This window comes from Trachypithecus francoisi, unplaced genomic scaffold (assembly GCF_009764315.1).
Source record: "Trachypithecus francoisi isolate TF-2019V2 unplaced genomic scaffold, Tfra_2.0 Lachesis_group14, whole genome shotgun sequence".
NCBI classification, from domain to species: Eukaryota; Metazoa; Chordata; class Mammalia; order Primates; family Cercopithecidae; genus Trachypithecus; species Trachypithecus francoisi.
The window spans coordinates 57143157-57427039 of record NW_022681459.1 but is presented as its reverse complement, the minus strand read 5'-3'; the positions used below and the strand labels follow the sequence as shown (position 1 = coordinate 57427039).

The window sequence follows — 283883 nt, the reverse complement described above, 5'->3', positions numbered from 1 at the left end:
GCGTGTGCAGAGAAAAAGCCGCAGCAGCCGGCGGTCACACGCGTGGGCTGGAGCATCGGCAGAGCCGGGTCACACAGGTCAACCCTTCGTTTCCAAAGGGCATCCCCACCCGCCTTCTCACATGATCCTGTAGGGAAATGTGTTTTTAATCCCCATTTTACAGATAAGAAAAGTCGAGGCTCTGGGAGGTGACATGACCCCCATAGATCTCAGCACCAGACCCACTCCCAGGACTGTGTCCCTCTACGTGAAACCAGCCCACTCTCTCCAGGAGCTCCCAGACTTAGCCCAGAAGCGAGTTTCTCCTCCTCCCCCTTGGCCACTTGGAGAAGCACCAGCTTAGCCAAGCCATGGCTGGGACAAGGACTAGAACGTCTGGCTACCTCCTCTCTCTGGGGCAACTGCAGCAGCCCCTGGCCAGCCTCCCAGCAGCCCCTGGCCAGCCTCCCTGCATCTTCTCAACCCTGACCCAAGGCCATGGGGAGGTCTTCTCCAAACAGAAGCACTGCTGGCAACAGAATTGAGCTGAACAGGGAAGACATGGCCCCATCTCTGCACTCACACACTGGGGGAGCTTGGCCAAATTGTGTCCCCAGTTTCCTATGCTAGTTAACAAACTACCACAAACTTCACAGCTTCACACAACCCTCGTGAGCTGGCAACTGTGCAGGTTGTAAGTCCAGCCTCAGCATGACTGTGTCTCTACCCAGAGTCTCAACAAGGCTAAAATGGGCCAGGCTCAGTGACTCATGCTTGGAATCCCAGCACTTTGGGAGGCTGAGGTGGAAGGATCACTTGAGCCCAGGAGTTCAAGACCTGCCTTGAACTTGCAATATAGCAAGACCCCACCTCTGCACAAAAATAAAAATTATCCAGGCATGATGGTGCATGCCTGTGGTCCCAGCTACTCTGGAAGCTGAGGTGGGAGGATGGCTTAAGCCCAGGAGGTGGAGGCTGCAGTGAGCTCTGATTGCACCGCTATACTCCAACCTGGGCAACAGAGCCGTACCCTGTCTCTAAAAAATAAATAAATAATAAAAATAAATAAAATACGCCAGGTGCGGTGGCTCATGCCTGTAGTCCCAGCACTTTGGGAAGCCGAGGCGGGTGGATCACGAAGTCAGGAGATCGAGACCCTCCTGGCTAACAGAGTGAAACCCCATCTCTAATAAAAATACAAAAAATTAGCTGTGGTGGTGGGTATCAGTAGTCCCAGTTACTCAAGAGGCTGAGGCAGGAGAATCGCTTGAACCCGGGAGGCAGAGGTTGCAGTGAGCCGAGATCTCACCATTGCATTCCACATTGGGCAACAGAGTGAGATTCCATCTCAAAAAAATAATAATAATTAAAATAAAAGAGTGATGATGATGATGTGATGATGATAACAATAAACAAAGTCTAAAATCAAGGTGTCTTCCTGCTGTGTTCTCATCTGGAGCTCAGAAGCCTGTTCTAGCCTCAGCTGCATGTGGCGGAATCCAGGTCCTCCAGGTGTGGAACTGAGTCCCTGTGTTCTTGCTGGTCAGAGCCTCCCTTGGTTGCTAAAGGTGCCAGCACTCTTTGTCATGTGGCCCCTCCATCTTCAAAGCCAGCCTTGGAGAAGCTCTGACATGTCAAATCCTCCTGTACTTTGAATCTCTCCCACCATGAGAGCCCAGTCCCTTCACAGTCTCACCTGATCAGGCCAGGCCCACCAAGGCCATCACCACTTTTTGAGACAGGATCTCAGTTTGTCACGCAGGCTGAGTGCACTGGTGCAGTCATGGCTCATGGCAGCCTTGGCTTTCTGGGCTCAAGCAATCCTCCTGCCTCAACCTCCCAAGTAACTGGGACTACAGGTGTGCAGCATGACACCTGGCTAACTTTTTAATTTTTTTGTAGAGATGGGGCCTTGCCATTTGCCCAGGCCGGTCCCAAACTCATGAGCTCAAGCAATCCTCCCGCCTCGGCCTCCCAAAATGTTGGGACTCCAGGCATGCACCACCACGCCCTGTCTAATCATCCTCTCTCTTAAGGACAACTGATTGGGGTCTTAACTACATCTGCAAAACCCTTTCACAGCAGCACCTAGATTTGTATCTGATTGAGTAACTGGGAGGAGGATGTGTCCATCAGGGGCAGAAATGTGGAGGACATGTCAGCATTCCACCCAGCACATCCCCCTCTGAGGGGATGCTGGACCCTCAAGATCTGTCTTCCTTCTGCCCTCCCTTCCCAACCTGCTTTGCAAATACAAAAAAGCCAGATGCAAGTATCCCAGTCAGTGAATGACACCCGCACACACACACACTTTGTATCTCTATAGAACTCCCCTCATTTCTTTTGAGGGCTGGGAGAAAATAAGTCCCAACACTTAGAACCCTCCAGAGCTCTCAGCAGCCATGAAGCTCCAGACCAGCTAGAAATGGTCTCTCCCACTTCAGCATATGCTCAGGGCCTTGGGGCAATTGTTACATAGCCCAAGCAGAACCTTCTTTAAGGACTAATTTTTTATTATTATTATTTTTGAGACTGAGTCTTGCTCTGTTGCCCAGGCTGGAGCACAGTGGTGCTAACATGGCTACTGCAGCCTCGACCTCCCAGATTCAAACGATCCTCCCACCTCAGCCTCCTGAGTAGCTGGGACTACAGGAGCCACCACCACGCATGGCTAATTATTTTTTGTAGAGACGGGGTTTCACCATGTTGCCCAGGCTGGTCTCAAACTCCTGGGATCAAGTGATTGTCCCACCTTGGCCTCCCAAAGTGATGGGATTACAAGCGTGAGCCACCATGCCTGGCCAGTATTTCTAAATTATGATATATGGGCGGGCACGGTGGCTCACACCTGTAATCCCAGCACTTTGGGAGGCCGAGGCGGGCAGATCACTTGAGGTCAGGAGCTTGAGACCAGCCTGGCCAACATGGTGACACCCTGTCTCTACTAAAAATACAAAAATTAGCCGGGCGTGCTGGCGTATGCCTGTAGTCCCAGCTACTCAGGAGGCTGAGGCAGGAGAATAGCGTGAACCCGGGAGGCGGAGGTTGCAGTGAGCCGAGATCTTGCCATTGCATTCCACATTGGGCAACAGAGTGAGACTCTATCTTTAAAATAAATAAATAAAAAGAGTTTGCTCAGGCTGCCATAACAAAGTGCCGCAGGCTGGGACTTAAGCAACAGAGATTTATTTCCTTACACGGAGATCAAGGTGTCAGCAGTGCTGGTTTCCCCTGTGGCCTCTCTCCTTGGCTTGTAGATGCCACCTTCTCCCTATGTCCTCACATGGTCGTCTCACACTAATATGTCCGTGTCCGAATCCAGTAGGACTGGTGTCCCTATCACCTTCTCTTCTAATAGGGACACTGGTCCTGTTGGATAAGGGCCTGCCCCAGTGACCCCATTTAACTTTAATCGCCTCTTTAAAGACCTTGTCTCCAAATGCAGTCACGCTCTGAGGGCCTGAAGATGATGACTTCAGCATAGAGTTGGTGGGGCGTGGGGACACGGTTCAGCCCGTGGCACACAACTCCTCATTGTTCCAGAAATCTCTAACGTACATACGACTGTTCAATTCTTATTACCATTGGCTCTCCAACAGTTGCAATCGAGGGAGCTCCCGAGCAGGCCACAGACGCAGAACGGTTCCGTTACAAACAGGCCAGCATAGAAGGCCAAGGATCCTCCTTTTACAAGGAGGGAAAAAATGGTTTTTTGTCATTCACACATAAGGATAACTCACAGACTCAGTTTCACAACTTTAACCATGAGTCACAAGTTAGCACAGGACACAAAAACCCACTGGGCGGCTGCAGCAGCTCCAGAAACGCGGAGCTCCGCGAGCCCTGGAGACCTCAAGGGGCTGCTGTCTGCTCTGGCCGCGCAAGATGCATTTCGGGAGTGATTTTCACTCATTGGAATTGCAAAAGATCAACAGAGAGGACCCTGCCCGCGATGGAAAAGACACACAATATACACACGCGGTGAGGATGAGACGCAGGGGCCCTCCCAAGCCCGCGGTCAGGAGCCCACCAAACCAGAATCTTGGAACCCATGATCAAGCGGTGGGTGCTGCCATTGCTGAAGACAGCAGGACCCTCAAGGCAAACAGACCCACACGGGCAAAAAACGAAAAGAGAGGCCCAGATTCCCTGTGTCTGCCACCCAGCGGGAAACCCGGGGGACCACCGAAGCCGCTTCCCCCAGAAATACAGCAGCCAGGCTCCAATCAGAGGCACGTGTCAGAAACCACACACATACACACACACACAGAGTACATGCCACATATCACACACATGCACCACACACATCATACACACACCACACACATCACATACCACACACGTCACACACATACACCACACACACCATACACCACACACACCATACACCACACACATCACATGGCACACAGCATACACACCATACACACATACACCACACACACACCACAGGCCACACAGCACATATCACACACATACACCACACACACCATACACCACATGTTACACACACATGCACCACACACACATACCACACACATACCATGTAGCACACATATACCATACACACATCTCATGCCACACACGACACACACACACACACACCATGTACCACATACATCATACACCACACACACCACACATCACACACATGCCAGGCACATCACACACACCATATACCACAGATAACACACACACCCCACACACACACACACCACACATCACATACACACCACACATCATACACACACCACACATCACACACACACATTAAACACACACACCACACACACCACATACCACAGATAACACACACACACCACATATCACATACACATCACACATCACACACACCACACATCACACACACACACCATATACCACACAGATACCACACACACATACACACATACACAGCCCTTCTCTTGCTGCATGAGGCCACCCTGGGAAGGAAGGGCATGAGGGCACAGAGAGCCCACAAGATGCACTTCTGAGGCCACACACACAGCCCCACGGGCTGGAGCCTCAGTCCCACAGGCATGTAGAGTGTGTGTGTGTGTGTGTGTGTGTGTGTGTGTGTGGTTTCTGACATGTTTGCCTCTGACTGGAGCCCAGCTGCTGTATTTCTGGGGGAAGTGGCTTCAGTGGCCCCACAGGCTCCCTGCTGGGTGGCCGACACAGGGAATCTGATCCTTGCCACAGGATCACATCCAGCAGTGGACGATACCCAGAGAAACCGTTTACGTCCAGAGAAGGTTTAAGACGGCTTGACCAATAAAACTCACAGCAGGCGTTTAAAGGAAAAAAACAAGCCCCGAGATCGCCAGGTGTCCTGGGTTCACTGCTTGAGATGGAAGAGGTGCGGCGAGGATCGTATTTGCAAAGGTTGCCAAAGGTCTGCAGACGCCCAACACCAAAAGGCAGGGCCGTCAGGGGAAGCAGCGGCCTCTGCGAAGGCTCCAGGTGTCCTCTACTTGGGAGACTGGAACCAGACGGGCAGCCTTTTATGCTGTCACTGTGGTTTGGGGATGAGATGTTCCATCTCTGCTGCAAGCTGCCACTTTTTCCTCCTTCCTGAGGGTGGGGTGTGATGACCACACTTACTCAGCTGGAAGGAGGGCAACTTGTCAGTTTTGATTTCGTGAAGACCAAGGAAGAAAAGCTGTGAGATGCTGTTTCTGGGCAAAGGGATATCGCTGTTCATTCAGCAAATACCCACTCGTCTCCCAGATGCCGGGCACAGCGGGAGCACCCAGAGAGAGAGCGCCTGGAGGGGAGGCTCTGGACGGGGTGGATTTCCCACCAGTGGATCGTAGGCAGTCTGGAATTCAAGATGTCACCTCCTGGACTGCCTGAGTTGGCTAAATCTCACCCAATTTAGCCACTGTCTATTTGGGAAACTGAGGCCCAGAGGAAGAAAGCAATGTACCCTTTGTCATCAAGCGAGGTAGCGGCAGGAGCAGGGTGGTGCTCGGGCTTGCTGTTGTCCAGCCCAATGAGCTGGCCACGGTGGCGCTGGGCGTTTCAGAGCAGGGCACCATCCCCCAGGGGCTGTGGGCAGCACCTCCCCCGCCCGGGAATGGAAACAGCTAAATTCTCACTTAGCAGCAGGATGCTTCTGTGCCTCATTATGATGGTGCAAATTAATATTTATCATGCAATTATTCATCTTTGTAATTGCTAGTATTTCAAAGGGAGTGCAGAGGCTTTCATTAGAATACTTGGAATGTCATTTAGACGAAATGTCAAAATGAACGGCGTCCCTCTCCCCACCGCAGCCCCCGTGTTCAGCTGCCCCTAGAAGGCTCCCAGCACCGGGGTCCACACAGCCATGCAGCTGCCACTTCCAGGTGCTGGCTTGGGGTTTGGGTCCATTTGTTAGAAATCTTAACTTCTGGAAACTGGGGGCATCTGAAGCCAGAAACTCGAGACTCAAAGGGCCTGGGGCCATGGGACTCCATGAAGATGAGCAGCAGAGCCTCTGAGGGCAGAGACAGGACAGTGTCATCAGGAGCCCCCACGTCCTGCTGCCCCTCTGCAGCCACCTGGCCGACCTGCCTGCCCCGCTCCCTCACCCCTGCCGGCCACAGGCAGCTTGTGGCTTTCCTCCCTTTCCCCCCTCCTACCTGAGGGCAGATCCCCTTACGCCCCGCCTCCACGCCCACCAGGTGCGCCCGCCAGGGCGCTACCCTCCTACCGCCATCCAGCAAACATTTTAAGGTGTCTCTTGCCCTTTGAGGTCCATAGAACACTTTCAAATATTGGATGTTTCGTGGCAGCCTGAGAGGATCAGAAGGTGGTCTCCAGTGGTGAAAAAGCAAGATTTGGAAAATGGAGACCCCCTCGCCCAGGGGTAGCAGGGCCTAGGCCACTTGTAGCATCGACATCAGCAAACTGCCAGGGAGGAAGAGTGGAGGTCGCAGAATAGTCAGGTGCAGGCAGGGGCCCAGGGAGGAGGCGAGGCCTGAGCAGGGATGGAGCAGAGGGGTGGCTGGCGGTGGGGAAGGAGGACGGGGATGGAGGAGGAGGAGGGTCAGACATGATGCCCGGCCCCAGGGAGATGGGAGGCTCAGCCTGGGGTGCACTGAGGGAGCTGGGGACTCCTTGGGGGATGCCAAGGCTGGGGATGGATAGGGGTTGCAGGAGGGCACAGGCAGAGGCTCAGATGAGAGTCGGGCTCATGGAGATACTGGGAGCCGTCAGAATTTGAGTTGACCCAGAGAGAGGCATGGACAGAGCGGAGGTATCCGGGACAGGCCCCAAACACACATGGCCGAGAGGAGGCCCAGGAGGGGCGTTCAGAGGGAAGGGGCCTCAGAAATGCAGCAGAAAGGAAGCTTCTAGACAGCAAAGAGGCACAGGGTCAGGTGCGGCAGGGAAGGGAGGTGTGGGTATAAATGCGGTCCCCTAAACAGGTTGAGATCCTCACCCCCAGCACCTGTGAGTATGACTTTAAAACCTTACCCAATTGAATCCGGGAGGTGGGAGAGTGTTCTGGAAACAGCAACATCCCCCACAAACGAAGTTCCAATGACTTCTTTGGGGCCCCCAAGCTCTGAAGGCTCCGGATGTCCGAGACTGGGTCCCAGCCACAGCAGCCTCTCCCGATCCTAAGGCACTGTTAGGGGACCCCTGGTGATGCCCCATTTCCCTTCCCCACCTGACTTATGCTCCCAGGACCAGCAACAACAGCTCGAGTGAGGCAGATTCCTAGAGCTCTGTGGTTTAACCCTCACAGTGGCCGGGTGGGCTGGTGTGACGATTTATGCATCTCCCAGGGAGGAAACCCACACATACCAAGGGAAGTATGACTACTCCCAGCTCAGAGAGGCAGGGCTGAGCCCTCACCCGCTGCCTGTCAGGTCAGGCCAGCCTCCCACTCCATGACACAGAACAGACCTGACGGGACCCCTCCGTGGGGCAGGCCTAGGCTGCGATGCCAGCCCCCTCCCACTGTGTGACCTTGGGGAAGCCTCTTCCCCTGTCTGAGCCTCTGCATTCTCATCTGTAGAATGGGGATGCTCTGTCTTGCCTTCCAGAGCGTTGCTGATATCAGAATCCAGGAGTGGAACTTGGGCAGCAGAGTAGTGCCAGTGCCCTCCAGGCCAGCCCGTTCTGTCCAGGCTCCAATTCGGCAGTGGTCTCCTCCTGCCCCGATCCTCGCGTCCATCCCCCAGTTCCCCGGGTACTGTCAGTCACCATGCTAAGGATGCCCTGGGGCCGGATCCCCTTACACCCCGCCTCCAAGCCCACCAGGTGTGCCTGCCAGTGCTCCACCTTCCTGGGGCTCCTCAGACATCTGGCACCTTGAACCCAGCAGGACCCCTGGAGACAAAACCCTCGTTTACCTTTCACTTAAGCAGGGCCAGAGAGCGGCAGCCTTCTTTCCCTTGCTTTTCAACTGCTCCCAAACCAGCCCTGAAGCAGCCTGCCATGAGGCCCAGACAGCCTGTCCCATCCCAGCCCAGGCAGGATTAATATGCATGTATGGTAATCAGCGAAGCCCAGGAATTTGCATAACAATCAGAGGGAGTGTCCCCTCTCCTGGACTGCTTCCAAGGATAGCTCCCACCCTGGTTCCCCACAAGACAGCAGGGGAGGGTATGATGGGGCCCCTGGACCCCCCAAGTGCTAGACCAGTGGCCTGGCTCTCAGTCCTGGAGGCTTCTGCCTCGAGAGGGCAGGATGGGCAGGGTACGGGGTCCTTGGGCAGGGTAAGATGCCGGTGAGGTACTCACCTGCCTGTCTCCTCTCCAGAACCGTTTCCCCACTGGGGCCGCATTCTTGAGGCCATGCTGGGGAAGCAGGAGAAAAACAAGGAGTGGCCTCTCCTGGGCCTGCGTCCTGGGGAGGTGTGGAGTGGGGGGCTCCGGGCAGGGACTCTGCTCGCCTCATTGAGGGAGCCTGTCCTGAGCCTGAAAAATTGAGAAGGTGCCAGGACTCCCTTATAAGGTCGTTTGCCCTTAAGTCGATGGAGGAGAGAGTGTTCTGGAAGCAGCACCATCCCCCGTAAATGAAGCTTCTTATGACTTGGCTGCTTGGCCAAACCTCACGGAGCCCCTTCCTTGGGGCCCTGGAGACACAGAGATGCCTGGGCAGAGTCCCATCCCTTCTTGAGGGCTGGGCAGAGGGCAGCCAGGCCCTGCAGATCACCCCCATGCACAGGCCAGTCCAAGGTTTCCAGCATCTCGGTAGCTCTACAGGCAGTGCCCTCCCCCGAGGGAGTCTTAGGCCATCCCTCTGGGTAGATCCCCACTTGCAGGAGGCTGGGCTCTGCTCTCCAAATGCTTGTCAATAATAATGAAACCCTTGCACATCTTCCCAGCACCTAGGAGCTGTCCAGAGTACCACCACATCCTGCCCCCTATCACCCCATGACGACCCCTCAGTGGGCATAGGAACAGTGGAGCTCAAAGAGGAAGGGTCTGGTGCCAGCCCTGCCCCACCCCAGATCAGAGGTGGGAAAACCCAGGACTCAAGAGAACTGGTCCAGGCCCTGTCCACCATGCCCATCACCCAGCCATCTACGGGCACAGTGTGAGCTGGCCCAGGCCCTGCCCACCACGCCCATCACCCAGCCACCCACTGGCACAGTGTGAGCTGGCCCAGGCCCTGCCCACCACACCCACCACGCAGCCACCCACTGGCACAGTGTGAGCTGGTCTAGGCCCTGCCCACCACGCCAATCACCCAGCCATCCACGGGCACAGTGTGAGCTGGCCCAGGCCCTGCCCACCACACCCATCACCCAGCCACCCACTGGCACAGTGTGAGCTGGCCCAGGCCCTGCCCACCACGCCCATCACCCAGCCACCCACGGGCACAGTGTGAGCTGGCCCAGGCCCTGCCCACCACGCCCATCACCCAGCCACCCACGGGCACAGTGTGAGCTGGCCCAGGCCCTGCCCACCACGCCCATCATCCAACCACCCACTGGCAGAGTGCCCAACCACTCTTCTCCCCCGCCCCCTGCCTACTCAGTGATCAGATGAATCTTCTAGGTCCTCCTCTCCCCTGACCTCATATGACAAGCTCTGGCTTACTGGGGAAGCCCAGTGGCTCACTGGGCACCAAAGCGCTCCCTGCAGGTGGGGACCAAGGAGCCCACCCAGCTGGTGCTGAGGCAGGAGGGACACGTCTGCCCCTTCCCTCTGAATCATGCAGGCATTTGATCCTTAATAACAATATGAGGAGGAGCTGTATCAAGTCTCGGGGTTTTTATGGGCCAAAAGTGATCCCACATTGGCAATTTCATATAGTTCAATGTGATCATAATTATTAAGGTGTTAGGAGCCCTCTTAACAGAGCAGGCATGGTTCCAAGTTCTTTATACGTGTTTACTTCACCAGCCTTTCCAACAGCCGTATCAGACAGCCCATGATGAGGACATAGAGCTCAGAGAAGTGAAGTAACTAACTCAAGATCACACCTCTCCCACACACCTAACAGAATGGCTAAAATGAAAAATAATGACACCAGATACTCACAAGGATGTGAAGAATCCGGATCATGATATGCTGCTTCTACGGATGTCTTGGGACAGACACGCTGGATAAACAGTTTGGCGATTTCTTTAAAAATCTAAACATAGGCCAAGCACAATGGCTCACACCTGTAATCCCAGCACTTTGGGAGGCCGAGGCGGGTGGATCACCTGAGGTCAGGAGTTCGAGACCAGCCTGGCCAACATGATAAAATCCTGTCTCTACTAAAATTACAAAAATATTAGCCAGGCATGGTGGTGTGTGCCTGTAATCCCAGCTACTCAGGAGGCTGAGGCAGGAGAATCATTTGAACCCCAGAGGCGGAGGTTGCAGTGAGCTGAGATCATGCCACTGCCCTCCAGCTGGGCAACAAGAGGGAAACTCCATCTCAGAAAAAAAAAAAATCTAAACGTATAATTACCATGTGACTTAGCAATTGCATTCCTGGACACTTGTCTTAAAGAAATAAAATGGCCACACAAAAACCTGTACACAAATGTTCATAGCAGCTTGACTTGTCATAGCCAAAACTGGAACAAGCCCTGATGTCCTTCATCCACCAATGGTTAAAGAAACAGGAACATCCAGGCCAGGCACAGTGGCTCACGGCTGTAATCCCAGCACTTTGGGAGGCCAAGGTGGGCAGATCACCTGAGGTTGGGAGTTTGAGACCAGCCTGGCCAACATGGAGAAACCCTTTCTCTACTAAAAACACAAAATTAGCCAGGCATGGTGGCTCATGCCTGTAATCCCAGCTACTTGGGAGGCTGAGACAGGAGAATCACTTGAACCCTAGAGGCAGAGGTTGCAGTAAGCCAAGATCACGCCATTGCAATCCAACCTGGGCAACAAGAGGGAAACTCCGTGTCACAAAAAGAAAGAAAGAAAGAAAGAAACAGGAACATCCAGGCTGTGGGACCCCACTCTGCAGTAAAAAGGAACTGTTTTTTTTTTGTTTTTTTTTTTTTGTTTTGTTTTTTTTTTAAGACGGACTCTCGCTCTGTTGCCCAGGCTGGAGTGCAGTGGCGCAATCTCGGCTCACTGCAAGCTCCGCCTCCCGGGTTCCCGCCATTCTCCCGCCTCAGCCTCCCGAGTAGCTGGGACTACAGGCGCCCGCCACCGCGCCCGGCTAGTTTTTTGTATTTTTTAGTAGAGACGGGGTTTCACCGTGTTAGCCAGGAGGGTCTCGATCTCCTGACCTTGTGATCCGCCCGCCTCGGCCTCCCAAAGTGCTGGGATTACAGGCTTGAGCCACCGCGCCCGGCCTTAAAAAGGAACTGTTGATCCTCTCAGTGAACTGGAGGAATCCAGGGAATTAGGCTGAGCGAAAAAAAAAAAGCAATCCCAGAAAGTACGATGCAGCATGGTTCCGTGTATACATTTTTGTAATGACAAAACTTTAGAATTAGAGGACAGATTCATGGTGCCAGGGATTAGGGATGTGAAGGGGGGTGGGAGTGGCCATAAAAAGGTAACTCCAACTCCCAGGGTTCTCGCAGTGATGGAGCTCTTCCACACCATGACAGGAGTGGTGGAGACAGGAACCTGCACGAATGATAAAGCTGTACAGAATTCACACACACACACACACAAGTACAAGCAAACTGTAGAAATCCAAATAGGATTGGTGGATTGCCCCAGTGTCCGTTTCCTGGTTGTACTGTTGTAATATGGTTTTGCAAAATATTGCCTTTGAGGGAAACTGGGCAAAATGTATAAAGGACACCTTCCTTTTTTTTTTTTTTTTTTTTTTTTTTTTTTGAGACAGAGTCTTGCTCTGTTGCCCAGGCTGGAGTGCAGTGGTGCCATCTCAGCTCACTGCAACCTCTGCCTCCTGGGTGTTATAAGCAAAATGCTTATTCCCTTAGAAATGCTTGTTCCTCTGTGCCAAAAAGAAGAACTAGAGCTCAGACAATTTTCTCAGCAAGGCAATTTTACTTTCTGCAGAAAGGGAGCTCCTCACAGATGGAACAATGGCGAGAGCACACCTCCACAAAGGAGGCAAACAATTTGTATCCCTTATGTGGCTTGTCCCTGCTACTGTGTCCTGTCTCCATTGGCTGGAGCTGGACCTTACAATCTAAGCTAAACTCGACTGGTTAATAACTTAAAACTTTCCTAAATAGGTAAAGGTAAGGAAGAACAAAGGAAAAGAGGAAGTTGCTTATGATAAGACTCAGAGAGGCCAGGCGCAGTGGCTTACGCCTCTAATCACAGCACTTTGGGAGGCCAAGGCGGGCGGATCGTGAGGTCAGGAGATCAAGACCATCTTGGCTAACACAGTGAAACCCCGTCTCTACTAAAAATACAAAAAAATTAGCCGGGTGTGGTGGCAGGTGCCTGTGGTCCCAGCTACTCAGGAGGCTGAGGCAGGAGAATGGTGTGAACCCAGGAGGCAGAGCTTGCAGTGAGCTGAGATTGTGCCACTGCACTCCAGCCTGGGCGACAGAGAGAGACTCTGTCTCAAAAAAAAAAAGAAAAGAAAAAGAAAAGACTCAGAGAAGTAATAACATTTCCAAATAAGGAAGGGGCATAAGCTGTGAGCTGGGACATGCCTGAGCATGTCTAGAACAAATATCTTGGTTAAAGTATAAGGACATAGAATGTATTCATTCCCTTATATCTAAAAGCTACATAGGATAGGGCTGACACAAGAGTTATTAGCACAAAGCAAGGAGGCTTGAAGGAAGTTAGTCTTTAAAAGAAACTATTATTCCTAACACTTATGATTTATTCTTTGACAAGAAGGGAAACTTTGAAGAGGAACCTTTTTACTTTCCACACTGGGTTCAAGTGATTCTCCTGCCTAAGCGTCCTGAGTAGCTGGGATTACAGGCATGCACCACCATGACTGGCTAATTTTTGTATTTTTAGTAGAGACAGGGTTTCACCATGTTGGCCAGTCTGGTCTTAAACTCCTGACCTCAAGTGATCCACCTGCCTCAGCCTCCCAAATTGCTAAGATTACAGGTGTGAACCACTGCACCCAGCCCCCTTGCTATTACTTTTTTGGGGGCTTTTTTTTTTTTTTGAGACAAAGTATCACTCTGCCACCAGGCTGGAGTGCAGTGGCACAATCTCGGCTCACTACAACCTCCACCTCCCAGGTTCAAGTGATTCTCCTGCCTCAGCCTCCTGAGTAGCTGGGACTACAGCTGTGCACCACCACACCCAGCTAATTTTTGTATCTTTAGTAGAGACAGGATTTCACCATGTTGGCCAGGATAATCTCCATCTCTTGACCTTGTGATCCACCCACTTTAGCGTCCCAAAGTGCTGGGATTAACCTTGCCCTGCCTGTTACTTCTTACAACTCTGTGAGTGAATCTACAATTATCTCTATGTTTTCAAGTAACATTTTCTGTAAAGATGACCAATTAAAAAAAAACGAACAAAAGGCTGTCACAGCCCAGAGGAACCTAATGAGACATAACAACTAAATGTCATGTGAGATCCTGAGTGGGACCTTGGACCGGAAAAAGGATGTTAGGTTAAAAACTAAGAAAACTGAATAAAATATGGGCTTTAGTCAATGAGAACCTTAATCATATTAGTTCAATACTTGTTTCAAATGAACCACACTGATGCAAGATGCTAAAAATAGGGGAACTAGGGGCAGGGTATATGGGAACTCTCTGTAGTATCATCTTTTTTTTTTTTTTTTTTTTTTTTTTTTTTTTTTTTTTAAACGGAGTCTCGCAGTCACCCAGGCTGGAGTGCAGTGGCCGGATCTCAGCTCACTGCAAGCTCCGCCTCCCGGGTTTACGCCATTCTCCTGCCTCAGCCTCCCGAGTAGCTGGGACTACAGGCGCCCGCCAACTCGCCCGGCTAGTTTTTTGTATTTTTTAGTAGAGACGGGGTTTCGCCGTGTTAGCCAGGATGGTCTCGATCTCCTGACCTCGTGATCCACCCGTCTCGGCCTCCCAAAGTGCTGGGATTACAGGCTTGAGCCACCGCGCCCGGCCGTATCATCTTAATTTCACTGTAAGTCTACAAATGTTCTAAAAAAATTCTATTTAAAAATTTTTGCATATGCCAGATAACTACTTTATAAAAAGGTTTGGAAGCCCTAAAGCTACATTGAGTCCAACCCTTTGGCCCAGCAATTCCACTCCTAAATATATACTCAAAAGTAATGAGATCATATGTCAACCAAAGGCATATAAAATAAAATTCGGTCAGTCATGGTGGCTCATGCCTGTAATCCCAGCACTTTGGGAGGCTGAGGCCAGTGAATCACCTCAGGTCAGGAGTTCGAGACCAGCCTGGCCAACATGATGAAACCCTGTCTCTACTAAAAATACAAAAATTAGCCAGGCATGATGGAGCATGCCTGTAGTCTCAGCTACTCAGGAGGCTAAGGCAGGAGATTCGCTTGAACCCAGGAGGTGGAGCTTGCAGTGAGCCAAGATTGTGCCACTGCACTCCAGTCTGAGTGACAGAGCGAAACTACCTCAAAAAAAAAAGAAAATTCATAACAGCTTCTTTCAAAGTAGACAAAAACTGAAAACAAACCCAATATCCATCAATAGAAGAAGGGATGGTAAATTATGGTATATTCATATAATAGAGTAATACAAATAAAAAGGAAAGAAACAACTGTTCCTTTTTTCTTTTTTTTTTTTTTGACATGGAGTCTCGCTCTGTTGCCCAGGCTGGAGTACAGTGGCGCAATCTCAGCTCACTGCAAGCTCCACCTTCCAGGTTCACGCCATTCTCCTGCCTCAGCCTCCAAAGTAGCTGGGACTACAGGCGCCCACCACCACACCCGGCTAATTTTTTTGTATTTGTAGTACAGACGAGGTTTCACCATGTTAGCCAGGATGGTCTCAATCTCCTGACCTCATGATCCACCTGCCTGGGCCTGCCAGAGTGCTGGGATTACAGGCATGAGCCACCGCACCCAGCCATGCTCCTTTTTTTAAATGGGCAGATCTTGTGAGAATAACGACGAACAGAAGAATTCAGACAGAAATGGCTCTGGCTGGGATGATTCTGGGGACGTGAAGCTCAAGAACAGACACAACTACCCACAGTGTCAGAAGCGTGGCACCACCAGCATAGGAAATGAGCTGAGGGAGAGGAAACATGAGGATACCTTCATCAGGCAGCAGCCACAAGGGTGTATAGATGTGTATGTATGTTATTGTACTTTTTTTATAGCAAAAATAAATTTTGAAAAAAGATCACACATGTTATGAACTGAATGTGTCCCCACAAATTCATACGTTGAAGCCTTGAGACCAGGCGCAGCAGCTCATGCCTACAAACCAAGCACTTTGGGAGGCCAAAGCAGGAGGAGCTCTTGAACCCAGGGTTTCAAGACCAGCCTGGGCAACAAGGCCAAACCTTTTCTGTACAAAAAATTTTTTAAAACCCTAGCCAGTGTAGTGGTGCATGCCTGTGGTGCCAGCTACTCGGGAGGCTGAGGTAGGAGGATTGCTTGAGCCCAGGAGGTTGAGGCTGCAGTGAGCCATGATTACACCACTATACTCCAGCCTGGGCAACAAGGTGAGACCCTGTCTGGAAAAAAGAAGAAGAAGAAGAAGAAGAAGAAGAAGAAGAAGAAGCAGCAGCAGCAGCAGCTAACCTCCAATATGATAGTGCAGTATATGGAGGTGGAGTGTTTGGGATGTGATTAGGTTTAGATAAGGGTGGGGCTCCTGTGATGGGATTAGTGGCCTTATAAGAAGAGGAAGAGACATTATAACTGCCCTCTTCCTCCTCCTCCCCTTCATGCTCCTTTCTCTCCCACTCCCTTGTGAGGACCCAGTGGCCATCTGCAAACCCAAGGAGAGAGCCCTCACCAGGACCTGAATCCACCAGCCCCTCGGAGTTGGGCTTCCAGCATGCAGAATTATGAGAGATGAACATCCTTTGTTTAAGCCCCTAGACTGCGTTATTTCATTCTGGAAGCCTGGGTAGGCTGTCTACACAGCAGGAAAATGTTGAAGCCAAGTAGGAGCCCAGAGGTCTGGTTTGCGGAGCTTTAACCATGACGACCCCATGCTCATTTTCCCAAAGAAGACTCCGGAAACCTGAACCCACCCCCCACCACTCAACTCCCCACCGTCCCAGCAAAGGGCTCCAGCTGCTCTGGATGATGTGGAATCCAGGGCACCACTGACGTTTTGTGCAAGGTCACTCCCTGTGGCCTTGGCACAGGGGCCTGACCTGTGCATCACAGGCTCCAACCATGCCTCTGGCCTCTATGCAGTAGCGCCAGCAGCCCACCTCCCCACAATTGTGACAACCAGAAATGTTTCCACACATTGTCAAGTGTCCCCTGGGTGCAAAATCACTGGGCTGAGAACCGTGGCTGCATGGGAAGTTGGCACACAGCGGGAGAGTCGGCACCAAAGAGGAATAACAATTAAAGCTTCGATAATAAATGCAACAATAACAGTGACTGTAGAAACAACAATAATTTTGATAATCACAACCATAACAAAAGTGATCGCAGCCGCAGGGATAGCACCATGCACAACCTCACAATGCAACAGTAGGGATACTAAACAGCATGACATGGCTAATGGTCATTTAACACATTTAATGACATCACTACAACGTAGGAGTTTGCTGAGTGTGGGTGCACTGGGGTCCTGTCTCTCCAGCCCCCTATGAGGACCCAGTGGCCATCTGCAAACCCAAGGAGAGAGCCCTTGCCAGGAACTGAATCCACCAGCCCCTCGAAGTTGGGTTTCCAGCATGCAAAAGAGGGCAGTTATGGTGTCTGAGCCAAGTTCAGAACCCCCTGTCTCTCCAGCCCCCTGTCCCTGGGGAGGGGACTTCACCTTCTCTGAGAACAGGATCTTCCTCTATAGGTAGCCAGGCAGGTCAGCCGAGGTCACCCATGAAGATGCTCGGGCAGGGGCCTGGCTACCAGGGAGTACAGTAAATGGTCCCTGCACCTCCGGGGGGGAATCTGTGCCCAGGGAAGGAAGAGGCTTTTACCCAGTCCTGCAGGTTAGGCCCTGAGCATCAGGAGGGACCTGGGGATTCTCCCTGGTGCTTGGTTTGTCTCCAGAAGGAGCCTAGGACCCTGGAGATTCAGGTTCCAGTGACTCTGCCCACACCTGGCTATAGGGTTCGGGCCAGTCCCTCTGCCTCCAGTCTGGGACAGAGAATGGAAAAATGAGGTCTGACCTTTAGACCGACCTCTAACCTGCTGTCCTCCGAGCCTTCTCCCTTCTGGTCAAGTCTTCTTTTTTAGGGACACGTCCCCCCAGCCCCGCCTATGCCCAGAATGGCCAGTGACAGGCCAGTGTAGCTACAAATCCATGGGGAGACAAGCTGGAGGTTCTCCATGTCCCTAGTAAATAAGCCTCCCTTCTCAACAGGAGGACTCCAGTGCCTGTTGGAGTGGCTGAGGAAACAGAGCCAGGCCACCAGGACACTTCAGAGATCAAAGGCGACCTGTTCATAATTAAGCAACAAAGTCGCCCTCTCCACATCTTAGCACTGCATGGGGTGCCCACGCTGGCCCCACAGCTGAGGGTCCCGGTCCCCACCCCTTCAGTCCCCAGGTGTAGACGCAGGTGTGCCAGAGCCCAGGGCACGGGGCCACCCGGGAAACTTTGCTACCTGCCTTTCTGCCGGGCAAACAAATGGGAGGAGGAAAGTGTGGGCAGGAAGGGCTTCTGACCTCTGGTTCTGGAACCTTCCACCCAACACACCTGCACACCTGCTCACACCCGTGAGCCAGGAAACAAAAGCCGGGGCAGGAATGATCAAGGTCAGGCAGGGAGGGAGGAGGCCAGGATGTGCCCCGACCCAGGCCAGCCGGGGAGGGAGGGAGGCAGGATGACTCCCTGTCCAGGTCAGCTTGGGAGGGAGGCGGCCAGGATAAGCCTCCACCCAGGTCAGTCTGGGAAGGAGGGAGCCAGGATGAGTCCCCACCCAGGCCAGCCCAGGGCCCCTCTCCACACCACCACTTCCTGTTTCCAGAGGCCCTGAGACTGCCGCATCCACACTCCCTGCCCCACACACGCACCACACACCAGACACACCAACACACCACACACATACACACAGGTACACACACATGCACACACACACACCACTCCACACCGGACACACACACCAGACAGCCACACCATACACGTACACACAGGGGCACACATACAGACACACACACCAGACACACATTCACCATACACTCAGACACACCACACATGTACACACACACGCACCACACAGGCACACCACACATGTACACACAGGCGCACACACACACCACCAGACACATTCACCACATACACCACATACACACCACACCACCAGACACACACACACACAACACACATTCACCACACACACGGACACACCACACATGTACACACCAGACACAGACACACCACCCACGTATACACAGGCACACACAGACACACACACCACCCACACACATACCACACACACACCACACTGGACATACACACAACACACACATTCACCACACACACAGACACACCACATATGTACACAAAGGCACACACAGCACACAGACACCACACACGAATGCACAGCACATATGCACAGCCACACATGCCTCATATACACACACCAACCACACATGTGCACACACACTGCACACAGCCACCACACACACCACACACACCACACATCTCATGCACACACCACACTCATCCATACACACCGCACACACACCACACACCTAGGCAGAAACACTGGCACACACATTCACATCCAGATGTATTCAGGCCACACACACACTCCCCAGCACTGGGTACAGCAGTGAGGAGGCAGCACGCAGCTGTGCCCAGCAGACAACAGAAAATTAAGGTGACATGACCATACTCTGTGAAAGGAAAAAGGCGCCCTGACCCTTCAGCCAGGCTGGGCCAACCCGGGCCAAGGCTGCTGTGCACCCCTCCTTCCCCCAGCACCCCGGGGAAGTCCACACGTGCCCACCTGCCCTGGCAGAGCAGCCTCAGGCATGGGGTCTGTGCTCCCCGAGGCCCACAGCGCCCGTGGCTGGCCTGGGGCTGCTGGTCCGGCGGCTTCTCCAGGCTCAGAGGGAGAAGGGAGGGGCAGGGGCAGGGGCGTGCATCCCATGCTATGCCCGCACCCCTGAGGGGCAGCCGCAGTTTTTGAATTCCCTGGGGCTACAGAGGGGTCTGGACTGGAGAGTGCAGACAGACAGATGGACAGACAGACCGACAAATGGACAGATGGACAGATAGAGGGGCTTCTGGGTGGGAGTCGGGGGAGATGCAGGGGGCCTCTCTGGGTGGATTTCTCAGGGGTGGGGCTCTGATCAGCCGATGCCCCTTCTGGGCAGCCCACCAAAAGTGTGGTGAGGTGTTGGGTGTGGTGGAATTCCAAGCGGGGGAGCCCGTCGAGTGTGTGTGAGAGTGTACGTATGTGGTATGTGTGTGTGTCTGTGTGCGGTGTGTGTACTGTGTAATATGTGTGTGTGTGTGTGTAGATGTATGTGTGTCCATGTGTGTCTGTGAGTGAAGGAGCATGGTGTGTGGTGTGTGTCTGCGTGCGGTGTGTGTACTGTGTGGTGTGTGTGTGTGGAGTGTGTGTGGCTCATGGTGTGTGTGAGGTGTGTGTACTGTGGAGTGTGTATGAAGTGTGTGTGGTGTGTGGTGTGTGTCTATGTGAAGTGCGTGTACTGTGGAGTGTGTGTGAAGTGTGTGTGGTGCGTGGTGCCCGTGTGAGGTGTGTGTACTGTGGAGTGTGTGTGTGTGTGAAGTGTGTGTGGTGCGTGGTGTCTGTGTGAGGTGTGTGTACTGTGGAGTGTGTGTGTGAGGTGTGTGTGGTGTGTGTCCGTGTGAGCTGTGTGTACCATGGAGCGTGCATGTGGAGTGTGCATGTGGAGTGTGCATGGTGCGTGTCTGAGGGTACAGGATGAGTCTGTGGGTATGGGGTGCGTGCCCACGGGGTTGGGAGAAGTCCAGGGGTGGGCGTGGGGTCAGCACTGTGACGGGGCCCAGGCCTCTCTCATTGATGCCCACAAAACCCCACGTGGCAGGAACCAGGCTCGGCCTCACTGGCGGGGTCGGCAGAGCCTGTCGCCGCTGGCGGCGTCCCTCATAAATGAGGAGGTTGCGTGACCCCCAGACCAGCAGACAAGCTGGGGGTCCCGCCACGTGCTGCAGCCGGGCAGGGTCGAGTCGTGTTCTGGGCAATGCTGGTGTCACTTAAAATGAAATACACAGGGGCGGACAGGCAGCTCCCGGGCTCTGGGTCCTTGGCCTGGACCTCGACCTCCCCAAAGTGACCCCGGATGGCCCTGCGAGTCCCCGTTTCTGACAATCACACGGCTCTGGCTGCACACGTCCTGTTTGCGTGGTTGCTAGGAGGTTGCCATGGCGACTAATCGGGGATGAGGGAAGCCTGGCGCTTAACACATCCTCCTCCGACGGTCAAAATCGGTCCTCTCTGGCAGCTGCTCCTGGGATCACAGCCGCCCACGCAGGGGCTGGGGATGGCTGGGCCCCCACAGACCCTTCCAGAAGCCGACACACGGGGGGATGCTGAATGAACAGGAGCAGAATGGGTTAAGGATGGAGCGCAAACAAAAATGGGATTGGGGCGAGGTGACCCAGAAGTGTCTGGGCCCCCAGACGGCTTGGGATCCGTATCTGTGGGTCTGGTGGGCCCCTCACGTATGCCGGATCCCTCAGCAGCCCCTTAGCCTTGGACAGGGCCACCGGATCTCCCTCAGCCACAGATGAGGAACTCAAGCTGTCAGAGGTGAGGGGCCCTGACCCCACCAGGAGCTCCCCCGAGTTACCATCAGGGTGCTGGGGATGGAGACACACACCTCCCACGGAAGTGGCAAAGAGACGCAGGCTCAGAGAGGCCTAGGGCCTTGTCCTGGGTCACCCAGCACACCAGGGATGCTACAGTGTGCAGGCACGATGCCAGCAGAGGTGCTGGAACACCCAGTCCAGAGGGGCTGGGGAGAGGCACAGGCCAGAGACGCGATGATGGGTGTGGGGCAATGAGCAATTGTGTAATTAAATGCCCAGGAGACCGGGCGCGGTGGCTCACGCCTGTAATCCCAGCACTTTAGGAGGCCCAGGCAGGCGGATCACCTGAGGTCAGGAGTTCAAGACTAGCCTGACCAACATGGAGAAACCCCGTCTCTACTAAAAATATATAATTAGCTGGGTGGCGCATGCCAGTAATCCCAGCTACTCGGGAGACTGAGGCAGGAGAATAGCTTGAACGCGGGAGGCAGAGGCTGCAGTGAGCTAAGATAGCACCATTGCACTCCAGCCTGGGCAACAAGAGCAAAACTCTGTCTCAAAAAATAATAATAATAAATAAACGCCCAGGAGATGGAGTCGGGTGAGGAGCCACGGCAGGGGAGCCGAGTGTGGAGGAGACCGTGGTGGCATGAAAATTGGGAGACAGAACTGACCCATCCTGTTCTGCTCCCCAGTCTCTGGGGAGGAGGCTGTGACCCTGCTGCTTCCCTGTGCTCCCAGCCCCTGTTTCTCTTTGTCTCAAAGCAGCCCTTGTGGAGGCAGGCAAGAGAGGCTCACTCCTGCCACACACAGGGAAACGGAGGCCCAGGGCAATCATGGCCCCAGATCCCAGCTTTGCTGCCCCCAGCCCTGAGATTTTCCATTTCCACACTCGTGACTGCTCACGTACCTGAACAAGCCCGGGGCCTCAATCACACACCCCATGCTATGCCAGGCAGCAAGGGGCACCCTGGCCAATGCAGTGCCTGGCATGGGGCAGACGCTCCAGAGACACTTGTGAATGGGAGGGAAAAGCAGAGACTGCCACCACATGTGGCAAATGGGGAAACTGAGCCCCAAAAAGGGCAGGGGCACAGGAGAGTCCATGGAAGGGCCAGGAGCAGATCACAGGGCTGGGCCGTGGTAGCCCCCACCCCACAGCCCACCCTGATACTGAAGCAAGGGTGGGAGGGGGAAGGGAAAGAAAAGCCATAGGGGTGGGCGACTGAGTGGGCAGGGGCAGCCCCACACCACTGCCTCCGCCACCCCCTGTCTGCAGGGTGGGGGGTGCTGAGGTTTCTGCGGCCTCTGAGGAGGCAGCTGTTGCTATGGTGACCACCGTTACCTGGCAACTGAGCCGCATCGTCCTGGGCACCTGCTGTCTCTTCTCTGGAGCTTCTGGCTAGCTCTGGGGACAGACTTGTGTCCAAAAGCCCCCTTGTCTCAGAAAACCCACCTGTGGGGACAAGCCAGGTAGGCGTGGGCACAAGGGGACCTGCAGAGCCCCTCCCGGGTCTGTGGGAGTGACAAGTGGAGCCACATCACTCAAGGCTTTCACTTTTTCAAAGCTGGGAATAACTGTATTGATTTATAGGATAATAAAAATAACACTGTAAAAAATTTTCAAACCATACAGGGAAGTATACAAACAAAAGTAAGACTCAGTGGCATCTCATCTCGGTGGTATCTCCCATCATCTCTCTGTGTGGTGTATCGAGGCATAAAGGCAGACGTGACTCAACAAGAGGGTCATGCTCTCCACAGCCCTGCTCCCCCTTGGCACTGCACAGAGCACGTTTCTGGGCCAGCGACTTCACTCCTTCGTGGCGTCACTGCCTGGTGTCTGGCAGTGACTCACTGAGTGTCCCCTGAACTCCTGCTCAATGCCCAGGTGGGCACCAGGCTCTTGAGATCTGAGACTCCATGCCTAGCCTCAGGAAAGTGGGGGCTTGAAGGCATCTGGGCCGGGAGACCTTTGACTGGCACATCCAAGACCCCAACTTCAAGACCAGAGTGCTCCACTTCATGAGAAAGGGGCAGGTTCCACGGCGGGTGGGGGGTGGGGCAGGGGTTCCTAGGAAAGAGAGAGCCTGCTCAGCCAGGGAATCAGGGCAGACTTCCGGGAGGAGACCCTTTTTTGGCTGAGATTAGAAAAACGAGAAAGAGGCCGGGCGCGGTGGCTCACGCCTGTAATCCCAGCACTTTGGGAGGCCAAGGCAGGCAGATCACCTGAGGTCGGGAGTGCGAGACCAGCCGGGCCAACATGGTGAAACCCCATCTCTACTAAAAATACAAAAATTAGCCAGGCATGGTGGCAGGGGCCTGTAATCCCAGCTACTGAACCCGGAGGCAGTGTTTGCAGTGAGCCAAGATTGCACCATTGCACTCCAGCCTGTGAGTGAGGGCAACAGACTGAGACTCCATATCAACAGAGGGAAGGGAAGGGAAGGGGAGGGGAGGGGAGGGGAGAGGAGGGGAAGGGAAGGAAGGAAGGAAGGAAGGAAGGAAGGAAGGAAGGAAGGAAGGAAGGAAGGAAGGAAGGAGAGAGAGAAAGGAAGGAAGGAAGGAAGGAAGGAAGGAAGGAAGGAAGGAAGGAAGGAAGGAAGGAAGAGGCCGGGCGCGGTGGCTCAAGCCTGTAATCCCAGCACTTTGGGAGGCCGAGGCGGGCGGATCACAAGGTCAGGAGATCGAGACCATCCTGGCTAACACGGTGAAACCCCATCTCTACTAAAAATACAAAAAACTAGCGGGCGAGGTGGCGGGCGCCTGTAGTCCCAGCTACTCGGGAGCTGAGGCAGGAGAATGGCGTGAACCCGGAGGCAGAGCTTGCAGTGAGCTGAGATCGGCCACTGCACTCCAGCCTGGGCGACAGAGTGAGACTCTGTCAAAAAAAAAAAAAAAAGAAAGAGAGAGAGAGAGAGAGAAAGAAAGAGAGAGAAGAGAGAAAGGAAAGAAAAGAAAGAAAGGAAAAGAAAGAAAGGAAGGAAGGAAGGAAGGAAGGAAGGAAGGAAGGAAGGAAGGAAGGAAGATTAGGAAATGGAAATAAATAAAGTTGGGGGAAAAAAGAAGAAAACACAAAGAAGAAAAAATGGGGTGGACAGAGGCATAGAGGTGGGACTGTGCTGTCATCAATTGAGTCTTACCCAGTGGGGGCATCAGGGTGCCCCGACCCACCCTTCGCAGAGAAGGCTGGAAGGAAGGGGTCGGGAGGCTGGGGAGCAGGAAAGTGGGAACAGCATGTGCAAAGCCCAGAGGCAAGAAGGAGGTCTTTTCAAGAAACTTCAGACTGTTCCAAATGTCGGGGTGCTGGGTGTAAGGGGGCAGCCGATGGCAGCCACGCCACCAGGGCCCAGGCTGAAGAGCATCGCGGGGCTGAGTGAGGGCAACTGTGGAGCCCGAGCGCCACCCCTTGGCCGTCTTCACGGTGTGAAGACAGAGAGTGAGTGGTGGGGGAGAAGCTCCTGGGCCAAGGGGCCCTCACCTGCCCTCTCTGTGTGCTGCGGGGGAGGGATGGGTGCTCTCCCACCACCTACTGGGCCATCTTGGCGGGGGCTCTCAGGCTATGGGATGGAGCATAGGGCGCTAGACCCCTGGGTCCCTGGGTAAGCCCCCAGTCTGAGATCACAACAGAGTGGTCTGGGCTGGAGAGAAGGAGCCTGCAGGAGGCCCAAGCCCAGCTGGTGGTCTGTGAGGGCTTCCAGGAGGAGGTGAGGTTTGGGCGGAGCCTTGGTGACAACCAGGGTGTAGCAAGGGGAGGGTGATATTCAGGATATTCAGTCCCTTTAGGGTTCCCCGGGCAGACCTTCTGCTGCCAACTCAGCACCAAGCCTGGTGGGAGGAGGCCACCAGGGACCACTCAGCAGACCCTCCAGAGTGGGGATGGGGAGCCCCTCCAGATGCTGATAGTGGATGACAAACACAGAGGGAGAAGTGGGTGACTCAGGGCAGAGGCCCCCCACCCACGGGCTGGATGGGCCCCTAGGACAGAGGGGTGCAGGGCTGGGAGGTGGGTTGCAGGGGCTCAGCCGGTTCTGCCCTGCCTGCCTGGGGACTGCCCGCTGTCTTAGTCCCTGGAACCTGTGAGCATGACCTTATTTGGAGACAGGATCTAATTGCATCCTGGATTTTTTCTGGTGGGCCCTAAGTCCCATGACAATGTCCTTGTAAGAGACAGAAGAGGAGAAGGCACAGAGGGAGGCCACATGAGGATGGAGGAAGAATGGGAGGGATACAGCCACAAGCTAAGGCACTGGGGTCCCCAGGAGCTGGGAGAGGCAGGAAAGGTCCCCCTGAGCCTTCAGAGGAGCCTGGCTCTGCCCACACCTTGATTTCGGACCTCTGGCCTCCAGAACTGCAATTGAATAAATGTCTGTTGTTTTAAGTCCCCCAGGCTGTGGTTATCTGTGAGGCCACAGAACTGACATGGGGACCTCAGGTGGCAGCAGCTCCCCTGTACACGGCCCCATGGGTCCAGCACTGCCCGCGCTCTGTCCCTCCCAGAGGCAGCCTGGGTGATGAGGGCCAGCACGGTGCTATGGCTGAGGCTGTGTCAGCGTGCGACAAGGAGGGCCCAAGGCTTCTCTTGAACAAACACTCACTGCCTGGCCCCACAGGCACCGTCAGAAGGCAGGCGCCCAGCAGCAGCACCAGGGCACCCCAAGCCACCGCCCAAGGATCTGGTCTGGGCACACACAGAGGGGCCGGCTGGACTTGCAGGCCTCTCAGGGCCATTTCCCACGCTGGCAAACCACAAGGAAGGCCCAGGGAGGGCAGGGGCACTGTGGGATTTAGGGGGCTCAGAGGGCACACCCTCTTCCAAGAGCCAGAAAGATCTCCAGACCCTGTGGGAACCGTACCCTCAACCCCTCCTGGGCTGCAGCAGGAGCCTGGGGCTGGGGGCTGGGAGCACCTGGGTAGGGAGACAGCCTCGCCTGCCAGCCACAGGGTCTCCAAATGGCTCAGACGGGAAGCCAGCCCCAGGGTTGCTTGGAAGGGGGCAGTTCTAGGTGGTCCAGGTTCCCAGTGTCATGGAAACAACAGTGGTTGTTTAAGCAACAGTGTCGTTTTCATCATCATCGTTACCTGCTGGACGTTAAGCGCCGGGAGCCTCACTCACCCAACCAGCGGGTCCTTTCCACACCCCATTGGGAGGCAAACGGGCAGAGACACACCACTTGCAGGTAGGGACTGGTCTGGGACTCTGAGGGCCAACCCCAGGTTCCCATGGCAGTGACGGTGGCTGATGGGCAGAAGGCCCGGAAGATGAAAAGGATTGGGGTTCCCAGGGAGATCCTTTCCCCTCCCTGAGCCTCAGTTTCCTCCTCTGTAAAATGGGGATGAGGCCGGTCTGTCCCATGGCAGGCAGGGCTGCTGGGAGCTGACCAGGCAGAGAGTGAGACTTTGTGGGCAGCATCTCCCCAGGCGTTTGGGAAGGGGAGCGCAGGGAACCGGCAGGGCCATGCCCAGAGGACCCCGCGCAGGGTTGAGTGCTCTGCCATCCTGTCTTGAGATTCTTAGTCATTGGTGAAGGAGAGCCCCATTTCAGGTTCACCTTGGCTGGGCCGGCTCATAATTTGGCTGGTCCTGGGTGCGGGCAACACCATTAGGGTCCCTGGTGCTGTGGCCGCAGCCCTCCCCTCCAGGCTGCCCCCATGCTCCCCCTGCCAGGGCAGGCTGGCCGCTTCCCGGCCGGGCCTCCCTCCCGGGAAACCTCCCTGACCACCAGCCCCCATCTCCCAGGTCTCCCTCCCACAGCCTGGGCAGGGGTCAGGCACAGCAGGAAGGGCTTGCTGATGGGCTACATGGGGATCCTTAGGGGACATGGAGGGGCGCAGGTGTGGCTTCCCCAGCCTAGCCCCAGGAGGGCCCACAGCTGGAATTTTCACCATCCAGAACCATCCTGGACAGCGCCCACGGAAGGGCCAGGTGTGAGGTCAGACGGTGGCTCTCCAGTCCCCGCCTGCAGGCGACCTGATGGGATCTGTGGGGCATTCCTGCCACCTAGTGGTTGATGAAGAGAAGGCAGCACACCCACCTGAAAAGCGTAATGTTAAATTAGGGTTACGTTTAGGGTTAGGGTTAGGGTTACAGTAACAGTTAGAGTGAGATGGGGACATCCAGTCGGGACGAGCATGGGGCACCAATGCAGAGGGTACAAGTTTCCTGGATGCTTCAGACAACCCAATTTCCTTCCCTTCCCCACCACTGTTCTCCAATTAACTACTTATCAGCTCACCCTGTGCACAAGGTAACCAAGGGAAAGTGAAGACGGTCGTGCAGCCAGTGAGTGGCAGGGATCCCAGGAACCCCACAACCACCAGGTGGATATTTAAAAGCCAAAGCTCATCCCTGAGGCCCCCACACTAAAAGTCAAGCTCGAGTCAGCTCTTCTCTCGGCAGGTGAAACCTGTGAAAGCTGCGGCTCTGTTGCAGGCTGAAGGGAGGAAGAGGCACCATCGTCTCCCTCCTGCCCTTCCTTCCTAGTGGGTGGTCCTATTCTTCTGTCCCGGGTTTGCAAACACAGCTTCCAACCCCCTTTCCCTCGGGGAGCCCCTCCCATTTAGAGAGACAGGAGCCTTCCTGGGCAGAAACCCCAGCTCTGCCTCCGAGATGCCCCCAGGTGACCTTCAGAAGTGAAAATGAACCTCCAGCCCCACCTCTTCAATGTGCAGCTGGCCAGTGAGTTAGCGAGAGAAGGAAGCCAGGCAGGGGGCAGAGGCACCGTGCTTAAGAGGCAGCCTCGGGCCAGGCTCAGTGGCTCACACCTGCGATCCCCAGCACTTTGAGAGGCCGAGGGGGGTGGATCACCTGAGGTCAGGAATTTGAGACTAGCCTGACCAACATAGAGAAACCCTGTCTCTACTAAAAATACAAAATGTTTTTAGTAGAACCGGGCGTCGTGGCTCATGCCTATAATCCCAGCTACCGAGGAGGCTGAGGCAGGAGAATGTCTTGAACACGGGAGGCGGAGGTTGAGATGAGCTGAGCTCCCATCATTGCACTCCAGCCTGGGCAACAAGAGTGAAATTCCATCTCAAAAAAAAAAAAGAGGGAGCATCAGGCGTTCAGACCTAGATTCACAGTCCAGCTCTGCCGCCTTCCCAGCTCTCCCTGCTCTGTCACCTCCCTGGGCCTTGTCCCTTCACCGTAAGACTGGGGAAGTGGTGCCTCTGCCCTGGAACAACCATGTGGATTCAACAGGAAATATTCATAGAGCTCCTGGCCAGGCTTAGTGTCCAAGGTGAGTCCCACAGGCCCCGCAGAGCCCATGCATGTGCCTGGAGGCACTGTGCCTTGTGCTGGGAAGGAGGGAGAGGAGGGTCATTCCACCGCCTCATCACTGCCCCAGAGGCACCAAGTTCATGCTCCCACCTCAGGCAGGGAGGAGACAGGGCACAGGGGAGGAAAGTAGGGGGCCGAGTGGGGCCTGGACAGAGGCAGAAGAAGATCAATGGAGAACAGCCAGACGCCAGCTTGCCGGCAAGAATGGAGGCCAGTGCCTGGTGCAGCCACACCTGAGCTTCTTTCCGGCTATTCATCCTGGAGATCTGCAAACCGCACCCCCGCCCCACAAAAGCCCCAGGAGCCTCTTCTGAACCCCCCTCTGTCTGCCACCTCCTTGTTTCCCAGAGCCCCCTCTGCAGGTCAGACCATCTTGGTTTCTGGCCTGAACTTAAAACCGTCAATCAGAGCTGTTGAACCTCCGTTTGGACATCCTCTGCTCATCCGGGGTCCCCCATATAGGATCTAAACTCCCAGGGTCTGGGGCAGGGGCCACCTGCCTGCCTGCTTCTTGGACTTCCTCTCCCCATCACCCACCCATCAAGGTCCTCTGCTCCTGGTGCCCTGAGCCATGCTCGGGACCTCAGCTGGGCCTTTGCACGGGCTGTGCCCTCTGCAGCAGCCTCTCCCATGCACTTGCCCACCCGTTACCTTCCTCTGGCCATGGCCCACTCATCCTTCAGCTATATCAGAGCCTCTCTGACCCACAACCTTTCCTCCCCCTGATACTCCAGGCAAGGCCCTCCCAGGGCAGGCCCACTGGTTTCCTGGGGATAGTTTGCCAAATGGTGGTGCCCTGGTAGGCTCCTGCCTACCTGCCTTCTCTCCACCTCCACCAGTGGCAGCCCCCACCCACCCCATGACCCTTGCTTTGGGGTCCTGAGTCCCGATGAGGGTTTTAGGGTCCACCTGGGAAGCCTAACCCCGAATCCACACCCTTGTCACTCCATGCACATCTGCTGGATGACCCACAGTCACGGAGACGACTGCATTCCATAGCCCAACCCTGGAAGGGGAAGGAAGGCACCTACACAAGTAATGCTGTTGGAAGCCAAACTGATGGCAAGCAAACAGGATATCCTTCGGTAGGGGAATGGGTGAATAAACTCAGGCACAGCCAGACAATAAGATGTGATTCAGCGATTAAAATAAATGGGCTGTGAACACCGTCTGGAAAGTGAGAAGCGCCTCTGCCTGGCTGCCGCCCTGTCTGGGATGTGAGGAACGCCTCTGCCCGGCTGCCCACCATCTGGGAAGTGAGGAGCGCCTCTGCCCAGCTGTCCACTGTCTGGGAAGTGAGGAGCACTTCTGCCCAGTTGCCCACTGTCTGGGAAGTGAGGAGCGCCTCTGCCCAGTGCCCCCACCATCTGGGCTGCTGTGAAGACTTCCAAGTGTGAAGTGACAGCCTTGTGCATGATCTTTCTGCCTTCCCCAAGTGTCCATTTTTGACATTAAATTTTACTTAGATAAAAAAGAAAGGAAGGAAGGAAGGAAGGAAGGAAGGAAGGGAGGGAGGGAGGGAGGGAGGGAGGAGGGAGGGAGGAAGGGAGGGAGGGAGGGAGAGAAAGGGGCTATGAAGCCATGAAAAGCCGTGGAAGTGGCCGGGTACAGTGGCTCACACCTATAATCCCAGCCCTTTGGAAGCCTGAAGCAGGTGGCTCACCTGAGGCCAGGAGTTCGAGACCAGCCTGACCAACATCATAAAACCCTGTCTCTACTAAAAATACAACAAAATAACCAGGCATGGTGGTGGGCACCTGTAATCCCAGCTACTCGGGAGGCTGAGGCAGGAGGATCACTTGAACCAGGGAGGCAGGGGTTGCAGTAAGCTGAGATCACACCATTGCACTCCAACCTGGGCAACAAGAGTGAAACTCCATCTAAAAAAAAAGTCATGGAAGAACTTGAAATGCATCTCACCAGTGGAAGAAGCCAGTCTGAAAAGGCTACAAATAGTGTGATCCCAACTACACGACCCTGTGGGGCAGGCAAAACTATGGAGACAGTGAAAGGAGTGGTGGTTGCCAGGAGTGAGAAGGAGACAGGGATGAGCAGGTGGGGCACGTGGATCCCTGCCCTGGATGATGCTACCACGGGGGTCCCTGTCCTTAAGTCCAGTGCAAAGAGGGGTCCCCTCATGGAAACTGTGGACTCTGGGTGGCCCTGATGTGGCCATGTGGGTCCATCAGGTACCACAGATGCACCCTCTGGTGCGGACATTGACAGAGGGAGGCTGTGCAGTCACGGGAAATCTCTGCACCTTCCACTCAATTCAGCTCTGAACCTAGAACAACTCTAAAAATAAAGTCTATTAATTCTTTTAAGGCAGACTGAGAGGTGCCATTAAGGAGATGCAAGAAGTAGGGGACCAGGAATGTGCAGGGGCCCCATCCCATTCAGAGACTCAGCAGTCACCCAGCCAAGCCAAGCTGAGTGTCTGCGTCTGCAGGGGGCACCCCTGACAGAGCCCCGGGAGTGTCTTGGAAAGGGGAGGTCAGGACAGGCCTTTGTAAGTTAGGGTCCTGGGTCTAAGTGGTTTGTGGAGACAGACTGGGACTGGGTGAACCTGGTGACACAGCACTGGGGATGCAGTGAGGTGTGGGTTTCAAGCACGTCCTTGTGAGAGAGCGGTCATTTCACGAGCAAGCAGCTCACCCAGTGAGGTGAGCTATTGTTCAGATAAATGGGTTCCAGGAAGTTCCTGAAACAAAGTCCTTTGCGACTGTGTCTTCCTGAGCAAGGATTTTCTGGAATGGTCTGGTCATAGTATCACATGCAGTCGTAGCTCTTGGTCGGATGAGCTGTGGGCTGGCAGTTTGTTCTTAGGCCCTAGAGGATGGACCCAGGGACTGGCAAGGGCAAAACCTGAGGCTCCAAAGAGCTCAGAGGAGAGCAGGGAGTCAATCACATGAGGCCTCTGTTTTCCCATCTATAAAATAGACCTTGGCCTGCATGCATTCATAGAGCCCTTCCAGCTCTCCTGGATGAGTCTGTTTGAATCCAGGCCCTGGGGAGGAGGGATGGGTGGGGGCTGGGAAGTCGCCCACTGGAGATGACAGTAGAGCAGTGACAGAGGCAGAGTGGGATCCAGATGTCCCAATGCCCAGTCCAGCCTGCTCCCTGACCCCTCTCCCTGACAAAGAAGGGTGGGGTGCCAGGAATGGGACTGGGCCTTCCAGAGACGCAACCACCTCATCCCTCCCTACAGCCCACCAGTCCAAGACCCTGGTTTCTCTGCCTCTCTTGGCTCCTTGTCCTGTGGCCAGCCCATGCCTGTCACCTTGCCTCATGGCCAGCCCCTAGCTGTCACCACCTCTTCTTGCATCCCCCTTGGCTTAACCCACTCCCTCAAATCCATTCTCTGTGCTGGGAAGATCCATCTTAGCAAAACCCAAGTCTGACCCTGTCACTCACCTGCTCAAAAACCCACATGGCTCCCCATTGCCCTGTAGACAAAGACTCTCCTCACCATATCGGAATCCTAGCTGCCTGTGTTGTATATATTGATCCCAAAATTCACACGGAAATGCAGCGGGCCCAGAAAAACCAAACAATCTTGGAAAAAAAAAATAGGAGGACTCATACTTCCTAACTTCAAAACTTACTGCAAAGCTACAGCTATCAAGATGGTGTGGTACTGGCATAATTAAAGACATATAAGTCCATAGAATAGAGTAAGAGTCCAGAAATAAACCCATACATACATATGGCCAATTGATATTCAATGAAGGTGCCAAGACAATCAAAGAAGAATCATCTTTCAACAAATGGACCTGTTGACAAATGGGTATCCACATGCAAAAGAGTGAAGCTGGACCCCTACCTCACTCCATATACAAAAACTAACTCAAAATGGATCAAAGACAGCCATGGAAGAGATGCCACTACAAAAAGCAGAAGAGGACAGATGCCAATCTTCATGACTTTGAATTAGGCAAGAATTTCTTAGTTATGACACCAAAAGCACAAGAAACCAAAGAAAAAACATAGAAAATGGATTTCATCAAGATGAAAAACTTGTGCTTCGAAGGACATTAACAAGAAAGTGATAAAACAACTCAAAGACTAGAAAGAACTATTTGTAAATCACATATCTAATACAGATATAGTATTTAGACTAAAGAACTACTACAACTCAATAATTTAAAAAAACAAATATCCACGTTAAAAAGTGACCAAAGAAGGCTAGGCACAGTGGTTCACATCTGTAATTTCAGCACTTTGGGAGGCTGAGGTGGGGGTATCACTTGAGGTCAGGAGTTCGAGAGCAGCCTGGCCAACATGGCAAAACCCTGTCCCTACTAAAAATACAAAAATTAGTGGGACATGGTGGCAGGTGCCTGTAATCCCAGCTACTTAGGAGGCTGAGGCAGGAGAACAACTTGAACCTGGGAGGTGGAGGTTGCAGTGAGCTGAGATCACACCACTGCACTTCAGCCTGGGTAATAGAGTGAGACTCTGTTTCAAAAAAAAAAAAGTGACCAAAGGATTTGAAGATACACTTCTTTAGACAAGATATACTCATGGCAACAGGCACATAAAAGGGGGCCCAATATCACTAGTCATCAGAAAAAATGCAAATCAAACAGACAATGTCACAGCACTTCACAGTCGCAATGATGGCTGTACCAAAAAAAAACAAATGACAATAACAGATTGTGGCAAGGATGTAGTGAAATTAGAGCCCTCATACATTGCTGATGGGAAGGTAAAATGGTGCAGGAGGTTTGAAGAACAGCCTGGCAGTTCCTTAGAAAATTAAACATAGAGTTACAGCAATCTCACCCCAGATATCTACTCAAGAAAACAGAAACACATGTCCACACAAAAATGTACACTTGAATGTTTACAGCAGCACTATTCACAACAGCAAAATGTGGAAACAATCCAAATTTCCATCAACAGAAAATGGATAAACAGAATGTGGTATGCACATCCAACCATAAAAAGGACTGAAGTCCTGACAAGTGACACTTCATGGGTCAACCTTCAAAACATGGTGCTCAGTGAAAGAAGCCTGATATGAAAGGCCACAGATTCTAGGTTTCCATGTATATGAAATATCCAGAATAGGGAAATCTACAGAGACAGAAAGATTGGTGATCGCCAGGTGCTGGGCGTATGGGGGAAGGGTGAGTATCTGTTAATGGGAACAGGGTTTCTTTCAGGGAGATGTTAATATTCTGGAATTAGATTGGTGGTTGCACAATCTTGTGAATATACTAAAAACTACACTGTATGCTTTAACAGGGTGAATTTTGTAGTATGTGTCTTGATCTCAGGTTTTATCAAAGGCCCTCCAGACTCCTTAGCTGCCCAGCAGGTCCCACAGCCTCTCCTGCCTCATCTCTTGCTCAAACCTCCTAACCACATCCTCTACCACTCTGGGAAGCCTGTGAGGTCACACCCCACCTTCACCGAGCAACCCCATTACAGCATTCATCACCCAGCATTGGGGTGGTAAACTGTCCTCCACCCCTCCATGAGCTCCCCTAGGTCAGAGACCAGGCTGGCTACCCCTGTGTCCACAGCACCCAGCAGGGGCCCCATAGATCCACAGAGTGGACATCAGACAAGGAGCAGAGGTGGATGAATGGATAGATAGATGTTTGCACGGGTGATGGATGAATGAATGGATGGATGGGTGGATAGTTGGAAGGGGGGATGGATGCTGGCTGGATGAATGAATGGGAAATGGGTGGGTAGATCAGTGGATGGATGGCTGAATGATTGAACACATAAATAGATGGATGGATAGATGAATGGATGGTTGCATAGGTGGAAGGATGATAGGTGGATGGATGGATGGATAGGCAGTTAGATGTGGGGGATGAGTGATGGTGAATGAATGGATGGATGATTGAACAGATGGACAGATGGACAGATGGGTGGATGGATGGATGAGTGGATGCATGATGAATGGATAGATGCATGAATAGTTGCAAGGGTGGGAGGATGATGGATGGATGGATGACTGGTTGGATGGATGGGGGGATAGGTATAGGTGGATAGATAGATGATGGGTAGATACCTGGATAAATGAAGGGATGGATGGATGGATGGATGGATGGATGATTGAATGGATGGATGGATGGATGGATGAGTGGATGGATGATGAATGGATAGATGCATGAATAGTCAGATGGGTGGAAGGATGTTGGATGGATGGATGGTTGGATGGATATAGGTGGATGGATAGATGATGGGTGGATACCTGGATGAATGAAGGGGATGGAGGGATGAATGGGTGGACGAATGAACGGATGGATGGATGACTGAACGGACGGATGGATGGATGGATGGATGGTTTGATGGGGGGATGGATAAGTGGATGGATGGAGGATGGATGGATGCATGGATGGATGACTGAACAGATGGACTATGGATGGATGAATCAGTGGGTGGGTGGGTGAGTAATGAAGGGATATATGGATGTATGGGTGGATATGTGGATGGGTTTTCAGGAGCCTAGAATGTCTGACCATTGCCCCTGTTTTGGGACAAGGGAATAGCCACCTCTCCTTTCATTCCTCTATCCTCTTTCTCCCTGCTGACTCTAATGGCTCCAGATTGACCAAGGGCAGTAGGAGGGGATGGTCAGGCCAAGTGAGTTGGGTGAAGGAGGGTAAGAGCCAGTGCTGCACTTTGCCCTGGATTTCACAGCCCAGCCAAGCCTTCCTTGCTAGGAACTTTGGCAGTGAGAACAAGACCCATGGGAACGCCTCAGAGCAGACAGGCCACCTGCCCTAAGCCAAGTGGTGACAAGGGCCCTGGCCCAGGGATGGGAAGGGAGAGAGGTCCCAGGCTTGGCTTCTGTGCTGAGTCCAGGGAAGGTGATGACTCAGCAGGGGAGAAGACAGACACTCCCTAAAGTGGGCCTAAGCTGGCTAGAGCTTCATGAATACACAGCATCCCCCAGCAGCCCGCACACATGCACACACCATCCAGTCAGGGGGCGCACTGGCTGGGACCACAGCTACCCAACACTGTCTCAGAATAGAACTCACCACCACCTTCTGAAGTCGATGAGGCAGAGTTCTTTGTGGCCATTTCACAGAAAGGCAAACTGAGGTCCCACAAACTGGATGGCTTGGTCTGAGCCTGGTTCCCCTGACCAGTACTCCCACTCACTGATCCACAAAAGCCAAGAGTCACTTCCAAGGGAACCCACAGCTGTCACTGTCCCCCTGGGGGTACAACCTCATAGGTCACACCGGTGGTGGCAAAGCTCATTTTCCATTTCCTGCCCACACTCTTTCTGCACAGGCTTCCTGAGTACCTACCCCATGCCCAGCACAGTGCCCCTCACCGGAGGTATACAAGAAACAAAATCTGGTCCATGGGCTTGCAACACTGGGGTCCCAGGGAGCTGACCTGTCACTGAGTCCTTGCTGACTCAAAGATCAAGGTCATCTCCTTCCCATTGCAAGGAAGCCGGAAGGGACACATGATTGATGCCCTTGCCTCAGGGCAGGACCAGGGAGAACTTCCCAGAGGAGGTGCTTTTGAACCTGAAACCCAAAGAAGAAAAGGGAGGCATCCAGGTAGGGGCAGAGGGGTGTAGCAGGGAGAAGGGGAGGAGAGGGGCTGAGGAGGCAGCGTGAGCTGGAAGCCCAGAGCATGTAGGGAAGGAAAGCAAATTCCAGGCAACTCTGTGGCCAGCATGGCAACTGAGGCCAGGCCAAGCCCGGGGGCCTTAGTATCTAAAGACAAGATGAGAATCCCAAAACACTCACGCTTTAGGAGGCAACATTGAAGCAATCAGGCTACTTTTTTATTTTTTATTTTTTGAGATTTGGTGTAACCAGGCTGGGCGCAGTGGCTCATGCCTTTAACCCAGCACTTTGGGAGGATGAGGCGGGCAGATCACCTGAGGCCAGGAGTTCAAGACCAGCCTGGCCAACATGGCGAAACCCTGTCTCTACTAAAAATACAAAAAAAAAAAAAAAGAAAGAAAAGAAAAGAAAGAAAAAAACCTAGCCAGGCGTGGTAGCAGACGTCTGTAATCCCAGCTACTCTGGAAGCTGAGGCAGGAGAATCACTTGAACCTGGGAGGCGAAGGTTGCACGTGAGCCAAGATTGCACCACTGCACTCCAGCCTGAGCAACAGAGGACTCCATCTCAAAAAAAAAAAGAGAAAAGAAAAAGAGAGGTTGGGCACGGTGGCTCATGGCTGTAATCCCAGCACCTTGGGAGGCCGAGGCAGGCGGATCACCTGGGGTCAGGAGTTTGAGACCAGCCTGACCGATATGGAGAAACTCTGTCTCTACTAAAAATACAAAATTAGATGGGCGTAGTGCTGCACACATGTAATCCCAGCTACTCGGGAGGCTGAGGCAGGAGAATCGCTTGAACCCAGGAGGCGGAGGTTGTGGTGAGCCAAGATCACGCCATTGCACTCTAGCCTGGGCAACATGAGTGAAACTCTGTCTCAAAAAAAGGAAAGGAGAGGAGAGGAGAGGAGAGAGAGGAGAGGAGAGGAGGAGAGGAGAGGAAAGGAAAGGAAGGAAAGGAAAGAAAGGAAAGGAAAGGAAAGGAAAGGAAAGGAAAGGAGAGGAGAAAGAGCAAGCTATGGCAATATATGAATTATTTGCAACCTGCTTCCCCCGAAACCCCCACCCAGACCTCTAAGTCAGCTGCTGCCCTTCCTCACCCAGCAAAATCTGCAAATTGGGATACAGAGGCAGAGAGCAGCCAGAGAGGCTGTGGGGGTGACATCCAGGACAGAGCTGAGTGGAGTGGAGGGGCTCAGGAGGGGCGCAGATGGAATGGGGCAAGGACAGCTAGGTTTCAGGAGCTAGGAGTAAGAGAGTGAGACTCCTAGGGCACCTGAGATAGAAGCAGAGCACGAGCGATGTGGAGATCATTTGTATACGTTTAGCTGCAGGTTATGGACATCCATCCACATTATGGTGCTATCGAGGAGTCTGCAGTAGAGTCTGCAGTAGATGGATGGATGGATGGATGGATGGATGGATGAATGGATGGATGGATGGATATAGGTGGATGCATGAATATAGGTGAATGGATAGATGAATGGATGATGGGTGGATACCTGGATGGATGGATGGATGGATGGATGGATGGATGGATTATTGAACAGATGGATGGATGGATGGATGGATGGATGGATGGATAGTTTGATGGGATGGATATAGGTGGATGGATGGATGGATGATGGTGGATGGATAGATGATTGGATGGATGGATGGATGGATGGATGGATGGATGGATGGATAGATGGATGGATGGATGGGCAAGTGGGTGGGTGAATAATGAAGGGATATATGAATGTATGGGTGGATATGTGGATGGGTTTTCAGGAGCCTAGAATGTACAACTATTGCCCCTGTTTTGGGTCAAGAGAATGGCCACCACTCCTTTCATTCCTGTGTCCTCTTTCTCCCTGCTGACTCTAATGGCTCCAGATTGACCAAGGGCAGTAGGAGGGGATGGTCAGGCTTCTCAGCCAGGCTGGGTATGATGTCAAACCAGTAGTTCTTTTCATCTGTCATGAGGTGCTCTTGGTCCACGGGGTAAATACACTTACATATTCTTCCACTATAAAAATAACACCACTTATTACTGGATATTTGAAAAATGCTAATTTGGAAAACTAGAAAGAACAGATAATTTTCCATATTGTCAACATCCAAAGATTATTATCAGTAACAATTCAGTGCATTTCTTTCTGATCTTTTCCTAATCTCTGCATTTTATATCATCTTAATAGCTTGTAGAATGTTTTGAATATTGGTTGTTTTTTAAAATTTAATATGATTGCATGAACATTTCCCCATGTCTTTAAAAACTTATTGTAGGCTGGGCGCGTGACTCAGGCCTGGAATCCCAGCACCTTGGGAGGCCGAGGCAGGAGGATTGCTTAAGCCCAGAAGTTCAAGGCCAGCCTGGGCAACATAGGGAGACCCCGTCTGTACAAAATATATTTTTTAAATTACCTGGGTCTGGTGGCACCCATCTGTGGTTCCAGCTGCTTTGGAGGCTGAGGTGGGAGGATCCCTTGAGCCAGGGAGGTCAAGGCTGCAGTGAGCCGTGATGGTGCCACTGCACTCCAGCCCGGGTGACAAAGGGATGCCCAATCTCAAAAAAAAAAAAAAACATAAACCTAATTCTAGTGGGTGCATCATATTCCAGAGAGAGGATGTATGAGAATTTCATGACTCACTTTGTTGGCCATTTTCACAGTGGGTATTTCCTGGTGCTCTAAACAGTGCCCTGACAAACAGTGTGGAGAGTTTCCTCAATTTTGAGAGACTCCCTGAGTGTGAGTTTCCAGAAGTGGAATCACTGAGTCAGCTCAGTTCCTGAATGTACAGCCAAGCTGGCCTCCAGAAGGTCTGCAGAGGCTTCCATTCCCATCAGGGGGATGAAAGCCCCTGCCGCGCAGTGCCCAGTACGAGGGACACACACACACTTACTCACCTACGACGTGGCAGACTTGAGGGGCCTCTCCATGGCCAAGATGCATTTCTATGGCTGTGTTTCATGGCCAGTGTTCCTGCCACCCCTGGGAACCATCCTGTGGGCTCGGCTGGGACCATGAGCCGGGGAGTAGACACTGCTTGGATTGAGAAGCCGGCGGCCCCCAGCCTTGGCTCGTGCCTTCCTCATTGGCAGATAGAGAGATGGGGAGGCCATGAGACATGAGCATGAACAGCGGGCGTGGCTGGTGACCTGCCACTGCACTCTCGCCCCTCACAGCCCGCCGTCCGCTGGCAGGGCCGCTCAGGAGCACACACTGTTCCTGGTGCAAAGCCACTGCTGCCTGTTCCGGGAACAGCAGAAGATCAAACGCCCCGGGTTCCTGGACTTCATTAAAAACATATTTCTTTCTCTTTGCCCGCAAAAGTTTCCATGTAACCAGGGAAATCTTTTTTTAAATTACACGCTTCCTCCAACAGCCACTCAGTCTCGGGCCTGAGAATGGACAAGGCCCAGGATCTCTCAAAGTCTCAGAATCTCTTCCTCCACTAGAGCCCAGGACCTCATCAGGGGATGTGCAGCTCAGTTTCCAGATGGGCAGAGACGCCACATGGAAGGAGGGCAAGGGCCAGAACCCAGCTGGTCAGAGGGCACCCAGACAGCCTCAGAGGCCCCCAGCCACCACGAGCCCTGCCAGGCAGCTGGGACAGCCCAGGGAAGGTGCCGGGCATTCATTAATCCGCTCATCTGCTCATTGGCTGACACTCTGCCAGGTCCACTGTGCTTCGACAGAGCTGGGATGGGGAACAGAGAAATAAATCAGCAAAAACCCTTTGGTCAAGTCACTGCCAGGCTCTGGAGGGGGAGATGGCACCTGAAACATGTAATTACATTCCCGTCGTTGTTGAAAACACATTTTCTGAGCGCTTACTCTGTGTCACTAACTATGCTGGGAGGTTCACATCATAAGCATTCTGTGAGCTGGGACTGAATGTGTCCCAGGCCATGGCTGGCTGAGCAGACAGAAGCCCACTGAGGGCCACAGAGTCCACCCAGGGCCCCCAGGCCACCAGCAGGAGCCAAAGCCTACCCAGGGCCCCAGGCCACCAGCAGGAGCCAAAGCCTACCCAGGGCCCCAGGCCACCAGCAGGAGCCAAAGCCTACCCAGGGCCCCAGGCCACCAGCAGGAGCCAAACCAATACTAGGCTGCTCAGCCTGCCTGGCTCCACGATACTGCAGTGGGGGCGAGCAGGAGGCCAGGGAGCTCCCTCAGGGTCACAAAGCCCCCCCACCCCAAGCACTGGGACAGGGTCAGCCAGGAAACAGGGCACAGCGTCTGTCCCAGGGCCAGGGAGGAGGGAGGAGGGAAGGAGGGGGTTGGGCAGAGCCAGTTCCGTGGACAGCCTGTGCAGGAAACAGCTGAGGGAAGCTGGGGCGAGATGGGGCAGTATGGCCTCCACAGCCCACCCTCCCGTGGGAGCCAGGGCAGGGGCGGTCCTGCCATTGCTGAGGTTGGAACCACAGTGGCTGAGGCCACAATCCAGCTCTGGGTCTGCCGGCTCCCACCCGCCATCACTGCCAGAGCCCAGGGACCTCTCCTGTAGAGCAGGACTGTAGGTTTCTGCCCCTAGTGTCATGGAGATTCCAGGTCCCAGAGGACAAGACAAGGCCAGGAGATGTTGTTTCTCCCAAGACTCTGGGCAATTCTCAAACCGGGAGCTGAGTTAGCCCCATTCACCTGCTCACCAAGGGGACCATGGCCAACACCTGGGCAGTTGACAGTGACCAGCAAAAGAATGAATTAAGGAATAAGAGAATGCTGGAGTGAATGAGAGGAAGCAGAGCCCTGACCAGACTCTGGGAGCCCCAGGTCTGGCCGGTTCACAGCCTCACTGGAGACCTGCTGCAGGCCAGGGCCATGGCAAGGCAGCGGCTGGGGGTACGGAGGGCAGGGAGGCTGCAAGCTGCTCCCAGGGGTGGCTGTGCTCCTGTGGCTGGTCTCAGAGGCTGAGAGGGAGATTTCCAGACAGAAGAGATGGTGGAGGATACAAAAAGGCAATTCCTTCCCCATGGAAATACTGAGGCCAGCTTTTAAAGAAAAGGGGGTTAGAACTGATGGGGTTTCTTTCCTAACTGACTTATGTGTGTTCCAGATTATTTTTCCAATCTTGGTTCAATTCTGAACTGAACCCCCAAGTCCCTGGCCTCCAGGAACCCAGCTCCTAGGCCAACAGACCAGCGGAGGCAGCAGAGAGCAGGACAAGCAGGGCAGACAAGAAAGATCTTCCTTCAACCTCAATCCCACAATGAACGCTCAGGCAAGTGCTGGGAGTAGTGAGCCCACCATCGCTAGAAGCAATCAAGCTGCTCCCAGATGCCCAACAGCCAAGAAGCCCAGGAAAGAGTCTATAAGTAAAGGGGGGTGTTATTATAACAAGGTTTACCCCAAGGCCACTCATCAGGAAGCCCCTTAGGAATGGTGCTGTGTCCAAGGTTCAGAGCCACCCAAGTCCTCCAGACAGACCAGAGAGGGGGGTGCCCCAGAGAGCAGCAAGAAAGGGCTCGGCACCTGCTATATGCTGGGCACTGTGCCAGCCAGGAGTTGTCTCTCATATTATCTCAAATCATCTCAATATGCTGCAAAGTTATGTATTTCTGTCCCTTTTTTTTGTTTGTTTGTTTGTTTTGAGACGAAATCTTGCTCTGTCACCCAGGCTGGAGTGCAGTGGCGTGATCTCGGCTCACTAAAACCTCCGCCTCCTGAGTAGCTGTGATGACAGGTGCCTGCTACCATGCCTGGCTAATTTTTTGTAATTTTTTGTATTTTTAGTAGAGCCGTGGTTTCACCATATTGGCCAGGCTGGTCTCAAACTCCTGGCCTCAAGTGTTCCGCCCGCCTTGATCTCCCAAAGTGCTGAGATTACAGGCGTGAGCCACGGTGCCTGGCCTCTATCCCCATCTAACAGATGAGGAAACTGAGGGTCAAGGAGATAAAAGGCTTGCTTGAAATCACACAGCTCCCTGGGAGCAGAGCCAGGATACAGAGCCAGAGTTGGCTGGCCCACAGCCTAGGGCCAGCTCTCCCCTTCAGCTGTCATTCAACCCGTAAGTATTCATGAGTGCTTGCCATGTGCTACATCTTGGTCTGGGGTTTGGGTCATAATCCCTAATGACTATCTTAAGCACCATAATCCCAAATGCTGAAATCCCGAAAGATCAAAATCTCTGAAGTCTAAATCCCTAAAGTCTAAAATTCCTAACATCTAATTGACTCCCCCAGTCATGACAGATTTGGAATTAGAGGTGATTAAGGCTTCTAAAAGTGAATGGCAAGGTGTTACCAATAAAATTTGGTTTTTTTGATTCAGCCTAATGCATTTGGTGGAAAATTCAGATAACTGAACGGGCCACTTGATACAGCAACCACAAAAACTTCAGCTTAAAAATGTGTCATTTGGCCAAGCGCAGTGTCTCACGCCTGTAATCCCAGCACTTGGGGAGGCCGAGGCAGGAAGATCACCTGAGGTCAGGTGTTCAAGACCAGTCTGGCCAACATGGTGAAGCCCCATCTCTACTAAAAATCCGAAAATTAGCCAGACACGGTGGTGGGTGCCTGTAATCCCAGCTACTCAAGAGGCTGAGTCAGGAGAATCGCTTGAACCTGGGAGGCGGAGGTTGCAATGAGCTGAGATCACACCACTGCACTCCAGCCTAGGTGACAGAGCAAGACTCTGTCTCAAAGAAAACAAATTGTCATTTGCCTGCCTTGGCATTCCTTCCAGCTGACAATATTCCAGGAGCTTTTATGTATTTTTTTTTTCATTTCTAGTTTTTCTTTTTTTTTTTTTTTTATTTTTCTTTTCTTGTGCCTCCAAGAGCTTTTAAAGACGTAGAGCCACATTTGCCTGAAGAAACCACTGAAGTTTCTGACTGGTTTGAATATAATTATGCACACTGTAGGATAAGAAGACACGTACGGCTGGCCGGGCATGGTGGCTCACGCCTGTAATCCCAGCATTTTGAGAGGCCGAGGTGGGTAGATCACTTGAGGTCAGAAGTTCGAGACCAGCCTGGCCAACAAGGTGAAACCTCGTCTCTACTAAAAATACAAAGATTAGCTGGGTTGGTGGCAGGTGCCTGTCATCCCAGCTACTCAGGCGGCTGAGGCAGGAGAATCGCTTGAACCTGGGAAGCGGAGGTTGCAGTGAGCTGAGATTGCATCACTGCACTCCAGCCTGGGCAGTATTGTGACCACCAAATCTGTGGTCTGTATGTGAGTGCACGTGGAATGATAGAATGCCCATGTCAGTGTATGTCAAATCACAGAAAAATTTCATAAAGAGCAGAGCCATGTAGAAAATGAACATGAACATATTCTCACAGAAGAGGCATACCCTTTAAAAAAAAAAAAAAAAAAAAAAAAAAAAAAAAAAAAGCCAGGCGCAGTGGCTCAAGCCTGTAATCCCAGCACTTTGGGAGGCCGAGACGGGCAGATCACGAGGTCAGGAGATCGAGACCATCCTGGCTAACACGGTGAAACCCCGTCTCTACTAAAAAATACGAAAAACTAGCTGGGCGAGGTGGCGGGCACCTGTAGTCCCAGCTACTCGGGAGGCTGAGGCAGGAGAATGGCGTGAACCCGGGAGGCAGAGCTTGCAGTGAGCTGAGATTGCGCCACAGCACTCCAGCCTGGGCAACAGAGCAAGACTCCGTCTCAAAACAAAAAAAAAAAGCAGCTGCATATAGTGGCTCACACCTGTAATTCTAGCATTTTGGGAGGCCGAGGCAGGTAGATCATGAGGTCAGGAGTTCGAAACCAGCCTGGCCAATATGGTGAAACCCCATCTCTACTAAAAATACAAGAATTAGCTAGGTGTGGTGGCGGTAGCCTGTAGTCCCAGCTGCTTGGGAGACTGAGGCAGGAGAATCGCTCAAACTCAGGAGACAGAGGTTGCAGTGAGCCGAAATCGTGCCGCTGCACTTCAGCCTGGGTGACAGAGTGAGACTCCATCTCAAAAGAAAAGAAAAAAGAAAAAAAAGCGGCTACTCATCGAGATGCAAGACTTCACACTATCGTTAATAATGATGAAAGCTGGCCAGCTTTTACGGACTGTCTCTGAGCAATACCCCATAATCTAGCCGAGTAATACATGTTTTCATGTTGAGTCATCTTTTTAGTGTGTTAGCTTTCTTTTTTCTTTGCTTTTTCTTTGTTTAGGTTTTCTTTTCATTCACTCTTCTAAATTATCAGCATTGTTTTTTACAATTTGTTATGCTATGGATTTAATCTTTCCATCCTTTCCAATCCTAGAAGTATAAATTGCATAGAGACTTTTAGAGAGTTCTAATGCATTTTATGCATCTTTTGCAAATGTGACTCCACCAAAGTGCATTATCCCAGCGTTGACTTTGTGTGTGAGCACTCTGTGTGTGTGTGATGTAAAAATGTTGAAACTTCCTCAGTGAAGTGATATCCTTTTTGTACATCTGCACTTGGAAAAGGGAAAGTTTCTCCAGATCTCAGCTCTTTGGATGAGTGCGTAGGCACTGGTGACCTGTCACAGATTTTGAACGGTCTTATCAAAAGACTTAGGTTGTTCATCCAGGTATTCCAGATGACTGCGATTATAAAGCTGGGTGCACACAATTACCCACCATAGTATACTGTGTTGATACATTTTCCTTTTCTTTTCTTTTTTTGAGACAGAGTCTCACTCTGTCACCCAGGCTGGAGTGCGGTGGCATGATCTTAGCTCACTGCAGCCTCTGCCTCCCAGGTTCAAGCGATTCTCCTGCCTCAGCCTCCCAAGTAACTGGGATTACAAGCACGTGCCACCATGGCAGTCTACTTTTTTTGTATTTTTAGTACAGATGGAGTTTCACTATGTTGGCCAGGTTGGTCTCGAACTCCTGACCTCAAGTGATCCACTCACCTCAGCCTCCCAGAGTGCTGGGATTACAGGTGTGAGCTGCCACTCCCGGCCTAATAGCCTGCTATTGACTGAAAGCCTTACTGATAACATAAATGGTCAATTAACACATATTTTGTATGTTGTGTGAATTACACACTGTATTCTTACAATAAAGTAAGCTAGAGAGAAGTAAATGCTTTAAGAAAACCATAAATAAGAGAAAATGGATTTACAATTCAATAAGTGGAAATGGATCATCATAAAGGTCTCCATCCTTGTCGTCTTCCTGTTCAGTAGGCTGAGGAGGAGGAAGAAGAGGAGGAGGATTGGTCTTGCTCTCTCAGGTTTGGCAAAGGTGGAAGACAATGCACATATAAGTGGATCCAAGCAGTTCAAGTCCATGTGGTTCGAGGGCCAACTGTAAGGTCACATTCATAGCTTCCAGGTGGCCAGGAATTTTTGGAGGACGAAAGTCAACACAGTATAAGTAAACAGCCTGCAACTCCGGAGCTACATTTTCTCTGCCGAGTAAATGGCAGGCACGCTTACCACCTGCGATAAAAGATTCAGGTCCTCTGAGCTCAAGATTCAGGTTCTCTGAACTTAAGACTCCTCCCCTAAAACACAATCCACTGAGTACAAAGCTGCCATTGGGCCCTATTTGTGTTATTCTTGGAACTGGCCCATAAAAATGTAGATACTGTGGCTCCCATTGCTGCCGTGGGTCATGAACTGTTTCTTGTTTCTGACCCAGGAGTCTCATATCTTCTGCCAGAATTTATGGAACGGAGGCAGGCTCTTTTCTTACCTTGCAAATAGGGTACAATCTCACGTCCTTCACAGTTCTTGGTGAGTAGGACCTGTGGCTGAGGAAATGGCTTCACAACCTACAGAGGAGGGGAGTGTGAGAATCGTGGGGGTGAAACTCTAGGAGGAAAGAGAAGAGAGGCAGTGAGGAGGAGTGGCAAGAGCTGTCCGGGAGGCTCTGAGGAGTCGGGAAGGGGTCGGGGAGGGAGACGCTAAGGGGGCGTTGTCCCTGCTGGCCATGTGGTGGGTGTGCAGAGCCCCTCCTGGCCTGGCCCACAGGTCCTCAGCCGAGCTCACCCTGCTCACTGACACTTTGTGCAGGGGACTGGGGGTGACCCTGAGAGGGGCTGGTATCTGCCACCAGGTTGTCATGGGCATGTGGGCGGGCAAGATGAGGGTGAGTGCCACAGCCAGGGAAGAGCTGGCATCCTACTGACATCCCATAGCTCACCTGATGGTTCTGTTAAAACTGAGGTGGGCCCAGAGCCCTGCCTGCTCCCTCCCCCAATGCCAGGGGCCCCTTGGGGACCCCCAGAGCTCCAGAGGCATGATTAGGAGATGTCTGGACCCGACAGCCTCGGTCTGACCTTGATGTTGAGGTTTTGGCAGTTAACCCCCTTGGGGGCAGAAAGGGTGGCTGCTCTCAGCCTGCCCCCCCATTTCCTTACAGGCTCCATAGAGTCATTGAATTTGACCCCAGCCAGGCTAATGGATGCAAAATGCTTGGACCAATAGTCAACCTGGAAGATGAAAACTGCTGTCAGGAGTGGGGATGGCTTCATGCAGAGCAAGGGCTTCGCAGTAGGAAGCTGCAGGTTCTAATGCTGCCTCTGTGAACCTCAGTTACCACGCTTTCAAAATGGGTCCATGGAGGGGCAGGGCTCAGCAGTAAAACCGGGAGAGCCCTGCGACGCAGGCCCCCTGGCTGTGAGCTTCTCAGGGGCGGGGTGACTGTGCCTGAATCTGGAGGGTTCACAGATGTTACAGATATTCTCTGGAACTCTGGGTTGCCGGGCTCTCTAAGCCTCATGTCTTTAAAATATTTTTTTCTTTAAATTAAAACAATGTTCTTTTTTCTTTTTTATTTTGTTTGTTTGTTTTTTGAGTTGGGGTCTCGCTCTGTCGCTCAGGCTGGAGTGCAGTAGCACGATCTTGGCTTACTGTAGCCTCAACCTCCCAGGCTCGAGCAATCTTCCCACCTCAACCTCCCCAGTATCTGGGACTACAGGTGCACACTGCCACGCCCGGCTCATTCTTGTATTATTTGTAGAGACAGGATTTCACCAGGTCGCCCAGGCTGGAGTGCAGTGTGATCTCAGCTCACTACAACCTCCACCTCCCAGGTTCAAGCAATTCTCCTGCCTCAGCCTCCTGAGTAGCTGGGATTACAGGTGCACGCCACCATGCCTGGCTAATTTTTGTATTTTTAGTAGAAACGAGGTTTCACCCTATTGGCCAGGCTGGTCTTGAACTCCTGACCTCAAGTGATCCACCCACCTCGGCCTCCCAGAGTGCTGGGATTACAGGGGTGAGTCACTGTGCCCCGCCTGAGCCTCACTTTTCTCAGCTGTGAAATGGTGCAACAACCCCTCCCGCATGATGTATACAAACTAAACTGTGACTTCTGCACACAGTGCCAGAGTTTGTACGAGGTTGCTGCCTGCCCCAGCCTTGGCTCCAGCCCAGCAGCCCCTTTCCAGGCCGCCTTCTCCCCCTCTTCACTGGAGCCCGGGCGTCATCTCCCCTCAGGGGCTATGGTTGTGGTGACCAATGGGCCTGGGACCTGACTTAACTGTGTGTGAACCCCCAGCACCCACCACTGGGCCTGGGTCAGTGAGTGAATGCATGCAATTTAGGAAGGAGAGGAATGGAGTTTTTGATTAGAGTTTGTTGAATAAAGTAAAATGTAAAGACAAAAGCAGCCAGGGGAAATGTGGGAAATGCTTCTGTCGAAGCCAGGTAATGACAGAGCCTGGGATGCGGGTCTCGGTGGGCATATCCCAGCTACTTGGGAGGCTGAGGCACGAGAATCACTTGAGCCCAGGAGGTGGAGCTTGCAGTGAGCAGAGATCGCACCATTGCACTCCAGCCTGGAAGACAGAGCGAGGTTCCATCTCAAAACCAGCAAACAAACAAATAGCAGGATATTAGTAGTTAAGTTTGGGGAGCGTCCAAAGTTACAGGTAGATTTTTGACCGCACCAGGAAGTCAGCACCCCTAACCCCCAAGTTGTTCAAGATTCAACTGTCTTTGGAAATAGAGTCTTTGCAGATGTCACCAAGTCAAGATGAGGTCATCCTGGAGTAGAGTGGGCGCTCAATCTATTCTGAGTGCCGTCCTTGTGAGGGGGTGAAATTTGGACTCATTCACGCCATGGGAAGATGGCTGCGTGAGACAGAGGCAGAGGCTGGAGTGATGCGGCCACAAAGCAAGATAAGCCCAGGATCGACAACCATCAGCAGCACCTGGAAGGGGCCAAGAAGGATCCCCCCCGTGGGGCCGTCAGAGGGAGTGAGGCCCTGTCGTCGCTTTGATTTGAACTTTTGGCTCCAGAGCTGTGAGCGGATTCACCTTTGTAGTTTTCAGCTGCCCAATTTGGGTAATTAGTTTCAGCGGCCCTAGGAAACGCATCACTCTGCAAAATCCCCGAAAAGACCATCTGGGGCAAAGAGCAGTTGGTGCTTCCTCCAAACACACACAGGAAGACATGAGACGGGAAGAAATCATTGTCCCCCATGGCTCCACGGTGATGGTGAGTAACAGGACCCAAGACCCAGTGGCTACGCCGGGATCCGGGACCCTCCCATCTCTTGTGCCTTTATTTCAGGTCTCCCCTGTGCCATAATTGGCCACAATGTCATTGTGGCATCCACCACCCCTTGTAGGGGAAATGTTTATACCAGTTGATTAAAATATTTATAAATGCTCCCATGTCATTGCTACATATTTGACTTCCACCCAAGATTGAAAAAAGGGTTCCACGGATTTCAAAACTTAAGAAGCTGGACTGTCAGGCTGGGCATGTACAGGCTGGGTCAGCCAGGCCCACGCCTGTAATCCCAGCACTTTGAGAAGCTGAGGCGGGGATCACGAGGTCAGGAGTTCAAGACTGGCCTGGCCAGCATGGTGAAACCCCATCTCTACTAAAAATACAAAAAATTAGCCAAGCATGGTGACACCTGCCTGTAATCCCAGCTACTCAGGAGGCTGAGGCAGGAGAACTGTTTGAACCCAGCAGACGGAGGTTGCAGTGAGCCAAGATCTCACCATTGCACTCCAGCCTGGGTGATAGGGTGAGACTCAGTCTCGAAAAAAAAAAAAAGAAGAAGAAGCTAGACTGTCTAGGCCCGACCCTCTCAGCTGACAGTGCAGAGAAGGGCAGGGCTTTCTCAAGGCCAAGTGAGTTAGAAGCGGTTAGTCAGGGTTAGCTCCAGCCTGAGAGTGGCCTCCCGAGCTAGTCACCAGTTTCTACCAAAGTGAGGTCAGACCAGCAGATGGGGGAGGACAAGGGGGAGATGGCGGCAGAGCAGGGCTCAGCAGTACCGGCAGGGCAGGGAAATGGGGAGCAAACTGATTTTAAGCAAGCAGCATCCTTCAGCCACCTCCCCCAGGTCTTCTGTCTGACCATAGTTGGAACTCCCAGCCCTGGAGTCTACATCATTTCCTCTGATAGATTCCCATCATAGTCAACTTTTATTTTTTTTTTGAGACAGTCTCACTCTGTCGCCCAGGCTGGGGTGCAGTGGTGCGGTAACGTTAGGGTAGATAACATTAGTCTATTTTACACGTTATCTTTTTTTTTCCAGACGGAGTCTCGCTCTGTCACCCAGGATATAGTGCAGTGGCATGATCTCAACCCCTGCCTCCCAGGTTCAAGCGATTTTCCCACCTCAGCCTCCCGAGTAGCTGCAATTACAGGCACCCACCACCACGCCTGGCTAATTTGGGTATTTTTAGTAGAGACAAGGTTTCACCGTGTTAACCAGGCTGGTCTCAAACTCCTGACCTCAAGTGATCTGCCTGCCTTGGCCTCCCAAAATGCTGGGATTACAGGTATGAGCCACTAAACCTGACCAATTTTTTTTTTTTTTTTTTTTTTTTAGATACAGGGTTTTGGCTCTGTCACCCGGGCTGGAGTGTAGTGGTGTTATCACAGCTCACTCCAGCCTCAAACTCCTGGGCTTCAAGCAGTCATCCCACCTCAGCCTCCCGAATAGGTGGAGCGACAGGCATGCATCACCACTCCCAGCTTTTTTATTATTATATTATTTGTAGAGATGGGGTTTCACCATGTTGCCCAGGCTGGTCTTAAATTCCTGGCCTCAAGCCATCCTCCTGCCTTGGCTTCCCAAAGTGCTGGGATTACAGGCAGGAACCACGGCGCCCGGTCCCTCATCATAGTCTTAAGTGCTGTTGTCTTTAAAAACCTGTTGAAAAGGGGCTACCTCGGGCAGAGACCCCTGTGCCTAGCTCCCTGAACTGGCACATGTGAAGCAGTGTGGATTTGTGATGCTGGGGAGCCAGGGCTCACCTGTTCATTCCACCTTTGCCCACCAAGTGCCCACCAGGTGCCAGCGCCTGCCCCAAGGCTCTGTGGCCAGAGTCTGATTTCATCCCTATGACAAATGTTCAGGGTAGATAACGTTAGTCTGTTTTACAAGTTATCTTTTTTCTTTTTTTTTTTTCCAGATGGAGTCTCGCTCTGTCACCCAGGCTACAGTGCAGTGGCATGATCTCAGCTCACTGCAACCTCCGCCTCCTGGGCTCACATGATTCTGCCACCTCAGCATCCCGAGTAGCTGGGATTACAGACACGCACCACCACACCGGGCTAATTTTTCTATTTTTAGTAGAGACGGGGTTTCACCACATTGGCCAGGCTGGTCTCGAACCCCTGACCTCAACTGATCCGCCCGCCTTGACCTCCCAAAGTGCTGGGATTACAGGTGTGAGCCACCACGCCCAGCTTAGTCTATTTTACAAGTAAGGAGCCTGAGGCTCGGAGAGACAGGTCTGCAGCTAGATGTAGGTAAGTGGGGAAGGAAGGAATGAAGGAAGGAGGGAGGGAAGGAGGAGACAGTCAGGGTTCCAATGCCAGGGATGGGAAACAAGGGCCGCATCCTCACCAGGCTCAGTCCCAGTTGTGAGAGGGTCAAGGAAGGTGAGGACCTCAGAGGGCAGGGCGGTGGCTGCAGCAGGTCACACACACAGAGCAGAAGTACTGTGTCTGCTTTTCCAGAAGGACAGCTGCAGCCGTAGATTCCCCAATTACTCAGAGGGGCCAATCCTACCCCTGGCTCACACAGGTGGGGACCTGGGCCCCAGACCTCAGGCTGCACCTCCCCAACTTAACATCCTCCTGACTGGCTTTCTGCTGATGGCTAGGAGGTTGTTCCCATCTGAGCCCAAGCCTCTCACTAATGCTGCTGACCCGAGGTTCATGGGGGTCCCCAGCCTCCAGCCTGAGGAGATGGCCTCCAGGGCCAAGGCTGTCTGGCTCAGTGGACATCTCAGGCCAGGCCTTCCCAGTCTCTGCTCCCTCATCCAATCCTCCCAGCTTTTCAGGAAGGAAACATCATTCCTCTCATCCCAGAATCGGGAGGGAAATCCTGGGCTCAGAGATGTGGCATGACTTGCTTTAGACTGCACGGACAGAGACAGACAGATGAGAATTGGACACCCATTCATGCCCTGATTCCTCCCCCAGGAATCTTTCTGCTACTCTGCTTGGACTTTCTTGGTAAACAACTGGGCGTGTGAGCAAGCGGCGGCGTGCATGCCAGAGACAGATGGATGCAGTGAGTATGCTAAGCCCCTGGCAGCCCCAGCACTGAACACCCAGATAAAGCTGCCAGGCTGCCTTCTTCCTTCTCCAGGAGAACAGGTGTCGGTGGCTCAGGGACAGGAGCTGGACCAGAAGGGCTTTGGAGAGCCTCTGAAGGGAGGCCAGGAGACGACAGAGGCAGAGATGGAAGGACCCTGTGGGGAGTGGTGCCCCCAGAACACCGCCTCCATCGAGGGCTGAGTAAGAAGAGTGTTGTTTGAATTAGAACACTAATATGGGAGAGACATGGTGGCTCATGCCTGTGGTTCCAGCACTTTGGGAGGCCAAGACGGGCAGATTGCTTGAGCTCAGGAGTTCAACACCAACCTAGGCAATATAGAAAGACCTCATCTCTGTGAAGAAAAATAATGAGCCAGGCATGGTGGCACACACCTGTAGTCCCAGCTACTTGGGAGGCTGAGGTGGGAGGGAGGATCACGTGAGCCTGGGAGGTAGAGACAGCAGTGAGCCCTGATCATGCCACTGCACTTCAACCTGAGTGACAAGAGTGAGACAATGTCTCAAAAAAAAAAAAAAATCCAACAAATATTAGTCTTAGAAAGATAGAAGACAGGGCCAGGCATGGTGGCTCACGCCTATAATCCCAGCACTTTGGGAGGTCGAGAGGGGTGGATCACCTGAGGTCAGGAGTTCAAGACAAGCCTGGCCAACATGGTAAAACCCCATCTTTACTAAAAATACAAAAATTAGCCAGGCATCTTGGCACATGCCTGTAATCCCAGCTACTCTGCAGGCAGAGGCAGGAGAATCACTTGAACCCAGGAGGTGGAGGTTGCAGTGAGCCAAGATCGTACCATTGCACTCCAGCCTGGGCGACAGAACAAGACTCCATCTCAAAAAAAAAAAAAAAGAAAGAAAAAGAAAAAAGATAGATAGATAGATAGATAGATAGATAGATGACAGGAAAACAAATGAAAAAAAGTGAAAATAATGACTAAAAATGTTTCAAATGCAATTATCCACAATGCAAGTTTGCATCTAGCAAAAACATCAGCCCATGGATGTAAGAAGTTTAGAAAAATTCAAATAATAAATACAAAGCAACCAACATAGACATATTTTAGCTAAGCTGCTAAAAACCAAAGCTAAGGAGAAAGTCTTAAAGGCAGCCAGACAGAAACGGCATATAACATACAGGAGAATAGCAACAAAAATGACAGCTTGCTACTCATCAGAAACAAGAGAATCCAGAAGACAATGGAACAATGTCTTTAAAGCAGTGCAGGGGGTGGGGACAGCAGGGGACTGTCAGACTGGAATTTTAGATCCAGCAAAAAGACCCTTTAAAAATACTGGTAGGCTGGGCGCAGTGACTCACACCTGTAATCTCAGCACTCTGGGAAACTGGGGCAGGAGGACCATTTGAAGGCAGGAATTCGAGGTTACAGTGAGCTGTGATTGCACTGTTGCACTCCAGCCTGGGTGAAAAACCAAGACCCTGTCTCAAAAATGATTACATTAATTAATTAATTTTAAAAAAGGTAAACTGAAATCATTTCTAGTTAAATGCAGGCTAACTTCTTCACTACCAGATGTAAATTAAAAGAACTTCTAGAGGGGCTGGGCACGGTGGCTCAAGCCTGTAGTCCCAGCAGTTTGGGAGGCTGAGGTGGGCAGATCACTTGAGGCCGGGAGTTCGAGATCAGCCTGGCCAACACGGTGAGACCCTGTCTCTACTAAAAATACAAAAATTACCCGAGCATGGTGGCACATGCCTGTAATTCCAGCTACTCAGGAAGCTGCGGCAGGAGAATTGCTTGAACCCAGGAGGTGGAGGTTACAGTGAGCAGAAATCACACCACTGCACTCCAGCCTGGGTGACAGAGTGAAAGCCTGTCTCAAAAAAATTTTTTTAAAAAGGAACGTCTAGAGGAAGGAACTTCAAGAACTTCTAGAGGGCTGAAGGAAAATTATGCAAGATGAAAACTCGGATATAGAAAAAGGGATGAAGAGCAATGGAAATAAGTATATGGATAAATATAAAATACTATTTTCTTCTTTTCAATTTCTTTAAAAGACAATTGACTGTATAAAGCAAAATAATAACAATATCTTGTGGGGGGTATAATATATTTTCAGGTAAAATATATATCAAAACAAGAACACAAAGGATGAAGGAATTACAGGATAATGTTGTAAGGTTCTCACATTTTCTCTTCATTCAAGTAATCTGTGATGAGTTAAAAATACACACTGCCAGCTGGGCGCAGTGGTTCACACCTGTAATCTCAGCACTTTGGGAGGCCGAGGCAGGCAGATCACAAGGTCAGGAGTTTGAGACCAGCCTGGCCAACATAGTGAAACTCCATCTCTACTAAAAAATATTAAAAATTATCTGGGCGTGGTGGTGGGCACCTGTAATCCCAGCTACTCTGGAGGCTGAGGCAGAAGAATCTCTTGAATCCGGGAGGCGGAAGTTGCAGTAAGCCAAGATCGTGCCATTGCACTCCAGCCACCTGGGCAACAGTGCAAGACTCTGTCAGAAAGAAAGAAAGAAAGAGAGAGAGAGAGAGGAGAGAGGAGAGAGAGAGAGAGAGAGAGAAAGAAGAAAGAAAGGAAAGAAAGAAGAAGAAAGAAAGAAAGGAGAACGAAAGAAGAAAGAAGAAAGAAAGAAAGAAAAGAAGGAAGGAAGGAAGGAAGGAAGGGGAAGAAAGAGAAAGGAAGAAAGAAAGAGAGAGAGAAAGAAAGAAAGAAGGAAGGAAGGAAGGAAGAAAGAAAGAAAGAGAGAAAGAGAGAAAGAGAGAAAGAGAGAAAGAAAGAAAGAAAGAAAGAAAGAAAGAAAGAAAGAAAGAAAGAAAGAAAGAAAGAAAATACACATTGCCTTTTCCCTCCACAATTTCTCTCTGCTCCAGTGAGTTACTTGATTCCGGGGGCTCCGTTTGTCTGCCTGCAAGCTACACACTTCCCAGGACTACACCGCTGGCCTCTGCCACGATCGGACTCCTGCTGATGACCCTAATACACAAGTGGGAATACCTTTCTGCCATCTTCAGAAAGTTTGAAGAGTGGAGAAGAGGGAAATGTGAACGTGAAGAGGAGGCTCCACCTGGAGCTGAGGCACCAGACCCCACCCACTGTTCTAGAACTCGTCTTGGACAAGTGTCAATCAAGTGATGGAAAAATTGAGGGCTTTACAGCTGAATTTGTGAACTTAGAGTTCCCCCATTTGATAACTGTAGGCTTGATTTCATTTTCAAATCTCCCCCGGCTGCCATGACAATAGAGTCTTTGGAGATCTGGACATGTTAGAAACTCACATATCTAAACTTAGATGGAAATACACTGGAAGATATCAGAACTTTAGAACCTTTGAAAAAGTTGGAACGTCTAAAGAGCCTGGACCTCTAAACCGTGAGGTTACTAACCTGAATGACGACTGGGAGAGCGTCTTCAAGCTCCTGCCCCAGCTGATCTACCTTGATCACTATGACCAAGAGGACCAGGAAGCCCCCAACTCAGATGCGGAGGGGGATGATGTAGATGATGAAGAGGAGGATGAAGAAGGAGAAAATGAGGAAAATGAGGAGAATAAGGTTAGTGAAAAGGAAGAGTTTGATGGAGACAAGGATGAAGATGAAAATGAAGATGTAGACTGTGAAGAAGGTGAAGATGAAATCAGTGAGGAGGAAGAATTGGGACATGATTAAGGGGTTGATGAAGATGAAAATAAAGTAAATAACAGGTGGTGGGCCTAAATCCAACTATGTCAGTAACTACATTAAATGTAAATGGAATGAATGCTCCAATTAAAAGGTGGTAATTGACTGGGCGCAGTGGCTCACGCCTATAATCGCAGCACTTTGGGAGGCCGAGGCAGGTGGATCACCTGAGGCCATAAGTTCGAGACCAGCTGGCCAACATAGTGAAACCCCATCTCTACTAAAATTACAAAAAAAAATGGCGAGGCACGGTGGCTCACACCTGTAATTCCAGCACTTTGAGAGGCCAAGGCAGGTAGATCACAAAGTTAGGAGTTTGAGACCAGCCTGGCCAACATGATGAAACCCTGTCTCTACTAAGAACACAAAAATTAGTCAGGCATGGTGGTACATGCCTGTAATCCCAGCTACTCAGGAGGCTGAGGCAGGAGAATCGCTTGAAACCAGAAGGAGGAGGTTGCAGTGAGCTGAGATTGCGCCACTGCACTCCAGCCTGGGCAATAAGAGCGAAACTCCAGCTCAAAAAAAAACAGAAAACAAAAAATTAGCCAGGCATGATGGCAGACGCCTATAACCCCAGCAACTCCTACTAAGGCAGAATCACTTGAACCTGGGAGGCTGAGGTTGCAGTGAGTGGAGATTGCACCACTGCACTCCAGTCTGGACAACAAGAGCAAGACTTCGTCTAAAGAAAAAAAAAAAAAAGAACAAGCTCAATAATTGAAAGAAGGTATAAAAGGCCAGGTCCAGTGGCTCACACCTATAATCCCAGTGCTTTGGGAGACCAAGGCCAGGAGTTAGAGACCAGCCTGGCCAACATGGCAAAACCTCACCTCTGCTAAAAATACAAAAATTAGCCGAGCCTGGTGGTGGATGCCTGTAATCCCAGCTACTCGGGAGGCTGAGACACAAGAATCACTTGAACCTGGCAGGAAGAGTTTGCAGCGAACTGCGATCCCACCACTGCGCTCCAACCTGGGTGACAGAGCAAGACTCTGTCTCAAAAAATATATAAAAGGAGCTATAAAAATAAAATAGACCAGGCGTGATAGTTCACACCTATAATCCCAGCACTTTGGGAGGCCGAGGCAGGCGGATTACGAGGTCAGGAGATCAAGACCATCCTGGCTAACACGATGAACCCCATCTCTACTAAAAATATGAAAAATTGGCCAGACGTGGTAGCAGGCGCCTGTAGTCCCAGCTACTCAGGAGGCTGAGGCAGGAGAATGGCGTGGACCCGGGAGGCAGAGCTTGCGGTAAGCCGAGATCGCACCACTGCACTCCAGCCTGGGTGGCAGAGCAATACTCCGTCTCAAAAAATAAAATTAAATTAAATTAAATTAAACTAAAAATAAAATTGAGGCAGGAGGATCACTTGAGCCCAGAAGTTCAAGACCAGCCTGGGCAACATAGTGGGACCCTGTTTCTACAAAAACATTAAAACATTAGCCAGGCGTGATGGGGTGTACCTGTAGTCCCAGCTCTTTGGAAGGATGAGGTGGGAGGATCACTTGAGCCCAGGAGGTAGAGGCTGCAATGAGCCATGAGCACACCACTGTATTCCAGCCTGGGTGACAGAATTGAGACCTTGTCTCAAAAAAATAAATAAATAGGCCGGGCGCGGTGGCTCAAGCCTGTAATCCCAGCACTTTGGGAGGCCGAGACGGGCGGATCACGAGGTCAGGAGATCGAGACCATCCTGGCTAACACGGTGAAACCCCGTCTCTACTAAAATATACAAAAAATTAGCCGGGCGAGATGGCGGGCGCCTGTAGTCCCAGCTACTCGGGAGGCTGAGGCAGGAGAATGGCGTAAACCCGGGAGGCGGAGCTTGCAGTGAGCTGAGATCCGGCCACTGCACTCCAGCCTGGGCGACAGAGCGAGACTCCGTCTCAAAAAAAAAAATAAATAAATAAATAAATAAAAATAAAAATTAGGCCAGGCACAGTGGCTCACACTTATAATCCCAGCACGTTGAGAGGCTGAGGCGGCAGATTGCTTGAGCCCAGGAGTTCAAGACCAGCCTGGGGAACACAACAAAAACCTGTCTCTACCAAAAATTTAGAAAGTAGGCAGGTGTGGTGGCACATGCCTGTAGTACCAGGTACTTAGGAGGCCGAGGTGGGTGGATGGCTTGAGCCCAGGAGGTTAAGGCTGCAGTGAGTTGAGATCACACCACTGCACTCCAATCTGGGCAACAGAGCAAGATTCTGTCTCAAAAAAATAAATAAATAAATAATTCGAACTTAAGTTAGATTAAATTAAACCCCATATAAGCAGAAGGATGGAAATAAAGATAAAGAGAGAAAATGAATAAAATTACACACAAAAAGATAGAGAAAATTATGACAAAACCACGGCCCTTCGAAGACGCCCATGTCCCCAGAGTCTGTCAACATGTTATAATTCATGGTAAAGAGGTATTAAGATTGCAGGTTAAATTAAGGCTGCTAAAATAGGGAGATTGTCCTGAATTACTTGGGTGGGCCCAATGTAATCACAAGGTTCTTAAAAGTGGAAGTAGAGGCCAGGCACAGTGGCTCATGCCTGTGATCCCAGCACTTTGGGAGGCTGAGGCAAGTGGATCATTTGAGGTCAGGAGTTCTAGACCAGCCTGGCCAATGTGGTGAAACTTCATCTCTAGTAAAAATGCTATATATATCTAGCATGCCTGTAATCCCAGCTACTGGGGGAGACTGAGGCAGAAGAATCACTTGAACCCGGGAGATGGAGGTTGCACGGAGCCGAGATCACACCACTGCACTGCAGCCTGGGCAACAAAGCAAGACTCCTTCTCAAAAAAAAAAAAAAAAAGAGTAGAAATAGAGGCAGAGGCCGGGCACGGTGGCTCAAGCCTGTAATCCCAGCACTCTGGGAGGCCGAGACGGGCGGATCACGAGGTCAGGAGTTCGAGACCATCCTGGCTAACACGGTGAAACCCCAAAAAAATACAAAAAGTTAGCCGGGCGAGGTGGCGGGCGCCTGTAGTCCCAGCTACTCGGGAGGCTGAGGCAGGAGAATGGCGTAAACCTGGGAGGCGGAGCTTGCAGTGAGCTGAGATCCAGCCACTGCACTCCAGCCCGGGCGACAGAGCAAGACTCCGTCTCAAAAAAAATAAAAATAAAAAAATAAAAAAATAGAAATAGAGGCAGAAGGCCAGGCGCGGCGGCTCAAGCCTGTAATCCCAGCACTTTGGGAGGCCGAGACGGGCGGATCACGAGGTCAGGAGATCGAGACCATCCTGGCTAACACTGTGAAACCCCGTCTCTACTAAAAAATACAAAAAACTAGCCGGGCGAGGTGGCGGGCGCCTGTAGTCCCAGCTACCCAGGAGGCTAAGGCAGGAGAATGGCATAAACCCGGAAGGTGGAGTTTGCAGTGAGCTGAGATCCGGCCACTGCACTCCAGCCCGGGCGACAGAGTCAGACTCCATCTCAAAAAAAAAAAAAAAGAAAAAGAAATAGAGGCAGAAGAGGGCAATGATGAGATGTGAAGAGGATTCAGCTCACCATTACTGGCTGTGAAGATGGAGGGAAGGGCACATGAACCAAGAAATGTGGGCAGCCTCTAAAAACTGAAAAAAAAGGAGAGGGATTCTCTATGAGAGCCTCCAGAAAGGGACACAGCCCTGCAAACATCTCGATTTGAGCCAGTGAGACCCATGTTAGACTTCTAACCTTCAAAACCGTAGATAATAAATTTCTGTTGACTGAAGCTGTTAAGTTGGTAGTTCTGTGTTACAGCAGCAATAGTAAACGAATACAAAAATGAACAAAACCCAATTGTTGGTTCCTTGGCTTTTTGAAAAGATTAACAGCATAACCAAAAACCTGATAACATTGTCCAAGAAAAAGAGAGAAAACACAAATTAACAATACTGGGAAAGAAAGAGGGGATATCATTACAGATTCTGTTGCGGGAAGTCAGGGACCCCGAACAGAGGGACCAGCTGAAGCCACGGCAGATGAACATAAATTGTGAAGATTTCATGGACACGTATTACTTCCCCAATCAATACCCTTGTGATTTCCTATGCCTGTCTTTACTTTAATCTCTTAATCCTGTCATCTTCTTTGTAAGCTGAGGAGGATATATGTCGCCTCATGACCCTGTGATGATCGCGTTAACTGCACAAATCGTTTCTAGAGCATATGTGTTTGAACAATATGAAGTCTGGGCATCTTGAAAAAAGAATAGGATAACAGCAATGCTCAGGGAACAAGAGAGATAAGACTTCTGACTGCCAGTGAGCCGGACTGAACAGAGCCGTATTTCTCTTGTTTCAAAGGCAAATAGGAGAAATATTGCTGAATTCTTTTTCTCAGCAAGGACCATCCCTGAGAAACAGAATGCGCCCTGAGGGTAGGTCTATAGACGGCCCCCTTAAGGCGGCTGCCTTTTACAGTCAAAGCCAATGGGATGAAATAAGCCCCAGTCTCCTGTAGCGCTCCCAGGCTTATTAGGAGGAGGAAAATTCCCACCTAATAAATTTCGGTCAGACAGGTTGTCTGCTCTCAAACCCTGTCTCCTGATAAGATGTTATCAATGACAACGCGTGCCTGGAACTGCATTAGCAATTTTAATTTCACCCCATCCTGTGGTCCTGTGATCTCACCCTGCCTCCACTTGCTTTGTGATATTTTGTTACCTTGTGAAGCATGTGATCTCTGTGACCCACACCCCATTCGTGCGCTCCCTCCCCTTTTGAAAATCGCTAATAAGAAATTGCTGGTTTTACAGCTCGGGCAGCATCACGGAACCTGCTGACCTGTGATGTCTCCTCCGGACACCCAGCTTTAAAATGTCTCTCTCTTGTACTCTTTCCCTTTATTTCTCAAGCCAGTTAAGACACTTAGGGAAATAGAAAAGAACCCACGATAAATATTGGGGGTGGAGTTTCCCCTGATGAGAGTCTATAGACATTAAGAAGATAATAATAGGGGAGGCTAGGCGCAGTAGCTCACATCTGTAATCCCAGCACTTTGGGAGGCCAAGGCAGGTGGATCACCTGAGGTCAGGAGTCCAAGACCAGTCTGACCAACAGGATGAAAACCTATCCTTACTAAAAATACCAAAACATTAGCTGGGTATGGTGGTGGGTGCCTGTAATCGCAGCTACTCGGGAGGCTGAGGCAGGAGAATTGCTTGAACCTGGGAGGCAGAGGTTGCAGTGAGCCAAGATCACACCACTGCACTCCAGCCTGGGCAGAAGAGCGAGACTCTATCTTAAAAAAAAAGTAGTAGTAATAATAATAATAATAATAGGGGAACATTATGAACAACTTCACAGCAACAAATTTGACAACATATATGAAATTAATAAATTCCTTGAAAAACATAACTTACCAAATATGACATAGGAGAAACTAAAAAATCTGAAGAGCCTTATATTTAGTAAGGAAATTTAGATTTGTAATTAAAACTACCTCACAAAGAAAACTCGTTCTAATGGCTTTTCTAGCACATTTTTTTTGTTGTTTTTGTTTTTTGTTTTTTGTTTGTTTTTGAGATGGAGTCTCACTCTGTCACCCACACTGGAGTACAGTGGTATTCCAGCCTCCGGAGTAGCTGGGATTACAGGTGTGCACCACCATACCTGGCTAATGTTTGTATTTTTAGTAGAGATGGGGTTTCGCCATGTTGGCCAGGTTGGTCTCCAACTCCTCACGTCAAGCAATCCACCTGCCTCACCCTCCCAAAGTGCTGGAATTACAGGCATGAGCCACCACAACCAGCCTCTAGCACATATTTAAGGAAGAAATAATTTAACCAGTCTTATGGAAACAGGAAAGAAAGAAGGAGAGACGGAAAGAAGGAAGGAAGGAAGGAGGGAGGGAGGGAGGGAGGGAGGGAGGGAGGAAGGGATGGAGGGGGGAAGGAGGGGATGGAGGGGAGAGAGCAAAAGAGAGAAGGAAGCGTAGGGGAGGGGAGGGAAGGGGAGGGGAGGGGAAAAAAGAAAGAAAATTATAGACCAGTGTCCCTTAACATAGCCTCAACACAGTTGTAGCCCATGGAATCTCCCAATATATACAAAAGATGAAGAATCCTGGCCAAATGCGATTTCTCCCAGAAATGTAAGGTTACTTGAATATTTGAAATCAGTCAATGTGATTTGCCTCATTAATAAAATAAAGAATTGATTTCAATAGATGCAAAAACAATGTTTTTAATCTTTCAGCAAATTAGGAATGGAAAGGAACTTCACCAACCCGGAAAGAAACCTGAAGAAAACTTACAGCTAAAGTCACAGTGAATGATGAGAGACTACAGGCTTTCTCCAGGGCTCAGGAACAAGGCAGGGAGGTCAGCTCTTGTCACTTCCACTCCACCTCATCCCAGAGGCCCTAACCAGTCTCTATGCCCTGACAGCTTGATCATCCATGTAGAAGACGCTAAGGAGTCTACAAACCACCACCCAGGGCTTGGCTCCAGTGAGGAAGCATTGAATTGGCAAAGGGGGTGTCCAGGGTAGTCCTGGAAGGCTGAAAGGGGGAAGGGCTTCAGGAGCTGTCTTCACCCAGAAGGCCACCAAGGATGCTGAATTATTTTAAGGCGGACCAAGCCTGGGTTCCCTACGCAGGCGAGGATTGTTCTGGTTGGGAAACCTGAGAGCAGCAATTGAAGACAGATTGTTGGCGGGACTGCCCGGCCACCAACCTCATGGCTAATCCCACTCCCTGGTACAGGATGTTTGGGCTGAGTGCAGGGGCTCGCTGCCAGGTTCTCGGAGTGCACACTGGAGGGGTGGGGGGCAGGGACTGGCTGCAAGTGAAAAGCCTCAGCCCAGACTCCTTTTATACCCACGTTATACCCCCTGTGGTGTGGGAGGGGCAGCAGAGCAGCCAGAGCCATTCCCACGGGGAGGAGTGAGTGACTGTCCCCAGGATGAGGGCCCCAGGAAGTAGAATCTGGCCCACATCGCGGCAGATCGGGTTCTGCTGAGTTCATCCTCTCCAGCACCGCTGCCTTGGCTCAGGGCCTGGACCTGAGCCACAGACCCTCATAGGCAGGCAACCCACCCACCCAGAACCCTTGAGCAAGGAGGGCCAGAGGTTCCAGGCTCAAGGGAGCCTGTGGGATGCGCACTGGTCCAGGAGTCCCAAACCTGAGATCTGCTCTTTGAGGGAAGCTACTGCACTACTGGGAGGAGAGGGGAGGCCTCCAGCTCCAGCTCCCAAGACCCTTTCTGGCTTCCAGTATTACAACCTTTGTCACACTTCCAGCTCTGACTTTCCTGGCCTGGAAGGTCCCCAAGGCAGGTCCGACTCCCACCTGCACCCCAGCCCCAAACTCAGAGCTCAGCACCCAGCAAACACTCCTCAAACTGCACCAAAGTCCCAGCCCCTGTGGCCAGTGGGATCCGGCGGTCCAGGCAGAAGACAGAAGGCAGCCTGGCTTTTCCCTGGGACGAGTACTGGGAGCAGATGAGTCTGTGCTGAAGCCAGAGCCAGTGGGACAGGGCCAGGAAGCTGGCAGCTCTCTGCTAGAGCTCCCACTCCTCCAGCCCAGCCTGGCAAGGCTGCCCACTGCCCGGAATTGGGTCTCCTCCCACAGCGAGCCTGCCGAGTCCTGTCACCACAGCCACAGATGGTCAACTGGACAACAGGCACAGCCACCAGCCTGGGGTACTAGCTGCTGACTCCTCTCCTGCCCTCTTCCCCACAGTCTGGGGACAGAAAGAGAAGGTTGCCCGGGAGAGGCTCCTCACTGCCAAAGCCCTCCCTCCAGGGATCACCAGGAGCAGCCCTGTGGGTGGGCAGCTTGGACCTATCCCTGGCTGCAGTGAGAAGGAGCACATGGCCATTGGAAGCAGGGGGCAGCTCAATAAGGGGGGATGGGAAGGGCTTGGTAGAGGGTTTGGGCTTGTGCTGGGCTATTTGGGGAAGGTGCAAGCTCGGGACCCCACTCTGGACTGAATGCTCTCGGGAAGCTGGGCTAGTTCTCTGACCCGGGTGTTTTTGTGTTTTTTGTTTGTTTCTTTGTTTGTTTGTTTGTTTTGAGACAGAGTCTTGCTCTGTTGCCCAGGCTGGAGTGCAGTGGCATGATCTCAGCTCACTGCAACCTCTACCTCCCGAGTTCAAGCGATTCTCCCACCTCAGCCTCCCAAGTAGCTGGAACTACAGGCGCCCACCACCATGCCCACCTGGCTAAGTTTTGTATTTTAGTAGAGACGGGGTTTCACCATGTCAACCAGGCTAGTTGCAAACTCCTGACCTCAGGTGATCCATTCACCTTGGCCTCCCAAAGTGCTGGGATTATAGGTGTGAGCCACCGCACCCGGCCTGATCTGGGGTCTTAGCAAACCTTGTCTGTGTGGCAGGGAGCCCACAGTGAGGCTAAGGCTGTGACTGGGGAAGCAGCTGCCCTCACTCCTGTTTGCTGAGACATGGGGAGTTTGGACTTATGTTGGCTTGGATGATGTTCCTGCAGCCGCCTGAGCTCAGACACGATGACGGGGGGGGGGGGGTCTGCTTTTGTCCTGACCCATCACAGTCCTGGAGCAGCCTCGTCTGATGTTGTTGTTCTATCACATTGAAACTTTTGTGGCCCACAGGAAGACAAGCTGGTGTTTGGAGCGGGAGGGCTCCCCAGAGAAGTGGGAGGGCCATGGGGTGCACAACGTGGGCTCTCCCCAGGGCCCCTCCAATGTTCAGGAGAATTACCAAACACGCTCGGGCAGGAGGGCTCAGGTGTGGGCATGGCGGAGGGGCCACACTCTGCCCTGAGGTCTTGGGGGGCTCTGGATCTCCTGTAGGGCTCAGGGGTGAGGCAGAGGGGCTGCTGGCATGTAGGAGCCATCAGAAACCCAGAAACCTGGGGGGATGGCTGGGAGCAGGAGTGGACTCTCCCCCATGAGAGGTCTGGGTGGGCCCCAGGGAAAGGCCCTCCTGACACTTGTTTGTGAGGATGGGCTCCATCCCATTCCGGGACACGCGGCAGTGCCCTGCCCTGTGTTAGTCTGACTGCATTACTAGGAAGGAATACCTGAGACTGGGTCATGTATAAAGAGAAGAGGTTTAATTGGCTCAAAGTCTCACAGGGGGTACAGGAAGCCTGGTGCCAGCAGCTGCTTCTGGGGAGGCTTCAAGAAGCTTCCAATCATGGTGAGAGGCAAAGGGGGAGCAGGCATCTCACCCAGTAAGAGTGGAAGCAAGAAGGCAAGGAGGGGCCATCCCAGACTTTTAAACAACCAGATGTCCTGTGAACCAACGAAACATGAACTATCACCAGGGGGTGGCGCTAAACCATTCATGAGTGATCTGCCCCCCTGACCCAATCCCCTCCCACCAGCCCCCAGCTCCAGAGCTGGGGATCACTTTTCAACATGAGATTTGGAGGAGACAAACACCCCAACCATATCAGCCCCCGAGGCAGAGCTGGCACTTCCAGAGTCCAAACGAGCCCAGAACCTCCTGAGAGAGACATAGCCGAGGGGCAAGCTCCCCCACCCTAACCAGCCCTGGGCTGGGAGCAGAGGGTGGGGTCCTCAGGCCTGGCTGGCGTCCGAGTCTCTTCCAGCTCCCACAGGCTACTCTCACTCCACTTGCCAACCTGAGCTCGGCACACAGGTGTGGTGCACATATGTGGTACTCAGGTGTGATGCCCAGGAGTGATGCAGAGATGGGGCACACAGGTGTGGTGGACAGATGTGGTGCACAGGTGTGGTACATACACAGGAGTTATACACAGATGTGGCGCACAGGAGTGATGCACAGATGTGCACAGATGTGGCGCACAGGAGTGATGCACAGGTGTGGTGGAGTGATGTGGTGCATGGGTGTGGTGCACAGATGTGGGACACAGGAGTGATGCACAGATGTGGTGCTCGACTCTGAGGCACAGGTGATGCATTTATATGAATCTGCAAGGTATCTTTCATTCCCCAGATATTCACCAGGCACCTACTGTGTGCCAAGCCCTGTGCTGTATACACAGAGCTGAGAGCCAGGATCCTTGCTTTCAAGGACTTTCCACTCTAGAAGGGAAGAGAAGGAGGTGAGGAGGGCACAGCAACAGCTGCTCCTGCTTGTTATGCTCTGGAATTCACCCCTGCAGGGCCAGGACTGAGGAGCCACCTCCTTCCGCCCCTGCATGTGAAGTGGTGCCACCAAGCTGAGCATCTGAGACCAAAGGTCGTGTCTGAGAAGCTAAAATGCAAAAGAAAAGCAGAGCACACGATGGGGAAAATACACACAAATGTCATGTCATTATTATTCAGAAAATTTTATTTCCCCTTCAAATCACAAAATGCTACACAGACACTACCTTTCAATCACAGGTCAGATCTGCAAGTCAAGAGGAAGGACCATTCAGCAGCTGCAGGGGGCGCGGTGGTCGGAGTGGCAGGGGTGAGGCCTGAGAGTTGAGGTAGCAGATGTTCCAGGAGCCCCAGGCAGAGGCTGAGAGCTGCTTCCCTGCCCAGTCTGTCATCAGAAATTGGCTTCTGAGGTCATTTTCACCTCTCTCAGGAGACGCTGCAGCCCTGGGGTTTGGGACAGGATCTCCATCTTCCTCACATGGCTCTGGCTGGCACGAGAGTCCCATGAAAGGTGCCCTGTGGGCACAAATGTGTGTAAAACTGTAAAGCACATGCTTCAGGTGGGTAAGCACCTCCAGGAAGATGGAGCAGTATTTGCCTGGGGAGGAGCCCATAGGGGCTTCCAGGCTCCAGTTCTGCCACTGAGCGCCGGCGACGCTGGTCAGCTTGGGAGACGTTTTTCCACCATTATTCAAGTTCTTTTATACATATAATATTCTTTGTAACATTTTAAGCACTCTATGGAAGGAAAAATAATCTCGAAGCACCCGGGCAATCTCACAGCCCAGGAGCCCTGGATGGAAAGCCATGGAACAGGGGTCCCACCCTGTGCAGAGAGGCTGGGTGGCAGGAGACCCAGGTTCCAGTCCCAGCCTTGCCCGATGTCCTAGTTTCTGGTGGCCGCTCCAACAAATAGCCACAAACACAGAGGCTTAAAACAACACAAATTTTGGCCGGGCATGGTGGCTCACACCTGTAATCCCAGTACTTTGGTAGGCCGAGGCAGGTGGATCACTTGAGGTCAGGAGTTTGAGACCAGCCTGGCCAACATAGCAAAACCCTGTTTCTACTAAAAATACAAAACTTATCTGGGCGTGGTAATCCCAGCTACTCAGGAGGCTGAGGCAGGAGAACTGCTTGAACCTGGGAGGCAGAGGTTGCAGGGAGCTGAGATCACACCATCGCACCCCAGCCTGGGCGACACAGCGAGACTCCGTCTCAAAAAATAATAATAATGAAATATAAAACATAAATTTCTTCTCTTACAGTTCTGGAGGCTGTGGTATGGGTGGAGCTGTGCTCCTTCCGGGGCTCTAGGAGAGAATCTGGTCCCTCATTGCCTTTCTGGCTTCCAGAGGCACCTGCATTCCTTGGCTTGTGGCCCCTTCCTCCAGCTTCAAAGCCACAGAGGTGGCATCTTCCAATCTCTCTCTGTTTCCAGTGTCATTTCACCCTTTTCTCACTCTGACTCTCCTGCCCACCTCTTATAAGGACCCTTGTGATGACGTCAGGCCGCCTGGGAGAATGCAGCACCTTCTCCCTATCTCAAGACCCTTATTTACATCTGCGAAGTTCCTCTCACATAAGGAGTGCGTGAGGCCACATAGTCACAGGCTACAGGGATCAGGACATGGACTTTTTGAGGAGAGGGCCATTACTCTGCCGAACACATGATGTGGTCCTGGGTTAGCCACTGTGCACTGTTAGGCCTTTCTCCCTGACTATGGTCACAGGGGACAGGGTAGGGTCCAGGGGCACCCCCAGGGCACAGAGCCCTCAGACACGTCAGGTTTTCACTCAGTTCTTCAATGGCACCAAAGGCCCTCTTGGCCTAGGCTGCACGGGGTGGTGGTAGGAGGTACCCAGACTCCCCCATCCGAGAACTACATTTCATACAGGGCTTTAGATTCACAAAGCTCTTTTCTTAGGTGCAGGCAATAAACAAAGGCTCATTAACTATGTTTTAATGGCTCCATCCACCAATGGATAGGCAAACAAATTAAAGGATAAACTTGTGAAATTAGCAAGTGCAATCGTCCCCATTGCAGGAGAAAGGAGTCTGGGGTCCCTCAAGAAGCGACTTGGCCTTAGTATTCGAGCTGCAGGACCTGTGCCCTCTCCCTCCAATATATTGCCACGGTGCCCCCCTCACCCTCAGGGTGTCAGGACGGTCCTGGCACTTGGTGGGCACTGGCCACATCTGCTCACTCAGAGAAGGGAAGGAAATGTGAGGTCAGGCCGCCACTGTGGCTGGGGCAGGGGCCTCACCTGAGCCTCCCGGCAGCTTCCCACAGCCTCACGTGACTGAGCAGCAGAAACACACACAGGCTGGGGTTTCCTGCCAGGCCCCAGAGACACGCTCAGCTCTCACAGGGTGACAAGGAGGAAGAGGCCGATGGGCTCGTGGTCACTGCCAGAGCTGTGACAGGCACTCGCGTGCCTTCGAGGGGGTCCAGGTCTCAGCTGCCTTCTGGGTCACCTGAGGTGCCTTCACATTGACCCCAGTCCTGGGCGCCTCAGAGGAGAAGAGCCCAAAACCCTCTGAAAGCCAGCAGCATGGGCTCCAAGCCAGGGAGCCTGGGTTCAACCCTGGCTCTGTCAGGACTTACTGCATGGCCCTGGGCGTGATATATAACCTCTCTGAGCCTCAGTTTCCAATTCTGTAGAGTGGCAACAATAATATATATCTGTTGGCTGGGCACGGTGGCTCACATCTGTAATCCCAGCACTTTGGTAGGCCGAAGCGGGCAGATCACGAGTTCAAGAGATCAAGACCATCCTGGCCAACATGGTGAAACCCTGTCTCTACTACAAACACAAAACTGAGCTGGGCGTGGTGGTGCACACCTGTAGTCCCAGCTACTCAGGAGGCTTAGGCAGAAGAATCCCTTGAACTCAGGAGGCGGAGGTTGTAGTGAGCCGAGATCATGCCACTGCACTCCAGCCTGGTGACAGAGCAAGACTCCATCTTAATAATAATAATATCTATCTGTTGCAGTCAGGGTCCCAGCAGAAGGCAGAGCTGACCAGGTGGTTTGTGTTCACAGAAGCGTGGGCAGGTTAGGGAGAGCCAGAGGCCAGCAGAAGAGGGAAGCTGCTACCAGCCCTGGGGTTGCAGAAGGGAGGGAAGGAAATGGTGCTTTCCCTGGAAGCCAGTGGAGCTAAAGCCTGGCGGAGCATCCGGGCACGAGCTGTGGTCAGCAGGTAACCCGCGGGGACTGCGAGGGTCAGCAGAGGGTGAGAGGAGAAGCGCCTCATTCTTTCCTGCTGATCTCTAGCCACTGCCTCCATGGGTCAAATGCAACCAGGTGGGGGACGCCGTCCACCAAGGTCAGCCTCAGGGAGCAAGAGTGGGCAGTGAGTGAATCTGGGGAGCAGGGGGTGCCGCAAATGACGTGGCCAGCACCACACACCGTGGGGTCATTTATTCATTTACTCACTCATTCTTTCAACAAATACCTATTAGGCACCTTCTAATACCTGCTGAACACTGTTTCCTAATACCCAGAGATACTCTGGGGAAGGAAAGAGACAACTCTCCTTTCTCAGGGAATTCATGAATTCCTGAATAAACTACATAATAAAGAAATAACCGGCCAGGTGCAGTGGCTCACACCTGTCATCCCAGCACTTTGGGATGCCGAGGTGGGTGGATCACCTGAGGTCAGGAGTTCAAGACCAGCCTGGCCAACATGGTGAAACCCCTTCTCTAGAAAAAATATAAAAATTATATATATATTTTTACAGGCGTGGTGGCGTGCACCTTTAGTCCCAACTACATGGGAGGCTGAGGCAGGAGGATCACCTGAACCCAGGAAGGTTGAGGCTGCAGTGAGCTGTGATCACACCACTGCACTCCAGCCTTGGTAACAGAACGAGATCCTGTCTCAGAGAAAGAACTAATCAAATGTAGAACAGAATGCCACGTCCAAGTACTAGGAAGAGAAACAAAGCAGGGAAGGGAACAGAGTGTGGGGGAGACCATCTTAGACAGTCAACCCAGACAACATATAGAGATAGGCTCTCTAAAAGAAAATGACATTTTGGAGGAAATAAAGCATTGCAATGGGAACACCCATGCCATGGTAAGGTATATGTGTGCGTAGGGAGGTAAAGGAAGACAAAGGCGTTTTTTTAAAGACGGAGTCTCACTCTGTTGCCTAGGTTGGAGCGCAACGGGGTCATGCCATGGTAAGGCATATGTGTGTGTAGGGTGGTAAAGGAAGACAAAGGCATTTTTTTAAAGACAGAGTCTCACTCTGTTGCCCAGGCTGGAGCGCAATGGGGTGATCATAGCTCACTGCAGCCTCAAACTCCTGGACTCAAATGATCTTCCCAACTCAGCCTACAGAGTAGCTGGGAATATAGTCGTGCACCACTTTGCCTGGCTAATTTCTTTATTTCTTTCTTTCTTTCTCTCTCTCTCTCTTTCTTTCTTTTTTTTTTTTTTTTTTTTTTTTTTTTTTTTTTTGAGACGGAGTCTTGCTCTGTCACCGGGGCTGGAGTGCAGTGGCCGGATCTCAGCTCACTGCAAGCTCCGCCTCCCGGGTTCACGCCATTCTCCTGCCTCAGCCTCCCGAGTAGCTGGGACTACAGACGCCCGCCACCTCGCCCGGCTAGTTTTTTGTATTTTTTTTTTTAGTAGAGACGGGGTTTCACAGTGTTCGCCAGGATGGTCTCGATCTCCTGACCTCGTGATCCGCCCGTCTCGGCCTCCCAAAGTGCTGGGATTACAGGCTTGAGCCACCGCGCCCGGCCTTTTTTTTTTTTTTTTGAGACAGTTTCTCTCTTGTTGCCCAGGCTGGAGTGCAATGGCATGATCTGGGCTCACTGCAACCTTCACCTCCCAGGTTCAAGCAGTTCTCCTGCCTCAGCCTCCAAGCAGCTAGGATTACAGGCGTGTAGCACCACACCCAATTAATTTTTTTTTTTTTTTTTTTTTTTTTGTATTTTTAGTGGAGACGGGGTTTCACCACGTTGGCCAAGCTGGTCTCGAACTCCTGACCTCAGGTGATCCATACACCTTGGCCTCTGAAATTGCTGGGGTTATAGACGTGAGCCACTGCTCCCAGCTGCCTGGCTAATTTTTTAACTGTTTTATAGAGATGGAATTTTGCTTCTGTTTCCCAGGCTGATCTTGAACTCCTGGCCTCAAGCGATCCTCCTGCCTCGGCCTCCCAAAGCACTGGGACTACAGGCAGGAGCCACTGTACCAGGCCAGGAAAACAAAGATTTTTAGTTTTCAAACTTTCATTTTAGGTTCAAGGGTACATGTGCAGGTTTGTTATACATGTAAGTTCGTGTCATGGGGGTTTGTTGTACAGATTATTTTGTCACTCAAGTACGAAGCCTAGTACTCAATAGTTCTTTTCTGATCGGCTTCCTCCTCGCACCTCCACCCTCAAGTAGGCCCCAGCGTCTGTTGCTCCCCTCTCTGTGTGCATAAATGCCCATCATGTAGCTCCCACTCATGAGTGAGAACATGTGGTATTTGGTTTTCTGTTCCTGCATGAGTTTGCTAAGGATGATGGCCTCCAGCTCCATCCACGTTCCTGCAAAGAAACATGTTCTTTTTTATGGCTGCATAGTATTCTATGGTGTATACATACCACATTTTCTTTCTCTTTTTTTTTTCTTTTTCTTTTTTTTCTTTTTTTTTTTTTTTGAGATGGAGTTTTGCTCTTGTTGCCCAGGCTGGAGTGAATGGCACAATCTCAGCTCACTGCAACCTCCACTTCCCGAGTTCAAGCGATTCTCCTGCCTCAGCCTCCCAAGTAGCTGGAATTACAGGCATGCACCAACACACCCATGTAATTTTGTATTTTTAGTAGAGACAGGGTTTCTCCATGTTGCTCAGGCTGGTCTCGAACTCCCAACCTCAGGTGAACCACCTGCCTCAGCCTCCTGAAGTGCTGGGATTACAGGTGCAAGCCACCGTACCTGGCACCACATTTTCTTTATCCAGTCTGTCATTGATGGGCGTTTAGGTTACTCCATGTTTTTGCTATTGTGAATAGTGCTGCAATGAACATAGATGTGCATGTGTTTTATGGCAGAATGATTTAAATTCATTTGGCTAGATCCAGGATGTACCCAAAGGGACTGCCGGGTTGAATGGTACTTCTGCTCTTAGCTCTTTGAGGAATCGCCACACTGCTTTCCACAATGGTAGAACTAATTTATACTCCCACCAACAGTGTATAAGCATTCCTTAAACAAAGGTTTTTAAAGGAAAAATGAGAAAGATTAAATAATTGTTTTGAACTAATTATCCTTGGCTACAAGGGTTAATAACAAGGGTGGTGCCAGTCCCAGGCTGGACAGGCAGTTGCCGGGCAAATGTCCTTGCAGAAGTATTTTTGGTGTAAGGTTGTGACAGCCTTTGTGCAAGGGTGAAGTCTTTGCAGGGTCTTTTGCGATAGTTGTTTTTTTCCTTTTTTTTTTTCCTGAGACGGAGTCTTGCTCTTTCGCTCAGGCTGGAGTACAGTGACGTGATCTCGGCTCACTGCAACTTCTGCCTCCCGGGTTCAAGCAATTCTCCTGCCTCAGCCTCCCAAGTAGCTGGATTACAGGCACACGCCACCATGCCTGGCTAATAGTCTCGCTCTTCGGACTGGATGCAGTGGCCGGATCTCAGTCACTGAGCTCCGACCGGGTTTACGCCATTCTCCTGCCTCAGCCTCCCGAGTAGCTGACTAGGCCAACTCACCCGGCTAGTTTTTGTATTTTAGTGACTCACATTAGCCAATGTCTCGTCCTGACCTCGTGATCCGCGCTCGGCCTCCCAAAGTGCTGGGATACAGGCTTGAGCCACCGCGCCCGGCCTGGTAATTTTGTATTCTAGTAGAGACGGGGTTTCACCATGTTGGCCAGGCTGGTCTCAAACTCCTGATCTTGTGATCCGCCCGCCTCAGCCTCCCAAAGTGCTGGGATTACAGGCGTGAGCCACCGAGCCCGGCCTGCAATAGCTCTTGTTACCAGGGGATTATGCACGAGAACCCTCTCTCTAGGGCCCTACCCGGCAATATCTGTCAGGGTGGTTTTTTTTTAACAGAAATGATGCCAGTTTCATTCTGACAACTTTTACAATAGTCCATAGGTCATGCCTAGGGAGTCCCAGGACACAATCCATGACTTTCCTTTAAAAACATTCATACCGGCGAAGACTGGTATCTTAGGAACTATCAACGCTTTCTGAAAAAATACAAGAACAAAAGAATGAATTGATCTTCAAATTAAGAACAAGGTGAGAAGTAAAAGCAGCCTCTCTGCCCCACTCACTGGTATCGACCCAAAGCTCCACTAGGTTTGAGGAGCTGGGTGGAAATCTTAACCCTTAATATTCCTTATTGTGAATCCCTGACACCTGCAGACCCATGTGTGCCCACCCAGGGAACCCGGACCTCCTGCCATCCTGCTCCCTCTTCCTCGCAGCATCTGCATTTGGAGACAAACTGTGTGTTCACCCTGGCTAGCCCTCCACCTCTGCAGCCCTGCCGTGGAGGCTCCAATCTTAGCTCCACCACCTATGAGCTGTGTGGCCTTGAGTAAATTACTTCACCTCTCTGTGTCCCCAGACGTCTGAGCTCTTAAAGGAAGATGAGAAGAGCACCCACTTTAGAGTTTCTTGTAGGAGTTAAATGGGGCAATGCTTATGGAGCACCGCAACGCCCCTGGCACATAGCAAGTGTGTGGCAACCATCAGTGTTAACATACGGCTACAGCTGGTGTTATTCTGATGGACCTTATACCCCAAGTTAGGAAGGAGGGGTATCTCCACATCTAACTATAAGCAACCTCAAATCTCTCCTTGGGAGATTGCAGAGGGTGCCAGGGCACTGGATCCTCAAATTCCGGGTGTGCTTTCCTAAAAGCCTGGCAAGCTGGCCTCCCTTGGTCTCAGTTCCTGCCTCAAGGGCAAGGGTTTACTGAGACAATGCCTGCAAGGCAGGTGCGCAGACTCCTGCTTCCCTTCCCCTGCCCTTTGAGAACCAGGCTTCAGCGAGGCCAGGACCCTGAGGATCTAGGTTGATTTTGTTCCCTGCAGAGGTCAGAGGTCAGCAGATGACACCCACATGGCCAAGTGGGGATGGCCCTGAAATGCTGGGGGCATAAGCAAAGTGTCTGGGCTACAGGCTGGGCTGCCACCTCCTCTCAGACGGGGCTCCATCCCCCACCAGGGCAGCCTCATGTTCTGGCAGGAAATGAGAGACAGGCTTGTTCCATAGAAGGAAAAATTGATACGCTGGACTCCATCAATATTAAAAACTTATGCTTTGAGAATAAACAATTAAGAGGATGAAAAGATAAGCTACAGACTGAGAAAGTATTTGAAAGTATTTGCAAACCAAATCCTCCACCCCCTTTTTTTAAAATTTTTTTTATTTTTATTTTTTTTGAGACAGGGTCTCACTTCTGTCACCCAAGCTGGAGTGCAGTGGTGTGAACTTGGCTCACTGCGACCTCAACTTCCTGAGCTCAAGTGATTCTCCCACTTCAGCCGCCAGGGTAGCTGGGACTACAGGCGTGTGCCACGACACCCAGCTAATTTTTGTATTTGTAGTAGAGACAGGGTTTCACCATGTTGGCCGGGCTGGTCTTGAACTCCTGACCTCAGGTGATCCGCCCGCCTTGGCCTCCCAAAGTGCTGGGATCATAGGCGTGAGCCACTGCGCCCAGCCTAATTTTTGGTATTTTTAGTAAAGACAGTTTCTCCATGTTGCCCAGGCTGGTCTCAAACTCCTGGGCTCAAGCAATCCCCACGCCTTGGCCTTCCAAAGTGCTGGGATTACAGGTGTGAGCCACTACGCCCAGCCAAGAACTCTTAAAAATCAACTTTTTCTCTGTCGACTGCTCATGGGGTTAAAAAAAAATTTTTTTAATGAACATTTTTTAAAAAACCAATCCAATTAGAAAATGGGCAAAAGACATGAACAGACCTACCACTGATGGGATTTACAGATGGTAAATAAGTTCTTAAGATTGTTTTGAATCTTTACCATCAATAGCCGTTAGAGGAAGGCAAATTAAAACCATGAGATCTCACTACACACCTATCAGCATGGCAAAAATAAAATACAGGGACAAGATGAAATGCTGGTAGGGATGTGGAGAAACTGGATCACTCAAGCTTTGCTGCTGGGAAGGCAAAGTGGTACAGTCACTCTGGAAAACATTTTGGCAATTTCTTAAAAATCTAAACATGCAACTCCCATACGACCCAGCAATTACACTCCTGGGCACTTTTCCCAGACAAACGAAAACTTATGTTCACACAAAAACCTGTACACAAATGTTTACGGCAGCTTTATTGGTAATAGCCTCAAACTGGGAATCAACCCAGAGAGCCTTCAACAAGTGAATGGCTAAACAAATTATGATATACCCATACTATGGAACTCTTACCACTCCACAATAGCAAGGAACAAACTACTGAAACACAAAGCAACTTGGAAGAATCTTCAGGGAATTACGCTGAGTGAAAAAAAGCAATCTCAAAAGGTAACATACTGTATGATTACATTTATATAACATGCTTGAAATGATAAAATTACAGAAATGGAGAACAGGTAAGTGTTTGCCAGGAGGTAGGAGGGAGGGAGACGAGCACATAAAAAGTCCACAGGGGGGTCCTTTGCTGATGGAATGTTCTGTATCTTGACGGCATCTATGCCAATATCCTGGTTGTGATATTGTAGTATAATTTTGCAAGATTTTACCAGTGGAGAAAACTGGGTCCAAGACATCTCTGTATTATTTCTTATAACTGCATGTGAATCTACAATTATCTCAAAATAAGAAAGTTTAGGCTGGGTATGGTGGCTCACGCCTGTAATCCCAGGACTTTGGGAGGCCTAGGCAGGCGGATCACCTGAGGTCAGGAGTTCAAGACCAGCCTGGCCAACAGAGTGAAACCCTGTCTCTACTAAAAATACAAAAATTAGTCGGGCATGGTGGCAGGCACCTGTAGCCCCAGCTACTCAGGAGGCTGAGGCAGGAGAATCGCTTGAACCCAGGAGGTGGAGGTTGCAATAAGCAGAGATGGTGCCACTGCACTCCAGCCTGGGTAACAGCAAGACTCAGTCTCAGAAAAAAAAAAAAGAAAGAAAGAAAGAAAGTTTAACTAGAAGTAGGGGAGGTCCTAGTGGTCACACACCAAGAGGCTGGATTAGATGACCTCAAAGGTCCCTCCAAGGCCAGGACATCCCTCTTGGCAGCACAGGGCTCAGAACAGGTCCACCTCCTTCTGGCACCTCCAGGGCCCTGTTTCTAGCCCCACCCCAGTACTCAATCCAGGCACTGTCTGCCCAGTCTAGATGCCACCCAGACACTTTAGGCCCCTCTGTCCAGATGACCTCTCCTCCCTCTGGGATGCCCCATCCTACTGTCCAGGCAGAGCTGCTCACTCCCAGGACCCTATAGATTCCAAATAGAGCACCTGGGGTCTGGCCGGGCCGCTTGCTGTCCTAGAATCTGGTCACCAGGAAGGCTGGCCATCTGACCTGTCTCATGTCAACACTGTTTCTGGGGGTCGAGTGGCTTAGCTTCAAACAAGCACAATGATGGAAAGAAGAAAAAAAAAAAAAAAAGGTTTCCAACTGAATATGGACACAAATACTTGCACAATTGCATTTTAAAATAGTAAAACAATCACCACACCAAAAGGCAATAACCATCACCACCCGAATGCCCACAGCCTGGCCCCTAGTACAGGACCTTTTGGCTTCTACCGGGCACTGACTGTCAATCCTGCCAGAGATTCCGGGGACAGACACCACTGCTCCCCGGCCCACTGCCCCCACCACAGCCACGTATCAACGGAGAGGTACTTAAACAGGGTGAGGCTGTTTAAGTGAAGAGTGAAAAGAAACTCTTTTCGAGACACTGGGGTGTGGGATGTGGGTTGTGGGGTGCAGGATGTGGGGTGCTGGATGTTTCCACCAGGGCAGTTCTTCTCAAACTTCAACTCTGGAACCACCCAGAGGGCTTGTTGAAATAGTGGGCCCAACCCCGACTTTTGCTTCTGTAGGTCCGGGGTGAGGCCACACTTTGAGAACCACAGCCCTGGGCTGTTTTTGGTGCCAGGCCCGTTCGTCTTCCCCTCCCTCCCCGCTCCGCCTGCGGCTGGACCCGGATCCCCGGGACAGGGACTGAGTCTGACCGTCTGATTTGCCCTCCCGGCTTCTGGAGCCCCACTCTGACCGGGACTTAGGGAGGGGGCCCTCTCTGGACGTTTGCGGCCCGCAGAGGGGTAGGGTGAGGGCGTCACGGGCCGATCCGGGCCGCCGGGTGACCCGGGACGCCCCCTGCCCCGGCGGGCGCCGCCCACAGCCTGCGCAGTGCTCAGGGGCGGAGGCCGGGAGGGGGCCCAAGCGCCAGCCCCCAGTTCGGGCGTACCCGAGTGGGCGTGCCCGCGGACCAGCTTTCCGCACTTGGGCGAGTCTCTCCTGCAGCGCCCCGAGTCCTTGGGGGCTGCGGCGGCTGCGGGCGCCCCCGCGCGGGCCCGAGGGGCGGGACGCGGCGGAGCGGAGCGGGGCGGGGCGGGGCCTCCGCGGCCCCCTCCCCCGGCCCCGGGCTCCGGGCTCCGGGCTCCGGCTCTGGCTCCGGCTCTGCGCGGTGGCGGCGGCGGCGGCGCGGGGACCGAGGTGAGCGGCGGCGACGGGGCCGGAGGCCCGGCCGGAGAGGGGACCGGGTGGCTGGGGTTGGGGGGCGAGACGCGCGCCCCTGCGGAAGGGGGCCCCCGGGGCGGTGTCGGCGGAGCGGCGCGCGCATGTGTGTGCGCGCGTGTGTGCTTGTGTGTGTGCGCGCGTAGGTGCGCGCGCGCGACTCCGACTGCGGGGCCCTGGGGTGGGGTAGGGGTCGGGCGGAATCTGCGGGGCAGGGGCGGCCCCCTTGGATGGAGGTCCAGCCTCTCCCACCCCAGTCTCCCGGGACCTCCGAGCTCGTTCTCTCCCAGCCTCTCGCGCGCGCCCCCCGCCCCGCCCCCTTCCCTCTATCTGTGAGTTTGTCCGCCTCTCTGTGGGTGGGTCTCCGTCCAGCCGCCCCATGTCCCCATCTCCTTCCCCGACGCCGTTCCCTCCCCATGACAGCTCGCGCCTCCCTCGCCATTCCCCCCTTAATAGAGCAAACAAAGATGGTCGAGGATGGGGGACCCTTCCTTTCAGAGCCCTGTCCTGGCTCAGCCTGTGGCCCCCAACCCTCTAGCCCCTGGCCTGTGCCTCCATCCACTTCCTGGCTGTTAGCTGGCCCTGCAGAGTGGGTGGGGGCAGGTGGAGGCAGCAGGCAGACCCCAGGGCAGAGGCTCCAGGGCTGGAGCGCTTAGCGGTCTGTAAGGTCAGAGCCTGGGGAGACATCCTCACCATCCCTTGGCAGGTGGGGACACTGGGCAGGTCTGCCTGGCCACGGGTCTGCGCCTCAGACCTAATCAGGTGGATTTCTAGACCCTGTTCCCATGAGCAGAGCCTGACGCTTTCTAAGATTTTTTTCCACTAGAGCCAAGGTAGAAGACCTTGGGTCCAAAGGTCACAGGATGTGGTCCCAGCGACTGGGTCACTTCCTCCAAGCAGCCTCCACTTCCCTACCAGTGGCATGGGTGGGAGTGACATGTGTGGAAAGAGGCCGTGAGGACCGTGTGGGGTGGCCTGGCTGCAAGGTGATTAGTGATGCTCTTGGTGGGAGGGTGGGTGGTGAGTTCCATTCCCTGGATTGATCTGCAGGTGGGAGGGCGCCTCCCTGTGGCCCCTCGGGCTTTCTGCACTGGGCCAGCCTCCAGAATCCTGGGGGTAAGCTGGGGCTCTCCAAGTGAGGTCCCGGACCCCAGATTATCCTCCTTGATGGCAGTGCTTGATAAAATGCCAATTCCTTGGCCCCTGTCCTAACCTGGTAAGGGGGCACCAGGAATCTGAATTTTGTAAGTCCCCGATGGTCATTCTGATGCACATTCAGGTGTGAGCAGCGCTAGGTGGTAATGTCGGATGAGGGAGACAAAGTCATCTACCTCCCTCTGGCTGGCGGGCAGCGAAGAGGCCGAGAAGGGCCCACCCTGGGGTCCACAACTTTGCTGTGTCCCTGGGCAAGCCGCTCCCCTCTTGGAGCCCAAGTCCCCCAGCAGTCAGAGGAGGTTATGGCCTCCCCAGGGGCCTTTCCTGCCAAACAGTCTGGGATTCTGAGCCCTTTGTTTAAATTGTGGGGCGGGGATTGCTGTGAAGTCTGGCAGGCCTGGGTCAGGATCCCAGCTCCAGCACTGGCTGGCTGTGTGGCCCTGGACAAGTCACTTTGCTTCTCTGGGCCTTGGGTTACTCACCTGAAAACTGGGATCATCATATTACCTTCACCCATCCACCCACAGAGGCAGTCAGGGAGGTCCAAAGAAGTGTGGTACCCCACATCACAAGCACACCATGGTGTGGGTGGATCGGCCATGGGAATGGCTGGCACTTCTGTGTCTTGGCTGTTTTAACTGGGTGGCAGTGGGGACACTCGCATGGACTTAATTCTTCATCAGCAGGGAAAGCAGCCTGTGCAGAAACATTTGTGAGCTAATGGGTTTTTTGTTTCTAATGGATGGCTTAAAAGGCCTGGGGATGGTAACGCAGAACCGCCTGGCAGAGGCAGGCACTGTGGTGTGGTGCCAGCTTTCCTGCTCACGCCCAGCAAGTCAGGGGTGCAGACACCAGGAGGGGCGGGTGACAAGGAAAGAGGAACACCAGGAGCTCTCCGGGTACCCCAAGTTGTGGACGTTTGTGGATGTGAACAAAACCGTCTTTTGGGACATGTGTGAGAAGAGCAGAGCTCTCATGAGACTCCCGTAGAGGAGGATAGTCATTCATTCATTCATTCATTCATTCACTCATTCATGAAGACCTTCCCCAGGCCCTGCAGATGGCGAGGAGGGCCTCTCAAGATAGAAAGACCCACGCAGAAATGGGCAGGCTACTGATGCCGTGTGAATGCGGTGCTATCCAGGTCAGAGGGCGGTGTGGGTCTCCCACAGGCTCAAACAGCAGGGTCAGGGCGTCCTGCTTCAAGACCCTCATCCTGAAGCCCGGGGGGGGGTGCAGGGGGCCAGCACTGAACAGGACCAGCCATCTTTTGGATTAGAGGCAAGAAATGTGAATCAGAATCTTGGGCCATTGTGAAGACATGGTTTAGCTGAACAAAGAGGTGGCTTCTTGGTGACAAGACAGCCCTCATTTTTTATTTTAACCACATCTCTCTTTTTTCTTATGTCTTAAAATTGGATCTTGCTGGGGAGAACGTGGTGGCACAGGGGCTTGGAAGTCTGGTGAGCATATTTGCATATTTCTCGATGACTTCAGAAACCCTCAGTCTTGGAGAGCAGCCCTGGTGCTGCTGCTACGCAGAGACTTGACCGCAGACCCTCGGACCCTCAGCTTCTGGTGGCCAAGCAGGAGGAGCCTTCGGGAGCCAGTGAGAGGGGAAAGGTTAGGGATCCCAGAGTCAGGGCCATCTGCCACGAGAAAACTGCCTAAGCTCTCTGAGCTTCAGTTCTCTCGTTGCAAGGTGCAGATTGGAATAAACAGCTTAGGTGAATGAGGGGGTGGGTTCTGGAGCCAGCTGCGTGGGTTCACATCCTGTCCCACCTCTCAGGAGGTCTTAGCAAGTTACTTAACCTCTGTCTGCCTCCACTTCTTCATCGATAAAATAGTGATTCCTGCCGCACTCTAGGCTGTAGGCTGCTGTGAGAGTTAAGCGACTTCATGTCAGGTGCTTGAACAGTCCCAGTTAGGAGTGTTCCCTGTGAGTCGTGGCAAGTAGTGATGTCATTCTGTAGCCACGTGGTCTTGCTATAGTGATGTGCTCTTCTAGTGACATAGCCTTGTGGTGCATAGTCTTGTAGTGCTGTGGTCTTGTAGTGTCGTGATCCTGTGATAACTCTGCCTTGGCATCAGCCGTGGTGGTTGATGGTGGGGTGGCCCTAAGAGTCCAGGCAGTGAGATAAATACAGTGCTCACTTGGCCTGGCACAAGGAAGCCCCCAGCTGATACCTGTGCCCTTCTGTCCCCTGCCCCAGAGGAGTAGGGACAGAGATGGAGTTTGCTATTGTGTTGTACCGATACCCCCATGCTAGGGGATGGGGCAGGGCCAAGTCCTTGTTTAAAAGATGTCAAGATGGCCGGGCACGGTGATTCATGCCTGTAATCCCAGCAGTTTGGGAGGTTGAGGCAGGTGGGTCACCTGAGGTCAGGAGTTCGAGAGCAGGCTGGCCAACATGGTGAAACCCTGTCTTTACTAAAAATACCAAATTAGCTGGGCGTGGTGGCACATGCCTGTAGTCCCCAGCTACTCGGGAGGCTGAGACAGGAGAATTGCTTGAACCCAGGAGCCAGAGGCTGTAGTGAGCTGAGATCACGCTACTGCACTCCAGCCTGGGCAAGACAGAGTGAGACATCATCTCAAAATAAATAAATAAATAAAATAAAAGGTGTCAAGAAAACACACGGATTCATCTCGGCACAGAGGGCATTGCTGTCCTCAGTTCTGACTCCCAAGCGTGGGCTCCCCTCTGGAAGGGAGGGGCTGCCTGCCATCTTCTGAGCTCCTGTCCTGCCAGCCAGCCCCTGTGCATAGACCTCCCCAGGCACCATCTCACCTACTCCTCCCAGCCAGCGCACGAGGTGGACGTGGCCCTGCCCAGTTAACAGATGGGCAAACTGAGGCTCAGGGGGAACCAGTGACTGCCCAGAGCCACAGCAAGAGGGCAGGGCTGGAACTCAAATCTGGGTCTGCATGCTCCACCCCACCACACAGCATGCACGAAGGTCAGGAAATGCTGCCACAGAGCCTTGCCATCAGGAACCACCATGGTGGGCTCCTCTGACCCCAGCATGAGTCCTGCTCATTTTCTGGAAAGTTCTTAAGGCTATGCTTTCTGTGCCATCTGCTGGGTTGGTTAAAAGTTGCACTGGGTTGCAAAAGCAGTTTCTCCAGCAAAAGCAATCCACCTCATGCCTAGAAGAGAACCCAGGCCAGAGACATGAAGGGAGAGAGGACCTAGCCTGGGGGCACAGCTCCCACTCAATGCCAGAAGACCCGAGTTCTGGCCCTGGTTCCACTGCTTACAGCCCCTTTCAGTCTGAGGGTGTTACTCTCCGTGCCTCAGTTTTCTCATCTGTGAAACAAGAGTTTTGATTTCTGCCCTGCGTAGCTCCTGAGGTGAGTAGGATAAAGCTGCCAAATAATAATGGCCAATGCATAGGCAGCTGTTGGGAGGCACTGGACAGCGTCTTAGAAGTTTACCTACTTGCCCTCTTTTAACCCTCTGAAGGGCCTCTGAGGTCACTGTTCTATCATGATCCCATTGTACAGACCAGGAAGGTAGGATACAAAGATATCAGTATCTTGTCCAAGGTCACCCACTGGTAAGGCATTTGGGTCTGATTTAGATGAACAGAAAGTCATCCGTTGTGGCCACTTCTTGGTGGGTAGACATGATTATTGATACTTGATTATTCTCAGTAACGGGGAACTCACTACTCTCTAAGCACCGATGACTGTTAGTCTAGGGCTTGGGTAGGTGGCGGTGATGGTCCCTGGTAAATAGATCCCATGTGGAAAGGGAAGACAGGGAGAAGATCCTGGGCATGGCTTCGGCCTTGCTGCGGTGGAGGGGCCGGGAGAGGGTGGGCCCACGTTCTGCTTCATGCCTTCCGCAGGCCAAACCTGAGGCTGAGAGAGGAGAAAAATGCTCAACAAACAGGACAGACAGTAGCTGCTCAAAAAGCCTTGGGGTAGACAAATCCTCTTTCTAGGGGAAATTTTAAATATGAAACCAACATCACCATATTGGACAGAGTCTGGAGAACAGGCTCTGATTCTGCCTGCAGCCTCGCTCCCTGAATGTACTCGTTTCCTGTCAATTTGTTCCGAGATAGAAGTCCTGTGGCGTAGTGTCATTGCCGCACCGCACCGCACCTACAGCTCTACGGTTCTGTATCCTGCTCTTTGCTTTGCTTTTCTATTTTAGACAGTGCCTTGCTCTTTCGCCCAGGCTGGAGTGCAGTGGCACAATCACCACATTCCGGTAGCTGGGACCACAGGCACGCACCACCACACCCTGCCAATTTTTTTATTTGTTTTTGGGTTTTGGTTTTTTGGTTTTCTTTTTCTTTTTTTTTTTTTTTTTTTTTTTTAGTAGAAATGAGGTTTTGCAGCTGGGCACGGGGGCTCACGCTTGTAATCCTAGCACTTTGGGAGGCCGAGGCGGATGGATCGCCTGAGGTCAGGAGTTCAAGACCAGCCTGGCCAACATGGTGAAATCCAGTCTCTACTAAAAAATACAAAAATTAGCCAGGCGTGGTGGCGTACACCTGTAATCCATGCTACTCAGGAGGCTGAGGCAGGAGAAGCACTTGAACCCGGGAGGCAGAGGTTGCAGTGAGCCGAGATCTTGCCACAGCACTCCAGCCTGGGTGACAGAGCGAGACTCCGTCTCAAAAAAAAAAAAAAAAAAAAAGAAATGGGGTTTTCCCATGTTGCCCAAGCTGGTTTTGAACTCCTAGGCTCAAACCGTCCTCCCGCCTTGGCCTCCCAAAATGCTGGGATTACAGGCATGAGCCACCGCATCTGACCGGTTCTGCTTTTTTCACTCGACGTAATATGAGCATCTTCCCTGTCCCTAAGCAGCCCAGGAGCTCATGAGCAGTCCTGATGAGTTTTTAGGAGCTGCACAGTATCTGTCCCATGGAAGTTCCGTCATTTGTCTCGGAGCCACCCTTTCAGTGGGGCCTCCACGTGCACAATGATGTGAAAAGCTGTGTGACCCCAGGCAGGGCTCTCACCCTCTCTGCATCTCAGTTTCCTGCTCTGCTGTCAAATGGGAGCAAGAGGCAGCCCACGTGCTAGGGCTGCTGGGAGGAGCAAACGAGGAGATGGGATGTGAAGTGTCTGGCATGGGGCGGGGCTTAAAACTCGGTGGCCATTGTTACTGTTGTTGTTATTTTATTATTATTTAGGTCACATATCCTAATTACATTGTGGATCCTTGCAGACAGGAGCCAGATTCTGTGCAGTCCTGTGCCCCACTCCTAGCCACGCTCAGTCGTGTTTATGATTTGATTCCTGATGTTCGGTTTCCCCCGAATGGAATGAGCCTCTGTGTGGGTGAGGTGCTGGGAGAACTTGATTCGCACACTCTCATTTTGTCCCCCATGAGCGGAGATCCTTAGCTCCCTTGTAGAAACTGGCTCAGATGGGCAAGTTACTGAACCTGGAAAAGTGAAGGGGAAAAAAAAATCAAAAACAGAAGAGAAGGCTGGGCGCAGTGGCTCGCGTCAGTAACCCCAGCACTTTAGGAGGTCAAGGCGGGCAGATCGCTTGGGCCCAGGAGTTTAAGCCAAGCCTGGGGGCAACATAGCAAGACCCAGTCTCTACTAAAAATATGAAAAAATGAGTGAGCCAGGCATGGTGGTGTGCACTTGTGGTCTTAGCTACTCAGGAGGCTGAGGTGGGAGGGTCACCTGAGTCCGGGAGGTCAAGGCTGCAGTGAACTGTGATTGCACCACTGCTTTTCAGCCTGGGCAACAGAGTGAGACCCTGTCTCAAAAAAAAAAGAAAAAAAAAGAAAAGAAAAACAAGAAAAGAAAGAAGAGAAGAGAGAAAAGAGAAGAGAAGAGAAAAGAAACTGGCTCAGAGAGTATGATGGGCCCCCCCACAGTCACACAGCAGAAAGGGAGGATCCAGAAATGAGTGCTTCCTGAAGGAGGTGGCAATGGTTCTGGGCCAGCAGGATGGAGGGTTTGACTGGGCCAACAGGCAGAGGGCTGGTGTTCTAGGCGGGGTGAAGAGGAGGAGGGGAGCTGTCCAAGAGGCATGGCAGTCTGAGCCCAACACCCAACACAGGGTGGAGTAGAGTGTGGGTGGGGCTCAGGGGTATATGCTGAGCTGACCTGTAGTCGCAGGGCAGGAATGAGCTGTCTGGGCTCCTGACCCCACCCTGCGCCTTGGCCCCGGCCAGTTCCTTCTGTCCGGGCAGGAAGGAGTGCTCTGTGGGCTTGGAGGCTGCAGGCGCCTTCCTGGGGACTGCTCTGTGAGCAGTGATAAAATATTTATCAGCCAGCAGCTGGGCTTCCCTGCACAGGGTGCAGTCGGGGGCAGCTCCCACCCGAGCCTGCAGCCTGAGTTCTGCTGAGTCATGGGGGAGCCCAGTGAACCACCTGCCCTCAGGCTCCTGGGCCCCCTCTGCCCTTTGGCCATGTGAACGCCTCCTAATGTGTAAACCATTCGGCTGCCCATAAGGCCAGGCATCCAACGTGCTTAGTGCTGAGCAGGGTTTCAGAGCTCACCTCCAGGAGGGTGCAGACCTCAGCCAAGGTCGCAGGGCAAAGGACACCCGTGGGCTGGGATTCCACCTGTGCCCACCCTGGCAGCATCCCGCCTCCTGAGTCCTCTCGGCACCCAGCAAGGTAGGTACTCTTTGCGTCTGGTTTTAGACATGGGGATGCCTAGGCGTGGAGACGGGGCCCGGCGTGTCGGGTCTCATAGCCCTTAGCGGCTGAGTGGAGATTTGGCCCTGGTCTGTCTGACTCTAAGACCCTGCTGTGCGCCCCTGCCCCGGAGGAACCCCACTCCGTTTCAGCCTTGAATCAGGCCGGGGGTGTCCGTCCACCCTGATGTGACACAGTGCTATGACTTCGGGTTTGCACTTTTGATTTTTAGAGTAGCAGCAACGACAAAAAACAGTAGCAGATGGCTTCTTCCTACTGCTGCGTGGGGTGGGACAAAGAGCAGGGGGTTCAGATTCTTTTGTTCACTCATTCATGAAAAGCATTCTGGGTGCCCTGGCCAGGGGCCAGCGCTCGAGGCTCCAGGGACCAGTGGGGGACGTATCAGATGGACCTGCCCTAGGGGAGCTTATGCCGTGGTGAGGGGAGTCAGAGGGGTGGGCTTAGTGCCTGGGCCTGGTCACCTGCTGTGTGACCTCAGGCCAGGTTGCTTCACCTCTCTGAGCCTCCGTCTCTGATTTGTGAATTCGGGGTAAACTTGGCTTTTTCTCTGAGCAAGCGAGGATCACACCTGTGTTCTTAATCTTTATCACGGCCCCACATCCACCAAAGCCTGCGGGCACGGATCAGCCTTTGCACCAGCTCCAGTTTCCAGAGTAGGCTCTGGCAGGCTTTGCATTGGCTCGTCCAGGAAATAACTGTGAGCTGGGGCTGGGGGCCTTAAGGACAGGCTGGTTTCAAGGTGGAAGTTTTGCCTACGGTGCTCAGAATTCTGAAGGGAAGTGCTGGTCCCCAGAGCCACGCATGCAGCAGCTGTGAGAGGGAGCGGGCTGCATGCAGGCTCTTAATGGGAACCCTGTGGGTGGTCGGGTCATCTCCGACGCCCAGTTCTGGGCTGGGCCCTTGTTGCACCCGCTCACCACCTGCCCGGACATGCAGTCTCTTCCTGCTCACTCTCAGCCTTCTGTCCTCTAGGCCTTCCTCCTGCTGTTCCTATACCTGGTCCGATTTTCCTGCCATCCTTCACCTGCTGGGCTTCTGCTGGCTCTTTTTTTTTTTTTTCAGATGGAGTTTCACCTTTGTTGTTCAGGCTGGGGTGCAATGGTGCAATCTCAGCTCACTGCAACCTCCGCCTCCAGCGATTCTCCTGCCTCAGCCTCCCAAGTAGCTGGGATTACAGGCGCATGCCACCACACCTGGCTTACTTTTGTATTTTTATAGAGATAGAGTTTCACCATGTTGGCCAGGCTGGTCTAGAACTCCTGACCTTAGGTGATCCACCTGCCTTGGCCTCCCAAAGTGCTGGAATTACAGGTGTGAGCCACCGCGCCCTGCCTGCTGGTTCTTTAAGCCGCTGCTGGAAGGCATCCTCCTCTAGAAAGCCTTCCTGGCTGCCTCCTGTTCACCCCAGGCCGGGCAGACCCATGGCCCTCCCAGCGCCATCTCACCCTGGGCTCTGCTTATGCCTTTGGGCCAGCACTTGTCATACAGAGCTTCTCTGCCCTGTTCCCAGGTCTCCCCAACAGACTGGGGCTGCTTTGTGTGATTCATCTCTAGGTCCCAGGGCTCAGCTGGAGGCTGGCACAGAGTGGGACCCCAGCAGCATTCGATGAATTGAGAGCACGAGTGAGTGACAGAAATGCTTTAGGGGACAGGAGGCACCTGCCTTAGGGGACAGGAGGCACCTGCGTTAGGGGACAGGAGGAAGCCTGCAGGTGCACGCGGGTGGGGCACTCGCTACTTCTGTGAACCGTCTGTGCAGGTGGGGCCTCTGGTTTCCTGGCCTTCCAGGATGATGGATGGTCAGCCGGACAGAAGAAAATTAAGATTTCTGGGGCCTTGAAAGCGACTGCCATGGGAGTCAGTGCCCTGGGGGGGTCAGGAGCACTGGCCTTCAGGTCTAGGCCTCTCCCCTTGTAGCTGAGTGACCCTGAGTGACTGCCCCCTCTCCTAGTCCTCAGAGGATCCCTGGGGCCACCCCAGGTCCATTCTGCGAATGCAGCATTTATTCATGTGAGGGAGGTGGACAGAGGCAGGCTTGTGTTCTTAGGATGCTCATGCTGGTGTCCCACAAACACACAGACAGATAGAAAAAAAGACCCAAATGAAATGTACCGAGATGGGGAGCGGTAATTTCTCTGGTGGTTTGTTTCTTTTTCCGTTTTTTTTTATATTTTTCAAATTGTTCGAGTCCCTTCAGTGACTTTGAGCGTGCACTGAGAGCCCAGTAACACTGGGGGGCAACTGCCATAAAGACACAGCCTCGGCCGGGTGCGGGGGCTCATGCCTGTAATCCCAGCACCTTGGGAGGCCGAGGCGGGTGGATCACCTGAGGTCAGGAGTTCGACACCAGCCTGACCAACATGGGGAAACCCCATCTCTACTAAAAGTACAAAAAAAAAAAAAAAAAATAGCTAGGCATTGTGGCGCATGCCTGTAATCCCAGCTACTCAGGAGGCTGAGGGAGGAGAAGTGCTTGAACCCAGGAGGTGGAGGTTGCAGTGAGCCGAGATCGCCCTATTGCTGCCTAGGCAACAAGAGCAAAACTCTCTCTCAAAAAAAAAAAAAAAAAGACTCAGCCTGTCCCCTCTGGGACACTCAGTCTGATGGGGGAGGCTGGTCAGAAGACATAGAGCCATGGTGTGATTGGAACTTTCGCAGAGGGAAGCCTGGGGCTCAGGAAGCCCGGAGAAGACCCTGGCCCAGCCTGAGGGCTTGTATAGGTGCCACTGTACTGAAGGCTGGTTACGAGGGAGGCAGGTGTGTGGGTGAGGGTGAGTGTAGTGTGGCTGGAGACTTGGAGGAAGGTGAGTAGGACGGCGAGAGACCCACAAGGAGGGAGGGCTGGACCTCAGCCTGAGTGAGTGGGTTTGGTGGGGGGAGCACTGACGTCAGGTCCCTCCTGGGAGCTGCTGTGATTTGGGGCTTTCTACTTTATTCAGTCAACAAACTTTTCTCAGAATGAGGCTGCTCGGGACCGTAGGGCACAGATACTGATGTGGCCCTTTAGGGTCACAGGGTCCAGGGTTCAAGTCCCAGCTCCACCACTATCCAGCTGTGCAACTTTTGACAGTTTGTTCTACCTCTCTGAGTCTCAGATACTTCATCTTTGAGATGGGCAGAAGGGCACCTGCCCTGTGGCTTCCTGTGAGGAAGTATAGAAAATGCTGGGCACAGTCCCTGGAATGGCATGTCACTCCCCCACCCTAAAGTGCATGTTTAGTAGAAGGAAAGGGGGGATGGGGAAGGATGGGGGTTAGGGACAGAAGTGAGCATCTGAACCTAACAGGAGGGCTGGTCCCTGCCTGGTGGGGCAACAAGGGGTCCCGCCACAGCCCAGCCAGGAGGTGGGCATCCCAGAGCCGCAGCCGTGGCAGCACTGCCTCCATGGAGGTCCGACAGCAGGGCTCACCAGCCTTTGTCCTCCCCACCCTGGGTGCCTGACTGCCCCATGGGAGCTGCTGTGTCTTCCGATGCCTGCCCACCACGGCAAGCGGGCTGGGACGTCTCTCTGAGCCACAGATCCCCTGGTTGGGAGGATAAGAGATGGACACCTGGCCTCAGACTCCCCCACACACACCAGGGCATGTTCCTGGCTCCTTGCCAGAGCCTAGGTGCCTGCTTAGAGGCTCACAGTCCCCTGCCAAGAACTCAAGGTGACACAGTGGTGGCAGTGTGTGACAGAGGAGGGAACCAAGATGGGATTTGAGAGCCTGGGGCAGGGCAGGGCAGTGCTGGGGCACAGGCTGCAGGACCCGGACAGAGCAAGGTCGGACTACAATGTGGTCTCCACATTCGTGCATCCTGGCAGCTCTCACTGGACCCTGGCATTCCAGGGCCACAATTGTCTGCCAGGGTAGCACCGCAGTGGCTCTTCCTTCCTCACCCTACCATGCCACCAGTGGTTGCTGAGTCTGTTCTCTCTCGGTCCTGGCATCTGCAGAGCTGGGGTGCTGATCCTCCTCTCCTGACCTCTATGTGAGGCTCAACTGACACCAGCCCATGAAGGGCTCAGCATGTGCCTACCACATAGTAGGAATCTGCAGGATGGTGGCTGTTCACCCGGAGGGCCAGCCTTCCTTGGACTGGATTCCTGGGAACTCAGGGAAGTGCTCTGCAAAATGTTAGTTAAAAAAAAGTTTGGGAGGCCGGGTGCAGTGGCTCATGCCTATAATCCCAGAACTTTGGGAGGCTGAGGCAGGCGGATCATGAGGTCAGCAGTTTGAGACCAGCCTGGGCAACGTAGTAGAAACCCCGTCTCTACTAAAAATACAAAAATTAGCTGGGCATGGTGGCGGGCACCTGTAATCCCAGCTACTCAGGAGGCTGAGGCAGGAGAACCGCTGGAAACCAGAAGGCAGAGGTTGCAGTGAGCCAAGATTGCCCCACTGCACTCCAGCCTGGGCAACAAGAGTGACACTTCATCTCGAAGAAAAAAAAAGTTTGGGAAACATCCTTTTTGGGGAGTCCAGCAGACAGTGCAGGCACAGCTCTGTGGGGGCAAGGGTGGCTGTTGAACTTTGTTTGACTCTGTGTTTTCCAGCCTTGTGGGACCAGGGGCCTTGCTGGGAAAGAGCAGCCACTGAGCCCCAGGGGGACACCTGTGCCTTGTGTGGCTATGCAGAGGGGGCTGTGGGGCTCACAGAGGGCTGAGGCAGGAGGTGATGTGGGCAAACTGCCCTGTTCAGAGGTCCCTGTGGCCACAGCCTGGAGGGCAGCCAGGAGGAAGAAGCCCAGCCACAGGGAGGCCGATGTGGAGGGGATGCTGTGGCCAGAGCCGTGGCCTGAGAGAGCAGTGGCTGGAGGGAGGAGCTGGCAAGAGTAGGAATCTGTGGGGCCCGGGAGACAGCACAGAGGGAACCTGCTCCATGTGGCCGTGGACCTGCCTTACCACTGGCCCTCTGAGTCACAGAGGGGCGTGGCCAGCAGAGCTGAGATGTCCTCAGGAGAGGAGCCAGCCCAACGAGGCGGAGAGGCCTGCATGCTAGGGGTCAAGGTTAGCCACACCGCCTGGCTCTGCTGGCCCCAAAGCTGAGAGGACCCTCCAGGGAGGCCTCTGGTCACAGTGCCAGGCAGATTATGGGAAGGCAATGTCACAGTCACTGAGCTCAGGTGAATTTCTTCCTTAAGCATACTCTAATACAGGGGATGCCATGGGCAGAGAGTGGAGAGACTGGGGGAAGGAGGAGGCGGAGCGGGAGGAGGAGGGGGAGGGAGAGGCGGAGGAAGAGGAGGCAGAGGAGGCCCACCCAGATCCCAGCCAGAGCTCCTCATCCACCTTCCTCCGTGGCTATCAGCTGGGGTGCCTGGACATAGCCTCTGGTGCTGGGCTCTGGATTCCACCATGTGCCCCCGCTGGCCTCTCTGTGTCCCTAGGTGAAATGAAGACCCCCTACCCCCCACACTCTGCCTTCTCACAGAGCAATTATGAAAGCCTGGTAAAGACACGGAGGCTGGCACGGGGTGACTGATTTGGCCAAGGTCAGATTTGAATCCAGCACTTAGCTCAGGGCTGGCACATAAGAGGTTCTCAAGAAATACTTGAGTTAAAAGGAGGCTGCAGATGGCTCTCTTGGCCTGGGAATGTCGCAGAGACAAGCACGGTACCTGGTGTGTGGTCGGAGCTAAGTAGCTGCTAAGCCATGTTACTACAGGAGCCACCTAAGGAAATTGCCGCTCTCATTCTGCAGGGCCGCCCAAGGCCTCTCTGAGCCCACCAGGGAATGTGCCCACTGTAGCGGGTGGCCTGGACAGTACTGTCCTCCAAACACAGATGTGTGTGGGGGGGGGCAGGGCTATGGAGAAGACTTTGGTGGATTAGGTTACTCCAAGAAGGGTTTTGCAGGATGAATAGGAGTTGGCCAACCAGACCAGGCTTAAGGGAAGATCATCCCAGACTAAGTGAACAGTGAGCATGTGGACATGAACTGAGCCTGGCTTCCAAGGACAGGACCTTCTGCCAGAAAGCCGGCCTCTGCTTTCATTCACTCAGGAGGTTTCAAGGAGGCCCCTGGGTCCCCTGCCTCTCCTCTCAGACACCCTGGGAGCTGATGGCTCAAGCTCCCTGCAAGAAGCTGGGAGCTTCTAACCGCATGGCCACCCTCTGGCCTTATCCCTGCAGTGAAGCCCTGGAGAGCCCCTTCCTGTCATCTGCCCCTTGAGTCTGGGGAAATTCCCGTGGGCCAAGCCAGTGCTTGGGGAGTGACAGAGTTTGTAGTCAAGATAGCCACCCCCTCGAGGGCCACCTGGCAGCCCCAGCTCCTGAGGAAGAGGCTTCTTGCCTTGGCCTCAACCCATCTGCCACCCACGCCCAGAACCACAAGACAGAGGGCCCAGACCTCGGTTACTCAAAACCAGAAACTGCCGAAAAGATCTGAATGAGGAGTCCCCTTGGGGCCGGGGCCAGGTGTCTGGGCAAAGCCATCCTCCCACGCCCAGCACCCCGAAGGAGGGCAGGGGGAGCGGGGAGCCAGGAGCTGTATCCACCCTGCCAACTCACCCTGCCTCAGGCTCCAACAAAGGGCAATTCATGGACCCTTGAGGACCTCTGAAGGCAGGTCCCCCACCCGGCCTCAGATCCAGTCCCTCTGGGGTCCCAAGAGACCTGGCTGCAGTCACCCCCCTCCCCTCCCCATGACTCATTAGCTGCGTCCTGAGCCTCAGTCTCCCCATCAGTAAGATGAGAAACCTACTCGTGAGCCACCCGCGGGATGGAAGCAGCTTCCGCGGATGAGCAACTGTGTCCACCCTGTCATCCTTGATAGGGTTCATGGATGGCTGAAGAGGGGCCAGCCCAATCCTTTGTCAGAAGCCCTAGCCCAGGAACAGTAGCTGGGCCCCTCGCGGGGGTTCGTTTCATTGGCTCTGACTGCAGCGACGAGTGGGGTGTGTCCCCCAGACTGGGTGGGGGCCTCGAAACAAGGACTTCTGGAATTGATTGAGGATCCAGGAGGGCCCAGGCCAGAGGGGTGGGCTGGGGAGGGGCCTGGGGCTTTTCAGTTAAACAAGCCCCAACCCCCCACCCCAGTGTCCACAGAGCCTGAGCTGTGAGCCCAGTGAGGCCAGGAGCTGGAAGTCAGGCTGACCCAGCCTCAAGAGTGGTAGAAAATGTGCTGGTGATGGCCAGGCATGGTGGCTCACGCCTGTAATGCCAGCATTTTGGGAGGCCGAGGTGAGTGGATCACCTGACGTCAGGAGTTCAAGACCAGCCTGGCCAACATGGTGAAACCCTGTCTCTACCAAAAAAATACAACAATTAGCTGGGTGTGGTGGCAGCAGCTGAGTAGTCCCAGCTACTCAGGAGGCTGAGGCAGGAGAATCGCTTGAACCCACGAGGTGGAGTTTGCAGTGAGCCGAGATCGCGCCATTGTACTCCAGACTGGACAACAGAGCGAGATTCCAAAGAAAATGTGCTGGGGACGATGGGGAAGGGCAAGGAACACTGAGGACCGGGGTCAGGAAGCCCGAGGGTCACCTCCTCCCTGCACTCCAACCGCCTGTGCTGCCTGGCACTGCCCAGCGTGCACCCGCCCCCAACCCTCTGCCCAGGGCACTGTTGTGAGGCTGGGGGCAGACAGTGGGTGTGGGTGCCGAGCACAGGGCCAGGCTGATGTCACTGTCCACAGTGGGGGAGCAGCCCCTTCCTGTCGCTCTGGTCTGTGCTCCACTTGGCCGTGCTGGGTGACGTCATCCTTGTTGGCCCCAGTGATACGTCACCTCTGGAGGCTCAGGCCTCCTGCCTCCCAGGGCTTCTGGAGCCTCCCTTTACTGCCCTCTTGTGGCTCTCAGGGGAAGGGAAGTGGCAGCCCGGGACTCAGGGCCTGGCATGAAGTAGGCACTCTTGGAGTGGAGGCTGCTGGGGTTACTGAAGGCTTGTGCAGTGTTGGGCGGGGTCACTGTGGAAAGCGTGTGGCTCCAGAGTCACAGCTGGACTCTGATCTCAGCCCTTCCACTCACTCACCCTACAACCCGGGCAAGTCAGCTTTCCCTCGGAGCCTCTGGTTCCTCTTCTGAAAAACGTGGGTGGAAATTCTGGCCTGTGGGTCTGCCCCGGGTCGGAGGGTAGATGGTACGCAGTGCCAGCACCCAGTAGGGCCTCCGTGAGTGAGCATGTGTCCTTTAGCTTTGCACTGGGACAGTCCTACTCTGCCGGTGACCCTACATATCCCATTCCTGTGCAAGACCTCAGTCTCACCATCTGTAAAATGGACAGCAGAGGCCGGAATGGACAGAGCAAGACCCTGTCTCAAAACAAATAAACAGAAATGGATTTATCCTCTGTCTGGAATAGAGCCATGTGTATTTAACCACAAAAATGTTTTCCCTCCTCCACCCCAAATCTGTGGATGCTCCATAGAGAAGGGCCATGCTTATCCCTCAGCTGCTTCTTAAGGTGGGAGCCTTGCCATTTCAGAAAGCCAGTGAAAGCCACACCCCTCTCCCCAGTGAAAGCCACACCCCTCTCCCCAGTGAAAGCCACACCCCCTCCCCAGTAAAAGCCACACCCCTCTCCCCAGTGAAAGCCACACCCCTCTCCCCAGTGAAAGCCACACCCCCTCCCCAGTAAAAGCCACACCCCTCTCCCCAGTGAAAGCCACACCTCTCTCCCCAGTAAAAGCCACACACCCCTCTCCCCAGTGAAAGCCACACCCCTCTCCGTAGTGAAAGGCACCCTCACGGCCACTATGACTGCCAGGCGTGGGCTGTGGTGCCTGACACCCTCTCAGACATGCCCAGACACATGCTGGAGTTGCTCAGAACTTATACACAGAATCCTGAGCACTAAGGGAGGGGCCAGAATCAAAGCCGAGATACATGATGCCCCTTCTGCCTAGCTTTGTCCCCTTTCAACCCAGATAGTGCCCAGAAAGACGGTTCCACTTGCAGGCCCTACACCCAGGGCCCTGGCTTCCATGGTTCTATCCTTTCTCCGTGGGGGGGCACCGTGATGATGCCACACATTAGAAGTGCCCCTTTTGGGGCCGGGCACGGTGGCTCACGCCTGTAATCCCAGCACTCTGGGAGGCCAAGGCAGGTGGATCACCTGAGGTCAGGAGTTCGGGAGCAGGCTGGCCAACATGGTGAAACCCCGTCTCTACTAAAAATACAAACATTAGCCAGGTGTGGTGACACACACCTGTAATCTCAGCTACTTGGAGGCCGAGGCATAAGAATCCTCGAACCCAAGAGAAAGAGGTTGCAGTGAGCCGAGATCACACCACTGCACTCCAGCCTGGCGACAGAGTGAGACTGTCTCAAAACAAAAAGAAAAAAAGAGAAGTTCCCCTATTGGGCACCTGGCTTTTATGCCGTCTTGTTCTATTCTTGTGTTTTTTTGTTGCTGTTGTTTTTATTTTTTTGAGACAGGGTCTTGCTCTGTCGCCCAGGCTGGGTTGCAGTGGCATTAACTCGGCTCACTGCAACTTCCATCTCCTGGGATCAAAAGTTTCTCCTGCCTCAGCCTCTTGAGTAGCTGGGATTACAGGTATGTGCCACCACGCCTGGCTATTTTTTGTTTGTTTGTTTTGAGATGGAGTCTCTGTCGCCCGGGCTAGAGTCGGTGACGCGATCGTGGCTCACTACAACCTCCACCTCCCAGGTTCAAGTGATTCTCCTGTCTCAGCCTCTTGAGTAGCTGGGATTACAGGTGTGCACCACCACGCCCGGCTAATTTTTGTATTTTTAGTAGAGACGAGGTTTCACCATGTTGGTCAGACTCCTGACTTCGTATTCTGCCTGCCTTGGCCTCCCAAAGTAATTTTTGTATTTTTAGTAGAGACGGGGTTTTGCCATGTTGGCCAGGCTGGTCTTGAACCCCTGACCTCATGATCTGCCCACCTCGGCCTCCCAAAGTGCTGGGATTACAGGCGCGAACCACCACACCTGGCAAATACGATATTGGATTCCTTCTTTTACATCTTTAAGTATGTGAGGCAAATTTAGTTTTACAGTCGCCTTCCAATGGTGTCTCGGGAATTTCCTCCTGGTATGTGTGGTGTTTGCTTGTCCTTCCCTCAGGGTGGTCTGTTTCTGTGTGTTGTGTAATTTGAGATTATGAGTTTATCTCCAGCAAGGCTTTATCTGTGAGAATCCCAGCTCGTGGGCATGCCTCCCGGAGCATTGTTTATTGTTGCTGATATAGAACACTTGTACATACTTTTGGGGTATGTGTGACATTTTGACCCCTGTACACAATGTATTGATCAAATCCGGATAATCGGGAAACCCATCACTTCAAACGTTTATCTTTGCATTTGGAACATTACAATTCTTCTAGCTGCTTTGCAATATATGATAAATTATTGTTAATGATAATTTTCCTATCCAGAGCATTTTTATAATTGCTCTCCCAAGCAGCCTAGGGCTGTCACGGGCCTGGTGCAGCTTTTCTCATCGGTTGGGTTAGGCTTTATAAATTCAAACCTAATCCCAGGCGAGGGCAGACTCTTGGCTAAAGGCTCTCAGGAGAACTGCACACTTTTTCCTACCTCAAGCTTAGAAGGAGTCAGACAAATTTTCTTGTCGTCTCTTATTGTCAGTGGGTAGATTTGTTTCTAGGCTACATTTTATTAAGGTCGCAGCCCCTCAAGCCCTCTGGTATTCTGTGGAGAATTCAGTTTCACCTCCCAGCATCCTGGTTGCTCTGCGCCTGATCTCCTGGCTGCTATCACAATTTAATAAACCCTCTGTCTCAACACCCTCTCTCCACCCCCACAAGGCTGCCACACATTCACCTAATTTCTGAGGTTTTGTTTTGTTTTGTTTTGTTTTGTTTTGTTTTGTTTTGAGACAGAGTCTCGTTCCATCACGCAGGCTGGAGTGCAGTGGCGCGATCTCAGCTCACTGCAACCTCCGCCTCCCGGGTTCACGCCATTCTCCTGTCTCAGCCTCCTGAGTAGCTGGGACTACAGGCGCCCGCCACCACTCCCGGCTAATTTTTGTATTTTTAATAGAGGCGGGGTTTCACCTTGTTGGTCAGGCTGGTCTCGAACTCCCGACCGCAAGTGATCTGCCCGCCTCGGCTTCCCAAAGTGCTGGGATTACAGGCTTGAACCATCATGCCCCGCTTCATCCCAGAGTTTTGCTCTAAGAGGGAGCAGGAGAAGGCAGTGCTGGCCAAAGGTGGTTTTGTGGTCTAGAGGGCGGGGGCAGCACGGGTCTGACAGGAGCAGCTGAGCACCAAGGCCCCAGGAGGATGGGGGAGGGGGCAGGCTGCAGAAGTCAGGGATGGGGGCGCAGGTGACCAGAAGGCCAGGAAGGAAAGAGGGGGCCCTGTGGGCAGACAGAGCCCCAAGGAGAGGAAGCCCCGGATCAAGGATCCCCAGCTCTGTGTGGGTAGATGAATGTCCACTGGATGTTGACCTGTGCCTGAACATTGACCTGAGCTCCCGGTCCGATGGAGGAGACAAGCACAGTCTGAGAGCTTGACACAAGGCAGCGGGAGGGAGGAGGGTCAGGGACTGTTGGCTAAGTTGGGTGAAGGAGAGAAAGGATTGCATGGTGGGGGTGGGGGGAACCTGACAACTGGGCATGGCGGGGCCCGAGGCCACCTTGGAGGAGGAGGCGGGCCAGCTCGCTGTCACGGCCAAGGCTGAGCAAGCACCTGCAGCTCTGAATCCGTTTAGAGCCTGTGGTTACCCAGGGAGGGAGATGTGATGAGGATTCTCATTTCACAGATGAGGAAACTGAGGCACAGTTAAGCAGAGGGAATCAGCCCAAGGTCGACATCTATGAAGTAGTGAAGCTGCGATCCTCTGGCTGCACAGCCCATGCTCTGAGTCACACTTTACTACCCATTGTTATTATTATCGCTGAAAAAATAACCCAGCCAGAGGAAGAGGAGCAGGGCATCCCAGGCAGAGGCAGAGCCTGGGGAAAGGCCCGGATCTTCTAGGCAGCAAGTGGGCATTTTGTCTCCTGGTTCGGGGGGTAGTGGGAGAGGGGCCTGGCAGGGCGTGGTGGGAGATGAAGCAGAATCGGAAGCAGTGAAAGACTGTGCTCAGACTGGAGGGTCTTGGATGCCGGGCTTGGAAATCTGGAATTTATCCTGCAGGCAGAGGGCCTCGTCCGATGCCTCTGAGCAGCCGGGGCAGAGGCATCCTGGGTGTCCAAGTGAATGTGCTGGCAGCCTTGGGAAGGTGGATTCCTGGGTCGGGGAGGCAGGAGAGTCCTGAGCCCTCGAGGGCTGTGTGGTGGAGGGGGTGGGCAGGCTGTGGGCAGGGGCTGAGAAAGAGGGCAGAGGAACGGTGAGCCCCAGCCCAGGCTTCAAGTGGGAAGATCTGGGCTGCTTCCAGGAGGTTTTGGGTAGAGAAAACCGGGGCCTGGAAAGGGGGATTCTGAGGTTGGTCCTGGCCCTGCCCCTCACCAGCCTGTGACCCTGCAGGTGACTTCAGGACTCAGAACCTCGGCGTCAACCTCAGTGGCATGGAGGAGAGGCTACCTGTCTGGAGGGGTTGTGGTGGGGAGGCCGTGGCCTGGGCTGGGCACAGCACGTACTCAGTGATGGGGACCCTGCCCTAGACTCGGTGCCCCTGGCACACCTGGAGCTGACTCCTCCTGCCCCCATGAAGAGTTGGGACCCCTCCAGCGCCCCTGCCACCCACCAAGCCTTTCCAGAGGCTCTCGGCAGTGGTTTCTCCTTCATTTAGGAGAGATTAGAATGATCCAAGCTGGCCGGGCGCGGTGGCTCACGCCTGTAATCCTAGCACTTTGGGAGGTTGAGGTGGGTGGATCACCTGAGGTCAGGAGTTCAAGACCAGCCTGGCCAACATGGCGAACCCCCATCTCTACTAAAAACACAAAAATTAGCCAGGCATGGTGGTGCATGCCTGTAATCCCAGCTACTCAGGAGGCTGAGGAAGGAGAATCACTTGAACCTGGGAGGTGGAGGTTGTAGTGAGCCGAGATTGCACCACTGTACTCAAGCCTGCACGACAGGAATGAGACTCCATCTCAAAAAAAAAAAAAGAAGACACTGAAATCCACCAAGTTTTTCCCAGGTGAGGATTCCTTGGTAGCAGAAGTGGGGGCATGGCTGGTGGATGCCACCCTGGGTGAACTCCCCTCCTCCACAAGGGAAGCCGGGGCCTTGCCAGTGTCCAGAGGAGCCGACATCACCTCCACAGTTGGCTCTGTAGGCTCAATTTATGCTGTCGGGAACGCTGGCCAAGTTTTGATGGGCTGTTTCCTACCTACCTACCTACCCTGTCAGATCTGAATTCCTGACTGGGAATAGTCATTCCTGCCTCCCAGGGCTGTTTGGAAGAGCCATGAAAAAAATGAGTGAAAAAGCACTGCCCTTATCCCACACCAAGCCCACACCTGTCTCCTCCTCCCGGGGCTCCTCCTCCCGGGCTGTGTCAGGCGGGGCTTCACGTTGCAGTGTGAACTCTGACATCCCAAGCAGCATTCCTTCCATCCAACATTCTTCTAAGAAAAGGCTGCCAGCGGCCGGGCGCGGTGGCTCAAGCCTGTAATCCCAGCACTTTGGGAGGCCGAGGCGGGCGGATCACGAGGTCAGGAGATCGAGACCATCCTGGCTAACACGGTGAAACCCCGTCTCTACTAAAAAATACAAAAAACTAGCCGGGCGAGGTGGCGGGCGCCTGTAGTCCCAGCTACTTGGGAGGCTGAGGCAGGAGAATGGCGGGAACCCGGGAGGCGGAGCTTGCAGTGAGCTGAGATCTGGCCACTGCACTCCAGCTTGGGTGACAGAGCGAGACTCCATCTCAAAAAAAAAAAAAATAAAAAAAAATAAAAAAAGAAAAAAAGAAAAGGCTGCCAGCCAAGAAGGTGCCTGGGGAAGAGTACAGGTTGTGAGTGCAGCCCGGGAGCCCATCCTGCTCTGCTGCCTGCCCTGAGGAGCCTCAGTCTCTTGGTATGCGGAGCGGGGAAGTTCCCCGGGCCTGCCTGGCGGGCGGCTGCAAACAGGAAGGTTAGGAAGTACACAAGCACCCAGCACGGGACCAGGCACAGCTGTGCAGTGTTATGCTGCAACACAAAGGTTAGGGAGTGCACAGGCTCCCAGTACAGGCACAGCTGTGCAGTGTTATGCTGCAAACACAAAGGTTAGGGAGTGCACGAGCTCCCAGCATGGGCCAGACACAGCTGTGCAGTGTTACGCTGCAAACACAAAGGTTAGGGAGTGCACGAGCTCCCAGCATGGGCCAGACACAGCTGTGCAGTGTTTACAGCTGTGCAGTGTTACGCTGCAAACACAAAGGTTAGGGAGTGCACGAGCTCCCAGCATGGGCCAGGCACAGCTGTGCAGTGTTACGCTGCAAACACGAAGGTTAGGAAGTGCACGGGCTCCCAGTACAGGCCAGGCACAGCTGTGTGATGTTACGCTGCCAGGCTGGAATGCCTTTGCAATGGTTACTCCTCCCGGCGCCTGTCTCCCAGAGTTTGTGTTTTTCCCCTGGAGAAAGCAGGGCTAGAGGGAATGAGGGTGTCTCCAGTGTGCTGAGTGTCAGGGTGGGACCTTTCCCCATCTGGACATGGGGTTTCCTGGAGGTCAAAGCCAGAGCCTGGCGGGGAGTGAGCTCTGTTTGGGAAAAGGCAACATATTTGTGTCCTGAGATTGATATAACCAGTGACCATAAACCAGGTGGCTTATAACGGAATTTCATCCTCTCACAGTTCTGGAGGCTGGAAGTCTGCATCAAGGTGTCCTGGGTGGCCAAGGTGGTTGGGTTGCTCGATCCCAGGAGTTCAAGACCAGCCTTGGCAACATAGCAAGACCCTGTCTCTACCAAAAGTCCTAACTGGTCAGGTGTGGTGGCGTGTGCCTGTAGTCCGAGCTACCAGGGAGGCTGAGGTGGGAGGATCACCTGAACCCAGGAGATCAAGGCTGCAGTGAGCCATGATCACACCACTGCACTGCAGCCTGGGTGACAGAGTAAGACCTGTCTAAAAAAAAAAAAGGTGTCAGCAGAGCCAAGAATCCTTCCTCGTCGCTTCAGCTTCTGGTGGCTCCAAGTGTGCTTTGGCTTGTGGCCGCATCGCTCCAGTCTCTGCCTCTGTCCTCACATGGCCCTCTCCTCTGGGTCTCTGTGGCTGCACATGACCGCCTTCTTTTTTTTTTTTTTTTTTTTTTGAGACGGAGTCTCGCTCTGTCGCCCAGGCTGGAGTGCAGTGGCTCACTCAGCTCACTGCAAGCTCCACCTCCCAGGATCATGCCATTCTCCTGCCTCAGCCTCCCGAGTGGCTAGGACTACAGGTGCCTGCCATCATGCCGGGCTTTTTTTTTTTTTTTTTTTTTTTTTGTATTTTTTAGTAGAGACGGGGTTTCACCATGTTAGCCAGGATGGTCTCAATGATACACCCACCTCGGCCTCCCAAAGTGCTGGGATTACAGGCGTGAGCCACTGCACCCTGCCCACATGGTCTTCTTATAAGGACATCAGTCACTGGATTTAGGGCCCACGTACTCCAATATGACCTCATCTCAATTTGATTACATCTGCAAACACCCTCTGTCCGAATATGGTCACATTCATAGGTACCAGGGGCTGGGACTTCGGTGTCTTTGGAGGGCACAATTCAGCAGTTGAGCAGTCTGAATGAATACCCAAGGATGGCCTAGAAGGGCCAGCAGGTCATTGTCAGGACAGGAAGCTTCGAGGGACAGGCACCTGTGTGGTGCTGGCCCAGCCCACCCCCTGCCCCCGCACTCTATTCATAATGTTTTTTTTTTTTTTTTTTTTTGAGATGGAGTCTCGCTCTGCCGCCCAGGCTGGAGTGCTGTGGCCGGATCTCAGCTCACTGCAAGCTCCGCCTCCCGGGTTCACGCCATTCTCCTTCCTCAGCCTCCCGAGTAGCTGGGACTACAGGCGCCCGCCACCTTGCCCGGCTAATTTTTTTGTATTTTTTAGTAGAGACGGGGTTTCACCGTGTTAGCCAGGATGGTCTCAATCTCCTGACCTCGTGATCCGCCCGTCTCGGCCTCCCAAAGTGCTGGGATTACAGGCTTGAGCCACCGCGCCCGGCCTCTATTCATAATGTTGATTAAAGAAAAGGTGGCCGCTGGCCAGGTGTGGTGGCTCATGCCTGTAATCCCAGGACTTTGAGAGGCCAAGGCAGGTGGATCACTTGAGGTCAGGAGTTTGAGAACAGACTGGCTAACATGGTGAAACCCCGTCTCTACTAAAACTACAAAAATTAGCCGGGTGTGGTGGCATGCACCTGTAGTCACAGCTACTTGGGAGGTTGAGGTGAAAGGATCGCTTGAACCTGGGAGGCAGAGGTTGTAGTGAGCCGAGATCATGCTACCGCACTCCAGCCTGGGTGATAGAGCAAGACTCCATCTCAAAAAAAAATACAATAAAATAAAAGCAAAGGCGACTGCTGTCCATGCACGGACACTCTGTGCTGGGTCGCTGGCAGACACACGAATGGTCCTCGTTAGTGTCGGGAGGACACACTGAAGCCCACCCACCTGCCTGAGTTTGAATCCTGGCCCAGTCATGTGACCTAGGGTAAGTCACCTAACCTTTCAGAGCCCCAACTAACCCACCTGTAAACTAGGATGATGGGAGTAGCTGCCTGCCTTCGAGTGCTATGGAATTCAAGGGCGGATACCCTATGCCTGGCCCATAATAAGTGCTTACTAACCCCAGAAGGAACGTGGTCTTATCTCCCCACTCCAAGGACAAAGAGACTGAAGCTTGACAGGGAAGGTATTACAGATATCAACCTAAATAACAAGCAGTGGCCAGGCACCGTGACTCATGCCTGTAATCCTAGCACTTTGAGAGGCTGAGGCAGGCAGATCACTTGAGGTCCGGAGTTCAAAACCAGCCTGGTCGACATGGTGAAACCCCATCTCTACTAAAAATACAAAAATTAGCTAGGTGTGGTGGCAGGTGCCTGTAATCCCAGCTACTCAGGAGACTGAGGCAGGAGAATCGCTTGAACCTGGGAGGCAGAGGTTGCAGTGAGCCAGGATCGTGCCCCTGCACTCCAGCCTGGGCGACAGAGCAAGACTGTGTCTCAAAAAATAATAATAAAATAACAAGGACAGAGGGACTCTCTACAAGAAAATGATATTTCTTCAGGAATCAGGCATTGCAATGGGAATTTGCATGCCACAGTAAAATACGTGTGTGTTCAGGGACAAAGAAAGACAAAGGTTTTTAAAGGAAAAATTGGGAGGATTACATAATTGTTTTGAGAGAAATATCCCTGGCTACAAGGATCAATAACAAGGACGGCACCAGCCCGAGGTTGGACAGGCAGTTGCTGAGCAGATGTCCTCACAGAGGTGTTTTGGTGTGTGATTGCTATGGCCTTTGTGCAAGGTTGTGGTTTTACAGAGCCTTTTGTGGTCATTCTTGTTATCAGGCATTTTTATATAAGAAGCCTCTCTTCATGGCCTTTCCTGGCTCCATTTCTCAGGAGTTTTCTTTGTTTGTTTTTTGTTTTTGTTTTTGTTTTGAGACAGAGTTTCACTCTTGCTGCCCAGGCTGGAGTGCAGTGGCCCAGTCTGGGCTTACTGCAACCTCTGCCTCCCGGGTTCAAGCGATTCTCTTGCCTCAGACTCCTGAGTATCTGGGATTACAGGTGCACACCACCATGCCCAGCTAATCTTTTTGTATTTTTAGTACAGACGGGGTTTCACCATGTTGACTAGGCTGGTCTCGAACCCCTGACCTCAAGTGATCCACCCATCTTGGTCTCCCAAAGTGCACCCAGCCTGTCAGGGTTTTTTAAACACAAGTGATTCCATTTTGATTCTGACAACTTTTTTTTTTTTTTTTTGAGATGGAGTCCCTCTCTGTTGCCCAGGCTAGAGTGCGATGGCGCAGTCTCGGCTCACTAAAACCTCCGCCTCCCAGGCTTAAGCAATTTTCCTGCCTCAGCCTCCTGAGTAGCTGGATTACAGGCACATACCACCACACATGACTAATTTTTGTATTTTTAATAGAGATAGGGTTTCACCATGTTAGCCAGGCTGGTCTCGAACTCCTGACCTCAGGTGATCCACCCACCTTGGCCTCCCAAAGTGCTGGGATTACAGGCGTGAGCCACCATGTCCGGCTGATTCTGACAACTTTGACACAAAGGAGGTGGCAGAGCTGAGGGCAGACCCAGTTTGGGAGATTCCAAAACCTGGCTCTCTCTGCAGTGCCATCCTTGAGCCTGGACAGTCACCTCCTTTACCTCCTTGTACCACAGAAGCACCTATTGAGAGACTAGAATCCGATTTTAAAACACTTGCCCTGAGAGAGACTTTGGAAACTGATTGGTGTTGAAGACCTGGCTGACAGGTGGGAAGGTGACTTGGAGAGAGAATCTCATGCAGGTACATGTGTGACGTCTGGTGTAGTAAGACCAGGGACCTGCTGGCCAGAGCCCCCTCCCCAGCCCCTAGAACTGGAATCCAGAACAAAAGAAGGGCACGTGTATTGAGTGCACAGGACCAGACCACCAGGGTGCACAAGGGCCCAGATGGAGTCCTGGTAGCTCAGCTGGTCAAGAGAAGACTTAGGGAAGAAGGTCCGTCTTCAGACCTGAAGGCTGCAAGGAGGACATAAATATATATATATATAAAAGTATATATATTTATAATTTTTTTTTTTTTTTTGAGACGGAGTTTCACTTTGTCACCCAGGCTGGAGTGCAGTGGCACGATCTCGGCTTACTGCAACCTCTGCCTCCCAGGTTCAAGCCATTCTCCTGCCTCAGCCTCTGGAGTAGCTGTCATGCACAACCATGCCAGCTAATTTTTTGTATTTTTAGTAGAGACGAGGTTTCACCGTATTAGCCAGGATGGTCTCCATCTCCTGACCTCATCATGATCCACCTGCCTCAGCCTCCCAAAGTGCTGGGATTACAGGCATGAGCCACTATGCCCAGATTTTTTTTTTTTTTTTTTTTTTTTTTTTGAGACAGAGTCTTGCTCTGTCACCCAGGCTAGCGTGCAATGGCACGATTTTGGGTCACTGTAACCTCTACCTCCAGGGTTCAAGTGATTCTCCTGCCTCAGCCTCCCTAGTAGCTGGGACTACAGCTCCCAGCTACTAGGGGACTACAACTACTCCCTAGTAGCTGGGACTACAGGTAGTAGCTGGGACTACAGGTAGTAGCTGGGACTACACCATATCCGACTAATTTTTGTATTTTTAGTAGAGACAGGGTTTCACCATGTTGGCCAGGGTAGTCTCCAACTCCTAGCCTCAGGTGATCCACCTGCCTCGGCCTCCCAAAGTGCTGGGATTACAGGCATGAGCCACCATGCCCGGCCAGGGCATGAACACATTAGATAGCAGAGCTAGGATGGGACGGTGGGCTAACCTCCTGGTGGCAAGAACCGTGTCTTTCTTGTCCCTTGCTGTATTCCCCATGTAGCCTCAGTTTCTCCATCCATGAAATGGGAATAATAACAGTTGATCCTGGCTCCAAGGCCACCAGAGGGGAACATTTCTTCTGGAGGAACTTGAGAGAGGGGCCCACCCACCTTTACTGTCGGTGCGCCCACCCCAGGCTTGCCACAGGGGAGCCTCTGTTGGATTCTCCAATTTGTGAAACACAACACGTGTTGCTTCTGACGGGCCCGACACCCATCCTGCCATGGGCACTAACTGGCCATGTGGCCTTGGGACGGTCCCTGAGAATCGGTGCACAGAGAGGGGCTGTGGCCATGACCACCTAATCCCATTTGGTGCTGGAGTCACTGTGAGTACCCTGGGCTCCCCCAGCGTCACGGCCCTATCTCAGGAACCTCCTTCTGCCGTGCAAGCACCCTGGCAGCCGTCCCCAAGCCCTTGGCGTGCCCCGTGACTGTGCGTGGATTTTTTCTGTGCCTCATAGGGCAGTGGTGTCACCCTCCTCGCCCATCCCAGGGAAGGGACGGGACGGGCCTGGATGGCAGAGACTGTGGGGACAGAGCCAGGAACTCCCCATGGCTTTCCGTGCCCAGCACGTTGCCAGGCCTCTTCCCAGGTGTCCAGGACTGACCAGGCTGCTCTGTAGGGTGCAGAAGGGACTTGCAGGTCTGCTTTGAGGGAACACCAGGTTTCGCCACCAGGGGGCGGAAGTGCCCCTCCAGAGCAGGCAGTGCCGGGTCTGCTTTGAGGGAACACCAGGCTTCGCCACCAGGGGGCGGAAGTGCCCCTCCAGAGCAGGCAGTGCCCCGGGAAAGTGGGCAGCTAAGGTCAGCAGCTGAGGGCAGCGCCCCGGGGAGAGCGGGTGAGATGGAGGCTGTCTCTCTCTCTCCACCAGCCCACAGGGCTGCAGCCTCAGCTCCGCCATTTGCTGACTCTGACCTCCGACATACGCCTTGGCCTCCCTGGGCCTCTGTTTGTCTGTAAGATGAGACTGGTCTCCGGCTTGGCAGCCTTGTGGGGACGAGATGGGGCAGTATGCTTAATGGCTGCCCCTGTACCGTGCCTCTACTACCCCTCCCTGGGCCCCGAACTGGCCCCTTCAGGGGTATGCTGTCTCCTCCCCTTGGTTGGCCTGTGTCCCAGAGATCATGATGTTACTTGTAGTGCTAATGGACTAGAGCGCAGAGTCCCATCCCTGGGGACAGGAACTGAGTCCAGCTGGGGCTGAGCCAGGCTTAGGGGTTGCAAGCCCTTCAGAAGGGTAGTTCTGAGGATATCAGGGTCCCCCTCAGTGACCAGGGTCCTCTACCAGCTCCAGACACCCCGCTGGCCAGGGGGAGTTTGGAATGAGTTTGGGTCCTGGGGAGGAGAGGACGTCTGGCCTGGCAACTTCCTGGAGCGAGGGCCACTCTGGTGGCTTTGGGGATGTATGAATGAGTCTGGAGTGGGGGCCACTCTGGTGGCTTTGGGGACGTGTGAATGAGTCTGGAGCAGGAATGGCTCTGGTGGCTTTGAGGATGTATGAATGAGTCTGGAGCGAGGGTGGCTCTGGTGGCTTGGGGGATGTGTGACTGAGTCCCTTTGTCTCTCATTTCCTTAACAGAGGGGCATTTCCCTTCCCTGGTCTCAGACTCAAATGAGCCCTGCACAGGGCACCCCTCCACAATACAATTGCTGGGTCCCCCAGCCCCCTCATCAGACCCAGAAAGCCCCATAAGTGAGAGGAGGGCCCGGTGAGGAGAGGAGGGCACCTGGAGCCCTCGTGCCTGCTGGCAGGGGCAGTACCCGGGTGGGAGCTGTCACGTGGGACTCAGGCCCAGCAAGACTGTCATCTGATGCTTCAGGGCGGCCGGAATCCAGGTTTCTGTGTCAGTCTCTCCGTTGTAAAATGTTGGCCGAATGCAGTTTGGTTTTTTTTTTGCCTCCGACACTGCAGGCCACACAGAACACACTTCGGGGCTGGACTCGGCCCTTTGTCCCCCACTTGCCCCCTGCTCTGAGGATTTGTGACAGCTCTGTCCCCTCTTGGCCTCTGCCTGGGGTTTCTGGCCCCAGGGGCAGCCCGCAGCTATGCCCTCTCTACCTGTCATGGCCCAAACCCAGAGCAGTGGCACCTTTGCTTGAGCCTCCACTGTTCTCCTGGCACTGGGCTCTTGGGTGTAGACAGATTTTACACATCTGTGGCTGGAGCCAGGGAGAGGTTATAGCTAATTCCTTAACGCTGACTAGAGATGCCTTTTCTTTTTTTTTTTTTTTTTTTTTTTTTTTTTTTGAGATGCCTTTTCTAAAGATATCTTTAAAATGCCTCAGCCATCCCTACCTCCGGAATTTCTGTCTGGCCGCTTCTCCCAGACGCCTGCGGCGTTCCCAGCCCCCCCGCCCCCCGTTTCCCTCCTCCTGCCTCCCACCTCGGGCTGCCGATTTCTCTCTGATTTCTTATCCCAAGCAGTCAGGCCTCCCTCCCTCTCTGGGGCTGGCCTCTCCAGCCAGCCAGGCCCTGCCAGCGGTCAGCAAGCGTGGGACCAGGCTGTGCTGAGCCCACAAAGCCAGCCGTCTCCCGAGAGCCTGCCTCTGGCGTGGGAAACTGTTTCATCCCGTCTGGATCCCCGGCGGTTCTGCTTTGCTGCATTTACACCAGTGGCCGTGACAGAGATTCTGCCTTACATCTGTCCAGCCTGGGCACTTTTATGAGGCATTTTCACCAATGTGGTCCAGTGTAATCCTTTATTCTTATGAGATAAATGTTCATCCGTCCATTAAACCAAGTATCTATGAAGCACCCACTCTGTGCTAGGCACGGGGACTGTAGCAGTGAACAAGACCTCCTGGCTTACGGCATAGGATGGAAAAAAAGTCATCAGGTGACAAGAGGACGACCCCTGAGCCTAACTGAGAGTGAAGGCGGTCAGAGACAGGGGCAACTAACTTCTCTGAAAGACGTTCTAGCGCAAGAGAGGGACCCGCAGCTGGAGGGCAAGCAGGTCTCAAAGGCCCCTCCGAGGAGTCAAGGATCTGGGCTTTATCCTCTGTTTTAATTCTTTTCAGAGACAATTCAGTACACGCCTTCGTATTTTTATATTTTTGTTGTTGTTGTTGTTTTTGGTTTTTTTACAGCGATAAGGTAGGAAATCCATGTCTGGCTATGACATTTGGTTTGGGATCTAAAAGATACAGTGTTCCTGTAAGTTTGAGAGCATGGGCTGGGCACAGTAGCTCATGCCTGTAATCCTAACACTGTGTGTGGCCAAAGTGGGAGGATTGCTTGAGTCCAGGAGTTTGAGACCAGCCTGGGCAACATAGCAAGACCCTGTCTCTATTTAAAAAAATGTTTTTTTAATTGGCCAGGGAGCCAGGTGTGGTGGTTCACACCTGTAATCCTAGCATTTTGGGAGGCCGAGGTGGGAGGATCACCTGAGGTCAGGAGTTCGAGACCAGCCTAGCCAACATAGTGAAACCCCCGTCTCTACTAAAAATAAAAAAAATAAAAAAACTAGCCAGGCATGGTGGCAGGTGCCTGTAATCTCAGCTACTCAGGAGACTGAGGCAGGAGAATTGCTTGAACCCAGGAGGTGGAAGTTTGCAGTGAGCCATGATTGCACCATTGCACTCCAACCCAGGCGACGAGCAAAACTCCATCACACACACACAAAATTAGCCAGGCATGGTGGCACATGTCTTGTAGTCCCAGCTACTCAGGAGGCTACCATGGGAGGGTTGCCTGAACCCAGGAGGTAGAGGCTGCAGTGACCACGATGGTGCCACTGCATTCAACCTGGGCCACAGAGTGAGACTCCGTCTCAAAAAGAAAAAGAAAACGTGTACAGCACTTGACGGTTAGTTTACAAAGCACCTGTTGCTGCCTGTGGGCCCCCAGCTGTCTGTGAGATGAACCGGTCCATTCCACTTTACTGATGAGCAAGTTTGTCTGTTTATGGCTCTGTCTCCCAAAGACAATGGTATTTATGTTTATGTCTGGAACACAGGAGGTGCCCAGGAGACACTGGTTGATTTGCACTAAACAAAGACTCTTCACGAGGCTCTCTTACATTTTATTTTATTTTTATTTTTATTATTTTTTGAGACGGAGTTTCGCTCTTGTTGCCCAGGCTGGAGTGCAATGGCGCAATCTCAGCTCTCCGCAACCTCCGCCTCCCAGGTTCAAGTGATTCTCCTGCCTCAGCCTCCTGAGTAGCTGGGATTACGGGCATGCGCCACCACGCCTGGCTAATTTGTGTATTTTTTGTAGAGACGAGGTTTCTCCATGTTGACCCAGCTGGTCATGAACTCCTGACCCCAGGTGATCCTCCCACCTCGGCCTCCCAAAGTGCTGGGATTACAGGCATGAGCCACCACCTCTCTCTTACATTTTATATGGGGCCTTCCCAGCTCCTGGAGCTGTGGCTGTCACCCCCCATCTGATGGAGGGGTCAGGTGAGCCTTGTGGGAATCCCAGAAGCTGGGGACTGGGAAGGGCCCCATGCAAGGGGCTGGACGCTCCCTGTGGTGAGGCCCAACTTTGCCGTTTGTTGATTGCACAATGTTGGGCAAGTTATTTCACTCTGCGAGCCTCAATGTCCTCAACTGAAAAATGGGGAGAATAATAACCTCTGCCTCACGGAAGTAGTTCCTGTTAGTTCATGTGAGATCAGATATCTAAAAGTGCTCTGCAAAGCAGGCAGGAAGCACCAGCTGTGCCCTGCCTTCACTGGGATCGCTCTGCCCCCACCACAGAGACTTGGGAAGCTCTGCTTGGTTTTACCATCCAAGAGACCTGGGGGTGGGGGATAAGGAGCAAACCCTCTACTTCTTCAAGCCGCCAATCCAGCAAATCCTCCAGGCAACCAGGCAGTGCTGAAGTCCCCATCCAAGAGGATCTAGGCCGAGGCCGGGTGGGGTGGGTTCTTGGGCCGAGTTGCCTGGAGGGGAGTGAAGGTCTCTACCCAAAGTCCTCATGAGAAGTGGGTGGGGGAGCCTGTGTTCAGGTGAGGGCTACGGAGGCACCTGTGTGGCACAGCCTTTGCGAGGACGGACGTAAGGGAGAGACCGCCGGGGCCGGGGTCGCTGGACATCGTGTGGGCGCGACCGCAGTGCCGCGCGGGGGGCGGGCGCTTGGGCTTGGGTCCTGCGCCCCGTGCGTGTTGGTTTCCTGTGGGCACGTGGGGCCCTCGGAAGAGGGGAGGAGGGCGAGCACGTCCCCACAGGGTAGACCGAGCGGGGCGTCGAGGCAGCTGCGGCCGCGGAGACGCCGGCTCCGCCTCTTGTACACGCCCCCTCGCCTGAGGCCCCGCCCTGCCCGCGATGCCCCGCCCCTCCCCGCCCCGCCCCCCGGGGCGCCGCGACCCGCCCCCTCCCCCGCCCCTGGGCCCGCCCCCGGCCTCCGCTTGCGCCGGGTCCCTGCTGGCCGCGCGCCTGGCGCTCCACGCTGAGTCGCTCTGTGCAATGATTAACCCGGCGGGGCGGCCGGCGCGGGACCCGAGACGGAGGCGCGGGGCCGGGGCGGGACCCCTCAGGGCCGCTCGGCTTCCTGCTCTCGCCTGAGTTTCCGCGTAGAGGGCGCAGCGCCGGCCCGGGGCCCTTGGCGCGGCGTGGCGCAGGGAGCGGCGTGGGGCGCGCGTGGGCGCGGCGCCGGCGGCCCGGGTCACCATGAGGACTCTCCGCAGGTTGAAGTTCATGAGTTCGCCCAGCCTCAGTGACCTGGGCAAGAGAGAGCCGGCCGCCGCCGCGGACGAGCGGGGCACGCAGCAGCGCCGGGCCTGCGCCAACGCCACCTGGAACAGGTAAGGCCGCGCCCTCCCGGCCAGCTGGAGGTCCCGGAGCCGGGGGAGAAGACCCTCGAGCCGTCCGCGGGCGAGGGGCCGCCCCGAGCCTGGAACCGTGCCGAAGGCGGCGCGGCGCTTCACAGTTGGTAAAGAACTTGCCCCGCCGGAGTGGTGTGGGCCTGGAGGAAAGTTCAGTGCAGCGTGGTTCCAGAACCCAGGATAGGGAGCGAGGCCCGCCAGCGCCCCGGGCTGTCCCAGAAGCGCCCGGCGGGTGGGCGGCGGGGTGGGCCGGGAACCCGCGTGCCCGCCTCCCACCCGGGGTCTTTCCACGTCTCCACTCCGGTGCTCGTGACAACCCGGGAGGTTAACGGAGCAGGAAGTATTTTTCCCATTTTGCGGTTGAGCACAGGAGCCTCGGGGCTCAGTGGGTAGGTCGCGCAGGCTTCCTGTGTCTCTTTAAGGTCCCTTAGGCTTTCCCTGGAGAGGCCCCTTGTCCTCCAGCTGTCAGCAGGGGGTGCGGTAGCTGCGAGGCATTCTTTAGAGGACCCTCCTCCAGGGGTCATTCCCAGACAAGCAGGGGCCTGGGAAGCCCCTTTCCCCAGCTTTGTTTGAGGAGCAAGGCTGGGATCCGAAAAAGAAACGATTTATTTAGTGGAACTCGCCAGCGTCTCTGCTCCCTAGGAAAATGAGAGGCAGGAGAAAGTGAGGCAGGCTGTTCGGGGGAGGCTGTGGACGCTGCCCCTCTCGCCCCCACACCTGGCAGTGAAATCTTGCCAGATGCTCCACCGGCTGTGGTCTTGGCCACCAGGAACCCGGCTGTCACTTGGACACACGTTGTTTTCAGTTCATTGAATGCATTGTGAGCCAGCGAGATCCTCTTCAAACGTGGTGTCTTCTGTCTCTGAGTTGTAAACTGCTAGAGGACTGGCAAGTGCCTGCCTCCGTTTCCCTGTCCTGTCAGTGGATATTCGCATTCCTCTCTGTGGGGAGGGCTGGTGTGGGAACAGTGAAGGAAGGACTACTGTTGGGAAATCTCACTGAGCCAGCGACTCCGCAGTGTCTTAAGAGCTGTGTTCTCCACCAGGCACGGCGGCTCGCACCTGTAATCCTAGCACTTTGGGAGGCCAAGATGGGAAGATTACTTAAGCCAGGGAGATCGAGGCTGCCATGAGCCATGATGCCACCACTGCTGGGTGACACAGCAAGACCCTATCAAAAAAAAAAAAAAAAGAGCAGTGTTCTCCTTCTCCAGTATTGAGATGAAAGCCATCTCTTGCTCCTTGTTTGTCTGCCGTGATTTAGAGGAAAGAGCTAAATAGACTTATTTCAAATCCCCACTCTGCCCCTTCCCTACTCTGTGGTCTTGAGCAAGTCACTTAACCTCTGTGGTCCTCAATTTCCTTATCCATAAAACGGGCCCATGACAGTACCCACCTGACGGGGCTGTTGTAGGGATGAAATTTGAACATGCAAAATAAAGCCTTCAACACAGTGCTTAACACATAGTAGATCCTCTGTAGCTCACAACTCAAGCCCAGACTCACGCAGGGGAAGGGTGTCGGGGTGTCCCTGTAGGGTGGTGTTTGGAGGGCTCCACGGGAGTCAGCCAGTTCCTGAGCACCCACTGACAGCCACTTGGTGAGCTCCCTCCCACCCCTGAGTTGGGGTGTCCTGCTGCGGGTCCCCAGACAGGTGGGGGCACTGGCTGTTTGCTGGCTCAGAGGGCTTAGACACTGCCATCACCCCACCTTGGGTGACCCTGGAGTGGGCTCAGAGTCTTAAGGGTCTTCTCAGAGCTCAGTGAGGCCTTGCAGGCAGAGGCTGCCTGAGTCCCACCCCCCCCACCACCCCCCGAGATTTCACTCAGCAGCCTGGCGGATTACAGAGAAATGCCAGCCCCTCCCCGCAGCACCTTCAGGCTCCAGGGCTCCCAGCCCTTAGGCCTGCGTCAGCTCCCGCCGCCCCGGGCAGCAGGGACACAGCCATTTCCTGCACTCCTTTTATGTGCCACCCCCCAGGCCAGACCCGTTCTCCGCCCTTAACTGACTTTGCCACTCTCCTAGCCCAGTGAGGGAGGTATTACCAGCACCCCCCACCGAGAGATGCAAAAGGGCAGAGAGAGCACCCAGGAGACCTGCCCAGTTCATCCATCGCCTGCGCAGGATGCAGCAGAGCCTGCGCCCCGGCTCTCCTCCCCGGCAGATGTGGGAGATGGAGCCAAGAGAAGGCAAAGTGCCTTCCCCAGCCAAGTCCCTGAGTGGAAACCGCAGGGGGCAGGGCACCCCTTCTGGTCCCTGTCTGCCTGCTCCTGCTTCTAGCAGTGCTCCCTGCCAGGGCCCCCCAGGACAACAGGTCTGTGCAGGGTCAGGACAGGCGTGTCATTCTGCAGGGCCTGGCTTGCCAAGCCTTGTACTCCGCATTGTGAGTCTAGTACACACCCCTTTTATCTATGTGACTGTATTAGCTTCCCAGAGCTGCTGTAACAAAGATCACAAACTCGGTGACCTGAAACAGCAGAAATTTGTTCCCTCACAGTTCTGGAGCCAGAAGCTGGAAGTCCAGGTGTCACTACCACCAGAGGCTCTAGGGGAGGAGCCTTCCCTGCTTCTTGCAGCTTCTGGTGGCTCTTTGGCTTGTGGCTGTATCTCTCCGATATGTACCTCCCCCTCCCCATGGCTTTCTTTTTTTTTTTTTTTTTTTTTTTTTTTGAGACGGAGTCTGGCTCTGTCGCGCAGGCTGGAGTGCGGTGGCCGGATCTCAGCTCACTGCAAGCTCCGCCTCCCAGGTTTACGCCATTCTTCTGCCTCAGCCTCCCAGGTAGCTGGGACTACAGGCGCCCGCCTAGTCGCCTGGCTAGTTTTTTGTATTCTTTAGTAGAGACGGGGTTTCACCGTATTAGCCAGGGTGGTCTCGATCTCCTGACCTTGTGATCCGCCCGTCTTGGCCTCCCAAAGTGCTGGGATTACAGGCTTGAGCCACCACGCCCGGCCACCCCCATGGCTTTCATTTCCATGTTCAAGTCTTCCTCTCCTGTCTCTTTCTCTTTTTTTTTTTTTTTATCTTTCTTGAGACGGAGTTTCGCTGTTATTGCCCAGGCTGGAGTGCAATGGTGCAGTCTCAGCTCACTGCAGCCTCTGCCTTCTGGGTTCAAGCAATTCTCCTGCCTCAGCCTCCAGAGTCGCTGAGATTACAGGTGCCCACCATCACGCCCAGCTAATTTTTTGTGCTTTTAGTAGAGACGGGGTTTTGCCATGTTGGTCAGGCTGGTCTCAAACTCCTTACCTCAGGTGATCCACCCGCCTCGGCCTCCCAAAGTGCTGGGATTACAGGTGTGAACCACCGTGCCTGGCCTCTTTTATTTTTGAGGTAGAATCTTGCTCTGTCGCCCAGGCTGGAGTGCAGTGGCACAATCTCAGCTCACTGCAACCTCTGCCTCCTGGGTTCTAGTGATTCTCATGTCTCAGCCTCCCAAGTAGCTGGAATTACAGGTGTGCACCACCATGCCCAGCTAATTTTTGTTTTTGTTTTTGTTTTTTGAGATAAGAGTCTCACTCTGTCACCCAGGCTGGAGTGCAGTGGTGCAATCTTGGCTCATTGCATTCTCCGCCCGCGATTCTCCTGCCTCAGCCTCCCGAATAGCTGGGATTGTAGGCTCCCGCCACCACGCCCAGCTAATTTTTGTATTTTTAGTAGAGACAGGGTTTCACTTTGTTGGCCAGGCTGGTCTTGAACTCCTGACCTCAGGTAATCCGCCTGCCTCGGCCTCCAGAAGTGCTGGGATTGCAGGCGTGAGCCACCGCACTGGGTTCCCTCTCCTTTCTCTTGTAAAAACACTAGTTATTGGATTTAGGGCCCATCCTTAATTAAAGACCATGTCCAGATCCTTAATTAAATATCGCTGCAAAGAACCTGTTTCCATAGTGTAAGGCTTGCTGTGTCATGAGAACTGAATCCAAGTCATTGATTGATTCATTCATTCATTCATTGACTGTGCTGGCACTGGGCTGCTCAGGATATCAATTCAGCAGAGAACAGCCTCCTGGAGCTTAGAGTTCCCAGAGGGAGGCATTGGTAAATAAACGAGGAGGCAAGTAAGTGCAGGTGGGCTTGGTGCTGGGAAGAAGGCAAACCAGGGGCACTGGGGTGCTGAGCGTTTCACTGGGGGTCTGCCTTTCATTCTTTCCTCCATGGAGGTTGATTCTGTAGGTGTGCAGGAAATGTTTGGTTTTTCTCTTTTGAGAGAGGGTCTTGCTCTGTCACCTGGGCTGGAGTACAGTGGCACAGTCATGGCTCAGGCAGCCTTGACTTCCCAGGCTCCAGCGATCCTCCCACCTCAGCCTCCCAAGTAGCTACAGGTGTGTGCCATCACCCCGGCTAATTTTTTTTTTTTTTTTTTTTGTATTTTTGGTGAATATAGGGTTTCGCCATATTGCCCAGGCTGATCTCGAACTCCTGAGCTCAAGCAATCCACCTGCCTCGGTCTCCCACAGTGCTGGAATTGTAGGCATAAGCCACTGCACTGGGCCCAGGAAGTGTTTGTAAGGGAGCTATGGATGCCAGGCTGGCCTGCCGGCTGGACCTCCCTTAAGCAACATAAACCAGGACTGCAGAGGTGGTTTCCTGAGTGCCCACGCCTTATTTATTGGTCCCATTTTGCCCCTAGCCTGTGATAGGTCTGCTACCCATTGCGAATGCTGCAGAGATGGGTCCCCATCAGACTCTCCCAGGCTGGTGGGGTGACAGATAAAGACATGAAGGCTGACGTGCCACACCCCTGGCACCCCCATCCTTATTCCCTTCCTTCCTTCCTCCCTCCTCAAGGGCCCCTGGTCCCTATTCCCTGCTAGCTCCCCGGCAGCTCCACTTCCCTCCGCCCTGGGTCTGGCCCCTGTGCCCCTGCAGGGCCTCCAGCCATGAAGGTCATGCTCTTGGGTTGTGGGGCCAAGTTGTGCTTTCACATCTTCCCACTGGAGGAGGCGGCGGGATGGGAGTGGCCACTGGGGCGTGCCCTGCAGGCAAAGCTGAAGTAGCCCTGGGGAGGGCCCGTGTGGAGGAGGGCCTGTACGCCAGCCTAAGGAGCCGGGGCATGAGGGTGCCCTGCTTGGAGGCTCCGGCAGGGGCAGGCGGCCCAGTGACCCCTGACTAGGCCCCAGCCGCCGGCATGCCCTCTTAGGACTCTGTGCTTGTGCCCTAGGCCTGGCCCCAGCCTCTGCCTCCTGGCAGGGATACATCTTGCCATCCCCTCCTGCCTCCCCCAGCCCCAGAGGCTCTAGAGAAACTTTCAAAAGATGCCCTAGATCCAGAGCGGGCCCCAAAATGCCATGAGGGCACGTGGGGGTACCAAGCCCTCTGAGCCAGTGCCCCACCGGACCGTGAGGGCACATGGGGGTACCAAGGCCTCTGAGCCAGTGCCCCGCCAGGCCATGAGGGCACGTGGGGGTACCAAGCCCTCTGAGCCAGTGCCCCGCCAGGCCATGAGGGCACGTGGGGGTACCAAGCCCTCTGAGCCAGTGCCCCGCCAGGCCATGAGGGCACGTGGGGGTACCAAGGCCTCTGAGCCAGTGCCCCGCCGGACCATGAGGGCACGTGGGGGTACCAAGGCCTCTGATCCAGTGCCCCGCCGGACCATGAGGGCACGTGGGGGTACCAAGCCCTCTGAGCCAGTGCCCCGCCGGGCCATGAGGGCACGTGGGGGTACCAAGCCCTCTGAGCCAGTGCCCCGCCGGGCCATGAGGGCACGTGGGGGTACCAAGCCCTCTGAGCCAGTGCCCCGCCGGGCCATGAGGGCACGTGGGGGTACCAAGCCCTCTGAGCCAGTGCCCCGCCGGACCATGAGGGCACGTGGGGGTGCCCAAGCCCTCTAAGTCAGTGCCCTGCCAGTTGCCCTCACCTCTGTCTGAGGATCCCCAGCAGGGCAGACCACTGCAGGAGACCCCAGCTGGGAGTGGGAGGAGCTCCCCAAGCCCCACCCCTGCAGTCCACCCCAACACAGACCCCTCTGTGTGTTTGGGCCAAAGGGCCTCAACCGTGATGGGACACTTCCTCCTTGCCAGGCCTGTGTCTCCCAAATGCTTGAGGCTTTAGAGAGCCAGGCCTACCTCCCCCTTGAAGTGGAGGCCCAGGCAGGCAGGAGTAGTGCGTGGCCCCAAGATGCCAGCCTGGTGCAGGGCTGGTGATGACTCACTTCTCACTCAGTCCGCACAAATCCACCACCAAGGCTAGGGTGACTGTCTTCAGCCTACAAATGGGGAAACCTGGCCGGACGTGGTGGTTCATGCCTGTAATCCCAGCTACTCGGGAGGCTGAGGCAGGAGAATCGCTTGAACCCGGGAGAGGGAGGTTGCAGTGAGTTGAGACCACGCCACTGCACTCCAGCCTGGGAGACAGAGCAAGACTACAACACAAAAAACAAATAGGAAAACCAATGCCAGAGGAGAAAAGGGACTCAAGATCCCCTGCTAATGTCAGGGTCTGGGGTCTGAACCCAGGTCTAACATGGGGCCAGGACACAGGGACACATGTGGGTTCACGTTCCGGCTGGGGCCAGGGTGAGGTAGGTGTTGATGGCAAGAGCTGGCTTCCATAGCTAGGGTGGGAGTACAAGGGCAGGTCCCTATAGGACCTTGTCTGCACTCCCTAGTCCTGGGCAGGAACCAGCTGAGGCTGTGACCACTCCAGCCACCTCCCCCAACCCTGCACCCATGTCTCCCCCAGCAACACTGTGCTCCCCATTACACAGCAGTGGTACTACCTACACCCCGACCTTACTGGGCCCTGTGGATGAACTTTCATTCCCCACAGCAACCTTTAAGGTGAGGTCAATACTCCCATTTTGCAGATGAGCAAACTGAGGCTCAGAACGGTATAGGGAGGTCAAGCGAGATAGCTCACACTTGTAATCCCAGCACTTTGGGAGGCCGAGGCGGGTGGATCACCTGAGGTCAGGAGTTCACGATCAGCCTGGCCAACATGGTGAAACCCCGTCTCTACTAAAAATAAAAAAAAAAATTAGCCCATTGTGGTGGCGGGCGCCCATAGTCCCAGCTACTCGGGAGGCTGAGGCAGGACAATCGCTTGAACCTGGGAGGTGGAGGTTGTAGTGAGCTAAGATTGCGCTGTTGCACTCCAGCCTGGGGGACAGAGTGAGACTCTGTCTCAGAACAAAGAAAAAAAAAAAACAGTACAAGGACTGCCCAGGTTCATGCAGTGAGTTTGGGCGGAAGCTGGGATTCAACCTAGGTCTCACTGGAAGCAGGTGCTCATGGGGGTCTCTGAAGGCCAGAGGATGTTGGCTGAAGCCTCCAGGCTGGATTGGGGCCTGGACGCAGTGAGGGGGCCTGTGTCTGGCTCCCCACCACCCCTGTCTGTGGCTCCCCACCACCCCCTGCCTGCTTGCTCTAGGTCCCAAGCTCCCTGCCCGTCGGAAGCAGCCTGGGCAGATCTCTTGCCCTAGTTCCCAGAACCTGTGACTGTGAGGCTTTATGTGTTGAAAAGGACTTTGTAATCACAAGGGTCTGTGTGAGGGAGAGGCGGGGGTAAAAGGGACAGGGATGCAGTGACGGACTCAGAGAGCTTAGAAAGTGTCACACTGCTGGCTGTGAAAATGGAGGAAAGGGCCCTGAGCCGAAGAATGTGGGCACCTCTGGGAGATGGAAAAGGCAGGTATTTCTCCCCCAACCCGAGCCTCCAGAAGGAACAGCCCCACCGACACCTTGATTTTAGTCCAGGAAAGTGGATTTAGAACGTCCAGGCCAGGTGCAGTGGCTCACACCTGTACTCTCAGCACTTTGGAAGGCAAATGCAGGCGAATCACCTGAGGTCAGGAGTTCGAGATTAGCCTGGCCAACATGGTGGAACCCCATCTCTACTCAAAATACAAAAATTAGCCGGGTGTGGTGGCGCACACCTATAATCCCAGGTCCTCTGGAGGCTGAGGCGGGAGAATCGCTTGAGCCTGAGAGGAAGAGGTTGCAGTGAGCTAAGATTGTACTGATTGCACTGCTGCCCTCCAGCCTGGGCGACAGAACGAGGCTCTATCTCAAAAAAAAAAACAGAAAAAAAGAACTTCCAACCTCAGAACCATAAGGGAACAAATTTGAGTTGTTTTCAGCCACCAAGTTAGGGGTGATTTGTTACGGCAGCCGTGGAAACCCACACACTGAGCGACTCTTCTTCCCTCGCGTGTGCGGTGGTACACCACTCCGAACCCCTCCCCGCACCCCTCCCCACCCTGCCTCGTGCTGGGGAGGTGGAGGGTGGAAGTGGGATGTGAGGCAGAGGGGTCTGAGGATGGGCAGGCAGCCAAGGGGAGGCCACGGGCACGGCCCCGTCCCCCTCCACGGCCCATTCTGGACAGACGGGGCGGAGCCCAGCTTTGCTGAGTGGGCCTAGGTGCCCCCATACAGCCCTAGGGTAGCCCGGGCCAGGGTGGCCACAGGCAAGTGCCCTCACATTAGCCCCAGGGCCTCAGCCCTTCTTCAGCCCAAGCCCCAGAGGCACCGTGGAGCCTCCCTAAGGGTCCTGCCCTTCTCTCCCTCACCTGCAGCCGCCCAGCGCTCAGGAGGGGCTGGCCCCCTGCTGGGACTTGGCCTCAGGAGGACGTACCCTCCTGGGATGTGAGGCCCTGCCCTGGGAGGGCACTGCCTGCTGGCGCTGGCGGGCTTCCTAGAGGAGGCGGTCCACATCTGGACAAGGGAGGTCATGGGCCGTTTGCACTCGAGCCCTCACCCAGAAGCCACGGCAGTGTCCCCTGTGGTTTCCAGGGACATTTACACGTGCACCAACTGGGCCTGTCTGTTGGGCCCGGAGGGGCAGCTGGGGTTTCGTTTCTGTTTTGGGAGATGACAGGTCACATGAGACCCTCCCACCCTCCCCACCCTTCCTTTATCCCTGAGTGGCCCGCAGCGGAGGCTTTTTTGTTTACCAAACACCCTTACCCCACCGTCTCCAAGGGTTTGGGTGGGGGTGGAGAGGAGCAGAGGTCCTGAGCGGCCTGGGGGTGGGGGAGGGGCCTCTGCAGGTGCCAGGCTGTGTGACTCCGTGTCTTCTCCTGTAACCTGGGGCCTGGTGGTTAGACGACTGAGAAGCCACAGAGTAGGTGGGCCCAGGCCGGGTGTGGCCAAGGAGTGGTAGATGCAAGCCCCACCCTATAGCTTCACGGAAAAGGCTGCAGGGCAGGGCAGGGCAGGGCATGCTGACCTTACAGCAACCGGGATGGTGGCACTGTACTGAGAAGTCCATTTTCCTGCTGGGGACGCTGAACCACTGAGTGGTTAGGTGGTAACTTGGCCGAGTTACCCAGCCCGGAAGTGTAGTGCTGGGATTCAAACCCAGGCCTGCACCTTGGACCAACCTGGGGATGGGAGGAAGTTCAGGGTCCGCGGAGAGAGGAGGCAGGGGTGGGGAGTGTGGATAGGAGAACGTCCAGGGCAAGGAGCCCAGGAGAGGCTCAGGCCTCTGGGTGGGGAAGGGCACACCACAACATTTTCGGGCAGGTATTCTCGGGCAGGTGCTTGCTGGGCTTTGCTGTGTGCAGCCAGAGTGTGAGGCTAGGTGGGGCATCGGGAGGTCTAACCGTAAGCCAGGTAGACCCTTCCTCCCCTAAAAAGAAGACCATGGTCAAAGTAGCTAGCTCTTCCACACAGCTGCAAGGGAGGGCAGGTGCAGGGCGAGCCCCAGGAAGAGGGAACGGGGGACGGAGGCCCGGCGCAGGAAGAAGCCAGCGCAGCGCCAGCCTGGGGCCTCAAGGGAATAGTGAGGAGGGCTGTGTGAGTGACACCAGACCCCAAGAGGGCCGCAGGTCAGAAAGAGAACTTCTTCCGGAGGCCCCATGGTGTAGGGTCACCTCTGGCAGGGTGACCAGAGTGGGCTGGAGGTCCCCAGGAGGTTTAATGAACAGGAAGGAAGGACAGGCTGCTCAGGGCAGGTCACTGAGGACAGCAGGGCTGAAGCCTGGGACCCGCTGCACTGTCTCCTCTGCCTGAATTGGGTCCAGCAGTGGCTCCAGCATGCACTGTAAGGGAGGCCTGGGCTCCAGGAGAGAACTTGGGAAGGCACCCCTGAACCTCCATCCAGGGTCTGGAGATAGTAGCTAGGAGTACCTCCGCCTGCCATATCCCAGAGGCTCTCCCAGGCAATGCAGGGCTCCACTGCCTCCAACCCACCCCAGCAGCTGCCACCGGGCTGGGAGGGCGTCTGCAGCTGCTAGGATTGCAGGGTGGCTGCTGTTGGGGGACAGCTGGTTTCCTAGCGGACTTCCCTTGGGATTTTCAACTTTTTTTAGTCTGAAAATAGGGGCGGGGGCAGCTCTACTGTGACATCGTTGTGGGGCTGGGGCCTCCCCAGTGCTTCTCACAGGGGAGCATCATCCCAGCCATGAGGGGATGACTAGCCACCAGCCTCTCCGCTGGGCCGGCTCCTTCAGACTCACTGGGGGTGGCGCTCTTACAATTCCCGACTTACAGACAGTAAACAAAGGTAGAGAGCCCGTGTCGCCAGACAGGGGACTAAGGAGCATTCCGGTGCAGTTGGGCACCCCAGGCCAGGGATGCGTATCCGGTGTGATCTCGGCCGGTGCCCGCTGAGAAGCTGATGAAGCCCTGAGCAGAGCTGGGTCTCAGCCTGCAGCCGGGCCAGGCCAAGCACCAGCTGTGGAACCTGGCACAGCCCCCATGCTGCTCAGAGCGTCCTCGAAGCATGTGGAATATGAGGCCTGTGACCCTGCCCTGCGCCCGAGAGGACAGGGAGACAGGAAGCCCTGCCCAGCCCCGGCTCCATGTGGGGACGCTGCCTGGGAAAAGGAGCACAGGGGAGTTCGGGTGCACAGGGGTCCAAGATGCCGGCTGCTCTGTGACTTCCAGCAGAGGACTTAGCCACTTGGGCCTTGGTTTTCTCATCTGCAAAATGGGTGGCCAGGTCACAGGCAAGGGTAGAGTTAAAGTAGGGGAGGACGTTAGGAGCGTGGTGGCGGCTGCCTGCTTTGTGGTGTGGGCAGCATCCTGTGGACAGCTGTCCCCTCCAAGGTGAGAAGTGTGGTGCTGGTCTGCCATAGGAACCTTAGGGCTGCAGCCAGGTCCTGGGTGGGAGGTGGCTGTTGTACCCAGACCTCGTTCTCACCCTGAGGACCTCGTGGCCAGCAGCGGGCACTCATGACCAGGAAAGTGAATCAGCAAAGTGCTGGTGGAGAGTCAGCACTGGGAAGGGAAGGGTCAGGGGTCAGAGGGCTTCTTGAAGGTGGTAGCCTCTGAATCAAGATGAATAGCTGCTTGCCTCATGGATAGGGACGAGAAGGGCCTTCCAGCCAGGAGGGGCAGTGGGTACTAAGACCCAGAGATGTGGTGCTGCCCGGAGGGTACTACACTGGGGTCAGAGCTCAGGATGCCTGGGAGTGTGGGGAGGGGCCATGTCCGGGGGACCCTGGATGCTGCCTGCAGGGCCTCAGGCTGTGCCTCACAAAGCCCTGGGCAGGGAAGGAACTGCGGCCTCCGCAGAGGGTGGATGTGGTGGAGAGGTGGGAGGCCGGCTCGTGTCACCCAAGGTCCAGGCAAGCCAGGAAGGGGCGCGGGGAGAGCTCTAGGAGGTAGAAATGGGCCGGACTTCCCGACCTCAGGTGATTCGACCTCCTCAGCCTCCCAAAGTGCTGGGATTACAGGCATGAGCCACCCTGCCCGGCCTCATTTTTGTATTTTTAGTAGAGAAAAGGTTTCGCCATGTTGGTCAGACTGGTCTCAAACTCCTGACCTCAGGTGATCCGCCCATCTTGGCCTCCCAGAGTGCTGGGATCACAGGAGTGAGCCACCGCGCCTGGCCTGTTTTTGGTCTGTGTAGAGGCAGGATCTCACTGTGTTGCCCAGGCTGGTCTTGACCTCCCAGCCTCAAGCAATCCTCCTGCCTTGGCCTCCCAGAGTGTTGGGATTACAGGCGTGAACCACTGCGCCCGGCTGCCACAGCTACCTTCACATCACAACAGTCACGTTGAACAGTTGTAACAGAGACTGGTGACCCATGAAGCCTAAAAGATTTGCTTTCTGTCCCTTCACAGAACATGTTTGCCAGCTCCTGCCTTAGAGAGTTTGGTTTGGTTTGGTTTGGTTTTATTTGGGACGGAGTCTCGCTCCGTCACCCAGGCTGGAGTGCAGTGGCGCGATCTCGGTTCACTGCAAGCTCTGCCTCCCAGGTTCACGCCACTCTTCTGCCTCAGCTCCCGAGTAGCTGGGACTACAGGCACCGGCCATCGCACCCTGCTGATTTTTTGTATTTTTAGTAGAGACGGGGTTTCTCCATGTTAGCCACGACGGTCTCGATCTCCTGACCTTGTGATCCACCGCCTCAGCCTCCCAAAGTGCTGGGATTACAGGTGTGAGCCACCGCGCCTGGCAACCTTACAGAGTTTTACAAACAGGGGCAGGAAGCAAGAGGGGGTCGGGAGCCCCGCAGCTGGCTAGGGACGCAGTGATGCTCCTGAACTTGGAGTGGCCGTGGAGGTAGAGAAGGGGCAACAGTCCACAGGACTTGGATGTTTTTAAGGGTGGGAGAGGCGCAGGGGTTTCCTGGTTTCTGGCCTGGGCAGGGTGGGGTTAAGAACCCAGAAAGGAAGCAGAGCTGGCTGAGGTTTGGCCACATAGCGTGCAGAGGACATGGGAGCAAGGTCCTGGGGCGGTGACCAGAGGGCACCTGGTGATACAGGCTGGGCTCCAGCAGGGCCGGACCGGGGTTGCAGGGCCTCAGAGTTGAAGTGGGTATGAGCAGGGTCCTGCAGGGACAGCGATCCTGCCCTTCTAAGAGAGAGGGAAAGAGGAAGGGGGCCTGATGGGCAACCGGGGGGCGCTCAGACCTCGGGACCGCAGTGTTCTCTTCCCTCTGCCCACAGCATCCACAACGGGGTGATTGCCGTCTTCCAGCGCAAGGGGCTGCCCGACCAGGAGCTCTTCAGCCTCAACGAGGGTGTCCGGTGAGTGTCTGTCCCACCTGGAGTGGCAAGGAGGTCCTTGAGTGGCAGGGAGGGCTAGGCCCAGAGTCAGAGGCCCCAGCCAGGCCCCTGACCCATCAGCCATGCCTGGGCTTCCTCCCCCAGAGACCATCTGTCAACAGGAGAGCGAGGTCCAAGTTAGCAGTGGCCACGGGGCCAGGACCTCCACAAACCACTTCAGGCCTGGTGGCCCTGCGCCCCGACCCGCCCAGAGAAGGGTCTTCAAGGGGAAGCGGGGTGGGACTTAGACAGCTGCTGGAGCTGACGCCGACAGCCCCCACTGGTGCTGAGCATCACGAAAGATATTTATTCTGTTGAAGAGGAAGGACCCACCTGCCTAATGATGGGAGTGTCATTCCCGGAAAAGCAATTCCAGCCCTGCCGAACGCCCCTCGTTTCCTGTGAATAGCCGGGAAATGAGGATTGCGAAGCAGCAGGCTGGACGCACAGTCACTGAGCTGCTGCCCCGAGCCAGGTGGCAGGAGCTTCAAGGGAGTCCAGGGTTGCCATTTGTAGTGGAGGAGGCCAAAGCTCAGAGAGGTCAAGAGACTCGCCCAGGATCACACAGCTGCTCCAAGGAGGCGGTTCCCAGCTCTGTGCTGTTTCCTTTGGCCCTGACCCTGTTATGTCGTCCCTGTGTCAAAAGAATACTGGCAAAATAGGCAGTCATCCTTCCCCTTGTTATTCAGGAGAAGAGTCAGTGGACCGCCCAGACTTTCATACGCAGGCACCCCCTTCCACCCTGTGTGGCAACGCTGAAGGGGCCCTTATGTGTGGGTAAACTGAGGCCCAATACATGCCACTTGTTCAGGGTGTCCTGCCTTTCTCTGGCTCCTCTGGCCCACCCCTGGGTGGGGCTCCGGGAGCCCATTTTCCTGATGAGCCTCTGCTTCAGGAAACAGGACCCTAAAGGATCTGCCAGGGGGTTTGGTTTGGTTTGGTTCTTGAGACAGGGTCCTGCTGTTGCCCGGGCTGGAGTGTGGTGGTGCAATATCAGCTCACTGCAGCCTCTGCCTTCTGAGCAGAAGCAAGCCTCACACCTCAGTGTCCTGCGTGGCTAGGACCACAGGTGTGTACCACTACGCCTGGCTGATTTTTTATTTTTTGCAGAGATGGGAGTCTGACTACCCAGGCTGGTCTCGAACTCCTGGACTCAAGCCATCCTCCCACCTCCGGCCTCTCAAAGGGTTAGAATTACAGATGTGAGCCACCATGCCCGACCAGCTGGGTATTTAAACAACAACAAAAGGAGTTACTTTTAAATTCACGAATCCAGCGGCAGGCACAGTCCCCGGCTTTGGACACCCTTCTCCCCTGCCCGTCCTTGGCATGAGCAGCATTGGTAATTGGCTATTCTTGCTGCTGCCTCTCCACAGGGCTGATGTAGAGCAGACGGCCTCCCCAGGAGTGTGTGCTGGGGGTGGGTACACAGAGAAGCTGCCCTGGGCCCCAGGCTCCCCTCGCCAGCTCCAGGATTCTACCCAAGAAATGGGTAAAAATCAGGGGCTGTGTTTAGACTTTGAGCCCCTGGGCAGTTAGGTTATTCGGGGCAACTTCTTTTTAGCCAGTTGAGAATTAAGTGCTGGAAGGTTTAAGGAATAAGAGCAGGGTCTTTTTACTGAAGCCTTTTTACTGAAGCTCTGTGCCAGCCTTAGACCAGGAGTTTTCCACGCCAAACCCATCCATGGCCTGGAGCAGTGGCTGATGCCTGTAATCTCGGCATGTTGAGAAGCCAAGGTTGGGGGATCGCCAGAGGCCAGGAGTTTGAGACCAACATGACAAGACCCCTTCTCTATTAATATGTGCTAATGTTTTTTTTTTTGAGACGGAGTCTCACTCTGTCGCCCAGGCTGGAGTGCTGTGGCCGGGTCTCAGCTCACTGCAAGCTCCGCCTCCCGGGTTTACGCCATTCTCCTGCCTCAGCCTCCCGGGTAGCTGGGACTACAGGCGCCGCCACATTGCCCGGCTAGTTTTTTGTATTTTTAGTAGAGACGGGGTTTCACCGTGTTAGCCAGGATGGTCTTGATCTCCTGACCTCGTGATCCGCCCGTCTCGGCCTCCCAAAGTGCTGGGATTGCAGGCTTGAGCCACCGCGCCCGGCCTTAACGTTTTTTAAAAGTAAATTTAAAAAACACTCATCCACTCTTCACTGCAGCCCCAAGGAGTGGACGCCTTGTTATCTCCATTTTACCGGCGAGCAGACTGAGGCGCAGCAGTTGACGTGGGTTGCTGAGGTCACAGGGCTAATAATGAATAGAGCGGGAGCTCAAGCCCCTGCCTTCAGGGCCGCTGTGTTGTTCAGCCCCCTGCCCTACCCCAGCCCTTCTGGACGGCGTGGCCACATTAAAGTCAATGACACTAGCCTGGGCACAGTGGCTCACCCTGTAATCCCAGCACTTTGGGAGGCCGAGGCAGGGGGATTGCTTGTGTTCAGGAGTTCAAGACCAACCTGGGCAACATGGTGAAACCCTGTCTCTACCAAAAATACAAAAAATCACCTGGGCGTGGTGGCGGGTGCCTATAGTACCAGCTACTTGGGAGGTTGAGGCATGAGAATCATGTGAGCCCGGAGGCGGAGGTTGCAGTGAGCCAAGACTATGCCACTGCATTTCAGCCTGGGTAACAGAATAAGACCCCGTCTCAAAAAAAAAAAAAATGACTTTAATGATACATTAAATCCATAATTGGTCACTAGCTTTGATCCCATGAGATCTCTGTTACTAGAGACATTGATTTCACCAGCATCCAAATGGTCCCCCTTGATTTTTTTTTTTTTTTTAAGACGTAGTTTCACTCTTGTTGCCCAGGTTGGAGTGCAGTGGTGTGACCTCATCTCACTGCAACCTCCGCCTCCCAGGTTCAAGTGATTCTCCTGCCTCAGCCTCCAAGTAGCTGGGATTACAGGCACACATCACCACGCCTGTCTAATCTTTGTATTTTTAGTAGAGATGGGGTTTCACCATGTTGGCCAGGCTGGTCTCGAACTCCTGACCTCAGGTGGTCCACCCACCTCGGCCTCCCAAAGTGCCGGGATTCCAGGCATGAGCCACTGCGCCCGGTATCCAGGAGATTTTCATTATCCCAGCAAGAAAGCTTTAGCAGCCCCTCCTCATACCCTTTCCCCAACCCTGGCAGTGACCACAGACAGCTTTCTGTCTGTGGATGTGCCTGTTCTGGACATTCCGTTATCAATGGAAGTACAGCAGATGGCCCTTCACGCCTGGCTTCTCTCACTCAGTGCAGTGCTCTTGAGGTCCACTCAGGGAGGAGCACGTACCCCTGCTTCACTTTTACCACTGCTTCGCTATTTTATTTTATTTATTTATTTTTTGAGACAGAGTTTCACTCTTATCGCCCAGGCTAGAGTGCAATGGCGTGATCTCGGCTCACCACAACCTCCGCCTCCCGTGTTCAAGGGATTCTCCTGCCTCGGCTTCCCGAGTAGCTGGGATTACAGGCATGCACCATGACGCCCGGCTAATTTTGTATTTTTAGTAGAGACAGAGACAGGGTTTCTTCATGTTGGTCAGGCTGATCTTGAACTCCCGACCTCAGGTGATCCACTCGCCTCGGCCTCCCAAAGTGCTGGGATTACAGGTGTGAGCCACTGCATCCGGCCTGCCTGCTTTGCTTCTTTTCATGCCATGTCATATTCCATTGTGGGTATGGAAAGCACGCCATATGTGCACCCACTCCTTGGCTGATGGACGTGGTTCTTTGTACCTTTTGGCTGTGATGAATAACGCTGCTGTGAACATCTGTGTGCAAGAATTTGTGTGGATGCATGTTTTCGTCTCTTTTTTTTTTTTTTTTTTTTGAGACGGAGTCTCGCTCTGTCGCCCAGGCTGGAGTGCAGTGGCCGGATCTCAGCTCACTGCAAGCTCTGCCTCCCAGGTTCACGCCATTCTCCTGCCTCAGCCTCCCGAGCAGCTGGGACTACAGGCACCCGCCACCTCGCCCGGCTAGTTTTTTGTATTTTTCAGTAGAGACGGGGTTTCACCGTGTTAGCCAGGATGGTCTCGATCTCCTGACCTCGTGATCCACCCGTCTCGGCCTCCCAAAGTGCTGGGATTACAGGCTTGAGCCACCGCGCCTGGCCCTTTTTTTTTTTTTTGAGAGTGAGTCTTAATCGGTCACCCAGACTGGAGTGCAGTGGCGCAATCTTGGCTCACTGCAATCTCAGCCTCCCGGGTTCAAGCAATTCTCGTCCCTCAGCCTCCTGAGTAGCTGGGATTACAGGTGTGCACGACCATGCCTGGCTAATTTTTATATTTTTAGTAGAGATGGGATTTCACCGAGTTGGCCAGGCTGGCCTTGAACTCCTGATCTGAAGTGATCTGCCCGCCTCAGCCTCCCAAAGTGCTGGGGTTACAGGCCTGAGCCGCCGCACCTGGCCTCATGTCTCTTAGGTTCGTATACCTAGCAGTGGAATTTCTGGGTCCCATGATAACTCTGTGGTTATCTTTTTGAGGTACTCTCGCCTTTCCCACAGTGGCTGTACCATTCCACTGTCCCACTTAGCAGCGTATAAGCAGGGCAGGAGAGTTCGGTTTGTCCACATCCTCACCAATGCTTATTTCCAGGGCTTTCATTCCGAGAAGTGGCATCTGTTTGTGGTTTTGATTTGCATTTCCCTGATGACTGATGATGTTGAGCACCTTTTCAGGTGTTTATTGGCCATTTAGGTTTCTTCTTTGGAGAATTGTCTGTTCCCATCACTTGCCCATTTTTCAGTTGGGTTATTTGTCCTTGTATTATTGAGCTATGGGAGTTCTTTATATATTGTGGATCTAGACTCTGTTAGATATTGGTTTGCAAATCTTTCCTCCCATTCTGTGAGCTGTCATTTCACTTTCTTTCTGTGTCCTTTGAAACACAAAAAGTTTTAATTTGTATAATGTCCAGTTGTCTAGCTATTTTCTTGATCCCTTCCTTTGATCACCTTTCCTCCTCCTAAGCTACGGAAACGGACACACTTTGTGTAATCATTTTTACAGGTAGAGAAAAATATTTTTCTTTTTCTCTCTTTCTTTTTTTTTTTTTTTGAGACAGAGTCTCGCTCTGTGGCCCAGGCTGGAGTGCAGTGGCCGGATCTCAGCTCACTGCAAGCTCCGCCTCCCGGGTTCACGCCATTCTCCTGCCTCAGCCTCCGGAGTAGCTGGGACTACAGGCGCCCGCCACCTCGCCCGGCTAGTTTTGTGTATTTTTTAGTAGAGACGGGGTTTCACCATGTTAGCCAGGATGGTCTCGATCTCCTGACCTCGTGATCCGCCCACCTCAGCCTCCCAAAGTGCTGGGATTACAGGCTTGAGCCACCACGCCCGGCATTCTTTTTCTTTTTTTTTTTAAGAGACTAGGTCTCGACCTGTTGCCCAGGCTGAAGAGCAGTGGTGTGAACATAGCTCCATAGCTCACTGCCATCTGCAATTCATGGGCTCAAGTGATCCTACCACCTCAGCCTCCTGAGTAGCTGGGACTAAAGGTGTCCAGCGCCAAGCCCAGCTAATTTTTTTTTATTTTTTCTAGAGATGAGGTCTTGCTCTGTTGCCCAAGCTGGTCTCAAACTCCTGGGCACAAGCCATCCTCCTGCCTTAGTGTTGGGATTATAGGCGGGAGCCACTGCACCTGGCTGAGAAAACAAGAAGAAAATCTTAACGAATAAGTCACTCTCCATCCAGAGGACTGTGGATTTAAGGACCCAAACCTCTTTTTATCTTGATGGCTTTGCATGACATTATCCCTGACGTGTCATTATTATGTGACCCACCCTCTTAAACAGAGTCTGAGGCCCCGGGTGCCCTCCTTGTGCTCAGCCATGAAGTCCATTTCCCCTGTGCTTAGTGGCCTGGGCTGCTATGTGCTGCCTATGTTGTCCCTGCAGAATACAGCCAGGGTGTCTGTCTGGGGCAGCCTCTCTTCCGGCATCCCATGTGGCTCATACTGGTCTGCCTTTGACCATGAGAAGCGTGCAACCGAGTCCTCAGGGTAGTGCAGGAGCTCATGGACAGGAGCACGGGCCACCTGCTCCCTGCAAGGCCTCTCCTGCTGGCTCCTGGCCAAGTCGCAGATGCTCTGTCCCTGCCCAGCTCTAGCACCAGGTCCTGCTGGCCTAGCTGCTCCCAGGAAGCAGCAAACCCCTGGACGGGGTGTCCCAGCCTCTGCTTTCTGACCCTGCAGACCCTTCCCACAGCTGTCTCTCTTGAGGCTGCCATCCCAGGTACACCCAGGCTGTCCCGTCTGTAGCCTGCTAGCCCCTAGGGCCTGGGCTTTACTGCAGCCTTATCCCCTGGGCTCCCCTCCTGTGATCTGAGGACACCCACACCCCCACTTCTCCCTTCCTGGCATGGTGTCTTCTATTCCTAGCATGCATGGGGCTGGTTTGGGGTTCCCCTCAGGGTGTGGTGCCCTCCCACTGTCAGGAAGCCCGTGCTCAGCTCAGCTCGGGCCAGGTGGCCATGCCCGCAGCCTGTCAGCAGCAGGTCTCATGTGCAGGCCAGAGGTGCTGGTTAGATTTAAGCTACTTGACTTTGAAGTTTCCCACAATCCTGGACCGGGCAGGCCCTCTTCTCGTGTCCTGTAGGAAGGATACCTGTTTTTCATCTGCAGGACTAGGGCTCCAACCTTGGGTTCCTTGGTCCAGCCTTTGGCTTCATCAATGCGTTCCCAGAGTCTCAGTCTCCCCATCTCTGTAATGAACACGGTTCCCATCTTGTAGGGCTTTTGCATGGCTGGAATTGGTGTACGAACTCTCCCCTGCCTGGAAGGGGTCTCACAGGTCAGGAATGAGGGGATTCCAGGTGCTGGCGGCTGCCAGGTGGAAGTCGCCCGTCCATTTAGCATTCATTGTGAGTACCCACTACCTGTAGGCTTGAGGGGTGGACGAGGCCTTCGGCCGCATTCCTAGCCAGAGGCAGTGGGGCCCGAACTGGCCACTCATCCTCAGCCTGTGGTCAGTTCAGATCTGAGGCAGTGTCTGTGCTCTCACTGGGGTCTGGGAGAGTTGGTGGGCACAGTGCAAATGGGGGGATGCTCAGCCATGGTGCCCCTCCCCCCTGCCCAGAAAAGGAGTGCGCGCAGTTCGGTCACTTCATTCCGTGTGAGCTGCTGGGTGAGAGGAAATGTCGGAGGAGGCGAGGGGAGCCCGAGAGGTGGCCAGTGAGTTGGAGCCACCCCAGGTAGGACTTCGTTAGAGCCACTCTGGGATTTGAGCTGAGGGGCCATTTGGTCCTGAAGGAGACATTCATTCATTCATTCCTTCCTTCGTCAGCATTCATGCCCGTACTCATCATGGGCAGGGAGAGGGCCAGGAAGGCTTTTCTGGGCTCCAGCTGCTCCTGGTCCCAGTTGACCCCCGGGACCCTCTGTTACTGGTGGAGGGTGTCCAGGTTCTTGGCGCTTTGAACAAAGAATTGGACAAAACATACAAACAAAGCAAGGAAAGAATTAAGCAACAAAAGCAGAGATTTATTGAAAACGAAAGCACACTCCCCACAGTGGAAGCAGGCAAGCAGCTCAAGGGCCTGGTTACAGAATTTTCTGGGGTTTAAATACCCTCTAGAGGTTTCCCATTGGTTACTTGGTGTACATCCTATGTAAATAAAGTACTGGCCCACAGTCAGTCTGATTGGTTGCGGAAAGCGACCAATCAGAAGCTGAAGTGAAGCACCCAATGCAAACGTCTGATTGGTTGTGGAAAGTGATCAGTCAGAAGCTGAGGTTACACAGTTATACTCCTATGCAATGGAAGACTTGGCCCAACCAGTTGTGGTAGGGGTACTTGCAGTTTTTCATCTGCCGTGCAGAAATGAGAGGGGTTGCAAAGGAAGTAGCCTCTGGTCCTTTTGTTACTTGGGCGTGGAATGTTGGGGTCTTCCTTTGGATTTAGTTCTAGGAAGTCAGTGTAAATTGGCCTTAGGTTCCCTGCCCCCAGACCCTACTCTCCTGCCTCACCTCCTGCTCTATGTTCACGTGGATCTCAGGCCACAGACAACGGTGCAGAGGCCCAGACAGGGGAAGGGTCTCCTCCGGAGTCACATGGCGTGCTAGCAAGCCTTGGGGCCTGCCCTCCAGCCCAGACTTGCTGAGCAGACACCCTCGGGCTCAGCCTTGTGCCTTCTGTGAAGACCCTCCCTTCTCACCTGGTGCCCTGCTCTCTGGCATCACCCAAAGTGGCCCTGCAAGTAATGCCTGCGGTAACTGAGACAGAGGCTGCGTGGACATGGGGATCACTCCATGAGGCTGAGGTCACAGCTTGGTCCTTGGAGGACCAGAGGACAGGTCCTGGGGACAGTGGGAGAAGGTTGGGGGGACTGCTGGGGTGGGGGCTGCCTGCCAAGGGTCACTCGGGGCACCACTGTCTGTGATCACAGGGTGAACCTCGGCCTTGTTAATGCCACTGCGCTGATTTCACAGTTGTGCAAGGGAGGATGTTGGGCCTCAAGCCAGTCCTGCTACTAAGAGAAGCTGCTGGCCAGGTGCAGGGCCAGACTCCAGGGCTGGCACCACTCAGCTGCTCTGTTAGCCTGAACCTCAGCTTCCCCATCCATAAAATGGGGACACTAACATCACCTGTCAGGTGGCTGTGAACAGAGGCCTGTGACTGGCCTGCCTCAGCACTGCCCACAGAATTGTGCAGGAGTGTTAGTATTTTGCCCTGTGTTTCCGTGCACCTGCAGTACTGCGCTGAGCCCCGAGCTCTGGTGATGACCAGGTGGGACCTCCATCCCAGCACCTGAGTGCTTGTTACCTCAGTCCAGGCCACCTCTCTGGGCTTCACTTAGCTCCCAGATCCCAGACCCCATGGCATGGTCGGGGAAGCCAGCCCTGAACTGAGATCTAGCTTACAGCTTCTCCAGGAATATAAAGGACAACCACCCCACCACCCCAAAAAGGCCTCTGAGGACTAGAGCACGCACTCACTGTGTGTGGGGGAAGCTATGTTTATTGCACCTCCGCTAGCCGCCACAGATCCATGGTTAAGAGAGCTGACCGGAGCAGGAACAGTAGACTTTGTCACCCTCCGACTCCTGGTGGCCAGGGGCACAGTGAAAAGGGTAGGCAGCTTGCAGAAAGCAAGCCTTATTTGGGCTTTTTTCCCCAGCACGTTGCTTTTGAAAACTTCAGCCAGTCCTCTCTTTGAACCACAGTGCAGGGCTCCCAAAATGACTACACATTGAAACTGTGCGATCTTAGTAAACCACAGGGAAAATGACAGTTGTTCCATAATCTTTACAAACTTTTTTGTTGTTGTTGTTGTTGAGACGGAGTCTCGCTCTGTCGCCCAGGCTGGAGTGCAGTGGCCGGATCTCAGCTCACTGCAAGCTCTGCCTCCCGGGTTTATGCCATTCTCCTGCCTCAGCCTCCCGAGTAGCTGGGACTACAGGCGCCCGCCACCTCGCCCGGCTAGTTTTTTGTATTTTTAGTAGAGATGGGGTTTCACCGTGTTAGCCAGGATGGTCTCGATCTCCTGACCTCGTGATCCACCCATCTCGGCCTCCCAAAGTGCTGGGATTACAGGCTTGAGCCACCGTGCCCGGCCAACATGTTTTAATATTTGGTTGTAACCATATAGAGAAATGAAAAAGATTGTACAGTAAAATTAATATTTAGTGCACTATAATTTAAAACATTGGGGCCAGGCACGTTGGCTCACGCCTGTAATCCCAGCACTTTGGGAGGTCGAGGCAGGTGGATTACCTCGGGTCAGGAGTTCAAGACCAGCCTGTCTAACATGGTGAAACCCCTTCTCTACTAAAAATACAAAAATTAGCCAGGCGTGATGGTATGTGCCTGTAATTGCAGCTACTGGGGAGGCTGAGGCAGGAGAATCACTTGAACCTGGGAGGTGGAGGTTGCAGTGAGCCGAGATCACGCCACTCTACTGCAGCCTGGGCGACAGAGTAAGACTCCATCTCCAAAAATAAAAAATAAGCCAGGCACGGTGGCTCACACCTGTCATTCCAGCACTTTGGGAGGCCAAAGCAGGCAGATCACCTGAGGTCGGGAGTTCGAGACCAGCCTGGCCAACATGGAGAAACCCTGTCTGTACTAAAAAATACAAAATTAGCCATGCGTGATGGTGCATGCCTGTAATCCCAGCTACTTGGGAGGTTGAGGCAGGAGAATCACTTGAACCCGGGAGGCAGAGGTTGTGGTGAGCCGAGATCGCGCTATTGCACTCCAGCTTGGGCAAAAAGAGCAAAACTCTGTGTCAAAAAAAATATAAATAAATAAAATAAAAAATAATGGGAACATAGCAGTTTGAGCAGTGTTTACCTGTTCAGAACATGATCAGTTTTCATTGATTTGCTGCACTTTTATCTGTGTTGGCTGGTTGCTCTTTCTTGTATCCATTTTTACAGAATGCCACATGGGTTTCACACTGGGAGACAAGGAGGCAACACAGGTCACACCTTTGCTGTCTGTGCATGAACTGCCTACAGATACTCAGGGACCAATCACAGACTGACTTTGAAAGAAGTGTTGCAATTGGTCAGTGATTGTTGTACACATTTGTTACCTACATTTTGATTTGTGGACTGGAGAGCAGCCACAGAGCTTGTACTTTATGCAGTTACTCAGTTAATGTGCCGAGAACCGAAATTTGAACCCATGTGGTTGGGTGACTGCTGTTACTTTACTTAACCAGGATAACTGAAACTTGTATGTATCAGAACCATGCAAATTGAGAACTGCCTGTAATTCAGGACTGATTAGAAAGTTTCCTAGGCCGGGTGCGGTGGCTCATACCTGTAATCCCAACACTTTGGGAGGCCAAGGTGGGTGGATCCCTTGAGGTCAGGAGTTCAAGACCAACCTTGCCAACATGATGAAGCCCCATCTCTACTAAAAATACAAAAGTTAGCTGGGCCTGTTGGTGCACGCCTGTAGTCCCAGCTACTTGAGAGGCTGAGGTGGGAGAATCGCTTGAACCCGGGAGGTGGAGGTTATGGTGAGTCAAGATCACACCACTGCACTCCAGCCTGGGGGACAGAGTAAGACTCTGTCTCAAAAAAAAAATTTTTTTCCTAATGGGAATAGCAACCTAAAAAGTAAGATTTCTGATGTATTTGGTTCAGAAGACGATTGGCAGGTCATATCTGGGGCCTCAGCGCTGACAGTGCCTGTGTGCTTTCAGCCTAGCTGGTGTAGAATGTGATGCTCCCATTCTCTCAGGCCCTGGAGGTGTGTAGGGAGGGAAGGAGGAATTGTCAGCGTTGAGTGCCAAGGATGAGGTTCAGATCTCAGCTCTGGTGTGTCCCATGTGGCCCTGGTCTGGTGTCTTGACCTCTGCGAGCCTCTTTCCTCCCCTGTAATAAAAGGGGAGTCCCGGTGAATGCCTGCAGCTGGGTTGGTGAAGACTGAATGAGCTTCTCTGGAATAGAGAGGAAACACTTGGCAAGAAGCTCTGCAGGGGGAGAAAGGAGGAGCCCGTGGCATCCGGGTAGAAGGCGGGAGCACACCGCGTGGTGCAGGCCCAGCCCTGCCAGGTGTCTCTCCAGAAGGTGTAAGACGCAGAGACCACTGTCTTCCCTCTGAGGACCCCTTGGCCTCTTCTACTGTGACATGAGTGCAGGGATCTAGTTGAAGAGCCGCCATTGTGGACCGTGGAGGGCCCGGACGTGAGGCCGACCCAGCCCCTGCCGGTCTGGATGGGTGGGACTTGTCCATTCCCCATGTTTTTGGGCTAAGCATGCTGGTCTCCCACTGCCCAGGAGGCCCCACCCCAGTCCCTGGGTCCCCCACGCCAGTGCCGTGTGGTCTGGGACTCACTCTTGTCTCCCCTCCCACCCACAGGCAGCTACTGAAGACAGAGCTGGGGTCCTTCTTCACAGAGTACCTGCAGGTAGGTGGGTCTTGCTCCAGCCAGGCTGGGCCTGCCTCATGAGAAGGCACAGGGGCTCACCTGCCCCGGGGGTGTGGAGCACCCGCTCCTCCACAGTCTGCCTGCGGTTCCAAGGACCTGCCTCCTTCCTTATCTAGCCACGTGGATTGTTGTGGAGATTAAATGATAAAAGGAGGCTAATTCTTTTTTGAGACAGTCTCCCTCTGTCGCCCAGGCTGGAGTGCAATGGTATGATCTCAGCTCACCGCAACCTCTGCCTCCCGGTTCAAGCGATTCTCACACCTTAGCCTCCTGAGTAGCTGGGGATCACAGGCACCCACCACCACGCCTGTCTAATTTTTGTTTTTTTGTCTTTTGTTTGTTGTTGTTGTTGAGACGGACGGAGTCTTGCTCTGTTGTCCAGGCCGGAGTGTAGTGGCGCGATCTCAGCTCACTGCAACCTCTGCCTCCTGGGTTCAAGCAGTTCCCCTGTCTCAGCCTCCCCGGGAGCTGGGATTACAGGTACCTGCCATCATGCCCGGCTAATTTTTGTATTTTTTTAGAGACAAGGTTTCACCATGTTGGCTAGGCTGATCTCGAACTCCTGATCTCAAGGTGATCTGCCCGTGTCAGCCTCCCAAAGTGCTGGGATTACAGGAGAGCCATTGCATCTGGCCAAGACGCGGTGAATTCTTAGCGCTGTGCCTGGCATGTGATCAACTCCAAGTGTTGTCACTTTCTCCCTCCCCTCAAACTCCTGGGATGTCCACGTAGGTTTGGGGTATGCGTGGTCCCACTGAGCTGCACAGCGGCAATGGTGGCTGTGCCATCAGCATCACCCAGTGTCTGTCCCAGGTACTGCGGCATTTCACCTTTGCTGCACCTTCTCTGGCCAATAGGCCTGCACCGAGGATGCACACGCGTGCGGTTTGGTGGAACCTGCCGCTTAGAGAGGTGAAACGACCTGCCTGAGGTCACACAGGGAGGGAGGGAGAGCAGCCAGCGAGGCCTGGCCCAGTGCCCCTGTAGCTTCCAGGGCTGCTGCGGTACCCAGGGCCCTGCTCAGCTCAGGGGCGTCTCATGCAGGCTGGGTTGCCAAGTGAGTAGGGTTGAGGATGATGAACCCGTGGTCCCTCGTATCATGTTGTTTTAGGGGTTTTAAAAAAATTGTTATTTAACAGCTTTATTGAGGTATAATTCACATGGCATACGATTCACCCTTTTAAAGTGTACAGTTTAATGGTTTTTATGTGTGTCTTTTGAGACAGAGTCTCACTCTGTTGCACAGGCTGCAGTACAGTGGCGTGATGGTGGCTTACTGCAGCGTCAACCTCCCAGGCTCAGGAGATCCTCCCATTTCAGCCTCCTGAGTATCTGGGACCACAGACACAAGCCACCTGGCTAATTTTTAAATTTTTTGTAGAGATAGGGTCTTGCTCTGTTGTCCAGAGTCTGGTCTTGAACTCCTGGGCTCAAGCGATCCTCCTGTCCCAGCCTCACAAAGTGCTGGGATTACAGGTGTGAGCCACTGCACCCAGTGAGTTTTTAGTATATTCACAAAATTGTACAACCTCACCCCATCTAATTCTGGGAGTTTTTCATCACACCAAAAAGAAACCCTGTACCCATTGGTAATCCCTCCCCCCATCAAGCCCTCCCCAGCATGAGGCAACCACATGTCTCCGGATTTGCCGATTCTGTACATTTCTTCTTTTTTTTTTTTTTTTTTTTTTTGAGACAGAGTTTTGCTCTTGTTGACCAGGCTGGAGTGTAGTGGTGTGATCTCTGCTCACCGCCACCTCCGCCTCCCAGGTTCAAGCGATTTTCCTGCCTCAGCCTACTGAGTAGCTGGGATTACAGGCATGCGCCACCACACCTGGCTAATTTTGTATTTTTAGTAGAGATGGGGTTTCTCCATGTTGGTCGGGCTGGTCTCGAACTCCCGACCTCAGGTGACCTTCCCGCCTCAGCCTCCCAAAGTGCTGGGATTACAGGCGTGAGCCACCGCGCCCGGCCGATTCTGTACGTTTCGTATCGGTGGCATCACACGGCGTGTGGAGTCTTTTGTCTGGACTCCTTCTGTCAGCATCAGGTTCTTTCTCATTGGAGCGCAAGTCAGTGCTTCATTTCTTTGTGTGGATGGGCCACATTTTGTGGTCCATTCTTTCGTTGGCGGACACTTGGGTTGCTGAGACCACACAGCGTGCTTCTCAGCCGAGCCGCCCCAGGCAATGCGTGCAGGGTCCCTGAGGTAGGGTGGCAGCTGACAGGCCCCGCCTTTGGTAATCAGAGCCCCCTCTTGCTGCAAAGTCCTTGCAAAGTCCTTTCTTCACTGTGGGACATGCCAGGCTTCTGCCTGCCCAGCTGAGCCCAGTGCAAGGGGCTGTAGGCCCTGTCCATCTCTCGGGTTGTCCGTGTGACCACCTCCTGTCTCGTGACAGCCCAGGGTTGGGTCAGTTGCCCCCCGAGAGAACCGATGCTCAGGCCCTGCAGCAGGTGGACTGTGGGGCCTCGGTGAGTCTCCTCCGCCTTTAAGCCTCGGCTGCTCACTGGTGGATGGACTCTCGGGGGCCCTGCTGGCCAGGACACCCCAAGGCATCCACAAGGGCAGTGACACCCCCTCTGTGTTTACCTTCAGAACCAGCTGCTGACAAAAGGCATGGTGATCCTTCGGGACAAGATCCGCTTCTACGAGGGTGAGTGTGGGCCCCGTGGCGGCCACTCTGGACCATGCTGGGTGCTGGCTGGCTGCTGGGCCTCACGCTGGGGCCTCTCGGTGCGAGGTGTGGCTCTCTGGTCTGGAGGACTTAGAAGGACCACATACAGCCTTGGGGCAGCAGGGCCGAGATCCCTACCCAGAGGGGACCCTGGGAGAGGGTCTGCCCCCCGCAAACTTGCTTTAGCCGAGGAGGGCTACGAGACGTCAGGAAAAGCCCTGCTTCCCCTCCCTGCTTCCCCTCCCTGCCCACGGGGCTTCCGGGCCTAGTGAGTTCTGTTCCCGCAGCCTGGAAGAAGCCCTGTCCCAGTCTTTGCCGTCAGAGGAGAAGTAGGTTAGGCCTGAGGTCGCCGATACTCACAGAGGAGGGAACAGGGTCTGGGGCTCAGCTGAGTTTTCTCTGTCGAGGCTCCCAGCCACCCACGGGGACCTTCAGGTTCTTGTTCCTGAGTGGGAGAGCACAGTGATGAGAGGTGATTTGCCCACAGCTACCGTGCACATCGGGGTGGAGGCGGGCCTCAAACCCAGGTCTGCCTGACTTTAGGGCACACACCCTTTGCCCTTCTCATGGCAAAGGGCGAGGTCCCCGCTGGCTTCACTGTGCAGGATGGGCTCCCTGTGGCTGAGCGCCTCGGGCAGCAGCAGAAGTGTGTGCAACCTTGCAGGAGCGAGCTGCCCTGGGAGCGGGGTCAGCTGAGGGGGGCCACTCAGTTCCCACGGATGCTGCTTTGCTCAGGCTGTGCTGAGCACCCGATCCTGTGCTGGGATCGGGCCTGTGCTGTACCTGTGTGTTGAGCACCTGTGCACCGGGCACCAGGCGTGTGCGTCCCTCCTTGCTAGACTGTCCCGAGTGTTGCACATCTACTAACTCATTTGCTTTCCACAACCCTGTGAAGAAGCCACCAGTGTTAGCACTGAACACGGGAAAGTGAGGCACGGTGTCCCTCCCAGGCCACACAGCTGCTCCGTGGCAGAGCCAGGGTGCCAAGCAGGCTAACGGCTCCCAAACACATACTCTTGACTCCACTGCCCCAGGCTCCTCCTCCAGGCCTCCCTCCGACCCTGGGAAAAAGAGGTATTAGCCCACTCCACAGAGGAGGACACAGGCCCAGAGGCCTGGCATGTTCAGGGGACCTTGGAGCTGCGTGTCATGGTCCTTCCTCACCTCCAGTGCACATGTTGGGTGGGGCCAGCCAAGACAGGAACACGAAGAGAGGCTATGAGAACCATCAGACCATGGGGGAGACACGGGGGTTCTCGGAAGGCTTCCTGGAGGAGGCAGCATCTAGGCTGGCAGAACAGAGCTGTGAGCATTTGGCACCTGAGGAAGATGCCCGCCCACGCCCCTTGCCTGATGCGGCACATTCCAGTGGTGCCTGTGCCTCCCACCAGGTCTGGCCCAGGGGAGCTGGGGCTCTTGGAGAAGGGAGTTTTGTGTGGCTTGAGTGGAGCTCTGTCTGGAGCAGCCTCCCAGCAGTGGTGCCTGCCCAGCAGAAGGGGCAGAGGGCAGCCCTGTGAGGCCCCACCTAGGGACCCAGCATCCTCTTCCACCTCGCCAACCCTGCCTGGTGTCCCCAGGCCTCAGGGACAGGCACTGGGCTCTAAGCTGGGAGTCCAAGGCCCTGGCCTCCAGTTCCCACGTAGCTGCAGACACACGATTTCTTCTCCGATTTCCTCCCCGGCTTCAGCGCCCCGTCTTAGCAATGGATTTCTTCTCCGGCTTCCTCCCCGGCTTCAGCGCCCCTGTCTTAGCAATGGATTTCTTCTCCGGCTTCCTCCCCGGCTTCAGCGCCCCTGTCTTAGCAATGGATTTCTTCTCCGGCTTCCTCCCCGGCTTCAGCGCCCCGTCTTAGCATGGATTTCTTCTCCGGCTTCCTCCCCGGCTTCAGCGCCCCGTCTTAGCAATGGATTTCTTCTCCCGTTTCCTCCCCGGCTTCAGCGCCCTGTCTTAGCAATGGATTTCTTCTCCGGTTTCCTCCCCGGCTTCAGCGCCCCGTCTTAGCAATGGATTTCTTCTCCGGCTTCCTCCCCGGCTTCAGCGCCCCGTCTTAGCAATGTGGGGTTGAACAGTCTCTGTCCACTTGAGTGTTCTCTCCATGTCAGGCCCAGGTGACCTCTGGGGACCCAGAGATGGAGGAGACCCTGGCCCTGCCCTGCAGGGACTCACAGCCCAATTGGGGACACAGACACGGACAGAGGGTGACGGTCCAGTGTGAGGAATGTCAATGTGAAGGAGTGTCCTGGAGAAGAAAGGGTTCATTCTACCTTGACAGTCAGAGAGGGCTGCATGGAGGCAGTGGCCCTTGAGTAGGGCCTCAAAGTATGGTCTGTTCAGGGGAATGTCTGGTCCCTTTCGGCCCCATGCAATGGGGGCATAGCCAAGTCCACACCCTGATGGGTGGCCTCAGGGGCCTCCCCCTTCCTGCCCCCCACCCCTGCTTGAGTTCCAGTGGGAGCTGTTCACCTTGAGCCTGCTCCTTGCAGCTGTCCCTACAGAGCCTGCAACTGCCGAAGGGTGGTGATGGCCCCCCGTGGGGCAGCCCCAGGACCTTGCCCCCTGCCCTTTCTCTGCCTCCAGGGAGGCCTTGGACTTCAGCCCCTGGGCAGAGCGGGTCCTGGAAGCAGAGAGCCTGGAGGAGCGGCCTTGAGGTGGAGGGCTCCCTCCCTAGGAAGGGGAGGAAGGCTGGACCGCGGCCGGGTTGTTGTTCAATGACCTCTGTGCGGCTTAAGGGAATCGGCTCCAGCTGCAGCCGGGCAACTCCTTGGCAACCTGAAACTTGGGACATCTGGGCAGGAGCTCCTGGTCCTCTGCTGGGCCCTGGGATCTGCCGTCACTCGTCCCCCAGGGAATCCAAACCCAGTGTGGGTCACGTTACCCAGCTGTGCTGCTTTACACACTTGCCTCCATGCCTGTGCCTCGGCCGTTCCTGCGCCAGAGACCCTTGACCTGGTCCACCCAGCGGGTGGCTTTTCACACTGCCCTGTGCTCCTTCCTGTTCCTGGGTCTCCCGACAGGGACAGACAGGGTTGTTCATTTCCAGGGCCTGTACAAGGCCCTCAGCACTCAGATAAAGAAAGGAAAGACGGACCCCGGCCTGCGCCCACAGTGAGAACTGCAGGGTGGGAGCCAGCGTGGAGCTACTGCGGGGCCGCTCGCCTGCATCAGCCCCTGCTACTGCTGGGCTGGAGTCAAGGCACGGCGCGCACGCACCCCGGCCCCATCCTGCCAACAGCAAACGCCCAGTGCTGTTTAATCTCTGCTTTCCACCTGCCCACGTGGGGACGTGTATCACACCCCTTTCATAGAGGATGCCACTGAGTCCGCCTGGAACTTCCTGGGGTTGCCCCGTGCTCTGACTAACCCTACTGCCCCACAGAGGGGCCCCACAGGACTGTCCCCAGCAGAGAGCCCCACCAACCACGAGGCTGCCCTTCCTGGCCTCTTGTCACCGTGTGGCTCCAGCTGGGGCCTGGATTCTGTTTTACAACATCTGCTTTCCGCAGCATTTCCGCCCCGTGGGCTGGAGAACAGCCTGCGCTCAGCAGAACGCGGGCCTGGCCGGTGCCCAGAGCCACCCCCCGGCTGGCCTGGAAACTGAGCCGCCTTTCTTCCTGCCGCGGCGGAGGGGAACTGAAGGGACTTTGTGTGCGGGCACAGTTTGGTGGGGCGGTGAGCATCCGCCCGTCCGGGGTATTCCTGCTGGCCCCCGTCGCCCTCGGAGCCAGGCGTGGGCTACCCAGGAGGGCAGAGGGCTGGCCACCGGGCCGGGAGCCGAAGATGGGGACCAGTACAGCTCGCCCCCAGCCCTGGGGCTGCTTCTGGCTGGGTCCCACTCCTAGTGCCCTCGAACCTACATGAACCTGGGGGCTTCCAGGAGTGGGGGCAGGGCCCAGAGAGTGAGGAAAAGAGGCAAAGGTCCCTGTTCAGCCTCCATGTTCCCATGGAAACCTCAAAGCAGTTCTGGCCAGGGGTGCAGCCTGAGAGACAGCCGGCGACGCTTTCCTCTTCACTAAGAGGCGCCCACACCAAGATCTCTTCCGCCAGTTGCTCATCTGGCTTCCGGGGGACAGCAGAGGCCTTGGGGACACGCCCTTGGACTGTGCATCCTTGGACCCAGCAGCCCTCATCCCAGCGCTGCTCAGTCCAGGCAGAAAGGTCGAGGGTTCCACACGTTGCCCTTCCCACCGGAGCTCAGAGCCAGCTTGGGCGGCTGTCCCCATCCCACAGGGGTCACTCACCCAGTGGATGGCACTGTTCCTCCCAGGGCCAGCAGAAATCCTGCAGTGCTGGTCCCGATGTCTGCTACCTATGTATCTGCTTCAGAGGCTCACCTGTCAAGATGTGTCCCCATACCACTAAGTCTGGCAAGCCCAGCTTGGATCGCCCCTCCTCAGGAAGTCCTCCCTGCCTGACCCTCTGCACCCTCTCCTCCCTCGGACTTGGTGCTGCTATTGGAAGTGGTCTCCGTGGCTCCCCAGACCTGACCACAGGCAGCCTGAACTGGCCTGGCCCTGGGTCCTCCGGGCGACTGACTGTGGTGCACCCTTTCCTCGGAGGCTCAGCCTCTGTCTGCTTGATGGGGGTCAGTCACCGCTAGCCACTGCCCTTAAATGATCCTGCTCAGTGTCCCACTTCCCTGCCATGTGATGGATCGGTGGCTGTTTGGGGCTCAGCTGGGTCCCCAGTGCCCAGTATCAGGGCTAGCACGGAGTAGGTGTTCTGTAAATGTTTGTTGGAGGGGCAGGCAGTGTGGGGAAGGAGGGAGGAGGTCGGTGGGTAGGTGAAAACTGTTTAACTGGGTTGTTAGGAGGATCTGATGAGACTAGGATGTGAGCTGAAACTGCTATGCCAATCACACCTGTGTGGGTCTCACCTGTGCCGGGTGTACCTGTGTGAGTCTTACCTGTGCAGATCTCCCCTATGCGGTTCTCACCTGTGCCGGGTATACGTGTGTGGGTCTCACCTGTGTCAGGCATACGTGTAGGGGGTCTCACCTGTGCCAGATGTATACCTCTGTGGCTCTCACTTGTGTGGGTCTGGTATGTGACAAAGGCCTGGGAATTGGTAGCTGTCATCTGCCAGGAGCAGACCCTGAGCCAAGTTCCCTGTTCTCATTTCGTGCCCTCGGCTCTGGGAGGCTGATCTCTTAGCCCTATTTTATAAATGGAAGACAGAGGTTAAGCAGTGGGCCCAGGGCCGCAGAACAGCTGAGCTGTGGAGCTGGACGTCGACCTTGGGCAGGTGCCTCCAGGGGCCTGAGCCCAGGCCCTCCACTCCCGCATCCTCCGATGACCCATCCTGGGTGAGTGGAGGCATCTGCCAGAGCCAGTCAGTCCCAGTGGTGACGGCCCCCCTGCCCACAGGACAGAAGCTGCTGGACTCGCTGGCAGAGACCTGGGACTTCTTCTTCAGTGACGTGCTGCCCATGCTGCAGGCCATCTTCTACCCGGTGCAGGTGGGCGGCCCAGCCCCGGGGAGGGAAGCCCAGTGCCCCTGCTGTGCCCACCCTGGCCTCACTCTACAGAGGGGGGCTGCCGGGCTGGGGGATGCACACACCTGCTCTGCTCTGTGCTGCTCTCCTTGGGCTTCCTGAGTTGCTCAGAGCCTGTTTCCACCCCTTCAAGCTGCAGATGTGGACACCTCCCTCCCCGTGAGTCCCCCAGCAGCAGCAGCGAGGCACAGAGTAGGGGGTTCTGTGACAGTAACCCTTTTACTGCCAGAGGAAACCGAAGGGGCCCTCTATCTTTGGGACAGGGTCATCTGAGGAGAACGGGTGGAGGGGCCTGAGGGTCAGCAGGTCTCTTCCCCCTTTGGGGTCCCAGGGCCGGGAGACGGGAGATGAGGACGCCTGTGACCACAGCCGGTGGGGTGGGGTGCCTTCCCTCCACAGGGCAAGGAGCCGTCGGTGCGCCAGCTGGCCCTGCTGCACTTCCGGAACGCCATCACCCTCAGTGTGAAGCTAGAGGATGCGCTGGCCCGAGCCCATGCCCGCGTGCCCCCTGCCATCGTGCAGATGCTGCTGGTGCTGCAGGTGGGCGCAGTGGGCACAGGGTCAGGCATGGGGACTGTGGGGCAGTAATTGGGCTCAGATGCCCACAGGCAGAGCATGAGACGAGGATTTAGGGGCACGAGATTTAAGGAAGGGCCCGATCAGAGGAAAAGCCTGTCAGGACCTGGGGCCAGGGAGCAGCCGGTTGGAGCTATGGGTTCAGGAGAGCTCAAGCCGCAGACCTGTTCCTCCTAGGCACAAGGCTGGGCCTTTATACCCTGCGTCGGCCAGCCTGGGGTTGTAACCACCCCCAACACACACATGCACATACTATACACATGCCTGCTTGCACACATACTACACATGCACGTGCACTTACTACACACATGCGCGCATGCACAGTGGCCCAGTCATTTCTGTCCAGAGGGCTTTCGTCAGCGGGTCAGCTCTGGGGAAGACATTCTGAGAGCTGTTAGCCCCCCTCACAGCAGGTGGGGAGAGGGTGCCTGCCCCAGAAAGGAGTGGGGCCCCCAGTGGCATCCACCGCAAGCCGGAGGTTTCCGCACACTGCCCTTCCCAGGCACCACACTTCGCGATTGGCCGGCTCATAGCGCTGTTGCAGGACCGAGCAGGCACTGCTGGCCACCCCATTTTACAGGTAGGGGACTCAAGTCCTGCTTGCTGGGAGCTAACAAGGGCAGGAGCGCAGCCGCACCCCAGCTCTCGCAGGTGCAAAGCCCTCTTTATCGTTCTGAATTCCTGTGAAGATCTTTTAAAATTAGGGTCTATGGGGACACTCCCAGCACTTTGGGAGGCCAGGGCGGGCAGATCACAAGGTCAGGAGATCAAGACCGTCCTGGTCAATATGGCGAAACCCCGTCTCTACTAAAAATACAAAAATTAGCTGGGCGTGGTGGCGTATGCCTGTAATCCCAGCTACTCAGGAGGCTGAGGCAGGAGAATTGTTTGAACCTGGGAGGCCGAGGTTGTAGTGAGATCGCACGACTACACTCCAATTTGGCAACAGAGCAAGACTCTGTCTCAAGAAAAAAAGAATTCTACCCCCGTGTATCTTGTGCCTGAACCACCTGACAGCCCCTTGAGGCCTGCTGTCTTCCATTATTCATGCATTCACTCATTCCTTCATTCACTCATTTAATGAGTGCAAGCACTCGGTATATGTCGGCTTTCTCCCAGCCCTCTGTGCGGGGTGCTGGGGTCACAGAGCTTTTGTCCCCGCTCAGCGCACAGCTGGGTGAGCAGCCTCATCTCCCGGGCGGTGGCTCAAATACACCTGGAGGTAGCGGTGAGCTCTTCAGAGCTCCGGATGAGGGGAGGTGGCCTGAGCCAGGGATGGGAAGAAGAGAGGGGCTTGTGAGGAGATGTCTGATGGATGGGGTCTGCACCTGGCCTCATGGGGCAGGGAGCCCCAGGTGAGCATCTTGGCCCTCCCTGGGTGGGGTCAGCCAGTGTCTCTGGAGAGACTGTCCAAAGCCTCTAGGACTCTTGAGTACGGGGCCCCTCCGAGGGGTGGAAGGTGCAGAACGCCCATCTCATCTGGCCATGGCCTTTTTCCAGGGCACACCATGGTCTCCCAGATCATGACACTTCTGTGAGCTGCAGAGTGACTCAGGCCACATGCTCTGAGAGGGGCTGGGAGACAACTGTGGGCCCTGCCATGGGGACAGAGAGCCCATGGGAATGGGAGGCGGGAGGCAGAGGACAGGCTCTCTGGTGGGTGGGACATAGGGTTGAGAGCCTGGGACCACCAAGCTCAGGTGCTTGACCCCCCCCTTACCCCCCGCCCCACTCTCCTGCAGGGGGTACATGAGTCCAGGGGCGTGACCGAGGACTACCTGCGCCTGGAGACGCTGGTCCAGAAGGTGGTGTCGCCATACCTGGGCACCTACGGCCTCCACTCCAGCGAGGGGTCCTTCACCCATTCCTGCATCCTGGGTAGGGGTCTGCCTGGGCCTTGGGCTGGGGCAGGGGTGACCACGGGCCCTGTCCATTGTGAACAGATGGGCAAGCCGAGGCCCCACGACAGAACCAGGATCTGACTTCAGACTGGTTCTCAGCCAGGCAGCAGTCTCCAGCCTGCCGTGTGCTGGCCTGGACCTGGGATCTGTGACGGTGGACAGACACCGTGAGCAGTAATGTGGCGACACCTTGGAGAGCCCCACCAGGGCTCTGCGTTCCCCAAGAGTCCACATTCATGGGCAGTCTTGCAAGTCAGAAATGGGTCAGGCGGAGTGCTCAGAACATGCACGTGCCGAAGCCTGAGGACTCCTGGCTCAGTTGGGGAACCGAGGCTGGGAGGGATGCGGCCTGGGGGTGGGCGGGCTGAGCCCTGTGGGCGGCATCCCGGGGCTACCTGGTGCTTCCAGCACAGCTGGCCACGTTGCTCCCTTGATGGAGAGCCTCTGCGATCCTGCAGCAATGTCCTTTGAGTACCTGCTGTGCACCAGCCCTAGGCCACGCCCCTCCCCTCTAGCGGGGGAGGCTGACCAGTGAGTCCCCTCCGTGTCCCACCATTAGCTGGAGGCTGGGAGCATCCCAGGCAGAGGGAACAGAGCTGGGGCAAGGCCCACTTGGGGCTATGCCCTCCTCATCCAGAGGGGCTCCCCGTCTCCAGCTGCTGGTGTGTCTCAGCTCAGGTGGTGCCCTGGCCGCTGGAGAACTTTGAGCCACTCAGGCATAGCCCTGGGTGTAGCCCTGGGTGGCAGGACCTCAGCCCCTGCCTGATGGGACCACCTTCTCCTGGTCCGGGAAAGGCCCCTGAGCTGCTCATGTGTGTCGTCTGCCACCTGGTGGCCACTCTTTGGACTGCAGGGTCCCAAATGGGAGCCTGAACCCTGCCCTGTCACCAGCCTCAGCCACCAGTGCCACTGCCTCCCGCCCAGGTGACCCAAGGGGCCTCCTCCCTGAGTCCCCATGTCTGCCCTCAGCCCCCACAGTCTATTACTCCATGCAGCGGCCAGCGAGGCATATTTACAACTGCCTGACCACAGGCTCCCCGCATCCCCAGGATGGAATCCCCGCCTTGACCTTACATGGAGGGCCTGTCCCCATCTGCCCCCATCGTAGCCCCACAACCTGGCCCCATGGCTCACCTGTGTGGACTTCTTGCCGCCCCCTGCTTCATCCCCTTGGACACCAGCTCCAGTCGGGCGGGGGCTGCACCTGCCTAGGAAAGTGCAGACGTCCAGCAGGTGCCGAAGTCCATACACTTCCACAAGTGGAGAAACTGAGGCACGGGGGTTAGGTAACTTACCTAGGGTCAAACACAGGTCGCTGGCAGGGTGCGGGTTCAAACCTAGGCATTTGACTTGAGGTCCTGTGTGTCCAGGCTGGGCCTAGGCTGGAGAAGAGAGACCAGAACCTGAGCTAGTGTCAGGGCTTGTGGTGGCAGGACCTGCTGGGCCGGGCCTGGGATCAGCGTGGGCTGGGCCTTCCCCGTAGCTGCCCCTGCACAAGGACCCAGTGTGCAGCGAGCAGCAGGTGCTGAGGCAGGCGGGGACACAGGTAGCCTCTGGTGTGACAGTGCCCACGTCTCTCCCCAGAAAAGCGCCTCCTCCGCCGCTCCCGTTCGGGGGACGTGCTGGCCAAGAACCCGGTGGTGCGCTCCAAGAGCTACAACACGCCGCTGCTGAACCCTGTGCAGGAGCACGAGGCAGAGGGCGCAGCGGCCGGCGGCCCCAGCATCCGCAGGCACTCCGTGTCGGAGATGACGTCCTGCCCCGAGCCCCAGGGCTTCTCCGACCCGCCTGGCCAGGGCTCTGCCGGGGCCTTCAGGTCCTCCCCAGCACCCCACTCAGGGCCCTGCCCCAGCAGACTGTACCCCACGACCCAGCCCCCTGAGCAGGGCTTGGATCCCACTCGCAGCTCCTTGCCCTGCGCCAGTCCGGAGAACCTGGTGGACCAGATCCTGGAGTCCGTGGACTCGGATTCTGAAGGGATTTTCATTGACTTTGGCCGGGGCCAGGGCCGGGGCTCTGGCATGTCCAACTTGGAGGGCTCTGGTGGCCGGCAGAGTGTCGTGTGAGGCCTCACAGCTGGCTTGAGTTTTTACTGACACGTCCCCATGTGCGGAGGTGTCCATGTGGCGTGTGTGTGGGTGTGTGTATGTGTGAGACTTTTTTACTCTGTGCCGTCCCGCCAGCCCTGTTGGCCTCCTCCCTGGCCTTGGTCGCTTTGTATTTCTGTCTTGGTTGGAAATACCATCAGCCTCCCTGGCCTGGCTCAGGTCTGTTTCAGGCATCTGAGTCAGCGTTGCCTGGGGGCCTGGGTCAGGGACAGGGGTCGCTGCTCACTCCCACGCTCCTCCTGCCCCAGCCCTCTGGTGTCCACACCTGCCCGCAGAGAATGTGAATCTGGTGGGGTCTGCCCACGCCGGGCCCGAGTGACCAGACTCCAGCGCACCTGTCTCTTCCTGCCTGGGGTGGCCATGGGGATGGAAAGGGGTGGAATAAAACCTGTCGACCCAGCTCATGTCTGTGGTGCCTTCCCTGCGGACGGCCCTTCAGGGTGCTCACCCTCAGGCCTTTGCTACTTTCTAGGGAGCACAGGTTCCCAGGGTCTGCATGGAGGGGGCCGGCCTGTGCCTGTTGTCCAGGCCTCCCTACTGCTCCACCATCCCTGTCCCTGATGGGAGGATCGGGAGATTGTGGACGGAAAGGCTGGGATGCTAGGGAGTGGGGCTGGCCCTGCCACACAGGAGTCTGGCCCTGACTTTGCCCCGGCCTTAGCAGGGAAAGAATCACTGAAGCCTTTGAGGGAGGGAAGGAGGGGTGGGGGCGGGATCTGCCGGCTCCTGCTGTGCTACAGAAGTGCCCAGGGGTCCTGGGGGGTGGTGGTGACCTGTTGAAGGCCACTTGGCCTGGGAAGGACAAGCCAGCACCTGCTCTGACCTCCCCTGCAGCCTCACTACCCCCAGACAGGTTTTCCCAAGTCCCCAGGATTCCCCCCTCAGCTGCAGCAGGCAGGGCCTGCTGCCTGTACCCCCCTCAGTGAGGCCCAAATGTTACTGAGAGCCAGAGGCCAGCCCAGCACCACGGGCACCCCTTTCAGGGCAGGAGCTGAGCCTGGGGTAGGCTTGCCTGGCCAACCCCGCCCTTTTTAAGCATCGGGTCATCGTGGCCTCCATGGGGAGGGGTGTGGGGGTCTCTGATGGCAGGCATCTTTCCACACCGCGTTCACCTACTGATCTGCCACCCCAGCAGCCTTCCACGCGCTCGCCTCTTATGGCGTTGCTTTTCTCGAGGTGGGGAAGGAGTGCGGAGCAAAAGAAGGACAGGCCCAGGGCAGGGGAACTGGGTGGGTGTGAGCCGGGCGTGAGCAGGAGGAGGACATCACCTAACCTCTGAGTCGTGGCCGGAGCTGGCCCAGGCTGTCTGCTGGCAGAGCCTTCGGGATGGAGGAGTTTCCCTCTCTGGTGGGAGAAGCAGACCTGGCACCCCTGCTTCAGCTCAGGATAGGAGGGTGTAGGGGTGGGGGCGGGGGGAGCTCCAGCTTTCTGACTCTGCTGAACCTCAGTTTTGTCATCTGTGATATGGGTGCATGCCAACCCTGTGGAGCTCTCTGAAGCTGCTTGGAATGGGTAATGGCCCCAGGCAGGGCTCAGCTGGGCAAGGAGAGGAGCAAGAGCGGCCTCAGGTCCCAGGCCTGGGGGTAGGTGGTCATTGAACAGGAAACCAGAACCTGGTCTGAGAACCACTAGGCCAGGCTGACGAGGCCACGATCCCTGAACCAAGCTCTGGCCCCCCGCTCCATCATGGAGCCAGCGGTGGCCTGGCGTGGGGAGTAGTGAGTGACCATTAGCAGCAGGCTTGCCAGCAGTCACCTCAAGGCAGGAGGACCAATGACCAGAAGCTATGGCAGGTGTCTGGGCTCTGTCCTCACCAGGGTACTAGACCCTCTGTTCTGCCCCGAGTGGTGGGGGCTTCATCGTGGGGGGTCAAGCATCCTGGACACTACAGGGCCTAGGGTGGCGCAGGCACTGGTGGCCCCTGCTGGCTGGCACTTGGGCCCATGGCAAGGCGATCCCTGAGCTCTCTGTCCTCCCTCCCCGGGGCAGGAGAGGAGGCCCCTGGGCAGCAGCCAGCAGCATCCCTAACCATAGATTAGGGGGCTGCAGCCCAGGAGGGTGGGTGCTGGGCCTGGGCCCTGCAGCAGCCCAGGGGGCTGAGTGGGGACGCCAAGGAGGTGAGGAGGCTGCACTCCCACCCCTGTAAAGCAGCAGCCCACCAAGAGGGTGTGTGTATGTGTCCCAGCCTTGTTCCCAAAGATGTCAGAGGTGATTTGCATTCAGACATCTTAGAAATTGGTCACCTGTAATCCCAACAGTCTTGCTCTGTCGCCCAGGCTGGAGTGCAGTGGCACAATCTCATCTCACTGCAACCTCTGCCTCCTAGGTTCAAGCGATTCTCCTGCCTCAGCCTCCCGAGTGCCTGGGACTACAGGCATGCATCACCACACCCAGCTAATTTTTGTAGTTTTAGTAGAGACAGGGTTTCACCATGTTGACCATGTTGAACTCCTGACCTCAGGTGATCCACCCACTTCAGCCTCCCAAAGTGCTGGAATTACAAACATGAACCACTGCACCCTGCCCCAGTTTATCTTTTAAGGAATAGAGTGACTCAGGGAAGAGGCATGGGGAATCGTGCCCTCCATCCTGTCTGGTCTTCAAGGCATCCTCCTGGAGAGCTGCGCCTTGTCACAGAGCCAGGGCTTGGTGAAATTATGTTGACAACAGAAATGAGCAGACGGCTTCTTATATTTGCTGTTCTGTCTCCCACACCCTAAGGTTTGTTAAAAGAGTGAAATCGCTGGCTAATTAGTGGTTGGTCTACCATGGGCATCTCCAGGGATGTCCCCAGTGGGGTGGATTCCTCTGCATCTCCAGGGCTGGGGTTCTAGAAACTGCTTTATCGTTTTCGTCTTTTGTGTGTTTGTTGTAAGTTTTGCACAGGATTCTCGTGAACGCTCTACCCCTGACCTCTCAAATGCACAATCTCAAGCCCTGGTCCCATCTGCTGACCCTGAATCTTCATTTCAGCCCCGCCTTGGGGTCCCTGGGCTTGCCGGGACATGGGAGCCTCACCCGCACTGTGACAGGGTCTGGGGGGGAGGTGGCACTTAGGAAAACCCAGGGTGGGTCACGATAGGCTTCCTGGTGACCCTGACTGCACCCCTGCTGAGAGCTCAGATTTGCTTGGGTGTCCGTGTGTATGTGTGTATGTGTGTGTGTGTGTGCAAGTGTTTGGGTAGGGTGTGTGTGTGCACGAGTGGGTGGGTGTGTGTGTGCATGAGTGGGTGTGTGTGCGCGTGCAAGTGTTTGGGTAGGGGTGTGTGTGTGCACGCGTGCACAAGTGTTTGGGTGTGTGTGTGCGCGAGTGGGCAGGTGTGTATGTGTGTGTGCGAGTGGGTGGGTGTGTATGTGTGTGCGCGTGTGTGTGTGTGCAAGTATACACCACACAGCAGCTAAGCCCTGGCAGGAGGTCTCAGAGGCGGGTCCATTGGAATGCTGATGCCCACCCCATGTGCCCTCTCAAGCACCCACTTTGCACCCCGTGGTGTTCATCTCTAGAAGGACTAGCTCTGTTTCAGGAAGGTGCTGCTGGGTGGGCTGTGGCCCAGGACTCACGAGCTAGGGGGCGAACGTGCTCTCTGGATGTGCCGGCCCTGGGGAGAGGAAGAGGAGGAGTCCCAAAGGTGGAGAGGCGGAAGCCGGAGCCCCTCCCAGAGGAGGGAAGACTCCCGAAGAAGAGCGAGGGACTGGGAAGCATGTAGGCTAAAGGGGTGCCCACAGTAAACGTGGACCCATTTGTCATTTTCCATTTGACCACGAAAGTGATAGCTTACAGCCAGGCACGGTGGCTCACACCTGTAGACCTAGCACTTTGAGAGGGTAAGGTGGGTGGATTGCTTGAGCTCAGGAGTTGGAAATCAGCCTGGGCAAGAGGGTGAAACTCTGTCTCTATAAAAAAAATTTTTTAAATTAGCCAAGTGTGGTGGCATGTCCCTGTAGTCCCAGTACTCTGGAGGCCGATGTGGGAGGATCACATGAGTCTGGGAGGACACATGGGGTGGGCTGCGGTGAACTGTGACCACACCACCGCACTGCAGCCTGGCTAACAGAGCGAGACCCTGTCCCGGCTGCAAAAAAAAAAAAAAAAAGCCTATAATTACGACTTCTGGGTCTACACCCAAAAAATTGGAAACAGTATCTCAAAGAGATATTTGCACACCCGTGTTCGTAGCAGCATTCTTCACAACCACCAAAAGGGGGAAGCCAAGTGTCCATCGTGAGCTGAATGGATATGCAATGCGGTCATCCATGCAAGCGAATATTCCTCAGCCTCAAAGAATGAAGTCCAAATAATAATAATAATGAAGTCCTGATACATGCTACAACATGAATGAGACTTAAAAACCTGATGTGGGCCGGGCGCGGTGGCTCAAGCCTGTAATCCCAGCACTTTGGGAGGCCGAGACGGGCGGATCACGAGGTCAGATCGAGACCATCCTGGCTAACACGGTGAAACCCCGTCTCTACTAAAAAATACAAAAAACTAGCCGGGCGAGGCGGCGGGCGCCTGTAGTCCCAGCTCCTCGGGAGGCTGAGGCAGGAGAATGGCGTAAACCCAGGAGGCGGAGCTTGCAGTGAGCTGAGATCCGGCCACTGCACTCCAGCCTGGGCCACAGAGCGAGACTCCGTCTCAAAAAAAAAAAAAAAAAAAAAAAAAAAAAACCTGATGTGAAGTGAAAGAAGCCAGCCAGCAAAGACCACATCCTGGATGATTCCATTCCGAAATGTTCAGAATAGGCAAATCTGTAGGGACAGAAAGTAGAGTGGTGGTCCGCAGGCCCTGGGGGGGGATTAAAGGAGTCGTTGATGGGATTCCAGTTTAATTTTGCAAGATAAATAGAGTTCTGGAGATTGCACAGCAACATGAATGTTACTTAACACTACGGAACTGCACACTTGATTGTGTGTATTTTACCACAGTAAACACCCAAGGAAGGGAAGAGAAGAAAGGAGGGGAGGGGAGCAAAGGAGGGAGGGAAGGAAACTTCCACCTTTTGACTGTTGTGAAGAATGTTGCTGTGAACACGAGTGTGCAAATGTCTCTTTGAGATCCTGCTTCCAATTATTTTAGGTATAGACCCAGAAGCTTTTTTTTTTTTTTGAGATGGAGTCTCGCTCTGTCACCCAGGCTGGAATGCAGAGTCGCCATCTCAGCTCACTGCAGCCTCCACCTCCCAGGTTCAAGCGATTCTCCTGCCTCAGCCACCCAAGTAGCTGGAACTATAAGCGTCCACCACCACACCCAGCTAATTTTTGTATTTTTAGTAGAGACAGGGTTTCACCATGTTGGCCAGGATGGTCTCAATCTCTTGACCTCGTGATCCATCTGCCTGGGCCTCCCAAAGTGCTGGGGTTACAGGCGTAAGCCACCTGCCCGGCCGACTCAGAAGTCTTATTTATAGGTCAATTTTTTTTTTTTTTTTTTTGCAGTGGGGACAGGGTCTCTCTCTGTTGCCCAGGCTACAATGCAGTGGCATAATCACAATCACGGCTCACTACAGCCTCAACCTCCCGGACTCAAGTGATCCTCCCACCTCAGCCTCCAGAGTAGTTGGGACTGCAGACACGTGCCACCACACCTAGCTAATTGTTTTTAATAAGGAAGGGAGGGAGGGAGGGAGGGAGGAAGGGAGGGAAAGGGAGAGAAGGAAGGAAAGGAGGGAGGAAGGAGAAAAGAAAAGGAAGGGAGGAAAGATAGAGAAGGAAGGAAAGGGGAGAGGAAGACTCCTTCCTTCCTTGCAGTCCCCTGTGGCTGCTTTCCTTGGGAGCATGAACTGATCATCTTGGTCTCTCTACTGAGACTGGAGTAGAGGGACACAGCACTCCATCAGGGGACCGTGGTCCCCAACTCCAGGGCTGTCCAGCAGTAAAGCAGGCAGTAGCCTCAGAAATGCTGGGAGGAGTAGGGAGGCCGCTGAGGCACAGGAGCCTCAGGGATGCAACTGGCACAGACTGGAGATGAGCGTCTAAGAACCATGAGGCTCTTCCTGGCCCCAGTGTAGTTGGGGGTGGCGATGTGACCAGCCCTGGCCAGTGAGTTCTAAGTGGAAGTGATGCAGGGCACTTTAGAGCTGGAGCATTTCATTGCCAGACAGAGACCCCTCCAGGGCTGTCCTTCCCTCTGCCACAATGCTTGGCAGTGTCCCAGGCAAGCCTCCTCCAGCAGGCAGACGTGCGGCATGGCTACGATGGTGGAGGCCCCTGGGATTGGGAGATGCTTATTGCTCGGCACAACCAGGTTTGACTTGACGCTACACTCCTTTTTCCCAGTACTCTAGAATCACATAGTCCTTGAGTGGGGAGAAGGCTGGCATGGGATATTTCATTGTATATATTTATGTATGTTATACACCCCTCATGGGCAGAGCCAGGACCTCCAGGGTCTGATCCTAAGTTGGGCACTGTGGGACATTGGGCAGGTCACCTTGTCTTCAGTTTCCCTATCTATAGCTATGAAATCAGTGACCAGTGCTGTTTCTTTGCCTGTCTGTGCAAGGTGGACTCACATGCAGAGCAGGGATATTAGATTGTAAACTCCAGACACCAGACATCTCTGACAAAGGAGCTCGGTGCAGATGACAGGCATCGGGCAGACGCGTACTTAATGGTTTTTGACTTGAAGGTGATAATGGCTTAATAATAAACGGATGGTTTTACCCCCAAGAACCCTTCTCCTCATTGACTGATGTGTTTGCAGAGAGCTCAGAACTGCTCTCACAGGCTGTAAAAAGCTATAAAAATGTAAACTATCATCGACATCATCTGCAAGAGGAATTTCTTATGCTGACATTTCTCTCCTCACTATCGGGATTCATGTCAGCCTGTGTTTGGTGGGGGAAGAGGCGAGGGGAGCATCAAATATGAGGATGTGGGATCAGGCGGGCTCTTATTTGCAAGCAGCCGAGGCAGATGCCAATGATATGCAGAGAAAGAGTTTATTGAAGAATGTTGCGAGCTCCTAGAGCTGTCATGAGGTGGATGAGCCAAGCCCACTTCCAGGAACAGTGTCCCAAATCACCCCACACGACAGTGGGCCTGATGGGAAACCGGCAGCATTGCAACCACCTAACAGGGAAGGCTCCCAACGTATGGGGAGGCTCCCACTGCCCAGATGCTCCCACAGCACAGTGAGGCTCCCATCATACAGGGATGATCCCGCTGCACAGATGCTCCCACAGCACAGCGAGCTCCCATCATATGGGGATGATCCCACAGCACAGATACTCCCATTGCATAGATGCTCCCCACACACTGAGAGGCTCCCATCACATAGGGAGGCTCCCACTGCACAGATGATCCCATTGCACAGATGATCCCATTGCACAGATGCTCCCAGCACACAGGCACCCATCGTATGGGGATACTCCTGCTGCACAGATGCTCCCCACACACAGAGATGCCCCAGTTACACTGGACCAAACCCAACTGCCACCAGCGCCAATACCCGTTATTTTCCAGGCACTTCACTTCGTAGCCACTGTGCCCTCCCTCACCACCCAAGCTGGGCATTGCTGGGGACACCCTCTTCAGAGTTATGAATTCTAGGGCAGCCTCCTCTCTCATGGTGGACATCACAATGGTGCAGCCTTGTCACTGTCTGGGCCCTGGTGGCAAAGGGACCGGGTGAACTCGTTGTCAGGCCATCTTGGGGCTGTGAGATGTCTGTAAGGTCTTGAGTGCCAATATGTTAAAGGCATTTGAGGGGTGGGCAGGTCGGTGCACAAGCTCAGTGTCCACCCTGCTGTCAACCAGGGCAGCAGGAGCACGGCCGCCTCAGCTGCAAATCAGAAGGGTTTCCATTATTAGACCCAAAGATCCCAGAAAACACAGTGGAGAACACACACACCTTCAGTTTGCCGGCGGCACTAACCACACAACGCATTTGCTCTGACACTAGTCCAGGGCACGAAGTAGACGGGCAGGGGTCAGGCTACACAGGGATAAAGCAGGCCCCTTAACTGACTGACTCCCAGGATCCTGGCCCATAAAGGGAGAGGGTTGGAAGATGATCTTCCACATCCCTGTATCCCTTTTGCCCTAACCTGGCAGTCATACACCCAAATTGGGGGGCAGTGTTGGCTTCGTGGTTTTAATAAGGTTAAAAGCAGGCCAAGTCTTAGCTCAAGCAGCTGGCAGGCTGAGTTAATTTGGGAGAAAACAAATGGGAAGCCCAAAACCTTGGACGTAGATCTTTTATTCCCTCCTCCTTGAAATTCTCCATCCCCAGGCACTTATTTATGTGGAATTTGCTGCTTGGAGGAGAACCAACTCTGCGACTTCAGAAACATTTGTAAGAGCAAATTTAATAAAGCTGAGAATAATACCATTCAGATGGAATTCCTTTATTTTGCATGATTATTCCTTCTTTGCTATTGCAAGGCATTTGAAATGCAAGGAGTTATTGTGATAGCAACAAAAGGAAATGGCTAACTGGTTGATTACTGATTAAACAGTGCTTGGGGGAAAAACAGAAGAAAGAACTTGAAAAGGGAACCAGCCTGGGTTGTACAGTTCTTTTATATTTCTTTTTCCTTTGATTATGAATGGCAGAGCACACCTGCATTCTTCGCCACACAATCATTTGGCATTGTTGCTTTATTGTACGTATGTTAATATCGCTAAGCTATGATGGCGAAATTTGTATGAGATTTTCACAAAACACAAATGCAAGAAGGGTGGTTTTCCCCCTGACATCTCTTAATACTGTAAAATTATTCTGCCAGCCGTAGGCCGACTGGGGGGTGGTTTCCCTTACGCCTGTCCAAAGTCACTTTTTAAAAAAGAAACCCTGCAAATTGCTCCTTTCATGAGGGCCGGATCTTACATGGTAATATAAACGATGTTTACATTCCACAACAGGAAAAGAGAACCCTGCACCCAGTGCCAGATGAAAACGATCAAGTGTGTGGACGTTGCTGGAATAAGACATTGTGACTCCCTTGTCATGTTTTGAGAGCATTCATTGCTCTCAAACACACTTCCTGTTTGACCTAGAAATAGGCTGCACTTCTGATCTGCCCAGAGGCTCAGCTATCTATGTTCATTAGAAGGTAGACAGCACCACACTTTCTTACCACGTCGAGTCCTTCGAGAGCCAGGAAAGTATAAAATAATAACACACAAATTGTATTGTGTTAGTTGAACAGGCCACAGGCTAGGATGGTTACGAATTCTTTGCACAGGAATAAGGCAGCTGCTTAGGGGTTGAGAGAATGAAATGGAGGTTGTCCGTTCATATTGTCAGAGGTGTTTGAACCAGAGGGACTCCATCTTGAATAGGGGCTGGGTAGAATAAAGCTGAGACCTACTGGGCTGTATTCCCAGGTTAGGCATTGTTAGTCACAGGATGAGATAGGAGGTAAGCACAAGCTACAGATCACAAAGACCTTGCTGATAAGATAGCATGCTGGGCCGGGCACGGTGGCTCACACCTGTGATCCCAGCACTTTAACAAGCCAACATGAGTGGATCACCTGAAGTCAGGAGTTCGAGACCAGCCTGACCAACATGGTGAAACCCCGTCTCTACTAAAAATACAAAAATTAGCTGGGTGTGGTGGCAGTGCACCTGTAATCCCAGCTACTCGGGAGGCTGAGGCAGGAGAATCGCTTGAACCTGGGAGGCGGAGGTGGCAGTGAGCCGAGATGGTGACACTGCACTCCAGGCTGGGTGACAGAGCAAGACTGTATCTCAAAAAAAAAAAAAAGCATGTGATAAAGAAGCTGGCCAAATTCCACCAAAATCAAGATGGCAATGAAAGTGACCTCTGGTCGTCCTTACTGCTCATTATACGCCAAGTATAATTCATTAGCATGCTAAAAGACACTCCCACCAGTGCCATAACAGTTTACAAATGCCATAGCAACATCAGGAAGTTGCCCAATATGATCTAAAAAAGGGTGGACCCTCAGTTCCAGGAATTACCCGTCCCTTTCCTGGAAAACCCACAGATAATCCACCCCTTGTGCCTCCCTCAGAGTCCCAAGTAGCTGGGATCCTCCTGCCTCAGCCTCCTGAGTAGCTGGGATTACAGGCACCCACCACCACGCTCAGCTAATTTTTGCATTTTTAGTAGAGATGGGGTTTCACCTTGTTGGCCAGGCTGCTTTCAAACTCCTGACCTCAGGTGATCTACCCGCCTCAGCCTCCCAAAGTGCTGGGATTACAGGCACGAGCCATCGCGCCCGGCCAGCTTGGATCATTCTAATCTCTTCTGAAATGAAGGAGAAACCGCTGCTGAGAGCCTCTGGAAAGGCTTGGTGGGCGGCAGGAGTGCTGGGGGGGCGGGTCCCAACTATTCATGGGGGGTATGTCTTTATCAGCAGCGTGAGAATGGACTAACACATCCTCTAATCAGACTCCTCCACAACTGTCCAGTTTTCATCAAACCGAAGCATAGAAATACACACTGGCCTGTTGCTTTGGATCTTCATTTCCTTATGAAGGTTCCTGTGTCAAATAAACCTTACATTAAACACGTATGTAGGTTTTTCTCTTGTAAATCTGTCTTTTGTTATAGGGGCCTCAGCCATGAACTGAGCCATGGTTGAGGAAAAGATCTCTTTTTATCCTCAACACAAGCACTCCCCTTGTGCCAGGCTCTGTCATCAGGGCTTGGGGAGAGAGAAAGAGGGGGCACGATAAGCCCCAACCATCCAGGCAAAGTACAGTTACTCTGGCCTAAACTGCTCACTGTGGCTGGAGGAAGGCCTGTGTTGATTGGCGCAGGCCCAGTTCCTTCCAGAACCTGAAATGATCATTGTGGCAGGGAGTCGTTGACCTAAAGGAAAAAATGGAGGCAAAATTAATATAAGTAAGAGTATATCTGGGGGCTGGGCGCGGTGGCTCACGCCTGTAATCCCAGCACTTTGGGAGGCCCAGGAGGGCACATAACCTGAGGTCGGCAGTTGGAGACCAGCCTAACCAACATGGAGAAACCCCGTCTCTACCAAAAATACAAAATTAGCTGGGCATGGTGGCGCATGCCTGTAATCCCAGCTACTTGGGAGACTGAGGCAGGAGAATTGCTTGAACCCGGGAGGCAGAGGTTGTAGTGAGCCGAGATCACACCATTGCACTCCAGCCTGGGCAACAAGAGCGAAACTCTGTCTCAAAAAAAAAAAAAAAAGTATATTTGGGTCAGGTTTGAGGACTGCAACCTGGGAGTATACATTCAAGTTGCCCTGAATATTCACTTTGATTAGCAACAGTTACAAGGAGGTTTTTAAAGGAAAAGAAGGTAAATTGTTTACCAATAATTTACATTAAAATAATATAAATTGGCTGGGTGCAGTGTCTCATGCCTGTAATCCCAGCACTTTGGGAGGCCAAGGTGGGTGGATCACCTGAGGTCAGGAGTTCAAGACTAGTCTGGACAACATGGTGAAACCCTGTCTCTACTAAAAATACAAAATTAGCCGAGCATGGTGGCAGGTGCCTGTAATCTCAGCTACTTGAGAACCTGAGGCAGAAGAATTGCTTGAACCTGGGACGCAGAGGTTGCAGTGAGCTGAGATTGCGCCATTGCACTCCAGTCTGGGCGATAAGAGCGAAACTCTGTCTCAAAAAAAAAAAAACTAAATTGTTCTAAAGAGCTTCTGCATAGCAAAAAGAAATTATCAACAGAATAAACAGACAATGAGAGAAAATCTTTGCAAACTATGCATCTGACAAAGGACTAATATCCAGAAACAATAAGGAACTTAAACAAATCAACAAGAATAAAATAATCGTATTAAAAAGTGGTCAAGGGGCCAGGCACGGTGGCTCGTGCCTGTATTCCTAGCACTTTGGGAAGCCGAGGCAGGCAGATCCTTGAGGTCAGAAGTTTGAGACGAGCCTGGCCAACATGGTAAACCCTATTTCTACTAAAAGTACAAAAATTAATGGTACCATGTGTTTGTAATCACAGCCACTTGGGAGGCTGAGGCGGGAGAATTGCTTGAACCCAGGGGAGGAGGTTGCAGTAAGCCGAGATGGTGCCACTGCACTCCAGCCTAGGTGACAAAGCAAGACTGTCTCAAAAAAAAAAACCAAAAAGACAAAAAGACAAAAGACATGAACAGACACTTCTCAAAAGAAGACATCCATGCATACAAGCAGCCAACAAACATGAAAAAATGCTCAGCCTCACTAATCATCAGAGAAATGCAAATCAAAACCACAAGGAGAAACCATTTCACATCAGTCAGAATGGCTATTATTATTTTCTGCCAGCATCTTGATTTTGGACAGAATGGCTGTTATTAAAAAGTCAAAAAATAATAGATATTGGCGAGGCTGCAAAGAATGGGGAATACTTACACACTGTTGGTGGGAATGTAAATTAGTTCAGCCCCTGCGGAAAGCAGCTTGGAGATTTCTGAAAGAACTTGAAATAGAACTACCATTCAACCCAGCAATCCCATTAGTGGGTATACACCCAAAAGAAAATAACTCATTCTGGCCGGGCGCGGTGGCTCAAGCCTGTAATCCCAGCACTTTGGGAGGCCGAGATGGGCGGATCACGAGGTCAGGAGATCGAGACCATCCTGGCTAATATGGTGAAACCCCGTCTCTACTAAAAATACAAAAAACTAGCCGGGCGAGGTGGCGGGCGCCTGTAGTCCCAGCTACTCGGGAGGCTGAGGCAGGAGAATGGCGGTAAACCCGGGAGGCGGAGCTTGCAGTGAGCTGAGATCCGGCCACTGCACTCCAGCCTGGGCGACAGAGCAAGACTCCGTCTCAATAAAAAAAAAAAAAAAAAAAAAAAAAAAGAAAATAACTCATTCTACCAAAAAGTCACCTGCACTCATAGGTGCAGAGCAGCACCATTCACAATAGGTTAGATACAGAGTCAACTGAGGTGCCCATCCAATAGTGGATTAGATAAAGAAAATGTGGTATGTATCCAACATGGAATACTATACAGTCACGAAAAAGAATGAAATCATGTCCTTTGCAGCAACATGGATGCAGCTGGAAGCCATTATCCTAAGTGAATTCATGCAGAAACAGAAAACCAAATATGACATGTCTCACCTCTAAGGGGGAGCTAAACCTTGGGTACCCACAGATATAAAGATAGGAACAAGAGACATTGGGGACTCCAAAAGGGCGGCAGGTGTAGGGCAAGGGCTGAAAAACTTCCTATTGGGTACTGTGCTCACTACCTGGGTGAGGAAATCAACAGAAAACCAAACCTCAGTGTCACCCAATATATCCCCTAACAAACCTGCACATGTACCCCTTGAATCTAAAATAAAAATAAGTTGTTGATTGGCTACACATTGTTCTCTGTATCACAAGTTGCAGGAACATGCAGATAATGGGTGAGGCAGTGAGGAACAAATTGCCTTTAAACCATGGCCCCCACGGCCGGGTGCGGTAGCTCAGCCTGTAATCTCAGCACTTTGGGAGGCCGAGATGGGTGGATCACTTGAGGTCAGGAGTTCAAGACTAGCCTGGCAAACATGGTGAAACCCTGTGTCTACTAAAAATACAAAAAATTAGCTGGGCGTGGTGGCGGGCCCCTGTAATCCCAGCTACTTGGGAGGCCGAGGCAGGAGAATTACTTGAACACAGAAGGTGGAGGCTGCAGTGAGCCGAGATCGCCACTGCACTCCAGCCTGGGCGACAGCGCGAGATTCCGTCTCAAAAAATAAATAAATAAAGTAAAATAATGAATAAATAAAATAAGAAATGGGGAAATGGATCAGCAAGAAAGTGCCCGCCCTAGGCATGGGTGCGGGAATCGGGGCGCCCAAGGTGCGATGTGCGAGGGGCCCCTGAGTGCTCGAGCTCCGCCCGACCCCGCCCTGTCCCCCTCCCCCCCGACACACAGGTGGACCCAGAGTCAGCTCGTGCACCTGGGAAATCGCTCCCGCCCGGTAGCAAGGGCGGAGGGGCGGGGGGCGGAGGGGCGGAGCCTGCCCGGGAGCCACGTCCGGGGAGGGGCCAGGTGAGTGGTGGACCAGGAACGCAGGTGGGGGCCGGCGGGGTCCGTGGCTAGGTAAGGCGGGCGGCGGCGGGAGGGAGCGCGCCGGGAGGAGGCCGTGCTCCGGGGGGCGCCGCGGGGGCTCTCCGGGCGTGCGCGGGGACAAGGGGCCGCTGGCCAGGTAGGGACGCCCAGGCGGGCGCGACGTCACTTGGGCCGTGGGTAGCCCCTCCGGCCGGCGCGCAGCCTCCAGGACCCCTGTGGGCTCCAGACTCTTTCTCCCTTCACCTCCCTTCTTCCCCGCCCCCCACCCTCCCCTTCTCTGCTTTCTCCCCTGTCCTGTTCCCTCTCACCCCGCACGGCCTCCCCCGCCCTCGCCTCTCTCTGCCTGGGTTTTGGTCTGGTCTGGCCGGACGGTGTCAGCTCAAACGTTCCCTTTTTGCTTCTGTCATGGGGTCTCAGGTTAGGCCGGGTCAGCGCCTGGGGGAGGCACCCCCTTCCCCCACCAAACCTACGAGGTGAATGAGGTTATTCCGGTTTCACAGATGAGAAAACGGAGGCCGGGGCAGGTGCTGCGCTGATTCAATCTCAGGGGTTGGGGGTCTGGCCGGTTCAACACACAGGGGGTGGGAACCCCCAGGAGTTAAAAGCAGAAACTTTTTTTGTTGTTGTTTTGACACCGAGTCTCGCTCTGTCGCCAGGCTGGAGTGCAGTGGCGCCATCTCTGCTCACTGCAACCTCCGCCTCCTGGGTTCACGCGATTCTCTGCCTCAGCCTCCAGAGTAGCTGGGATTGCAGGCACTGACACCACGCCCAGCTAATTTTTGCATTTTTAGTAGAGACAGGGTTTCGCCATGTTGGCCATGCTGAACTCCTGACCTCAGGCAATCAGCCCGCCTGAGCCTCCCAAAGTGCTGGGATTACCGACCTGAGCCACCGGGTCCCGCCTAAAAGCCCAAAGTTTAATCCGCTGGCAGCCTCGGAGGTCGTCAGGAAGGCGAAGAGGCCCTGCCTTTCACTTTCCCTCAATCCTGGGTGGGGTGGGGGGGCGGGGGGGGGGGCTCCTGAGAATCCCGGGGGCTCGTCACACCCTGGCTTGGAAATTTCCCAGGTGCCTTGGGAGGAGTGTGAAGGCCTCAGAGAAGGAACGGCAGAGTCCACCGGGAAGGAGGGTGGGATTGTTTGGCGGGATGGGGACAGGGCCTTGGCCACCGAATTCAGGGTTTTGTGGCAGAGGCTGTGTGAATTCTAGAGGGCTCTGTGCCCTCCCTCGCTTGCCTGTGAACAGTGTTGACATTTGTCCAGCTGGGAACTCAGCACTTAAGAGTCAGCCATTTCAGAAGTCGATGTCCTTTGGTTGGCCTCCCTGGGGTGCATTTGAGGGGAGACCCTCACCCCTGCACTGTGGGTGAGGATGCTCTTGCAGGAGCATGTGTGGGGCTTAGCTGCAGGGGAGTCCTGCCCCACCCGCCTTCACCAGGGGTCTCCCTGGAGCTTCTGTCCTGTCCAGCCTGTTGTGTCCAGATTTCTGTGTCTCTGGAAGGCAGAGGACCTGGCTGAGTGACTCTCTCTCCAAGTTAGGTCTTTGGGTCCCCATTTGCTCACCTCTCATGAGTGTCATAAACCTTCAGTTTGTCTTGAGGCTGGGGAAGTCGGGGGTGGGGATAATGTCAGGGTTCAGGAGAGGCAGGCACTGCACTGCTTAACAACCATGACGGGGCCTGCCTTCCACTTCCTTGACCTGGAGTCAGTTGCTGGCCACTTTGCTTGGTTTCCTCATCTGCAAAATAGGGGCCATGTCATTACCGACTCATAGGGCCATTGGGATAACTAAATGAGTTAATGCATGTGAAGCGCAGGTGTTCCTGTTTATTGGTCTTGGTTCTGTCTCCTGACCTTGGGGGAAGGTCTTGCTTGGGCAGATGAGAGAAGAATGCGCTTTGTTTAGAGCCTGCTCTTTCCACGCTGAAGGCCAAGGCCAAGCAGTTCTTTCTTCAGTGGCCTGGACAGAGCAGTGGCTTTCCAGGGAAGGAGAGTGGAGCCGGTGACTGTCCAGAAGGAACTGGTTGGGTAGGTCTGAATTCCTGAAACTCCTGGGTAGCTCCCCACTCCCTTCCCCTACCTGGCCATAAAATGAAAACAAACAAAGGAAACTCGGACGGGGCAGTGGGTTTGTCTGGGCTGCGGATTTGTGGCACTCGGCTGGGGCGGGAGGCTCTGAGGCCCCTGCAGCTGGGACTCCCACCTGACTCTCCAAAGCAGACCCCACGCTGTTGTAATTCCTTGTGTTTTGTATAAGAGGGTTTATTTTTTCATTTCAGTTCTTTTTATTTGTGGAGAATTTTAGACATTCAAAGGATGTACAATGAGCCGCCATCTCCCAACGTCAACCATAGCCACCCTGTAGCCAACCTGGCCTGTGCTAACCCCACCCTGCCCCCCGCCCTGTACACCTACCCCCACCCTTCCTCCAACTCACCCCACCCACCCCATACACCTACCCCCACCCTTCCTCCAACTCACCCTTCCACCCTCTCACCCCTTCCCTCCCCTCCCTATTCCCCATATCATTTTACAGCAGCTCCCAGACCTCATACTCCATAAATACTGCAAGGTGAATCCCTTTTCTAAAAAATTATTTTTTCCTCCAGCTTTATTTAGGCATAATTGGCAAACAAAAATAGTGCACACTTACAGTGATCGATGTGATGTTTTGATATATGAATGCATTGTGATATGTTAGATCAAGCCTGAATCCCCCCGCCACTTTTTTCTGTATTACTGCCATACTATTCATGTTTAAAACGATTAGCAACAATTTTTAATTTTTTCCTTTTTTCTTTTTTTTTTTTTCTTTTTTTTTTTTTTTTTGAGGCGGAGTCTCGCTCTGTCGCCCGGACTGGAGTGCAGTGGCCGGATCTCAGCTCACTGCAAGCTCCGCCTCCCGGGTTTACGCCATTCTCCTGCCTCAGCCTCCCCTGCAGCTGGGACTACAGGCGCCCGCCACCTCGCCCGGCTCGTTTTTGTATTTTTAGTAGAGATGGGGTTTCACCGTGTTAGCCAGGATGGTCTCGATCTCCTGACCTCGTGATCCGCCCATCTCAGCCTCCCAAAGTGCTGGGATTACAGGCTTGAGCCACCGCGCCCGGCTAATTTTTTCCTTTTTTCAAGACAGGGTCTTGCTCTGTTGGTCGGACTAGAGTGTGATTATAGCTCACTGCAGCCTCAAACTCCTGGGCTTAAGGCATCCTCCCACCTGAGTCTCCCAAGTAACTCAGACGACAGGTTCACACTACCCTGCCTGGTTCATTTTTAAATTTTTGTAGAGACGAGGTCTTCCTTTGTTGCCCAGGCTGGTCTTGAGCTCCTGGGCTCAAGCAGTCCTCCCATCTTGGCCTCCCAAAGTGCTGGGATTTACAGGTGTGAGCCACTGCGCCCGGCAGCAATAAATTCTTAATATCAGCCAATAGTCAGTATTGAATTTCCCAATTGCCTCAAATATTGTTGTTGTTGTTTTGAGACAGAGTTTCGCTCTTATTGCCCAGGCTGGAGTGCAATGGCCCGACCTCGGCTCACCACTACCTCTGCCTCCCAGGTTCAAGCGATTCTCCTGCCTCAGCCTCCCAAGTAACTGGGATTGTAGGCATGCACCATCATGCCTGGCTAATTTTATATTTTTAGTAGAGACAAGGTTTTGCCATGTTGACCATGCTGGTCTCAAACTCCTGACCTCAGGTGATCTGCCCGCCTTGGCGTCCCAAAGTGCTGGGATTACAGGCGTGAGCCACCATGCCTGGCTCTTTGATCTTTCTTTTAAATTCCTTCCAAACTTTCACACACACACACACCCCGCTCCTTCAGAATGTTTTTGTTGTTTTGTTTTGTTTTTGAGATGGAGTCTCACTCTGTCACCCAGGCTGCAGTGCAGTGGCCTGATCTCAGCTCACTGCAACCTCCGCCTCCTGGGCTCAAACGATTCTCATGCCTCAGCCTCCCGAGTAGCTGGGGTTACAGGTACCTGACACCACACCTGGCTAATTTTTTTTTTTTGCATTTTTAGTAGAGATAGGGTTTCACCATGTTGGCCAGGCTAGTTTCAAGCTCCTGACCTCAAGTGATCTGCCCATCTTGGCCTCCCAAAGTGCAGGAATTACAGGCGTGACCCACCGCCCCCAGCCTGTGCTGCTTTTTCATAGGAGCCAGTGGCCTCCACCTCAGAGGCACAGAGGGAGATCCCTGCATGGGGTCACAGGGAGTTGGAACAGGTGGAAAGCATAGGGCTGCCTGAAGTTCTCCAGGGACCCATGGCAGTTTCCTCTCTGGTTGCAGGGAGGGCGGGTCTCTTTGGCCTGGCTAAAGCATAACCAGATCTTTCTGTGAAGAGTCATCTGAGGCCGGGCGCAATGGCTTACACCTGTAATCCCAACACTTTGGGAGGCCGAGGCACTCGGATCACGAGGTCAGGAGATTGAGACCATCCTGACCAACAACAGTTAGTCAGTTATGGTGGTGTGCACCTGTGTGCACCTGTAATCCCAGCTACTTGGGAGGCTGAGGCAGGAGAATCACTTGAACACAGGTGGCAGAGGTTGCAGTGAACCGACATCATGCCTCTGCACTCCAGCCTGGGTGACAGAGCGAGATTCTGTCTCAAAAAAAAAAGCATCTGAAGGCCAAGGTTGGGTGTTTGGAGGCTCCGTGAAGCCCACTTTAATTTCCCAGGAGGCCGCTGTGGAGGTAGATTTGAATTGAGACTGAGTCATTGAATTGGACTTTAGCCAATGATGATAATAGAAACCATCTGTGGATCACCTCGTGCATTCCAGGTAGTGTGGAGGTGGGGGAACATGGCACATGCAAAGGCCGTGAGGTGGCGGTGGGACTGTATTTGAGGGGCAGCCGGGAGGCCGGAGTGCCAGGGCAAAGGGAATGGGGTGGGAGTGAATGACATGAGCTCTGGAGGGCAGCAGGTTCAAACCACGGGCTCTTTCAGGCTTGTGCAGGGGTTTGAATGTTATTCCAAGAATGACAGGAAGCCCTTGACAGAGGGTTGTCATGGGAGGTGCTGAGTAAGCAGTTTGGTTATTCAAGTCTGAGTTGGAAGAGAGGTCAGTCCTGAGGTCCTGGTTTGGGAGTGGAGGACATGGATTTACCGTTTTTTAGGGAGGAGAAGAGAGAGCCCAGGGTCCCCCCCCATAGGCCCAAGTGTGGATGGTAGGGATCATGGCGGAGGCCCCAGCTGCATCCACTTCAGAGACAGCCTGGAATGACAGAGAAAGAGGTGAACAAGGTGGATAGTGGGGGTGACCCTGGAGTGTGAGTGGAACCAGGCTTGTTCTTTTATTCAATAGACCTCCCAAGTCCCTGCTCATGTCCCCAACTCCGGGCTGGCTGAGTGCGGAGACTCAGACGTGAGTCAGACATGGCCCTGCTGTCAGGGCACACGCAGTGATGGGTCAAGAAGAGCATACAGATACATGATGCAGACTGGTGAGGGCTGTGATGGACCTGAGGGCTGCTAGAGCCCACAGGAAGCCCCTCTCCCAATCTAGGGTAGGCAGGGCACCTGGAGCATCAGGACGCTTTTGGCTGTAATTAACAGAAAACTCTGAACCGGCCCAAAGTCGAGGGGGATGCATTGGCCCCTGTAGCTGCAAAAGTCTGGGGATAGTGTGGAGATCAGGTATGGCTTGATCAGGGGTTGGCTATTCCCTTCATTCTCTGTGGGCTGCTGCATCTGCAGAGGGGCGGCAAGTTGGCTGCAGTCCCCCAGGTCTCATCTGCACACCCAGCTGCATGGAGAGACTCCCACAGTGGTTCTCTATGGAGAAGCAGGATCTTCTGTCTCAGAAACACCTGGGATACTTCCTGGAGCCTCAGGGACCTGAAGGAACAGATTCCTGTGGTCAGGGAGATTTTGCCTTGTACTGATTAGCTCTGGCTTGGGTTCCTGAATTAACCTTTGAAAAGGGAGATAGGATTACTCTTAGACTAATTGGGCAGGCCCTGGGAGGTGGGACAGCCCCACCTCTTGCAGCTGGAGGGTGTGCAGGTGAGAGTTATGCACCTGAATGATCACCTGGGTGCCCTTGCGCAGGGCAGCAGAGATGCTTGGCATTCCCTAAAGGCTGTGTGAGGAGCTCTGAGTCTTGACCCGCAGGAGAGGGGGTGGCCCCAGCAGCCCTTTAGAGACCCCCTTGCTCTTTCAGGGCGCTGAAGTCTGCTGGGTGTGTGGGCAGGCTTCTGACAAGGTCTTGATGCAGGTCACAGCTTGTTTGGACTTTGCTGCTACCACCTTTGGGTGTCTCGTGTCTGCCTGAACAGATGGCCTTGCGCATGTCATCTTGCCAATGTTGGGGACGCAGTGGTGGTTGTGATGAAGACTGAGTAGTGAGGGTCTGTATTAACAAATTCGTGCATACCTGAGACAAAAGAGTGGAAGTTACTTTTTATGGGATCCCACTGGGGGACCCTGGAATCCCAGCTCCGTAGTGACCTTCATTCAGCCATGAGCAAGAGCTCCTGCCCCCATCATCCCCAGACTTTCCCAGGAGTCACTGGCCAGTGTGTGCCTCAGGTATGACTCTGTGCAAGCTTCATTGTCTCTGGGTCTCGGAAGCTTAGGCCTGGATGGCATCAGACCCATCGCCACCTCCTCCCAAGAGCCCTTGATCAGAACCCCCGGTTCCACAACAAGAGCCTGCATTGTGCACATACCACAGCGAGCTCTTCCTCTGTATGCCCTGCACATTGGACGTGCCGCTCAAATTAAATTTGGTGCTAATTTGCCCGAGGTAAGTAGGTGTTAATTTGTAGCTACGGCATTAAGATAATTGCTGTGAGGGTCTATTTGTGTCATGTGCAAATATATTTTTACAGCAACAAACCATTTTGCTGTGAATTATAAATAGAACAGTTGGGTGATTTGAAATCTCCTTTGCATAACATCCACTCTGCCGGCACGCCTGTTCAGGTCCACGTCTCTAATGAAGGGCTGCAGCCAGCCCAGCCCCACAGATGCTGATGGTTTCTATGTGCCCTTGTCCCCCACCCTGGGGGAGGCTCCAAGAGAAAGGGCTTGGCAGGGAGGGTCGGGAGGGAGTTGAGGTGTGTGCAGACTCACATGCAGGGCGAGGCAGGCTTTGGGGGATGGAGCTTCTGTTCTGAAGCCCACTGGGCAGGAGAAAGGGCCCACTTGTAATGTCTGGCTTATTTTCACTTCATTTTGATGATTACGAAGGACCTACATGTGCCAGGCCCTGTACTAGGTACCATGGATACTGTTTGAGCAAGTCCAGGCATGGGCTTGGTCCTCATGAAACTTTGATCTGCAAAGAGAGGCCCATGTTAACATTAGCAAACGGATCACGGAAATAAGTGCGGTCAGCCTTCCATATCGGTGGCCTCTGTATCTGTGGGCTCCACATCTGTGATCTCTGTATTCGTGGGCTCCACATCTGTGGCCTTTGTAACCGTGGACCCTGTATCCATGGACTCTGTATTATGGTTTCCTCATCTGTGGATTCAACCAACCACGGATTTAATGTATTGGGAAAAGAGGCCGGGCGTGGTGGCTCACGCTTGTAATCCCAGCACTTTGGGAGGCCGAGACGGGCGGATCACGAGGTCAGGAGATCGAGACCATCCTGAGTAACATGGTGAAACCCTGTCTCTACTAAAAATACAAAAAATTAGCCGGGCGTGGTGGTGGGCGCGTGTAGTCCCAGCTACTCGGGAGGCTGAGGCAGGAGAATGGCATGAACCCAGGAGGCAGAGCTTGCAGTGAGCCGAGATTGCGCCACTGCACTCCAGCCTGGGCGACAGAGCAAGACTCCGTCTCAAAAAAAAAAAAAAAGAAAGAAAAGAAATGGTTATGTCTCTACTGAATTTATACAGACTTTTCTCCTTATTCCCTAAACAACACAATGTAAGAACTGTTTACAGGCATTTACATTGTGTTAAGTATTACGGGTAATCTAGAGGTGATTCAAAGCATACAGAAGGATGTGCATACGTTATATGCACATACTACACCATATTACAGCAGGGGCTTGAGCATCTGCGGATTTTAGTATCTGCCAGGAGTCCTGGAATGAATTCCCCAAGGGACATCTGTAAACTTGCACCTAGTTGAGAGCTATGAGTAATGGATACAGGGAGCTAAGAGTATATGGATAGGGGCCTGCCATGCTCCTATTTGAAAAGAGAGAATATGTTAGTCAATTTTTACGCTGCTGATAAAGACATACCTGAGACTGGATAATTTATAAAGGAAAGAGGTTTAATTCACTTACAGTTCCATGTGGCTGGGAAGGTTTCACAATCCTGGTGGAAGTGAAGGAAGAACAAAGGGACGTCTTCCATGGCGCCTGGCAAAGAGAGAATGAGAACCAAGCAAAAGGGGTTTCCCCTTATAAAACCATCAGATCTCGTGATACTTACTCCCATGAGAACAGTGTGGGGGAACCCACCTTCATAATTCAGTTACCTCCCACCAGGTCCCTCCCATAACAGTGGGAATTATGGGAGTTGCAATTCAAGATGAGATTTGGGTGGGGACACAGCCAAACCATATCAGAGAATTGACTTAACAGAGGTCAGAAGGACAGATAGGAGCTGACCTGCAGGTGGGGGCTGTGGTGTGATGAATCTTAGCTGAGCACAGTGGTTCACGCCTGTGATCCCAGTGACCTGGAAGGCTGAGGTGGGAGGATCACTTGAGGCCAGGAGTTTGAGACCAGTTTGGGCAATATAGTGAGACCTAGTCTCTACAAAATACGCAACAAAGCCAGGTACGGTGCTGTGCACCTGTAGTCTCAGCTACTCGGGAGGCTGAGGCCGGAGGATTGCTTGAGCCTAGGAGTTCAAGGCTTTAGTAAACTATGATCATATCACTGCACTCCAACCTGGGCAACAGCATGAGACCCCATCTCTAAAACAAAAAAATCTTCATTAGGTCTTTGTCCCTGGTTCCTGGCAGAGCTCCTAAAACCCTTGGAAGAGCATCTTCTTTTGTTACTCACTATGAGTTCTCTCTTTTTTTTTTTTTTTTTTTTGAGATGGGGTCTCACTCTGTCACCCAGGCTGCAGTGCAGTGGCACGATCTCAGCTCACTGCAGCCTCCACCTCCCGGGTTCAAGCAATTCGTCTGCCTCAGCCTCCTGAGTAGCTAGGATTACAGGCGCCCACCACCCCGCCTGGCTAATTTTTGTATTTTTATTAGAGATGGGGGTCTCACCATGTTGGCCAGGTTGGTCTCAAACTCCTAACCTCAGGTGATCCACCCGCCTCAGCCTCCCAAAGTGCTGGGATTACAGGAATGAGCCATTGTGCCCAGCGATTACAAGCTCTCTTGACCATACTTGGGTTTGTACTGTAGATAGCTTCAGGATGGGGGCTGTCCCAGAGGAACCAGCCATGTGATTGAAGGTTGGCGCTATCAGTCCCTCACAATCTTTGGGGAGGGGAGAGAGACTGGATGGAGTGTGAGTGGATCACCAATGGCCAGTGATGTATCCAGTCACGCCTACATAACAAAACTTGGGTCAAAATTGTGAACAACAAGGCTAAGAGCCTGTTTTCTTTTTTTTTTTTTTTTGAGACGGAGTCTCGCTCTGTCACCCAGGCTAGAGTACAGTGGCCAGATCTCAGCTCACTGCAAGCTCTGCCTCCCGGGTTTACGCCATTCTCCTGCCTCAGCCTCCTGAGTAGCTGGGACTACAGGCGCCCACCACCTCGCCCGGCTAGTTTTTTGTATTTTTTTTTAGTAGAGACGGGGTTTCACTGTGTTAGCCAGGATGGTCTCGATCTCCTGACCTCGTGATCCGCCCGTCTCGGCCTCCCAAAGTGCTGGGATTCCAGGCTTGAGCCACCGCGCCCGGCCAGAGCCTGTTTTCATACTGGTTGGGAAGGTGGGGAGAAAAACGACTTTCCTTTATTCAGTGCCTGCTCATTCAATGAGCTAGGTGCTCACAGCAAACTTACAGCAACAGATAATCTTCAGGCCAGGTGCGGTGGCTCACACCTGTAATTCCAGCGTTTTGGGAGGCTGAGGCAGGTGGATGGATCACTTGAGGCCAGGAGTTCGAGACCAACCTGGCCAACGTGGTGAAACCCCATCTTTACTAAAAATACAAAAATCAGGCGTAGTGGTGCATGCCCGTAATCACAGCTACTCAGGAGGCAGAGACATGAGAATCACTTGAACCCAGGAGATAGAGATTGCACCGAGATCACGCCACTGCACTCCAGCCTGGGTGACAAAGCGAGAGACTTTCTCAAAAAAAAAAAAAAAAAAAAAAAAGATTCTTTTCAGAAAAGGGTAAAACCATGACTGTCATACAGATGTAAAAACGAACGCATTGGCCGGGCACGGTGGCTCAAGCCTGTAATCCCAGCACTTTGGGAGGCCGAGGCGGGAGGATCAAGAGGTCAGGAGATCGAGACCATCTTGGCTAACACGGTGAAACCCCGTCTCTACTAAAAATACAGAAAAATTAGCCGGGCGTGGTGGCAGGCGCTTGTAGTCCCAACTACTCAGGAGGCTGAGGCGGGAGAATGGCGTGAACCCGGGAGGCGGAGCTTGCAGTGAGCCGAGATCGCGCCACTGCACTCCAGCCTGGGCGACACAGCCAGACTCCGTCTCAAAAAAAAAAAAAAAAAAAAAAAGAACTCATTGAAGAGTTTATTTAGCTCATGAGAGAATCAGGCAGATATTAGTGACTGAAAAGGGAATCAGAAGGACGGGGCATTTGTAGACCAGGGAGTATTCAAATGCAAGTGCAAATGGAGGCAGATTTGGGGAGTTTTGGCAGGAGAAGGGAGGAAGGGAGAGAAGGCAATTGCACTTCTACCGGACAAGACAGAATCTGGGTGTTTATGGGAGAGAACGATTTTCACTGCTGTGAGTTATCCACAGCTCGCAGAGTTGTAAAACTTACAAAGAGTCAGAGTTGGAGAACCTGGTGGCGCGTTCTCTTCTCTTCCTGATGCAAGCATGTTCTGTTGAGGCCCACATTTATCACTACAAGTACAAGGATGCCCCTGCAGAGACAGGTAGCAAATGCTGGAAAAATGGGTTGGTGGCGTGAGATCTAAATAATAGTTCGAGACAACCGATAAGGAAGAGGAGAGGGGGTCCCATGGCAAAGACAGGCCTGAGAGTGACAGCCACGTCCTGGTGCCACACAGAGCAGCTCCTTGAAAGGCAGGAAAGAGTCGGCTGCGGTGGGCCGGGGTGGTGACACGCGCGACGGTGATTGTACCTGCTTGCGTTCCTTTGTGTGTTTGACATTTCCTGCGTGTTCTGAGTCATTCAGGTTCTTGGCTGGAGCCAAGAGACCTCGGCTGCAGACCCAGCCCTCTGCCAACTTGCTGTGTGCCTTTGGGCAAGCCCTCACCCTCTCTGGGCCTCTGTTTTCCTGCTTTTCATTGTCGGTTGATGACACAGGATGCTCACTGGGGTGGTCCTGGCGCCACCGTCTGGGATTCTGGCAGTTCATGGGAAAGAGAAACCTGAGTGTGCAGAAAAGGCCTGCGTGAGTCAGGGTTCTCCATTCCAGGCCAACAGAATCAATAGCAGTTATGTGTGCACATGTGTGTGTGCATGTGTGTGTTTTCACACACACCCCTGCGAGAGGGAGCTGAGAGTGCTGTCAACTATAGGAACTGTGGGAGGGGAGAGGGGTTCCTAGGGCTCACCCTGGCACACTCCCCTCCTGGCTGTTGCTACACAAGGCCTGGATTATGTGGGGCTCACACCGAGTGAGCCATCTTCAAAACAAATCCTCCTGTTGGTGTTTTTTGAGATAGGGGAAGGGGTAAAAGGCTTTTTCCTTGTTTGGATGATGCAGAGGCTGGAGGGAAAAACAAAGCCTTCTTGGCTTCAGAGGCGCTGGGCTCTGGGCAGGTTCCTCAGCCCTGTGACCTGTGAGTGGCTCTGGGGCCGCAGCTGGCCCGGGGCCTGCAGTGGGGTTTGCATGTGGCAGGGAGGCCTGTTCCCTGAGGACAGGGAAGAAGAAGACGCCCAGGGCCATTTTGGCTGTTCCATCTGGTGTCACTGTCTCCTGCAAGGCTTTGAAGCAAGGATGCTGTAGCTGTGTCCCTGTGCCCTGGGAGGGGTGGGTACCTTAGAAGGTGCCCCTGCATTGCCAGGGAGGGGGATGTGTCCAGGTGGGACCTGGTGCTCCCAGAAATTTGCTTCCCAGCTGTTTGCTTGGCTTGTAACAGGTTTGTCATGGAGGCTGTGTCGCTAGTGAGGCCCGGGTTTCCAGGCTAGCCCACAAGGGGGATGTAATCGGGACACTGGGGGCCCTGGGGAAGGGTGGGACAGAGCTGGAGGGGCCTGGAGCCTGGGCTGCAGTGAGGTCCAAGCTGTGGGAGTGGGGACAGGTCAGGTCTGTCCCCGGCTGGAACCTGCCCTCTTCCCATCACCAAGCATCGGAAGCCCCTCCTGCCTGTCATGAGGTTCGAGTGACATGACAGGGTGGCAGGGAGTCCCCACGGGCCAAGGGCAGGAGCAGCCCTTGTCACCGCTGCATCTGGAAGCCAGGGCTTGTTAGGCGGCCGAGGCACACATGACCGGCATGCACCAAGTCCTCAGCTCGCCAGGCAGCCCTTCAGGAAAGCTGCCTGCGGTTTGGCCGGAGCTGTGGGTGTAGATGATTGAGTTTGTTTTCTCACTTTCACAGCAGGCAAGGGGCAGCTCCCTGAAGGGTGTGAACACAGGGTCCCAGCCTGGGTCTCGCTCCTATGTCCCTCTCTAGTCCCTAGCAAGCTGCTCCCCGGCCTGGGGAGGACTGGGAAGAGGCACTGAGGCTCCGCCTGGAGAAGGCAGGCCCAGGGGCCTCGGCTGGGCACGCTGGGCCTCCCCTGCCTGGCACCCGGGGTCCTGCACCCTGCCAGGGAGTCCAACCCAATCCTGGGTCTGCACCCGGGCCCTGCCAGCTGGCTCCACCACCTCCACCCATCTGCCTTCTGCCCTCGGAAGCCCTGGTGTGGTCTCTGGGATCAGGTGATTGTGGAAAAACACAGAGGATCAAAGCCCAGGGGAGGCTGTGGGGCGGGGCTGGCGGCAGGTCATGTCCCTGGCGTGAGAGGTTGTGCGTCCTTGGAGGGGGCTCTGGAATCAGTTGTCTGTACTGGAGTAGGAAGGAGAAAGGAGTGTCCACGAGGAACTTGCTGGAGTCTGACGGCCCAGAACTGCAGGTGTGGAGGAGTCAGAGCTTGTGTGGGCACATGTGTATCTATGCACACGTGTGTGCGTGTGTGTGCGCATGTCTGCATGTGTGTTGTGTGCATGTATGTGTCTGTGCGTGTGTCTCTGCACTCTGTGTGCATGTGTCTGCAGGTGTGTCTGCATGTGGGCATTGCGTGTCTGTGTACATGTATGCGCATGTGTGAGATGTGGGAAGTACACACATGATGCCAAGACCTCGCCTGCCTGTCTTCCTGGGGACCCTCCCAGGGGCTCTCTCTAGGGGTCTTTGCCACCCTTTCCTCCTTCCTCTCCCTGGTCTTGGGCTCCAGCAATGCTCCGGCATCCCTCAGGTGCTTGGCACCAAGTCAGTGAGTAGTGGGGCAGGGTTCTTGCTCCATCTCGCAGACCAGAGAGAGCAAAACTCCTGGCCAAGGCCACATAGCAGTCTGGCAGCAGAGTGCAGCCTGAGGGAGCAGATGACAGGGGCTTCGGGGAGGCTCTTGGGGTCGGGGGTGGAACTGCTGCAGGAGGTGGAGGAGGAGGAGTCTGGCTGAAACTGGATATCAAGTCTGGGAAAACGGCCACTGCTTGGCTCCAAAACCAAAATGTCTGGGCTTACCTGTGTTAAGGTAAAAGAAAATGCAGAGGCGGAATTACAGGAGCCATCCTCAGGCTGGTTTGCTGTGTGACCTTGAACAAGTGCCTGCCCTTGAACAAATGTCTGTACCTCACTGGCCTCTGCTTCTCCGATAAGTGGGGAAGTTGGACGCATCAAGATAATGGAGGTGTGCAGGGGTTTCCTTCCTTCTCTGCTTCCTCCCTCCCTCCCTCCTTCCCGCTTTCCCCTGACTACAGGGGAAATATTGCCGAGAACACACACACTCCTTATCTCGATTCAGAAGTTGGTATTGTTTATTACAGATGCTCTTTCTTCCCTCTCTCTGTCTCTTTTAGCTGAACTATTGGAGAGTAAGCTGTAGACCCCCGGCAGTCCCTGCTGAACATATTAGCTGCCCCTCCTGAACAGAAAGACATTCTCCTGTATAGCCTGATACCATTATCACACTAAGAAAATTATCAGCAGTTCCTTAATGTCATCGACTACGCAGGCCACATTCAAATCGCACAGTTGTCCCCGGCATGGCTGCAGTGCTCTTTCATAAACCTGAACCCACCGAGGCTTCCAAGCTGCCTTGAACTGTTGTGTGTCTTGGGCTTCTTTCCATTGGAAAACAATCCCCTACAGACTCCCTCCTTTTAAAAACTGACATCCCAGCCTGGCCAACATGGTGAAACCCCATCTTTACTAAAAACACAAAAATTAGCCCGGCGTGGAGGTGCATGCCTGTAGTTCCAGCTACTCAGGAGGCTGAGGCAGGAGAATCACTTGAACCCAGGAGATAGAGGTTGCAGTGAGCCGAGACCAAGCCACTGCACTCCAACCTGGGCGACAAAGTGAGACCCTGTCTCAAAAAATAAAAAATGACATCAACATTTAAAGTTACCAGGCCAATCGTCCTGTAGAATATCTCTCCTAGATTTGTCGGATTTCCTCCCCACATGATGTCTTTTTTTTTTTTTTTTTTGGTGAGATGGAGTCTTGCTCTGTCACCTAGGCTGGAATGCAGTGGCATGATCTCGGCTCACTGCAACCTCCACCTCCCAGGTTCAAGCAGTTCTCCTGCCTCAGCCTCCTGAGTAACTGGGATTACAGGCCCACGCCACCATGCCTGGCTAATTTATGGATTTTTCATAGAGACAGGGTTTCACCATGTTGGTCAGGCTGGTCTTGAACTCCTGACCTCATGATCCAGCAGCCTCAGCCTCCCAAAGTGCTGGGATTACAAGCGTGAGCCACCGTGCCCGGCCTCATTTCTTTTTTTTTTTTTTTTTTTTGCTGTTTTTGAGACAGTGTCTCACTCTTTCACCCAGGCTGGAGGGCAGTGGTGCAACCAGCCTCAACTGCAGCCTCAACCTCCTGGGCTCAAGCGATCCTCCTACCTCAGCCTCCTGAGTAGCTGAGACTACAGGTGTACACCACTACATCTGGCTAATTTTTTTTTTGTTTGTTTGTTTGTTTTTTCTGAGACGGAGTCTTGCTCTGCCGCCCAGGCTGGAGTGCAGTGGCTGGATCTCAGCTCACTGCAAGCTCCGCCTCCCAGGTTTTACGCCATTCTCCTGCCTCAGCCTCCCGAGTAGCTGGGACTACAGGCGCCCGCCTCGACGCCCGGCTAGTTTTTTGTATTTTTTTTAGTAGAGACGGGGTTTCACCGTATTAGCCAGGATGGTGTCGATCTCCTGACCTCATGATCCGCCCGTCTCGGCCTCCCAAAGTGCTGGGATTACAGGCTTGAGCCACCGCGCCCGGCCTAATTTTTTTTTTTAATCTTGCAGAGACAGAGGTCTTGCTGCATTACCCGGGCTGGTCTCGAACTCCTGGGGTCAAGCACTTCTCCCGCCTCAGCCTCCCAAAGCACTGGGATTATAGGCACGAGCCACCGCACCTGGCCTTGATGTCTTTCCTCTTGTTCTTGGACCTAGAGGTATTTCCTGTAAACTGAACGTTAGCACCGAAGGCTAATTGGATTCAGATGAAACTTTCTGGGCACGAGTTCTTCACAGCTGTGGGTCCTTCCTGTTGCAGGAAGGTGTGACGTCAGGTCACCCTGCTGTCATGACTGTAGATGAGCTTCTTGGCTGAGGTGGTGGCTGCCAGAGTCCCTGTCATGGAGGTGTGTTTTTCTCTTTTTTTTTTTTTTCGAGACAGTCTCTGTTGCCCAGGTTGGAGTGCAATGGCACGATCTCGGCTCACCACAACCTGCTTCTCCTGGGTCCAAGTGATTCTCCTGCCTCAGCCTCCGAGTAGCTGGGACTACAGGCGCCCGCCTCGACGCCGGCTAGTTTTTTGTATTTTTTTTAGTAGAGACGGGGTTTCACCGTATTAGCCAGGATGGTGTCGATCTCCTGACCTCATGATCCGCCCGTCTCGGCCTCCCAAAGTGCTGGGATTACAGGCTTGAGCCACCGCGCCCGGCCTAATTTTTTTTTTTAATCTTGCAGAGACAGAGGTCTTGCTGCATTACCCGGGCTGGTCTCGAACTCCTGGGGTCAAGCACTTCTCCCGCCTCAGCCTCCCAAGCACTGGGATTATAGGCACGAGCCACCGCACCTGGCCTTGATGTCTTTCCTCTTGTTCTTGGACCTAGAGGTATTTCCTGTAAACTGAACGTTAGCACCGAAGGCTTAATTGGATTCAGATGAAACTTTCTGGGCACGAGTTCTTCACAGCTGTGGGTCCTTCCTGTTGCAGGAAGGTGTGACGTCAGGTCACCCTGCTGTCATGACTGTAGATGAGCTTCTTGGCTGAGGTGGTGGCTGCCAGAGTCCCTGTCATGGAGGTGTGTTTTTCTCTTTTTTTTTTTTTTCCGAGACAGTCTCTGTTGCCCAGGTTGGAGTGCAATGGCACGATCTCGGCTCACCACAACCTGCTTCTCCTGGGTCCAAGTGATTCTCCTGCCTCAGCCTCCCGAGTAGCTGGGATTAGTGCACTACCATGCCTGGCTAATTTTTGTATTTTTAGTAGAGATGTGGGTTCACCATGTTGGCCAGGCTGGTCTTGAACTCCTGACCTCAGGTGATCCGCCTGCCTCGGCCTCCCAAAGTGCTGGGATGACAAGCATGAGCCACCATGACTGGCCTAAGCCACTGCGCCAGGCCGTGTTTTTCCCATTGAGCAGCCCTGGGCTTTGGTGAGCGTCGTCCTGTTCTTCATCATCTTTCACCTACGGCTGCATCATCCACCCACCATCTTGGCCTGAAACACTTCTTGAAAATCAGCTGAACATATTTGTGGTCTATTCAAGACTTTCTGTCCTGTTCCCCTGACCTGTGTGTCTCTCTATGCCAACCCCACACTATCCTGATTACTGTAGCTTTATAATAGGTCTTGAGATCAGAAATTCTTCCAACTTTCTTCTTTTTTGAAATTGTTTTTGCCATTCTGGGCCCTTTTTAGTTTCAAATACATTTTGGAAACAGTTTATGAATTTCTGTGGAAAAGCCTGCTGGGATTTTTGGTTGGGATTGTGTTTGAATCTATAGATGGATTTGAGAAGAATTGATATCGTGACAATATTGTGTCTTTTAATCCAGGAGTGTGATATATTTCCCTGTATCCTTAGGTCCCTTTACTTTTTTTCAACAATGTTTTGTAGTTTTATGTGTAAAGATTAGGCACCTCTTTTGTTCTCTGAGTATTTTGTAATTATTGGTGCTATTGTAATTGTCTGATGGGTTCTTCCTGCCCGCTACACAGAAAAACCAATTCACTGAGACTGCAGGATTGCAGTAAAGAAAGTTTCATTGATTCAAGGCCAACCCACACAGGAGAACGGGAGTTATTACTCAAATCAGTCTCCTTGAAAATTCAGAGGCTAGGGGTTTTCAAGGATATTTTGGCAGGCAGAGGGTTAGGGAATGGGTGCTGTTGACTGGTTGAGGATGCAATCCAGGGCTGTAGAAAATGATCCTTGGCCGGGCGCCGTGGCTCACGCCTGTAATCCCAGAACTTTGGGAGGCCGAGGCGGGTAGATCACGAGGTCAGAAGTTCGAGACCATCCTGGCCAACATGGTGAAACCCCGTCTCTACTAAAAACGCAGAAATTAGCCAGGCGTGGTGGCATGTACCTGTTGTCCCAGCTACTCGGGAGGCTGAGGCAGGAGAATTTCTTGAACCCGGGAGGTGGAGGTTACAGTGAGCCGAGATCATGCCACCGCACTCCAGCCTTGGCAACAGACTGAGACTCCATCTCAAAAAATAAAAAATAAAATTCTCCTTGTCTACTGAGTCCACTTCTGGATGGGGAATACAGGACTAGAGTCATGAGTCTTGGGTGCAGGTGGAGTCATCTGCCAGGAATGCAAAAGTCTGAAAAGGCCAATCTTAGATTCTTTTTTTTTCTTTTTGAGACAGTGCCTCACTATCGCCCAGGCTGGAATGCAATGATGCCATCTCGGCTCATTGCACGTTCTACCTCCTGGGTTCAAGCAATCCTCCTGCCTCAGTCTCCTGAGTAGCTGGGATTACTGGTGCCTGCCACCATGCCTGGCTAATTTTTGTCTTTTTAGTAGAAACCGGGTTTTACCATGATGTCCAGGCTGGTCTTTTTTTTTTTTTTTTTTTTTTTTTGAGGCAGAGTCTCGCTCTGTCGCCCAGACTGGAGTGCAGTGGCGCAATCTCGGCTCACTGCAAGCTCCGCCTCCCGGGTTTTTACACCATTCTCCTGCCTCAGCCTCCCAAGTAGCTGGGACTACAGGCGCCCGCCACCTCGCCCGGCTAGTTTTTTGTATTTTTAGTAGAGACGGGGTTTCGCCATGTTAGCCAGGATGGTCTCGATCTCCTGACCTCGTGATCCGCCCGTCTCGGCCTCCCAAAGTGCTGGGATTACAGGCTTGAGCCACTGCGCCCGGCCCAGGCTGGTCTTAAACTCCTGACCTCAGGTGATTCACCCGCTTTGGCCTCCCAAAGTGCTGGGATTGCAGGCATGAGCCACTATGCCAGCCTAATCTTGGGTTCTACAGTAGTGATGTTATCTGTGGGAGTAATTGGGGAAGATACAAATCTTGTGGCCTCCGGAACAATGGCTGGTGACTACCTAGGTCTTTGCAGATTTCAGTCCCCTCTCGTTAATCCTCACCTTGTAGCCTTTTATTAGTTTTATAAAGATGATTTAGTTTTGGGAAGGGATATTATCATTTAAACTATAAACTAAACTTCTTTCAAAGTTAGCTTGGCCCATGCCCAGGAATGGCCAAAGGTAGTTTGGAAGTTAAAAGCAGGATGGAGTGGTCAGATCAAATCTCTTTTACTGTCATAATTTTTTCACTGTTATAATTTCGGCAAAGACAGTTTCTTTTTTTTTTTTTTTTTTTTTTTTTGAGACGGAGTCTCGCTCTGTCACCCAGGCTGGAGTGCAGTGGCCGGATCTCAGCTCACTGCAAGCTCCGCCTCCCGGGTTCACGCCATTCTCCTGCCTCAGCCTCCCGAGTAGTTGGGACTACAAGCGCCGCCACCTCGCCCGGCTAGTTTTTTTTGTATTTTTAGTAGAGATGGGGTTCACCATGTTGGCCAGGCTGGTCTCAAACTCCTGACCTCAGGTGATCCGCCTGCCTCGGCCTCCCAAAGTGCTGGGATTACAGGCTTGAGCCACCGCGCCCGGCCGGCAAAGGCAGTTTCACTGTTGCTGATGGATTTTTAACTTTTAATTTTCAGCTAGTTCTTTCCTGGCATGTGGAAATAGAATTGATTTTTTTATATTAAGCTTTTTCAAAACTTTGCTAATTTTGTTTATTGGTTCTAGTAGTTCCTTTATAGATTCCTTAGGATTTTTATTTAGATTATCATGTAGTTTGCAAGGAATTTTTTTTTTTTGAGATAGATTCTTGCTCTGTCACCCAGGCTGGAATGCAGTGCCATGATCTTGGCTCACTACAACCTCCACCTCCTGGTTCAAGTGATACTCCTGCCCCAGCCTCCCAAAATAGCTGGGACTACAGGCGCATGCCACCATGCCTGGCTAATTTTTGTATTTTTAGTAGAGATGGGATTTCACCATGTTGATCAGGCTGGTCTCGAACTCCTGACCTCAGGTGATCCACCTGCCTTGGCCTCCCAAAGTGCTGGGATTACAGGCATGAGACACCCCGCCTGGCCTTTTTTTTTTTTCCTCTTTGGGACAAAGTCTTGCTCTTGTCCCCCAGGCTGCAGTGCAATGGCGTGATCTTGGCTCACTGCAGCCTCCACCTTCCGGGTTCAAGCAGTTCTCCTGCCTCAGACTCCTGAGGAGGTGGGATTACAGGCACCCACCACCACACCTGGCTAATTTTTGTATTTTTAGTAGAGATGGGGTTTCACCATGTTGGTCAGGCTGGTCTCGAACTCCTGACCTCAGATGATCTGCTCACCTCGGCCTCCCAAAATGCTGGGATTACAGGTGTGAGCCACCGCACCCGGCCTGCAAGTAAATTTTTACTGCTTTTCCTTTCCAATCTTTATGCCTTTTTCTTCCTTGTCTTATTACAGTGGGTGGGACCTCCAGTATACTGTTGAATAGAGGTGCTGAGAAGGGCTGTCACTGTTCATTGTTCTGAGCGCTTTCAGTCTTTCAGTCTTTCACTGTTCTGTGTGATGTTAGCTGTAGATTTTTTGTAGTTGCTGTCTACCTGGTTTAGGAAGTTTTCTTCTGTTCTTATTTTGCTAAGCTTTATTATGAGTGAGTCTCAAATGTTGTGAAATCCTTTTTTCCTTTTTGTACGTCTATTGAGATCTCATTTTTTTCCTTTTCTGTTTTACTATGTTTTTATGTTTCGTTTTACTACTGTTTTACTTTTTTTTTTTTTTTTTTCTCGAGACAGAGTCCCTGTTGCCCAGGCTGGAGTGCAGTGGCACGATCTCGGCTCACTGCAAACTACAGTGATTGACTGTTTTTCTTTTTTTTTAAGTAGAGACAGGGTTTCGCCATTTTGGCCAGGCTGGTCTCAAACTCCTGACCTCAAATGATCCACTCACTTCGGCTTCCCAAAGTGCTGGCTGATTTTTGAATATTAAAACAACTTTGCAAAGCTGAAACAAACCCTTCTTGTTCATGATAGGTTGTACTTTTTATATATTGCTGTGTTTGATTTGTTAATATTTTGTTAAGATTGTTTATATCTGTGTTCCTAAGAGAGATGAAGCTTTCTTTTCTTGTATTGTCTTTGGTTTGGACATAAGGGTAATGCTGGCCCCATAAAATAAGTTAGGAAGTATTTCTTTATCTTCTGTTTTCTGGCAGAGTTAGCGGAGAACTGGTATTATTTCTAATGTACATGTGGTAGAATTCATATGTAGCACCAGAGTTTTCTTTGCATTTGTTTTCTCTCTCTTTTTTCTGAGACAGGGTCTCTTCCTGTCTCCCGGGTCTCTCGTGATTGTGCCGTGGTGCAATCATGTCTCGTTGCAGTGCTGACCTCCTGGGTTCAAGTGGTCCTCCTACTTCAGCCTCCCAAGTAGCTGGGACTACAGGTGTGCACCACCATGTGCAGTTAATCTTTATTTTTTGTAGATACGAGATCTCATCTGTTGCCCAGACTGGTCTTAAACTTCTGGACTTAAGTGACCCTCCTGCCTTGGCCTCCCAAAGTGCTGGGATTATAGGTGTGAGTCACCAAGCCTGGCCAGGAAGCTTTTCTTAACAAATTTGACTTACGTACTAGATAGTGGGTTATTCAGGTTATCAGTTTCTTCTTGAGTGAGCTTTGGTAGCTTGTGTCTTTGAGGAGTTGTGTCAAGTTTATCTAGATTGCTGAATGTATTAGCGTAAGGGCATTTGTAATAGTCCCTCATTATCCTTTTAATGTCTGTAGTATCTGTAGTGATGTCTCCTGTCTCAAGATGTAGATTTAGCTTCACCTTTGTATTTTAAGACATTTACTTTGTAAACTTTACCATGTTCTGACTGGTGAATTGAAGCATGCATGCATTTTTATAGTAATAACACCTTTCCCCAAAGACCCCAAATAGCTTGGTTTTTACTAATTACACTGTGTGTCAGCAGAATATTAACATATTTCACAGGACAGATGTTTTATGACACCAGGATAGTATGGCATTTGTAAAACTATGTGAAATGTAGAATTTTTCTTTTTTTTCTTTCTTTTTCCTTGAGACAGGGTTTCATTCCTGTTGCCCAGGCTGGGGTGCAATGGCACGATCTTGGCTCACTGCAGCTTCCGCATCCCAGACTCAAGTGATTCTCCTGCCTCAGTCTCCCAAGTAGCTGGGACTAAAGGTGCACAGCACCACACCCAACTAACTTTAGTAGAGATGGGGTTTTGTCATGTTGCCCAGCCTGGTCTTGAACTCCTGGCCTCAAATGATCCACCCTCCTCAGCCTCCCAAAGTGCTGGGATTGTATGCATGCCCCACCACACCCAGCAAAATGTAGAATTATTAACACGCCCTTTATACTATAATGATGATGGCTGTGAACATTTACTGCATACCAATCACATGCCAGGTACCATGCTGGGCAATTGACTGCCTTATCTCACTAAGTCCTTCTGTGCTGTCTATGAGGAAGGTGTCATTGTTGTCTATATATATATATATATATATATATTTTTTTTTTTTTTTTTGAGACGGAGTCTGGCTCTGTCGCCCGGGCTGGAGTGCAGTGGCCGGATCTCCGCTCACTGCAAACTCCGCCTCCCAGGTTCACACCATTCTCCTGCCTCTGCCTCCCAAGTAGCTGGGACTACAGGCGCCCGCCTCGTCGCCCGGCTAGTTTTTTGTATTCTTTAGTAGAGACGGGGTTTCACCGTATTAGCCAGGATGGTCTCGATCTCCTGACCTTGTGATCCACCCGTCTCGGCCTCCCAAAGTGCTGGGATTACAGGCTTGAGCCACCGCGCCCGGCCGTTGTCTATATTTTATAAGCTAAGAAATGGAGATACAGGGTTGAGACAGGTGCCAGAGGCTCTGCGGGTAGTCTGGCTACAGGATGCTCACTCATTCTGCTCTAGGGACTTAAATTCATGCCTTTCTAACTCCAAGTCTTATGCCTTTCCTTCCACACCAGGCTGGTTTTCAACAGCCATGGGGTTAAAGTTAAGGATGGACAGTGTTAAGAGAGATGGATTTTAGTCTTGGCGAGAGGAAGAATGTTTTAGCAGTCATTCCCAAGCCAAGATGAAGTGAACTTCCTGAGAAGGTGGTGAGTGTCCTGTCACTGCCAATGTCTGGGCCGAGGCTGACGCAACTGCAGTGATAGGACATTGTAGTTTGAATAGAATTTATCCAACCAACAACATCAACCAAAAAATGCCTTTATAATGTAGTGTCTTTACGGTAGCAGGGACTGTATGATATTTGACTGTTTTCTTGTTTATTGATATTTCTTTGGGGGATTTTATTTTCTTTTATTTTTATTTTTATTTTTTTGAGATGGAGTCTTGCTCTGTTGCCCAGGCTGGAGTGTAGTAGTGTGATCTCCACTCACTGCAAACTCCACCTCCCGGGTTCACGCCATTCTCCTGCCTCAGCCTCCCGAGTAGCTGGGACTACAGGCGCCTGCCACCATGCCCGGCTAATTTTTTCTATGTTTTAATAGAGACGGGGTTTCACCATGTTAGCCAGGATGGTCTCGATCTCCTGACTTTGTGATCCGCCTGTCTCGGCCTCCCAAAGTGCTGGGATTACAGGCGTGAGCCAACATGCCCAGCCTTTATTATTTATTTATTTATTTATTTTTGCGATGAAGTTTCGCTCTTGTTGCCCAGGCTGGAGTGCAATGGCATGGTCTCAGCTCACTGCAACCTCTGCCTCCCGGATTCCAGTGATTCTCCTGCCTCAGCCTCCCAGGTAGCTGGGATTACAGGCATGTGCCACCACTCCTGGCTAATTTTTGTGTTTTTAGTAGAGATAGGGTTTTACCATGTTGGCCAGGCTGGTCTTGAACTCCTGACCTCAGGTGCTCCATCCACCTTGGCCTCTCAAAGTGTTGGAGTTACAGGCGTGAGCCACCTTGCCCGGCCTCTTTTTGGGGAGTTGAGGGGCGGACAGAGTCTTGCTCTGTTGCCCAGGCTGGAGTGCAGTGGAGCAATCGTGACTCACTGCAACCTCTGCTTCCTGGGTTCAAGCGATTCTCCTACCTCAGCCTCCCGAATAGCTGGGACTACAGGCACTCACCACCACGCCTGGCTAATTTTTTGTATTTTTAGTAGAGACAGGATTTTGCCATTTTGGCCAGGCTGGTCTCAAACTCCTGACTTCAGTTGATCCACCTACCTTGGCCTCCCAAAGTGCTGGAATGAGAGGCATGAGCCACCGCACCTGGCCGGTGTCTGACTTTTTTTCAACATATTGCAAGACTACTCACGTCAGTATGCGTGTCTGTAGTGGCCTGTTCACATGGCACATAACATCCCACTGTAGGATATCTGCCATTTACATCTCCTTTGCCTGCTGTGGAGATTTACATGGGCGGTTTCCAGTTTGGGAATTTTTTTTTTTTTTGAGATGGATTCTTGCTCTGTCACCCAGGCTGGAGTGCAGTGGGGTGATCTCGGCTCACTGCAACCTCTGCCTACTGGGTTCAAGCAATTCTTCTGCCTCAGTCTCCCGAGTAGCTGGGATTACAGGTGTGAGCCATGAGCCACCATGCCCGGCTAATTTTGGTATTTTTAGTAGAGATGGGGTTTCACCAGGTTGGCCAGGCTGGTCTCGAACTTCTGGCCTTGTGATCCACCCGCCTCTGCCTCCCAAAGTGCTGGGATTACAGGCATGAGTCACTGCACCTGGCCGTGGAGTTTTTAATAGTGCTGCTCAGAGCACATGTCTTTTGTTGTTGGTGGTTTTGGTTTTTTTATTTTTATTGAGACAGAGTTTCACTCTGTCACCCAGGCTGGAGTGCAATGGCATGATCACTGCAGCCTCCATTTCCCAGGCTCAGGCAATCCTCCCACCTCAGCCTCCCAAGTAGCTGGGATTACAGGTGCATGCCACCACACCTGGCTAATTTTGAATTTTTTTGTAGAGATAGGGTTTCACCACGTTGCCCAGGCTGGTCTCAAACTCCTGGACTCAAGCAATCCTCCTGCCTCAGCCTCCCAAAATGCTGGGATTACAGGCATGAGCCACCACACCCGGCCTAGCACATGTCTTTTGGTACACAGATGTATACTTTCTGCAGGGCATATGCACAAAAGTAGTGGAATTACTGAGTCTTAGGTATACATGTGTTTAAAAATTTTTTAAATTAGATTCCAGCATTAGAACATTGGCGGCCGTCTTAGAGTCGGACTTCTGAGATGTGTTAGGTCCACACACTGTGGGCCGGGTCTGAGGCAGGCAGGGTCTCTGAGAATCGGAAGTGGGTACCTTTTCTTCATTTTATGTATTTATTATTTTTATTTTTTGAGGCAGAGTCTTGCTCTGTTGCCCAGGCCGGAGTGCAGTGGCACAATCTTGGCTCGCTGCAGTCTCTGCCTCATGGGATCAAGTGTTTCTCCTGCGTCAGTCTCCCGAGTAGCTTGGATTACAGGCACGCAACACCACGCCCAGCTAGTTTTTGTATTTTTAGTAGAGACGGGTTTCAATGTGTTGACCAGGCTGGTCTCAAACTCCTGACCTCAGGTGATCTGCCTACCTCGGCCTCCAAAGTGCTGGGATGACAGGCGTGAGCCACCGCGCTCGGCCTTTTTCTTCATTTTAGACAAAACAGCGGGGGGGTTCCTTGAAAAGGGCATTTCCTCAAACCCTGCGGGCTTGTGTGAAACATGCCTCTGGGTTCGGTGTGCTTCTCCCTCACAGTGTCAGAGAGGGAGGGACCCCCAGGCTGGACCCCGAGAGGTGACAGCAGGTGTCCTGTCTGCCAGGTGAGCATGTCCAGGCTGGACTTTGAGGAGCTGGCCAGCATAGCTAACATATGTTTTCCCTCCTGCCTTGTCCTGGGAGAAGATCATTGGTATACATTTAGTTTTTGAGTAGATAATATATTCATGTGGCTCAAAAAAATCTAACTCTATAAAAATAGAGTCAGTGGGCTGACACAGTGGTGCACAACTGTGGTCTCAACTACTTAGGAGGCTAAGGCAAGAGGATTGTTTGAGCCCAGGAGGAAGAGGCTGCAGTGAGCTGTGATCGCACCACTACACTCCTGCCTGGACTACAGAGTGAGATCCTATCTCTTAAAAAACAAAATAAAAAACAGGCCAGGTACGGTGGTTCACGCCTGTAATCCCAACACTTTGGGAGACCGAGGTGGGTGGATCACCTGCGGTCAGGAGTTCAAGACCAGCCTGGTCAACATGGTGAAACCCAGTCTCTTAAGAACACAAAAAATTAGCTGGACGTGGGGGCAGGTGCCTGTAGTCCCAGCTACTCAGGAGGCTGAGACAGGAGAATCGCTTGAACTCGGGAGGTGGAGGTTGCAGTGCGCCGAGGTCGCACCACTGCACTCCAGCCTGGACAACAGAGCAGGACTCCATCTTGAAATGAAATGAAATGAAGAGATGAAATGAAATGAAATGCATTCAGTGCAAAGTCTTTCTTCCACCGCATCCTCAGGCCCTGCCCTCACCCCCACCACTGGCCAATGCCATGAGTTCATGTTTTATCTTTGTAGACTTCCTTTATGCAGATTTAAATAAAGCCCTTGGGATGGGGGTCATCCTCCTGGGTTGAGGCTTTAGTGAGATAACACCCTCATTCACAGTAGAGCTACCCTGTAAGGTGCTAGGTTCTGTGTCACATTTTACAGAAAAATCAACTGAGGCTGAAGAGCATGCCTGAGGAAACCAGGCAACAAGGGCCAAGCCGGAAGGAGAGCCTCGCTTCCAGGTGTCCCCTGGGTTCCACAGACTCCCGTGCACGTGTGTCCAAGTGAGGGGCAGTGACTGTCACTGTCACGTGTACTGCCAGCAGCTGCTGGGGAGATTTCACTTCTGGGTTTGAAATAACCAGAGGCGATCTTAAGAACCTATGGATGGCCCGCTGCTCTGGAATAAATCATTTTCCGTTCTGCATCTCGCATCAGCATTTCACACCCAGAAGCGGGAAGTCTTGGCGGAGTTTTACATACACTGCTTGGTTTGCTTCCAGTAACTCATGATTTTGCCTTCTGGTTTACTCTCCTTACTGCTTCAGGCGCGCAGCGATAGGAACGCATTCTTGCTTGGGTTGCTGTGGCAGCGTGATGGTAATGCAGATTCAGGAGATTGCAGTATGAGGTTCAAGTGTGGACTGGGTTCAGATGGGATCCCTCAACCTGCCTCATCCTGTTTCCTTACCGTTGTGCTTCCCGTGTACTGTAGCATTTTTTTTTCTGTTTAAAATGGTTTATTTTATATTATTTTATTTATTTATTTATTTATTTATTTATTTATTTTTATTTTTTTTTTTTGAGGCGGAGTCTCGCTCTGTCGCCCAGGCTGGAGTGCAGTGGCCGGATCTCAGCTCACTGCAAGCTCCGCCTCCCGGGTTTACGCCATTCTCCTGCCTCAGCCTCCCGAGTAGCTGGGACTACAGGCGCCCGCCACGTTGCCCGGCTAGTTTTTTTTTTGTATTTTTAGTAGAGACGGGGTTTCACCGTGTTCGCCAGGATGGTCTCGATCTCCTGACTTCGTGATCCGCCCGTCTCGGCCTCCCAAAGTGCTGGGATTACAGGCTTGAGCCACCGCGCCCGGCTATTTGATTTATTTTTTAAATTTTTATTATTTATTTATTTATTTGAGACGGAGTTTCACACTTGTTGCTGAGGCTGGAGTGCAGTGGTGCGATCTTGGCTCACCACAACCCCTGCCTCCCAGGTTCAAGTGATTCTCCTGCCTCAGCCTCCCAAGTGGCTGGGATTACAGGCATGCGCCACCACACCTGGCTACTTTTGTATTTTTAGTAGAGATGGGGTTTCTCCATGTTGGTCAGGCTGGTCTCAAACTCTCAGCCTCAGGTGATTCACCCACCTTGGCCTCCCAAAGTGCTGGGATTACAGGCGTGAGCCACCGTGCCCAGTCTATTTGTTTATTTTTGAGATGCAGTTTCACTCTTGTTGCCCAAGCCGAAGTGCAATGGTGCGATCTCAGCTCACTGCAACCTCCGCCTCCCGGGTTCAAGCGATTCTCCTGCCTCAGCCTCCCAAGTAGCTGGGATTACAGGTACGTGCCACCACACCTGGCTAATTTTTTGTGTTTTTAGTAGAAACAGGGATTCCCCATGTTAGCCAGGCTGGTCTCGAACTCCTGATCTCAGGTGATCTGCCTGCCTCAGCCTTCCAAAGTGCTGGGATTTACAGGCATGAGCCACCACACCTGGCCTATTTTATTTATTTTAATTTTATTTTTAGGGACAGGATCTTGCTGTGTTGCCCAGGCTGGAGTGCAGTGATGTGAAATTGGCTCCCTGCAGCCCTGACCTCCTGGGCTCAGTTGATCCTCCCGCCTCAGCCTCCTGAGTAGCTGGGATTACAGACATGCACCACCACGCCTGGCCCTTTGTTTTTAATTGCAGTGGAATTCATGTAACATTAAACTAACCTCTTCAGGGCCAGGCGCGGTGGCTCATGCCTGTAATCCTAGCACTTAGGGAGGCCGAGGCAGGCAGTTCACTTGAGGTCAGGAGTTCGAGACCATCCTGGCCAAGGTGGTGAAACCCGTCTCTACTAAAAATACAAAAAAATTAGCTGGGCGTGGTGGCACGTGCCTGTATGCCTGTAGTCCCAGCTACTCGGGAGACTGAGACAGGAGAATGGCTTGAACCCAAGAGGTGGAAGGTTGCAGTGAGCTGAGATCAGGCAACCACTGCACTCTAGCCTGAGGGACGGAGCAAGACTCCATTTCAAAATAGAAAAAATAACTAAAAATAAAAAATAAATTAACCACTTTAAAGCACACAATTCAGGGGTGTTGAGTCCACTCACAGTGCTGTGTACCCACCACTGCTAGTTAGTTCCAGAACGTTTTCAACACCCCAGTGGGAACTCCCATTAAGCAGACAGTCCTCTGCCCTCCCTCCCCCGATTTCTGGCATCCACCCATCTGCTTTCTGTCTCCATTCATTTGCCTATTCGGGACACTTCATGTAAATGGAACCCTACTGTGTGTGCTTTTTAGTGCCTGCCTTCTTTCACTGAACAGAGCGGTTTCAAGTCCCTCCGTGTTGGGTCATAGGCCAGAACTTCATCCTGTTACGGCTGAGTGATATTCCACCATATGGCTGGACTGCATGTGGCTCATCCATCCGTCCACTGGTGGACATTTGGGCCGTTGCCACCCTTTGGCTGTTGTGAGCGGTGCTGCTCTGAGCGTGTGTGTGCCTGTATTTGCTCAGTCCCTGTCTCCAGCTTTCCTGGGCTTCTCCCTGGGAGTGGAACTGCTGGGTCCTAGATTTGGCTTTCTGGGGAGCTGCCACACTGTTTTCCACTGCACACTTTAGCACTGAAACATCAGGAGGCGTCCACCGTGCAGTGATAGGGGCTGTCCACGTGGCTGATGTGTAAGGCCACGGGGCTTCCAGACAGGTGCCTGCAGTGAGCCTGGGCCAGCCCAACTCCAGCCTGATCCACATGCTCTCTCCCTCCCTTTGGGCCAGGCTGCCCCACTCCATCTTTCTGCTTAATCTTCTCAGGGCCCAGGAAGTTTCACCATGTTGGCCAGGCTGGTATTGAACTCCTGACCTTGCATGAAGCCCAAGTCCTCTCTAGGTTCAAGGTTCCATGGTCTGACCCGGCTCTGCCCCAGCCACAGCCACGCTGACCTTGGAGGCCCTCCCCTGCCTGCAGGGCTTTGCCACTCCCTGAGTGCCCCCTCCCAACCCCCTCATCGGTCCATCCCTGAGCTGTCCACACAGAGAGACAGGCGGGCTGTTCATTTCACTGCCACTCAGTGCCAGCACCAGCCAGGACCCCCACCCAGGGCTTGTCATTGAAGAGCTTAGCCCCCACCGGCCTCCTGCTCCCTGTTCCCTGCAGCCAGAGGGATCCCAGAAGCCCCGTCAGGCAGGGCAGACCACCCCCGACTCAGGACGCCCAGCAGCTCTATCACACTTGGGGTGAAGGTCCCTGGAGGCTTGCCTCCTGCACTCACCTCCCCTATGCCTCTTTCCTTCCCCTGTTCATGCCTCTGCGGCACCCTTCCCCACTAGAACGGGCATCCCTGAGGCCAGGGCTGTGCAAGCTTCCAGTGGCTGCTGCAGTAAGTCCCCACTCCGTCAGGGGCACAAATGGCAGAGACCTTAGCTTCCCGGCCTGTCTGAAAGGTGTTTCCTGGGCTGAGGTCAACGCGTTCTGGAGGCTCCAGGGGGGCTTTGTTTCCTGCCCTTTGCTGCCCGCCCACTTTCCTGGGCTATCCCGCCTCCAGCCCTGCAGAGCCTCTCCCCATCATTCTCTCTGCCTCCACCTACGGTCATGGCTTCCTTGACTCAGCCCTTCATGCCTCATTCTTGTAAGCACCCCCTGCGATTATACTCAGCCTTTGTACCTCCCTCTCTGAGCCTTAGTTGCACCCCTGTCCATGTGGACAATATCTGACCCTTAGATCTTATTTTTCTCCCTCCATGGCGCTGGACACTAGATGGGCACATAGTGGGTGCACAACTGAGGTAGGATACACAGTGGGTGCACGGCTGAGAATGCTTAGTGCATGGCTGAGGTAGGGCGCATAGTGGGTGCTCGGCTGAGGTAGGGTATAGTGTGTGTGCAGCAGAGGTGGGTGACTGTCTTACGAAAGGCATCAGGAGGCTCCCTCACTCCCCTCCTTACTGGAGAATGCACTGACGTCCTTTCATCTTCATTGTCTGCCGCAGAGCTACAGAGAGACGAGGCGGCGACTGCTGTGCTGGGTGCAGTGAGGAGGAGGCCCTCGGTGGTGCCCATGGCTGACCAGGACCCCGCGCTGAGCACGAGTCACCCGTTCTATGACGTGGCCAGACATGGCATTCTGCAGGTGACAGGTAGGACCCCAGCTGGGCAGTCCACAGGACCGTGGGCAGGGCAGCCTTCCTCTCAGCAACTTTGGGACAAAGTGAGCTTGGCAGGGGCTGCCTCACTGCAGCTGGACAAGATTGAAAACTAATTGGAGGGCCGGGCGTGGTGGCTCAAGCCTGTAATCCCAGCACTTTGGGAGGCCGAGGCGGACAGATCATGAGGTCAGGAGATCGAGACCATCCTGGCTAACATGGTGAAACCCCGTCTCTACTAAAAAGTACAAAAAACTAGCCGGGCGAGGTGGCGGGCGCCTGTAGTCCCAGCTACTCGGGAGGCTGAGGCAGGAGAATGGCGTGAACCTGGGAGGCAGAGCTTGCAGTGAGCTGAGATCCGGCCACTGCACTCCAGCCCGGGCGACAGAGCGAGACTCCGTCTCAAAAAAAAAAAAAAAAAAAAAAAAAACCTAATTGGAGCCAGGTGCAGTGGCTCATACTTTTAATCCTAGCACTTTGGGAGGCCAAAGTGGTCAGATTGCTTCAGCCTGGTCAACGTAGTGAGACCCCATCTCTAAAAAGAAATACAAAAATCAGCCGGGCATGGTGTTGCGTGCCTGTATTCCCAGCTGCTTGTGGGACTGAAGTGGGAAGATGGCTTCAGCCCGGGAGGTGGAGGTTGCAGCAAGCCAAGATCACACCACTGCACTCCAGCCTGGGTGACAGTGAGACCCTGTCTCGAAAAAAAAGAAAGAAGTAAAACTAATTGGAAAAGGAGGGCCTGCTAATGTGTTGTGAGAAATAAATTATACACTTGTCAAAACATTGCCCAGGTGCTCTGAGAAGCCAACAGGCAGTGTCTTGCTAGTGTTGAAAGAGCAGAGGCTGAAATGTAATGAATTGTTTCACTAATCAAGGGCACTGTTATGTCTCATCCAAAGCAACAAACATCTGCAAAAATGTAGACAACAACTCCATGCCCAGCAGTTGGTCCGAGGAAAACATCTTGCGTTGCTTTGTTTTATTTTGTTTTGTTTTTTTGAGACAGGGTTTTGCTCTGTCGCCCAGGCTAGAGTACAGTGGTGCGATCCCAGCTCACTGCAACCTCTGCCTGCCTGGTTCAAGAGATTCTCCTGCCTCAGCCTCCTGAGTAGCTGGGATTACAAGCACCCGCCACCACGCTCAGCTAATTTTTGTATTTTTAGTAGAGATGGGGTTTTGCCATGTAGGTCAGGCTGATCTCAAACTCCTGACCTCAGGTGATCCCCCTACCTCGGCCTCCCAAAATGCTGGGATTACAGATGTGAGCCAAGCGCCCGGCCGATGCTTTGTTACTAGGAGCATATATACTTAGGACTGTTACGTCTTCTTGATGTATTGACCTTTTTTTGAGACAGGGTCTCACTTTGTTGCCCAGGCTGTGTGCAGTGGCGCTATCTTGGCTCACTGCAGCCTCTACCTCCCTGGGCTCAGGGAGTCCTCCCACCTCAGCTTCCTGAGTAGCTGAGACGACAGGCACAAGCCACCATGCCTGGCTAATTTTCTTGTTTTTTGTAGAGACAGGGTTTTGTCATGTTGCCCAGGCTGGTCTTGAACTCCTGGACTGAAGTAATCAGCCTGTTTTGTTCTCCCAAAGTGCTGGGATTATAGGTGTTATAGGTGTGCTTTTTACCATTATTAAATAGCCTTCTTTATGTCTGGTGGTACTGCTTGTCTTAAAGTCTGATTTTTCTGATACTAATATAGCCACGACAGCTATACCAGCTTTCTCATCACTGGTGTTGGTAACGTGTGCCTCTTCCATCCTTTTTCCATTCACTCTGTCTCAGTCTGCACAGAAAGTGTATCTGTTAAAAACAGCTTATCACTAAACATTTTTTAAAAACTTTAATTGCAAGATGGCCACATAGGAGAAATCACATTGTCAAAGCCTGGGAGGGTCAGCAGAGGAGAGGAGTTTGCACTTGGTCATGGTGGCTCTAGGGCACATGAAACAGAGGACGGATGTAATCAGATGTATCATTTAGAAGTCTCTTTGCGGGTGGAGAATGATGACGGCAGCTACTGGAGTCACGGAGGCCAGTAAGAACAAGAATAGAGGTTTGAGTTAATGTCGTGGCAGTGGGATGCAGAGGAGGGCATGGATTTGAGAGATGTTTTTAAAAATGTCTAGCTGGTAGCCTAGCTGAAACCAAAAACTGGGGGTGGTGGGGGTTGCCACATGGGATGAGGTTTCCAGGGATGTAAAGGAAGAGTTTAAGAGAAGAGGTGGCCAGGCCACCTACAGGCCATTGCTCATGCCTGTAATTCTAGCACTTTGGAAGCCCGAGGTGGGTGGATCCCCTGAGGTCAGGAGTACAAGACCAGCCTAGCCAACATGGTGAAACCCTGTGTTTACTAAAAATACAAAAATTACCTGGGCATGGAGGCACACACCTGTAACCCCAGCTACTTGGGAGGCTGAAACAGGAGAATCACTTCAACCCACGAGACGGAGCTTGCAGGGAGCCGAGATTGCACCACTGCGCTCCAGCCTGGACAACAAGAGCAAAACTCTGTCTCAGAAAAAAAAAAGAAGAGAAGGGGGAACCCTGGGAAGTAACTTGGGCTTCTTCTTGTTTTGTTTTTTCTAGAGACGGAGTCTCACTCTGTCTCCCATGCTGGAATGCAGTGGCGTGATCTTGGCTCACTGCAACCTCTGCCTCCTGGGTTCAAGCCGTTCTCCTGCCTCAGCCTCCTGAGTAGCTGGGACTACAGGCACATGCCCCCATGCCCAGCTAATTTTTTTGTATTTTAGTAGAGATGGGGTTTCACTGTGTTGCCTGGTCTCGAACTCCTGAGCTCAGGCAGTCCACCCGCATCGGCCTCCCAAAGTGCTAGGATTACAGGCTTGAGCCACTGCACCCAGAACGTGGCCTTCTTCTTCAACGTGCCTCCCTCCACCTGCTCTCCTGGTGGGTACCCCGGGGGCTGGGAACCTTCCAAATTATTCATCCTTCTCCCAGTGAAAAGAAAACTAATTGGAACAGGAGGACCTGCCAGGGTTCAGCCTTGGAGGGATGTTGTGGGATTTCAGTGCAGTGTACTGTGGGGGGCTGTGGGCTGTGCTGGGGTTGTGTGCTCCTCTCAGGAAGCGTATGAAGTTTTCAGAGTCGACACTTGAGCCAGGGTCTGCAGACTTCCTTGGGAGATGATGGCACAGCTTTTCGATAGTTCTCTTGCGTTGGAGCAGAGTTTTCACTTATTTACAACCCAGCTTCTCTGGGCACGGTGGCTCACGCTGGGACTACAGGCATGCACCACCACACCCAGCTAATTTTTGTATTTTTAGTAGAGATGGGGTTTAATCATGTTGGCCAGGCTGGATTCGAACTCCTGACCTCAGGGGATCCTCCCACCTCGGCCTCCCCAAGTGTTGGGATTATAGGCATGAGCCACCGCACCTGGCCAGAATAGTGTTTTGTAAATAAAGTTGACTTCAGTATTTTAAGAAGTGGTCATCATGGGGCTGAGCAAGTGTTTTGGGGTCTGGGGCTGAGGCTGGGAGCTCAGAGTGGAGATCCATCAGGTGGTGTGAAGCAGGGTGGGGAATGGAAGGTTCCGGGTCTGAGGACCAGAAGAGGCAGAGGTAGACGCTCAGAGATGTGGAGGATGGTGAGTGGCAGGGGAGAGAAAGAGAAGTCCACGCTGGACCTGACCCTGCAGGACGACACACGTCCACCACCCTCGGTTCGGGTCTTCTGGCACATAACCCATTCCGTGGCCAGCTGGGCTTTCCTGCAGCACACAGGCCTAAAGGGAGTTCAGCTCTCCTTCCACTTTTGCAAAAATGGTTAGCAACTTCAAACAAAAGCATAGCAGACTTGCGACTCCCTCCCGATAGATTGCTGCTGCCTTTATGATGCGTTTTAATCGCCCTCCACTGGGAGAGAATGATGAATCGCCCCGCGCATCCTGTGGGTAACGGCTCTGGGAATCGTTTCTTTATTCATAAACCAGGCTTCTCCCGTTGCAGAGACAGTGAGTGTGGTGTTGTAACCAGCGAGGGGAGAAACAGGGGTCGTGAATTCATCTGATGCCCTGCAGAATTTGCATTTTATTGATAGTTTTCATTTCCTTCTATATTATATCATATTGAAGTCTGGTTTTGATGTGCTGGCCTGTGTTCCCAGAGAACAGCGGGGGGTATTTACTCATATTGACTGATGGCATCAACACAGATGCAGCATTGACGGCTTAATAAGTGGGAAGGTTGAAAGTTCTGGGGATTCCTCTCAGCTGCTGGGGAGACCGAGGGAGCGAGGAAGGCCAGCCTCAGTGTGGGACGTGCACAGGGCAGAGGAAGCTGCAGAGGCTTGGCTGGGAGTCAGCCTCGGCCAGCTGCCCATGTCAACCCTTCCTGATGCTTACTTGGCCTTTGGGCCTCGGTTTTCTCACCTGTAAAAGAAGAGATGAGACACAGCACTCCTGGAAGCACCCAGCATCCTACCTGGTCCGTAGTAACAGCTCACAATGCACTTACTGTGTTCTGGGGCTGGGCCAAGATTTCCTGCAGGTTATTGATTTAATCCTTCCTGTAACCCCTCCAAGTCAGTTTCATTAGTATTTCCATATTGCAGATGATCAAAGAGGCACCAGTCCAGCCCAGCCAGGGACTGGGCAGAGGAAGAGATTCTACTCTGGCAGGCTGGGTACAGCCCTTTGCTTATTCTCTCTGTTTTTAAACCTTTTCATTGGCCAGGCACAGTGGCTCACACCTATAATCCCAGCACTTTGGGAGGTCGAGGCGGGCGGATCATGAGGTCAGGAGTTTGAGACCAGCCTGGCCAACATGGCAAAACCTCGTCTCTACTCAAAATACAAAAAATTAGCCAGGCGTGATGGTGTGCACCTGTAGTCCCAGCTACTGGGGAGCCTGAGGCAGGACAATTGCTTGAATCCAGGAGGCGGAGCTTGCAGTAAGCTAAATTGGACCACTGCACTCCAGCCTGGCCAACAGAGCAAGACTCTGTCTCAGAAAAATAATAATAATAAACTTCATTATGGAAATTTTCAAATGCTTCAGATGTAGAAATAATAGTATAAGGAACCCAACTTCTCCACTATGGCACTTGCTCTAAGCTTGGTAAGTTTATCAGGTGTGAATAATGCTGTGTGTTCATTTGGAAGGACATTTAGAAATCTGTTGATGGCCGGGCGCAGTGGCTCACGCCTGTAATCCCAGCACTTAGGGAGGCCAAGGCGGGTGGATCACAAGGTCAGGAGATCGAGACCATCCTGGCTGACACGGTGAAACCCCGTCTCTACTAAAAATATAAAAAATTAGCCAGGCGTGGTGGCGGGCGCCTGTAATCCCAGCTACTCGGGAGGCTGAGGCAGGAGAATGGCGTGAACCCGGGAGGCGGAGCTTGCAGTGAGCTGAGATCGCACCACTGCACTCCCGCCTGGGCGACAGAGCGAGACTCCGTCTCAAAAAAAATAAATAAATAAAAATCTATTGCTATGAGCCAGGTGCTGTGGCTTGTGCCTGTAATCCCAGCTACTTGGGAGGCTGAGACGAGAGGATTGAGCCCAGGAGATCATGAGTTATGCTCATGCTACTGCACCCCTGCCTGGGTGACACAGCCAAACTCTGTCTCTTGAAAAAAAAAAAAAAAAGAAATCTGTTGGTATGAAAACAAAGTACCAAATTAGTTGCCCTTCTGGTTTGGGAGGGAGTAAAAAGCCTCTAATAGCAGCTCACTTTCAGAGCTCAGTATCATGCAAGGCCATGGGCTCTGCAAGCAGTAGGTGTTTACCGAATGAATGAGTCAGCACTGTATGCAAGCAGGATGCTTATGAGGAGCAGGGACATGACCCAGTGTGGGCTCTGGGCTGGGGTCCCTTTGCATGTACCATACTCTGCCCTGGGACCCTCTTACCCTCATTGCAGATGGCAGAGTGGACGGGGGCTCATGGTGTGGTTGGGTACCTCGGGCCCTGTGGCTGGCTGAACTGAGTCCAAGCTCCTCAGGTGGGAGTTCATCCTTACCTGCCTATCTTGGCTTCATCCCCACACCCTCGTCTACCCTCTGGGCCAGCTGACCAGAGCCACAGGTCCCCTCCCCACACCACCCCAGCCAGCACAAACCCCCTCACCCGTGATAGGCACCAGTGCCCTGGCAGGTCACGAGCCCTCCCCTCCCCACCACCTGCAAACCAGATGAGGGAGGGAGGCGGAGGGGAGCCGCCTGGTTTGGGATGGGCCTGTAGGTATGAGAAGGAGGGTGCTGGGACCTGCAGAATAGCTGCCTAAGACCTGCGGTGGCCCATTGTGGCCCACAGGGTTCTCTTTCTTGGACACCAGGTCTGAGCCGAGTTCTCTCACCAGGCCTCCCAGGACACCTCCCGGGACCCACCCAGCCTGGCAGGCTGCTCCTCCCACAAGCCTCCCAGCCCCTCCCTGACCCCAGGTGGCACCGCAGCCCCACTTGCCCACACAAGCACAGACAGCTCCTCCTCCTGTGTCCCCTCTCCTGTAAGTGGCCTTGCCGCTGTCCCTGGGATCTGTACTCCTTTCCGCGTCCGCAGCCTCCGCTGGCCTTGCTGCAGGCTGTCCCCACCCCTCCTCACCAGCTTCCCAGGCTCCATAGAGAAAGTCCAACCTCAGCCCTTGCCCCGGCGACCTTGACCCTCCCGCCCATTTGGGTCCCAGTAGCTCAGGGAGGCACATCTGTGACCTCTGAACACCCCCTGTGGTTCCTCAGTGACCAGGGGTCCCAGAGCAGACGCTGCTGTGCTCCCCGGCATGGCCTGGAGCTGGACACAAAGCCACTGCCCGCCGCCCCAGCTTCTGCTGCCTCTGCTGTTGCTGGAGACCGGCATCTGCTGCGTCTCTGCCCGGTGGGTGGAGGCCCCCACGGTGTGCTCCTCAGGGGGCAGCCGACGGTGGGCTGGGGGGCGGGGTGGGCCGCTGCTGTATCTTTCGGAATGGGGCTGGCCCTCGTCCGTCCACAGTTCCCGCAAGGTAACTTTGGAGTCTTTGGAGTTTCTCAAGTCTTTGGAGTTTCTCAAGTGAAAGGAGTATCTTTGTTGTTCATGGGATGGGGCTCTAAGACCTCCAGGAAGGGAAGGGCTGGAGGTTGACCTCACTCTGTGGCCTGTGATTCCATCAGTCCCACCGACGAAATGAAGCTTCAGTGAGGGCCCTGGATTTCCAGAGGTTCCGTTGGCCCCTCGGCCATCACCGGTTGGTGATGCTATGACGATGGGCGCAAAGGGGAGGCCTCCTAACTCCACGGGAGAGAGGTCACAGATGCTGTGTGGCCAGGACGCTCCCAGATCTCACCCTGCACGTCTCTTCCTGTGGCCGGTCCTGAATTGCGTCGTTTGTGATAAAACTGTAATTGTAAGTATAGTGCCTTCCTGAGCTCTCCAAGTCATTCTAGCAAATTAGCAAACAGGAAAGGGTTGTGGGAACCCCTAGATTTGTAGCCAGCTGGCCAGATGCATGGGTGGCATTCTCGTGTGGGTGCCCTCAACCTGTGAAGGGTGGTCTGAGCCCAGATAAAAGTCGTTGCAGACGTAGATGATGGGTGTGGCTGCCAGGGCTCCCACGGTTCTCGGAGAGGTGCTTGTGGGGCTGGGCGTGGACCTCCCACTTCCCCCGATCCCTTTCCCCTGGGCCCTGGGGCCTGGCAGGGGCTGTGTCTCTCTCCAGAGCTGAGTGCACAGCGGGCCCCCAACAAATGCTGGTTGAGCTGATCTTCCATTGGTCCAGTTATCTAGCACATCCCCCAAGACTTACACTTGCTCTGATTCCACAGATGATAATGCTACTCAGTTTTTTTTTTTTAATTTTTTATCCTGATGTTATCTTTCTCTTTCAACCCTAAAGGCATTGATTTGACTCCTTGTTTCTTCAGCAGCCATATAAATGATTCATCACTTTAGGAGCAAAGTTCTTTCCGCTTTTATCCCACAGGAGGCGGGCGCAGGCTCTGGGTCAGCCATGGAACCCTGGCCTCCGCAGTGGCAGACACTTTGTCTGGAAAACACTCTACTTTCAGGGGTAGCCATTGAAGATTTTCTGCCTGAAACTCCCACTTGGCAAGGGAAGCAAATAAAAGCGTGGCTTACAGTGCAACCCTTTAAAACAGAAGCTTGCTAAACAAATGGGAAGCGTGACCAGAATTCGTAAGGAACTGTGAAATGAAGAGGATGCTGTATTTGGAAGCTGTGAAATTGCTCTAGGATTCCAAACCTCAGAGTAGCTTCCAGGCTCCTGGGAAGAATCAGATGCGTGGCCTAAATAAAAAATAGTCCCCTGGCCAGGCAGCCAGGGCGGGGACATCAAAGAGTTCACACACGGTGCGTGTGTGTGTGTGTGCACTCATGCCAGTGTGCGTGTGGGTACATGCATGCACGCAGGTGTGTACTTTTTTTTTTTTTTTCTTTTTTTCAAGAGACGGGGTCTCACTCTGTTGCCCAGGCTGCAGTGTAGTGTCATGGTCCTAGCTCACTGCAGCCTCAAATTCCTGAGCTCAAGTGAGCCCTCCACCTCAGCCTCCCAAAGTGCTGGGATTACAGGCGTGAGCCACCGTACCCAGCCAAGTGTGGAATCTTGATTCATGACCTTTCATAGCTGAGGGGTGAGTAAGCTCACTGCCATCCCTTCTCGTTCCAAGGACACACTCTGAGAACAGTTGTAATGACTTTTTTTTCTTCTTGAGACAGCGTCTTGCCATGTCACCCAGGCTGGAGTGCAGTGGCGCGATCACAGCTCACTGCAGCCTCGACCTCCCGGGCTCAAGTGATCCTCCCACCTCAGCCTCCTGAGTAGCTGGGACTAGAGGCGCATGTCACCACAACTGCCTAATTTAAACAATTCGTAGTTTTTGTTTGTTGGTTTGTTTGTTTTTGAGACAGAGTCTCGCTCTGTCGCCCAGACTGGAGTACAGAGGCGAGATCTTGGCTCACTGTACCCTCTGTCTCCCGGGTTCAAGCGATTCTCCTGCCTCAGCCTCCTGAGTAGCTGGGACTACAGGCGTCCCGCCATCACACCTGACTATTTTTTTTGTATTTTTAGTAGAGACAGGGTTTCACCATATTGGCCAGCCTGGTCTCAAACTCCTGAAGGGACAACCCTAGGGGCTCTCAAAGCCACCAAGGCTGCATGTGGCCTCTCCCTCGTGTGTCCTCTCCCTGTACATTACCCTCCTGGGCCCGCACCACTGGGGTTAGAACCCCTGTCTCTGTGCTCATGGCCAGAGGAGCTGCTCCCATCTGCAACAGCATGTCCACAGACTGGCCCGAGGGCATTGTGGATAGGGGGCAACAGTTTTCCTGAAGAGGTGGGGTTTAGTGGGAAGGGGTGTAGAGTCAGGAAGGAGGCGGCGGAGCATTCCAGGTGGAAGCTCGGGCAGGAGGATGCCCTTGAAGAATTGAAGGAAGGCTGCTGGGCCAGGTCCTCAGGGGCAGAGAGGAGGCCAGTGGGGGCCTCGGGGACCAGAGTGGAGGGGTCTCCATGTTCCCCACTCCTGACGACAGCCCGGTGTGGGTTTGGGCTCCCTCCCCACTGCCTGCACCCCTTTGTGCCGCGTTTTCACCCTTGGCACGTGTTGTGCCACAGGCTGTTCTTACCTGTGTCCTTGTATGTTTAATTGTAATGAAGACACTGTGGGTGCTGGGAAGTGGGGCAGCCCATCAGTTCTCCGTGTGCCTGAGCTGTGGCCCTGGAATGAGAAAGTGCGGGGAATCCGGGGGGTGGGAGGTGGGGGGTGACATCAGACTGCACTTGAGTCACTGTCAGAGTCTTCCCGAGGGTGTCCTGCACGCAGGGGGTCCTCTCTCTCAGGGCCCTGGGCAGAGAGGAGGAGGAAGGTCTGAACCATGAGGTCTCCAACCTCCTCTGGCCGTTTGTGGGGTGGGGCAAGGCGGGGTCGGGGCTGGGAGAGGAGGGGCAGCTGTGTCTGCAGGCACGGAGGATGGTCTGCAGGGCCCTCTCCTTTAGGAGTCTGTTCTATCTTTTCTTTGAGACAAAGTCGTGCTCTGTCATCCAGGCTGGAGTGCAATGATGCGTTCTTGGCTCAGTGCAACCTCTGCCTTTCGTGTTCAAGTCATTCTCCTGCCTCAGCCTCCCAGGTAGCTGTGACTGCAGAAATGTGCCACCATGCCTGGCTAATTTTTTTGTATTTTTAGTAGAGTTGGGGTTTCGCCATGCTAGCCAGGCTGGTCTCAAACTCCTGACCTCAAATGATCTGCCCGCTTCGGCTTCCCAAAATACTGGGATTACAGACATGAGCCACTGCACCCGGCCTGTTCTGTCTTTTTATCTCACTAAGCGCCTGGCCCAGAGCCTGGATTCTGGGGACAGAGATAAGCAGACCCAGTCCCAGCTCTCAAGGGGTACCCCTCCCTGCAGCTGTCCATGTGTGGGGGGCACCCCTCCCTGCAGCTGTCCATGTTGGAGACACAGATGTGTCAAGAGACACAGGGTAGCCCGGGCTATGACGGAGGGCAGGACTGAGCATCTGTACTCCTGAGGGCTCCTGTATCCCCGACATGAGGTCATGCCCAAGAGCCACTGTCCCCCAGGCCACGCTGGCCTCCACCGTGGCCCAGAGTCCTGGGGTCGGGGGTGGGAGGAGGAGGCAGAATAGCTACATCCTGCCTTTGAAGTCAGATGTGTCTCGTTTTAAGTCTTTGGTGCAGCCTGCTGGCTGGCTTTGCACTGATGACTTAACCCTGCTGGGCCTCCGTTTTCTATCTATAAAGTGGGGGGATTATTTCCAGGGTATGGCTGGTCGTGAAGATGAATTTTGGCCATGTGTGTAAAGCCACAGATGGTGGACGCTCACTCAGCAGGTGTCGCCTTCGAGGAATGCTGCTGCCTGTGCCTCCCAGCTCAGGCTGGGCTGGCCAAGGAGGCTGCTTTTTGCTAAGTGCCCGAGGGTTTTCTAGGAGAAGGTGGCACAGAGGCTCACCTGTGTCTGCTCTTCCAGGGGACGACCGCTTTGGAAGACGCGTTGTCACGTTCAGCTGCTGCCGGATGCCACCCTCCCATGAGCTGGACCACCAGCGGCTGCTGGAGTGAGTGTCCTGCCCCTCTCTTTCTGTCCCTGACTTTCCATGTTGCTTGTACCCATCCCTTCACCCCACCTCCCTCTGAGTCACCTGCTCTGTTCTGGGGCCTCCTTTGTGAACTTGTTGGTGTGCAGAGCTCTTGCGCTCATGAGCCTACTGGAGGGCCATCTGTGGACACCCCGGTCCCTGGGCTTCCGTGCACCATTCATTAGCATAGTGGGAGCCGGGTTTGGTTTCCTTTTAGCCACCCGAGCTGTGGGTGCCTCCCTTTGGAGTTAGGGACAGTCCCCTGGTCCTAGTTGTAGACCAACCTTGCAGATGACATGGCTGCCAAGTGCCAGGCCTCCCTCACACACTGTCCCTTTGAAACCTCCCTGGGCCTCTCTCCGGGAACACCTTCGGAGCTGTGTGAGTTTCCTGTGGCTGCCGTAACAAAAGACCACATGCTTGGCAGCTTACAATGCTCTGAGTGGACCTTCCTTGGTTCTGGAGGGCACCAGTCTTGAAGGTCAAGGCAGCGGCAGGGCTGCACTGCCCCTGGAGGCTGCGGGGGAACTTCTGGCCTCTTCCAGCTCCAGGGGCCCCCGGATGACTGGTGGCCGTGTCATTCCCTTCTCTGCCTCAGTCTTCACGTGGCCTTTTTGCCTCTGTGTCTTCCCATCTCATAAGGTCACCAGCCACTGGACTAGGGCCACCCTAATCCCATAGCACCTCATCTGAACTAATTGCACCAGCAAAGACCCTATTTCCGAATTAGGTCACACTCTGAGGTTCTGGGTGGAATTTTGGGGGGTGCCATTCAAACCCAGGGCAGAAGACAAGGGGCTGCTGCTGCTGCTGCTGTCGTTGGCTCAGCAGGCATCTATTGAGCACTACTGTAGGTGAGGCACTGCATAGATAGTCACTGTATCAGGGCCCACCTGTGAGCTGAGGAAATCAACACTGTGGTTTGGGAGAAATGAAGCCAGGAGATGACTCTGACACACAAGGTAGTGGGACATGGAAGGGACTGAGCGAGGGGTGCCTGGACCCCATGTACCTTGTATACACCCAGTGCTACCCAGGTGCCCATGGGCTCCACAGCTGGTACGGGGTGGGGGGCCATAGAAAATCCAGGTTGTTGTTGGTTTGCCATAACCAACAAGCGCCAGGAGCATTGAGAAGAGGAGGTCTCAGGCCGTTTCCCAACTGACTTGGTCAAGGAACCTTTTACTGCACTGAGCAGAACCCTCTGAAGGGACAAGCCCAGGGGCCCTCATAGCCACCAAGGCTGCGTACATGACCCTTCCCGGGCCTGCACCTTCCGTTCCCCCAGCCTTTGCATGCAGCGCCCCCAAACACATCCTCCCTTGCATATGTCCCCTCGTGTGCTCACCTCTATCTTGTGCCATTCCTCTACTGTGGCTGTCCTCTCTCCACCCCCAACCACCATGCACACAACCCCTCTCATGCTCACACCCCCTCCCATGCTCACACCCCCTCCCATGGGCCCACCCCCTCATGCACACACCTCTTCCCATGTACACACCCCCTCCCATGTACACACCTCCTGTGCTCACACCCCTTCCAATGTACACACCCCCTCCCATGTACACACCTCCTGTGCTCACAACCCTTCCCATGTACACACCCCCTCCCATGCACACACCCCCTCCTGTGCACACACCCCCTCCCGTGCACACACCCCCTCCCGTGCCACACCCCCTCCCGTGCACACTCCCGCTCCCGTGCTCACACTCCCGCTCCGTGCTCACACTCCCGCTCCCGTGCTCACACTCCCGCTCCCGTGCTCACACCCCCTCCCGTGCCCACACCCCCTCCCGTGCTCACACCCCCTCCCGTGCTCACACCCCCCATGTACACACCACCTCCCATGTACACACCCCCTCCCGTGCTCACACCCCCTCCCGTGCACATACCCCCTCTCCTGCACACATCCCCTCCCCTACACACAGCCCCTCCCGTGCCCACACCCCCTCCCGTGCCCACACCCCCTCCCGTGCCCACACCCCCTCCCGTGCCCACACCCCCTCCCGTGCACACACCCCCTCCCGTGCACACTCCCGCTCCCGTGCTCACACCCCCTCCGTGCCCACACCCCCTCCCGTGCCCACACCCCCTCCCGTGCTCACACCCCCTCCCATGCTCACACCCCCCATGTACACACCACCTCCCATGTACACACCCCCTCCCGTGCTCACACCCCCTCCCGTGCACATACCCCCTCTCCTGCACACACCCCCTCTCCTGCACACATCCCCTCCCCTACACACAGCCCCTCCCGTGCCCACACCCCCTCCCCTACACACAGCCCCTCCTGTGCCCACACCTCCTCCGGTGCGCACACCCCCTCCCATGCCCACACCCCCTCTGGTACACACACCCCCTCCCATGCCCACACCCCCTCCCATGCCCACACCCTCTCTGGTGCACACACCCCCTCCCATGCCCACACCCCCTCCCCTGCACACACCTCCTCTCATGCCCACACCTCCTCTCATGCACACACCCCTCCCGTGCACACACTTCTCCATCACTAAGATGTGTGCTCAGCACAGACCGGGTGTTCAGAGTGAAAGGCTAACCTAAACTAGATTGACTCATGGGTCCTCAGATGGCTGTCACATGACCCCCAGGCCACCAGACCCCCCTGCAGGACTGAGCCTTCTCCAGCCCAGGACGTCTTTGAGTCCACATTCTTGAGCTCTGGCCCGGGCCTCCGGACCTCTTAAGTCTGCCTGCTTCTGTCCCTCTCTCCGTCACCCTTCTCAAAGCCGCTTGGGCCTCCTGCCCTGCACCCTCTGCACTGGCCGTTTCCCATTGCTCAGAAGGCAGCACCTGCCCCTCCCCTGTGTATGGCCTTGGGCGCCCTGTCACCCTCTTTCATCTGTCCCTGGCTGCTGGTGTCTGCTGTGCTGGCCACACTGCTTTCATAAGGCGGCCACCGAGCCTCCTTCCTGGTGAAACCCCCGGGCCCAGGAGAGCTGCTGCTGGGGGAAGAGTTGGCAAAATAGCGAGAGCAGCGTCGCTGCTGGAATCCCTGTCCAGGTGAGTGAGCGCTCCCCAGGCCCAGGGGAGAAGCTCAGTCTCAGTGGAGGGAAGTTAGGTTCTCAGGGCCTTGGAATTTGCTCCCTGATAGTGAACTGGTTGAGCTTCATTCCTGAGGCCGAGCCCTGGCCGATCTCTGGGTGTCCCTGGAAACATTTATTGTGCCCTTGTGAGGACAAGGAGCACGGCACCTGGCCTGCCACGGACTCCCTCACTGCTGGGGACAGCTCAGGACATGACCCTGCGGGGAGGCTGTGCCTTCCGCCACTTCCAGATGCCAGCATCTAACTGCTAAAGCCAAGGAACTCAGGGAGTAGATTGCGACCTGGAACCCCCAACTCAAGATGAACAAAGACACGATCGGATCGTAGAAGCACCCAGAAGACTTTGGGCTGGTTGCTTCATGAGAGTCCCCCCGATATATGCATCCTATCTGGTCTGTTAAAGAATCTTGGCTGGGCGCGGTGGCTCACGCCTGTAATCCCAGCACTTTGGGAGGCCAAGGTGGGTGGATCACGAGGTCAGGAGATCGAGACCATCCTGCCTAACACGGTGAAACCCCGTCTCTGCTAAAAATAAAAAAAAATAGCCGGGCGTAGTGGTGGGTGCCTGCAGTCCCAGCTACTCGGGAGGCGGAGACAGGAGAATAGCGTGAACCCGGGAGGCGGAGCTTGCAGTGAGCCGAGATCGCGCCACTGCACTCCATCCTGGGCGATGAGCAAGACTCCATCTCAAAAAAAAAATCTTCCGACCACAGCTGAAACTGCAGTGGCGAACGCAGAGACCTCGCAGGGAGCAGGTGCCAGGAGCAGCTTCCACCGGTGATGCTGCTGCACGGTGAGACCTGCAGGATGCATGGGGCGAGCTGGGATCCTGGGGCTGGTTACCCCAGACAGTGAGGCTGGCTTTCCCCAGAGGGTGCTCACTCCAGTGAGGAGGTGATGCCAGCCTGCTGCCCACTCTTGGTGTTTACCAGGCACACAGGGAGAGACGGATGCCAGATTCAGGAAAAGTTCATATCCTGGGGTCGTCTTGAGAGGACGCATTCCCTTGTCAGGTCATTTAGGCATGGAAAGACCCGTGACCTGTGGGTCAGCTCTCCCCGGGGGGCTGCTGCTGGGCCAGGAGGGAGCTCAGGATTTGCTGTTCTTACAGAGACAAAAGTGCCTTCGAAGACAGAAAGCGAATTGGTGGTTGCCAGGGCCTGGAGGAGTGATGGGGAGAATGACTGTTCAATAGGTGGAGGAGTGATGGGGAGAATGACTGTTTAATAGGTGGAGGAGTAATGGGGAGAATGACTGTTTAACGGGTCTCGGTTTTCTTTTGGGGTGATAACAATGTTTCAGAACCGTAGAGAGGTAATTGCACAACTTTGTGAATACACTAAATGCCACTAGGTTGTTCACTTTAAAATGGTTAATTTATGTTATGTGAATTTCAACTCCATTGGACAAAAAGCACCCCTGACAACAAATTGGTACCTTGTGCTCTTTTATGTGCTTATCCAAGATTCCTTTACTATTAGGTGGAAGTAGTAAGCATGGCTTCCATGAACAGTTGTATAGGTTGTTCACTGCACAAGGCTAACCAGATGAGAAGCTACCATCAGCTGTTACTCTTTTCACTCAGTACGGGACAAGCATCTTCCCAGAGGAAAACGCATCTTTTTCTAACTCATGTAAAGGTGCTCTGTGGGCTTCTTGGCCTTGATAAGAAGAGCCATCAGGCTTAGCCTTCTCTGCAGCCTTTATGAAAAAAACACTCCGTACATTATCCTCTCTATCCATTTCAACCGGATGGCTTTTCTGTGGCCAGATGCATACTCCTATTTTTGAAGTGGATGAAGAAACAAGTCTGTCTTTGAAACCCAACTGGTAATTTAGTTAATGACTTCCTGTGCTGAGCACGTGGGCAGATGCGTTGACACCCAGAGGATTTTAGCACACTGAACAGAAGGCACCTGGAGGAGCCCAGCACTGGGGCCAGAGAAAGGGTTCCTGCTTTTACGAGCAGGCGTCCAGAGTGGGAAGATGAGCTGTGCAGAGACACTGGCTTCAGTTTCCGTTTCTCGAAAAAGTCATTTGCGAAATGCGAAAGTGACTATCCTGGGAAGCAAGGACGAGTGAGAAGTTCTCAGTGGCTCGGGGACGCTTCTACCCCTCTGTGTTCAGGTGGAAGTCTCGACCTGTTCTTCTGAGAGTGACTCAATAAAGGATGACCTAGGCGAAGTATGCCCCAGTGGCTTAGCCCATATGGCGTTCAAGACAGGCGATGCGCTGGAAGATGAGTGCTGAAGGTACTTCCACCATGGGTGATCTGAAATCATGCATGGTGTGAGGTCAGATGTGCGTGATTTCTCCACATCAAAGCAGACAATGGGATGGGAGCAGGCGTGGATGGCAGCCCAAGGCTCTCAGAGACGCTGAGTGTGTGGACGCTGGAGTCAGGTTGCTTGGTTCGAAGCCCAGCTCCGCCCTTGACTGATTCACCTCTTTGAGCCTCAGTTGACTTGTCTATAAAATAGAGATAATAGTACCTGCCTGCTAAGGTCATTGAGAGAATTGAATGTGTAGAAGGCCTGCAGTTCAGGTGGTTTGGGCTTTTGACAGAGGGCACTCTGACGTTGCTTATAAATCAGATGCACAAAGGAGAAGCTGGCATCCTTGGTCTCCAGGCTTCCGGGCAGTGCAAGACCAGCCGAGCATCTGCAGATAGACACAGGCAGCTGGGGCTTTCTCCTGAGGCAGTTCTGGGGGCATCTGTCTGCAGAGCACCCCGCCCACAGTCTCAGAGAGCGGGACCACCTGGGTGGATTAATTACAAGATGTGCTCCAGGTGAGAACCTGGACAACCTGAGCTGAGGGATCATGGCCTGACTGGCTCAGTGTCAGGCCCTGGAGAGTGCTGATGGAAGGTGAGGAGGTCCTTCTGCAGCCCTTCCTCCTGCAGATAGCAGGGCAAGCCCTTTCCCACAGGTAACGTGAAGACAATGCTTCCTCGGTGCAGCAGGGCAGGATGGAACGTGGTCCATGGGAAGTGGGTAGAGCCTACACCATAGGGGATGGCAGGTGACAGACGCAGAGCAGTGTCAGGATTCTGACTTTATGATGAAAAGCAAAATGTTAGAGGCTCACCTGGAAAGAGGGAGTTGCTTGCCTTAGAAATGCAGCAAGCAGCAGGGCGTCTGAGGTGGAAGGGCCTATGGTATTGGGGTTAATGGCAAGGGCTAGCAGTCAAGCATTCCTGGGTTCGAATCCCAGCTCATCCTCCTCGCGAGTTTCCCGGGGCTGCCGTAACCATGACCACACATGTGGTGGCGTAAAACCAGAAGTGTATTCTTTCACAGTTCTGGAGGCTGGAAGTTCAAAATCAAGGTGTGGGCAGGGCTGTGCTCCCTGCGGAGGGAGAATCCCTTCCTTGCCTGTCCAGCCCATAAAGGCTGTCGGCAGTCCTCAGCCTTCCAGGGCTGGTGGCCACGTCACGCTCTGCTCTGCTCTGCTTTGCTTCTGTCTTCACGTGACCTTCTCCCCTCTGACTTCTCATCTTCACGTCTGCCTTAGAGGGATGCATGTGATTGCACCGAAGGTTCGCCTGGGTAGTCCAGGATGAGCCCCTCCTCTCAAGGTCCTAAATTTAATTGCACCTGCAAAGACCTTTTTTCCCAGATAAGGTCATATTCTCAGGTTCCACGGATTTGATAGATTTCTTTCCACGGCCCATATTTTCTCCTACCACATCCACTTACTAGTTGTGTGACCTTAGGTAAGTCACTTAATGCCTCAGCCTCAGAGGTCATCTGGGAAATGAGGACCGGGGCCCCCGGTGCATGGAGTCTCCGTGTGGCCCAGTGCTGGCACCCACTGGGTGACCACAGCTTCCGTTGTAGGAAACGTTGGGTTTCAATAATGAGCAGATGATTTTCATAACTGAATCTTCTGTGTTATGCCCAGGTATTTGAAGTACACGCTGGACCAGTACGTCGAGAACGATTATACCATCGTCTATTTCCACTACGGGCTGAAGAGCCGGAACAAGCCGTCCCTGGGCTGGCTCCAGAGCGCATACAAGGAGTTTGACAGGAAGTGCGTGCCCGCAAGCCTTCAGGGACGTGCGTGTGGGCTAGGTGTGGCAGGAGGAGGCATTGTGGCCACAGGTGGTCACAGAGTATGCAGTGGGGGAGGGGCCTGGAAGGGCAGAGGGTAGGGGGTGAGCAAACGTGGGGCAGTAGGGGTTCACCACCCCTCTGGGCTAAGACTTTGGAATCCCGGGCAGAGAAGTCTTTCTTTTCCTTTATTTTTATTATCTTTTTTTTTTTTAAGAGACGGTCTCGGCCAGGCACCATGGCTCATGCCCGTAATCCCAGCACTTTGGGAAACCAAGGTGGGTAGGTCACCTGAGGTCAGGAGTTCCAGACCAGGCTGGCCAACATGGTGAAACCCCATCTCTACTAAAAATACAAAAGAAAAGAAAGAAAAGAAAAGAAAATGTCACCCAGAAAAGAAAGAAAGGAAAATGTCGCCCAGGCTGGAGTTCAGTGGGCTCTAGCAGTCCTCTTGCTGCAGCCACCTGAGTAGCTGGGACTACAGGTACGCATCACCACACCCAGCTAGTTTTTCTATTTTTTTGTAGAGACGGGGATCTCACTGTGTGGCCCAGGCTGGTCTCGAACTCCAGGCTCAAGCGATCCTCCCACCTCAGCCTCTGGAAGTACTGGGATTACAGGCGTGAGCCACCACGCCAAGCTGACACCCTTGCTCTTAAAGGGCCAGATAGTCAGTATTTTAGCTTTGCAGGCCAGTCACTCTATTGCAACAACTCTGCCGGACCGTGTTCCAGTAAAACGCTATGGACACTGAAATGTGAATTTCATGTCATTTTCACGTGTCATGAAATCTTCTTCTGTTTCTTTTTCAACCACTTAAAAACACAAAAAGCCATTTTTAGCTTGCAGGCTGTACTGAAGCAGGAAGCAGGCCGGGTTCGTCCTGCGTGCCCATTTGCCCACCCCGATCCAGTGAATTACTGGCAAAGAAACAACTTCATGACTGTTTCTCCACTAAGCCCTCTTCTTGCCTGCACAGCCCTTTACAGCCTGCAAGGGGCATTCTGATGCCTACTACTGGCAGGATGGGCAGTTCCATTTTACAGATGAGGACCTAGGCCCCAGAGAGCAAGTGACTTACCTGTGGTCACTCAGCTTGGGTGTGGTAAGGCAGGACCCCACCCCAGGCCCCCGCCTCCCTCCCCCACCCCACGCTACTCACCACTCAGCCATGGCCTGGAGTCGGCGGACTCTTCCTGAGGGACGTCCTGCCTAGCAATCAACTTTGCAATATATCTGGCTCATAGACTGCGGCGGTGGGCGTTGATGTGGATATCCTAGATTCCTCTGGGTTTTCCTTCTTCGAAGTCCTTTCAAACCTGTAACAGAAATCTGCTTCACAGACAGCCTGAGTCAGTGGGACAGTGGGAAGCAGTGCTTGAATGTCCCAGAAATCCTTCCTCCAGTTGCCTTTTGGGTCCGCTGTCATTATCAATAGGACCTTTGGAGGGACTTCTTGGTTCCCTGTCCCATGTCTTAGGCAAAGAATTGTTGCTGCATTTTGTAGTCATTTATTGGGCACCTGTATAAGCTGGAGATGGCCTAGCCCCAGCTCATGTCCTCCTCCAGGAAGCCTTCCTGGGTTGTCCTGGGAGAATCAATAGCCCCTCCCCTGCAGCCTCACTGTCCCTGAGCAGACACCAATCCTAACACTTAGGGGTTTGTGAACGGGTCTGCCTCCTGCACTAGGCTGTGACCCCTGACCTGTCTCTGCATCCCTTGCAGGTGGGAAAGGGTCTGCATATGGCAGGCTTTTTTTTTTTTTTTTTTTGAGACAGAGTCTCATTCAGTTGTCCAGGCTGGAGTACAGTGGTGAGACCTCGGCTTACCACAACCTCCGCCTCCCAGGTTCAAGTGATTCTCCTGCCTCAGCCTCCCGAGTAGTTGGGACTACAAGCGTAAGCCACCATGCCCGGCTAATTTTTGTATTTTTAGTAGAGACGGGGTTTCACTATGTTGGCCAGGCTGGTCTCGAATTCCTGACCTCGTGATCCGCCTGCCTGGGCCTCCCAAAGTGCTGAGATTACAGGCGTGAGCCAGTGTGTCCGGCTGGCAGGCTTTTAATAAGCATTAGATGGGAGGATGGAGAAGTGAAGTGGTACTGGCAGGAAGTACCAAGGTTCCAGCCAGCGTAATCAGGAAGGCTGCATGGAGGAGGCAGCCTTTGAGCTGCCCGTGGAGTGGTGGGCAGGGTGTTGTGAAGTGGCAATCACTGGATTTTGTTTCTGGTACAGGGTATGGCCAGGTGCAAGAAAGAGCAGGGTGGACTTTGGTGCAGTTGGTGGGGGGCTGGACTGTAGGGTTCACGTGGGGAGCCGTGGAGGAAAGCAGCAAAGGAGGGAGGGGCACAGAGGATGCTGGACTGTGTTTATGAGGCAGCAGGGAGCCATGGCAGGTGCTTGAGGAGAGGTGAGTGGTGTGTTTAAAGCAACCCCTTCAGGAGGCTCAGGCTGACACAGCAGGATGTGCACAGTAGCCCTGTCTTGAGCTAAAGCAGCTGAAGGTTTTGCCCTCTGCACTTCCCCACGTGACAATCGAAGATGCACCCCAGATTCCTTGAGGTACCTTCCCCCCACTTCTCAGTTGCCAGAAATCAGCTCAGAGAAACAAACCCGAAATCAGCCCAGGTGGTTCCCCTTCCCTTTCTCGAGGGGGCTGCCGGTTTGCACATCAGGAACAGGTCATTCCCGCTTGAGAGACAGCAGCAGAATTCCTTAACATCCAGGTAAGATGTGCCGGTGGTCGATGTATGAAATCTAGCTGGCGAGTTGGAATCTGTGTTGCCAGCAGGGACTTGTGAGCAGTGACAAAGCACCAGCCCGGGGAAGGAGGCCGGCCTTGCTGCAGCCTGGGGAGGCTGTCAGGGCTCTCATATTGAAGGGCGTTGATAAGCAGAGCCACGCAGGTGGGGAGACTTGAAGCAGTGACTTCCAACTGGCGATCATTTAATCTTGGCCAAAGGGGGACTAGGCAGGGAAGAGAGGAACGTGACAGCCGTGGCCTTCAAGTCATCAGATGAAAGAGGCAGACTTGTTCTGTGTGACTCTCCCACTCCCCAGGAGGGTGGATAGGGGTGGGTGTTAGGGTTAATGTTACAGATCTCGGCTCAGGAGAAGCCAAAAGGAGGGACACTCTAGGCATCAAACTACCCAAAAGTGGAGTGTCTGCAGGGGTGGTGAGTTCCCTGTCGCTAGAGGTACCTTTCTTGCCCAACCTGATGGTTTTGGACTGAAATATTCAAGAAGGAAGTGTTGGGACTGGGAAGAGGAGAGAGAGAGGGAAGCTCACCTGGTGTTCCATTGTGTGGGCGGCTGTCGCATTGAACCAGCCTCTGGCCGGCTGACGTTTAGGTTATTGCTGGTTTTTTGCCATCATAACCAACACGGTGAGCTCCTTCTGGTCTGGGTCAGCTCCTGGCAGGGGAGGTGTTGGCCGAGAGGCTCTGTGCGGTTTTAATTCTGAGAGCTGTTGCCAGATTGCCCCCAGGTTGTGCTCCAGACCCCCACCCCACCCTGGTGTGAGTGAGTGCCTATAAACAGGGCTCCGACCTGCACGTGTGCCTGTGCGAACTGTAAAGGGCTGCAGGCGTGCCTGGCGGGGGCAGTGGGTGAGGGGTCCTGATTTTCCCTGAGTTTATTTCATTCTTTGTTTGATGTCCTTAAATTGATCCCGTTGAGAGAAGTAACATTCTGAGACTCAGAGTGGAGGCAGCTTTTTTGGGGTTATTGGGCGTGGGGTGTTTCTCGGAGCCTGGCAGCCTGAAGTCATCCCCCGTTTCCCTCCTCAGATACAAGAAGAACTTGAAGGCCCTCTACGTGGTGCACCCCACCAGCTTCATCAAGGTCCTGTGGAACATCTTCAAGCCGCTCATCAGGTGTGTGTGACTGTGGGAGAGGACCCTGCTGGGGTTGGAGGTCCCTCAGTGTCCGTGGGACGGCCTTCCCTATCCACGTGCCACGGAGGGCCCGTCTCCAGGGTGCCTGTGGATCTGGGGCTCCCCACCCGCTTGGGGGTCTGTGGGGGGTCACAAGGCCGGCCCAGGTCATGGACAGGAGTGCTGGCCTTTGACACCTGTGGGGTTTGCACCTGGTGTTTAGCCCCCTGCCTTGACCTGAGCCCCCACACTGTGCGACCACCTTCGGGTTCCGTGAATTTCCAGAGGGACTCACAGATCTCAGGAAAGCTGTTACCTTCACTGGTGTGGTCTGTTACAGAGACAGGGCACAGATTTAAGTCAGCAAAGGTAAAAGGCACACAGGGCTGAGTCCAGGAGGTCCAAGGGCAAGCTCCCAGCTGTTCTCTCCACGTGGTTTCACACACATAGTGCTCCACTCTCCCAGCAAGAATGTGTGGAGGAGGAGGGAGCATGGCTGGCCAGGGAAGCTCACCGAGCCTTGGTGCCCAGCGTTTTTGTTGTGGGTCAGTCATGTAGGCACGGAGAATCCACCCGGCTGACCTCAGTCACTCAGTCTCCAGCCCCTCCTGAGATGAGATGAATACAGCCCAAGGCCCCCAAGCTCAATCACATTTTTGGCACAAACTGTGGTGTTGGCCCAAGGCCTCCAGTGTGCAAAGACATTACCAGGCTGACTCTTCCAGGGGCTGAGAGGTTTCCACCCAGGAGCAGGTCGCCCATGGCCAGGCTTCTTTTTGGAATAGGCAGGGCTTGGACACCCCAAGCCACTATGCCCAGCTAAATTTTGTTTTTTTAGTAGAGACAGGGTTTTGCCATGTTACCCAGGCTTGTTTTGAATTCCTAAGCTCAAGCAGTCCTTCAGCCTTGGCCTCCCAAAGTGCTGGGATTATAGGCATGAGCCACCTCACCTGGTCCTGTTTTAAAATGTTTTTAAGCTGGCTGGGAGCAGTGGCTCACCCCTTAATCCCAGCACTTTGGGAGGCTGAAGTGGGCAGATTACCTGAGGTCAGGAGTTCGAGACCAACCTGGCCAATATGGCGAAACCCCGTCTGTATTAAAAATACAAAAAATTAGCGGCGCGTGGTGGCGGGCACCTATAATCCCAGCTACTCAGGAGGCTGAGGCAGGAGAATCGCTTGAACCCAGGAGACAGAGGTTGCAGTGAGCCAAGATCGCGCCATTGTACTCCAGCCTAGGCAACAAGAGTGAAACTCCTCAAAAAAGGAAAAAAAAAATCTTTTTTTTTTTTTTTTTTGAGACAGAGTCTCGCTCTGTCGCCCAGGCTGGAGTGCAGTGGCCGGATCTCAGCTCACTGCAAGCTCCGCCTCCCGGGTTTCCGCCATTCTCCTGCCTCAGCCTCCCGAGTAGCTGGGACTACAGGCGCCCGCCACTTCGCCCAGCTAGTTTTTGTATTTTTTAGTAGAGACGGGGTTTCACTGTGTAGGCCAGGATGGTCTCGATCTCCTGACCTCGTGATCCACCCGTCTCGGCCTCCCAAAGTGCTGGGATTACAGGCTTGAGCCACCGCGCCCGGCCGTTTTTTTGTATTTTTTAGTACAGACGGGGTTTCACCGTGTTAGCCAGGATGGTCTTGATCTCCTGACCTCGTGATCCGCCCGTCTCGGCCTCCCAAAGTGCTGGCATTACAGGCTTGAGCCACCACGCCCGGCCGAAAAAAAATCTTTTAAAACTACCCTTTTGTATTAATTTGATTCCAATATCTTATGCACCTTATATGGCAGGCACCGCAAAATGGTACTGTGAAGTCAGCCACATTTTCCCCATTTCAAAGAAGAAGAGGTTGATTCTCAGAGAGGTTACACCCAAGGTCGCACCACGAGGAGGGGCATGGGCTGGGATCCAACCTGAGCCTGTGTGGCTCTGCCCCTCATCCTGCCTCGTGCCTGGACGTAAGCAGCTGCCAGGAGAGGACCACAGGAATTGGGCTGGGACTCTGGAGCCCAGACTGGGCTCCGCTGCCCGTTGCCTGTGAGGTCTTGGGCAGCCACATAATCTCTCTGTTCCCCAAGTCTTCATTCGTAAATGAAGGAAGTGGAGGAACTCTGAGGCTCTCAAACGCCCACACACAAAAGAGCCCTGGGTCTGGCCCAGACCTCCAGACTCACACCCCCGCAGGTGGTGCCTGTGGCTGCGGCTCTAACAAGAACCCAGGGACTGCCGCCCGCCGTGTTGGGAGCCCCTGGCTGAGCTGGCCTGTGGGCCCTTTCCCGAGGGGGAGAGGCAAGTGGTAGGGCTCTGGCTGCGTCTGCCCCTGAGTCCATGTTCGACAGAGCCTGGCCTGCAGGAGGGGTCAGGGAGGCTGCAGAGAGGAAGGTGAGGGGCTGGGCATGGGAGGCCTCCCTGCAGCTCCGAAGCGGGCACCTCTGTCCCTGAAAATGGTTACTGCAGAGGGGCAAGGCTCCCTTTGCCCTTAGTGGGTTCCTTCCGCCCATCACACAGGGCGTTGACAGCACTTTACAGCCCGGGAAGACCCTCTGGCAGCCTTCCAGCAGAGACCGGACTGTCCCCGAGTCCTGTGGAGTCTAAATGGGCAGGCGGTGAGGACACTCCCGCGGGGGTCCCACCAGCCCCTTCCCCTGGGGAGCTGGGGTGCAAGGACGAAGACAGGCGCCGCTTTCCTCCCTCCCCTTGTCTTTGGTGTGAGGGGCACACTGCGCTTTGGTGACTATTCTGCAGCCCCAGCCTTCAGCCCTGTTCCCTGGCCTCCTACCTGGCGGCGTCCTTGAATACAGAAACCTGGCAGTCCCCGCCCCCACTCCCCCGGCCCCCGGATCCGATTCTTTCTCGTCCACTAGGGGGAGCCAATGCACACAGCTCGGCCTCCCTCCGGCTCCTTTGGGAACTACCTGGCACTGGGCTGAGCGTTGGGCTGACCCCTGGGCTGAGTGTTGGGCTGAGCGTTGGGCTGGCACTGTCCCTTTGGATCCTCCTACCTGTCATGATCTCCATATTTTTTGTTTTTGCAATGGTAACTTGAATTATTTTGATTTCACAAAATAACTTTGAAAATACATGAACACTTTAAGACTTTCTTTTTTTTTTTTGAGACGGAGTCTTGCTCTGTCGCCCAGGCTGGAGTGCAGTGGCCCCATCTCAGCTCACTGCAAGCTCCGCCTCCCGGGTTTACGCCATTCTCCTGCCTCAGCCTCCCGAGTAGCTGGGACTACAGGCACCCACCACCTCGCCTGGCTAGTTTTTTTGTATTTTTTTAGTAGAGACGGGGTTTCACCATGTTAGCCAAGATGGTCTCGATCTCCTGACCTCATGATCTGCCCGTCTCAGCCTCCCAAAGTGCTGGGATTACAGGCTTGAGCCATCGCGCCCGGCCAAGACTTTCAAATTGTCATAAAATAACATAAAATATCTTCGGTTTGGCCGAATACATCACTTTCCTTTTCCAGTAACAGTATAATTCTTTACCCACATTAATAGTTGTATATCTTAGCTGGGCCCAGTGGCTCATGCCTGTAATCCCAGCACTTTGGGAGGCCGAGCTGACCAGATTATGAGGTCAGGAGTTCAAGACCAGCCTGGCCAACATGGAGAAACCCTGTCTCTACTAAAAATACAAAAGTTAGTCAGGCGTGGTGGTGTGCACCTGTAATCCCAGCCACTCAGGAGGCTGAGGCAGGAGAATCACTTGAACCCAGGAGGCAGAGGCTGCAGTGAGCTGAGATCACACTACTGCACTCCAGCCTGGGTGACAGCGAGACTCCATCTCGGGGGAAAAAAAAGTTGTATATCTTAAACATATACAATAAGGAAATAATACTGTCCCACAAAATAAAACTCAAGTGATATATTTATGACAAAAACCAAACCTAGACTGTCATAAAGAAGGGGAGGATTACAGGCTTCTGTATAAAGGCATGCCCACATCCATCTGTCCATGATCCCCACTTTGCAATTCATGCTGAGCCTTGTTACTAATAGCAATCGTCGCAGCAAGCATGTCCACCAGACATCAGGCAGTGGACTAGACGTGCAAATAGCCTTGCATTGTCTTCTGCCCTCACTTAGGAGGGGGAACCCCCGCTTTCAGACCCAGGCCCTGAGAGGGAGTGAATTGCCCTGGGGCACAAGGGGAAGGAGGAAACGGAGTTGCTGCACCTGGCCAGGGCATGTCTGGTCTTATGGCTGCGCTACTCCCTGGGGTCCCAGAGACTGTCCTGGAGACAAAGCTGGAGAGCCTTGTTGATCCCCGTCCTTAGAAGAGGTGGCCAAATGTGAAGCCACCGTTGACCCCAAAACCACCAGCAGCTGAGCTTGCCCTGGAGCAGGCGTCAACCTCAGAGGTTGTGCCAGTGCCTTAGTGCCCCCTGCCTAACCTGCATCCCCCAAAAGCGCTTCTTGGCACTTCCGCACTATCTCCTGTATCTATGCAAATTCAGGGCAGATGTAAATTGGAGGCAGATATTTATTTTTATGCAGATGAGCCACTCCAGAGTGTTTGGTGCATTGGAGATCTCGTGAAAGCAAAATATCTCCCGGCGTGCACTACTTGTCATGTTCGGGTTTTAAGTTGTGTCAGCGTTTACATTTTCTTAATATGAAAAATGCCTGCGTTGTTCTGCTGCCAGCTCCCCCTCCCTCCCTGCAACCCTTGGCCTCTCTGCTGGCACCTAATGGTTTTTTTATTCTCTTGCTTCTGCTTTCTTAGTCACAAGTTTGGGAAAAAAGTCACCTATTTCAACTACCTGAGCGAGCTCCATGAACACCTTAAATACGACCAGCTGATAATCCCTCCCGAAGTTCTGCGGTGAGTGCCGGTTAGACCCCAGAAGCCACGTCAGTACATCTTTGTGCTTCCAAAGGGCTTGGTTCGATCCCATGAATGTTGAAGGCTTCATTTCCAAATGTGTGCTTGGCTAGCTTTGGCTCAGAAATCTGCGGCGTCGACAAAGATCTGCAGCTGCTGACTCAGAGAAATGAGATTGCAAAGGTTGTATGCAGGACGGGCTGTTTTCCTCACCCACCACGGCAGAACTGATTTAAAAAATAAGCCCTAGCCTGGCAATGGCCGTTTGTTGCCTTGGTGTTTACCGTTTTTGCTTTTGAGCAGAAAATTGGGGGAATTTCCCAGGCGTGTGGATAACGCTGCGTACAGAATGAAACGTTCTCAGGGACGTCCGCAGGCGCTCTAGAAAACTACCTGTCTGCTGGATGCTGAAAGCTTGATTGGTGTGTCCGCTACAAGGCTTAAATGTAGGCCGGATGAATAGAGGCTGCCCAGGAAGGCGCGTGCCCCGCAGCCAGTACAGGGTGCGGCCAGATCCAGCCTGGGTCTCTGGACCCCCAGCCTGGGTTCCCTCTGCCCCGTCTCCCTCTCTGAGGGGCTCCTTTAAAGGAGTGGGCTCTTGCCAAAGTGCATGCAGGTGAGACTGGTAGCTTTGCAGGGGCAATGGAGATAATAACTTCTCTCCGGATGCCAAGTCATGTGGCAGGTGCTGGGATATAGAGGTGTTTAGAGAGTGTGGTCCCTGCTCTCATGACACACTCAGGCTAGTGAGGACCACAAATCAGTGATGACAGGGGCCAGAGGAGGCATTGAACCCAGCTGGGGAGGGGACTGATATGTGAGGGTAATCCAGGAAGACTTCCAGAAGGAGGTGGCTCTTAAAGTGAGCTTCACAGGGACAGTTGGCTAGATCAAGAGGCCAGGGAAGCACATTTCCAGCAGAGGGAAGCCCTCTTGCAAACATGTGGGTGAAATATTGGGAGATCTGGAGGCAGCAAGAAGTCCCACATGATCAAGCAGAAGTTGGTGAATATGAAACTGGAGGTCACCTTGGACCAGGAGTCCTTGGTGCCAAGCAGAGGAGTGTGAACTGGACCTGGAGGCCATGGGAGGATGTTGGGAATCCTGGTCTGCCGTGGGCCCTGGCAAGACCCCACTCCCAGACCTCACTAGAGTGACCCAGGGGAGTCTGTGGAGACAGCTCAGAAGATGTATTTTTAGCAGCTCTGTGGTGGAAATGATTTGATCTGGTGACAAAGGGTGACTTCACATCCTCCCGTGTGGGAGAGCAATTTGGGGATGAAATGGACGGCATCTGAAACACCCAGCTCCGGCTTCTCAATGGCTACTGGGTGCAATCTAGGGCCTCTGGAATGTGCAGGTGGCTGGCAACACTGAGGGTGCAGGGTTCTGTGAGTCAGAGGAGACAAGGTTTGGGAGGGGGCGTGGGCTTGGGCATTGGGAGCTCCTAAACTTACTCGGCAGGCAGCCGGTACCCCAATTCCATAGCCTTGCAGCAGAACCCCAGAGAACACGTCCAATCCTGATGCTTTTGAGCATCTACTAGACTTGGGGGCTAAGTCTGGATTTTATCCACCCCCACATACTTCCTGGTGGGTGCCGTGAGGACCGGAGGCTGAGACCCACTGGCAAAGCAGCAGGGCAGAGCCTTGGGGTCCTGAATCATGGCTGTCGTCCCAGCTTGTGACCTGAGGCATGTCCCCAGACCTTGACAAGCCTCAATTTCCCAATCTGTAAAGTACACAGATTTCTTTACAGATGAAGGCCCCTCATGAGGGACATGGTAGGCCCCTCATGAGGGACAAAGACCTCTCTGGGGAGCCACTCAGGGCACAGAGCACTGTGATTAACTCACAAAGGACAACCGCACGTGGCAGCGGCTCACACCTGCTTGGCTGGCCAGGCTCAGTCCAGTGTGCCGCCTTCTCTGCAGACCTTCCCTGCGTGTCGGGTGTCTCTGCAATGTGTACCTGCACCATTGCTGACTGCCTTGCTCCCGAGGTGCTGACTGATGCTCATGTTCTCCCCCCATCCTGTGGCCGGGTTACTGCCGTATACACAGTGCCCGGCACATAGTAGGCCCTCAATATGTATTTGCCTGTGTTAAGGAAGGACTGTGTTAAGGAGGGACTGTTACCTGCTGCACAGAGGCTCTTTTCTTTTCTTTTTTGAGATGGAGTCTTGCTCTGTCACCCAGGCTGCAATGGCACGATCTGGGCTCACTGCAACCTGCACCTCCTGGGTTCAAGTGATTCTCCTGCCTCAGCCTCCCAAGTAGCTAGGATATCAGGCATGCACAACCATGCCCAGCTAATTTTTGTAATTTTGGTAGAGACGGGGTTTCATCATGTTGTCCAGTCTGGTCTTGAACTCCTAACCTCAAGTGAAACGCCTGCCTTGGCCTCCCACAGTGCTGGGATTACAGGCATGAGCCACCGTGCCCAGCATAGAGGTTCTTTTTACTGGAAGGCTTTAACATTAAGCTTCCTTCAGAATTTATCCATCCTCTTCAGAGTCCAGCTGTTCATGGCTTTCTTCATTCATTCAACAAATATTTTAATTGAGCATCTACTAGGCAGCACGCCCTTTCCAGACACTGGGGATAAAGTAATTAACAAAAGGGACAAGTCCCCTTTAGCATTACAGGCCAGCGTTTGTCTTGATTTCAGACACTCAGGAGAGCTGAGGGTGGTCACGCCCACCTCGGGGCTGACCGCATGGCAAGCGGGTGAGGCCGCTCTGCTGGCCCGGGTAGGCCCGCTGGCCAGGGGTCGCAGGAGCGAATGGACGTTTGCTGGGGGTTGGGCTACTGCCTATTGCAAGAATAGCCCACAGCAGTGGGGGATTGTGACTGCGTGAATGTGAATGTGTGTGAGCTGGCAGCATGGCGTGTGCGCCCCGAGGGAGGGGAGGCCCAGGTGTCCTGCAGGTGTTTGTGGGGCATCCAGCTCCACCCAGCGCCTCCATGGATGCCAGCTACCCCTGCCAGGTGAGAGCCCAGCCTCTGTTGTGTCTGCAGGTACGATGAGAAGCTCCAGAGCCTGCACGAGGGCCGGACGCCGCCTCCCACCAAGACGCCGCCCCCCCGGCCCCCACTGCCCACCCAGCAGTTTGGCGTCAGTCTGCAATAGTAAGTGAGCCGGGGATGTGCCTGCTTCTGTGCCCTGGAGCCCTGGGAGCTGTGGGGCGCTTCTGAGTCCAGAGACATTTTCCCCAGACTTTTGTCTCCAGCAGCCAAGTTTCACCCTGCAGGAAAGATAAAGCCTGAGCTCCTCACTAAGGCTGCGGCTCGGCGCTTGGTGCCTGGTGGGGGCTGTGTGCTTGCTGCTCTGTGCCTGATGGTCGGGGGGGGGGCGTGCTCGCTGCTTTGTGCCTAGTGGGGGGACCGGCAGTAGGTAGCAGATGGGGGTCTCCGGGGTTCCCACCCCAGCTTCTGTCACTGCTGCCCTCTGGGCATACACTTCCCACCACCTTCAAGGAGGGCGTGGTCATGGAATGTGCTTAGGTGTGGATGTGGGGCGTGTCGTGCTCAGAAGAAGCTTCCGGAGCCAGTGGGCAGCTGCCTCTCATGGTCATGTACAGGCCTGGGTGAGGTAGACACGGTGCCTGGTCACTCTGCATCCCTGATCCCCGCATCACCGTGCACCCTGCTAACACCCAGGCTGGACACAGGCATAGAAAAGACAGGCTTGTGCTAGACTCAGCCACTGAGATTTAGGGGTCCTTGTTACTGCAGCGTAACTTGTCCTCCCTAATACCCTTTATCAGCCGCATGACCTCAAACTCACCTCTTCTCTCAGCTTGTTTCCTTATTTCTGTTATACAATCTTTTCTTGGGGGTAGCGGGAGCAGAGTCTTGCTCTGCCTCTCAGGTTGGAGTACAGTAGCTCCATCTCAGCTCACTGCAACCTCCACCTCCTGGGTTCAAGCTATTCTCCTGCCTCAGCCTCCTGAGTAGCTGGGATTACAGGCACCTGCCACCATGTCTGGCTATTATTTTTGTATTTTTAGTAGAGAGAGAGTTTGATCATGTTGCCTGGCTGGTCTCGAACTCCTGACCTCAAGCGATCCACTCACCTTAGCCTCCCAAAGTGCCGGGATTACAGGCGTGAGCCACTGCACCTGGCCACCCAGGGTAGATTTTGAAACATTTTGAGAACTGAGGGGGCTCTGGGTGGCATCTGGGCCGGGAGAGGAGATGCGTCGGTCACCCGCCCTTCCTGAGCCATGTGGACAAGGGCGTTCCTGGGGTTGGAGGGGAGTGGATTCCGCCCTGGAGTCTTGCCTGCTTCTTTCTTGGCCGAGAGTGGTGGAGCTCAGGGAGGATAGGGAGGGAGGCAGAGTCATGGACCCCAATGACGTCCATGCCCTCATTCCCAGAACCTGTGATTAGGTCACCTTACGTGGTAAAAGGGGCTTTGCAGAAGTGATTAAGTGAAGGATCTTGGGATGGGGGGTTATTCTGGGTTCTCTGGTGGGCCCAAAGCAATCGCCAGCATCTTTACAAGAGAGAGGCAGGAGGGTCAGAGTCAGAGGTGCGGGGCCAGAAGCCAAGGTACTCAGGCACCTCTAGAAACTGAAAAAGGCAAGGAACGGATTCTCCCCGGAGCCTCCAGGTGGAACACAGTCGGGTCAACCCCTTTTTAACTCCTGACACCTCCAGGATGTGAGATAATACATTTGGGTGTTTTATTTGTTTGTTTCGCTTTTTTTTTTTTTGAGACGGAGTCTTGCTCTGTCCCCCAGGCTGCAGTGTAGTGGTGTGACCTTAGCTCACTGCAACCTCCGCTCCCCGGGTTCAAGCGATTCTCCTGCCTCAGCCTCCCAAGTAGCTGAGATTATAGGCGCCCACTGCCACGCCTGGCTAATTTTTGTATTTTTAATAGAGATTGGGTTTCACCATGTTGGCCAGGCTGGTCTTGAACTCGTGGCCTCAGGTGATCCACCTGCCTTGGCCTCCCAAAGTGCCAAGATTACAGGTGTGAGCCACCTCGCCTGGCTCATTTGTGTTGTTTTAAGCTACCGAGTTGAGGGTAATTAGTTACTGGGGCCACCTGAAAATAAATCAGGTGGTAGTGAGTAGTGGGTAGTTGTGAGTCTAGGGGGAGGGAAGTGTGTCTAAATCTTGTTTCCAGAGCCAGCAAAGATTGCTTCCAGGGTGCTTGAGCCTAGGAGAGGGCTGGGCCTGGGGTGCAAATGTGAAGCTGGGTGGGCATCTCGGGTGTATCACAGTAAAGGGGACCATTGGTGCCCCAGCATGGGCCCTGAGACCAGCACCGTCTGATGGAACTCTCTGTTAGAATGGACCTGGTCTGCGTGGCCCGGTATGGTAGTGCTTGCGTGTGGCTGGTGCAGACGCTGAATTTCTTTTTTTTTTTTTTTTTTTTTGAGACGGAGTCTGGCTCTGTCGCCCAGGCTGGAGTGCCGTGGCCGGATCTCAGCTCACTGCAAGCTCCGCCTCCCAGGTTCACGCCATTCTCCTGCCTCCGCCTCCCAAGTAGCTGGGACTACAGGCGCCCGCCTCCTCGCCCGGCTAGTTTTTTTGTATTCTTTAGTAGAGACGGGGTTTCACCTTATTAGCCAGGATGGTCTCGATCTCCTGACCTTGTGATCCGCCCGTCTCGGCCTCCCAAAGTGCTGGGATTACAGGCTTGAGCCACCGTGCCCGGCCGACGCTGAATTTCTTTTTTTTTTTTTTTTTTTTTTTGAGACGGAGTCTCGCTCTGTCGCCCAGGCTGGAGTGCAGTGGCGGATCTCAGCTCACTGCAAGCTCCGCCTCCCGGGTTCCCGCCATTCTCCTGCCTCAGCCTCCAAGTAGCTGGGACTACAGGCGCCCGCCACCTCGCCCGGCTAGTTTTTTTGTATTTTTTTAGTAGAGACAGGGTTTCACCGTGTTAGCCAGAATGGTCTCGATTTCCTGACCTCGTGATCTGCCCGTCTCGGCCTCCCAAAGTGCTGGGATTACAGGCTTGAGCCACCGTGCCCGGCCGACGCTGAATTTCTAATTGTATTTCATTTTAACTAATTTCAGTTAGAACTGTCGCATGTGACTTTTGACAGTTGTACTGAACAGCACAGCTGTTTCACCCTCGCCTTCCCCAACTAGGCACACACACAAGGGGTTGCCACTTAGACATTTTGTAAGCACTTTGCCAGTAAATGAGCAGGAGAATATATGTTGAAATAGAATGTACACCCCAAATATATCTGGAACACGAGCAGGAGAATATATGTTGAAATAGAATGTACACCCCAAATATATCTGGAACACGTAGTTTACTAGCAAATAGTACTTCCTTTTCCTTTTTCAGACATTGTGAGAATATGCGGGTATGAACCACTCTTCAGCTGCTACCCTCCCTTAGGGGCCGCCCAGGAATGCTGAGCTGGGCAGGCACCTGCAGTGACCTCAGGCTCCTCCTGGGGGCGCTGATGAGAACTCAGCCCTTGAGCAGGCTGAGCCAGCAGACCAGATTTTTTTTTTTTTTTTTTTTTTTTTGAGGTGGAGTCTCACTCTCTTGCCCAGGCTGGAGTGTAGTGGCAGGATCTTGGCTCCCTGCAACCTCTGCCTCCCGGATTTAAGCAATTCTCCTGCCTCAGCCTCCTGATTAGCTGGGACTACAGGCACACGCCACCACACCCAGCTAAATTTTTTGTATTTTTAGTACAGGCGGGGATTCACCATGTTGGCCAGGCTGGTCTCGAACTCCTGACCTCAAGTGATTCACCTGCCTCGGCCTTCTACTGGGATTACATGTGTGAGCCACCACACCTGGCCCAAGCCTGTGCCTCCAGCCCATTACTGGGGCTCTGCTGGGCTGATACTGCTTGCATGTGCTCTGACACACAGGGGCCTAGGGGTGGGTCCTTAGCTGGGAGACTCCAGCCACGCCTTTCTCATCTCTTATTTTATTGTTCAGAGTCACTTCTCTCTTCTTATCATCTAACAAAACTTTAAAAAGGAAAAACAAAGGCCGGGTGTGGTGGCTCACATCTGTAATCCCAACACTTTGGGAGGCCGAGGCGGGTGGATCAACTGAGGTCAGGAGTTCAAGACCAGCCTGGCCAGTATGGTGAAACCCCGTCTCTACTAAAAAATACAAAAAAAAAAAAAAAAAATGTCAGGCTTGGTGCCACGTGGCTATAATCCCAGCTACTCGGGAAGCTAAGGCGGTAGAATTGCTTGAACCCGGGAGGCGGACGTTGCAGTGAGCCAAGACTTTGCCACCGCACTCCAGCCCGGGAGACAGAGAGAGACTCCCTCTTGAAAGAAAGAAAGAAGGCCGGGCGCGGTGGCTCAAGCCTGTAATCCCAGCACTTTGGGAGGCCGAGACGGGTGGATCACGAGGTCAGGAGATCGAGACCATCCTGGCTAACACGTCTCTACTAAAAAATACAAAAATCTAGCCGGGCGAGGTGGCGGGCACCTGTAGTCCCAGCTGCTCGGGAGGCTGAGGCAGGAGAATGGCGTGAACCCGGGAGGCGGAGCTTGCAGTGAGCCGAGATCCGGCCACTGAACTCCAGCCTGGGCGACAGAGCGAGACTCCGTCTCAAAAAAAAAAAAAAGAAAGAAAAACAAAAAGAAAAAACAAGCACAGCTCACAGACTTCGAAAGCCATCTACCTGAGTGAAGTGTGGGAAAATGGTTAGCCATGGCTGTAGGCCTTGACTCCTAGAAGGCCACCAAGAGATACGCTGCCTTCTGAGCAGGCGCCTTTCAGAACGTACTAATGCAGGGCCGTTGACTTTAACTGTCACCTTGCCATAGTCCATCCCTCTCCAGGGCCAGTTGTAACTCTAAAAGTCCGGTCCTTAGCTGCTTTCGGGACAATGGGCCACACTGCGTGTGCCACTTGGAGAGAGAATCCATACAGTTGCCTCTTTAAATTAATATGTGGTTTCATTGCCAATGATTATAATAAAATGGCAATAAACATTTTAAAGGAAGCACTAGATATGTAATTTGTTTGGACTGTGAATGAATGAAAGTCATTAAAATTCATTGCTGAATCCTATTCACAAATGTTAATTTGCCGAGTTAAGTTCAAAAGCATACAGCAGAAAGCTATCACCTTAGAATGAGCTAATTAATATATTAAAGGGAAGTCAAAGATTCAAGAGGTCTTTGCTTGCCATCCCTGAAGAGGAAAAATGGAAACCTGAGGCCTGTGTGGGCAGCTGGGGGAGGTGGGTACAGGGCAGAGCTTGAGGTGTCCTTAGGGCTGGGTGGAACAGGTCATGGCTGAGCTCTGGCATTTTTTTTTCTTTTTTCTTTTTTTTTTTGAGAGGGAGTCTCACTGTGTTGCCCAGGCTGGAGTGCAGCGGCATGATCTCTGCTCACTGCAAACCTCTGCCTCCCGGGTTCAAACGATTCTCCTGTCTCAGCCTCCCGAGTAACTGGGACTACAGGTGCACGCTGCCACGCCCGGCTAAATTTTGTATTTTTAGTAGAGACAGGGTTTTGCCATGTTGGCCAGGCTGGTCGCAAACTCCTGACCTCAGGTGATCCATTCGCCTCAGCTTCCCAAAATGCTGGGATTACGAGCATGAGCCACTGCACCTGGCCATTACTTTTTTTTTTTTTTTAGGTGGTTTCTTGCTCCATTGCCCAGGCTGGAGTGCAGTGGCATAGTCTGGCTCACTGCAACTTCTGCCTTCCAGTTCAGATGATTCTCCTGCCTCAGCCTCCTGAGTAGCTGGGATTGCAGGTAACTGCCACCATACCCAGCTAATTTTTTTTGTTGTTTTTTTTTTTGTTTTTTGAGACAAACTCTTGCTCTGTCACCCAGGCTGGAGTGCAATGACATGATCTTGGCTCACTGCAACCTCCACGTCCTGCATTCAAGCAGATTCTCCTGTCTCACGCTCCCGAGGATGTGGGACTACAGGCATGTGCCACCACGCCCAGCTAATTTTTTTGTATTTGTAATAGAGACGAGGTTTCACCATGTTGGCCAGGCTGGTCTCGAACTCCTGACCTCAGATAATCCACCCATCTTGGTCTCCCAAAATGCTAGGATGACAGGTATGAGCCACCGAGGCTGCTCTGTTTTTTATGTTTCATCATAGCCATCCTAGTAGGTGTCAAGTGTAGTTCATTATAGCTTTGTTTCACATTTTGCTGATGCCTAATGCTGTTAAGCATCTTTTCATGTACTCATCGGCCCTTTGTTTACCTTCTTTGGAGAAATGTATATTCACTAGATCCTTTGCCTATTTTTTGTTTGAACTGTCTTTTCATTGTTGTAAAGATTTGTTGATACATGCTAGATCCTAGGCCCTTATCAGATGTATGGTGTGCCAGTGTTTTCTTCCATCCTATGTGTTGTCTTTGCACCTTTTGATGGTATCTTCTGAAGCATAAAAGTTACATTTTGATGAAGTTCAGTTTATCTATTTTTTTCTTTTGTCACTTGTGCTTTTGGTGTTTTATCTAAGAAATCATTGCCAAATCCAAGGCCGTGACAATTCATGCCTATGTTTTCTTCCAAGAGTTTTACCATTTAGCTGTTAGATTTGGGTCTGATAACGTTTTGAGTAGATTTTTCTATGTGTTGTGACGTGAGGTCCGATTTGCTTCTTTGCATGTTGTTACAGCACCATTTTTTGAAAAGACTTTTCCTGGCCAGGCACGGTGGCTCACGCCTGTAATCCCAGCACTTTGGTAGCTGAGGCGGGTCGATCCCCTGAGGTCAGGAGTTCGAGACCAGCCTGACCAACATGGTGAAACCCTGTCTTTACTAATAACATAAAAAAATTTGCTGGCATGGTGGCAGGCTCCTGTAATCCCAGCTACTTGAGGGGCTGAGACAGGAGAATCACTTGAATCTGGGAGGCGGAGGTTACAGTGAGCTGAGATTATGCCATTGCACTCCAGCCTGGGTGACAAGAGCAAAACTCCATCTCTAAAAAAAGAAAAGAAAATACTTTTCCCCATTCAGTTGTCTTGGTACCTTGTCAAAAACCAATAAACATGAGGGTTTATTGGCCATAAACATGAGAGTTTATTTCTGGGCACTCTAATTCTTGTCTGTTGGTCTGTATGTTTATCTTTATGCCAGCACCACACAATCTTGATTACTGTAGCTTTGTAGTAAGTTTTGAAATTGGGAAGTGTGAGCCCTCCAACTTTTTTTTCAAGATTGTTTTGGCTATTCTGTATCTCTTTAATTTCCATATTCATTTTAGTATCAGCTTGTTCATTTCTGTAAAAGGCAGCTGGGATTTCAATAGGGCTTGTGCTATGAGTGTAGCCCAATTTTGAGGGTATTGCCATCTTAATAGTAGTCTTCTAATCCATGAACATGGGATGTCTTTCTATTTATTTAGGTCTTTTAACTTTTTTTCAATGGTATTTTATAGTTTTCACTGTACCAGTTTTTTGAACTTTTTTGTTAATTTTTTTTTTTTTAATTTGTGATGCTATTGTCAATGTAAGGTTTTTTTTTTTTTTTTTTTTTTTTTTTTTTTTTTTTTTTTTTTGAGGCAGAGTCTTGCCCTGTTGCCTAGGCTGGAGTGCAGTGGTCTCAGCTCACTACAACCTCTGCCTTCTGGGTTCAAGTGATTCTCCTGCCTCAGCCTCCCGGGTAGCTGGGACTACAGATGTAGTCACCTGTAGCCACCACACCCAGCTAATTTTGTATTTTTAGTAGAGATGGGGTTTCACCATCTTGGCCAGGCTGGTCTCAAACTCCTGACCTCTGGTGATCTGCCTGCATCGGCCTCCCAAAATGCTGGGATTACAGACGTGAGCCACCACACCTGGCCATCAATGTAATTTTTAATCTATCTTTTTGTTGCTGATTGCTAGTTTCTAGAAATACATTTTTAAAATATATTGATCTTGTGTCCTGCAACCCTAGTGAACTTGTTTTTTGTTTGTTTGGTTTTTTTTTTTTTTTTTTTTTTGAGACGGAGTCTCGCTCTGTCGCCCGGGCTGGAGTGCAGTGGCTGGATCTCAGCTCACTGCAAGCTCCGCCTCCCGGGTTTACGCCATTCTCCTGCCTCAGCTTCCCGAGTAGCTGGGACTACAGGCGCTCGCCACCTCGCCCCACCTCGCCCGGCTAGATTTTTGTATTTTTTAGTAGAGACGGGGTTTCACCGTGTTAGCCAGGATGGTCTTGATCTCCTGACCTCGTGATCCGCCCGTCTTGGCCTCCCAAAGTGCTGGGATTACAGGCTTAAGCCATCGCGCCCGGCCCTGAACTTATTAGTTCTAAAGTTTTTTTGTGTGTGGATTTTTTAGAATTTTCTATATCCAGGATCATGTCATCTACAAGTAGAGATGGCTTTACTTCTTTCTTTTCAACCTAATGCCTGTTATTGCCTAATTGTGCCTGACTGTAACCTCCAATATGAATAAAAATGATGACAGCAGACATCCTTGTCTTATTCCTGATCTTAAGGATCAGCAGTTAAGCTGGGCTGAGCAGCATGTACCTATAATCCCAGCTATTTGGGAGACTGAGGTGGAAGGTTTGATTGAGGCTGTGAGTTCAAGACTAGCATGGGCAACATAGCAAGACTCTGTGTCTATTAAAAACAACAACAAAAAAAGAATCAACAGTTAGTCCGTCACTACTAAGTATAATGTTAGCCGTGTGCTTTTCATAGATGCCCTTTATCAAGTTAAGAAACATATTTTGGCCGGGCGTGGTGGCTCACACCTATAATCTCAGCACTTTGGGAGGCTGAGGTGGGCAGATCACAAGGTCAGGAGATTGAGACCATCCTGGCTAACACGGTGAAACCCCGTCTCTACTAAAAAATACAAAAAATTAGCCAGGCGTGGTGGCGGGCACCTGTAGTCCCAGCTACTCGGGAGGCTGAGGCAGGAGAATGGCGGGAACCCAGGGAGCAGAGCTTGCAGTGAGCAGAGATGGTGCCACTGCACTCCAGCCTGGGCGACAGAGTGAGACTCCGCCTCAAAAAAAAAAAGAAAAAAAAGAAACATCTTTTTTCTTTTCTTTTTAATTTTTATTCATTTGTTTATTTATTTTGAGATAGAGTCTCCTTCTGTGGCCTAGGCTGGAGTGCAGTGGTGCAATTATAGATCAGTGCAACCTCAAACTCCTGGGCTGCAGTGATCCTCCTGTCTCAGTTTCCCGAGTAGCTGGTACTATAGGTATATACCACCACACCTGGTTAACTTTTAAATTTGTTTTGTAGAGACAGGGTCTCATTATGTTGCCCAGGCTGGGAACATCATTTCTGTTTCTAGTTTGTTGAGTGGTTGGTTTGTTTGTTCATGTAAAGGTGTTAGGTTTGTCAAATGCTTTTCATCACCGTTGAGATAATCACATGGCTTTTGTCCTTCATACTATTGATATGGTGTATTATATTGATTGATTTTTATATGTTGAATAATCCTTGTATTCCTGGGATAAATAATTTGTGTTCATGGTGTGTAATCTTTTTCATGTATTACTGGATTTGCTTTGCTTGTATTTTGTTGAGGATTTTGTATTTATAAGAGATATTAGTTTGTCATTTTCTTGTCTTACGATATCTTTGTCTGGTTTTGGTGATACTGGCCTCAGAATGAGTTGGGAAGTGTTTCCTCTGCTTCTATTTTTTGGAAGAATTTGCACTGTATTAGAGTTAATTTGTTAAACATTTGACAGAATTCACCACTGAAGCCATCTGATCTTAGGCTTTACTTTGTGGGAAGTTTTAAAATTACTAATGTGGCCAGGCGCAGTGGCTCAAGCCTGTAATCCCAGCACTTTGGGAGGCCGAGGCGGGCGGATCACGAGGTCAGGAGATCGAGACCATCCTGGCTAACATGGTGAAACCCCGTCTCTACTAAAAAATACAAAAAACTAGCCGGGCGAGGTGGCGGGCCCCTGTAGTCCCAGCTACTCGGGAGGCTGAGGCAGGAGAATGGCGTGAACCCGGGAGGTGGAGCTTGCAGTGAGCTGAGATCCGGCCACTGCACTCCAGCCCAGGCCACAGGGCGACACTCCATCTCAAAAATATATATAAATAAATAAAAATAAAATAAAAATTTAAAAAATTACTAATGTAACCTCTTTGCTTGTTGTATTTATTCATATTTTATATTTCTTCTTGAGTCAATTTTGATAGTTTGTGTCTTTCCAGGAATTTGTTCGTTTCCTCTAGATTTTCTAATTTTTGGCATGTAATTGTTCATAGTACTTCTTCATAATCCTTTTATTTGTATAATGTCACTAATAATGTTTCCTCTTTCATTCCTGATTATAGTAATTTGAATCTTCACCCTTTTTTTTCCTTGGTCAGTCTAGGTAAAAACTTGTCAATTTGTTGATCTTTTCAAGGAGCCAACTTTTGGTTTTGATGATGTTCTCTATTATTTTCCTATTTTCTCGTTATTTCTACTCTAATCTTTACTATTTTCTTCTTTCTGCCTGTGTCAGATTTAGTTCATTTTCTTTTTCTAGTTTTTTAAGGTGGAATGTTTATTATTTTGGAATCTTTCTTTTTGCAATGTAAGCGTTTATGGCTATAAATTTCTGTAAGTTCTGCAATAGGTGTATCTGTTAGTGTATTATTTCCACCATTTTAATCTTAAAATATTTTCTAATTTCTCTTGTAATTTTTTTCTTTGATTCATTGGTTTCTAGGAGTCTGTTGTTAAATTTTCACATATCTGTATTGATTTTTAGTTTTATTATAATTAGATAACTTACCTTGTATGATTTAACTTTAGATTTATGGAGGCTTGTTATATGGTATAACATATGGTCTAGCCTGGAGAATATTCAATGGACACATGAGAAAAATGTACATTCTATTATTGTTGGGTGGAGTGCTCTATAAATGTCAGTTAAGTCTACTTGGTTTTTAGTGTTTTTCAGTCTTCTATTTCTCTGTCAATTTCTGCCCAGTTGTTCTATTTATTATTGAAAGCAGGGGATTGAAGTCTGCAGTATTATTTTAAAATTATTTATTTCTCCCTTCAGTTCTATCTGTTTTGGCTTCATATGTTTAGGAGCTGTATTGTTAGGTGCGTAAATTTTTATGATTCTTACTTTCTTATGAATCCTTGCATGATGAGAAAAATGTCCTTCCTTGCCGCTAGTAACAATTTTTGTGTTAGTCTATTTTGTCTGATATTAGTATAGCCATTACAGCTCTTTTTAGTTACTGTTTGCTTAGTGTATTTTTGTATCTAGGTTGGAAATAGGTTTACTTTCAACCTATTTGTGTCTTTGAAGCTAAAATATGTCTCTTGCAGGCGGCATATAATTAGGTCATGTTTTTCCCCATTCCACCTTCTTTATTATTTAATCCATTTATATTTAGTGTGATTACTTATAAGGCAGGAGTTACGTCTGCTATTTTGCTATTTGTTTTCTATATGTCTTATGTCTTTTTTGTTCCTTTATGTCTTCATTAATACCTTCTTTTGTGTTAAATACATACTTTCTAGCATACCATTTCAATTTTTTGTTTCTTTTGCTATGTATATATTTAAAGTATTTTCTCAATTGTTGCCTTAGGGATTAGAATTTATATCTTAATTTATAACAATCTAGTTCTAATTAAGAAGGATTGTGGAGCCGGGCATAGTGGCTCATGCCTGTAGTCCCGGCACTTTGGGAGGCCGAGGCGGGCGGATCACAAGGTCAAGAGATTGAGACCATCCTGGCCAACATGGTGAAACCCCATCTCTACTAAAAATACAAAAAAATTAGCTGGGCGTGATGGCAGGTGCCTGTAGTCCCAGCTACTCAGGAGGCTGAGGCAGGAGAATCACTTGAACCCAGGAGGCGAAGGTTGCAGTGAGCCAAGATCGCACCACTGCACTCCAGCCTGGCAACAGAGTGAGACTCAGTCTCCAAAAAAAAAAAAGAAGGATTGGGGACTTGCAGACTCTTCAGAGAATATAACTTTTGGGTGTTGTCTTCCACCCCACTCTAACACTCCTTCTTTGCCACTGGAAGAAACATGATCTGATGGTGATCTTCTTATCAAGGAGGATCATGTGGCCCTTGTAGTTTTTGCTTACCTCCCAGAGCCAAGGTTTTAACTGAGCCAGGGCTCGCTTTTGTTAGAAAAGAACTGATAAGTATCTGTCTTTCTAGTCTCTTTTTCCCTGTGTGTTTGAGATATGCTCTTCTTCGGCCTCCTGTACCGTGTGGCTGTCTGGAGAGTATACTGTCCTTCTCTTTTCGATTAGCCTCCAGGGTGGGACACTGGCCTCCCATAGGCTCTGGTTCTGAGCCATGTGTGCCAACCTGACTTGCCAGAACCTCTACCCCATTAGAGTTTTGGGGACTGACCTCGCTAAGGATACCAAGCAGTTTCTCATTCCCCATCTACCTACAAAGAGAGGCAGCCCTGCACATATGAGACTACAGGATTCCAGTGCCTTGTTGCCACCTTTCACCTCACAGCACCTCCACCTCGTACCAAATCCTAACTCTAAATGCAAGGCTGTGATCTGTACCTTTTTTTTTTTTTTTTTTTTTTTTTTTGGTGAGACAGGATCTCACTATGTTGCCGAGGCTCTTTCAAACTCTTGGGGCCAAGTAATGTTCCTGCCTCAGCCTCCTGAGTAGCTGGGATTACAGGTGTGTGCCACACTGCTTGTCTTTTGAACTCAGGTATAATAAGGACTTTGAAGTCAGATTTTAATTTGAACCCTGGCTCTATCCAACCCTAGGCTGTGTGACTCTAGACACAATAATTTTCCTGAGCCTGTTTTGTCCTCTATAAAAATAGAGGCACAGTGATGCAGTGAGTGGGCTTTAGTATTGCCTGTGGTGCACAGTAGGTCCTCAGTACACAGTAGGTCCTCAGTACACAGTGGTCACTGTGATCGTTCACATGCACTGCCCATTTCTGTGGGCATCCAGGACCTCCCTGGCTGACTCTGTGACTGAGAACTTTGCAGGTCAGTGATGCAAGCTGCAGCCATTCATCCCATTTCAAATATTGGGAGGGGAGATGTTACATTTAGAAGATGCATGACTATCTAAGAGGGTTGGGAAAAGCCTGGGTGCCCAACTGAGGCAGGCCTGCTCATCAGCACTCCCCGCTATCACTGTAATTTCAGGTTGCCATTCCTCCCTCCCCCTTCCCTTCTCTTTTCTTTTTTCTTTTCTCTTCTCTTCTCTTCTTTCTTTCTTTCTTCCTTTTTCTTTCTTTCTTTCAGTTGTTTGTCTTGAGACAGAATCTCACTCTGTCACCCACGTTGGAGTGCAATGGCACGATCTCAGCTCACTGCAACATCCACCTCCCTGGTTCAAGCAATTCTCCTGCCCTAGCCTCCTGAGTAGCTGGGATTACAGGCATGCCATCATACCTGGCTAATTTTTGTATTTTTGGTAGAGACGGGGTTTCACTCTGTTGGCCAGGCTAGTCTCGAATTCCTGACCTCAGGTGATCACCCACCTTGACCTCCGAAAGTGCTGGGATTACAGGAATGAACCACTGCACCCAGTCCCTACTGTTTTTAAAAAGTCACAATTTCTCCTTATTTGTGCATTCCTTGCATGCAAAACCAGAGAAAAAACATGCTCTGAATTACTCTAAGCACATCTCCCGAGGGGAAGGGTACAAGCAAGAATTATGTGCTGAGAATCCCCGATGCCCTCCAGTGGGCGGACGACTGTCGGAAAGCCAGGTGGGAGTGATTGGCCGCAGAGCACACTCTGCTGACCAGCGAACTGTGCTCTGTGCTCCAGGGTGCATCTTGGAACTTTAGTTCATGGTGTGGGTTTAATGCAGTTTGTGCATCCTTGCTGAGACCTGACCCCGGCCTGCACACATTGAGATGCACGAGATGAACGTGGCATGATACGATTCGCCGCCGCCCTGGGCATCCTCGCCCAGCCAGGAAGCAGCACACCTGCCAACCACAGTCCCCTGGGGTCATTGTTATGCACAGCGCTGACTCTGTCAGTCCATTGAACAAGCCTCTCTCTGAGCCAGCAAGTAGGGGATGAGCAGGGGAGGAGAAACCCAAATTGTGGGTTGCTGCTCTATGGAGAGTGATCATTTTATGTCGGGGCCCTGTTCTTCTGCTAGCTGTGAGAGCCTCAGCGTAGATGTGGGTGCTCCTCAAATGCACAGGCAGCGGAAAACACGCTTGGCTAGGAGCGTGGCAGCTCTGGGCAAGTCTCTCCTCTTTGGAGACCTCAGTTTTCTCATCTGCCTGAAGAGGTTGGGCTGGATAATCTCAGAGTCTCTTCCTGCTCCAAGAGTCTTTTATTTTATTTTTTATTTATTTGTTTTGAGATGGAGTCTTGCTCTGTCTCCCATGCTGGAGTGCAGTGGCGCAGTCTCAGCTCACTGCAACCTCCACCTCCCAGGTTCAAATGATTCTCTTGCCTCAGCATCCCAGGTAGCTGGGATTATAAGAGTGCGCCACCATGCCTGGCTAATTTTTTTTTTTTTTTTGAGATGGAGTCTTGCTCTGTCATCCAGGCTGGAGTGTGATGGCATGATCTTGTCTCAGTGCAACCTCCGCCTCCTGGGTTCAAGCAATTCTCCTGCCTCAGCCTCCTGAGTAGCTGGGATTACAGGCATGCACCACCATACCTGGCTAATTCTTGCATTTTTAGCAGAGATGGGGTTTCACCATGTTGGTCAAGCTGGTCTCAAACTCCTGACCTCGTGATCTGTGTCGGCCTCCCAAAGTACTGGGACTACAGGTGTGAGCCACCATGCCCGGCCTTAATTTTTGTATTTGTAGTAGAAACAGGGTTTCTCCATAGTGCCCAGGCTGGTCTGGAATTCCTGACCTCAAGTGATCCACCCACCCCAGCCTCCCAAGGTGCAGGATTGTAGGCATGAGCCACCATTCCCCGCCTGAGAGTCTACTTTTACAGGATAGTGCAGAGACAAAGCAGTAGGCAAAGGGATCTTTCAGGAACTCGTTCTCCTCATAACTCTGCGTTGTCCCGCCTGTTCAGCAGGACTCATTGAGGCCCCCTCCCCAGGAACAGTAGCCAGCCAGGGCTTTGGAATCAATGGATGCAGGCTCTCCAGCTGCGTGAACCCAGATAAGTCACTGTAGCTCACTGGGCCCATTTGTTCAGCTGTGAGATGGACCACCTGTGTGCGGCCTGGGAGGCTGCTCAGCCCCTGGCATTGGGACGATTTTCATCAGTGCCGTTGGCTTGTAGCTCAGCAAAGCCTGCACCTCCCTTGCCGTTTAACATTTGCAGACCCTGGAGAGAGAGCGCCAGCATTTCTGCTTTCCATTTGAAAAACTGAGGCTGGAGAGGATAAGGAAACTGGCCAGTGGTGATTTAGCTCCTAAGGACAGGGAGGGCCAGGGCTTGGAAGGGTCTGTCTGGCTCCTTAAGGAGGCAGAGGGGAGGAAAAGAGCCTTTAACTTTGGCGCATCCTGGGAGAAAAAGACCTGCCTGCCACATTCCTCCCTCCCCAGGGACACTGTCTCTGTGGGCTCCGGGACACCTTCTCCCTCGCAGAGTGGAAACCAAGATGGGAAAGAGGCGGGGGGGCCAGGTCTGTATTCCTGCAGCAGCAGGACCTCCTGAAGCCCACACCAGGCCCCACGGCACCTCGGGGAGCTGTGGATTGCTGCTCAGTGTCCCCAGTGTGCAGCTTCAGCAAAAGTGAAATTGCCGTGAAACCAAACCATCCATCGAGATGAGGATATGCAGAAGCCTTATGGCTGTGGCCAGAGTTTTAATCGCCATTTAAGTGGATCAGCGGATTCTTCTGTAAATCTTGGAATAAAACTAAAGCACGCTCGATACCATGTTCACCTGAAAATCTTCTGACATAGAGACGTTCGCAGGGGGCCATGGAGCCCAGCAGGAGGAGCAGAGATGGAAGCCCAGGCCGGGCTGGCCTCCCCGTGCCACCTCTCGGTTACGGGACTTTGAGCTGGTCACCTGGCCTCTTCCAGTGCCCTCCTCTGATCTCTAACTTGGGTTCATGAAATGATGGTGGAAATGAGGCAGACGATACACACATGGAGGAAAGGCTTCACTCTCAGCCCGGTGGGTTTCAGTCGGGCCCTTTCCATCATGACCGAGTCTTCCGTTACCTGTTACCGCTTCACAGATGCTCAGGACTTAGCAGTTTCCAACAGCAACCATGTTACATGGCTCCTGGTGTTTGTGGAATTTGGGCAGAACTTGGCCAGGTGAGTTTGCCCGTGGGGCATTGGCAGAGGGCACGTGGTGGTGTCCAGCTGGTGGCTGGCCAGGATCATCCAAGACATGCCTCATGATCCTGCACTTCTGGCCTCAGTGGGGACTGTTGGCCGGAGCATGTGCCCGCAGTGTCCCCAGCGTGACGTTCCCAGGATAGCTGCGTTTCATCCAGGGGAGCTCGGGGCTTCCAGCGCAAAGGTTCCCGAGATCACAGGTGGGAAGAGTCAGGCTCTTTAGGACAGGAGAGAAGGACCTGGCCCAGAAACTGAACCGTCGGTTCTGTCAAATTCTGTTGATCCACACAGAGTCCTGGGGACCTGTGACTGCTGTCAAAGTGGCTTAAAGCAGCACATATTTATTTTCTTGCGATTCCGGAGGTCGCAAGTCCTGAAATCAGAATCTCGGCAGGGCTGCATTTTTTCTGGAGGCTTTAGGGGGTATCCGTTTGTCTTCCAGTTTCCAGAGGCGCCTATGCTCCTTGGCTCCTGGCCCTCCCTTCCATCTTTTTCTTAGCACATCACTCTGGCCCAGCTTCCCTTGTTACATCCCCTCTCCCTTCTGCTCACAAGATCCTCTGCAAGGATCTTTGTGATCCTGTCGGGTATCTTAATCTGTTCCGGTTGCTGTGACAAAGGACCATAAACGGAGTGGCTTATAAACAACATAGATTTATTTCTTATAGAGCTGGAGGCTGGGAAGTCTATGTGCCACCAGATTCGGGCAAGTAACTGTAGCTCGCTGGGCCCGTTCCGCTGTGACGTGGACCGCCTCTTGTGGTCTGGTTGGAATGATTTTCGTCAGTGCCGTTGGCTCACTGCTCAAGGAAGCCGGCACATCCCTTTTCGTACTGAGGATTCGGTGTAGGATGAGGACCTGCTTGCTGGTTCATAGATGGTGCCTCCTAGCTGCATCCTCACATGGAGAAAGGGGAAGCTCTCTGGGGTTGCTTTTAAAAGAGCACTAGGCCGGGCGCAGTGGCTCACGCCTGTAATCCGGCACTTTGGGAGGCGGAGGCAGGCGGATCACGAGGTCAGGAGATCGAGACCACCCTGGCTAACAAGATGAAACCCTGTCTCTACTAAAAATACAAAAAATCGGCCGGGCGTGGCGGCGGCGCCTGTAGTCCCAGCTCCTTGGGAGGCTGAGGCAGGAGAATGGCGTGACCCCAGGAGGCGGAGCTTGCAGTGAGCAGAGTTTGCGCCACTGCACTCCAGCCTGGGTGACAGAGCAAGACTCCATCTCAAAAAAAAAAAAAAATTAAAAAAATTAAAAATAAGGGAGCACTAATCACATTCTCAGTGACCCAGTCCCCTCACACAGGCCCACCTCCTAATGCCATCACTTTGGGGGTTACAATTTCAACTTAGGAAATTTGATGGAGCCTGAACATTCCGACCATAGGATCGAGCCTCCCCATATAGTCCTGGTCAGTCTCCCATCTCAGGAGCCTCAGTTTATCTGAGCATGGTGACACACACATATAATCCCAGGAAGGTGCCTGGGCAACATAGGGAAACCCTGTCTCAAAAAATAAGCAAATAAAAAGATAAAAAACAAGATCCTCAATTTAATCATGCCATTCTCCTGTCTCAGCCTCCTGAGTAGCTGGGACTATAGGCGCCCGCCACCACGCCCAGCTAATTTTTTGTGTTTTTAGTAGAGACGGGATTTCACCATGGTCTCGTTCTCCTGACCTCGTGATCCGCCCGTCTCGGCCTCCCAAAGTGCTGGCATTACAAGCGTGAGCCACCAAGCCCGGCCTATTTTATTTTATTTTTTGAAATGAGTCTTGCTCTATCGCCCAGGCTGGAGTGCAGTGGCGCGATCTCAGCTCACTGCAGCCTCCACCTCACGGGTTCAAATGAGTCCCTGCCTCAGCCTGGAGAGTAGCTGAGATTACAGGTGTACACCATCAGGTCCGGCTAACTTTTGTATTTTTGGTAGAGACAGGATTTCACCATGTTGGCCAGGCTAGTCTTGAACTCCTGGGCTCAAGTGATCCATCTGCCTTGGCCTCCCAAACTGCTGGGATTACAGGTGTGTGCCACTGCGCCTGGCCAACATTTCTTTATGTGAGTCTCTGTCTCAAAATAGCACAGTGAGAGACAGGTTAACCCAGATAACATGCTGGGTTTTTGTCAACTACATTTTTTAACTGAATCAGCATCCAGTCCTGGGCTTCATGTTCTACCCTCACAGCCAAGCCATCTCATACTGCTGGGACTTCCCAGTATGGCTTACCTGTGTAGAATGCCCTTCTCTCTTTTGTCCTCTGGCAGGCTCCTACTCATCCCTCAAAACCCAGCTCTGAAGTTGCCCCCTGGGGAAGCTCTCTCCAACTCCCAGGTCTTCCCTGTATCATAAATATCCCTCTCATGGAGTTCTCAAATACTGCACTATCATTTTATTATTTGGCCTCCAGACTCTCTACTTCCTGAAGGCTGAGCCTGCCTCTCTCTCCCTGGATGGTACCTGGGTCCTGTGTTTTCACAGGGGTATGGAGAGGACCATCGCGTCTTCTCATTATGATCACCCATCAAACTCAGGTAAAAACTGCAACTTTCTTTTCTATTTTCTCAGCCTCAAAGACAAAAATCAAGGCGAACTCATCCCCCCTGTGCTGAGGTTCACAGTGACGTACCTGAGAGAGAAAGGTGAGACAGGGCCGGCTCGAGCTGGGTGACATGAGGGCTGCTGGGTGCACCTCTCTGGGTGGTTTGTCTTGGATCCTGAGCACCCATAAGCCGGGGGGTGTGACCAGGAAGGGAGGGGCTCAAGCACAGTGGCTCAAGGTCTGGTCTCTGGTCTTGGATGGTCTGGGTTTGAATCCTGTCTCTCCTGTGTACTAGCTGTGTGACCTGGGGCCAGTTACTCACCCTCTCTGGGCCTCCATTCCCTTGTCTGTCCAGTGAGGTGAATAACAAACAGTACCTAACTTGCAGGATTTTTGTGACCCCTAAATGAGACAGTGCTGCAAAGCACCTCGGGCAGTGCTGGTCTATAGGAAGCCCTCTGGAAATGGGGGCTCCTCTGATGGGATCAACTTTGATTTGCAGACACCATTGCCAGTGGGGTGGGGGCAGTCAGGAACTTGGAGTGGGGCGAGCCTTGTGGGCTCTCCACAGCACCTGAGGCTAGAACTGAGGTCCATGGAGGAGGTGTGTGGAGGCTGCTTTTACCTTAATGGGAGGAAAGAGGTTCCCACGGAGGAGCAGGCATCAGGGAGGCTTATCTGGCACCACAGGTGCGGGTGTGCTCGGTGGGCCAGGTGGTCCCCAGCCTGGGTGCTGCAGTGCAGATGTGTGGGTGTCAGACAAGAAGTGAGTGCCTCCCCGCATCCCCACCACCTAGGCAGGGCTGGCTCCCTCCAGCCTCCAGAGCTCAGCTCAATGGTCACTTCCTCAGGGAATTCCCCCAACATGGCCAAAGCCCCTAAAGCAGACCCCAGCTCTGCCACGGACTCAGCACCATGGCCCCTGAGACCCCATCACCCTGTGGTCCGTTTCTCACGTTCCACCCGGCGGGGAGTTCCCATGCAGTGGCTCTGAAAGCCACCACCTCGGCCCTGCACCTTCTGGTTACAAGTGGGTTGGTTTCCTCTTTGGAGCAGGCCAGGTGGGTGGCTTCAGACAGGTGGGGCCTGGAGAGCCCATCCTCACCTGTAGGACAGGGTGCCCAGGAAATGCGCTTTGGCACGAGAGTCTGTGCACACGGGGATGGCATCAGTGGGTAGGTGTGCTGGGCGGGGGCATGGGGGGCCATCTCCCTCACACCCCAGACCTTGTGTCCCCAGTATTTCCCTGAGTCACGATGCTTGGCTGGCGGGTGAGCAGGTACAGGGGGCACCCCACACTAGGACCCCACACTGTCCCTGGCCTGGACGGCCCCTCCTTGCCCTCTGCCGGTTAGGTCCTGCTTTCTGTAAGCCCTCTCCCATTCTGCCCCCCTCCCGGAGAGAACCGCCTTCTTCACGCGTCCCCATCATTCAGTCACTCACTCAGGAGACATTTGCTGTGTGCCTCCCTCGTGCCAGACTCTGGGGACATCAAAGTGAGCACACGGGACATAGAAGCAGCAGCTGTTCCACCAAGAGCTACCCAGGTGCTGACTTCGTCGGGGAGGAGGCCCTGCCAGACCGGGGTCCCTGTTAGGGGGTTTGACCTTGTTGGGGGGCTTCCCTGAGGGAGGGGCAGTAGAGCTGAGCTCTGAGGACGGAGAGAAGCTGGCCATGCTGGGTGACAGGCCCCGGAGAGGAGAGCAGGTGCAGAGGCCCATGGCTGTGGGAGTGCACGAGCGTGTGGGGCTTGGAGGAAGCTGAGAGGAGAAGGGAAGGTCAGGCCTTGCAAGTCCCAAGAAGACTTGCACCTCCAGATGCCTGCGCCACAGTCCTAGGTCCTGGTGTTCCGGGCACCCCTGTCATCCACTGCAGGCCCCCCAAGGGTAGGCTCAGGCCTGTTTCTCTTCCTGGCTCTGGAGCCAGCAGGGGCCTGGCCAGAGGAAACCCTTCCCTCCGTCCCAGGGCTGCTTTCATAAGCCAGTTACCAGTGCTGAAAACCCTCTTTATAAACCAACAATGGAGACAAGTTTTCTTTGATGACAATCACCTCTTTAGCAGAATCGCCTAATCGAACTTGGACATCATCTGTATCTTCGCTGTCTAAACAGCAGCCACCAGCCCCTGTGGCAGTAGCCCAGTAGGGCAGGTCATATGAGGTTCATGCAGTTGAGTGACTAAATTTTTAATTTAATTTTAATTAAAGTTCAATCCCCATGTGCAGCTACTGGCTGCTGTGCTGGACAGCTCAGCCCTAGCCCTTGTGGGAAGCCATATGTCTGGAGGCCTCCCGGGTGCCAGGCACGTGCTGGGCACCAGCATGTCCAGTCCTCTCTGCAGCCCTTGGAGACAGGAGCTCATGGCCTTACTCTGTAGATAAACAAGGCAGATAGGCTCAGAGAGGCTGAGTGCTTTCTCTGAGGTCACACAGTTGGTAGGCAGAGCTGGACTAGAGCCTAGGTCTGTCTGAGTTTAGAATCTGTTTCTGCTTTCCCTTTCCACGGACCACAGAGGTGGGAAATCGGGCGGGCTGGGGAATATGGGAAAGATCTGAGGAACAAATGAATTTGTGGAGGCTAGCCACAGGTGGGTGATGCCGTGGGCAAGGGGGTGTCATATAACGTCCTGGAAGCCCAATGGGCTGGGATCTGTGAGATGCCCGGAAGCTCCTCTCCTGCAGGCCTGCACACTGAGGGCCTGTTCCGGAGATCCGCCAGCATGCAGACGGTCCGCGAGATCCAGAGGCTCTACAACCAAGGTGAGGGTGTCCCGCAGTCCTGAGCCCCGAGCTGTCTGGCCAGCGATCACAGCGCTCCCGGGCCTCAGAGCAGAGGCAGGGAAGCACCGCCCCCACAACCCATCCAACTCCCAGAAAACACTCAGAGTGGGGGCAGCTGCCCAGGAGCCATCGAGGGGCCCACTGGTAGTCCAGAGTAGGGACCCTTTGTCCAGACCCCCAACCCTGCTGGGACATGGTGGCCACACGATGCTATTTTGCCTTTAGGGGCTCTCCATCCACACCAGGTGGGCACATGCTTTCAGGAGACACCCTGCAGTGCAGGGAAGCTGGTTTTTTATCTGGCAGCTCCCCCGAACTGGCTCAGCACGGCTTCCTTAATTGCCATGTGTAACCTGTGGGCAGGGGCAGTGGCCTCTGAGCTGAGGACGCCTAGCACTGATACTAACGAAGCCGCTGACAAGACTTGCCCTCGATCCCACTCGCTCCCACGACCAGTTGTGCATCACAAAAATGGAGCATTGGGTCTGTACCGGGCCAAGCTCAGGCCTGCCTGTTTCAGACCTGGGGCCTGCAGTGTCATGTCTGCCACTGCCCTGACCTCAGAGAGTTGGCATTGTAGCTGGGAGCAACAGCACACCACAGAGAAGCCAGCAGTCCAACCCATCCTCCGCTGGGAGCCCAGGAGGAGGCAGTGAGGGCGGTGCAGGGGCTGATGAGGCCAGAGCACCCCATTTCTAAGTGAGGACAGCATCATCCCCAGGACACGTGGCTCCAGCATGAGGCACTTCCCATCCGGACATCTCACACCCTGTCTCAGAGCTCGCAGTACCCAGGCCAGGGTGCAGACCTCAGCAGTGCCACGTTCTGTGTGCAGGGAAGCCCGTGAACTTTGACAACTACGGGGACATTCACATCCCTGCGGTGATCCTGAAGACCTTCCTGCGAGAGCTGCCGCAGCCGCTTCTGACCTTCCAGGCCTACGAGCAGATTCTTGGGATCACCTGTGCGTAGCTGCCCCGGGTAGGAGTTGGGGGAGGCTTGGTCCTCAGATGCTGTCCCCCAGCTACTGGCCCGGGGTCAGGCTCTGGAGTGGCCAAGGTGGCGTGTACCCACCCTCATCCTGTTGCCACCTGGCACTGCAGGGCAAAAGAGGGGGTCACTGGGGCTGCCCCACCATGGACAGCCAGGCCACACTGTCCTAAAGGCAGAGCAGGTGCGGTCGGTCAGGGCTGTCCAGGCCGGTCTCTCAGGCGCAGCTGGGTCGGGAGGCAGGGTGATGGGGGGCTTCCTAGATTTGGGGCTCATCATCCTGGTCAAAGTCCTGCCTATACCACCTCCCAGCCCCCAAACCCTCAGCTCTCTCACCTAGAAAGGGGCTCTCGGCGTTTCTCCCCCAGTCACTGTAGGGTGCCAGGCATATGTGATAGGGACTGAGCAGCTATAGGGTTTGATCCTACAGATGCTTTGTGATCGGTCACGTGCTCAGTGTGGCTGAGCACAGATGACTCGTAACAACTCCATAACAGCATCTCAAAATACTGGCAAATGCTAAGGAAAGTGATGCCTCCAAAGCACCATAAAACCACTCAGGCCTTCATCTCAGTCATCAAACACCATCTTTTCAAATGGGACTACCTCCGGCCCCCACCTTTCTTCTTGGAGCACTATCAGTCAAAGGGGGAAGCCTGGTTTTGGTGTTAATTCTAAAGACAAATCTTGAATCTTAAAATCAGTGTTTCTGACCAGGTGCCGGGGCTCACGCCTGTTATCCCAGTACTTTGGGAGGCTGAGGCGGGCGGATCACCTGAGGTCAGGAGTTCGAGACCAGCCTCAACGTGGAGAAACCCCGTCTCTACTAAAAATACAAAATTAGCTGGGCGTGGTGGTGCATGTCTGTAATCCCAGCTACTTGGGAGGCTGAGGCAGGAGAATTGCTTGAACCTGGGAGGCAGAGGTTGCGGTGAGCCGAGATCGCACCATTGCACTCCAGCCTGGGCAACAAGAGCGAAACTCCGTCTCAAAAAAAAAAAAAAATGTCTACCCCACTGGGTATTCAGGTATCCAAGAATCACCTTTACCCAAAGGGCAGCCTGGCCTTTGTCCTGGCCCCTGGGGGTGACTTCTGAACCCTGGAATTTCCCAAGGGACAGGAATTATCTGTTACTTATTGGGGACCCTGATGGTTTATGGTGACTCAGGATAGGGGGTGGCCACTCCAGAAAGGTCCTTTACACAGTTAGAGGGTGCAGGCTTTGAGACACGGGAGACCAGCCTGACCTCTGGGGAGGGCAGGGGGCTGGAGATTGATTTCAATCACAAGGCACCCCTCCAAGGTCACTGGACGCCAAACTCCCGTCAAAGGCAAGTGTACACCCATTTACTCAGCAGTGCTCCTAAGTGCCCGCCAGATGCCAGGCCCTGTCTGAGATGGGGAAGGTCTCTCCTACAGCCTGGAAGACTATGAAAGATGCTGAGGGCTGACTGACTTTGGCTAGTGGATGGGAAGCCTGGGAGAGTTCAGAGCCAGGCTGAGCCTCATGGAGACAAATTTGATCATGTGTGTGGAGGTAGCTATCTGGTGGAGACAGAGAAGGAGGCACTCCATTCAGCATCCTCCCACCAGCCGGGCCCAGGGCAGGCAAGATGGACAATGCTCCATCACCTGAATGTGCCAGGCTCTGTCCTAGAGAGAAACTTCCAGAAGCTTCCTGATTTCATTAGCCCCTGCAGAGGAATGATGACTCCAGCCTCTGTAGGTTCCTGCTTGAGAAAACTCAATGCTACCAGGAGAACTTATCGTTTGTTCCAGCCAAAACCTGGTGACAGGGAGATAGGCCCTGGAACCCCTCTTTGAGCAGCAGTTCCTTTAGAAAGCTTGCAGTTGTGGGCCGGGCACGGTGGCTCATGCCTGTAATCCCAGCACTTTGAAAGGCTGAGTTGGGTGGATCACTTGAGGTCAGGAGTTCAAGAACAACCTGGTCAACATGGCGAAACCCTGTCTCTGCTAAAATACAAAAATTAGCCGAGCGTGGTGGTGTATGCCTGTAATCCCAGCTACTCGGGAGGCTGAGGGAAGAGAATCACTTGAACCTGGGAGGCAGAGGTTGTAGTGAGCCAAGATCGTGCCACTGCACTGCAGCCTAGGCAACAGAACGAGACTCCGTCTCAAAAAAAAAAAAAAAAGCTTGCAATTATGAATCCTTTCTCTGTCCTTTGAGATGAAAATCATCCACCACCCCGAGCTATCTCAAGGACCTGAGAGCCATCTCTTTGAAATGAAAACATTCAAGGTGCTACCTTCTGCCTCCCAGTCCCTAGGGAGGGGAGGACCCAGCTCTGGCTTGTACCACGGCCTCCGGTCCTAAAGATTCCAGACATTTGTCCTCTTCTGGATAGGCACCAATTAACAATCCCAGAGAGCATAGTCCTATTAAGCCACCCTCTGTTGGGAGGGAAAAAATCCTTTCCTGCTACCCGTCTTAGGTTCATTGGTGGGGACACTGTAACTTGTTATTCTGACAAAAGACAGATTCCACATGAGAAAAGCACACCAGTTTATTTAATACAAGTTTTACATGACACGGGAGTCTTTTTAAAAATATTTATTTATTTTTGAGATGGTGTCTTGCTCTGTCACCCAGGCTGGAGTCCCGTGGCGTGATCTCGGCTCACTGCAACCTCCACCTGACACAGGAACCTTTATGAAAATGAAGAAAATGAAGACCCAGGCTGGGCATGGTCGCTCATGCCTGTAATCCCAGCACTTTGGGAGGCCAAGGCAGAAAGATCACTTGAGTCCAAGAGTTTGAGATCAGCCTGGGCAACATAGTGAGACTCCATCTCTACAAAATATTTTAAAAATTGTCTGGGCTTGTTAACATATGCCTGTAGTCCGAGCTGCTCAGGAGGCTGAGGGGAGATCACTTGAGCCTGGGAGTTTGAGGCTGCAGTGAGCCATGATCATACCACTGTACTCCAGCCTGGACAAGAGAGCAAGACCATGTCCCCAAAAAAGAAGGAAGGAGGGAGTGATCAAGCAAGCAAGAAAAGAAATAAAATGGGCCGGGCACAGTGGCTCACGCCTGTAAACCCAGCACTTTGGGAAGCCGAGGTGGGCGGATCACCTGAGGTCAGGAGTTTGAGACCAGCCTGCCAATGTGGTGAAACCCCGTCTCTACTAAAAATACAAAATTAGCTGGGTGTGGTGGTGGACGCCTGTAATTCCAGCTACTCAGGAGGCTGAGGTATGAGAATTGCTTGAACCCAGGAGGCAGAGGTTGTAGTGAGCCAAGATTGCACCACTGCACTCCAGCCTGGGTGACAGAGTGAGACTTTGTCAAAAAAAAAAAAAAAAAAAAAAGAAGGAAAGGAAAGGAAGGAAGGAAGGAAGGAAGGACAATGAAGTCACAGTTCAGCCTGAATGTTTTGATACTAGGTTTGATGAAGAGTGGAAAGTCATGGGAAATGTGAGGAACAGAGGAGCTTCAATTCCTTTTGTCATTCTGCCCTCTTAGAGCTAAGGGTGTTCCTTTCCTCTGGGTATAGGGAGGGCCCCTCCCACGAGAAGGTTTTATGACCTGTTACAGAGAAGTAGGGGGAGTCAGAGATCCCTTCCCGCACCTGCCTTTCTCAGATTCCTTTAGCTCAATAACATGTTCAACCTGACCAGCCGCCATATTTGGAATGGTGATGTTCTGGACCCCAGCATTCCCCCATCTGAAAGTTTCCCCAGGAAGTTTTACAGTCCAGAAATGTAGTTGGTAGATTGTCTCATGTTGCATGAATCCTTCTGTCAGTGCTGTGACCAGGTCACTCCAGGTAAACAGTTGTGTCTCATTTCAGAAGGTAGTGGTGGAGGTGGGAGTAGAGTGACTACTAAGTCAACCTGTTAATAAGGGGCCTTTCTATGTCAACAAACGTGAAGTTCAATGGTTTAAACAAACCATAAAGTCCGGGGTTTTTTGTTGTTTTTTGTTTTGTTTTTGAGGTGGAGTCTCTCTCTGTCACTCAGGCTGCAGTTAAGTGGCACGATCTTGGCTCACTGCAACCTCCACCTCCCAGGTTCAACCAATTCTCCTGCCTCAGCCTCCCAAGTAGCTGGAACTACAGGTGTGTGGCACCACGCCCAGCTAAATTTTTGTATCTTTAGGAGAGAGAGGGTTTCACCATGTTAGCCAGGATGGTCTCAAGCTTCCGACTTCGTGATCCGCCTGCCTCGGCCTCCCGAACTGCTGGGATTACAGGCGTGAGCCACCGTGTCTGGCCTAAACTCTATTTTTTCAGTCAAGAGAAAATTTAGTTGAGAAGATTCCTAGATGTTGGCTTGAAGTATCTTTTCATGGTAGAGTGAGAGTGGCAGCAGCCGGCCAGTGAATTTCATAGTGTGCCATTTAGATGTCTTTAGTGATGGCACTGGGTGTTCCGGTGAACTTTCTGAGCGGCCTGTACAGCAGGAGGCACAAGGATTATCTGTACATCATCTGCTGTGATGATTTCTTTGAAGTTTGTATCAAGTCTTCCAGCATCAGCTTTCGGGCTTTGGGGAAATGGCAGGTTTTAGGTGTTTTTCATGCCAACTGAGGGGGTAGGAGCAAAACTGGAAATGTTAGCTTGGAGCATTGTAGCGAGATATTGGAGGAAATGAGAGGAACTGAGAACCCACAAGCGTGCACTGTAGTTTTCCACTGGAGCATCATTTCTCCATACAGTGCTTCTCTTTTGATTCTCAATTACAAAATAAGTCTGGTCTCACTAGATTTGGCCTGATTATTTACATAAGGGCAGCAAGAATGAGAATTGATGTAGGTAGGCTCTTTTTAAGTCTACCTTGTTAGAACTTGTAATAAGGCATCTCAGATTCACTTTTTAAAAGCCTCTTCAGGCTAGAAGGCCAAGCCAAAAACTTGCCATCAGGGTCAGGTGTGGTGGCTCACTCCTGTAATCCCAGCACTTTGGGAGACCGAGGTGGGTGGATCACCTGAGGTCGGGAGTTCGAGACCAGCCTGACCAACATGGAGAAATCCCATCTCTACTAAAAATACAAAATTAGCCAAGCGTGGTGGTACACACCTATAATCCCAGCTATTCAGGAGGCTGAGGCAGGAGAATCGCTTGAAACCTGGGAGGCGGAGGTTGCAGTGAGCCGAGATCTCGCCATTGCACTCTAGCCTGGGCAACAGCGAGACTCTGTCTCAAAAAAAAAAAGAAAAAAGAAAAAAAATTTGCCATCAGACTTTGCCTGTAGTATCCTTAGATTTGAGTGAATTTCTCTCTTCTCAAGGTTCTCAATCAATATATTTTAAGTTTCCTGGGCCTGCCAGGAAGTGGCCTTCCTTACTCACTGGAATGCCATACATAACACTGAATAAGGCTAGTCATCATTTCAAGGAATTTCCCTCATTTTTTTTTTTTCAAGATGGAGTCTTGCTTTGTGGCCCAGGCTGGAGTGCAGTGGCCTGATCTCAGCTCATTAAGGCTGGAGTGCAGTGGCCTGATCTTAGCTCATTACAACCTCTGCCTCCCATGCTCAAGCAATCCATCTACCTCAGCCTCCTGAGTAGCGGGGATTACAGGTGTGCGCCGCCACACCCAGCTAATTGTTATATTTTTAGTAGAGACAGGGTTTCACCATGTCGTCCAGGCTGGTCTCGAACTCTGACCTCAAATGATCTGCCCACCTCGACCTCCCAAAGTGCTGGGATAATAGGCATGAGCCACTGCACCCCGCCCTTATTATCTATTTTTAACCTTACTTCACTAGTAAACCCAGCTACATAAAGATGTATGCTTGGATTATACTTAATATGAATAATTCAGAAGATGCAGCTGGTTTTTTTGTTTTTGTTTTGAGACGGAGTGTCGCTCTGTCACCCAGGCTAGCGTGCAATGGTGCCATCTCAGCTCACTGCAACCTCCGCCTCCCGAGTTCAAGCAATCCTCCCACCTCAAGCGATTCTCCCACCTCAGCCTCCTGAATAGCTGGGATTATAGGCACCGGCCGTCTTGCCTGGCTAATTTTTGTATTTTTGTAGAGACGGGGTTTCACCATGTTGGCCAGGCTGGTCTTGAGCTCCTGACCTCGGGTGACCTGCCCTCCTTGACCTCCCAAAGTGCTGGGATTATGGGCGTGAGCTACCGTGCCCAACCTATACAGCTGTTTTTAATAAACTAACAATATCAGACTAATCTTTTCAGAGTTACTCAAGTCACATGAACTTGAAAAGAATATTTGGCTTAGTTTCTGTATTTCTGAGTGTTTTAGAAATATGTAAATGCTCATGTCTGTCTAAGCCAATTTGAATAGAACTCCTTTAAGGGGTTTTATAAATTAACTTGCTAATACCATCAGAGGGAGAAAATTTTCATGTATACGTAACATGCATATCTGCAAACAAAAATTTTTTTAAGACGGTCTCCTTCTGTCACTTAGGCTGGAGTGCAGTGGCTTGATCTTGGCTCACTACATCCTTGACCTCTGGGCTCAAGCAGTCCTCCCACCTCAGCCTCTCAAGTAGCTGAGGCATGCACTACCACACCCAGCTAATTTTTAAATATTTTTTTGTAAAGACAGGGTCTCAGCATGTTGCCCAGGCTGGTTTCAAACTCCTGGGCTCAAGTGCTCTCCCCACCTCAGCCTCCCAAAGTGCTGGGATGACAGGCGTGAGCCACTATGCCCGGCCACAAACCAAATCTTAGAACTTGCATACATAGTTTCATACAAGTTAAGATTACCTGTTGAGGGTGAAAGTTGTTATCAGTATTTCAGGAGAAGGCCCTAAAGAGTGTTTTCTTTGCCCAGATTATTTGCACATAGTCCTTTTCACCTTGTTTTTTTGTTTTTAACCAAAGGTGTACCTAATCCAAGGTGACCCGAAACCAGTAAGCCTTTTTGTGGCCATGGATACAAGAGATGTTCTCGGAGTTCCCCAGGATCCCAAGTTACCCTACAGATAGATAGGCAAAAGACAGACAAGTGCCCCAGAGCTGGTGCTGCCTGGTACCCCAAGGTCCAAAGTTACCCCACAGATAGCCAAAAGAAAGACTTGACAAGTGCCCCAGAGCTGGTGCTGCCTGGTACCCCAAGATCCAAAGTTACCCCACAGATAGCCAAAAGACAAGCACCCCAGAGGTGGTGATGATTGGTACCCCAAGATCCAGAGTTACCCCACACATAGCTAAAAGACAAGTACCCGGGAGCTGGTGGCAGCTGGTAGGATGTCAGCTGTCACCGAGTCTGCGTTGCTATAAAGAAATACCTGGCCGGGGGCGGTGGCTCAAGCCTGTAATCCCAGCACTTTGGGAGGCCGAGACCATCCTGGCTAACACGGTGAAACCCCGTCTTTACTAAAAAAAAAGAAAACTAGCCGGGCGAGGTGGCGAGCGCCTGTAGTCCCAGCTACTCGGGAGGCTGAGGCAGGAGAATGGCATAAACCCGGGAGGCGGAGCTTGCAGTGAGCTGAGATCTGGCCACTGCACTCCAGCCTGGGCGACAGAGCGAGACTCCGTCTCAACAACAACAACAAAAAAAAACCTAAGGCTGGGTGATTTATAAAGAAAAGTTTCATTGGCTCATGGTTTTATAGGCTTTGTAGAAAGCATGGTGTTGGCTCTGCTTGGCTTCAGGGAGGCCTCAGGAAGCTTTCAATCTTGGCAGAGGGTGGAGGAGGAGCAGGCGTCTCACGTAGTGCAAGTGGGAGCGAGACGGGGTGAGGTCATGCCCCACACTTAAACAAGATCTCTTGAGAAATCACCATCATGAGAACAGCACCAAGAGGTGGCGATAACCATTTATGGGAAATCTGCCTCCTTGATTTCATCACCCCTCACCAGTCCCCACCTCCAACATTGGTGATTACAATTCAACATGAGGTTTAGAGGCAACACCTTCCAACATATCAGAGTGCAACTCAAATTTCTGTCTGGCCAGATACAAATTCCCTTTTGTTCTTTTTTTGATACGGAGTCTCACTCTGTTGCAGACCAGAGTGCAGTGGCCGAGATTCTCTACTCACTGTAAACTCTGCCTCCCAGGTTCAAGTGATTCTCCTGCCTCAGGCTCCCAAGTAGCTGGGATTACAGGCGCCCACCACCACACCCGGCTGATTTTTGTATTTTTAGTAGAGAAGAGGTTTCACCATGTTGGCCAGGCTGGTCTCGAACTGATCTCAGGTGATCCATCCGTCTCGGCCTCCCAAAGTGCTGGGATTAAAGACGTGAGTCACTGTGCCCGGCCTATGAATTCTTGGGGCTGCATCCTGACTGTTGGCTGTTCCTCCAGGCATTTGGAAGCCAAACTGGCCATAAAGGCAAGTTATCAGCACACAAGACGAAAGGAGAATCTTATCCCATGATTCTCCTCCTCACAACAAATGACCCAAGAGACAGAGACAAAGGCAAACAGTGACTTTTCCTGGGAGGCTGAGATCACTGAGGATTCCTCGAAATCAGATTCGTAAAAGTCACAAGCCAAAGAACCCATTCTTCTGAATGTTTTTCTGCTGGTCCAAATTCAGAAAGGAAGAAGACAAAGAGACTTTGACCACCCTCACACAATTGGGCGCTGCAGACAGAAATCCGGGAGGCTGACTTAAGTAACAATTTTTTTTTTGTTTTTGTTTTGTTTTTGAGACGGAGTCTCGCTCTGTCACCCAGGCTGGAGTGCTGTGGCCGGATCTCAGCTCACTACAAGCTCCGCCTCCCGGGTTCACGCCATTCTCCTGCCTCAGCCTCCCGGGTAGCTGGGACTACAGGCGCCGCCACCTCACCCGGCTAGTTTTTTGTAGTTTTTAGTAGAGACGGGGTTTCACCGTGTTAGCCAGGATGGTCTCGATCTCCTGACCTCGTGATCCGCCCGTCTCGGCCTCCCAAAGTGCTGGGATTACAGGCTTGAGCCACCGCGCCCGGCCTTTTTTTTTTTTGAGATGGAGTTTTACCCTTGTTACCCATGCTGGAGTGCAGTGGTGCAGTCTCGGCTCACTGCAACCTCTGCCTCCGGGGTTCAAATGACACTCTTGCCTCAGCCTCCTGAGTAGCTGGGATTACAGGCATGCGCCACCACACCCAGCTAATTTTGTGTTTGTAGTAGAGACGAGGTTTCTCCATGTTGGTCAGGCTGGTCTCAAACTCCTGACCTCAGGTGATTCACCCACCTCAGCCTCCCAAAGTGCTAGAATTATAGGTGTGAGCCACCACGACCAGCCTTGAGTAAGAATTCTTACCTTTGGCCAGCTCTACCAGGGGTCCTGGCTCTCTATGCAGCTCCCAGACTGAGCGAGGTATTCCAGCCAAGGGTACCTCATCCCCATGGCTAGAGAGACACCACAGGGAGGGTCAAAATCTTTCCCTTCTACCCATCTTAGGTTCCTTGGTGGGGGCCCTGTTGCTTGGACTGACAAGAGACAGATTGACAAGAGAAAAACACACCAGTGTAAGTTACTAAAAGTTGTACATGACATGGGTGACTTCATAAGGAAATGAAGGCCCAGAGACCTGGTCCACTGAGTGTGCAGACGCCAGGTGTGATGAAGAGTGGAGAGGTGTGGGAAATGCGATGGACAGGGGGCCAGGAAACTAGGGGGAATGCCACCTTCAGCAATGAAGATGCCCCTTTGCTCTGGGGATAGGGAAGTTGCCTTTCATGGGATGGTCCCATGGCCTGCTCCAGAGGAGAAAGAGGAGCCCAGCCTCCCACGTGCAAGCTGTGTGACCTTGGGCTAGTCACCTAACCTCTCAGAGCTCGCTTTCCTCCCTCCTCTTCCCTACACTGCTGCTCTCCTCCTGGGCTGGGACACAGCACTGCCCCCTGGCCCCTCTGGAGCTCAGGAGGGAGCCCCATGCCGTTCCAGGTGTGGAGAGCAGCCTGCGTGTCACTCGCTGTCGCCAGATCGTACGGAGCCTTCCAGAGCACAACTACATTGTCCTCCATTACCTCATGGGCTTCCTGCACGCAGTGAGTGGGCAAGGGGGGAATGGGGTGAGGCCCAGGGGCGTCTCCTGCCATGCTAGGCCTGCATGGACTAGTCCCCTCCTTGCCCCAGGTCTGGGGTCATGCCCTGCTTGGGTCTGACCACTCCCGTGGCCACCAAGGGCTTCATCCAAGGCCCTGTCAGGCATCCACTTTGCTGAGGACCCCGTGCCCACTCCCATACCTCCTGTCCCTCGGCCATTGCCTTCGTTCTTGGGGTCCTCTGCCCCCATGCCATTTCCCCAGGCCTTTGCCTCAGACTGTGCAGGGTGCAGGCACTGCCCCACTGTAGGGGAGAGGAGGGCCTGGGCAGAGCAGGCATCACATCCCAGATTCTGTTGGAGAATGCCACCTCTGGGTTTTACAGCAACAATTTTTTTCTCCCTATCGTTTAATTTCTCAGAAGCCCAAAACTAAAATTTACTCTCCTCTTTCAAAATTTCACTTTTGAGACAGAGTCTTGCTCTGTCGCCCAGGGTGGAGTTCAGTGGCCGGATTTGTCACTGCAAGCTCCGCCTCCTGGGTTCAAGCAATTTCCTGCCTCAGCCCCCCGACTCGTTGGGATTAGAGGTGAGTGCCACCATGCCCGGCTAAGTTTTGTATTTTTAGTAGAGATTTCTCCACGTTGGCCAGGCTGATCTTGAACTCCTGACCTCAGGTGATCCACCTGCCTTGGACTCTTAAAAGTGCTAAGATTACAGGTGAGCGCCACTGCACCTGGCCTACTTCTTCATTAGGAGAGACTGATTTCTCTGTAGCTGCGTCCTCCCCGGGCACCGATGTGAATGCACCTGCTGGGGCATGGTAGTGCATGTTCTCCCCCCACTGGCACTCGGGGGTCATGCCCTTCGAATGCCACTCCCTGGCCACCAAAGACCTCATCCAAGGCCCTCATCGGGACTCTGCAGTCTCGGCTTGCTGAGGGGTGGCCTGCAGTGGGCCTGGCTGGTGCACACCTGCAAGGGGCTGTGGGGACTGGCAGGCAGGCAGAGCCTCATAGGCTTCCAGCTGTCTCACTGAGGCAGGGCTTGGGCAAGTCTGGGCATTCTCGGCAGATCTGTGAGCGTGACGCCTGGCCGTACCCCTCCCTATCTCTGCCCTGGCACAGCCTCGTGACCCCCGTTTCTGACGCTGAGGTTCCCCCCCGTTTGAAGCTTGTAGGGAGGCAAGGAGCAGACAACAGGCCCTGCCCTCACCTTGACCCACATGGCTTCCAGCCACTGGCTGGCCACAAGACCTTGGGCAAGTCTCCTGTACCCTCCAGGCCCCCGGTTCCTCATCTGTAAGCTGGAGAAATGACTCCCCCTCCTGGGGGTGCTGTAAGTGTTGGCCGAGACAGATAGGGAGCCCTTCTGGGAGGCAAGCTCTTTGTACTCTTGCCACCCCTCGCAGTGGCTCCTAGGTGCTGGCTGGTCCCCATCATACCCAGTTCACTGCCCGTAGAGCAGAGGGCCAGAGAGGTCACCTAGTTCCTACCGTCTGTGCTACAGCCCGTCCACAAGAGTGCATCTCCCCAGACGGTGCAGTGGAAGAGGAGATGGGGGGGTGTTGAGGCTGTCACAGAAGGTCAGAGCCAAAGGCTCCTCCAGGACGTCGAGGCCCAGCCTTGCTTTCATAGATGGGTAACTGAGACCCTGAGTGGGCAGGTGGCCGTACAGGGTCCCCGTACTGGCTGCGGGCTCCCAGTCCAGTGCTTCTCTCTCTACAGCTGCCCCTCCCAAAGTTGAGGAGGGAGTTTCTAGGTCCCCCTGGCCCTTGGTGTTCACTCTCCTTTTCTCATTTGTGGTTTCCTCCAGGTGTCCCAGGAGAGCATCTTCAACAAAATGAACAGCTCTAACCTGGCCTGTGTCTTTGGGCTGAATTTGATCTGGCCATCCCAGGGGACCTCCTCCCTGAGTGCCCTTGTGCCCCTGAACCTGTTCACTGAGCTGCTGATCGAGTACTATGAAAAGATATTCAGCGCCCCAGAGGCACCTGGGGAGCACAGCCTGGCACCGTGGCAACAGGGGAGCAGGGCAGCCCCTTTGCAGGAGACTGTGCCACGGACACGAGCCACTGGCCTCACCAAGCCTACCATACCTCCGAGTCCCATGACGGCGGCTAGAAGACGTCTCTAGTGTTGCAAACATTGTGTATTTCAAGCTACCTCCCACACCTGTGTGTGCACTTGTGTTTTTGTAAACTTGCCGTCTGTAAAAATAACCCGGCATTAGATGAACCCACAACCTTCTAATGAAAACTCCATGCGTCTGATCCTTGGACTCTTCTCCATGGTTCCTGAGCTATGGACCGGGATAGAGTAATGCATTTGTTAGGATGGATGTTTTGAATTGTAACCCAATGCGGCTTAACTGAAAACGGGAATGGAGTGGCTAGGGGCTTGCCCTGCTGCTGCCGCCACCCTGTTGTAACACCCCGCCCAAGCCCAGTCACTGCAAGCAGCTGCTGGTCATTATTGCCCATGAGTCAGTGGGTCAGCTGGGTAGGTCTGTTGGTCTTTTGAGGGGATCGCTTACATGTCCTGGCTGAGCTGGCTGTGAGCCAGGGTGACTCGCCTCCTGCAGGTGTCCCAAGTCCTTCCAACGGCTAAACAGGGCACATTCTCATAGGCCCAGGCGCGCACACAAGCGCTATTGCAGTTTTCATGCTTTGACTGGCGTCCTGTATGCTCACATCCCATTGGCCAAAGCAAGCCTGGTGGCCAAGGCCAGAGTCACTGTGGGAGGGCCCCGCAGAGGAGGAGGATACTGGGAGGGTGAAGAATTGGGAATAAAGCAGCCAAGCTGCCTGAGGGCTCTGGGGTGAGACAGGACTCTGCAGTCTCGGGCAGGCTGACTCCTCGGGCTGGCAAGATGGGTCCTGTGCGTCCATCAAATATGGCAGAGGATACATCATCTCAGTGTCACGTTCCCCACAAAAAAGCCCCAGATTCAGTCTGATTGGACAAGTTTAGGTCACATGCTCACCTTGGACCCATCACTGCAGCCAGGGAAGGCTCTGATTGGCTTAGGCCTGAGTCCTGTGCCCCCCCCCCCCCCCGGGGCCGGGATGAAGCCCCACCGAGACCTGGCAGTGGAGGAGGAGTGACAGCCGTCTGCAGGGGATTACCCTCACGTCCCACGCTGCCGTCTCCCCAGCTCTTGCTGCAGGGAGAAGCAGGGGAGGTTCTGGGGAGCAAACGACACAAAAGTCCCCTCTGCAGAGCCACCGTGGCAGCCCCTCCGTGCCTGCATGGGTTGTTGACCTAGTTGCGCTGGGACTCCCGGTACCCGTTCGGATGCTTGGGGGAATCACTGGCAGCCCCAGGCCAAATCCACGTCCAGGGCTCTGCTTTGAACTTGGAGGGTGAGGTCTCCTCGCTGGCCTCCCCCCTTTTCAGTTGCATCTTCCTGTTATTCTCCAGCCCCTTGTCTGCCACTGTGTTTTCTACCCTGCTAGTGCTTGCTGTCCTTTAAGGGAGGGGCCTGTGTGGCTGCTGAGCGACGCCTGCCCCCCCCCCCAACGCCCATCAGTGCACGGCGGGCACCTCGCACTCCAGGGCAAGCTGGGCCTGCAAGCCAGAGAGGGTTCTGCTTTCTTCCAACCAGCCTCCGACTCCGATTGTCTGATGTTCAGGTGGCAGCAGCATGCCCCTGAGGCCCAGCCATTCCTTTACCAAGGGCATGGATCCTATTAGTTTCTTGAAGCTGCTGCTGGGCAGAGGAGATGGGGCTGAGTCATGAGGGTACCAGGCTGGTGGGAGCCACTGGCTGAATCCATTTTCCTTCTGGGAGAGGAAGGCTCAGTGGCAGCTCCGTGCTGGTGGGGGCTGAGCTGGCCCTGCCTTCAGAACATGGATGGTGCAGGGTCACGGGCATGGGGACAGGGATAGGGAGGGTTGCAGAGTGGCTGTCACACCCCCGGTAAGGCTCATGCCATCCCAGCTGGGGATAGAGTCCCCAAATGACACCCCTCTTCTCTGCCCAAGCTCAGAACCTGAGTCACACAGTATGTTACTGATGGCAAATCCCTGTGTTCTGCAGCAGCCTCAATCCTTGCCTCAGAAGAAAGCGTTCGACTGGGCCGGGCTTGATGACTCATGCCTATAATCCCAGCACTTTGGGAGGCCCAGGTGGGTGGATCACCTTAAGGGAGGAGACCACCCCTCATATTGTCTTATGCCCAATGTCTGCCTCCAAAGAAAGAAGAAGTAAAAACTAAGAGGCAGAAATGAAATCCACAGGCAGACAACCTGTAGCCACACCCTGGGCCTGGTAGTTCAAGATCGACCCCTGACCTAACTGGTTCTGTTATCTACAGATTACAGACATTGTATAGAAATGCACTGTGAAAATCCCTGTCCTGTTTTGTTCCAGTCTAATTACCGGTGCATGCAGCCCCCAGTCACGTACCCCCTGCTTGCTCAATGACTCATGACCCTCTCACACGCACCCCCTTAGAGTTGTGAGCCCTTAAAAGGGACAGGAATTGCTCACTCGGGGAGCTCGGCACTTGAGACAGGAGTCTTGCCGATGCCCCCGGCTGAATAAACCCCTTCCTTCTGTAACTCGGTGTCTGAGGAGTTTTGTCTGTGGCTCGTCCTGCTACATTTCTTGGTTCCCTGACCGGGAAGCGAGGTGATTGGTGATGGTCAAGGCAGCTCCTTAGGCGGCTTAAGCCTGCCCTGTGGAACATCCCCCTTCAGGGGACTCCGACCAGCCCGAGCGCCGCGGGTCCCGAGAGGCTCCCAGGTAGGCATTTGCCCCGGTGGGACGCCTCGCCAGAGCGGTGTGTGGCAGGCCTCCGTGCAGGACCAACACAGTGGCTAAACACCGGGAAGGAACGGGCGCTGGGAGTCTGGACATCTAAAACTTGGTAAGACTAGTCTTTGAAACTTGCCCACTCCATTTGAGTGGAAGCGTGGCCTGATCACCCACGGTGTGCCTGTACTGGCACTTTGGTTTCTGTTTTTGACTTGACTTGGATTGCTTGATACTTTGGTTTTGGTTTTGACCTGGCTTGGATTTCTGGATACTCTGATTTTGGTTTGGTGTCAACTACAGAAGTGTGTGTGTGCCTTTTTTACCTGTTCTTTGTTTTGTGGTGTGCGTGTGGTGTGAGCGTGGTGTTTTGCCTTGAGGAAACGTGGGTGAGGCACAAAGTAAGCCCACTCCACTAGGAACTATGTTGAAAATTTTCAAAAAAAAAAAAAAAAAAGGATTTAAGGGAGACTATGGAGTACTATGACAGCAGGAAAACTTAAAACTTTGTGTAAGATAGACTGGCCAGCATTAGAAGTAGGTTGGCCATTAGAAGGAAGCCTGGAAGCCTTAGGCCGGGCGCGGTGGCTCAAGCCTGTAATCCCAGCACTTTGGGAGGCCGAGACGGGCGGATCACGAGGTCAGGAGATCGAGACCATCCTGGCTGACACGGTGAAACCCCCGTCTCTACTAACAATACAAAAAACTAGCTGGGCAAGGTGGTGGGCGCCTGTAGTCCCAGCTACTCGGGAGGCTGAGGCAGGAGAATGGCGTAAACCTGGGAGGCGGAGCTTGCAGTGAGCTGAGATCCGGCCATTGCACTCCAGCCTGGGCAACAGAGCGAGACTCCGTTTCAAAAAAAAAAAATAAAATAAAGCCTTGACACGTCCTTTGTTTCAAAAGTATGGCACAAGGTAACCTGTAAGTGAGGGAACCCAGACCAGCTTGTTTTAGATCTCCCCCCCTACATGGTGGTTGAGAGAACAGCAGCATAAGCAGCTGGCAGAGGCAAGGAAAGACCAGCCGAGAGATAGAGAAAGGAAAGATAGAAGAAAAGAGGCAAACAGAGAGGAAGAGACAGAGAGGAAGAGACAGAGAGGAAGAGACAGAGAGGAAGAGACAGAGAGGAAGAGACAGAGAGGAAGAGACAGAGAGGAAGAGACAGAGAGGAAGAGACAGAGAGGAAGAGACAGACAGAGAGGAAGAGACAGACAGAGAGGAAGAGACAGAGAGAGGAAGAGACAGACAAAGAGGGAGTCAAGTGGGGAGGGAGAGGGGGAGGGGGAGGGGCAAAAGGAAAGTCAGAGACAGACAAAGTCAAAGAGATAAAGAAAAAGATATACAAGTAGTTAAGGAAAAAAAAGCGTACCCTGTTCCTTTAAAAGCCATCATGCCAATTCTAACTTGGACAAAACAAGGTGTTATTAACAGCAAAGGATAATTAAAATACCAAACTTACGAGGTTTAACAAAAGTAAAGTTTGCTAAAAGTTAACAGTGTAGGCCGGGCGCGGTGGCTCAAGCCTGTAATCCCAGCACTTTGGGAGGCCGAGACGGGCGGATCACGAGGTCAGGAGATCGAGACCACCCTGGCTAACACGGTGAAACCCCGTCTCTACTAAAAATACAAAAAACTAGCCGGGCGAGGTGGCGGCGCCTGCAGTCCCTGCTACTCCGGAGGCTGAGGCAGGAGAATGGCGGGAACCCGGGAGGCGGAGCTTGCAGTGAGCTGAGATCCGGCCACTGCACTCCAGCCCGGGCAACAGAGCAAGACTCAGTCTCAAAAAAAAAAAAAAAAAAAAAGTTAACAGTGTAACATGTATTATAGTAACTTCTAATCTTGTGGCCTTAGACAGTCTAGTCCACAGACATAAAAAAAAAAAAAAAGGTTTGCTTTGGAAAAGAATGGTTATCATCTTTGGGGAAAAAAAAGAAAGAAGAAAAAAAGGTGGGGGCAGAATTTATATAAAAAGAGTGTTATACGGTAATTCTTGTCCTGAAATAAATTAACTGGTTGTTTAAAGAAAGAAATCTTTGTAGTAAGTCAGAAAGTTAAGGCATGTCAAAAAATTGCCTGTAAAAGTCATGAAAAAAAAAAGGTTATAAAAAAAGTTTGTTAAAAAAAGAATTTATGCAAAAAATGTTGTATAATTTAAAAGTAACTAGACCTCCTGAATGTAAAACTATTGGAAAAAAAAAAAAACAGTTTATGTGCAAAGTGTATAAGAAAAGCAAAATATACCCTTGGTAAAAGGATTATAAGGAGGCATAAGAATGTACATTCTTACCTACATTAAAAAGTTAAAAATTACTGTTTTGAAGGTTTAAGCAAGGTTTAAAATGTTAATTGTAAAGAACATTCTGTGTGTAAGCATATTAGCTAAAGTTAAAGAAGTATCATCCAGTTTTTCTGTGAACTGGATATTCAAGTAAAAGCATAACAGGTTTTTCTTAAAGCACCAAACTGCTCTTCAGCAAAAATTGTAAAAGGTTAAAAAGAGTCTATAAAACCTTACCTTATGGTCAAACATTAAAAATTAAATAAATATGTCTACAAGGTTTTATTAAAATTAGGTTTAACATTAATAACACACTAATATAAAGTTTAGCTTATCTGGTATAAAAATCATACGAGAAGCATTGTTAAATGTAAAATGGTATTTGGCTTTCTTTGGTTTAAAAACTAATAAAAATAGGTGCTAAAGGAAATTTCTCAGTAAAAAGGCACTAAGGTCTATAAAGTCCACTGCCAAGGTCCCCACATTTAAAACAAAAGGTCAAGTTCTTAAAAATTATATACTTACGACCAGGCGCGGTGGCTCAAGCCTGTCATCCCAGCACTTTGGGAGGCCGAGACGGGCAGATCACGAGGTCAGGAGATCGAGACCATCCTGGCTGACATGGTGAAACCCCATCTCTACTAAAAATACAAAAAACTAGCCGGGCGAGGTGGCGGGCGCCTGTAGTCCCAGTTACTTGGGAGGCTGAGGCAGGAGAATGGCGTGAACCCGGGAGGCGGAGCTTGCAGTGAGCTGAGATCCGGCCACTGCACTCCAGCCTGGGTGACAGAGCGAGACTCCGTCTCAAAAAAAGAAAAAAAAAATTATATACTTGGTTTATCTTCCACTTTCCTTTCTCGCAAAACAAACAAAACAAAACAAAATAAAAATGAAGTCTTTTAGCACACGTACCACCCCTAGAATTTCTGGTAAACCAGCACCAGCCTGAAGATCACGTTCTCATCGCAAGGTAGAAAGAAGCAAAACTTGGCCGGGCGCGGTGGCTCAAACCTGTAATCCCAGCACTTTGGGAGGCCGAGACGGGCGGATCACGAGGTCAGGAGATCGAGACCATCCTGGCTAACACGGTGAAACCCCATCTCTACTAAAAAAATCTACAAAAATCTAGCCGGGCGAGGTGGCGGCGCCTGTAGTCCCAGCTACTCGGGAGGCTGAGGCAGGAGAATGGCGTAAACCCGGGAGGTGGAGCTTGCAGTGAGCTGAGATCCGGCCACTGTACTCCAGCCTGGGCGACAGAGCGAGACTCTGTCTCAAAAAAAAAAAAAAAAAAAAAAGCAAAACTTGAGCCAACCTGGGATCCTACCTTGTGCTGCTAACCACTGAGACTGCTGTTCGTACAGCAAAAAAAAAAAAAAAAAGATGGACTCGTCACACCTGAGTCAAGAAAGTGCCACCCCCTCCAGAATTGTGGGCCATAGTCCCAGGGGGAAAACCCTACCAAACTAAAGCTAAGAAAAATTTAACTCGTTTAATCTATTCTATTACTCCTTCTTCTTTCATCATTCTATTGCTGACCATCTAGTTATTAATATAACCAAGTCAATTTCGCCTCAAACTATTGAATTTAATGCTTGCCTTGTTATACCCTGTGAGGACTTGCCAAGTCAAAGACAGCTTTCTACTTCAGAAAAGTACCTCTGTCCCTCCTGACTCTCCTCAGACAAGGCTTTAGTAAACCAGAACCGTTTAATCCAGGGAGATTTCGATAAAGACCCCAGTGCCCACCAGGAGTATTGCCCCCCCAACATAGAGCTCTCATGCCATAGTTGGTCCAACGTTCTGTGGACCACTAAAGAGAAAATGGACTGCCCCAACTGGTTTTATAATTTCCCTAAAACCATACATTCATTTTACTAGAGGATCATAGAAGTTAAAGACTTAAAACAAACTTTAGCAATTAAGACAGGATACCAAGATGCAAATGCCCGGTTAAAATGGATCAGATATTCCATCTGCACATTAAACAAAAGCAATTGTGATGCTTGTGCACATGGCAGGCCAGAGGCCCAGATTGTCCCCCTTCCACTAAGGTGGTCCTCCAGTCGACCAGGCATGGGCTGCATGGCAGCTCTTTTCCAGGATTCTACAGCCTGGAGCAATAACTCATGCTAAGCTCTCTCTGCTATATCCCAAAGTCCCTGTGGGTCAACCCCCGAGGGCCATCCAGCTTCCGTCTCCCAACACCAAGTTCACTTCGTGTCTCTCACGGCAGGGAGGAAACTTAGCATTCCTTGGAGACCTGAAAGGATGCAGTGAGCTTAAGAATTTTCAAGAGCTTATCAATCAGTCAGCCCTTGTTCATCCCTGAGTGGATGTGTGGTGGTATTGGGGTGGACCCTTACTGGGCACTCTGCTGAATAACTGGAGTGGCACTTGTACTTTAGTCCAGTTGGCTATCCCTTTCACCCTGGCATTTCATCAACCAGAAGGAAAAAATAATAATAAGACATCATAAAGTGAGAGAAGCCCCTTATGAGTTTTTCGACTCTCATGTCTATTTAGATGCAACTGGAGTCCCACGAGGAATACCAGATCCATTTAAAGCTTGAAATCAAATAGCTGCAGGATTTAAGTCAATGTCTTAGTAGGTGACAGTTAATAAAAATGTAGATTAGATAAACTACATCTATTACAACCAACAGCAACGAGCTTTTCATGAGTTAAAAGAAAAACTCATGTCGGCCCCAGCCCTGAGGCTACCTGACCTGACAAAACTCTTTACACTCTATGTGTCAGAAAGAGAAAAAAATGGCAGTTGAAGTTTTAACCCGGACTGTGGGGCCTAGCCAAGGCCAGTGGCCTATCTGTCAAAACAGCTAGACAGGGTTTCCAAAGGCTGGCTCCCAGGTCTAAGGGCCCTAGCAGCAAAGGCCCTGTTAGCACAAGAAGCAGATAAACTAACCCTTAGGAGGCTGGGCGCGGTGGCTCAAGCCTGTAATCCCAGCACTTTGGGAGGTCGAGATGGGCGGATCACGAGGTCAGGAGATGGAGACCATCCTGGCTAACACGGTGAAACCTCGTCTCTACTAAAAAATACAAAACTAGCCGGGCGAGGTGGCGGGCGCCTGTAGTCCCAGCTACTCAGGAGGCTGAGGCAGGAGAATGGCTAAACCCGGGAGGCGGAGCTTGCAGTGAGCTCAGATCCGGCCACTGCACTCCAGCCGGGCTAGAGCGAGACTCCGTCTCAAACAAAACAAAACAAAACAAAAAACTAACCCTTAGGCAAAACCTGAATATAAAGGCCCCCTACGCTGTGGTAACTTTAATAAATACCAAAGGACATCATTGGTTAACAAATGCTAGAATAACCAAGTACCAAAGCTTGCTGTGTGAAAATCCCCACATAGCCGCTGAAGTTTGCAAAACCCTAAACCCCACCACCTTGTTCCCGGTATCAGACAGTCCAGTTGAACATAACTGTGTAGAGGTGTTGGACTCAGTTTATTCCAGCAGGCCCTACCTGCGAGACAACCCTTAAACATCAGTAGACTGTAAGCGGTGCATGGACGGGAGTGCTTCGCCAACCCCTGCAAAGTGACTCTGAAGACGACGACAAGCCCTGCTCCAGTCACACCCGGAAGCTGACTGGTCCACGCACGGCTGAAGCATGAGGAAACTCATCGCGGGACTCATTTTCCTTAAAATTTGGACTTGTAGAGTCAAGACTTCAACTGACCTTCCTCAGACTGAGGGCTGTTCCCAGTGTATACATCAAGTCACTGAGGTAGGACAAAAGGTTGCTACGGTCCTATTATTTTATGGCTATTGTAAGTGTACTGGAACGCTAAAAAGAACCTGTTTGTATAATGTTATTCTATACAAGGTACATAGCCCAGGAAATGACCAACCTGATGTGTGTTATGACCCATCTGAGCCTCCCATGACCACAGTTCTTAAAATAAGATTAAGGACAAAGGACTGATGGGAGCTCATAAATGATATGAGTAAAGTGTTAGCCAAACAGAAAAAAAAAAAAAAAAAAAAGGGTGCCCAAACAAGTCACCTTAAAATGTGATGCCTGTGCTGTTATTAATAGTAAGAAGTTAGGAATAAGGTGTGGTTCTCTTAATTAGAAAAGAGGCTATATGGCAGAAAATAAGTACATCTGTCATAAATTAGGACTGTGTGGAAATAAATGTAAATACTGGTCTTGTGTCCTTTAGGCCACTTGGATAAAAGAAAAAAAAATGATGAAAAGGATCCAGTCCACCTTCAGAAAGGAAAAAAATGGCCCTTCCTGTACTAAGAGACAATGTAACCCCTTAGCGCTAGTAATAACCAATCCCCTTGATCCTTGCTGGAAAAAAGAGGAGTGAGTGACCTTAGGAATTGACGGGGCCAGACTGGATCCTTAAGTAAGTATCTTGGTTTGAGGAGAAGTTTACAAACGTTCTCCTGAGCCAGTGTTTCAAACTTTCTATGATGAACTAAATGTACCAGGACCAGAAATTCCAGGAAAAATAAGAAATTTGTTTTTGCAATTAGCCGAGCATGTAGCCCACTCTCTCAATGTCACTTCATGTTATGTATGTAGAGGAACTGTAATAGGAGATCAATGGCCATAGGAAGCCTAAGAATTAGTACCTACAGACCCAGTTCCTGATGAATTCCCAGCTCAAAAGAATCAGCCTGATAATTTCTGGGTCCTAAAAGTCTCAATTATTGGACAATATTGCATAGCTAGAGAAGGAAAAGAATTCACTCACCCTGTATGACGACTTAGCTGTCTGGGACAGAAACTGTATAATGGTACCACAAAAACAGTCACTTGGTGGAGTTCAAATCAAACGGAGAGGAATCCATTTAGCAAATTCCCAAAGTTGCAAACCGTGTGGACCCACCCAAAGTCCCACCGGGACTGGACAGCCCCCACTGAATTGTATTGGATATGTGGGCATAGAGCTTACGTCAAATTACCTGACCAGTGGGCAGGTAGTTGTGTTATTGGCACTATTAAACCATCTTTCTTCCTACTGCCCATAAAAACAGATGAACTTCTGGGCTTCCCTGTCTATGTTTCCCGTAAAAAGAGAAGCATAACTATAGGAAATTGGAAAGATGGTGGATGGCCCCCTGAGAGAATCATACAACATTATGGGCCTGCTACTCTGGTACAAGACGGTTCATGGGGATACCGGACCCCTATTTACATGATCAACCGAATCATACTATTACAAGCTGTCTTAGAAATAATCACTAATAAAACTGGCACAGCCTTGACTATTCTGGCCCGACAAGAAACTCTGATGAGAAATGCTATCTATCAAAATAGATTGGCTCTTGACTACTTGCTAGCAGCTGAAGGGTCTGTGGAAAATTTAACCTTACTAATTGCTATCTACACATAGATGATCAAGGGCAAGTAGTTGAAGACATAGAGATACGACAAAACTGGCACATGTGCCCATGCAAGTGTGGCATGGATTTGATCCTGGAGCCATGTTTGGAAAATGGTTCCCAGTGCTAGGAGGATTTAAAACTTTTTCTTTTTTTTTTTTGAGACAGAATCTCGCACTGCTGCCCAGGCTGGAGTGCTATGGCCTGATCTCAGCTCACTGCAAGCTCCGCCTCCCGGGTTCACGCCATTCTCCTGCCTCAGCCTCCCGAGTAGCTGGGACTACAGGCGCCCGCCACCTCGCCCGGCTAGTTCTTTTTTTTGTACTTTTTAGTAGAGACGGGGTTTCACCGTGTTAGCCAGGATGGTCTCGATCTCCTGACCTTGTGATCCGCCCGTCTCAGCCTCCCAAAGTGCTGGGATTACAGGCTTGAGCCACCGCGCTCAGCCGATTTAAAACTCTTATAATAGGAGTTATAATAATAGGAACCTGCCTACTGCTCCCTTGTTTGCTACCTGTACTTCTTCGAATGATAAAAAGCTTCACTGCTACCTTAGTTCACCAAAATGCCTCAGCCCAAATGTACTATATAAATCACTATCAATCTGTCTTGCAAGAAGACATGGGTAGTGAAAATAAAAGTGAGAACTCCCACTAATAAAATGAGTGAGAGTCTCAAAAGGGGGGAATAAGAGAGGAGACCACCCCTCATATTGTCTTATGCCCAATTTCTGCCTCCAAAGAAAGAAGTAAAAACTAAGAGGCAGAAATGAAATTCACAGGCAGACAGCCCATCGCCACACCCTGGGCCTGGTAGTTAAAGACCGACCCCTGACCTAACTGGTTCTGTTATCTATAGATTACAGACATTGTATAGGAATGCACTGTGAAAATCCCTATCTTGTTTTGTTCCAATCTAATTACTGGTGCATGCGGCCCCCAGTCACATACCCCCTGCTTGCTCGATCACGACCCTCTCACACACACCCCCTTAGAGTTGTGAGCCCTTAAAAGGGACAGGAATTGCTCACTCGGGGAGCTCGGCTCTTGAGACTGAAGTCTTGCCAATGCCCCCGGCCAAATAAACCCCTTCCTTCTGTAACTGGGTGTCTGAGGAGTTTTGTCTGCCGCTCGTCCTGCTACAACCTGAGGTCAAGAGTTCGAGACCAGCCTAGCCAACAAGGTGAAACCCCGTCTCTACAAAAAACACAAAATATTAGCCAAGCGTGGTGGAGAGCACCTGTAATCCCAGTGACTCGGCTCAGGGGACCCCCCTTGGGAGATCAATCCCCTGTCTTCCTGCTTTTTGCTCCGTGAGAAAGATCCACCTACCACCTCGGGTCCTCAGACTGACCAGCCCAAAGAACATCTTGGGAACATTTCACCAATATTAAATTGGGTAAGCGGCCTCCTTTTACTCTCTTCTCCAACCTCTCTCACTATCCCTCAACGTCTTTCTCCTTTCAATCTTGGCACCACCCTTCAATCTCTCCCTTCTCTCAATTTCAATTCCTTTCATTTTCTGGTAGAGACAAAGGAGACATGTTTTATCCATGGACCCAAAATGCTGGCGCTGGTCATGGACTGGGGAAGGCAGCCTTCCCTTGGTGTTTAATCATTGCAGGGATGCCTCTGATTACTCACCCACATTTCAGAGGTGTCTGAACATGCTGCAGGGACGCCTGCCTTGGTCCTTCACCCTTAGCACCAAGTCCTGCTTTTCTGGGGGAGAGGCAAGCACCCTGACCCCTTCTCTGTCTCTACCCCTTCTCTGCTTTTCTGGGGGAGGGGCAAGCACCCCAACCCCTTCTCTCCCTGTTTCTACCCCTTCTCTGCTTTTCTGGGGGAGGGGCAAGAACCCCAACCTATTTTTGTGCCCCAACCTCTTATTTTTGCACCCCAACCTCTTTTTGTGCCCCAACCCCTTATTTCCACACCCCAACACCTTTCCCGCTTTTCTGGAGGGCAAGAACCCCCGAACTCCTGTGTCTCTCTCTTTTCTCTGGGCTTGCCTCCTTCCCTATAGGCAACCTTCCACCCTCCATTCCTCCTTCTCCCTTAGCCTGTGTTCTCAAGAACTTAAAACCTCTTCAACTCACACCTGACCTAAAACCTAAATGCCTTATCTTCTTCTGCAACACCGCTTGGCCTCCATACAAACTTGACAGTGGCTCTAAATGGCCAGAAAACAGCACTTTCAATTTCTCCATCTGACAAGACCTAAATAATTCTTGTCGTAAAATGGGCAAACGGTCTGAGGTGCCTGATGTCCAGGCATTCTTTTACACATCGGTCCCTCCCTAGTCTCTGTTCCCCATCATCCCAAATCTTCCTTCTTTCCCTCCTGCCTGTCCCCTCAGTCCCAACCCCAAGCGTCAGTGAGTCTTTCTAAGCTTCCTTTCTACAGACCCATCTGACCTCTGTCGTCCTCGCCAGGCCAAGCTAGGTCCCAATTTTCCTCAGCCTCCGCTCCCCCACCCTCTAATCCTTTTATCATCTCCCCTCCTCACACCTGGTCTGGCTTACAGTTTCATTCTGCGTCTAGCCCTCCCCCACCTGCCCAGCAATTTCCTCTTAAAAAAGTGGCTAGAACTAAAGGCATAGTCAAGGTTAATGCTCCTTTTTCTTTATCCGACCTCTCCCAAATCAGTTAGTGTTTAGGCTCTTTTTCATCAAATATGAAAAACCCAGCCCAACTCATGGCCCGTTTAGCAGCAACCCTGAGATGCTTTTCAGCCCTAGACCCTGAAAGGTTAGAAGGCTGTCTTATTCTTGCCGGCGCGGTGGCTCAAGCCTGTAATCCCCCACTTTGGAGGCCGAGACGGGCGGATCACGAGTCAGGAGTTCGAGACCATCCTGGCTAACACAGTGAAACCCCGTCTCTACTAAAAATACAAAAAAAACTAGCCGGGCGAGGTGGCTGCGCCTGTTGTCCCAGCTACTTGGGAGGCTGAGGCAGGAGAATGGCTTAAACCCGGGAGGCGGAGCTTGCAGTGAGCTGAGATCTGGCCCTGCACTCCAGCTCGGGCACAGAGCAGACTCCGTCTCAAAAAAAAAAAAAAAAAAAAAAGAAGGCTGTCTTATTCTTAATATGCATTACCCAATCTGCTCCCAACATTAAAGAAAGCTCCAAAATTAAATTCTGGCCCTCAAACCCCACAACAGGACTTATGAACGTTGCCTTCAAGGTGTACAATAATAGAGTAAAGGCAGCCAAGTAGCAACTTATTTCTGAGTTGCAATTTCTTGCCTCCACTGTGAGAGAAACCCCAGCCCCATCTCCAGCACACAACTCCAAACAGCTGATCCGCAGCTGCCAGGGGTTCCTTCAGAACCTCCTTCCCCAGGAGCTTGCTACAAGTGCTGGAAATCTGGCCACTGGGCCAAGGAATGCCCGCAGCCCAGGATTCCTCCTAAGCCATGTCCCACCTGTGCCGGACCCCCACTGGAAATCGGACTGTCCAACTCGCCCAGCAGCCATTCCCAGAGTCCCTGGAGCTGTGGCCCAGGGCTGACTGACTCCTTCCCAGATCTTCTCGGCTTAGCGGCTGAAGACTGACGCTGCTCCATTGCCTCGGAAGCCTCCTGGACCATCACTTTGGGTAACTCTTACAGTGGAGGCTAAGTCTGTCCCCTTCTTAATCAACACGGAGGCTACCCACTCCACGTTTCAAGGGCCCACGTTTCAAGGGCCTGTTTCCCTTGCCTCCATAACTGTTGTGGGTATTGATGGCCAGGCTTTTCCTTTTTAAGATGGAGTTTCACTCTTATTGCCTAGGCTGGAGTGCAATGGCATGATCTCAGCTCACTGCAACCTCCGCCTCCCAGGTTCAAGCGATTCTCCTGCTTCAGCTTCCTGAGTGGCTGTGATTACAGGCACGTGCTACCACACTTGGCTACTTTTTTTGTATTTTTGGTAGAGACGGGGTTTTACAGGCATGAGCCACTGCACCCGGCCTGATGGCCAATTTGGACAACATTCTTTTATGCCCTCCTTTATAGTTATCCCCACCCGCCCAGTTCCCTTATTAGGCCAAGATATTTTAACTAAATTATCTGCTTCCCTGACTATTCCTAGGCTACAGCCACACCTCATTGCCACCTTTTCCCCAGTTCAAAGCCTCCTTCACATCCTCCCCTCATATCCCCCCACCTTAACCCACAAGTATAGGATACCTCTACTCCCTCCTTGGCAACTGATCATGCACCCCTTACCATCTCATTAAAACCTAATCACCCTTACCCCTCTCAACACCAATATCCCATCCCCGCAGCACACTTTAAAAGGATTAAAGCCTGCTGCAGCATGGCCTTTTAAAAGCCTGTAAACTCCCCTTACAATTCCCCCATTTTACCTGTCCTAAAACCAGACAAGGCTTACAGGTTAGTTCAAGATCTGCACCTTATCTACCAAATTGTCTTGCCTATCTACCCCGTAGTGCCAAACCCATGTACTCTCCTATCCTCAGTACCTCCCTCCACAACCCAGTGTTCTGTTCTGGATCTCAAACATACGTTCCTTACTATTCCTTTACACCCTTCATCCCAGCCTCTCTTCACTTTCACTTAGACTGACCCTGACACCCATCAGGTTCAGCAAATTACCTGGGCTGTACTGCTGCAAGGCCTCACGGACAGCCCCCATTACTTCAGTCAAGCCCAAATTTCTTCCTCATCTGTTACCTATCTCGGCATAATTCTCGTAAATACACACTCACTCTCCCTGCTGATCGTGTCCGGCTAATCTCCCATATCCCAATCCCTTCTACAAAACAACAACTCCTTTCCTTCCTAGGCATGGTTAGTGCGGACAAAATTCTTATACAAGAGCCAGGACCACGTCCTGTAGCCTTTCTGTCCAAACAACTTGACCTTAGCCTAGCCTCGTGTCTGAGAGCAGCAGCTGCCACCGCTTTAATACTGTTAGAGGGCCTAAAAATCACAAACTATGCTCAACTGTCTACAGTTCTCATAACTTCCAAAATCTATTTTCTTCCCCCAACCATCGCTCAGGACAATGCTTATGCTGATAAGTTAGCTAAAAAAAGCAGCTAGCGTTCCAACTTCTATCCCTCACGGGCGGTTTTCCTCCTTCACATGGCCACTCCCACCTCCTCCCCCGCTGAAACTTCCACCTGTCAATCTCTTCCCACACAAGGCAAATGCTTCTTAGACCAAGGAAAGTATCTCCTTCCAGCCTCACAGGCCCATTCTACTCTGTCGTCATTTCATAACCTCTTCCATGTAGGTTACAAACCGCTAACCTATCTCTTAGAACCTCTCATTTCCTTTCCATCCTAGAAATCTATCCTCAAGATCACGTCTCAGTGTTTCATCTGCTGTTCTACTGCCCCTCAGGGATTGTGCAGGCCCCCTCCCTTTCCTACACATCAAGCTCAAGGACTTGCCCCAGCCCAGGACTTGCAAATTGACTTTACTCACATGTCAGAAAACTAAAATACCTCTTGGTCTAGGTAGACACTTTCACTGGATAAGCAGAGGCCTTTCCCACAGGGTCTGAGAAGGCCACCGCGGTCATTTCTTCCCTTCTGTCAGCCATAATTCCTCGTTTTGGCCTTCCTAACACTATACAGTCTGCTATCGGACCAGCCTTTATTAGTCAAATCACCCAAGCAGTTTCTCAGGCTCTTGGTATTCAGTGAAACCTTTATATTCTTTACCGTCCTCAATCTTCAGAAAAGGTAGAATGGACTGATGGTTTTAAAAACACACCTCACCAAGCTCAGTCACCAATTAAAAAGGACTAGACAATACTTCTACCACTTTCCTTTCTCAGAATTCAGGCCTGTCCTCGGAATGCTACAAGTTACAGCCCATCTGAGCTCCTGTGTGGACACTCCTTTTTATTAAGTCCCAGTCTCATTCCAGACACCAGAACAACTTGAACTGCACCCCAAAAACTTAGAGCCTAAAAACTCACCAAGCAAGTAATTATGCTGAACCCCCTTGGGCTCTCTCTAATTAGATGTCCTAGGTCCTCCCAATTCTTGGTCCTTTAATACCTGTTTTTTCTCCTTCTCTTACAGACCTTGTGTCTTCTGTTTAGTTTTTCTCACTCTAGGTTCCCACGCCACTCCTAATCCCGCTTGAAGCAGCCCTGAGAAACATCGCTCATTCTCTCTCTCCATACCACCCCCCAAAAATTTTCACCGCCCCAACACTTCACTATTTTTTTTAATTTTTCTTGTTAATATAAGAAGGCAGGAATGTCAGGCCTCTGAGCCCACAAGCCATTGCATCCCTTGTGACTTGCACGTATATGCCCAGATGGACTGAAGTAACTGAAAAATCACAAAAGAAGTGAAGATGCTCTGCCCTGCCTTAACATTCCACCACAAAAGAAGTGAAAATGGCCCGTCCTTGCCTTAAGCGATGACATTATCTTGTGCCTGGCTCATCCTGGCTCAAAAAGCTCCCCCACTGAGCACCTTGTGACCCCCCCACTCCTGCCCGCCAGAGAACCCCCCTTTGACTAGAATTTTCCTTTACCTACCCAAATCCTATAAAACGGCCCCACTCTATTTTTTTTGGGGGGACGGAGTCTCGCTCTGTGCCCCAGGCTGGAGTGCAGTGGCGCGATCTCGGCTCACTGCAAGCTCCGCCTCCTGGGCTCACGCCATTCTCCTGCCTCAGCCTCCTGAGTAGCTGGGACTACAGGCGCCCGCCACCGCGCCCGGCTAATTTTTTTTTTTATATTTTTAGTAGAGATGGGGTTTCACTGTGGTCTCGATCTCCTGACCTTGTGATCCGCCCGCCTCGGCCTCCCAAAGTGCTGGGATTACAGGTGTGAGCCACTGCGCCCAGCCAAAACGGCCCCACTCTTATCTCTCTTCGCTGACTCTCTTTTCCAACTCAGCCCACCTGCACCCAGGTGATGAAAAAGCTTTATTGCTCACACACAGCCTGTTTGGTGATCTCTTCACACGGACGTGCATGACACCAGCTAGTCAGGAGGCCAAGGCAGGAAAATCGCTTGAACCCGGGAGGCAGAGGTTGCAGTGAGCCAAGATTGTGCCACTGCACTCCAGCCTGGCAACAGAGCAAGACTCAAAAAAAAAAAAAAAAAAAAAAAAGGAAAAGAATGAGTTCAACCGAGGGGCATAAGGATAAGTGGGAGACTGAGGACCGAGGAGGCAAGGTTTAGAGCAGGAGTGAGCTTATTAGAAAGCTTTAAAGCAGAAACGAAAGATAGAAAAGCACCCTTGGAAGAGGGCCAAGCAGGCAACTTGAGAGATCAAGCGTGTGGTTTGACTTTCGATTTAGGGTAGGCCAGGTGCAGTGGCTCATGCCTATAATCCCAGCACTTTGGGAGGCCAAGGCGGGCGGATCACTTGAGGTCCAGAGTTCGAGACCAGCCTGTGCAACATGGTGAACCCTGTGTGTACTAAAAGTACAAAAATTAGCCAGGTGGGGGGCGGGGCTTGGGGGGCAGGGGGTGGTGGGCACCTGTAGTCCCAGCTACTTGGGAGGCTGAGGCAGGAGAGTCACTTGAACCCGGGAGGCAGAGGTTGCAGTGAGACGAGATTGCACCACAGAACTCCAGCTTGGGCGACAAGTGAGTCTCTGTCTCAAGAAAAATAAAAAAGGGTTTTATGTGTTGGCACACATCTGGGGTCTGTGTGCCTTCTCCCCTGACTCCTCCCTTGGGGTGGGCTGTCGGCACGCACAGAGGCCTGCCAGCACTTGGGAGGGGAGCTGTGTTCATACTCACCTGAGGCGTCTTCCCCTTACCAGTCGAGTGGTCCCATAGAGGTCAAACACAAGTTAAACTCCACCATTTTGTCTCTCAGTGCTCATGTGTGAGCCCACTCGCCCAACTCCTGAGCTCTTTATAGGGGAAGCTCATTATCTTATCACCAGCTTCAGGTGATTCTACCTACCAGGACACTGCTTTCCCTGGCTCTGGCTGCAACCAATTACTATTTGAGAGAAAGCGTGTAACAATTGCCTTGCTATCACCTGATGGCCACCTGACTTTCCTAGCGGGGGTGGGGGGAGCCCTCCCCTGCCCCGCTCATGTCTGACTAGCTACCTACTGTAACAAATTGAGAAAGCGATCTTTCAGGAGTCCCACAGATGGAAATCAAAGTCTGCCTAAAGCTGCCCAGAGGCCTGCCTCCGATCTGTGGATGAGGACCTTTGCCAACTGGTCACTGTGATTCAGACGGACTCACGGCCCGGCCACTGGCCCTGCAGACAGCTGGCTCTTGAGGACTGGCACAGCTGACCAGGCTTGGTTTCCTCTCTGGGGAGTGAGTCAGAATATTCCCTAGTCTTCCCACGGGAGGGGGCAGGGGGAGGCCGGGAGTATTAATCTCACTGGATGGGCTTCTCCTGTGAGAACACTGGAGTGGGTGTGTGTGCCCTCTGATATTCTCATTCCCAGTGTGCAAATGAGAATCCAGAGGCCCCCCTGACAGAAAAATAAGAGAACACACCTGAAGTCACACAGCTAGTGAGTGGCAGAGCTGGGATTTGAACCAGGGCAACCCCATGTTCTTCCATGGAGCTGTAAGAGCCAAAGGGAGGCACCTGGGCCTTGGGTTTCCCATCTATACATGGGTTTTTGTTTACTTATTTATTTAGAGACAGTCTCGCTCTAACCCCCAGGCTGGAGTGCAGTGGCGCAATCGCGGCTCACTGCAACCTCCGCCTCCTGGGTTCAAGCGACTCTCCTGCCTCAGCCTCCCAAGTAGCTGGGATTACAAGTGTGCACCACCATACCTAGGTAATTTTTGTATCTTTGGTACAGACAGGGTTTTACCATCTTGGCCAGGGTGGTCTCAAACCTCTGACCTCAGGTGATCCGCCCGCCTCAGCCTCCCAAAGTGCTGGGATTACAGGCACACACCACCATGCCCGGTTAATATTTTTTATTTTGGTACAGACGGGGTTCCACCATGTTGCCCAGGCTGGTCTCAAACGCCTGAGCTCAGGCAATCCACCTACCTCGCCTCCCAGAGTGCTAAGATTACAGGCATGAGCTACCGCACCTGGCCCTGCAATGGCTTTTTACACCGCCTGCTCCCTTCCAGCTCTGAGAACGCCAGTCAGAGAGCATACATTCTGAGCTAGGATCAGCCCCAACTTTTGCAGTGACTCGGCAAGTTTAATCCACTGGGTTGTCAGCTCTCACCATCAGCCCACGTTTAGGCAGGAAACAGAGACGCATGGCAGTGCCCCGGCAGCCTCTGAAGTCCTTTGAGAGGCTCCAGGCCCCTGCTCACTCCACACCAGCCCTCATCCAGCTTGGAGCGGGGGGCTGCACCTCACACCCTCACTGCTTCAGGGCTCCAGGGAGCAGGACTGCAGGGACCCAGCCCTGAGCCCTAGCCTTCAGAGGAGCCACAGGGGCCTGTGGGCCTCAGCGGGGCTTTCTAGACTCTTCTCTTCCCCTTTCCCCTCCCAGCTCCTTCTTCCCCACTGGTCTCTTGTCCAGTGTCTGGCTATGCCTTCCCCCTCCCTTCATTCATGTTTTTACTCCCTCCCGCACCTTCATCATACATGATCTGTTTTTCTGTTCTTTTTAGCTCTCATTCCTAGCTAACCTAGGCCAGAATGATTCTTTCGTGCGTCTTGAAAGTTGATTATTGTTTCATTTCTTTTCTACTCTGCTACAAAGCCTTTTATCTTTTTTCTTTTTTTTGAAATGGTGTTTCACTCTGTCGCCCAGGCTGGAGTGCAGTGGTGCAATCTTGGCTTACTGCAACCTCCACCTCCCGGGTTCAAGTGATTCTCCTGCCTCAGCCTCCCTAGTAGCTGGGATTACAGGCGCCTGCCACCACGCCTGGTTTTCTTCTTCTTTTTTTGTATTTTTACATGGCTGGCCAGGCTGATCTTGAACTCCTGACCTCAGGTGATCCACGCCCCCCCTTGGCCTCCCAAAGTGTTGGGATTATAGGCATAAGCCACTGTGCTCAGCCTAAAGCCTTTTTCTTTTCATTCACTCATTCATCTTTTTTTAAAAAAGTGCAACCCTCCAGCTGTGACCAAACACATCCAGGCACAAGGCACTGAGACCAGGCCTGAGTGGGATCCCCAAGAGTGGCTCGGTTTGGAGCCTGAGGCAATCAGCCACCTGTCTCCTTGGCCACAGCCTCTGGAAAAGCCACACCTAGCATCTGCAGCCCCTCCCCAGGAAGGTGTCTTGTACTCACACAATTCAGAACAACCCTAAAATGGCCTCAGACTTCTGTTGCCAGGAAAAAAAAAAAAAAAAAAAACTGAAATAAAAATGATGGCTCCCTGAAGAGCCCACCATTGTGAGCACCAGAATTAACAATGACATTAAATCAAGTCTCATGCATTATGCAGAGAGGTTTACAGCAAAACGCACGTCTGTGAAATGTATGTTTCAAATTTCCTGACTCCAAGAGGTGGCCCCAAGATGTTCTCCTGTGGCTTCTTTGATAACAGTTTCCCTTTCACAAACGTTAATTGTGGAATCCTAGCTTAGCACTGCGTGGCCTCGTCACCCTTCCCTCGTATCAAAGCACAATTTCCTGATCATTTCCACAGCAAAAGAAAGTGATTACAGAGATAATGTGTTGGAAGCACATCAGCGCATTTCAGCTTAAAACAATGAAACGCGATGCTGAAATGAGGACTCCAGGGTGTCTCTATTGACAGGACGCACAGAATAAATTGTCCAAACATTCACTTTTGCAGTAACGACAGAGATTTTAAGTGACTCCAGAGATTAGGTGGGCTGCCCAGAACTTGTAACTGACATCTACAATGAATTATTGAATTCTGTCGAGGCATAAAACTCTGTAGCAAACAAAGTAGTCAGCCTACCCTGAAGAAAGCCAGCCTGCTGTCATTGGAGGGGCAAAAACTGGGCACCCCGCTTCTGGTACCATTTGCAGCTGTGTGACCACTGGCAAGTCATTCAGCCCAGGAGCAGGAGTTGAAAGTCACAAGGCTCAGTTTGGGTGTTCGTCCTACATGGTGGGTGTGTGACCTGTGTAAGTTCTCTGAGCCTTTTCTGTTTGTGTGATGGGGAAGGTCGGCATCCACCCTGCAGTCCCCTGTGCGCTCCCAAGCACCTGCTTTGTGCCAGGCAGTGAGAGTCTCATAATTACAGAGAAGACTGCGGTACACTTCCTGCCCTCAAAGGGCCTGCTTAATAGCTAGGGAGAATATAAGAAAGTAAATGCACAATTGTTTTTAAGAACTAAAGCAGTATGTGCAGGCCACAGGGAGGTGCAGGGTGGGAGACAGAAGAGATGAGAGAGTCGTAAACACCTCCTGGTTTTTGACTTGAGATTATGTGGGCAACTAAGGGTGACTGTCCCTGGAATGGCAGGAGTATAAGAAAAAGAGCAGGTTCTGCTGATTTTTTTTTTTTTTTTTTTTTTTTTGAGATGGAGTCTCTCTCTGTTAGCCAGGCTGGAGTGCAGTGGTGCGATCTCTGTTCACTGCAGCCCTTTTGGGTTCAAGTGATTCTCCTGTCTCAGCCTCCCGAGTAGCTGGAATTACAGGCATGCACCACTATGCCTGGGTAATCTTCATATTTTTAGTAGAGACAGGGTTTCACCACATTGGCCAGGCTGGGCTCAAACTCCTGACCTCAAGTGAACTGCCCGTCTCAGCCTCCTAAAGTGCTGGGATCACAGGCGTGAGCCACTGTGCCCAGCCTCTCTGCTGTTGACTTGATATGAAAAAGCTTTACTTTTTCGTTAGAATAACAATAACTTACTGCTTAGGGGAAAAAAGAAAAAAAAAAAAAAAAAAGCAATGACAGAAGGTATACAAGTTGTGCCTGTAGTCCCAGCTCCGTGGGAGGCTGAAATGGGAGGATTGCTTGAGTCCAGGAGGTTGATGCTGCAGTGAGCTGAGATCATGATCATGCCACTGAACTCCAGCCTGGGTGACAGTGAGACCCTGTCCTAAAAACAAAACAACACACCCAACAAGAAAAGAAAAATCACTTGGAATGTGACTATCTATAGCTCCTATTCTTAATATTTTGAGAAATGGGCACTCTCGTATACTGCTGGTCACAATGCAAATAGTACAGCCACTCTGGAGAGCAATTTAGCAAGCTGGTGAAGCTCGAGCATTCTAAGTCTAGATAATAACCAAGAAAGTAGGTATAACAACATCACCGCAGCACTGCTGTCAGAGAAAATAATTAGATGCAGCCTAAATATCCATCAGTAGAAGAAATGACAAATAAATTGGGGGATGTATTCATAAGATTGAAGAGTGTCCTGCAGTTAAACTGAACAAAATAGAAGTGAAGGTATCAATATAGGTAGATCTCAGAATATTGTGTTAGGAAGGAAAAAAGTTACAGAACAATAAATAGAGCATGGCATCGTATGTGTAAAATCTTAAGCTACCAAGATAATCCTATATGTTGTTCATGGATTGAATATTATACACATTGACATATATATATAAATATATATATTCTTCTTGTGTATATATATGTGAATATATGTGTGTGTATATGTGTGTGTATATATGTGTGTGTGTATATATATATATGAAGAATTTTTAAAAAGTGGATGGGAAGAAGATATACCAAACTCCTCATAGAGGAAAGGAACAAGAAGGTCTTTACCTACAGCTGTAAATTTAAAAAATTTATTATTAGGGCTTACAATATTAACCTTAAGTAAACTGAAAGGTAAGGATGTATATTCTGATGCATGAATCAACTACCAAAAAATAATATAAAAAGATATAGCTGGCTGGGTGCAGTGGCTCATGCTTATAATCCCAGCACTTTGGGAGGCCAAGGTGGGTGGATCGCCTGAGGTCAGGAGTTCAAAACCAACCTGGCCAACATGGTGAAACCTTGTCTCTACAAAAATATAAAAATTAGCTGGGCATGATGGTGGGTGCCTGTAATCCCAGCTACTTGGGAGGCTGAGGCAAGAGACTTGCTTGAACCCGGGTGGCAGAGGTTGCAGTGAGCCACGATCCCTAGTGCACTCCAGCCTGGGTGACTGAGAGAGACTCTGCCTCAAAAAAAAAAAAAAAAAAAAAAAGAAGATATAGCTAACAAAAAAATTACAAGTGAAATATTAAAAAAACCTTTTAGGTTGGGCGCAGTGCCTCACGCCTGTAGCCAAGGCAGGTGGATCACAAGGTCAAGAGATTGAGACCATCCTGGCCAACATGGTGAAACCCTGTCTCTACTAAAAATACAAAAATTAGCCGGGCGTGGTGGCGCATGCCTGTAGTCCCAGCTACTCGCGAGGCTGAAGCAGGAGAATCGCTTGAACCTAGGAGGCAGAGGTTGCAGTGAGCTGAGACTGTGCCACTGCACTCCAGCCTGGTGACAGAGCAAGACTCTGTCTCAAACAAACAAACAAACAAAAACTTAAACCAAAAAAAGTCAAAAGCCAAGATAAGATAAACAGTGGAACAAGAAACCAAATGGGACAAACAGGAAACAAATAATAAAGTTACCAACTGCATCAATAATTATCTCTAATATTAGTGGACTAAACTCCAAAATTAAGAAGCAGATGTCAAAATGGATATAAAAGCAAGAACGAACTACATTCACTTTAAATATAAAGACAGGGGCCGGGCGCGGTGGCTCAAGCCTGTAATCCCAGCACTTTGGTAGGCCGAGACGGGTGGATCACGAGGTCAGCAGATCGAGACCATCCTGGCTAACATGGTGAAACCCCGTCTCTACTAAAAAAATACAAAAAACTAGCCGGGCGAGATGGCGGGCGCCTGTAGTCCCAGCTACTTGGGAGGCTGAGGCAGGAGAATGGCGTGAACCCGGGAGGCGGAGCTTGCAGTGAGCTGAGATCCGGCCACTGCACTCCAGCCTGGGCGGCAGAGCGAGACTCCGCCTCAAAAAAAAAAAAAAATAATAAATAAATAAATAAATAAATATAAAGACAGGTTGAAGGTACATGAATACAAAAAGATACCATGCACACAGTGGGCATCAGGAGTGTGGGGTGTCTATATTAACCTTAGATAAGATAAACTTCAAGACAAAAAGTATCATCAGTTAGAGAGGGTCTTCTGATAGTGATACAATGGTCAATTTATTCAGAAGATGTTAACTATCAAATGTAAATGCACCTAGTATATAGAACTTCAAATACAGGAAGAAAAAAAAAAACACAACAGAATTAGAAAGACAGACATTTCATAATCATAGTTGGAGACTTTAGCACCCCTCTCTCATCAACGGAAAGATCAACTTGACAGAAAGTCAACTCACAGGTAATCTGAACAACTATCAACCACCTTGACCTGATTGATATTTATATAATGTTACAGCCAACAACAGAAGAATACATATTCTTTTCAAAGTGCACACGCTACAGTCATGAAATACCACATTCTGGAATATAAAACAAGTCTCAATAAATTTAAAGGAATTGAAATCATGTGAAGCCTATAATGAAATAAAATTGAAAATAAAAATAAGTGATATCTAGGTTTCTTTTTTTCTTTTTTAAAAAAGAAAAAGAAACCACACTTCTAAATAATTCACATGTCAAAGAAGATATCATAATGGATGTGAGAAAATAATCTGAATTCAAATCCAAATTAATTTGAATATAAGCTAATGCGATATGTCAACATTTGTGGAACAGTTAAAACAGTACCTGGAGGGAAATCTAAATGCTTATATTAGGAAAAAAGAAAAAAAAATTGTAAAATCAACGACTAGTGACTAGTTATTATTAAGAAAACAAAATGTATGTATCAAAGTAAACCCACATAAGTAGAAGGAAAGAAATAACAGAAATAAATAACAACAATAAAACAAACAATAGAGAAAATTAACAAAGCCAAAAATTAGCTCTTTGAAAAGATAAATAGAATTCATGAACACATACCTAGATCAAAATAAATCAGAAATTAAGAATAAAAATTCGGCCGGGCACGGTGGCTCAAGCCTGTAATCCCAGCACTTTGGGAGGCCGAGACGGGCAGATCACGAGGTCAGGAGATCGAGACCATCCTGGCTAACACGGTGAAACCCTGTCTCTACTAAAAAATATAAAAAACTAGCCGGGCGAGGTAGCGGGTGCCTGTAGTCCCAGCTACTCGGGAGGCTGAGGCAGGAGAATGGCGTGAACCCGGGAGGCGGAGCTTGCAGTGAGCTGAGATCCGGCCACTGCACTCCAGCCTGGGCGACAGAGCGAGACTCCGTCTCAAAAAAAAAAAAAAAAAAAAAGAATAAAAATTATCACTTTAGAGTCTACAGATAGTAAAATAATAAGAAAATATGATAAACAGCAAGATAACAAACTCCTTGAATAATTAAACTTACCTGAAACTGAGTATCTGAATAGCCCCGTATATTAAATATGTTGAAAATTTTAAATAGAAAAAAACCTTCTCGTATGTAAAACTCTTGGCACAAATGGCTTCACTGGTGAATTCTAATAAATAAAAAGATCTTCTTTCAGAAAATAGAACATTTCAACGTATTTAATACCATAATATGATGATGATATTGCAAAGAAGTCTATAGGTCAATATCCCTCATAAACATAAATGTGAAAATACTTAAATATTAGGAAATCAAATAAAGCAATATGAAAAAGGATACTATACAGTGACCAAGTTTATTTCAATAACTCAAGGTTGGTTTAACATTTGAAAATCAGTATAAGTCATCATATTTCCAGAATACAGGAGATACCCATCTTGTTTTAAAAATGAATATAAGTGTTTGACAAAATTTCAAAACCATTTGTGATTTTTAAAAACTCAAACTAAGCAGGGACTTTCTATCAACTAATTCATATACTTAATGGTCAAGCCAAGATCATGCCACTGCACTTCACCCTGGGCAACAGAGTAAGACTCTGTCTCCAAAAACAAACAAACAAACGACAAACAAAAACACCACAGACCGGGCAATTTACACAGGATAGAAACGGATTTTCTCACAGTTCTGGAGGCTGGGAAGTCCAAGATGAAGGCACCATAGGTCAGCTGTCTGGTGAGGGCTGCTCTCTGCTTCCAACGGCTCCTCTGGAGGGGAGGAGCGCTGTGTCCTCCTCACACAGCCAGAGGCGGAAGGGGAGAGAGATGAAATACCTTGCTCAAGCCCCTCTTATAAGGGCACCAATCCCACTCACGAGGCAGGCGCCCTCAGGGTCTGATCACCTTGTCAAGACCCTGCCGCCTAATACTAGCATACAAGCAACACCTGGATTTTGGAGGAGACACATTCAAACCATAGCAGGGTTAAGTCCTAACCCCCAGTACAATGACCCTTATGCAGTAATCCCCACTTATCTGCAGTTTCAGTTACTCATGGTCAACTATAGTCCAAAAATATTAAATGGAAAATTCCAGAAATAATTCATAAGCAGTGTCCCACCCTGGATAGGAAGCGTCCCTCCGTCCAGCTGCCTGCTCATGAGTCACTTGGCCACCGTCTCGTTGATCAGCTCGACCATCGCAGTGTCCCTGTGTTTGTGCTCAAGCAACCCTCGTCCCCTACTTAACGATGGCCCCCAAGCAGCAGCGCAGGGATGCTGGCCCTTTGGATCTGCCAAAGAGAACCTTCCTTCCACGCTGGCGGCCTGCCCTGGACAGCCAGCCCACCCTGAGCTGGGCACCCTGCTCTCCAGGGGCTGTGTCAGATGGAGCTGGGAGTGGGGGTTCTGGAGTGACCGCTGTCCCAAACTGAGGGTTGCCCCAGCGCAGGGTCCCCTGGGTGCTGTGGGGTGGGGTGTGCTGAACTACAAGCGGCAGATGTCTGCGCGTCGTGGGAGCCCCCTTCTAATGGCAGAGCTGTCCCTGGGAGGGAGCCACTGTTGCTGAAGTAGAGGGGCAGGGCAGTGAGGGGTGCTTTGGAGGGAATCCCCTGCATGGTCCGGGAGCTGGAGGTCACAGGAACTGCCCGAGCCCTGTCCCTGGCTGGGAGTGAAGCTGTGGTGGAATCGCGTGGGATTGGAGGACAAGGATCGAGTGGAGTCTGGGCACATCCACTCAGAAGCTGCAGGATCCTGGGCAATTCCATCGCTTTCCTGGTCTCTGTTTTCTCATCTGCCCGCCCAGCCTCACCTGACAGTTGGGGTGGCCTAAGGGACTCCCCAGGGGAGGGCCCTGAACCAGGATGGCACAGCCCCAAGGCCTGGCAGCTCTGTCTCTCCAAAATCTATGCTGGGTGCCAACTGTTTGCCAGGCACTTCTAGATGCTGGGGTTCCGAAAGAAAACCAACCAAACTCCCTGTCTTCCTGAGCAGGCAGACAAAAGCCTACAGGGGTGCACACAGCAGACTGTGGAAGCCCAAGGAACCAAACAGCAGGCAGAAGGACAGGCAATACCAGAGTCCTGGGGAAGGGGGCTGGGAAGGCAGCACTGAGAGGGCGCGG

The 283883-nt window shown here is 52.5% G+C and overlaps 2 protein-coding genes and 1 pseudogene across 15 annotated transcripts; all 3 read left to right on the top strand.

Moving 5' to 3' along the window:
- Positions 1-51700: 51700 nt before the first annotated feature.
- On the top strand, positions 51701-55140 carry LOC117096545 (annotated as a pseudogene).
- A 21465-nt stretch (positions 55141-76605) lies between these two features.
- Positions 76606-147707, top strand: PRR5 (proline rich 5). Of its 13 annotated transcripts, none has more exons than XM_033233638.1 (10): positions 76606-76821; positions 109625-109741; positions 122592-122672; positions 134487-134535; positions 137153-137210; positions 142595-142686; positions 143122-143262; positions 145041-145176; positions 146232-146432; positions 146784-147707. In XM_033233638.1, exons 2-10 carry the CDS (start codon positions 109635-109637, stop codon positions 147263-147265), a joined length of 1347 nt encoding a protein of 448 aa, XP_033089529.1. In that variant the 5' UTR covers positions 76606-76821; positions 109625-109634; the 3' UTR covers positions 147266-147707. The 13 variants fall into 13 exon arrangements, with proteins under 13 accessions (XP_033089529.1, XP_033089530.1, XP_033089536.1 ...); XM_033233639.1 differs by lacking the exon at positions 76606-76821 and adding an exon at positions 83806-84600; XM_033233640.1 differs by lacking the exon at positions 76606-76821 and adding an exon at positions 107358-107362.
- Positions 147708-161229: 13522 nt separating this feature from the next.
- ARHGAP8 (Rho GTPase activating protein 8) lies at positions 161230-256467 on the top strand. 2 transcript variants are annotated; one of them, XM_033233650.1, is made up of 12 exons: positions 161230-161303; positions 191762-191908; positions 202858-202945; positions 209938-210069; positions 213877-213963; positions 218687-218785; positions 221805-221915; positions 240484-240557; positions 243138-243215; positions 244072-244200; positions 254042-254145; positions 255957-256467. In XM_033233650.1, exons 2-12 carry the CDS (start codon positions 191830-191832, stop codon positions 256275-256277), a joined length of 1302 nt encoding a protein of 433 aa, XP_033089541.1. In that variant the 5' UTR covers positions 161230-161303; positions 191762-191829; the 3' UTR covers positions 256278-256467. The 2 variants fall into 2 exon arrangements, with proteins under 2 accessions (XP_033089541.1, XP_033089542.1); XM_033233651.1 differs by lacking the exons at positions 161230-161303; positions 191762-191908; positions 202858-202945; positions 209938-210069 and adding an exon at positions 212102-212814.
- The last annotated feature ends 27416 nt before the right edge of the window (positions 256468-283883 follow it).

What these genes read in the sequence shown, in the direction of transcription:
- PRR5 (XM_033233637.1), top strand. Translation starts at nt 109,608, where the DNA reads ATGAGGACTCTCCGCAGGTTGAAGTTCATGAGTTCGCCCAGCCTCAGT. An exon ending in CACCCATTCCTGCATCCTGG is followed by an intron (nt 145,177 to 146,231) that starts GTAGGGGTCTGC and finishes GCCTGACCACAG; the next exon opens with GCTCCCCGCATCCCCAGGAT. An exon ending in AAAGTGCAGACGTCCAGCAG is followed by an intron (nt 146,433 to 146,783) that starts GTGCCGAAGTCC and finishes GTCTCTCCCCAG; the next exon opens with AAAAGCGCCTCCTCCGCCGC.
- ARHGAP8 (XM_033233650.1), top strand. Translation starts at nt 191,830, where the DNA reads ATGGCTGACCAGGACCCCGCGCTGAGCACGAGTCACCCGTTCTATGAC. An exon ending in TTTGGCGTCAGTCTGCAATA is followed by an intron (nt 221,916 to 240,483) that starts GTAAGTGAGCCG and finishes CTATTTTCTCAG; the next exon opens with CCTCAAAGACAAAAATCAAG. An exon ending in CCAGAGGCTCTACAACCAAG is followed by an intron (nt 243,216 to 244,071) that starts GTGAGGGTGTCC and finishes TTCTGTGTGCAG; the next exon opens with GGAAGCCCGTGAACTTTGAC.